The following is a 228925-nucleotide window of genomic DNA, read 5'->3' as shown; positions in this document are numbered from 1 at the left end:
CTCTGCTCCGACCGACGAGGCCGCCCAGCCCGGCGCCCCCGGGGAGCCTGCGCGGGAGTCCCCGCTGTTCCTCGGCTCCCGCACTGGGCCCGCGGCGAGCGCGAAGCGGGAAAGGCCGGCTGCGTGCACAGGCTGGCGGAGGTGGGGGCCGAGACCAGCCGCCGCGCTCGGGTGCCGGCGTTCAGCGCGTCGGGGGGCCGCGAACCTGCGAGGTGCGGGACGCAGACCGGGCGAACGCGCAGATCAGGGTGCGTGGCCTCCTAGAGCTTTCACTCCCGCAGCAGTGACGGGAACAGGCGTCGAAAACGGCCGCCACCGTCTTCCAAACCGGTCCAAGCCGTGCCCCAGCCAGGGGAGCCCCCACCTCGTGGGTTTGTGCAGCAGGGGGAGGGAGAGAGCGGATGGGCACCGAGTCTCAGGCCTCCCAAACCTGAGGTCTCGGGCGTGGGCCCTGGCTCAGTGTGGGGGTCTCCTCAGGAAGGGGGGCAGTGTGTTTGTCCCCCAGGCCCCCATAAGTCCCCAGAGAAGGAAGAGCTGAGTCCATGGCCAAGGACAGAGTTTAATTCTAAGCGAAAAGGCCAGGCCACACAGGGGTGGCCCTGAGCTGGGTCCCCACGTCCACTGGGCGGGCAGGCGGCGTCTGGGGGCCCGGGCTGCATCTACTTGGAAGTGGTCTTCTTGGACTTGTTCAGGGAGGACAGGGCCTCTGTCTGCTGCAGGGGAGGCACTCTGACGCCTTTCTGTTTGAGCTGATTGTAGTAGTCGGCTCTCTCAGAGATGATCCTCTGCAACAGAGATGAGCCCAAGGCTGCAGGGACCCTGCCTCTCCCCCCATGAGGGCGGCCGGCCCGCAGCAATGGTGTGCACGGACCGTGGCTCTGTTCTCCAGCGGGGAGAGCTCTGGTCTGTAGTGTTTGCTAACTTCTGGGCTGGAAACACCCGCACCGGGGCTGAGCCCACGCCCGAGATGAAGCCACAGAATTCAGAGTTGGGAAGAGATGGCTGCCACAGGCGGGTGGGAGTCCCCTCTCCCCTGAAGCAGCGCCAGCTCCACTTACGTCCTCCAAGAATGTGGAGCCGCCCAGACCAAGAGAGCTCAGAGGCCATCGAGTCTGTCCCGCACACAGGGAGATGGCCGGCCCCTCCCTCACCTCTCCTGCTTTGGCGCATCACTGTTTGGTGTCCAGCAGGGGGAAGGGCTTCTTTCCTGGCTACTGGGGGCTCCTGATGACTCCTCCCGTGGCTCGCTCCACACCAAGCAACAGGAGCCTGGCGGCAGCAGCCCCGCCCCAGGTCGTCTTGCAGGTCCCCCCACCAGGCTGTTGCTACCCTACAGGGCCCCACCCCACGACACAGAGGAAGCAAATCAGGCTCGGGGAAACGGGGGGTGCCGGAAGGTCATAGGCACCTGCTGAGGCACAGGCCGTGCCATGGGAGGCTCGGAGCGCGGGGACAGAAGCGGCCCCTAAGGACAATCCATGGGGCCCTGCGCAGAGCACGTGACAGTCGGGGGCTCTTCTCCCAGATCCCCGCCCCCAACGCGGTGCCCAGAAGGCAGACGGGCTCTCTCCCATGTGCAGAGGGCGGCTCTAGGGCTCAGCAAACCCAAGAGGCAGCCCACCGCTTGTCAGCCGAGGCCCACGGAGGTGGGGGGCTTGCTCCTGCCAGCCCCCAAGCCTGCACTGTTTCTCCTACCCCCCTCCCGCTGTGAGGCCTGTGCTTGGGGTCAGCGAGATGACAGCCTGAACCAAGGCCAGGGAGGGGGGGCCGTGTCCGGGTCCTGCTGAGGTCCTAAGAAGCACCCCCCAACGAGGACAGAAGCTGGTGGGGGGGGTGCTCCTGCTGCTGGCGAATCTCCGGGACCTCAGCAGCTTGGCCCCGTCCCCACTGCACCCCGGAGCTGAATGCTGAGAGCAGTGCAGCCTCACCAGAGGGAGATCTGGTCCCCTCTCCGCAAGCTGAGAGCAAGGACGATCCCGGGGTACGCAGTGAATGGTGACACAGCCAGGACAAGAATGGGGGTCCCCTCAGTCCCCAGCCACAGATCAGCAAGGGGCACCCTGGAGACAGCCTCAGGGACCAGGAGGCAGCCCAGTGCCGGTTACCTGCAAAGCTTCTAGAACGTCATTGTCGGAGATCTCAGTAGCAAAAGACTTGGCCCCGGAGGTGCTGAAGGTGGCCTGGATGATCTTGTTTCTCAGTCTCTCAAGCTGTGAGCAAAGGCAAGCGGGGAGCCAGTCACGCCCACCCCTGAGGGAAGCCTTCCAGACGGTAGGTCTGTCCTCACTCTTCACAGCTTTAGGAAATGGAAGTGTTTGGAGGGGCCGCAGGTCCACCTGTGAGCTAGAAGGTGCCCGATCAAAACCCAGACCCAGGGCACTGGGCACTCAGTCTTTAAGACTTTCTACTACCTTTTTTTTTTTTTTAATTGAAGAAGTAAACCTGTACAAAAAAAGAGAAAAAAGCAGTACAAGGTCTTCAAAGCGTCCCCAGGCCATCCTGTCCCCAAGGGCACTGGCAGGCCCTTCCTGCCCTGGGGGGAGACTCTGTGATGCCCCCGGGGAACACCCTGCCAGTAGATGAGCCCCTCACTGTTAGCAGCGAAGGGAACACCAGGCCCTCCATCGGTCGTCCCTCTGTCCCAGTGTCCTCCAAGCCCTTCCTCCTGCTCTCGGGAGGGTGAGGCAGTTCGCGCTTGGGGTCAGTGCAAGAACCATGTTTGCATTAGCCAGCCAGGAGCCAGGCGGTAACCAGGCGTTAACTAGGACGGAGCTGCTGTCTAGTCTAGCTGTCTAGCTGTCTAGTGTAGCTGCCGACAGCATCGTCGTGCAAGTGCCGTGTCCCACTCCAATCTGTGCCCCAGAAGCACTCAGACGGGTCCCCCAAGTTCCTCATGAACAGAAGCCCTGACAATGCAGAAGTGCCACGTGGGAGCCAGCCTCCAGGGAGCCTGCCCCGCCTCCATAGGGCTGAAGGCCGGTCCACTTTGCCCCGGGACAGCGTTGAAGTGACAGAGGGCGTGTTAGGAGCCCCTGGATCTTGGGTGGGGAGGGGGCTTCCTTTCTTTCCAATGTGGATTGAGGCTAGCTCTGAGCTCTTCCCTATGGGGTGTAGGGGTTACCGAGGGAATGGGGGGCCTTGCCCCCTGTACTGGGAGGTGACACCTGCTGGGCAGGGGTGACGGTCACCTGGGTGTCCAGCCACAGTGCCCCACGGCGCGGGATGTCTCAGGCGTTACTCATGGGTCACGGCATGGCACCACTCCCTGCAGCCCCCAGACCTGCCCCATAAACTTTCTCAACACGGCCTTCCAGGCACTACCAGACTCCAGAGAGAACCAGAGGGGGCCACTACGCCTCACCCACACTCTGGCAGGGGGACCACCGGATGATCCCAAACAGTTTTAGGAGAGCGAGTGGGCCCTGGGTGATGCTGCCAAGCTACCCACCGGGAGGCTGGCCCCTGCGGGAGTGGGGCAATCACGCCCCGCCACAGCAGGCACTGGAGGGGGAGGTGTCCCTGCGAAAACCTCCGGGCACAGGACTTTCTCTTTTCTGGTTTTTGGATTCTGGATCGGGTCGGCTCTTGGCTGATTTCCTTCCCGCCCGACGGCCCTGCGCCTCTGTGCTTCTGCTGGCCTGCAACATGGGGGCTGCGACACGGGGTGGGGCTCTCCGCACCCCAGCGGCACCCCCGCGCAGCTCCAGGGGGCTGGAGGGTTCCTCGCCCCTCCAGCTGCAGGCTCTTGTGTGAGCAGCGAGGACGCTACGAACCCCGGCTTCCCAGCACCGTCCGACGGGTCGGGAAGCTGCCCGGAGCCGCCCGGAGCCGCGCCGGACCCACGCGCGCTCCCCGAGGACGACAAACAGACGGCGTTGCCCCGCGCGCCCGGCCCCGGAGCGCTCCTTCCAGGCCGGCTACCCCAACCCTCGTGCCCCTCACGGCGCAAGCCGGACGCGGTCCGCCCGGCCTCGGGGCCCCCTCCCGCCACCCCGCAAGCTGTGCGAGCCCCAGCACCCCTTCGCGCTCCCTGCCGGAGTTCCCGGAGCGCCTCCCCCGTGCGGGGGCGGGGCTAGGAGGAGGAGCGCGCCGATGCCCCGCCCTCCCCGCGCACGGCCCCGCCCACCCGGCGCGCGGTGGCCTCCCGCGGGGCGGGGCGGGGCGGGGCGGAGGGGCGGGGCCTACCCGGGACTGGGCGCTCTCCAGGGCCACGCGCGCCTGCTGCTCGGCCTGCTGGATCAGTTCGTTCTTGCTCAGCATCTCCTCCTGCAGCCACTTCCGTCTCTGCAGGTGGTTCTGGTTCTGGCTCACCTGCGCCTGCAGCTGGCTGACCTTGGCGTCGTACTCCGCCATGGCGCGCTCCTGCTTGTCCAGTTGGCTCTGCAGCTCCGACACTTGCTGCAGGGAGCCGGGGAGGGCCAGGGAGTTGGCCCCTCGGCCCAAACGGGTCGCCTGCGTCCCCGCCCGCCCCTCCCGAGAAAAGGCAGCCGACGTTCACGGACCCCCGGTCGGTCTGGAGCCAGCGACGGCGGAGGGGCTGCGGGAGCGCGCGCTTCCCGGCCCGGGGGGCTGCCGCAGTCGGGGCCCCTGCCAAGGGCTTTCCCGCTCGTCTTGCCGGCGCCGTCAGGACTGACGGCCAGAACAGCGGCCGGGCTGTTCAACCACACCTGGCGGCCACCTGGCGGTCACCTGGCGGAGAAGAAGGTTGTCCTTCTCGATGATGCCCGTCATCTCTTTGAGCTTCTTGTCTTCCCTGAGGTTGGAGAACTGGAAGGCAGACGGGGGTTGGCTCAGGGGACTTGGGCGCAAGGGGACACAGAGCGCTGGCGTCCAGCTTTTCTCCCTGAGCCTCAGCACGGTGAAAGCAGCGGGATTTCTGCCGGCCGGGAAGAGGGGAAGACAGCAAACACGTGGAGAGCTGGAGAGCAGGGCCTGGAAGGCCAGATCCTCAGCCAGCAGGGGCGGGAGTCGAAAACAAGCCCAGCTCACTCTTCTGGTCCCTAAATCTCCGAAATCCCAGTGCTTCTGGATCTGGAGTCTAATGTGGGGAGGATTGGTGGGACTTTTCCAGAAACTGAGAGCTGCCGACCAGTCCCTGCCGGGATGGCCAGGAGCCTGCACCATGGTCACGTATCAGGAGGCTGGATGTTGGGGGCACAGCAGAGGGTCTCTGGCTGCAGAGGTGCCAGGCTCAGGGGAGGGTGGACCCCCCAGGCTCCAGAGGGGGGATGCGGGTGCCAAATGTGGACGCCCATGCTGTCTTCCCATTTTGGCTCCCAGAACACCAGTAGCTAGGCCTTCTCATTCTAGGCAAGAAATTTCCAGGTTCCCGGAAGAACAAACAAGATGACCTTCAAACGCTCGGCCCACACGTGCCCATGCGTGTGAAGCACAAACTTCCTACCATGTGCTCAGAGACCCCACTCAGCTCTGGCACGAGTGAGGCTCTCTCAGGAATGACAGACACCAAGACAGCGACGCAGGGCAATCGCAGAGGATTACAAAGGTTGGGGAGGTCGAGCCCAGCTATGGTGAGTGTTCCGTAAGCGACAGACAAGACACTGAATCGTGAAACGAAAGGACGTTCAGAGAACGGGCAGAGCTCAGAAGCCGTCCGTGGGAGAAGGCAGAGCACAGGGGTTGGCTGGGTAAAGTGCCGGGAACGTGGGCAGTAGAGCAGATGACCCGGAGATGGGGAGCAGGAGGGAGCAGACAGCAAGAGGAGGAGGTACAGGGGCCCAGGGACTCCAGGAGGAGGGTTCAAGAAACAAGACAGAGGGGAAAAAAAAACAAAATAAACAATGTAAACTTCCAGAGAGGAGTTTCAGGACACCTGGGACAAAGACAGAGCCCCGCGGTTTTCTGTAGAGGCAGCAGCGGACCCAGACCGCAATCCCAGTCAAGCCAGAGTTGGGAACGTGCAGGGCTTCCCCCAGCAGCCCCTGCTGCCAGGGCGCACAGGCAGCGCCTTCACTGCGGATGCAAAGTGCTCTCCCAGCTGCGGTTTGGTATCCCACCAAATTCTATTGATGTGTACAATAAGGACATTAGCAGAATGTGTGCCCCTCAAGTTTACACACAATCATTCTTTCATCAGAAGACTTCTGCAGGATGCGCTCCAGTGAAAACACAGGAGTAGATCAGAAAAGAAAAGAAACCTTAATCCTGTTCAGCAAAACCCGTATCTGAGTCCCAGATGGGCATGAGCTGCTGACAGGCAGCTGACAGGCACCCCATCGTGGTGGGACGGCACTGGCGGGGGGCTGACCTCCTTGTGCTGGGGGCCCCAGGGAGGGGGAGGGAAGCACTAGACCGTGCGAGGCTGGAGAATATTCCAGGATGGACATTAGAAGCATGCCATCTGGAGACCTGCAAAGTGATTCCTAAGGAAGAATTGAGAGCAGTCGGCCCAGGGGGCTGGGCACACGAGAGGGGCCAGGATGGGACACGCCCCTGTTGGATGACAAACCCGTGAGATTATTTCACTTTTTAGGCTGTGCTCATGAATAACTTCGATAAAACAAAACGCTTAGCAAAGGCGGGGCTCGGGGGACCGGCATGTGCTTAACCCCCGGGACCCGAGCATGCGGAGATGCTGGTGAGATGGCCAGGAGCCAAGCAGGCCAGGGAGGACCGTGCGGGCCAGTGGGCAGTGCAGGGCCAGGGGGTGTGTGTGACCCAGGACGGGCCGTCCCGGCTCAGGATGGCGGGGGTGGGTGGGGCTGCTGGTGCCCGCTGCGTGACAGGGGCACGGCCACCTTGTTGGACATGGCCTGTAACTGTTCCTTCCGCTCCCGGAGCTCCTTCCGCAGGCTCTCATTCTCCGTGCTCAGCGTCTGCAGCTGGGCTTCCTGGAAATCCACTTGGCGTTGTAAAGATGCGATGGCCCCTGCGTGAGGCGTGGGGAGGAGGAGAGAGAGGGCGGGGGGCTGGGACGCCGAGACAGACGGGCTCTGTAGCCCCAGGCGGAGGGCGGCTGCCTCCTGCCTGGGTCCCTCAGTCCCCCGGGCCTCCCTCCCTCCGGGGGCCCCCGGGCCCCCAGCGCCCCACCTGTTGCGAGCGAGTATCTGGTCCTGGTGATCTCCAGGTCTGCCTGGAACTCCTGGATCACCTGCTCGTACCCCTCCAGCTGGGCTATCAGCTCCTGCTCAAAAGCCTCCTCCAGGGAGCGGGAGCTCCGCCTGCACTGGTCCTCCTCCTCCTCCTCCTTCTCCTCCAGCTCCAGCTCCAGCTCCTCCTCCTCCTCCTCCTCCTCCTCCTCCACCTCCTCCACCTCCTCCACCTCCTCCTCCTCCTCCTCCAGCTGCTCCTGCTCCTCACCCCCCTCCTTGGGTGCAGCCCCCTTCCTGCCTGCTGGGCCCTTCCCTTCCTCGTCCTCCGCTGCCTCTGCCTCCGCGCCTGCAGCCTCTTCCTCTTGGACGCCAATGTTGTCCAGGTCCTTGCCTCGGCAGATCAGGGCAGACTCCTCCTGACACTGGGGGAGGGAGGGGGTCCTGGGCAGGAGTGCAGGGGCGAGGGAGCACACTGCCCACTGCCTCGACAGTCTCTGGAGACCACCACTGCCCGGCCTCCCTGGGGCAGGAGGGCCGCAGTCCCTTTTCTGGGAGCTGCCCCGCCCCCCTGCGTCTGGTTCCCGCAGGCGTGGTTGAGGCCGATGTTCGGAGCTGCAGGGAGCACACCAGCATCGTGCAGCAGCCCCGGACAGCTAGCCCGGGGCCCCGCCTGCCCGCCCAGGGTCCAGCCGGCCCGCACCTGCCTCCAGCGCTGCAGCAACTCCTCATCTCTGAAGAAGGTCTTCAGGATGCTCAGCCTCCCAGCGGGCTTTGGCACAGGGTCCTGGAAGAGTCCGCATGAGCCCCAGGGTTCCGAAGTGCGCCCTCAGCTCCCCCAGGTGACCTGCTGAGACCTGTCCTTCTGCAAGGAGACAGTAGCCTCTCCACATTGCCGGGGAAAGGGGGACCCGGTGTCTTCCTCCCAAGGGCACTGTCTTGGTGAGAAAGTGGGTGTTGACCTACAGAGGGGCCCTGCCGGGGGGATGGTGACCAGCCAAGGGGCAGCCCTGGGAACAGTGTGGTTTCTGGCTCCCCTGGATCAGCCCGAGAGAACAGCCTTGCAGCAGTGGGCAGCCCTGCTTTGTTCCAAGAGCGGAGGGCCGGCCTGCTAGGGCCCCGCCGCCTGTCCCTGCGGGCTCAGTGTGGGCTCACGCCTCTCTGACAGCCCCCAGAGGCCCGGGAACAGTGAAGGCAAGTGATGCTCCCAGGCCTCTTCAAACGCCTGCTACCTCTGCCCGCCCCCCCCCCCGCCCCGTATGATGCCATCCGTGTGTGTGGCAGCTTTCTCGGGTGGCATCATGGGGATTATGTGGTGATCTCAGGCCCCACCCCACCTCATGTGTGCCTCTGGCCTAATGCCAGGGTGTATCCCCAGGTATGAAGGAAATCAGGTTTTAGAAAGACCAGGTGACTGACTGCCCCCCACCCCCACCCCAGGACCTGCCTCATTCAGTCCTCTGCCCAGACCTGGGGAGGGGCAGCTCCCCTCTCCCTGCTTTATACGCAAGGACCCTGAGCACCCGGCAGCCAGAACAGATGGGGTGAATCCGGGCCACCATGCCCACAGGGACCATGGCTAAGCCAGGGCTGGAGACTTCAGCTGCTGAGGGCCTTTCGACCTCCAGGATCTCAGAGGGGCCGGCCCTCATCTTATAGGTGAGGAAAGTGAGCCCAGAGAGCGACATGACCTGTCCCAGGCGTGAGAGCAAGCTGGCAGCCTAGCACAGGGATCTGAGCTCCCACGAGAACGTGGCAACCTTCTGGGATGATGGGGCCTTAGCCAGGGGCCTGTGGCCACCAGGACCTTCGGGCGACTGGGAGCAGAGCCTGCGGCTCGGCCCCTACTCACCCTCACACACTGGCACACAAATGTCTCCTGGCCTTTGCTTTTCAGGAGGCACTTCAGCTGCCTCTTCAAGGCCTCCCTCTCCTCCTGGAGGGCCAGGACCTCCTCCTCTTTCTTCCGCAGCCGCAGCTCCAGCTCGGACAGGCGCTTCACCTCCTCCCCCAGCGACAGCAGGCAGTGATCCTGGGCACAAAAGCACGGGCAGCCCCTGGGTGCCGCACGGGCTCCCCCGACCCCCCGCCCTCTCTGGGCAACGGCACAGCCACATCTCCGAGCCCACAAAGAGCAGACCCTGACATCCCGGCCACTCCTGCCCACAGGCAGGGCCCAAATCCTCGCCGGGAGAGGCTCCAGGCACCTCCCTTTCAGGCCTGCCCCCAGTCGTGGCGGGGGACACCGCACCGCACCGAGCCAGCAGCACCTCCGAGAGCCACCTCCTGGGGCGGGTCAGGGAGCCAGACCCTCTGCCCCTCCCCCTTCTAATCTCATAATCTCAGCGGTGGAGACGGGGTATGACGTGTTTGGAGACAAGGACTCGCCATCAGCACTTTGAACAGAGAGCACAGAAAAGGAAGACCCTGGGGCCGGCGGTGGACCCCACACCGTCCCAGGAGGGAAAGGAAAGGAACTCGGAACTCCTCCAGATATCTGGGGTTGCAGTGCTGGGCTCCTGGGAGGCCCGTGCGTCAGAGAACCAGAAGGCGCAGAGGAAGTGAGAAAGCGGCTCAAACAGAACGATAATGAACACGATCAAGATTCAAGTCCACAGCTTCAAGGTATCAACGCCGCGTATTGAGACTGAGCTGCGGTGAGGACAGACTCACAGCCGCCCACGCGTGAGCCAGGGCAGGCAAGGAGACCAGGCTGGGCATCCACCGGAGGGGCCCGGGGACGAGCTGCGGCTAAGGCAGAAGCGAGGGGCAGCAAGGTCCGGGGCGCAGAGGCCCAGGCGGAGGCGGGAGGGGGCAGGGGCAGGTGTGGCCGGACCGCGGGGACCTCACGGGTGCACGGGATTATGTACGCGACTACGCTAAAATAGCTTGGCAGAAAGCACACTCCTTCCCCCGGGGCCATGGTGATCCAGACCCATGCACCTGCCTCGCAGCAGACGGCGGCTGCGGAAAGGGAAAGCTCGTGTCCCCCGTGTCCCCCGGGGCCGCTGAGCGGACATCGCCCCAGCTGCGGGTGGTTGTCTTGCCTCCAGGGGAGACGCGCTCCCTCTGCCGGCTCAGACCAGGTGGAGACAGAGAAAGAGAACCCTAAGGACAGCTTCCAAGCTCCTGGGAGCAGCCAAGCCTGAAGCCCCTCCCGCGGCCCCCTCCCACGAGGGAGCGTTCTCCTTCCCGCGGTTTGCCAAGAACTTCGGTCGACAGAGACCTGCGTGTCTCCGCTTCACTCTAGCCTCGGGCTTTCCCGAAAGCAGTCAGAGGATACGGCACTTCTGAAACGGCGACGTCTGTCAGAAAATGCAGAGCGTCGGGAGTAAAGGTGACATTTAGGCCCGCGGAGCCACGCCTGGGCGTCGCGCACCCACCGGCGGCCCCACACGGCGCGGCGCTCGCTTGCGCCCTGTCTTTCTCTCCCCTGCAGCCAGGAGCGGGTCTGAAGAGACCGTCGGGCACAGGCTCCGGCGAATCCATCTGAAAGTTTACATGAAGCAGACGCATTCCTTGAAAAACACGGCTTATCTACACTGAAGCAAGAGGGAGAAGGAAGCCTGAGTCTCTTCCAAGGAAGCGAATCTGAGTCGGCAGCCCCGGCCCATGGGGGCTCTCTCTCCCGGCCACGGGGCCTCAGGGCCGCATGCCTCCCCTGACGCAGACTCTTCCAGAGAACACAGCAGGAAGGAGACGGTGCCTCCCCACGCCCACGTCTTGACTGCTCGCTTTAAGGCCACAGTGACTCTGACACCGAAGGCCCACGAGGGAATGACCGGTGGGCGGGGCTGTCGCCAACAGTGACGCCGAGTGTGACATCACGGCCGGTGACCTCGCAGGCGGGCCTCTGCTCACGGAGCCGATCACTACTGTTTCCAAGAATATATCCTCTTCAGTGGAAATGGTGGGTCAGAGTAATGGACGGTGACGTCATGAGACGTGCGGCCCCTGCTCGCCGGTGGGGACAAGACCCCGCCGGCTCGGCCCGCCAGAAGGCCCGAAGGTCTGGAAAAGAGCCGAGTCATGGGAGCCTAAGGAGGGTCCTGGGGGTCCTTTTCGGCCGCGTCTGGGGACCTGCTTGGACAGCTAAGCAGACACCCGAACAAGAGGGCTGGCCGGGCCTCCTCTCAAGCCGGACACGCTGCTGGGGCACCAGGGTCGCGCTGCCGCTCAGGGCTCTGCGCCCACGGCCGTACCTTCTCGTGGATGACCGAGATGTACCAGGGTAGCCGCCTCTTCGGGTAACTGCGCGCCAGGACAGGGCTGCTGGGCACCGGGCTCATGGTCTGGGATTCGCTCCTCTTCCGCAAGTAGTTGAACTCACAGGCACTCTTACTAAAGGGAAGGAGGTGCCCTGTGGAGAAGCCATGGGTGTCAGACTCTTTGCGGGCTGAGCTGCCCTGGAGCCTTCCACGGGGGTGTCCTCCTCGCAAGACCCCGCAAGGAAACCCGTCACTGCCCAGCTGGACTCCTCCACACCTCCTCCTGCTGGCCGTCTACGTCCGTCCCTCCCCATCTGTCCCTGTGTGTGTTGGAGAAATGGAGGGAGATAGTCAAAACAGCCCTTGGAGACCCCCAGAGGGTAGGAGCCAGGACACCAGGGGTCATGGCCTGGACATTTGTGTGGGGTTTCCTCGCATTCAGACCTCTGTGTGCGGAGATCATCTTTGGATAGACCAAAGCAAGCCCATTTGTGTGTGGGAACAGCACGTTCTACTCGCGGAGGGACGCATCCTCTGTAAGGGCCGTAGGGTCGGGCAGGGGGTCCTGGGAAGGGACTCCCATGCGGGCATGATCAGGGAGCCCCGGGGGGAGCAGCGGCCCTGGCAGGTGCAGGCCGAGGCCTCAGAGCTTGTGTGCCAAGGAGAGGACCCCGGGGCCGTGCTCATCCCGGCGCAGCAAGCCCTGCCCTCACCGTCCACCTTCGTGTCCGAGGCCCGCTGGCTGCAGGACGGGTCCTGGGTCACCTTCCAGGAATCAGAGCCCGTGCACAACTCCTCAGCCACCTGGGCCGAGGTGGCTGAACCTGCAGAGGGTTAGAAACACCTGCTGAGGACAGTGAAGGCCACATCTTCCTAAGAACTCCCGGGCAGGGAAGACGATTTCCTTTCTTTTTCGACTTCAAGTGGGATTAAAGGTGACTTTTCTCGGTGGATGTACGGGATTGAACCCCGCGACTAAGTGGAACCACGGCTCTGCCTGCCATTTCTGTGCCCACCGGGAACAGCCCAGGTGCAACTTAATCTCTGCAAACTCGTGGTCCTCCTGGAAGGTCCTGGAAGAGCCCGAGTTCCCTTCTGAAACATGGCTCAGCCTCAAAGTCTCCAGAAGGCCCTTCTACCCAGAGGGGCAGACCCCATCTCTCCCCAGCCATCAGGAATCACGCCAGTGGCGGGGGCCCCGTGGACTGCGTGTAAGACACAATGTGGCCCCTCGGCCCATCCCAATGCTGCCAGAATTCCTGGACCGGGAATACTGGCTGCTCTCTGAAGTTCCAGCCCTGAGAAAGGGGAGCTCAGGGCCCGCACAGGTCAGGGCTCCTGCTCGGACATGAACAAGGCCCCCACGCTAGCCACAGGCGCTAAGCCTCCATGTCCCTGTCCCTGAGGACAAGGCCATGTGTGGGGACGTGGACCAGTGCAGGCCCAGGAACTGGGAGGCATGGGGCACTGCCTGGCCTGGCCACTGTCCCCTGTGACCTCTGAGTGCCTGGCTGCTCTCAAAGCCTCTTGCTCTCCCAGGTCAGAACGACGTGAGGTCACCCCAGACGGTGGCTGGGCCCCTTACCAGGGTTTGTTCCTATCTTTGGCCTCATGACCTCTTTCCTGCAGCTTCTAGAATTTTGAAGCTCCTCCCTCTCCCCTGCTCCCAATCCTACTGAGTCTGGTGAATGAGACAAGAGGAAAGCAAGAGGCCTTTCCTTCCCCCAGCGCTGCCTCCGGCCATGGGCCTGCTGCGGCTGCTGCTTCTGCGCGCACAGGGAGTTCCCACCACGGGCCGCTGCTCTGGCTGACCAGGGTCGGGAAGGTCAACCCGCTCCTCCTGGGAGGGAGGTCGTTGCCACGCGGGGGCCCCCTCGTGGGCGGCTCTCACCGTAATGAGACATGGACGTGGCCTTGGTGCTGAACTGAGGGCAGCCAGGGCGCTCGAGGAACGCCTTTCTCAGCTCATTCAGTTTGGCCGTGAAGCTGGTGTCCTCGGGGCTGGGGCCTTGCTTGTACTCGCCCTGCTGGAGTGGGGACAGCAAGACCCTGGAAGCCATGTGCACCGACCACAGCCCTCTGCCCCGTCCCCAGGAACCGCAGACTTCAGGACAGGCACACGCTCCCACTGGAGAAACTGCCAGCATCCATGTGGGGCCCGACTCCTGTCTGCCTGAGCCCGCGGTGGACCCGGAAGCCGCCCGCTGCTCTGCCCCGCCCTCCTCCTCTCTTCCCACTACTCGGCTCTTTCTCGAGCCGCCCCACCCCCGAAGGCTTAGGGCGGAAGGCCACCTTCTCTCCCAGGCTTCCGGGCTGCCAGTTCTTTGCACGTTCTCAGCCCATCTTTGTCCATCATCAAAGCCTACTCGGAAAACTGTGTGAGGCGCCCAGGCCCTGAGGTCTTCCGTCAAGGGCGAGAAGCAGGCCAGCCCCGCATTAGCTGTGCCGTGGCCCGGCAGTCGCCCTTCCCTGACCCCGCACCTTCTTCCTGTAGAAGCGGCTGATGGCCTGAGCCGACTTGCTGAGGGACTGCTGTCTCCGGCGGAGCTTCCACTCCGGGACCAGGTTGTCCCGGGTGGCCATGCACTGGAGCAGCATCAGGCCCTTCTCCATCAGGTTGGGCACCATGCTCTGCTTCTCGGGAGGGCTGGCTCTGCCGACCGGCAACATCCTTGGGGCAGGGCGGGAGGACCGGGGCTGCCTTGCACGGACAGCCCCTGTGCGCCTCTCTGCCTAGAGCAAGTTGTCGAGGGGAGCAGGGGCTTGAGCGTGGACCTGCTGCCCGGCACAGCCCTGGACACGACCAACTTCGGAAGCTCTATGTCCTGTGGGATCCTGGGAGCGCATGTGGCATCACAGATGTCTCCATAGCAACCACACGGGTCATCCGTCTTAACTTGCTGGGACCTGTCCTCACTGGGAAGAACAGCGTATCTCAGCCTCTCAGCCGTGCGAGGGGCTGCTTCCCTCTGGGGCAGTGCGCAGGCCACACCTGCACCACTGGCTCCCCTCGGGGTCAGCCGTCCACGTCTTGGGACTTCTGTCTTCTAAGTACTCCACCTCGTTTCTCCACCTGTATCCCTGATGCAACGGTCACCGCTCGACTCTGTCACCTTTCCCTTGCAGTACTCTCCCCACGAGTTTTGTGTGACACACTCTTAATTTACGTTCACTCCCTCTACCTCTGTCCCCGCCTGTGCCCAGCAGCCAGCCCACTCCCTCCCCTGCACGTCCCCTTGTCCCAACGCTGGGCTCGGGTGTCACTGCCGGAACAAGGAGCGTGCTAGGCACCCGGGGTTGAGTGAGGTTCGAGGTGGCCCCCTGGGCTCCTGGGGAAGACCCCTGGCATGGGCACCACTGTCCTCACCCCCTCCGTCTCACCTTCTGCACCCCCACACTGCGGAGTCCTTGACAACAGCACCTGTGCTACCCACTGTGTCACGCCAAACGTCGGTGAATTTGCTAGCCTGCGGTGACATGCGCCTGGTACTCTGTGTGGACGTGGCTCCGGGCATCTGCCCACAGTCGTCCTTACCTGTACGGTGCACACGCACATCTGTGCAAACATCTCCCCTGTGCACACAGTCCCACAGGAAGCCCAGCCCATCTTGGCTGTGAAAGCACGTTCGGTGATGATGGGATTGGGGGCAGGGAGGTGGGAAGGCGGCTGGAGCCGGGCGGCCGGAGGTCAGACCCCAGCGCCGACGTATCAGGACCTGCCCGTCCCTGTCTAGCTCCCAGCCCTCTGCGCCAGCTTGCTCATCTCTGCAGTGCGGGTGCGAATGGTACCCATCTCCTAGAGTCGCTGTGCGGATTTACTTGGGAAACAGAGAGAGAGAGAGAGAGAGAGAAAGGTGTAGGGGCACCTGGTCAGTAGAGCCCCGACGCCGGCTGCGCTCACCACTGCGGTCCTCACCCTCCTTCCGCGTCACCTCGGCCCTGTCCGGGCGACCGGGAGCACCCGGCGGCTGAGGCTGCGAACCACGGGGGCGACTGGTGAGAACGCACGGTGCCGGCTCCTGCTTCACCGGTGCGTGTCGCCGGCAATCTGGATCCTGTGGAAGCCATAAAGCCGATGCCCGCTGCCTTTGTCTGCCTTCCTGTTGTTTCGACGCCCCAGGTTCCTCGCTGAGTTCTCCCTTACGGAGCGTCTGCCAGGCGCCAGGCACTGCCCGAGGCCCCAAGGGCACCACGGAGGCGCCCAGACGGCCCGCGTGGCGCTGTGACCCAGGCTTCTCTGGACCACGGGGCCTGTCCTCGCAGGGCCGCTGCTGGCGGGATTCCGGAGCAACTGCTCTGACCTGGCTTAGACGCGTAGGGAAGACTGTTCCAGGACTGCAGCAGGGGGAGAGACGGAAACTCAACACTGAATACGGTGCGGGGTGGGGGCTTCAGCCCAGGAGCAGCAAGAGAGGTCGCCGGTGGAGATTGCTCAGAGGGGACCGCAGGGGCGAGGGGAGTCTCACTCAGGACAGGCTGAGCGCTCAGACGGAGGGCCTGGCACTGGGGGGCGCGCAAGAAGCACTTGGTCACTGTCAGGGCTCCAGGGACTCTCTGGAAACGGGTCTAGGATTCTTTTTGGAACCCGGCTTGGCAAGAGTGGAGGGGGGAGGGGAGGCCTCTTCCCCACCCTGGCTGCTGCTTTGCACGGCGTCCCCTCTGCATGTGCCTCTGTGTCCAAACTTTCCCTTTGCCTGAGGACGCCAGTCATCCTGGATGAGGGGTCCCCCTACTCCCGTAAACCTCATCCTAACTCAGCCAATTCCATCTGCAATGACCCTGCTTCCTAATAAGGTCATGTTCATGGATATTGGGGTTAGGACTTCAACATGTGAATTTTGGGGAGACACAATTCAACCCTGGGGTGGGGGTATGGGGTAGTTGGGTGACACATGATGTAAGGAGACAGGGTGTCCCCTGCACCTGGTGGATCCCTGAACTCTAGCTCTGGAATGAACAATACACTGAATGTCACTCAGGCTCTCCAGACCGGATTCCCCAGCCTCAGGGCGCCGCAAACCCGCCAGGGGCATAACAGGCGCTTGAAAACCGCGGGGCTGAACGATGCACCACTTCTGGCTTCAGGGACCTGGAAGAGAAACGCGTAAACGCGGAGGGCGCTCCAGCTTCTTCCCATACTTGATTCCGTAAACTGTCAGGGCCGGTGCCAGTGCCCGCCCCGTGGGTACTGGGGACAGCGCGGTGACGTGTGACCTGCAGAGCTTAGTCTGTCCGCGGACATTGGCTTTTCCTTCCTTGTGACTCCGCCGTGACCCAGGACGGCCTCCTGAGTCCCCGGAAGGAGGCCAGATCCCGAGCGGACCGCGGCTTAGCCGGTACCCGATCCCGAGCGGGCCCCGGCTTAGCCGGTACCGGATCCAGAGCGGACCGCGGCTTAGCCGGTACCGGATCCCGAGCGGACCGCGGCTTAGCCGGTACCGGATCCCGAGCGGGCCCCGGCTTAGCCGGTACCGGATCCAGAGCGGACCGCGGCTTAGCCGGTACCGGATCCCGAGCGGGCCGCGGCTTAGCCGGTACCGGATCCCGAGCGGGCCGCGGCTTAGCCGGTACCGGATCCCGAGCGGGCCCCGGCTTAGCCGGTACCGGATCCCGAGCGGACCGCGGCTTAGCGGGTACCGGATCCCATGGACAGGGGCTCGCTCAGTTTTCAGGGGCGGTCGTTGCACCTTCTGTTTTCCCCGCCCCTCAGCAGGAGCCCCGCCCCTAACCCCGCCGAGGCCCCGCCCCTCGCCCAGACCCAGCCCTTGTCAGAGGCGCTCCAGCTCCGCCCCGCTTCGACCACCCCCGCAGGCCCCGCCTACAGTCCCGCCCCTCGCCCAGAACTAATCCCTTCTTAGAAGGGCCCCGGCTCCGCCCCGCGCCCAGAGCCCCGCCCCTCAGCTGGAGCCCAGCTCCCCAGCCCCGCCTATACACCCGCCCCGCCCCGCTCCGACCGCGCCCCAAGGCCCCGCCTAAACCCCGCCCCTCCAAGAGCCACTCCGGCCTCGCCCCGCGCCCAGAGCCACGCCCACGCAGGACCCGGCGCCCTACCGCCCCCGCGCTTCCGGTTCCGGGTCGGGGCGGGGTCGCGGGGGCTTTCCTCCGCGGGGCAGCGGCGGGGCGCGGTGCGCGCCTGGCCCTCAGCCTCCGCTCGCTCCCGGGACAGCCCCGGCCTGCGGACCCCGCCCTCCCGCCGCCCCCGCGCCGTGGGCTCCCGGCCGCGTGGCCGTGGTCCCGGCTCCCCGAGGAAACGGCCCCGGCCCCTGCGGCGACCCGACGCGCCCGCTCGCCCGGCGGCGTCCGCGGAGCCCCGGCTTCGGCCGTCCCTGGGCTGCGGCGGGCGTGGCGCGAGCCGGCGGCGCGGGGCCGGGGCCCGGGGAGGCGGGGGCCGGGGTCCGGGGTCCGCGGTGGACGGCGGTCTGCGGGCGGTCTGCGGGCGGTCTGCGGGGCCGGGGCCGGGGGACGGACGGACGGACGGACAGTCCGACGAGCAGATGCGCGGAGGCCGCGGCCCCGGCCGCCAGGCAGCGAGGGGGGCGGGGGCGGGGAGAGGCGCGGGGCTGGGTCCGCCGCCGGCCGCGCGTGGACCGAGGGGACCCCGCGGGGCTTGTTCCGGGGTAGCCGCGCGGCGCAGCCGGCAGGAGGGCAGGGAGCGGGTGGTCGGGGCTAGCCGCGGGTCGGAGGGCTCCGCGGGTCGTGCTCCGAGCGCCCTGACCGGCGCCCGCGGCGTGCGTGGACGGCGGCCGCTGTGCTGCGCTGCCCCGCGGGTCCGAGCGCCGCTCTGGGGGGGCCGCCCTGGGGGGGCCGGGCGGGGCGGAGGCGGGAGACGCGGGGTGGGGGCGGGGCAAGTGGCCGCGGACTTGGATTGGGGTGTCCGGAATGGAGAGCTTAGGAGGCCTGCTGAGTGCCTCAGGCCCTGCCCCGTGCGTCGCCCGGCGGAGTGCGACCTGAGCCCCTCTCAGGTAGCCGTGGCCGGCAGCGGAGCCGGAGCCTGGGAGCCGGCGGCGTTCGGGTCGCGCGGCCGCAGCCGTCCGCAGGGTGGCCGGGGCCCGCTGGTGCTGTCAGGTGCAGCCGGGCCAGCGCGGGAGCAGGGCCGGCCCCTCCCAGCCTGTCCCGTCGCGCGGCCTGGCTGCCAGGTTTGACGGCGCCTGTCCACCGGTGACTGTCCCCCGAAGCCGGAACTGCTCGGAGATCGGATCCCAGTTACCCCCTTAGGAGGGTGTGATCCCAACCTGACCCACAGCCCATCCTGAAAATGTCCCGCTGGATGGTGTCCAGTAAGGGCTGTTTGTCGCCTGAGCACGTCCATGAATGTTGAAGTCCGCCCGTTTCTGGACCGCTGGCAAAGTGGAGACTGTGGGCTACGTATGATGCTCCCTGCACGCCCTTGACTGCGAGTTTCCCCGGGTTTAACTGAAGCGTAGCGCACGCGGAATGAACACCCTCGTACCAGAGCCACACACGGACAAGGGCCGCGCTCCACGCATTTCTGTGAACTGAACAACCTGTCTGGCCAGCCCCCTCCCCTGTCCCCAAGACCCCCTCGGGTCCCCTGCGGGTTCAGACCCAAGGGTGACGGCTGTCGGCTGCGGAAGGAGCTCAGCAGATTGTTACTGTCTGCTGGGTGCGTGGCATGCTGGGCTGCCCTGCCTTGTGCTTCCGCAGAGGCCGGCGGCGGGTTAACCGGGGCCAGTCGTTTGCCTTGAGGGCAGACACGGATGCTGCCGAGGTGACCGTCAGAAATCCATCCCGCATTGCTCGGATCAGCTTCCCTACTTTGTCAGCAGCACTGCACCCGGATTCCTGGGGTGTCCAGTAAGGGCGCGAGTCCTCCGGCTCGTTTCCCCGTTGCTGGGGCTGCTCTGGATGGTTGGCCTCACGGTGCGTAGCGGGCACTGCGACGGAGATCGCTCTGAGTCTCTGCATCAGGGGAGAACGGACGCCCTCACCGTAGGGTCACCGCCCAGCTCTGCATTTACTGTGGTCTTTGCGGATTTTCTTCTTTACTGTTCTGTACTCGTCCGTGTCTAGATCTCCTGCACGTCTTGTCAGATGTTTTTGGAGCCATTGGAGCTGTTACTTTGGTGGAGATTGATAAAGAGAAACCTGGCCGAAATGCAGTCCCACGCCCTGCTGCTCCCCCACACGGATACTGAGTTACGGCCCCCGCAGGAAGGAGGGTCTCCTCGTGCCCCACCCCCAAAGCCCAGCCAGTGAGAGACCGTCACAGTGCAGACCCTGAGCTCCCAGTTTGCTACAGTGGACCCTTCCTTTAGCCCTCCCAGCTCCCCGTTCCTCTATAAAGTGGACCTCTCTTCTGTTCCAGACCTGCCCCTGGTTTCCCCGTCACATGCTTGTCCCAGGTGGCTGTTCCCCAGAAGCCCATCTTTCTTTGTTGTTGTTTTTTAGATTCACGACAGAGTGAGAGATGGAACACAAGCCATGGGGGAGCTGGAGAGGGGGAAGCAGGCTCCCCACTGAGCAGGGAGCCCGATGCAGGGCTCAATTCCTGGACCCCGGGATCATGACCCAAGCCAGAGGCAGAGGCTTAACAACGGAGCCACCCGGGCCCCCCTAAAAACCCATCCTTTGCCGGTAAAAGCAGCTGGCCATTTTAGTTTTACAGTTAACACTTTTTAAATTTTCTTTTTTCATTGTTTCATTGCTAGTGTATAAAAATCTGATTGATTTTCGTGTAAGAAATCGTATTCTACGACGTCACTAAATTCCCATGTTCTGTTGATTCACTGTAGGGACGACTTTCTTCTTTCTTCCTAGCTGGTTTGCTTTTCCTTTTCTTGTCCCATTGCGCTGGCGGGGACCTGCCCTGTGATGTGGAGGAGGCATGTGAAGAGCCTCGTGTTGTGCCCCGTCAGGGTGGCGGCCTTGGTCGTTTACGAGAAGGCAATTCGCCTTCTGTTCCTTCTTCACTGAGCGTTTTTGTGATGAGTGGATGTTGAGTTTTATCAAATGCATTTTCTACATCAGTTCAGACGATGCACGAATACCCAGTCAGCCTTGCCTTCCCCCAGAAGCGCGCTTGATTGTGCTGTATTACCCTTTTTATACATTGTTGGGTTCCGTTTGCTGAATTCCTGGTAAGAATGTTTCCGTGTTGATGAGAGGGTTCTCTGGAGCTTCTTCATGGCGTCTTCACGTGGTTTTGGTTTCAGGGTAATGTTTGCCTCACCGGGTAAGCTGGGCGTGTTCCCCACCCCCAGCCCCTCCGGCTTCCTGGACATGATGATCGGGCACTAATTTCTAAGCATATCAAAAGCCATCTTGAGCTCCGTAGGGTGAGTCGACACAAACCTGTAACACCCGTTTGCCGGCGCTCGCGTCCGACGGTGGCCGTGAGGTCACCAACTTTTATCTGAAGCGGACTGCTTCAGTATTCCGTAAGAGAGGCTTGGGCTCTTAAGTCATAGCCTTTTTACTCAGAAACTGTGGGCTGACCATTACTTATGGGAAGGAATTCTGGAAACACTGCAGGGCCGTTTCTGAAGGACACAGAGAGTGCTTCTCCCAGAGGGCCACCTCACCTCCGGACTGACCTCTTGGCCAATCAGGGACAGGAAGGCTTAATGACGGAAGGGACACTGCTTCTCGAGGTGGGGTGTCCTTTGAGATCCAAGATTTTTCTGCAAACGTTTCATAACTCCGCATTTACATTTTGGTGATCTGAATATTAGACCATATTTGGTCATCTCTAGGGGCCGCATAGACTCAGGCCACTCCCCTGGGGTCCTGCCCTGGCCTGGCCACTTGGAGCCATGGGACCCTGCCATGTTACAGAAGTGGGAGCTCCTGCTGGTTTGCAGCGCCGCGTTCGGAGTCCGTGCTCAGTCACAAATGGCCGTCTTGTCGTAGCTCCTGACCGCCGGGCGAGCACTCGGCATTCAGGCCTGTGGTGTGGTTCCAGGGACCGAAGGGTGGCGTCCGCCGGCATCGACACCTGGACTCTGATCGGCCTGACGTTGTGCTGTGAGGGGAGCACCTGTGGCGGTGGGAACGGAGAAGGCGAAGTGGGGGCGGGGGCCAGAGTCCTCAGCTGGGAGCCGGTGGCCCTGGGAACTCCTCTCGGGGACACCAGCAGCTGGGAGGCGTTCTCTCCGCGGGGCTGCTCATTGCCACAGAGTGTCAAGTGCGCATGTTCTGCGTTTAGCGGTATTGCGATTTTTGGATTTGGTTTTACAAGTTAGTTTTGGTTTAATAGTTACGTGAGGAATTAATACCTGCTTTTATGTTCTGTAGGCTATATTCAGAATAGTTGAAGTCAGTGCTGGAAACGCAGGAAGTTTTTGCCTTCAGAAGGTGTTTGCGTGTTACTCAAGTTTGAGAAATACCGATAGAGATCCCATCTGCCCTGACAGACTTGGAGGTGGATGTATTTTTCTGGGCCTTGTGCTGTCCTGTTAAAGGCACGTGCCCGACCCCTTTTGTCTCCAGGCATAAGGCTCTGAGCGCCAGCTGCCAGGCCTGAGGGTGGTCCGTGACCGTAGAGAAAAACACGGTTGGGATTTCCAGGCCGATCTGTACCCCGTGCTGTGAGTTCCGGGTGTGCCGGCGATTTTCAGGGAAGGGAAGTTCTGCGGGAGACTTGCTATGGACGGGCGGACCGCTGTCCTGCTCGGGTGGCGCTGGCGGTGGCCAGCCTTCAGTCTGCGGATGCTACCCCAGCAGCCTCCTAGTGACTTTTGTTTTCAAGGACATACAACGGTGTCTCATACTCAGGGTACTTTTTTCCAAAAAGCAGCCTGCAGCCTGAGACCCTGCAGTCTCGAAATGATCTCTCATTTCCAGAAGTGAGAGTTCACTGGCTTTTTCTGTCCGAGTGTTCTATGTTCTGAAGATGCCTGCTGGCAGCGGGGTCTCGAGGGGCGGGCGCCGCTCAGGCTTCAGGCTCAGTCCAACCGGGTTCTGCCCTTCCCCGGCTTTGTGACGTTGGGCCCAGCCTCTCCGAACTGCTTTTGCTTTCTCTGAGACTCAGGGAGTGCGGGTCCCATTACTGTGTCTTGACCAGCGTCTCAAACGGCTCCTAGTTCCGCAGGAGCGGGCTGGGCCTGGGGTGTTTACTGAGGGATAAAACAGAATGGCCTTTGTACTGCTGAGCTTAGGATCTGGGAAGAGGGATGGCTGCCAAGCAGGTGAACAGCCAGATACCTAATTATAAAACTCACACGGTGCCTGAGGCGTTAGCATCCAGATGACAGCGTGGCGGGCCACTGTCCTGCTTGTAGCGAGCCGCGTGGCTGCTGGCCTTGGAACTTGCCAGCTTCCGGTGGGCACGAAGGGGTGTGGTCCCCAAGAGACTCTGGTGCAGGACTTGGCCCCGGGGCTTGGCTGACCAGATGTGCTTCCCACCGTGGTGCAGGGGGCAGGGACCAGGGCAAGCCCAGGCTCGGTTCCCTCCCAGGCGCTCTGAGCCAGCTCCGCAGTTCTCACCGGAGCAGACCCGCCGGGCGTGCCTTGGGGAAGGTCCATCGGCTCTGCCTTCAGCGGTCTGTGCCCAGCAGCTTCCTGGGTCTCCTGAGGAAGTCAGATGAGGACCCCCATCGTGGACGTGCACCTCGCTTCCCTTCTGGCCAGAGGGCCCCGCAGTGATGCTCCGGTAACGGCCCCCCGGGCTGGCTGCTGGCCTTGGCAGCGTTGGCTCACCTGTGACATGTGACATGGATGTCATCAGCGCGTCGCTGGGAGAAGTCCCTCCAGACACAGCGTTTGCCCTGGGGAGCGCCCTCTGTGCAGGTCAGACCGCGGTGTTCCCCCCCAAGAGCTGGGGGTCCGTTCAGGACGCACCCCCCACCCCAGTTTGAGGAGCAAGTAAAGGAATGTGAGACGCGGATCAGAAAGTCCGAGGCGTCCTGACGAAGACGGGGGCCGAATCGAATCTCTCCGCTCTGACGAAGGGCTAAGAGGCGTCACACGGAAACGCGTGCTCAGTGGACTTTCAGATTCAGTATTTTAATACGCTCTGTTCTCACGCCTCCTCAGTGACAGGCCCTTTTCTACTCTCTGAGTCGCAAAGCTGAATGTCGGAGAGGGAATCCCAGGCAGGCAGGGCACGCGCAGAGCAGCGGGTCACCTGTCAGCAGCATGGGTGAGGACGGGTGCACCCTGGCCCGCGGAAGAGGACCGAAGCAGCGGGCGGCTCATCTGCTGCCATTGTGGCTCCTCCCTGGAGCTTTGCCCTCGCCTCTGCTTTGCCCGGACGCGCCTGTCCTAGGCTCTGCCGTCCTGCTGGGGGTTTCCTCGGATGTCATCCCACAGGTCTCTTCTGACCTGACTTAGTGCTCTGCTCCATTCCTGCCTTGCGTGCTTAGCACCTGGCCCTGCCTCGGGCCAGCGCCGACTGTAGCTCACTGCACACACACGGTGCCTTCTCAGTGTTTGCACATTCCGGACGGGTCTGGCCACCGCGTCCTCAGGTGCACGGTTCTCTGGGCACCTTCCAGACCCCCTGGGCGTCTCCGGCTGGGGCGCTGGCCTCTTCCCGCTCTCTTAGACCCCGGCCAGGCCCCGCTGGGAGGGGTACCGAGAGCTCTTCGGACACGGTCTCAGAACTTTTCAAGGTTGGGGAAGTTCACAGGAGGAACTTGGATATGTGGGAGGGAGGCGCTTCCGGCAGGAGCCCCTGCAGCGTGGGGCCCGGGGCTCAGGGCAGGATCGGCTGGGTGGGCCCTGCAGGGCCAGCTGAAGCTGTCTCGGGGGGAGGCGCAGAGCTGGAGGTGGCTGGGCACACTGCAAGCTAAAGGTCACTTGCAAGAAGCAGGCTGCAGGGTTCCCTGGGTGTCTGGGGCAGTTGTAGCGCAGGGTTCTGAGAACCAGGCCGTCCTCTGGAAGCATCTGCGCAGGAGGCAGGCGTGGGAGGGCACCTTTCCTCCAGGTCCCAGAGATGTCCCGGCGCGTCGTCAAAGTCCGTCGTCTTCTTGCCGGCGTGCAGACTTGGTCCTCGGAGGTTGGGGGGAGAGGAGTGGACGCCCTTCTCCTCGGGGGCGGGGAAGGTGCCGCCAGGCCTCCTCCTCCTCCTGGGACGCACGCCTTGTGGGGTAGCCAGTCTGCTTTTACCCGGATCGTCGTTTTTGCCTCATGCAGTGGACACGGGAGAGACGTTTTTCTATATCTGTAGTGACTGGCTGTGTTGTTCTTATCCTACTTTAAAAAAATGTTTCTGAACAAAGATACGGAAGCACCTTGTGCTGCAAGCGTTCCCGTGTTTGTTCCTCAGACGCTACCTTCCCTCGTTTCCCTTCCAGTCCAGAGGTGTCGGTGGGCGTGTCGCTGGGGTTCCTGTCCCAGTGATGGGGTGAGGGCACGGTCCGCTCAGCCCTCCCCAGTGGGCCTGGGATAGACAACAATTGTGGGAACGGGATGAGCAGGTTTGGCTCAGAGGAGCCTGCGTGAATCAATGGGCCCAACCAGAAAGGTGGGGCTGGGGCCCCGGTTGGTACACCTAACCCCTCCCGGCCCCTCCCGGCCCCCCCTGGCCCCCCCTGGCCTCCCGCTTCTCCAGATCCCTCTTGACCCGCTCCCCGGCCTCTCTGGACCCCTCCTGGCCCTTCCTGGCTCCTCCTGGGGCCCCCCTCCTGGCCTCTCCGGGCCTGCCTGCCTGTGGGGTCCCCGTGGAGCTCTCCCTGCCTCCATGAGTGCCAGAGAGTGTGGGGATGGCTCCTTCTGGCCTTTGGGTGTTTTCTCTTCTGCCTAGTTTTAGCCTAATGTCTAAAAGACTTGGGCCCCCGCAGGTTGAGCGGACTCACGAGGCCTAGTTTGCAGGGGCATCGCCCCGTCTCCTACAGCCCGGAAGGGCAGGAAGCTAAGAACCGGGAGAGCGCAAGGGAAGCCGACCCGCGCGGCTCCGGCCCGAGGGGGCAGACGGAAGCTCCAAGTTTGCAGAGAAGCGTGAACGTGCCGGCCTCCAGGCAGCTGGGGGGCTGTTAGTGGCCTGCCCGCCCCCCGCGTGAGCTTTCCGAAGTCGAGACCTCCGGCCGCCCCGTGGATGAGGGGTCGTGAGGCCGAGGCCGAAGTCAGGCCGGTGAGGTCAGGCAGCTTTGCGCCGACAGAACGCCGTGTGGGCGCCCGGGTCTCTCTTGGGACCAGGCAGCCTGAGCTTGGGGCTCTGCGGTACCCACGGCCTCACGCCACCGGGAACCCCGGAGGTGCCCAGAGGGGCTGCTGCAGGCCACAGGCCCCGCCGGCGGGAAGCCGCTGGTGCATGCGTGCTGTTCTCTTCTGAGTTACTCCGAGACCGCCTTCGGAATGTGCTCTTTATTATGTTACAAAAACAAAATTTCCCACAAAACACAGCTAAAAAAATAACACATTTTCCCAAGATCACATTACCAAAAAAAGTTAATATCATTGGAGTAGATCCATTAATACTGCTTGAAGGAGCATCAATTACATTAAAAAATGGGTGGTGGTTTTTTTTTTTTTTTTTTTTTTTTTTTGTAACCTTAGAGCATTAAAGTGCTTTACCCTATGGAAACCGAGAGGTGGCCGTCTGCATTTGAGACCTGTCCCTGATCCATGCATGCGGGGGGCCTGGGCCATGGAAATGACCGCTCCCCCGTGGCCCAGCCCTGGCGACGAACTTCACACGCAACCAAGCCTGTGGGGAGCCGTGAGGGGCGCAGGCCTCCCGGCCACAGCGTGCTCTCTGGCCGGAGCCCAGGCCGGCCGGAGTCTGTGTGGGTGCGCGGCCCACCTCCCTCTGCAGGCCACTTCCCAGCCAGAGTGTCCCTCCTGCCCCTTCGCCCCTGGAAACCCCCCCCCCCCCCCCCGTCAAGGCTTATTCTTGGTCTTGGAGTTCTGCAGACCCGGAGTTTCAGACCCGCGCCGTGTTGCTCCCGACCGTTGGCACCGTCTCCTCGGCAGGCCCGATTCTTAAGTGATTCTCGTGCCTTGTTCTCCCCAAAGATGCTCACTCCGCAGCACGGAGAAAGGCTCCAGGATGGCGTGTGCGGCCTGCGGCTCCGCGGGAGGATGACCTCCTCCCTCCCCTCTTGATGCCCGGGGCTCTGCCTGCCGCACACCAGCCCTTTCCTGGGCACCCGGTGGGGCCCCTATGGCATTTCCTGCCGGACTTGGGCCCACAGGAGCGCCTCGGAGACAAAGCCAGCGGAGCCCTGGGCCTGCCCCCTCCAGCCGGGTTCCAGCCAGGTTTGCGGACCGACCCCAGGGGGTTGGTGGAACAAGGGGGCACCACTGGGGAGCCCCAGGGTGTGGCCACAGGAGCACTTGCCAGACCCCAGCCCAGCCTTGATGCCCAAGGCAAGAGCACGACAGTGTATTTCTTTCCCGGTCTCGCGGTTGTGGGGAGGCGTGACATGAGAAAGCGGTGGCAGGGCAGCCACACACAGCCCCCAGCAGTCCTGAGTCCGCGGCCCGTGACCGTGGTCCTCTAGTGCAGTGCGCACCTCCCTGGGGAGACGGCAGAGCCCCATGGGCACAGGCCCCCCAAGCTAGGGAGCAGAGGCGGCTGCACGTTGGAACAAGCAGGTTCTGTTGCCCTGGTTGGCCCCGGCCGAGGGTCCGAGCCTCCTGGTGCGCGGACAGCCCTGGAAGCTGGTCCCTCGAGGGCACGGTGCGGGGCGGGGGTGGACGGCATCACCCCAGACGCAGCCGCTCACATCCGCACAAACGATGCTATCGGTCCGTGTAGACTGGCCACAGGAACGGACACGGCTTTCCAAGGCGAAGTCCTGGTCTGGAGGTGGCCCCCAGGGTGGGCTTGGGGTGGGGCTGGCCCGGTTCTCTTCTGGGGCTCCCTTCCCCTGCTGGGCGGGCTCTGAACCACCACGCAGCAAGGAACACACCCCTCCTCCCAGGGCGGACCCGAGGGAGGGGAGCTGGCGCTTTCCCACCACTCCTGGTCCCGTGTGGAGCGGACGGAGCTGGAATCCCGGACGCCCGTGAACACGCGGCCTGAAGAGGAAGGCGCCTCCCGCGGGACTCAGGGCAGCAAGAACACACCTAAAGGGAGTGAGGGCTGCGCGTCCACTTTCCCCGGCCTGGAGGCTTGCCTGCCGCCGTGGGGCGTCGGCGGGGACCCGCGGGGGGAGGGGCTCACCCATGTTCTGCAGGCGCGGCAGGGGCGGCTGAGCTTGGGAACAGCCACACACGGCTTTTCTCCCGCCTGCTGGAACAAGGCGGCATCTCTGTGGCCGCATGTCCTTCCGTGGACACAGTGCTTGGTCTGTCATGTGCTGGCCACAAAGGCTCATGAGGTTCCTTGCAAATGAAAATAGCCCCACACGGCCCCCAGCCCCCAGTCTGCTGCCCCCGGGGGTCCTCGTGAAGGCCTACAGCCCCACTGCCTGCCTCAGGACCACCCCTAGGAGGACAGGAGGGCCCTCCCCAATCGGGGCTTCCTCGAGCCCCACAACGGGTGCACCTTCCTGCCGACTGCTCCCTCCGCCTGGGAACGGTTCTCCCCGCGGCCCTGAGAAAGGTGACCCACTGCCCTGCCCCCCGTTTGCCAGGGCGGCCAACAGAGCGGAGCTGTCCCATGTGGAGAGCTTCGCAGCCACACGGCAGGTGGACCCAGCCCACCCCTCCACCGCCCCACCGCCCCGTCCAGCGTCGGAGCGAGAAGCTACCCTCGCCTGGCTCGCCCTCTGTTCTAGCACAGCTTGTTTGTACGGACCTGGGGAGCCAGGAATGTGGGGTGAACTTTGCAGGGAATATTAAGGATGAAAGCAAAAAATAAAATGAAAGCTGACCCACCAAGTACAAAGAGAATCATTTTATCAAATATGGACAATTTCTAGTAGTCCGACGAGCATGCTGTCCACCGAAGGGAGGCGGCTGTGGCCAGTGGTGTTGGCGTGGGTGTTGGCTGGTGGCCACTGACCAGGAGTGTCCTTGCCTCCCGGGAGGGGCCGTGGCAAACGCACTGGCCCCTGGGCCCCTCCAGTTCCAGGGAGGTTCTGGTTTTCCTCTTTGGGCAGGAGGTGGAAGGTAGCTGGTTTGAAGAGTGCGGGACAGACTGACCCTCCAGTCCGGCAGAGGGACCCAGCCCTGGGCAGAGACAGGGTCTGAAGCATCGACCCCAAATAAACACGTTTTAGATACAATCCTGGAGCCACTCAAAAGACATCGAAAAATACTTTGGCAGTCCGTCAGCAGAGGCGCTCCTCGTGTCCGGAAGGATCCCGCTGGGAAGCCGCGGAGCCCGAAGGAGGACGAGGCTCATGGTGGGGGACGCCGGCCCTCGGGAGCACCCAGGGCACAGGTCCCGGCCCTGGCACGTCACGCCCGCTGTGCGGGGTGCTGCGAGGTGGGCCTCGCCTTTTCCTGCGGCCCCGCCTCCACAGGCGGTCTTGGACAAAGGCAAGAGGAGACCAAGCCGGGCTTCCCGGGCAGTCCAGGCCAGGGCCGCCGCCCGCCCTGCACTGTGCCCTCGGCGCCCGCTCTCCTGTGGAGCCCTGCTCCTCAGTGAATCTCACTCTCCGTGAACTCCTCTTTGATGGACTGTTTTCGGGACTTGCAGTCTGGGAGGTCAAAGCCGAAGTCGGCCCACTCATCCGGCCCCGCGCCCCCGCCCGGGCCCCCGCGGTTGGGGATGGTGATGGTGTGGCGCACGCGGAAGTGCACGGCCTCCATGACCCGCTGCCTCTGCAGCTCCCCGGAGCTGCCGATGGAGATGGTGGAGGCATTGCTGCTGGAGCGGATCAGCTGCTGGGCGCCGCAGTCGTGGCTCTGCTTCAGGTCCTGCAGGCCCCTCCAGATGGTCATGCGGTACTGGTCCGGGATCTTCAGGGCGCCGAGGTCCTGCGGGAGCCGCGGGCCACTGTTAATGGCCCCGGCTCAGGAGCCCCTCGCCCCCCAGCAGTGGACTGCGCCGGGCAGAAACGGCGCAGCCAGTGCCACACGCACGAGGCCCTGGCCGTCCGTACCCGTAACCCGGAGAGCTGAGAAGGGGCATGTGCGTATAGGGGTGACATCGCTCCTGGGCTCCTGGGTTCTGTGGACCGGCTGAGCCCCTCCACAGCAGGCCCTGTAAGGGCCAGAGCAGACCACCCAGCCCCTGCGCCCTCCCCGCCAAGCTGGGTACCGGAACTAGCGCGGGCAGGAATGGGTGGGCATGGGAGGGGGAGGGCTTTCACCCAAGCTACTGGGTGGGGCTCCGAGCCCCTGCTGGCCGGAAGCCCCCTGGGATCTGAGGCTCCCAAGGCTTGAGCTTCCCTTGGCTAACCACACGTTAGAGCTCAAGACAGCCCTAGGCTGCGAGCAAGTGGCGTCTTTCACAGTTCAGGAGGGACTCCCTTGCATTCCCAGTGTTCTTGTCCGACCCAGAGGTCGGCCATGGTCCTTTGCTTCTAGCCCGGCACCGTCTGAACCCAGGACCCACCGTGGTTGTGGGCACACAGCAAGGACTGTCTTGCTTTCTGTGGGCCTCAGTTTCTCCCCGTGTAAGTGGCACTCAGCTGCACCAGCTCCGAGACCCTTCTGGCTTTGGCAACTCTCTGTGCTTTGGGAACAGCCTGTTCCCCAAATCATAGGCAGCTGGGCCGTTGCCTATGAGGGCGGCTTCGAAGCCACACGAGCCACGCCCTGCCAGGGGCCCGGGGAGGGAGAGTGGGGGCCCCATCCAGCCCCCGCCTCAAAGGCTGACTCACTAGGAAGCCAGACGTGAGAGAGGAGGTCGGGCTTGGTCTCAGAAGAAGTGTTTTCCTGGATTTCCCCACCTCCCCTCCCCTGGTGAGAGCAGGAAACCGGGCGCTGGGAGCAAGCAGAGGACAGCCGGGCCCTGGGCGGGGCGCCGGGCTCCGGCCTGCGGGCTCTGGCCTGCGGGCTCCGGCCTGCGGGCTCTGGCCTGCGCGCGGGCTCCTACCTCGACGGTGAGGTTCTGCAGGTGGTAGACGCTCTGCAGGCCCTGTGACGTGAAGTACTCGATGCAGTTCGGACACCCCAGTCCCGTCAGGAAGCTGCGGGGAGAAGGCCGTGTGGACCGGCTCTAACTTGCAAGCACACGCTCGGCTGTGTGGCCTGGCGCCCCCCTGCCCTCGGCCGCCCCACGAGCCCCTGGGTTTCATGCTCTCTCCCAAGCACCTGTTGGGCGCTCCCTCCCGGGCCCTCCCCGGCCGCTGTCTGGGCTCGAGCTGGCGCAGCGGATGGGCACGAGGACAGGCAGGAGGGGGGCTGAGGTCAGTGGCTCCGTGGCAGGACCCGGCAGCAGCCCACGTACCTGACCAGACTGGGGTCAGCGTGGTAGGGGGGTGGTGGGGTGCAGTGGGACCCCGAGACCATGGACTGGGCACTGTGGCTGCCGTTCATCTCGCCGCCGGCCGGCAGGGTGTGGCCGTGGTTGGTGAGGATCCCGGGGCCTAGGCAGGTGGCAGTGGGGACTGTCAGGGCCCGTCGGGTCGGGCCTCCCTGGCTCTGCACGGCTGGGAAGAGCGCACAGTACGGACCTCCCCGTGGCGGGGAACGGACAGAGGGACTGTCCCGGCTGTGCCTCCCGCCCGTGGACAGCAGCTGCCGGTGCGAGGCAGCCACCGACGGCCCCGAGCTGGGCGGCCCTGTCCGCAGCCGGACCCTCGCTCTGTGCCTTCCCAGCGCGCTCCGGGCCCTACCCTGCCCGAGCCACGCACCCACTCGCCCCAGGTGCTCACCCATGGGCCCCAGGTTGGGTCCGGCCGCTGAGCCGTGCGGGGGCGGCTGGCCCACCAGCTGGTTGACGGAGGGCAGCTTGTTGACACCCCCGTGCGCTTTGCTCATGGGTGACAGGACAGGCCCGTAGGGCGCCGGCTGCAGGTGGCTCCTGCTCAGACAGCGACGGCGCCTGGTCATTTCCCCGCGACACCCGGGTGCTGGGCGCCCCCTCCTCACCCGCGTTCCCACCCAGACCTGGGCTGGACGGCCCCCACCTGCCCTTCAGAGCAGCGAGGGGAGAGCCGGCCCTGCCGCGGGAACCAGCCTGTGGGGCTGCCGTGCTGAGCCCCCTCCCCACCGCCTCCCAGTCAGTGGACACTTAGGAGGCCCCCGTGGGAGGCCCAGACAGCGTGGTGCACAGAAGGCTCCCTGGAGGAGGGGGCACCAGGTGGGGGCCCCGGGGTATGAGGGAGTGGGGGGTGGGAGGGTGGGCTTGTCGCCCTTCCTGCCCCATCAGCAGGGCGGGGGCGGGGCGGGGGCGGGGCGGGGCGCACTCACGGCCGCTGCAGGAGCTGCTGCTGCTGCTGCCGGTACGCGTCCACCAGCTGCTGCGGCACCAGCTCCATCAGCTCCAGGCTCTCCTTCACCTTCATCAGGATCTCGAAGTTCTCCCGGCCCCGCACCTGAGCACAGACGGGGACCCTCGGCACAGGTGCCTGCGGGGTCGCGGGGGCCTTTCACAGAGCCCCCTAGCGTGCTGCGGCCCGGGAAGCCCCTGTTCCCCAGGAGCAGGTCTGCAGCCCGGTGAGCGCCCACCGTGGCCCCCTCCCCGTCCCCGGGGCTCTGCACACTCAGGGTGCCGGGCGGGCACGCACCACAGAGGGAGCTGGGAGAACCCGGGGCCTATTGTGGAATCAGCGTCACATCACAGAAGAACCGTCCCGGCAGAGCTCGTGTTGCTCTGACCCACGCGGCGGCCATTTAAAGTGGGGTCACAGATACCGTGCTCCCTGACGCACTGTCCCCTGGAGGGGTCTGCGCCCCCCACCCCCTGTCAGCAGGACTTCTCATGTGTGGGGAGGGTAGCCCGCAGAGTCGCTGCCTCGGAGCTGCTTCCCCGGGCGCCCCGTCCACTGCCTGCAGAGCCCCGGGTCTCAGCCCTGAGGACGCCAGGGCCACTCACGTGCATGTAGTACACGTCCTCGTCCCCCTGCCTCCTCTTCTTCACGTTGGGGCCCAGGGCAGGGACGGCAGGGGGGCTCTGTTTGAAGGCTGCGAGGGAGGCAGGCCACACGCAGGTCAGGCCCGCAGGATACCCGCCCCCCGGTGCGAGCTGACCCTCACGTGCGTGGGACCGTGGACGGGCCCCGAGACCAGGAACCCATTCAAGAGGGGCCGACCCAGGGTGGGGTCGTGCCGGATGGAGCAGGAGCCAGGGCACCCTGTGGCTCGCACCCCGAGGCTGTCCCGCTCTGTCTGACAGCCGGGGCGGCCCCCGCGCCCGCGCCCCCACGCCCCCGGCCGGGCCTCACCGCGCTTGCCGGCGGCGCCGTTCTTGGCGGCGCTCTCGCTCAGGGCCTGCTGCTCCCGGAAGTGGTCCTCGTCAGCCTTGCGGTCTCGGCCAGGACAGGCGCAGATGCGGCCCTCGAAGGACCGGCGGCCCAGCACCTGTCCACTGGCGGGGGGCCGGCGGGGGGACACAGCCAGGACCATGAGCCTCGGGGGCCTGCCTCCAGCCCTGCCAGCCTTGCTCACCCGCCCCGGCCACCTCATCCAGGGGGCTCTCGATGAGCCAGTGAGGGGACGCCTGAGCTCCCGGCCGCTCTGGGACACCACGTCCCCTGCCATCCTCCCAAAGCCCAGCTCCTGCTCAGGGAGCCCTTGTGGCCCGGGGTGGGGCTGGGGGGGTCCGCCCCTCCTTAAACTCACCTCCAGGGCCAGCGCCATCCCTTACCATGCCCTGGATTCAGGTGCAGCCCCCAGCAGCACTGCCCCAAGCCCCCGCTCCAGCCGCCCTCGCCCACGTGCCCAGCAGACTCACTCCCGGGTCTCCAGCGTGATGATGATGAGGATGGGCCGCCGGTTCATGCCCCCCACACAGCTGCTGTTGCACATGAAGTTGTACAGGATGGTCGTGAATTCTGTCCCCACCTGCACACAAGAGCAGGACGGGGGCCGGGGGCCAAGGCCGGGCTGTCGGCGTGCGGGCCCCAGACCACACCGGCGGGGGCTCCTGGGCTGGGTCCTGACTGGGGTGGCACGGGGTGGAGGCGGTCCCTGCCCTGTGGTCCTCTGCCCACCCTCCCGCCTGCATCGACCTCCTGTCCTACCTCCGTCTGCCCCCCACTCATCCACCCACCCGTCCACCGTCTGTCCACCCACCTGTCCAACCCACTCACCTGCACGCACTCGTCCACCGCCGTCCGTCCGTCCGTCTGTCCAAATTATCCACTCCCACCCTCCGCCCACCTACTCATCCACCATCCAGACCATCCGTGCATCCCCCCACCCGTCCATCCGTGCAGTGCACAGAGCGCCATGCGCCACGCAGGCTCCCGGCACAGAGCCCTGTGGTCTGGTTGCTCCAGCATCTCCCATAACACAGACTAGAGGTCAAGCCCTGGAGGCTGGGTGTGGGCAGCAGGTGCACAGGTTTCTGTGGGCACAAGTGTGTGTTCTGCTTGCTGTGGCTCTCCTGGGCAGAAGGGAGCACAGAGGGGCGGACCAGAGCCATCCGCGTGGACCCCCATCTCCAGCTCTTGCACCGTTTCCCAGGGAGTTGCGGACAGCCGAGGCATGTAGCCAGGACTTTTGACCCCTGGGCATCCCAGGACCACAAAATGGGCAGTTGTCCTGGTCTCCCTGGGTCAGAAGAGAAAACTCAGCCGCTGGGTCGGCACACCTGGCCTTTCACGGAACTGCTGGCACACGGCAGCCACCAGGGGGCGGGAGAGCCCCGCTATCCTGGGGGCTCCGGCCCATGGGAGCGGGGACGGCGGGTGGGGGCCCTGGGGGGTCCGATTGGCCAGTACAGGGATGAGGTTTGAGCGCGGTCTGGGGGCCAGAGCCAGGCAGAAGAACGGTGGGGGCTCCTGGTGCCCACTCACCCTGGGGAACACGGAGCACAGGCCGGAGGGCTGCGACCCAGCCCCTCCCCCATCCTACCCTCCCCCCGACTTGACTCCACCGCCAGCTTTTCACTGCAGCCGGACCCTCACAGGAGCCCCCAAACCTGCTGCTGCCTTCAGGTCACAGCAGAGCCCCGGGGCAGGGGTGGGGGGCTCTCCACCCCACCCACCTCCCACGATGGCCTCACCCCTCCCCTCCAGACCCTGCCTGCACCCTACCCATCTCTCTCCCACAGCCAGAGAGGGCCCGAGGGGGCCCCACCTAGACCTGCGCACGAGTGGTCAGAAATGGGTACTGGGTGCCGGGGTGGTGAGTGAGGGCAAGGAACCGCTCCCCGGCAGGACTGGAGACGCTGGGGCCACTGGGCAGGCTGACGGAGGAGACGGAGGGGACGTGACTACTCTGACCACCGGGCCCCAGCCCCTGTGCCGGCTGCAGGGGCCCCGGCCTACCTGCGGGGGCTCGTAAGGAACCATGACACTCTGTCTGCCCGTGACGGGGTCGTCCACGTACTGGGAGAGGCTGTTGCCCTCCACGCGGATGAGGTGGCTGGCCGGAGCAGACTGTCCTGCCGGGAGGGGACAGCGCTTCAGAGGGGTGCCCGGCTGGGGTCTGGGGAGAAGAAACGGGGAGCCCGCACTGCCCGCCACTGCTGCCTCCAGCCAGGGGGCGAGGCCAGCCCTCCCCTGGTCCGGGTGCCCGGCGCATCCCAGCCGCTGGGCACCGGGGCTGGAGGTCTCACCCTCGTTGAAGTCCCGTCCGAGCTCATGGTTGGGGCAGCGCTTCACGACCTCGGTCACGTGCTCCGCCTTCTTGTAGACTGGCATGGCGCGGATGATGGTGCCCGGGGGCGGCGGGCTGGACACCTTGATCTGGATGGGGCAGGTCTTGGCGATCTGGCAGTAGAGCTTCTTCAGCAGCGGGGAGTACTGGTGGGGGTGGGGGGCAGGGTTCAGGCCCAGCCCCAGCTCAGCGCCCCCAGTCCACAGCCCCGACCCCGGCCCTCCGACCACCCGCTGGCCCCTTCGCTGAATGCCTCCAGCCATCCTTCCTCCAAGTGCCTCCTCCGGGCACCTCTCACCCACTTGCTGGCACCTGGCCGGCTGGGGCGCAGGGAGCGCAGTGGGGCTTCCTGTCTGGATCTCTCTGGCTGGAGAGGTTAGCACCACTACGTCCCTCTTAGGGGTGAGGATGGTAAAGGCCGGGAAGCGAGGAGCTGCTGGAGAGTGGGGACTGGGAGGCGGGTCTGCCTTGCCAAGCCCGGCTCTCCCCATGGTCAACCTTCAGCCCCCAGACCGCAGGGGTTTGAAGGAGGGAATCTGCAGCATTACATTTTTTAAAAACCCAGAGTTAGGCTTTTCTGGCATTTTGATGAAAAACGTGTGTGAGACAGGCTGGGTGCCCCTGTGCCCCGAAGCTTCAGGAAGGAACTGCCTAGAGCAGCGTGTCAGCGGTTGAGCTCTGCAGCTCAGCAGGGGCCACTGGTGTGGGGGCCTCTGACCTCAAAGCTCCAGTCCCTGCCACTTGGGACCCTTTTCCAGGGAGGAGCAGCGTCCAGGGGACCACATCCCCCACCTGAGACCCTGGCCAGCTCTCGTGAGTTCAAAGGTGACCCTGATGGTGGTCACAGGGTGCCCACGGGTTTCCAAGCAGACTGGCTTCTGGGGACCCATCCAGGCTCCTCATGCCTCCTTCCCGGAGGCACGTGCTCCTATCCTGACTCACAGGACACTTCCTGTTCCTGCCCCTTCATCCCCGCGCCCCCCACAAAGCTCCAGCGACCCTGAGTTGCCCATCACACCCCACCGCAGTACAGCCAGGGAAAGTGTACTGAACCAGCAGACAGTGCTGCACAGAGGCTTCCGGCTGGGGTCTGCCACCACCATGTCCTGCATTGCAGACGACTGGGACCACAGACCGGGGCTTAGAGTTTACGGCGGGACCTGTACCCACCACGGTGTAGTCCGGGCAACACAGGCCGGGTGCCGGAGCTGCTGGGCAGAGGCAGGGCTGGTCTAAGCCCCCAAGGAAGCTGGGGGCCCTGACACCCTCGATCCTGCAAAGGTAAGACCCCCACTGGCCACCAGAGCTCCCTCTCCGGTCATCAAGGGACACTGTGGCCCCTCAGGGACTCATACCCTTAGCAACTCCCAAGTATACAAAAGACAAGGGGTGGCAAACGCAGGGCAATGAGGCTGACCCACAGCCTGAGACCTGGGGGACTCCAGGGCCCTCAAAGCCCTGGGCCCCACAGTGGGAGCCATCCCTCCCCTGACGAGTTGGCCAAGGCTCCCTCCCGGAAACACTCACCCACCCCCAGAGTGGAGTCCAAGGGGACACGGGGGGACACGTGGGCTGAGGTCTCCCTAATGGCATCCTTGGGGTGCTGGGCCCTGTTCAACTTTCCTGTGGTGCTGAATTCAGTACGTGCCCTTCCCGCCCCCATCACGGATGGGAACTGGATGCCCCTGGTGCCCCACTCACCGGGGTCCCCCGAGCCCAGTGCAGCCTGCCACCCCATATCTGAATACCTGAGACCCCACCTCTGGGAGGAAGCAGAGTCCCCAGACCTATTTCAAATGCAGGAAAGAGTGATTCCACACAGCCCTGTGAGGGGGAGGGGGAGGCATGGCTGGGAAAGCGGAAAACAGGGCTGCCTAAGGGTGGGCTTGGGGGGCCACAAGAGGAGTGGGGGGCCGCCTGCTTGTTGTTGTGGGGGTCAGCCCTGCTTCCCAGGGGTGCCCACTGACCTCTAGTATCCCCATCACTCCCCAAAGCACCAGGATGGGCCATAAGCTTGGCACCCTGCCCAAAAACTGTGCCCAGAACAGCCCAGCTCAGCCCAAAGCAACACCAGGTGCCAGTCAGTTCACACCAGCTCTGGTCCATCCCCAAGCGAAGCTTCAGAACGGGTCCCTGACCCTCACACAACGTTCAGGTAGTGTCAGGCAGGGAACTGCTTGGCAAGCATCGTGGAGGCAGGAGAGCACTCACCCAGGGGACCTTCCTGGAGAAGGAGGGCCCCACAGGCAACCCCGAGCCTCGGCTGGATGGCAGGGACCTTCCTGAGCACGACGGATGACACGGTGAAGCCCGCAAGTGCTGTGGGGGGCTCCTGCCTGCCAGGCCCTTCGACTCTCTAGGGAAGATGGGCTGAGCACTCCTTCCAGCTGCAGAAGGATCCAGACTTACTGGAGGCACCTGGAGACCACGCGGCGTGGTACTGGCCGGACTCAGCTAGTGGCCAGTGGGTCCGAGCCCTTCTGAGGCAGCTGTGGATTCCCGGGGGCATCCCTGTCCCCTGCAGGGTCAGCAGGGACCCCAGCAGGGCCCACGGAGGTGTCCCGTGAGGGGTGACCTGGGGCTGCAGGGGGCATACAGAGGACCCTCAGAGAGGGTCCTGCTTCATCCCTGAGTGGGGGCTGAGTGGGCAGACGCGCTGAGGAAAGGCCTGGCCTGGGAGGGGGACAGGTCATAGTCACAGGTGAGCAGCAGGAGAATGGCCTTTGAGGTCCCGCTCTCGTGCTTGGCCGCTGGGACGCTGTAAACCGGTGGACCAACCTCCCCAGGCTTTGGTGGGGCGTTGACTGACCACGCGTAATACCCATGGACTCCTCTGTGCCCTGATCATTGCCACGGGAGAGGGTCCCTGGCCCCTCTGCGAGCAGTTCTGAGAGTGCCCCCAGGGGCGTGCAGACCCTGCAGTCCCCTCCCCGGAGCGACCACCCAGCGGCCCCCGTCAGTCAGTCACCGACCTCCTGCTCCCTGCGCAGCTGCCCCAAAGGGGTCTGTAGACCCCACAAGGGTCAGGAGACTTGGCTCCCCGGCCAGCAAGGATGGAGCAGGACTCCAGGCGCAGCCCCGGGCTCCGAGCTCCCCTCTCGAGGTCCTGCAGCCCAGTGGGGCGTGGGTGACCCAGGGGTGTTCTTCGTGTCAAGACTCTGGAGGCGGAGGTTTCCCGGGAAGACGGCGAGACCCGGGGCGGCGCGGGTGGGCAGGGGACGGGCGCGCCAGGGTCGCCCCGCCCCGGGGAGGAGCCGCCGGGAGCTGTCCGCGGTACCGACGCCGGAGACGCTGGGCGAGGAGAGAGCGCGCGGCTTCTCCCTCTGCGTACCGGGCAAGGCCACCCGGGCCTTGGGCCTGGCCCCACTCCCACAGGGGTGTCCCCAGTCCCGGTCCTGTCCCGCCATCCCCAGCTGGCTGCTGATCTGTCCTTGGGCACGTGCACAGACCAGCCCTATCTCTGCAGGGGGTTGAGCCCAAGAGTATAGAGTTTCCCTATACCCTGAGCGGGTGGCTGGGCTACAGGGGCAGGAGGGGGCCCTGGGATGGCCAGACCTGGGGTAGGGCCAGGTGCGGGCCTGTAGGAGATGAAAGCCTTCTCAGATAACCAGGTCTGTGTTGAAGAGGGCGTGAGCCCCCGCCCCTGACAGCTCCATCTCGCGTCCCCCGGTAGCTCCTGGGCCCCAGGCACTGGACAGGTGGGGAGGAAGACTCTTGGGTCCCATCTATTCTACAGAAAAGGTCACGTAAAGACACTTCCTTTCCCGCCCTCCCTCTCGCCTCTCCTTCCCTAGAACCGCTAGATGGATGTGTTTCAACAGATTCTGAGCTGATAAAATCTTATTTATCTTCGGCTGTTGACACAGAGCCGTCTGGACTTGCCTGCCCCGGGATGTGCGTATTCCTCTGCGCCTGCAGGAAATGGTTTGCCCGAATGCTGGTGTGTGCCCACCCCTGTCCTCCCCCACGCGGGCCCTCCCCCTCCTTCCCCCCCGTCAGAGTCCGCGATGGCCCAGTCTGGCTAGGAGCCCGGGGCCTGGCGGGGCTGGCGTGGGGGTTGCGGGTGGCAGGCGCGGGCAGCTCTGTGGCGTTAATTTCCTCGCGCCCGCTCCCGGCAGCTGGGTGCCCGGCACGGGCAGGTTTGGGCAGGGGAGAGCAGAGAGGTGATAATAAGTTGTCTGTCATTTTCCAGGGACGTGTAGCGTCTTGCAAACCGCAAATACCGTTAACCAGCTTGGGCGAATCTGTTACAACAGATTCTGGAAGATGGGGCCTGCGGTGGGGGGGAGCTTTTTTTTTTTTTTTAATTATTTTTTTATATAGTCCACTTTTATCTGCTTCCCATGCGTGCCTGGGAGTGTGCAGAGCACATTTCTGTCCTCTCTCTGGCTACAGGCTCCTTTGAGGACCTGCTCAAGGCCACAGACCCATCTCTCCCTAGAGAAGCTCTGTGGGTTCATAGGGCAACCCTCGAGATCCACAGGGAGCCTAGGCCCACAGCCCCATTGACAGACCTCCTGGGTCCCCTTCTTTCCAGGTAAGGAGGGGCCTCACGAGCTACATTGCTGCACCCCGTCCTGTGTTCTCTCCCATCGCACGGAGCGGGGAGCACGAGGTGGGCTCTGATACATGTAAAGGAGGCCTGCACAGGACAACGGGGAAGCGGCCAGCCCGGTAACAATCACCCCAGCCCACTTCAGAGCCCCCAGGGTCAGGAAGCAATGAGAGTCTGGGCACAAGGAAAACCACAGCCAACACCCCACCTTGGCCTCAGGCCTGCTGGTTGGAGGCTCCGGGGAGCCGACCCACAGCCAATGCCAGCAGACGTGTCTGATGAAGAAGGCTGCCATGATCCCCCAAGAGCTCCTGGCTCAGCGAGGGGACAGATGCATCTGCCGACAGACTGGACAGCGGGGGCTCCTCTCGCTGGGAGCCCAGAGGATAAACTGGAGGCAGAAACAAGGCTTTGCAGGTACCGAGTGACCCTGACCACTGTCCAGGGGTGTCCCCTGAAGCTGTTACCTGGAGAGGTGGGTGTGGTGCTGGCGGGGACACCCCTCGGGAGCCAGGTAGCCTGTCCCACCACATCCTAGACCCAGGTCCCACACAAGAGGGCAGGAGCCTGGGACTCTCGGGATCTGGAGGTACCGTGCCCCGGGAAATGGAGAGAGCCAGGAGAGAGGTGCGTGGACTCCAGACCAGGTCTGCCGTGCAGAGGGACACCCTCCAGTGGCTTCCGTCCTGGGCTAAGATCAGGGTGGGCAGCTGTGTGCCTGGAGCTGAGCCGGGAGAGAGGTGCGTGGACACCAGACCAGGTCTGCCGTGCAGAGGGCAAGAAGGCCCGGGAGGACAGCAGGTCAGGAGGGAAGCCCCCCCGCCCCCGCCTGGGCATTGAGAGACGCAGTGGGCACAGAGGGCATGGGAGGGCCCCGGGGTTCTGGGGACCCTGTGTGGGCTGCAGGAGAGACCGGCAGACAGTGAGCCCTGAGACAGGGTGTCTTTACCCTGTTTCTCAGGGGCTCCCAGGGTATCCCTCGAGGCCAGCACTCACACCAACACCTCCTCTCCGCTGGGTCCACACTCCTGGTCTCCACCCTCAAGGTCATGCGCTGACACCAGAGAGCTGCTTCCGAAAGCTGCTGGCTCAGCAGGGGGAGACAGCACCGAGACCCCTGAGCCCCATTTGTGGGCACCAGGCGTGACCCAGTCCAGGAAGACTCAGAGGTGCGCAGGGGGACAAAGCCTGGACATGGTGCTGGATGTGATGCGCTTCTTCCTCTGGCCTGGGGTCAGGGACAAGAGGACCAACAGGTGGGGTCCTGCCCTTGGCCTCAGTGATCCGGGCCAGGCACTGTGGGAAACTGGGCCCCCGTCCAGTCCTTATTCTGTAACCCAGGTGTGCCATCTGGCTTCCCCGGGGCCCCAAACAGGGGACCTTGGGGATAGAGTGGTCGGGGACACAGCTGGGCTTGCAGAGAGCCCCAGCACCCCCACCAGGAGCCACCCTCCTGCTCCAAGGGCACGGATGGCGGCCACATCTGCAGCACCGAGATCTGCCTCGGCCAGGCCCAAACCCAGGTTCCTCTGCCCCTGAACTCGGTTTCAAGCTTTGCCAGCTGGAGAGCCCGTGCCTGCGTGTCCTGGCCTCCTGGAGGAGGCAGACACTCCACTGGCTGGCCCGGCAGGGAAAGCACTCTGGCCAGGACCCAGTAAGCAGGGCTGAGAGCCAGCCCACAGAGCTGGCGGCTGGGGATAGAGCAGGGAGGCCGGCCAAACACGGGGCTCTGCTTGCCCCGAGAGTCCCCTCGACTGCCAGGGGAAAGAGTCGCCACCCCCCCACACACAACTTGTGGCCTTTTGAGAGGGCTTGGCCTTGTCCACAGCATCTTCTGCTCAAAGACCAGTCACTAGATCCTCTGCTGCAGGCACACTGTCCCGGGACACGCAGCTGGTCTGGCGAGCGCAGGCATGACGGGCCGTCTCCTTTCCCCAGTGTCCTGAAGCTTCCTGATCGCCTGGGACTGGGGCCGGCCCAGCGGCAGGTGTGTCAGAGGGGGGAGCTGCAGCCACCGGCCACCACCGCGGGAGCTGGTGTTCAGGAGGGGACCCAGAGCCAGGGCGGGTTGGCTCCAGCGGGGTGTCCCGTACACACGGCCCGAGTGCCTCTGACCCTCCTGCCACAGAAGCTGCAGGCCGTGTTTCCACCGCCAGACCTCAGTTCAGGAGGTGCCCTCCCGCCAGGAAGCCGAGCCGGCGGTGTCTTCGGTCTAAGACTGCACTCAGCCAGCAGGAGAGGAGCCCGTGGCATCTCTAGTGAGCTCCGGGACACCCCAGATGTGTGTGTGTGTGTGGGGGGGTCATTTTCCAGCATTTAACGCAACAGTTGGCTGGAATCCAGTTTTCACTGAACCTTGTAAATATCCAGGCACGGACGTGGGGCGAGGAGAGTTTTGGCCCCTGAACATCTCGTCCCCTGCAGAGTGCAGTGGCACCTGTGCCAGGAGGGATGGGCCCACATGGCCTGACTTCATTCCCCCCATGAGGAGTGGGGAGAGGGCACCGTGCACCGTGCCCCCCGGCAATGGTGGAGGAGGCAGGTCTATGATCCCCGGGGGGAACCTGGGCTTATGGCCACTGCAGGGTCCCCCAACAACCTCTGAACGTCTACTTCACTGAAGCCCGGAGTGCTGGCCACTTTTTCAAGGGGGCTCTCGGGCTCTAACATGAACCATAGGGTCATAGCCCTGTGGCCCCCCTGGGGGTAGGGGGTCTTTCACATGCAGCCTGGGCCTGCCCCTCCCCCTCAAGGGAGCAGCTCCTCTTTCTAGTTCGGACACCCTAGGCTTCCTGCCCCCTCCTCCTCCTGGGGTTGCCTGGACAAAGCCCAGGTGTGGCAGAGGGACTTCCACCTGGAGGCCTGGGTGGGTGGGGGGGCTGTGGCCATGGGAATTCTGAGGCCTGGGATCCATGAACTTGAGCTTGGCTTCCAAGTTTGGGATCTGAGAAAATCCTGAAACAGATTTCCCCCACAACTGACCATGGAAAAGCTCCCCTGGCTGCTAGGCCAAGACCCTCCTCCAGAGGCCCCCAGGACCAGAGGGGAGGATGCCCAGGAGAAGCTTTCCTCCTCCAGAGAGGCTACTGAGCCCGGGGGGTTGGGGAGCCCGGCTGGGAGACGCACAGGGAGGCGTGGGGACCGGTGGCGGCCCCAGCCCCTCCGGCATGCACGCCATTCCTTCCTCTGCTGGTCAGCCAGGAGTGTCCCGTAGAGCAGCTTGTTGGAGGACGGTCACATGTCACCCCACAGCAGGCAGGAAGGACAGGCGCCCGACCCTCCCCGGGGAGTGGCAGCTGTCACTCACTCATGGGCAAGCAGGAACCCAGGCTCCTGGGGCCCAGATGGATGCTCTGGGCCTCTGAGGGTCAGCCTGTCTTCCCGGCAGCTCACTGGGGGTCCCGGGACATCCCCAGAGCTGGGAGAAGACTGCTCACTCAGAGCACCCCTACACTCACACGGGCGCACAGATGCTCCCCTCAGGCTGCTTGACGAAAGCCAGAGCTCGGGACCCCCTCCCCTCCTGCCTTTCCTGGGCCTCAGTGTCCTACCATAACTGCCGGGAGGCCGGGCCTCTCCTGCGCACCGGGGTGGGGGTGAGGGGGTGGCCAGTCCCTGTCACAGTCAGCCCTGCCAGACGGACATTCTAGAATCTACGGAGCCAGATCCATTTTGGGAACCAGTCCCAGAAAATAGAATTTTTCATAAAACATTGATTGTATCAGAACGCATGGACACCTACCCCCCAGGGGGCTCTCCCTCGAGGCCCCTACGGGAGCCCAGGTGGGGAGGGGTACAGGCTGCCCTGGGCGCACCCCTCAGCCCCTTGGACTCAGGGCTTCCCAGCCCCACTGGGGCCTCCAAGGCCAAGTTCTGTGACCTCCGGGCCCTGGGGCTCCAGCTACACAGATGGAGAGAGAAGTGATGCCTGGCTCAGGCCCGGAACCGCGGCCGGCCTGCAGGACACAGGTCTGCCCTGGGACCTTCCCACAGTGCAATCCGTGCAGTCTCCCCTGCTCACTCCTCACCCGTCTCCACGACAGACAGAGCCCTTCCCGGGCCTTAAATTCGTGTAATTGCTTCTGGTGCCAGTAAAAGGTATTAATTCCACTTATGCATTCCATAAACTTTTAGGATAACGCAATTGATACCGTGATCGTGTTGGGACACCTCCGCTATTATTTTCCTGCTTGCAAACCTCCGAGGGGCTGGAAAGTTTTCTCCTGAATCCATTAGTGTTGACTCAGCCACATTCTGCCAAGAACCCCGGGGAGAGCCTTTGAGTCTCCCCGCTGCCTGCTTTTCCCGGGACCCTTCCCCACCGGGAGGGTGGGGCTCACCCTGCGTGCACTGGCTCACCCCTGGGACGGAGGGGCTGGCATTCACCCACGGTCAGGTGTGGGACAGCTGGAGGCCACTCAGGGGGGCGGGCCACGGGGAGCCCCCCAGGGACCCTGGTCCACCCTCAGTGGCCTGCCTCACACTGCCCCGCTGGACCAGGGCTCCAGCCATACAAGCCTCTTGGCTGACCCCGGAGTCCCCTCTCCCACCTCCCAAAATGCGAGGGCGGTTCCCCTTCCCTGGCGACGCCCAACCCGGGGCCGGAGGAGATGGAGCAGAGCGAGCGGGCCAGCATCCAGATGTCCCACCACCGGCTGCTCCTCAGGACTCCTGGGACTGGCTGGCCGTGTCATTACCGGCCCCTGGGGGACCCCGGGACAGGAGTGGCCGTCAGGGCCCAGAGGCCAGGCTGGACTGTGCGGGTTTGGAGACAGGGACCAAGGCACGAACACCGCCATCCCTGGCCAGGCTCTATACCGCCCACTGGGCCGAAGAGCATCATTGCCTTGGGGGACCAGCCCCCGCCCACAGCCCTGGCCATCCAGCGTGTGTCTCCCCACAAGGCCCCGGACACAGGACAAGCCCCGTACAGAACCCCAGAGCGGCCACGTGTGGGTGCTTCCTAGGCACGAGGCCCTGTCCGCAACGGTCCCAGGAGCCAGCGCTCTTGTCTACAGGGACCGGTCGGGCTACAGCCCACTCTCAGACTCAGGCCCACAGCCCTGCAGCAGATCCGAGGCCTGAACCCTGCCTGGTTTAGAACCTCGGAGGCTGAACTCACACCCTTCCCGTGCTCTGCGATGCGCCACCCGGCCGTCCTGGCCTCCTGTGGGGGAGGAGGCCTTTGTCGAGCCCTGGGTGGTGACCAGAAGCGGCCGGCACCCCGCACACGTGTCTGTGTGCATGTATGTAGTCTCACGTGTGCATGGAGTGCGTGCATGGCTTCACAGGTGTGCGAGGTGCCTCGTGTGTGAGCTTCGCGTGAGCACGCTGGCCTGTGAGCGGAGGGCTGGCCTCGGGGCCCAGGGAGCACACGTGTGAGATCCGGGTGCAGAGGGACCGCCTGGGGCCGGGGGCACTCGCCGGGGGCCTCGGCCAGGCAGAGGCCAAAGACCCCATTAACAGCTGTGGTCCCCGTGAGGACCAGAGAGGGTGTTTTTCCCGAGCGAGGAGAGGAGTGAAGGCAACAGTCGATTTGGAATTGTACTTGAGAAAAATACGAATTATCTATCAGTTACCAGCCGGCCGGCATGGCGGGGGCCACGTGGGGCGGGGTGCCGAGGCCCAGACGTGTGGCCAGGAAGCAAGTCTGGGCAGCGCCCGCGCAGCCAGACCCCCAGAGCTGGGAGCAGGCGGTGGTCCCCATCCAGCACCGTGAGCCTGCCCGCCCCCTCCCTGGGCAGGGAAAGGAGCCTGCGGGGTGTCTGCTCCCAGAGAGCCGAGGAGCCAAAAATCTCATTATCAATGTCTGTCGCACCTCCACCCTGCACTGATGGGGGCTGGGAGGGGGAGCTGTGCACCAGCAGCTCACTCTCCCCTCCCCCAGCACAGCTGCAAGAGAGCAGACGCGGGGGGGGGGGTGCGGGGGGGCGGGGTAAGGGGTGGTTAGAGCTTGGGGGCAGAGCCGCTGGGTGGAGGTAAGCCTACCCCTGTCCCAGGCATGGCTGGCCGGGGCAGACCACTCCATGCAGCCACGTGGGGCCAGACAACGGTGACCCGCCATGGGCCCTCTAGTCCTAACACTGAACCTCTGACAGGAGGGGTGGAAGCAACTGGGGGGGAAGTGGCAGAGACCCCAGGCAGGCTGTAGGGGCACAGTCAGCAGAGGGGCAGCTCCTGTCCCTCTCTGAGGACCAGCTAAGACCATCTATAGCACTCCAAGTCCCCCAAGACCCTGCAGAGACCCCACCAGCATCCTCAAACAGCAGAGAGAAAGAGCCAGGACCCACCCCCCAAGGCTTGCTAAGATTCCTAGGGGTCCAGCTGCTCAGGCCTTGGTGCTAGTTTTGGTGTGGGAGGGGCTGGGACCCTCCCCTGAGAGCCCAGAGAAAGGGCTTAGGAAACAGTATGAGCATGGACATGGAGAGGGAGTGAGCCTCCTGTCACCAGAGGTGTGTAAGGCATCTCCTGACAGCCAAACCTCAAATCTGGGGTCGGGGGACCAGAACCGTACAGGCAATAAGAGAATCCCCCAGTGGGTATAGCCGTTGTCCAACAACCTCACCCAGGAGGACCAGCTCTAGGGCACCCGGCCCAGGCCCTGCGTGTGGCTAAGGAGACGCTAACAGCCGCTCCTACTGCACTAGTCCCAGCCGTAGGGACAGCGTCCCCTCTAAGGAGCAACAGCAGCATCAAGGAAACACCAGAATGAGGAGGAGGGTGGGGCCCTGGACCAGGTGCCCTGCAGCCAGCGATAGGTCAGCAGGAGGGGGGCCCAGCCAGAGCGAGAACCAGAGAGAGCTGCAGGGACCCCCGGGCCTTGGATCCCAGACCAGGACTGGCCCCTGCAGAGCTAGACGGGTCTCCCTGTGGATCCATGCCCCTCCAGCCCTCCAGGAGTATGGGAAAACCACAACCTGGCCAGAGGGGTAGTGGGGGTCGTGAGACCCTGTTCTTCATGCGGCCGAGCCTCAGGATCCCCTGCTCTGTGTTCACCAGCCCCGCAGGGACTTCTCTGTCCAGGGGCCATTTCCAGAGGCTGGGGGAGACCGCGGAGCTGCTGTTCCCTGGAAGGGGTGAGGCTGCCCCACAGCCAGGACCTGCTTGGTGTCCCCGGGGGAAGGGTCCTGGCAAGTGTCCCCATCCTCCTCCTGTGTGGGGGCAGGAGAGCTGGAGGGCCCCTGTGGCTGCCTTTCCTGCCAATGCCCCGTGTGCCCTAGTCTCAGCAGCGAGCCTGTGGTCTGTCCCTGGGGGTCTCAGAGTCCCTGCCCCCGACAGCCCTGCTGTCCGCAGCTTCACCCACCTCCGTTAGGACCCTAGAGCCCCAACCCGGAAAGCCAGTCCCCGGGACGAGCACTTCCTACCTGCCTAACCCGCTGCTTGCTCTCCCCTCCACTTTCCTGAGTCCAGGTAAACTCAGAGCACCCAGGGGGGCTGCGGAGCACAGCATCCAAACTGACGGAATCCCCGCGGGAGGCCAGAATGCTGCCCCGTGCAGGGCGGGCGCAGGGGCGAGGCAAGACCCAGGTCCACAGCGCCTGAGGACTCCCCCGCCTCCCTGACTTCCCAGTCGCACACTGGCGCTCGCAGATGACAGCCCCGAGGCCGGGCGGGCAAAGCCCCAGCCTGTCAGCCACCAGACAGCAGACCTCCCTGCTGAGGGCACTCCCTGGAGGAGGCGGCCGAGCCTCCGCGCCCGCTCACCCGCTCACCCGGGACGGCATTCTCACCCGGACCGGACTCAAGCCCCACCACAGTGCGGGGATGCCACTGGTCCGTCTCTGTCCCACGGACCTCCCTGCTGAGCTGAGTCTGCCCCTCTGGGGCCCCGCGGAGGCTGGCCACTCTGGCCGCACGTCCGAGGGGTGGGCACGCCCAGAGTGCCCAGCCCCAGACCCGCCTCCTGCCCGACGCTCCTCCCGGCAGCGGTGGGCCAGGTGGGCGCGCCCTGCGGACACCTGGCTGGTCCTCCCTTGCTGCCTAGCCGGCTGGCCCCGGGGCGAGGGGCGATCAGCCCTTCGCACCCCACACCCCGCGGATGCCCCTGGGAGCAGGGGCGCCACTCACCGTCCAGGTGGCTGACTTGGCCGTGCTGGACTGCTGGAAGGTGACGTCGAAGTGGTGGGGGCCGGGGTAGTCGGTGTTGGAGGGGATGGCCGGTGCGGGCGACATGGTGTCGAAGGTGGAGCTGGGCTGCGCGTAGGGCGAGTGGGTGGGCACGCTGGCCGCGTGCTCCGGGGTGTAGGGGCTGGCCGAGGCCGCGCGGCCGCTCATCTGGTCCATGGTGCTGCTCAGCAGATTGAACTGGGACTAGCGTGGGAAGGGGGGAGGGAGGGGGACACACAGTCAGGCTGGAGAGTGGAAGCACGGCCGGAGGTGTCCTGTTACAGGAGCCTTAAAGGGCCAGCAGCGCAGTCATCCCAAATATTTCCCGTCCCCCCCCCAAACCTGACAGGTCACTGCTTGTGTTGGGATAAACTGACATATTCACCTCGCCCTCCCCCTCCACCAGCCTCCCCGCGCCAGGGTTTCTGGGTTCCACGGAGCACACCTGGAGGGCAGCTGCTGGTGGGGGAGGCTCCCTGCCCTGGACCTCCTGGCGGGGAGATGGGCTCGGGCTTGGGGGGCAGTATCCCCCTCGCCAGTCCCCCCACCCCCGGCATAGCATGAAGCAGGGAGACCCTGGGCCCAGGGAGGCAGACAGGGCAGGGGGTGGTCCCAGGGTGTGGGGCCCCGGGTCTGCCACCCACAGCCTCTGGGCTAACCTGGCCCTGGGAGCCCAGCGCCTCCCCCGGGGCCACACCCGCAGGAACACACTGCGGATGCATCCCCAGCAGCCCTCTTGGGTCGGTCCCTGCCTGGAGCTTAAGGAGGCCCCAGCAAAGGAGGGGGAGGACCGATGGATCCCTCCTGGAGTTCCGGCAGGGAAGGCATCTTTCCCAATCTGGAGGCTTCCACCGGAGGTGGGTCGGTCAGGGAACAGGGCTGCTGATACTGGCCAGAGGGGCTCCTAGGCACAAACATGTAAGCTGCCCTCCCTCTGTGCCCGGATGGCCATGATGGCCATGTATTTTAATCCTCTCTGTGGGCCTGAGGCGGACACTGGTATTATCCCATTTTCCAGATGAGGACAAGGACACTGAGGCATGGAGGGGGAGGGATTTGCCCGGGTGAGGAGGTGGCTCCAGCCACCCTCAAGGCAGCCACCCTGAGAGGGGACAGCAGGGGACGGCCAAACAGGGGCAGAGGGCCCGAGGCCCCCCTTGGGGGGCAGAGGCAGACTAGCAGCCAGTGCAGGAAGTAGGGAGACTCGGGGCCCAGGGAAAGCTCGCCCTGCAGCCCCCTCCACCGGCCTGCCTCCTGCAAGCCATGAAGCACAGGAGTGCGTCCGTCCATCAGGGCCGGAGGGACCGGCTGCTCAGCGGCTTCCGCCCCCACCCCCGGGGTCTCCTTCTCCATCAGGAGCCGGGGTTCCTCCCGCTTGGCACCCCCAGGAAGGCACACATCCGCCTGTCTGGTCTGTTAGTGACAAGGATCTTTAGAGCTTCTACTGAATGCTCAGTACAAGGGACGCCCGAGGGGGGAGGGAGGTGACAGGTGACATTGTTACTGAAGCCCTGGTGGGGTCCGCTGGAGGGCAGGCCAGCACTTTCCTTGGATGCTCCGGTCCCCTGCCCAGGCCTGGCTGAAGCTGCCATCCCCAGGGCCCCTCGGTGCGGGGTGGGGTTGATAAATGCGGGGCCCAGTCCACCACCAGCCAGACAGGAGACCCCTGCAGGACACTGTGAGAACCCCTTCCCGCTCTGGCCCCCCACCACCTTCCTAGCTTCCTGTGCCTTCTCCTGTCCCCCAGGGAGCACCCCCCAATGACAGGCAAGTGGAGAGACTGGCAGGTCCATGGTCAGAACGGTACCAACACTTCCCCTAATTAAGGGGTGATGAAACAGCCAGGGGGACCATAGCCTTGCCAGAAGTGTTCTTGCTGGGGGACCTGCTGTGGGGTCCCTGCAGAGAGGCTGGGCGGTGGCCTCAGGGGCTGGGAGGGGCTGGGGGCCACAGCGACAGGGAGCCCTGCTTCCTTGGGGCATGAGGAAGGTGCTCTAGGAGTCAGTGCGGACCGGAGCCCAGAGCTGGGGACCTTGTCTAAACCGCAGAAATGCAGGCTTTGAATAGGTGAGTTGTGTGTTCTGCAGAACGTGGCTTGTGGCTCCATGAAGCAGTTTAAGACAAGACAGGCGGCAGAGGAGCCGGCCTCCCATTCCACGTGGGGCCCCACTGGGGGACACCCCCTGCCCTGCGCCCCCCATCCCCAGGGCACGTTGCTTCCCTGTCCCCTCCTGGCCTCTGGTTTCTGTCTCCCTACAGGACTGCGGGCCTCACAAGGACCGCCACATGTCCCCACGCGTGGGACTGTCCAGTACACAGGCACCGGCCACGCAGGCACATGGAGCATGGCCGTGGCGAGCCAGAGGGGCGCGCAGCACCCGGACTTCGGACACTCGGTGCCACGAGGAAGCGTAAAAAGGAAGGATCCGCGCTCGGCTTCACACTGAGCACGAACTGAAACGTGCATCACCCCAATACCCGGCGCACATTATTCCGTTGTTTCCACGGGTTTCCTTTTACCGGTTTTCTACGCGGCTGCTGGAAAGTGCAAAATCACCCCGAGGGCCTTCTGCTGGAGGGCGCTGGACCCTGAGCACCTGCCCCCGAGCTCCGGCCTCATGCCCCTCCCTGCCTCACCTTCCTGGGTTCCAGGCTCCTCCTGCGGGAGCGGCACTGCCCGGGAGTGGAAGGAACGAAGGAGGAGAGACGGGCGGAGCGGACAGCTGGGAGGACGGGGCGCGGACCGGCCTCCTGCTCAGCCGGGCTGAGAGCCCCGTGGGTCCTGGGCTGGGGAAGACGGGGTGCCAGCCTGCTCCCCAACCCAGAGTCCCCGTGACCTCTCTCTTCCAGGACAAGCCAAGGCCCCACAGAGTGAGCCGTGAGCGGCTTCCCTGTGGCCACCCAAGGGCTCGGTGAGGACAGCCCGACGGCTCCGGAGCTGTCCCTGCTCCGTCTCCAACAGGAGGACAGCCCAGGCCAGCAGGGCAAAGGGCCCCTGTTCCGGAGAAACGAGAGGCAGGCCCGCGATGGCAACATCGTTCAGATTTTAACTTGTCCACATTCTTTTCCAGTCTGCGGTGGGTGCCAGGGAATTAGTCACTGAACCAAAAGAGCCGGCTGATAGCATCTGGGCGGGCGCAGGAGCCACGAGGCAGGAGGGAGCTGGAGGCTTCCAGCAGGCAGGTCCCCCAGAGATGCGGGGGAAGAGCTCCGCACACAAGCCCCAGACCGGGCTGCAGGCTCCCTCCCTCCCTCCCTCTGCCAACGGAGAGCAAGAGCCAGTGGGGGGCAGCCCGAAGCCTGCAGTACACAGCCCGCAGCCTGCAGTACACAGCCCTCTGACCCAGGGCACTTCGCTGACCCCGTGTCTGGGGAACTCCCCCCTCCCAGGAGAGTAGGGGACGGCGGCACCTTGTTGGGTCACTGGGCAGGTGATAGCTGTCCCTTGAGTCCTTCTTGGGGTCCTGTCCCCCCAGGAACACCTCTGGCTGCACCCCCAGGTGCTGTGTGGGGCCGACTGTGGGGGACCCGCTGGTGGGATGTGGATGCGCACGCCGGTGTGTGTCGGGTGTGGATGCGGAGGCCGGTGTGTGTCGGGTGTGGAAGCGCAGGCCGGTGTGTGTCGGGTGTGGAAGCGCAGGCCGGTGTGTGTCGGGTGTGGAAGCGCAGGCCGGTGTGTGTCGGGTGTGGAAGCGCAGGCCGGTGTGTGTCGGGTGTGGATGCGCAGGCCGGTGTGTGTCGGGTGTGGTGGATGCGCAGGCCGGTGTGTGTCGGGTGGGTGTGGATGCGCAGGCCGGTGTGTGTCGGGTGTGGATGCGCAGGCCGGTGTGTGTGTCGGGTGTGGATGCGCAGGCCGGGTGTGTGTCGGGTGTGGATGCGCAGGCCGGTGTGTGTCGGGTGTGGATGCGCAGGCCGGTGTGTGTCGGGTGTGGATGCGCAGGCCGGTGTGTGTCGGGTGTGGATGCGCAGGCCGGTGTGTGTCGGGTGTGGATGCGCAGGCCGGTGTGTGTCGGGTGTGGATGCGCAGGCCGGTGTGTGTCGGGTGTGGATGCGCACGCCGGTGTGTGACTCTCTCCCTTCCCCGACTGTGCATTCCTTCCTGATGGAGATGGGGAGGGCCGTGGGGGACCAGCCCCTCATTCTCTCCCCATCTCTCTTCCTAAGCCTGCCCGACACTGCCTCACGGAAGGCTGGGGAGCAGCTCGTCCAGACCAGAGGCCCCTGGAAGCTGGGGTGAGACCCCCTTGGCCGCGGGAGAAACCCGGGCAAAACCAGGACTTTTTTGGTTTGTTTTGCTTTCAATCAGAACTCCCAAGAGAGTGAGCTAATTAGGACATGCCCGGCCCCAGGCAGCCCACATGTGCCTACATGTGCGTGCAGAGCTCCTGGGCCCGACCCAAGGAGGACTGCGAGCAAGCAGGCGGGGGTGCAGATGCCGCGGTGGCCTCCCCTCCAGGTCGGGGCAGACGAGGAGCCGAGGAGCCGAGGAGCCGGGCCTGCCTCTGAGGCCGGCAGGCGGGTCAGGCGCTGGGGGTGGGGGTGGTTTTGCGGGGCCGGAGGCTCAGTGGGAGGACCCAGGAGCTCCCTCCACCAACAGGAGACGGGCTTCCCAAGGCTCTCTCTGTCCCTTCGCTCCACAAACGCTTTCTGCTGCTCTCTGCCAACTTGCAGGGGACACTGTGCAGGGCAGAGAAGGTCAACCTGCCCTCGGGACACATGCAGGGTGTTCGGCTCTGCATGAGCCCGGGGGGCTAGCCGGGCTCCCATGGTCAGCTCCTCTCAGACCAGGATCCCCGGTGGGCCCATTTCTGCTCAGGCACGGGCCTGCGCAGGTCTGGGGGGCCACGCGCTCACGGGTGTTCACACGCAGGGCTCAAAACCCACGCGGGGATGGGGCAAGGGGCTTAGACCTCAGGCCGCCAAGGGAAGGGGCCACCAGACGGGCTGAGGGTGAGTGGAGACCCCCCACCCCCACCCCCTGCTCCGTGGATGACCTGGGCTGTGTCTGAGCACCTGCTCTTCTCTGGAAAAGAAGCTGGACTGCCGGGGCCTCGGAGTCCCAGGCCCGGAGAATGCTTCCCGGAGGACCAGCAAGGAGAGGCCGAGGGAACCCCCTGGGGTGCAGCTGTCCCGGCCTCCAGCCCCCCCGGCCCTGCCGCCGCATCTGCAGCCGGGGGTCCCCTCCTCCCCTGCGGATCTGCCGGGGGGTCTCCCCAGCAGCCGCAGCAGAGACTAGCTCCTGAGCTGAAGACAGTGACAGGAGAGAGCTGCTGGCACTCACACGCGGGGACTCTCTGGCCCGTCTCAGCCTTCAACCCCGTCCCCAGACCCTGCTGCTTTGATCCATCCCCCGCCCAGGGGGTGGCAAAGAACAGGGGCCTGGTGGGGGGGCAGAGGCTTCACCTCCCGTGCACCCCCACCCCCATAGGCAGCAGAGGGTCTGGCCTGCCCACTGGTCCTCGTGCCCTGGGAACTCCGCTCAGCCCAGCCCCACAGCCCCGCCCCACGGCCAGACATCCTAGCCCAAGCTCCCAGCGCCCTTTGCTGGCCAAGCCAGTGTTGGGGGTCCCTAAAGTTGATTAAGGGCTGGTGACTGGCTATCTCAGAGCATGGTCTCTCCTGGCCAACCCACGGCCCGCCTACAGGCCTATCTGTGTGCCCAGGTCCAGGATGAGCGCCGCCCACAAGGACCACGTCCTGGGGCAAAAGCAGAGAGACAGAAGGGACTTCCCAGGTCCAGCAGGGTAGAGCAGGGCTCTGCGGTCAGGAGACGTAGGGGCTGAGGTCCCTGCCCTACCTGTGTATGACCCAGCCTGGCACTCCACCTCTCATCTGTAAAGTAGGGGTGAAACCATTGGTCGGTTATGGGGATCAGGAGGGTCCAGAAAGGCTATAACCTGCAACTTTCCATCAGGAGGAAGAACCCCTGCCCAGGACACTCCCCAGATCCAGGAAGCCCTCTGTGCACGATGCACTCCTCTCTCCTCGTCCGCACAAAAGCCCAACCATGAAAGGGCCGCAGACGAGGCAGCCCCAGCTGCCCCAGGCCCTCATCCACTCGCCCAGAGGCCAGCGCTAACCCGAGGCACAGATGAGGGGCGAGCAGGAGACCTCCGTGTCCCAGAGAGGCCACGTCCTGCTGTCCTGTCATGCCTGGCCCTGAGGGGATGCTCAGAAACCCTGGGCCGGATGAAACAGAGCCAGGAACTCACGGACGGACCCCAAGGCCCACATGGGCCACGGCCCCCACTCCTGTTCTGGGCGTCTCTGGGGCTGAATGCGGGCCCTGAAGGAGCACCCGGCAGAACCGGCCACAGAGCCCGCAGCCAGCCTGCCGGCCCAGGGGCCAGGCCACCTCCCTGCTCCCGCGCCTTCTCTTCTCCTCCCCACGCTCAGCAGCCGGGCTTCTCCAGAAGGGGCAGCCGTCCCTTCCTGTGAGCAGGGCTCATGCAGCTGCCTAAGATTCCTGTGTTACGTGTTCGTTTATATAAAACTGATAAACCAGCTCAAATGAGGTTTCGGGACACGGACGGAACACAAATTGTTTCTGAAAGCCTGTGCCCGGCTTGCTTCCTTGTGCCCTGCTCACTTCCCAGCGTCTGTGGCCCCCTTTGGCGGACTCCAGGCGATTGAGATGGGACCATGCAGCGGCCACAGCAGGTGTGTTCTCAGGTGTCACACGTGCTCTCTCCGGAGGGGACAGAAAACCGTGTCGCTAAAATTTACGACTCTTAGTATGTCCCCAAAGGTTCCATTCCAGGCTGACTCACTCACTCGTGGAGGGGACTGGGGGAGACGGAGGTTGTTCAGCCTCCTCCCCGCGTGGGGCCACACAGGGGCAGCCGGGGACACTGGGTTCAAACCCCAGTTCAGGAAGCACCCTTTGTCCCTGCCACAAGGACACACAGATTCCAAAGACAGAGCTCCTGCACCTTTGGGTGGTGACATGGGGTCGCCCGGGGGCTCCCCGTTCCCAGCCTCCTTTGCATACTGCTGTCTGTACCACAGGGCTTTTGCTCCTGCTGGTTCCCTCCCGGCACATTCTCTCCTTCCACCTGTAGAGCCTTCCAAGGCTCACCTCCTTCTAGAAGCTTCCAGGCTCTCCTCCTGCTTGTGTTCTGTGTTCTGGGGCTTTCTCTCCCACTTCCCTGGTAGAGTAACAGACAGGATGCACGCCCTCGTGGGTTCATATCCCGTGGGGTGTCCACTTTCCAGCCAGCTCTGAGCCTCTAGAAGCTGAAGCTTGACCAGCAGCAGGTTGGGGCGTGGACACGCCGCACGGTCAGAAGTGCAGTTTGTGACCCCCAACCCGAGCTACCGCCAGCCCATCGCCCGGAAGCCTCATGGATCACATCAAGTCAGGGAGCACGGACGCTGAGCGCCGTGCGCATCACAGACACTATGTTCTCACGAGGAAGGAAGCTGGAGGAGAGAAATCACATTCAGAGAGGCTCAGGAAGAGGAAGCCCATTTCTGGGCTGCACCCGGAGTCCGCGCATGAGTGGACTCCAGCACTTCAAGCCAGTGGGGGTCGGGTCCACTGGTTTAAGAACCTGCGGCAAAGGGCTGCCCCGGCTGCCCCACTGAGCTCAACGCCCCAGCAAGTTCCTCCTGGACACCGAAGCCCATGGCCCTCCCCGTGCAGAGAGCCCGCAGGGTGGGCCTGCAGCCTTGCCCAGGCTCTTCTCCTTTGGGACGTTGGCCGGGCTCACAGGGATCACACAGGGGAACGCCCGGCCGGCCAGTCCCGACTGTCAGAGTCCTCCATCCGTCCCCAAGAGGCCCAAATGCCACTCGGAGCAAATTTCCCCATGACCTTTCCGGATGTGGAAGGTGGCGACACAGCTGGCCTGAGGCATCACCGGCTCCTCTCTCCTCCCCCCGACCCTCCCCACCAGGCCTTGCTGGGAACTGGTACCATGCCAGGCCCCCTGGCTGTGTCCACTGCTCCCCAAGGCTGTGGCACCACCGGCCGCCCGTGCAGCCCTAGAGCCTCGCAAACCCTTCTCCCCTCACAGCCCCAGGGGAACAGCCTAGAGGAACAGTCTGCGTGGCCTCCCCGCCAAGGCCAGCTCCCGCGCACCCCACATTCACTGAGGGCCCAGCACAGGGTCCCACCCTGCAGCCCCCGGCAGAGAGCTGCCCTGATTCCAGCCCTAAGCCTAACCCACGGTGGGGCTCCCAGGCTCCCCGGCCCCTTCCTCCAGCCTCCAGGCCCTACACAGAGCCCACCTCCCGGCAGCTTCCGGCTCTGCTGCCCTCCCTGGAGCCACGCCCCTTTGATCGGAGGGGGCTCTGCCTGGTGTCTGCTCCCACCGCCCAGTCCGCCCGGTCCTCCAGCTCCCCAGAAGTGCTAAGACTTCTGCAGAGTGTGAAACTCCAACGCCCTGCTCCTCCCCCTGCTCCTCTCCAGCAGGCATGTCGGGCGCCCCGACCCGGAGGTGAGTGACTGGCACGCCGCGCGCGTCCGGGCTTTGGGGGGAGACAAGCAGCCCACTCGGAGCAGGACGTCGTCCCGCGGTGCTTCCCACAGCATCTCCCGGAGTCTGTGATTAAACCGGTGGAAATGCCAGCAAGACCGAACTCGTGCCGGGGGAGGCGCCCTCTCCTGAAAATATGCATGAACGCGTCTCCTCACCCGGGGCGGAGGCGAGGCCTTGCCCCATCCTCCGCCAGGGCCATGTGGAACTTTCCACACCTCGCGCCGGAGAACCGTACCCCCAGAGGCCCGCTCCCGCAGCTGCCGGGGCGCGTGTCCCCAGGACATCCCTGCCCGCCTCCCCCTGCACTCAGCCCCGCTGAGACACGGGGGCAGCGGCCTGCAGCGAGAGCCTCACAGGGCCCCCGGGGGCTTGGGCTGGGCCCTGCCGGCCTCCATGGGGCGGCCTATGGACACACAGGCTTTATTTTAACCCCCAGGGCACAGCCCCATCCAGGATGTCCAGGGTCTGCAGCAAAGGTGAGGCACAGCTCATGGGGTACCCCTTGGGTCTGAGCACCGCTGGGGACAGTCGGCCTTCCTGTCCCCTGGCCTGGCACCCCAGAGCCTGACCTTACCCAGGCGTCTGCCCTGACATCCTTCACCCACCTCTCCCTGGTCTGTCTGTCTGTCCATCCTGCAGGTGCTGATCAGGCCCCGCCCACACCAGACCTCACCAAGGGGCCTGCTGCTCTCCTCCGGGACAAGTGCCATGAAGGTGACAAGGACAGGGAGGGAGAGTCACGAGTGTGCCCCCTTCAATGGCCGGGACCCAGGATGGAGAAACAGCCACGCGCCGCCTCAGCGAGGCTCTCAGCCGCTGGCTGGCTCATTGCTTCCCCAAGTCAAGGCTCTGGGGTGGACAGAAGGGCCGACCCAAGCCCCTCCCACCGGTTCTGCTACCCGACAGCTTCCTGGCGATCGGTGAGGGTAGCCCGTCCCTTCCCCACACATGTCCTAGGGGCCTCCGGCGCACTGGGAGCCGCCGGCACCTCGCACACGTGGCCCACAGCCTCCCGCAGGGGCCGGCAAAGCAGCGCGTGTGTACGGGCTCAGGGCTTCACGCTGGGCTGAACGCAAACACAGCCGGGCAAGGCGCCGGGGGAGACGGGCCGGGCACAGGGAAGCCTCCAGACCGAGACCAGAGAGCAGCACCCGCTGCCCGAGGAAGGGCTGAGGGGGACGGTTCGGCCAAGGGACCTTGGGATCCCAAGCCAGAGGCCGTGACGTCGGCCGCGGAGCGGAGCAGGGGGCTGGCACGGTCCCAGGACACACGGACGGGCTTCTCATGAGTGGGAGGCTGGATGGTCAAGAAGAGCTCCAGGTTTTGGCCAAGGCAAAGAAGAGTGAATTTTCCACTCGCCGAGACCAGACACACCCCCACGGGGCAGGCGGGAGCTCGGGGCGGGCTGCAGAGGGGCAGCGGGCCCTGGAACGGCGGGGACAGACCCACAGCCTGGCTGCGGGGGCCGGAGCCGGGGCAAGCGCAGGGTCATTTCTGTGAGCTGCCGAGTGGGGGTGAGCCCTCTGTGCCCCCGACGCACGCTCTGGTGTGCCCCTTCTGGAACAGTCCATCCCCGCCTGGGCCCCCAGAGCCTCGCGCTCTCCCTTCTCCAGGTCAGGGAGAGGGTGCCTGGGGCCACCAGCCCACCCTGCCACCCAGACCCCAGCCGCTCTGGTCGGGCTCCATCCTGCGACAGGAGCCCGCCCGCCTGGTCCCCAGGGGCCTGTCCGTGTTGCCTCCTTTCTGTTCTGCGGCCCCCTCTCCGGGCTCCAGGCCGAGGCCCGTCTCCTAGCTGGTGACTCTTCCTCCGGTCAGGCCGGGACCCCTCCCCCTCATCTGCACCTGACACCTGCCCCCAGTGTTCGGCCGCCCTCGGCCCTGCCAGGCTTGTCACACTCTCCCTCCTCCCAGACGCTCAGCCGGCCACACACGGCCGAGCTCACTCCTCACCCCAAATCCCCCTCCCACGGTCTCCCAACCAAATACCCAGGTGGCGACTCCCTCCACCCAGCCTCGGCACCTGCCCAGCCTCCAGCGGATCCGTCCGACCCGGTGCTCCCTCCTCGCTGCTCCCGCCTGGCCCCAGGTGCCAGGGCTGTGGGGCACCGAGCAGCGGCCTCGGCCCTGCCCCCCGGTGGCCGCCCCGAGCACTGCAGCAGGGGCTCCTCTCAAAATCCCCCTGCACCGTCTCCTCCCTCCCCCTGCTAGGACCTTGGACGCCCGAGGCGCTTAGTACCTACGTCTTGATGCACGGTTGGTGCTTCCCACTGGGGCCCTTCCTGCCCAGAACCGCGCGGTCTGCAGGAACGGAGAGTGACCGGACCCCACGGCACGGGGGTGCTAAGTGCTGGGGCCTCCCGTGCGGCTCCTGGACCGCGAAACCCGGCGTTGTCACGGCACGCGCCTGTAGGGACCCACCCGACCGGCGGACAGAGGGCGGGGGCAGGTTCCGATGCCCACCTCCCAGCTCCAGCCGCGTCTGCGGCCCGGACAGCCCTGGGCCCCAGTCAACGCACAGGCACAGAAAGAGTCGAACAGGGGGGTCGAACAGGGACCGACGTGCAAATAGTGGAACAGCCCCCAAGAGCAGCGAATGGGAAATCTCGAGATGTCCAAGCGGGGAAGGTCCGTCGCAGGTGCCCGCTCCAGATCGTGTGCAGCGTGGCCGCGGGCGAGAAGGGCCCCTGAGTGGGGACGCTGGCGGGTGCAGGTGGAGAAGCTGCCACGTGCGGAGCCCCCACCCCCAGTGCCAGCCAAGCGCCCCAGAATGTGGGAGCCACCAAGACAGGAGTTGTTCAGCCCTTGACGGAGAAGCAGACCCTGAGTACAGGGAGAGGGGGTGTCCCAGAGCCCCGAGCAGACCACAGCCCGGCGCTGGCCAAGCAGGTGCAGTGGATGGCATGGCGGTCACGGACAAGGAACGGGGCCACATGGGAAACTGGGCTGGGCGCCCCTCCCCTAAAGGGTGAGGCAGCAGGGAGATGACCCCACCAGCTCCTCTGAACAGCCCTATTTGTTCATGTTGGGGTTTTGGCTGGGTTGGGGCAAACCCCCTCCCTCTTTTAGGATGTTTACACGCAGCGGGAAGCTTCTGTCTCCCTCTGGGATAGAAACAGGAAGCAGACGCTTCTACAAGTCACTGTGCCCAGCCCGGCCCACCTCCCCCGGGGGCAGAGGCTTCGGCGTCCACTTGCCCGGGGCCCAGACACCCCAGAGCCACTGCTCAGAGGATGTTTGCCTACCCGAGATGTCCGTGGTCGACACAGAACCAACCCTGCTGGTCCCCGGATCAGGGGCCCCTACCGCAGAGTGGACGCCGGTGGCCTTCTGCTGCCCACTGCTCCCTCCACGGTGCCACAGAGAGCCCTGTACCTCCCGCCCCCTGGGAAGGAGGCCACACAGCAGCTGTGCTCAGCCCTGCCTCATTCGGGAGAAAGGGTTTTGCCAGAGTCCCCGTGTGCTCAGGCCTCTTGCTGGCCAAGCAGGCTCACTGGCCTCCAGAGCTCAGGTTCTGACTTGGGTTGTGTGCGTGAGAACCTCAGTGACAGGGACACGGCCCCTCCGGGTTCCCATCCCGCCTGCACAGAGAGTCTGGGGGTCCGAGTCTGCTTGCGTGCCGTGGAGCCCAGTGACACATGTAGTGGGGAAATGGTCAGTGACAAGTGAGTGACAGAAGGGGGACAGAGAGGCAAGATGTCCCCTCCCCAGCCCAGCCGCTGCCCACACTAGTTCCAGACAAAAAGCTCACGTTGACGGAGTTTCCAAACCTGAGTGCACAGAGCCGGGGCCGGGGTCAGGCCGTAGAGATGCCTCACGCCCACCCCTCACCCGTCTTGGGACACACACACCTGTCCCTCTTCCCATGGCCTTGCTGGGGACACACGCCCACAGGCACAAACACAGACATGCCCGTGCCGGCACGCGGTGAGCACAATACATGTGCACATGTGTTCTCACTCACGGGCACACTCACATGCTCTCACACGTAAGCACACGCGTGTGCTCACACATGCTGCCGAGAGTACGCGGGTCTCCAGGGGTGGCCGCAAACCCAGGTCCTTGTGGCCCCGGGCTCCTGTTCTCTGCCCGGGCAGCTTGGGAGCGCCCGCACTCTGTCCAGCGGTCGTCCTCTCCCTCTGCCCGCGGCTGGGTCTCCCACGGGGCACAGATGCCAGGGCCCCGCTCGGCCCGTGGCTGGGTCTCCCACGGGGCACAGATGCCAGGGCCCCGCTCGGCCCGCCTCCTAGTTCCAGCCTCCACCTGCTCAATGAGCTGCCTGGTGCCTGGCTGGCCCTGGGGACCCAGCAAGTCTGGAGATGAGCCCAGGTCCCCGGGGCGCAGGCTGTGGAGACCAAGCAAACCTGCGGCCCCTTCCTTCCTCTCCGCCAGGCTCCTGCCTCTCTGGGAGATGGCGACAGGACACCCGAGGCCGGCTTGCTGCAAATCCTTGACCTTGAGCCCAGACCCAAGGAGCAGATTCCCAGGAGAGGACGCTCCTGACCTGGGAGCAGGTGAGGGCAGCCTCACAGCCCAACCCCCGGGGGGCAAGGGCAACCTCCAGGGTCCCCTGAGCTCCTGACAGCCGGGGACAGGGCAGGGCAGATGGTGGCCCCTGAGCCTGGGACAAAGTCCCCAGCCCGAAGCGGGGGAGCCTCAGAAGCCCCCACATCTCAGGGCAGCCACCCAGCGCTGGCCAACAACCACCCCTCCTCCTCTCCCAGGCAGTGGGCGCCCGTCCCAAACCCCACCGGGTGCTCCCTGTGCCCAGGACCAGCCCCCAACCGTGCACCCTGCCCAAACCGTCCTGTCTCCCCGGCTCACCCTGGATGGCGGCCCCCCCCCCGGCCGCAGGCGCCCGGCCAGCAGACAGCTGACAGCAGAGAGAACAGCCCCCGCCCGCACCCCGCCTGGCCCCCCGAGGAGGATGGCGTGGGTCCGCCCCTACCGTGGTGAAGTGCCGCATGGGGTCACTGACGTACAGCATGGTGGGTGCGCGGGGGCCTGCACACGCCGGGGGGCTGGCGTGCCGCGGGGCGAGGCATGGGTCTGCGCGGCCGGGGGCCGGGGCGGGGGTGCCCACTGCGGGGCGGGCCGCAGCCAGGTGGGGAGGCGCCGCGGCTAGCGGGGCGGGAGCTCGGGATGCTCCCGGACGTGCGGGCCGTTCGCTGGCATTTCCCTTCTCCCGCAGCTCTGTCAGCCGCATCTAACAACAAAACCGGCGCCCGCCCCTCCGTCCCTCCTGCCTATTCATCACGGTCCAGGCAGGCCCCGGCTTGCCCACCGATGTGTCGGACCGCACCACGGGGCCGCGTGGGGAGGGCTGGCGCTCAGGGCCAGCGCCTGCCCACCGTCCAGCCACGACCGGCTGCCCCCAGAGATGCCGCCCTTGGGAGGCTTGGGGGGCCGTGGGCCTCCGCCCCTGAGCACCAGGGGGCCGGCCCGGGGCCCCTGAGACCTCTGTAGGTGAGGCCGGGCCACCCCCGAGGGAAGTCGTGGTGCTGTGGCCCCAGAGCCCTGGGCGGAGCACATCTCCCTCCTGAGCAGGGAGCACGGTGGTTCCCCGGGGACACCCCAAAGCTGGATGGAGAGAAGAAGCACCCCGGAGACTGCGTCCCTGGTCCACGCGCTGGGAGCCCTGCTCCCGGCACGAGCCACTGAGGCGTGGCCCAAAGCCGTGGACTAAGCGGGGGGACGCGGGGTCCTCGTGCTCTGGTCCCTGATGCTGGCCGTGTCTCCACGGGGGCCGAGCTCCTACAAACAGCGATGTGGCCCAGAAGGGGGACGGCTGGGCCCTGCCCGTCACAGTGTGCCGACCCCGAGACCCTCGCCACCTCCAGGTCTGGGCCTGCATCCCCGAGGCCCGCCTGGCAGGGAGGTGGCCGTGGTCACCATGACGCCCTTCCTAGGGGCCAGAATCCTCGCTGGAATCAGGCAGGGCGTCGGTTACACACAGATAAATCACGTATGTGACCCTGGACGTGCCACACTCAAGTTCCAAGGCCCCAACAAGAGCTCACAGACCCACGAGGCGCTGGACGGCCAGCCCGTTCTCACCACCTCCCCAGCCACATCCTGGCTCCTGGGCCTGGGAGCCCCGGGCTTGGGGCACAGGGGGCTCCAGCCAAGGCCCGGCAGGGCATCTGCTGACCAGCCCAGACCCCCAGAGACGGAGAGCCAGAGGCAGAGACACAGCCCACTCCCGGGACCCCGTGGCTGTCAGCTCCCAGCGTGCCGGGGGCCCCCCACGCATCATGAGACCACGAGGAGGGGGTCTGCAGAGAGCTCCAGTTGGAAGTTCTGGCTGGAGGCAGCGGCGGAGAGCCTCCTTCGCCCGAATGCTTGAAGATGGGAAGGCCTGGGGTGGGGAGCCCCATCGCCACCCCCGTCCCGGTCCTGCCCCTCAGTGTCCTCGCGCTTTTGGAGGAGGCTGAAGTGCAGGTGCCTCATGGGCTGGGCAGGTGGGGGACGGAGGACACGGCGCTGGACAGCAGCAGGAGGGCTCGACCCCCGCTCCCACAGGGCGCTGTGTGGAGTCGGGCCCCTCCCCAGCCTCTCACGAGGCGTGTCCCCTCAGGTCAGGGCAACATCTCGCCCTGGGGCTGGGGAAGCGCAGCTGTCCAGGAGCAAAGGAGAGAAGAGCCTGAGGGGAGAGACCCCAGGAGTCCGGCGCACAGGAACCCTGTGTGGACTCTGCACCCCAAGGTGGCCCCAAGATCCGCACTCTGGCCCGTGTCCTGCACCCCTTCCCCGGGCGGTGCTATGAATGCAGTGACAGCTGCTGGGATTAGGTTACAAACCAGTCAACTCCCAGTCGATCAGCAGGAAAACTATACAGGTGGGCCAGGCCTAATCAGGTAAGCCCTTCAAAAAGGTCAGGGCAACAACGTCCTAGCTTCAAACGCACTCCCTGTGGGCCAACAACTTCCTGCTGGCCTCAGGGAGCACACGGCCAGGTGGTAGAGGCACCCCAGGGCAGCAGAGGGTGGCAATCTCTAGGAGCTGAGAACAGCGGCCCTCAGCCAACAGCCAGCAAGGAAGTCGCGACCTGGGCTTGACAGGTGCAAGGAACTGAATTTTGCCAATAAGCAGTCTGGAAGAGGCCCTGGGCCGGATGAGACCCAGCAGCCTGGGAGACCCTGAGCAGGGACGCGGGGAAACAGGCCGGACTCCTGACCCATGGAGACTGGGAGGCCACGGGTGCTGTTTGAAGCCACCAAGTGGGTGGTGAGATCTTGGGCAGAGGAAGCCGGGGCTCTGGAGTGGCTCAGGCCACGGGGAAGGCCTGGGGGCCCAAGCCTGGCCCAGGGATGCTGGCCGCCCAGAGGGAGGACACCAGGCCAGAAGGGCGTCTCCCCTTAAGCCCTGGCGGGAGCATAGAAGACAGAGGATAGAGGGGCCGTGGCCCACCCACACGGCGGGGCACCACAGAGGAGGCGCGGGCACCCCCACAGCGAGCCCGGGCCAGGCTGCGGCCCCGGATGGACCGAGAGCAGGTGGTGTCCATGTGGGCCGGAGCCCCAGTGTCTGCCTGAGCAGCATCTGCGTCCTGTGCATTTGTCCTAAGTCCTGGCTGTCCAGGGCACAGGGACCGGGAGCCGGGGACTCTGTCCCAAGAACTGCCCCCTCCTCACTCGGTCATCAGCTGCTTCCTCCGGGTCGCCTCCGAGGTGGCCCCACCAGCTCTCCTGATTCTAACTCACTAGAGATCGCACACCGGCCCCTCCTGCAGGCTCAAGGCAGCGGAAGAAGCGGTGGGGTACGCCTTCCACCTCCCTCGGGCACAGGACTCAACAGAAGGGCCCCGGGGATGTGCAATGCTCAGAGCCAAACTCCTCACACGCCGTCCTGACCACCCACAGGCTCAGTGCCCCCCACAGGGGAGGTCACAGGGCTGACCCCAGGACCTGGTGCTGGCCCGGGCTTGGCTCTGTGCCCCTAGAGGCACTCCCACCATGGCCTGTAGAAGGAGGTGAGCTTGGGGCTCACTGGGAGGCAGGCAGGCTGGGGGTCCTGGAGCTGACCCCGCTCCCTGGCCTTGAGCTCCACCCCAACACCTTCCTTGGGGCCGCAGAGCCTCCCTGAGGAGCGGGCGCCCTTCCCGCCCCCCTGCACACCTGTCCCCTTCTGAGGCCCAGACGTGTCCGGAGAACCTACTCCCGGGGTCCACAGGGGGCTGTGCCCTCCCTTCTCCTGCCCTTGGGCAGAAGTGACCCCTCCCCAGGCCAGAAAGGTCTGCCCTGGGTGATCACGGGGGTCTCGAGCCCAGGCGTCTGCCCGGCTATGCGGCTCTCTGTGGGCTCCTGAGCCCTGGGCAGGTGGTGGCGGGCCCCAGCCCGGATCAGCTGCGCCTGCCGCCCCTGCGGCCACAGCCCGCCCCTCCCCCCATGGCCCACCTGCCCACACCAGCTGTCACCACAGAAAGGCGCTGGGAGAGGCGGGAAGAGGCTCGGGGAGGGTGTGTGGAGGCAGGGAACCCCACCGACTCTGTGGGGGAAGCTGGAAGGAGCAGGGGCAGGGAGACGGCCAGGCTAGCGGGGCACCCGCCATCTCCCCTTCATGCCTCATCAGAGCTGGGAGGGGGCCCCTCCCCCGAGAGCCTGGCCCTCAGAGGGGACGCACAGGCCCTTAGTCCACACCCGGCCGCAGCAGAGTCCGGGGGGGGGCGGGCATCAGGATTCCTGCTCTGGACACCTGGAGGACCCACGGCGGGGGCCTTCATGCTGTCTGGGCCCCATCCCCGGGACAGTGGGGGGCCTCCAGGCCCAGCGCAGACCCCACAAGACTGCCCTCCTCACTCGTCAGCTCACTACTCCTCAGCCCCCGGGGATGCTGGGGACCCAACAGGCTTCTCTCCCCCTGCAGGAGACGGGAAGCGACTGGAGAGCTGCCGGCGCTGGCCGGTGAGCCACGTGGGGTCGGCTGCCATGGCCACTGCCCAGGGCAAGGGCTCTTCCTACAGGGACCCCCCCCCCCACCGTGGGCGGGTGGCCACAGAGGCCCTGGGGTGTCAGGGCCTTCCCGGGCACAGCTGCTCCCAGGCCTCTGATCCCTCTTCAACGTGGAGCCTCGCCCTGCCTCACCCTGCACAGCACCTAGCTTTATCACACGCTCCCTGTGGGCCAGCCACCACCCTTGTCCTCGCCGTGCTGACGACGTAGATGCTCTCACCGGCTCAAGGTACAGACAAGGAACCTGAGGCCTGGGGAGTTAAGTAACCACCCCCCATGCCTCACCTGGCAAAAAGGTGGTAGAGATGGGATGGGTCAGAGTGCCCCATGCCCACGAAGGCCTCCCTCTGCGCCCCTCAGCTGTACGAGGAGCTGGGACCCTGGTGGCCAGGACCTCAGGGAGCTCACCCTCCCCCCAGGAATCCATGCACTGGGCCCTCCAAAGCCTGCTCAGGGGCCAGCTGGCCTCCTGGGGGCCCGTCCTCTTTACTGCCCGACTCCGTGTGGCGGGGGTAGTCCGGGGCCAACGACCAGTCCTTCCCACAGGGCTGGGGGAGCCCGGGCTGGGCCCCACCCACGTGGACGCCTCCGCTTCACAAGCAAGGACTCAGAGTCGGGGTGGGGGGACCTGACCCCAGGACAGATGGGCCCTTCAGGCGGCCATCACCCGCTCTGCCACCGGCCACGGAAGCGGTGGAGAGGCTCATCCCATGGCCCCGCAGTGGCCTCTCTCTGGCTGCAGTCTCACTGCGGGAAGCTCCCATCTCATGGGAAGGAATCTGCCCCATCGCCTGCAGGGCCGACGAGCGGAGGAGACCCAAGGTCCGGACAGCGGGACATGCCACCCCGGAGGGCTGACGTTGCATCCTGCTGCTGGACCAAGGGCATGCCTGGGGGCCAGATCCCCCGCAACACAGGGCACAGCCGGCCCACGGTGTACACACCAACCTTCACACCTGGCCCGTGGACTGAGTCGTGGCCGTGGGGCTGGCCGGTCCTAGGGATACCGGACTCCACTACCGCTTTCTTGCCCCTGCCTGGCCTGACCTCAGGACCTGGCTTCTTGTTCAAGGTCACCAGCCTGGAGTGGGGCTGCTCCGTCTCCCCCGTCCTAACCCTAACCCTAACCCTAACCCTAACCCTAGCTGACCAAGCAGCTGGCTGGGGAGGGAGCTGTGTCCTCTGGCTCCTGGGCAGGACCAATAGCCCGCAAGCACCTGGCTCCCGGCCTCTGGCAAACAGAGGCCCTTGGGTGGGACAGTCCGGCAGCGGGTGGCCGAGTGGCCTCCACCTGCGTGTCTGGGCTGTGCTGGGGCTTGGCGAGGGTGCGGGCTGGGCAGGCTGTCTGCTCGGTCACTGGGCCCAGACCAGTCACGGCGCCCATGACGGGCAAGCAGGGGTCCGCGGGAGGCCGACCAGGTGGTTCCAGGGAATCCCCAGCCCTGTGAAGGGAGCTTGGCCCACAGTTCATCCCTGCATGACTTTTACTAGAAGGCGAGTCCCCACCTGACCGACTCGGCCCTCCTGCTGTTCGCAGAGGTGGGAGGCCACATCCTCGCTCCCTCACGGCCGCTGCGAGGCCAGCCCCCCATTCCTAGCCCAGACACGCTTGGCACCCCACATCCTCCCGGGCAGACGTGGGAGAGCGCCTCCCACCCGGGGAGCACCCAGGGCTGTCCCCTCCACCTACCAGAGCTCAGAAGCCCCTCTGGACACTGGTGCCGCGGCGTGCCCAGGGCCCTCTGCCCTCAAGGGGTGAGCAGGGCGGCTGGGGGGCGCGGCTCCCCACGCTCAGACCACACTCGGGTCCGCCCTCCCTAGAGCTCCTGCCCCTCCGCAGAGTGGACGGTGTGAGTGCCTGGCAGTCGTCTTCTGACCGGGAGACGGCCACTTAACAGATACCGTGTGGAATGACTGCGTGGCCGGCAGCCAGTTGGAGGGAGAGCCCGGCCCCCCAGCCACGAGGCCACCTCGCAGAAAGCCCCGAGGGACCCGGGCCGCAGACTATCTAGTGAGCCTGCTCTCCCCACCCACCCGCGCTCTAAAGCCACGCGCGTAGGCTTTAAGTTCACCGATAGTGAGTCCCCCAAGCCCCAGGCCCTCCTCCCTGGCCTCGCATAAAGGCAGAACCCCCCTCTGCACTCTCTCTCTCCCTCCCTGCCACTGGCCGCGTGCCCCGGGGTCTGCCACGTGCCCTGGGGTCTGCCACGTGCCCTCCAGCCCTGAGAGTGACGAAGCCTCTTTCCAAGCCTCTGCCGTACGTCCCGCCGCCATCAGAAGCACGAGGGTCGGTCCAGCCGCGGCGCTGGCTCCGTGAGGGGCCGTCTGAGCGGCTCGCGCCCCAGACCACCAGCCGGCAGTGACATCACAGACACACTGGGGAGGACGCTCATGTCCAGGAGGGGGACCCGGGAGGGGAAAGGTCCAGACCCTTGGCCCCTGGGGAGCACCGGAATGGGGCCGCCCGGCCGGTCGAGCCCCACCCTCCCCGTGTCTGCCTCAGCTTCAGCCCCTGTGACATGGGAATCGACAGGTGGGTGGCCGTGAGCTGCTCTCACTGACATGGTCTGAGCGAGGCAGGAGGCCCGGGTGGGTCGCCATGAGCTGCTCTCACCGAGATGATCTGAGTGAGGCAGGAGGCCCGGGCCAGGCAGTCAGGTTTCTCAGACCCAGTATGAAGCGTTCTCGGGGGAAACCGGGGACCCTGGAGCTCCCTGCCCACCACACCCCACACCCGGCAGCCACGGCCCAGGTGGCGTGGAAGCAGCCTAGTGTCCTCGACGGACACAGCTAAGGACACAGGGGACCCTTCTGTCCCCACCACGGCCTGCCCCCGGCCCATGCACATGCCTGGAGCCCCCACGGACCTTGCTGGTTGCCAATGGCTCAGGGTGGTTCCCTCATCCTCAGGGGGATGAGGGGCTCCAACTGTCTGAGGGAGGGGCCTGGCCCTCCCGGCCTCCAGGGTTCCCAGCACTGCTCTGGCTCCTGGCCTGGTCTCCTGAGATGGACACGCTGGACGCAGCATAGTCACCTCCCAGGGAGACGGGGCAGCCTGGGGTCTAGCGGGAACTGTCCCGAGGAGGCAACTGCAGGGGGATGCTGGGGACGCAGGCGGCACGCGGCCTCCCTGGGCCCAGCGGTCCTCACACCTGCTTCTTTGGCTCCACCCGCGGCGACCTCCTCCTGACGCACAGGGCCTAGGACGGCAGTGCACCGGCTTGCACAGCCCTGACTGCTCGCCAAGACGAACACCCGGGGCGGCAGGACCTGGGACGTGGCAACGGGTGTCAGGGCCTCGGTGGTCCCTGCACGCCCCCACCCAGTCCCTCCTCTTGAATCAGCAGCTCAGTCTTGCTTTGGGGCCCTCTTCCCACTCCGCTCCACCCTATCCTGCCCCTGTCCCACAGGACCCAGGCTCATCAGAAGCAGGAGGCTGGCTCAGATCTGGACCCCAAACCATGTTCAGACTGCTGAGAGGCAGGCCTCTTGGCCAACCAGCAAAGACGAGTCCTCCCTGCAAGGAGGGTGATGCGGTGGGGCCTGGTGCCCTTCCACAGAGACCAGAGGCTGCCTAAGCACAAAGCCACTGTGGAGGAAGCAGGGCAAGAGACAGAGGCAGCGGTTGGATCACCTGGATCCAGTCACACCTGAATCCATTCCTGCACCTGGATCCAGCCACACCTGAATCCATTCCTGCACCTAGATCCAGCCACACCTGAATCCATTCCTGCACCTGGATCCAGCCACACCTGAATCCATTCCTGCACCTGGATCCAGCCACACCTGAATCCATTCCTGCACCTGGATCCAGCCACACCTGAATCCATTCCTGCACCTGGATCCAGCCACACCTGAATCCATTCCTGCACCTGGATCCAGCCACACCTGAATCCATTCCTGCACCTGGATCCAGCCACACCTGAATCCATTCCTGCACCTGGATCCAGCCACACCTGAATCCATTCCTGCACCTGGATCCAGCCACACCTGAATCCATTCCTGCACCTGGATCCAGCCACACCTGAATCCATTCCTGCACCTGGATCCAGCCACACCTGAATCTATTCCTACACCTGGATCCAGTCACACCTGAATCCATTCCTGCACCTGGATCCAGCCACACCTGAATCTATTCCTACACCTGGATCCAACCACACCTGGATCCATTCCTACACCTGAATCCATTCCTACCCTTGCACTAACGGTTTCAGGAGCTGGTACATTTCCTACTTTGCCACTGAAACGTCCTGACAAACCCCCAGTGCCTGTTTCCCGACTCTGTAGTCTCCAGGTCAGGACCGGGCTTATGGCCGCAGATAGCAGCCCCACTCACCAGGACAGGCGTGGTCATGCCCTGCAGGTGGTAGACGTCCATGCCAGCCTCTGGGCCGCCCACCACCTCGTTGTTTCCTTGGCTGGACTGGGGAAGGTCAAAGTAGGTGCTGTCTGGTTCCCTGGGAAGACAGGAGCAGAGCCATCAGACCCAGACCACCCAGGCCGGAGCTCGGGGCTGGCCCTCGGCTCCTGGGGGCCCTGCCCTTCGGCCCACCGTCTGTCTCCTCTGCCAGCCTCTCCAGAGCTAGGCCAGCCGGGAGGGGCGGCCCCACCGGAGCTCTGTCCCCTGGACCTCTCCTGGCCCAGTCTCTGTACCCTACATCCCCAGGAGAAAGCCTAGGCCAGTAGCCCCACCTCCCCCTCATCCAGCCTGAGTTGAGCCCAGTGGCTGGAGGCGGTACTCACAGGGAGCTCCAGAGATGCTCGAACGTGGCCCCCTCGTCTGTGGAGGTCGGCTGGGACATCTTTTCTGCACCCAGCCCGGAGGGCGGCTCGCTCTGTGAGGAGGGGAGAAGGACCCTGGTGATTTGGGGAGGCCGGGCCATGCCCTGCTTCAGCATCCCCAGGGGCTGGGCAGGGCAGACACCCCTGGACACCCCCCACTTCATCCTGCCCTTTCGCGGGCAGGACCCCACCTTGCAGAGGGACAGGCCTGGCTCCAGACCCAGGTCAGGCAGGGTGCCCTGGCAGCAAGGGCTTCTCAGAGCCGCCCCCTGTGGGGGGCTTCAAACAGCACCCCCTTGCAAGGCTGCCGCAGGGCCCTTTGGGAGCTCGAATCGGAAGTCCTTGCTGTGCCTGGAGCACAGTGAACAAGGGGACTGGTGTGGCCGCTGTCACTATGGACTGTGTCTCCAGGTTGGGTCTTCGGGCCTTGGGTCAGGCCTGGGGGCTCCTGATGCCCCACGACATGAGGATAGCTCAGATCTTGGGACACCCCCTTCTTGGGAAGGGCCCATGCAGGGCAGGCCCAGGGGCTGGAGCCAAGCCCGGGGCGAGGCCGGCTGTGCCCCGTGGCTGTAGGAAGTCAGCCAGCCGACCCGCTCTAAGACAGGGTTCTCCCCTGTGGCCGGACACAAAAGCAGTTCGGACCCCACGAGGGACCCCCAGGCCAAGGCCGTGATGCTGTCACGGGAGCAGGATCACTGTACTATGGGCCCGCTGTCACAGATGTCCAGGGACTGGGGTGCCCAGACAGGCTAGCCTTTGTCCCAGGGTTTCCTCTCCCGAGAGCGTCCACACCAGCTCCCACCCCGCAGTGGGCCTGCCATCTCAGGGCCGGGGCAGGCACAGCTGGGGCCCCCGTCCTCCCGTGGCGGGAAGGGGCAGGGAAACCGGAGCCTGCCCTGCCTACCACCCCTCCAAGGCCAATGTGGTGTCTCCCCTGAGCCAGCCTCCAGGTCCTTGGCAAAGGGCCGTGGGAATCAGCTTGGCCGCCGTCCACCTGGCAGTGTCCCAGCGGGCAAGTCCAGGCCTGCCCCCAGCCGCTGGGGGAGGGAGGGCGCACCCCCTGTGTGTCCCTGCGTCCCCAGGTGGGCGGCTGCTGGTGGGGGTCTGTGGCCCTCTCTCGGGGCCGCCACTGCCAGGCCACTGGTCTCGGGAGTCAGGAGTGCGGCCTCAGGGGCTGGGCTGGGCACTGGCGACAGGAGGCCCGAGGGCTGAGGTGGGCTGGGCAAGGATGGCCTGGGCCCGGCGGCTCGGAGAGCACTGGCCCCAAACCAACTGTCCTGCAGGCTCAGAGAGGTTTCGTGCCCGGCTGAGGTCACACAGCACAGCTGTGTGCACCGGAGTGACCGAGGGTGTTTCCCCAGCATTCAGAATCAGTCGCCCCGCCCCGGTCGCTGTAGACACACCTTTAGCGCACGATCTTCCCACGAGGGCTTTTTTATACTTTATTTATGAGAGAGAGAAAGCGTGTACGAGTGTAGGCAGAGTCCCAAGCGGACTCTGCGCGGAGCCTGACCTCACGACCCCGAGATCATGACCTGAGCTGAAATCTGGAGTCCAGCTCTCAACCGACTGAGCCCCCCAGGCGTCCTGACCCCCCACGGGCTTGAACAGGGCTGGGCGATGTGGGCTGGCGTGCCTCCTGTTCTGGGGTGGTCACTCCCGCCCTGGGCCAAGCTGTCCACAACACAGTGGAGCCCAGTGCTGGGTGTGGCGCTGGTCACCCGGTAATCCGGGTGGTGGCTGTCGTAGGCGGCGTAACGCCAGCTGCCTTGGCAGTAACCTGCCCCCTGCCGCTGCTATGGGGGGCCCTTCCTGGGCGAGCAGGGATTGTCCGTGGAGTGGCCTCTGGGGGTGGGGAGTGCGCGCCGACAGGAGGCCGTTTGGGCACCCCCTTCCTCAGTTTGCCGATGGACCATCCAAGCCCAGAGACGGAAAACACTTGGCTGACGTCACACAGCAGACGGTCAGCAAGACTTCGCCAATCTAACCCCGGCGGCCAGAAGACGCCAACAGCCCACACCAGCCCTGCATGAATGGACAGATGTGGTCCATCCGTACAGTGGGGCGTCCCTTGACCATGGGAGGGAACGAAGCGGGGCCCCTCGTGGTGGCTTGCATGAGCCTTGAGGACACGCTGCTGACCGAGGAACCAGGTGTCAGGGAGGGAACGAAGCGGGGCCCCTCGTGGCGGCTTGCATGAGCCTTGAGGACACGCTGCTGACTGAGGAACCAGGTGTCAGGGTCCACGCAGGACGGTCCCGCAGACAAACCCGCAGGCCCTGGCGGCAGGTCCCCAGTACTGGGCCGGGCGGAGGGACAGGGACGGGGTTTCCCTCGGGAGTGGCGGAATGTTCTGGAGCCAAATGGAGGCGGACGTTGCACAGATTGTGACTATGAAACGTCACTGTGTGGTTCACCTTTCAAAGGGTTAGTTTTATGTTACGTGAATTTCACCTTGATTTAAGAAAAAAATGAATCAAAAAACCCGAAGAGGCTGGGGTAGTGTGTGGGGAGCCCCGGAGCCACAGAGCACGGGCTGGACACTTAGCCCATCGGCCGCAGAGAAGGGAAAACTCCCCATGTCCCCAGGCCCAGCGTCCCGGAGCCGGCACGGGGAAAGGGGACACACTCCGCCTCGAGCCCCTGTGCCTCCCTCCCAAGGGAACAGCCAGGGAGGTGGGACCCCAGAGTCCCCCCACCCCAACCACCAGGGGACACAGCTGGCGTGTCTGCCCTCAGCCCGCACCCTGTTTTGCCCAGAGCTGCACCGGGTCAGGCTGGCTCTGACCCAGGGGGAGGGGGCAGGGCAGACGGAACCCTTCCGGGCAGAGGGAGCCGGTCCGGCCACACTGGACGGCAGTAGGAAACTAAGTGACCCCCTAGTCCCTGGGGCTCCCCGGAGGGCCGGAGAGGCATTCCAAGGACTCTGCCGACTCTCTGCTCAGCAGACCCCAGGCCCGCGGCTCCCCCCCACCACCACTGCCCAGGCCAGGCCCTCCCTGGGTCCAGCCCGGCCCCTGCAGTGCCCCACATCAATCCCCCCCTGCCTAACCCCTCGCCCCAGTGGGCTGTCCCTTGGGCGTAGGCAGAAGACCCCAGTGTCTCGCTGTGGCCAGCAGGCCCTGACTGCAGGGCCCACCCCCACGCCCCTCATCCCCCACAGGCCTCCGCACTACTATCCTGGGCTGGGGGCACTGCCCAGCACCTGGGGCTCGGGTCAGAGGCCACCGTCTCCGAGAGGCCATCCCGGCACCCAGTCAAACCAGCTGCCACGACCCTTCATTACCTGCATCCTTCTCTGTCTGAAAGCAGGTCCAGCCTGAAGGACGCAGAGACACAGTGGCCCGCGTTTACCTGTTCATGTCCCGCTGGGCCTCCGGCCCAGGGGGGGTTCCAGCAGTACGCAGCCAGGTGTGCCCCCATGCAGGGCCGCTGTCACCATCACCCCACATGTCCTGCTATACCCGCCATGCTCCCCACCGAACCCCACGTTAGGGAAGGCGTCCTGTCCTGCCCATGGGGCTTCCCCACTCAGCCACGGGCACGGGCCTGGAAGAGACTTCCCTGCTGGCCTGAGACCCCGGCAGTGGGCCCCCGGCTTCAAAGGCGCTGATTTGATGCACATTCCCAGGGCGCTGGATAGGCGGTGGGTAGAGCACCGGGTTCTTGGTTTTGGCTCAGGGTGCGATCTGGGGGGTCGTGGGTTCAAGCTGAGCGCGGAGCCTGCTTGGGATTCTCTCTCCCCTTCCCTCTGCCCCTGTGTGCGCCTCTCTCCCTCTCTCGCCTTCTCTCTCTCTCTCAGATAAATAAATGAATCTTAAAAGGAAAACATCCCGGGGCGCCCCGGTCTCCCACCGCAGGAGCTCAGGAGTCTGCAACTTTAAGCGGCACCAGGGGTTCACCGAGACTCTGGGACAGACGCTCCGGGAAAGGGCCTCGAGCAGCCCAGCACCCCCAACCCCCACCCCCCCACCTCCCCCCACCCCATCCCCCGCTCCATAGGGCCCTTCCCTGTCCACCTGCAGGGCGGCCGCAGCCTCCACTGGTGACTTCGCTCAGGATCTTCATTTTGGCAAAATGAGGGTCCAGAGACTTGCGCTGCCCTGTTCACAGGATGCCACAGGGCCCGAGACCGGAAGCTACCGCCTCCATGACTCCCGGTCTCTCTGGGAGGCCCCCCCGCCCAAGCCGTGCGCACAGAGCCCAGGCCCCTGCGTCCACGAGTCAAGGGAGCGGCAGACCCCGTCCCATGGGCCCTGGGAGCTCCTGCTGGCCACAAAGACGAGCAACGCTGACGTCAGGGCGAGAATCGGGGCCCTCCCTGGCACCGGCCCTGGATACCAGGGGCCCCTCCTCTGTCCTCGGGGCAGGGGCAGGGTCATCCCTGGACCCGCTGTGGCGTTTCATCTGAGGATGGCAGAGGTGAAACCCAGGACAGCCCCTTGTCAGAAACACCAATGGCCCCAGTGACCCGCATTTTAAATTTGGAAACATGGCTCCTGGGCCTAAGGACAGTTGGCAAATGGGGCCCACCACCTTAAAGATCACATGTTCGTGGGCGGGGGACAGGCCCCCGAGGAAACGTCTGTGAGGCCATCACCGAGGTCCAAGTGCGGGACATGGCCGGACCCCTGAGGGCCTTTAACGAAGAGCAGGTTTCCCTGCAGGGAAAGGGCACTCAGCCTCGCAGGGAGAGGGTCCCGGGGGGGTGAAGCCGTGGGTGCGGGAAGTACAGGCACCCACGAGGCCTAGGACCACCTGGCCAGAGGCAGCACCAGAAAGGGTACCCCAGGTGTCCCCACTCTCAGGGCGCTGGGCCCTGCTGGGGGCTCTACTGACGCTGCCGCACCTCAAGGAATTTCCAGCAAATTCCTGTTACTCGGGGGGTGTCGCGGGGCTGCCGGCGAGGCCCCAGGACCCCCAGAGCTCGGGTGGGCTGGGGGCACCGTGCGGCCCAGAGCCGGAGTGGAGGTGCAGACAACCCCTCCTCTTCAACTTCTGCATGTGACACACGGGATTCCCGAGTCCCCAGCCCAGCGGTCTCCGCCGGAGCCCCTTGGCAACATCTGCCAACATTTTCATCGTCAGCCCTGGTGGGGGAGGGGTGCTTCTCGACACCCCCCAATCCCTGTGGTCCCCTCACAGAGAATGTTCTAGATCTGGGGTCAGAGTTGCAGGGGAGACCTGGGGCCACACCACTGCTTCTCGGTGCTGCTGGCCAAGCCCTGGACAGGGCCTCCAGGAGCTCACACCCTCGGTCACGCCCAATCCCCACGTGTCCCCTCCCTGTCCCCGTCCTGTCCCCGTGTCCCCTCCCTGCCGCCTACCCTGTCCTTACATGTCCCCTGTCCCCGTCCTGTCCCCACGTGTCCTGTCCCTGCCTTCCATCCTGTCCCTTCTGCCCCTACCTTTCCCCACACGTCCCCCCCACCCCCCGTGTCCTCCTAGGCCAGGTCAGGCCCCAGTGTCCTCCAGGAAGCCACTGTCCGCCCCGATCCCTAAGCAGGACACCGTCTTCTCTGCCTCCCATCGCCAAGCAGGCAGCGGAGCCCAGCTTCCTCTGCGTGGCCCCCAGGAGAGCCCCGCTTGTCGGGCCAGATGGTGCCCGTCCCCTCCACCTGCCCCGGGCCCCCACACCATCCCTGATAAGCTGGGGCTCCTGTGACCTGCCGACACTCGACCAAGGGAGGCACCCTGTGTGGGGGGGATGGCAGTCCCCACCCCCCCGTCGGCGGCCACCCGCTCCCGCTGCTTGTAGCGTCCGGACAGGGAGCGGACGCTTGGCCTGAGCCCAGGGAGGGCAACACGGGGCCATCGGGATTCCAGCGTCCGGGGAGGGAGGGAGCTCCCTCCGCCCACAGAGCCCCGCTCTGACCCTGTCCCCAAATACTACATCTCGGCCGTTCCTCTGGCCCCGCGGGGATGACGCGGCTCCTTCCCACGGTCATCTCCGCTTGGCGCTCAGCACACTCGGAGCATCGCAGGAAAGGACCCCGGGGCCTTCCCGGGCCCCTTCCAACCAGCCCCATGGCCTTGAGGTGACTGCGGACGCTCTGGCACCCAGAAGGGCCCTACCTGGGTGGAGGGTCCGGCCGCCGGCGGGCGAGGACCGAGGGAGCAGAGCTGCGAGAGGGCGCTTGTCCCCGGCCCAGCGGAGTCCCCGCCAGACGCTCCGGGCCCAGCTCCCGGCCCTCGGTGCCGACGGGCCTCTGCCGCCTCGATCACCCCCCAGGACAGAGGTGGCCCTCGCCTCGTGGGGTGCGGCCCGGACGGCCCGAAGTGCGTCCCTCCTCAGGGACCCAGGCCAGCGGCCATCTTTGCCCGCCCCGCCGGCCTGTGGCCCAGGCCACGTGGCCACGGGAGTGCTGGGCAGCTCCGGCCACGCAGGGTGGGGTGGGGGGGGGTCAGGACAGGGCTGGCCGGATCTGCGCCCGGGACCTCCTGCAGAAAGACGGGGCCCCACTGGGCCTGGTGAGGACGCGCCCGGGGGCCTCCCGTCACCCTGCGCGGGCTCACGGTTGCCCCTCTGCCCAAGGGGGAGGCACGCAGTGACAGCCAAATTTAGCCTCTGCACCCTGGGCCAGGGTGCACTTGTGAAATAAGAAAACAGCTGGAGGCGCCTGATTAAGCTGCCCTCCCCGCCTCCCCTCCCGGGCCAGGGCCCCCGGGAAGGAGGCAGGGCAGGGGGCAGCCTCAGAGCCCCCTCGGGCCCTGTTCCTTCCCACCTGCCAGCCTCTTACCCCTGTCACGGCCAGTGGCTGCCACCTGCAGCCGGCAGGGTCGGGGTGGCCTTCGTCCGGCACCCGGGCCCGGTGCGGAGGACTAGGAGCCGCCAGCCGTCCGGGTGTGAGTCTGGGGGTTGGCTTAGCACTCGTGTGAGCCGCACGGCAACGTGCCCGCCCCTGAGCACGTGGGCTTCGAACGCCTGCGGCTGTGGGGCTCCAGGGTCTGGCCCTGGCCGGGAGAGGCAGTCTGCTGAGCAGTTTTGGGAACCCACGATTGAAAACCCCAACACCTGACAGGAAAGGGCTGTCACAGACCAGCTCCTGCAGAGGAAGTAAACCAAGAAACACCCAAGCATCGCCAGCCGCTACAGCACCCCGAGGGGGGTGGGGAGACCAGCAAATCTGCTGCTCCTTTTACTGTCGAGGTAGAAACATGCACAGAGAGGGGAGCTCACCTGCTCAAGGACACCCAGCAAGTTGGGGCCCAGAGTCAAGGACACCCAGCAAGTTGGGCCCCGTCTGGCTCGGGGAACCCTGCTCTTGACCCCGCCCTGACCCTCCCCAGCCTGCACACCGCGCACCCTGCCTGGGAAGCCCCTTGCCCACCCCTTTCTTCACGCAGCACCTCAAGGCCCCACCCGCCACGAGACACCCCCCCACCCCGCCGCCCTCTGCGGATCTAGAGGCGCCCCTCCTCCAGTCCCTCCCCCGACCACGTGCAGGTCACGCCTGGCCACACCGCTCCGGTCCCATGGTCTCCGGCTCGGCGGCTCGGCCCTGTCACACACCCCCAGCTCCCTCTCCCCCTCCGTACACGTCCACGCAGCCCACCTCTGCTGCTCTGTAGAGTGCGACAGGGGTACTGCCTGGACAGGTGTACTGCCTCTTCCGAGCCACGTGTGTGGGGAAGAAGGCACACACTGAGCAGGGTGCTGACCCCGACACATCCCGGGAGCCTGAGAATCAGCAATCCGCAGCGGACCGACGGTTCCTTACAACCAGGGGTCAGTGGAGGAAGAAGCCAAGCCCTGGTCAGGGGTCGCGATGGAGAGAGGCTGGGCCTGGTCGCTGCCCTGTCCCTGGCTCGTTAGACACACCACCCCGTGCCCCGCCCTGGTCTGTCCAGGAGCAAGGCACCTGCAGAACGAGACACGCCGGCGTCCGGTCACAGCAGCCTCCTTCACAACGCCTGCCCCCAGCCGCTCCCGACGCTAGAGGTCCCTGCCCCCGCCGCTCGTGGCCGCTCTTCCCAGGCCCGTGGCACACGGAGGTGGCAGCCGGTCCCTGTCTGTGCAGGGCCGGGAGCTGCCCTCTCTGGAGGGGCCTCCACCTTAGGGACCTCCTGGGACGGGGTCGCCACGGGGCCTGGCGCCAACGAGCAGACACTGTCCTCTTGCCCACTGGGCTGCGGGCACTGCTGGGCACCGCTGTCCTTCTGATCTGTCTCCTCCCGCCCCTCTGCAGCCCTGTTTCGGGGTCGCCCTTCCAAGGGCTCCTAAGCCCCCCCCCCCCCGCGTGGCTGACAAGACTTCATCCCAGTTGCCATGATGTCGGCCCATCCATCCCCGCTCCCTCCAGAAATGTCCACAGAGCTGCTGCTGCCCACGTCCTGTCCCTGTCCCCAGCCTTGGGGGCGTCTTTCTGATAATGGTGCCCTGAATCTACTGCACGCTCCCTCGGTCCCGGCCCCGGCCCGGAGACCTCTCATTCCTCCTCCTGACGCGGCAGGAAGGGAGACGCTCTGCACCCCTGCTCTCTCCAGACGGTCTTACAGCAGCACAGAGAGGGTGGGTCTCCTGCCCTGGGTCACACAGCTTGGAAGGTCAAGGTTGGGGTCTGCTCTGGCCACCACCAGGCAGCCCCGCCATCCAGGAGCCCCTGCTACGGGGGGACAGACAAAGCTGTTTCCACCGCCCAGTGTGAAGGGCGGCCTGAACGGGTGCAGACCACGGCCAGGGTCAGCGCGAGGGCACACGAAGGTCCACATCAGTGTGGCCTTCGGAGGTCTCCCAGGCTGACATTGGGCCTGGGGTCCAGGGGAGGGTAGACACCCACAGAGTAGGGGGAGACGGGACTGGACGGCCAGCTGGAGAAGGGACAGGCCCTCTGGAGAGCACCCAAAGAGCCCTGAGCCCATGGACTTCGGGGAGCCGGGTTCAGGGTTCAGCTCATGTGGGGTGCAGTGGGACGTCCAAGGGGAAGGTCACCCTGGCAGACACATGGGCCCGGCAGCCAGAGGCGGGTGGTCAGTGAGGCAGGCCTCGGTGGGGTGCAGGTAAGGCGGGGGGAGGCGGAACAAGTGGACGGTCTGAGGGTGGGGCAGGCAGCCAGGGCGCGGGTCCTGCCCGGGACCACCCCTTCCAAGCCGGTTCCTGCCTCTGAACGCCGCCCTCTTCAGCAGCCTCCTCCAGCTCCAGACCCGGTGCCTCAGGCCACTAGCAGCTTCGCGCACACGTGGGGGTCTCTCTCTTCCCACCTGTGGGGCGGCCATGGTCACAGCCCCCACGCACGACTGAGCTACACACGGGCAGCTGGCAGGAGCCCTGGGCTGGCTCAGGGCTGCGGAGCGTGGCTGTCCGACCGGCTGTGGGGCCGTCCGTAGCTGCGACGGAGTCATCACTGGGTCAGCCCGCATCCCGCACGCGCGAGCGCTCCCACACGGGAGGGGACAGGACCGCGGCGCACCCCACACCCCTCACCTGGGTGCGCTCCCTCCGCCTTCCTCACGTGGAGCCCGGGGTAATCACCGTCCCCTGCAGGGGGGCCGGGCCCCCAGGATTCCTACCTCGGGAGCCCAGCCGTGAGGGCAGGACAGCGGCGGCAGGGGACAGACACAGGGAACGGGCCCTGCCGTCCCGGTCTCCGCGCCGCCGGGCGAAGACGAGGGGTGGGTGAGCACAGGCTCTTGGGCTCCGTGCAGGTGACGGATCCTGGACGAAGGGGGCCCCCCCGAGAAGCTAGGGAGCGGTGTCTTCCTCGGCAGGAAGTGGGCAGTCCCCTGCAGGCCCGTGGGTGGAGGCTCCATGATAACCTCTGCCCCCACCCAGCCCGGACCCCGCCTGGGCCCCCCAGGAACAGGTAGGGTATAACGGGGCGCCCCGCCGTGCCTGGTCCTCCTCACCCGAGCACCATCAGAGGAGCCCGGGCATGGCCTCCCTGTGCTGGCCTGTCTGCTACCTGCGCCCCCCACTCTCGGGTGCTGGCGTGGGGGGCACAGTGGGGAGGGGCTCTGATCTCTGGGGGGGCCCGAGGGGTGTCTACCGTGCTGTGCTGTGCGGCAGGGAGGCGGTGTCGGGACCCCAAGCTCAGGCCTGAGAGAGGTGGGCCAGGCTGAGCCCAAGCCTACCTTGGCGGGAGCCCGGGCCCCGAGGGTCGAGGTCGGCGTGCAGGGGAGGCAGCTGGGAGGCCCAGGGCCTGCGGCTGGGCAGGCAGGCGGTGGCGGCAGCGTCCCGGTCGCCTAGGCAATGACACTGGAACCAAGGAAGCAGAGAGGCCAGCCTGGAGCCAGGGCAGCTGGGGCGGAGCGTGGCCGGGAGCCCTGAGGCCGGCAGGCGATACCGTGCCCTCCGCACAGTGACCTGATGACAGGCCCAAACCACCAGGAAGCGGACCAGGAGCCGGGGAGGGGGCGGGGCGGGAGCCGGGGCGTCCACCCGCGCGTGCACGCCTCTGCCCCGCGGCTCCCTGTAGGAATGTCCGGACGCATGCACAGGCCGCGACTGTGCCCAGCCTCAACCCAGGCTGTCCTCCGGCTGGAGCAGCTTCCACGGGTCGCCCCATTCACCCGCGATCCGTCCGCCGAGGATGCGAACAAGTGCGGAGCCGATTTCTTCAGTGTTGGGTCGGCCAGGCAAGTGCTGACCTTCAGCTGTGTTTCTGCTGCCCACGGGGCACACGCGTGGACAGATAATTCAGGTAATTCAGCGTGACAGGAGGCCTTGCCACCACATTCCAAACTTCCCAAGCACGGGAAGAGCCCCGCGGCCTCTGCCCCCACGGCCCTCTAGGCCTCTGACCCCGGCCCTCGAGCTCCAGCTCACTGGGACCTTTGCCATGGCGTGGGCCCCGCGGGGGCTCACCGTCACCTCTAGGTCCCTTTGTCACATGAAATAACGTGACTCTAGGCTCTGAGCCGCAGCTTTAGGGAGCCCCCAGGGACACACCCTGTCAGCGAAGGACACACCCCAGGGACACACCCTGTCGCTGGGAGTCAGCGAAAGCCACTGGGGCCCCCCGAGCCAACGCTGAGCTTCACGCTGGCCTGGAGACGGGGACGCCGACCACAGCTGGCGACGGTGGCTGCTCGTCCCTGCACAGGAAGGGCTCCCGGTCCTACTCCTTGAGACACAGCACGCGCCCCTCTGAGACCAGAGGTCGCCTGGCTTCAGCCATGGGTGAGGGGAATGGGGGGACGCCAGTGGGGTCTGGCTGCGCTCACTCCCGTCAGGGTCCCTCCTCAGACCCCCACCCCAAGCCCCGCCCAGGGATGGGCTCCCAAAAGCGAGTCCGGAAGCCACCCCGCCAGCAGACCACGGATCCACCACATGCTTCCCCTGTGTGCGACACAGGTCAGACACGGCTACGGTGCAGGCCCGAGAGAAAACCCCCTCCCTCGGGCCCATCAGCAGAGCAAGGCTCGAGGTCAGGCGGCTTCAACAACAGCAGCAGTGAGTGAGGTGAGCCCTGGGAACGAAGCCCCATGGGGAGGACTTCCCGAGCCGCCCAGGGCACACACACATTTCCTGCAGCCTGTGTTTCCTCTTTTCTACTCTTTCTTTCTGTTTTCTGGCAAGCCCCACGCCCAGTATGGGGTGGACCTCATGACCCCGAGATCAGAGGCTCCATCACTGCGGAGCCCAGCGGCCTGGGCTGTGCCTGTCTCTGTTCTCACCACCCAGTACAGTCCTTGGGCCTGTGTCCCCCGAGCACCAGGTGGGCCAAAGCTTTGCCACGTTTGGCAAGCCTGCTGGCACGGTTCCAAACGCCAAGGGACCCGGTGGCGCAGGAGTGACCAGAGAGGACAGGCCCTCTTGCCTCCCAGTCCCCACCCCACTGTCCAGACCAGACTGATCCCCACCCCTAAGAACAAAGAAAGCTGCTCCGGGGCCCTAGGGGGTGGTGGGGGCGGGGTGGTGGGGGTTAAGGTCTGGCGAGCCCTGGGCGTGCTTACACGAGGGAAGGGCAGGTGCCCCATAAGCAGCGATCGAGTGTGAACGCACAAATAGAGTCTTAAGTGAAATATGGCCTATTTCTGCATTCTTTTTTTTTTTTTTAATTTATTTATTTGACAGACATAGATCACAGCAGGCAGAGAGGCAGGCAGAGAAAGGGGGGAAGCAGGCTCCCCGCTGAGCAGAGAGCCCTACTCGGGGCCCAGGACCCTGGGATCATGACCCGAGCCGAAGGCAGAGGCTTTAACCCACGGAGCCACCCAGGTGCCCCCTATTTCTGCATTCTTTTGGTGAGTTTTGAAATCCAGAGAGCTCGGAAAACTAGATCTTCCTTAGTTCTGGGACAGACTCCTAAGCTCTCCGTGACCCTTGCTGCCCATTTAGGGTCAACATCCCCTTATGCTGGGGCACTTGGGTGGCTCAGTAGGTTAAGCCTCTGCCTTCAGCTCAGGTCATGATCTCTGGGTCCTGGGATGGAGCCCCGCATCAGGCTCTCTGCTCGGTGGGGAACCTGCTTCCCCTCTCTTCGCCTGCCTCTCTGCCTGCTTGTGATCTCTCTCTCTCTGTGTCCAATAAAAAAGTAAAATCTTAAGAAAAAAATCCCCTTGTATTGTAGGAACTGGGGAGAGCTTGTCTGTGTGGTATTTCCCACAGACCCATCGGTGGTGTCCTAAAATACAGGATTCAGGTACTGTGTTACTTTTCTAAAATACATTTTTTTGAAGTCTGAATTCTGACTTTTAAAGGGGACATGGAATAAGGTATGGTGAGGTTCTGCTTAGTTTTGGAAACCCTATGGCATCCCTAGATCAGGCCAGGAGACACCCAGGAGGCGGGCGTGGTGCTCTGGGACCAGGCGTGCTCACCTCAGCTCCCCGAACCTCTCCCGGGAGGAGGAGGCGAGGGCCCTCTCTCTGCCTCTGGTCTTACAGAAGCCAAGCCTGGAAGGGGTTACAGGAGTAAGAGTCGGGGCGGTTTCGAGTCTACTTCTGGATGATTCCTAAGCTAGCCACCCTCACCACGACTTTTGTCGCCTTTTACCATCGTGAAGTTTGGTGGAGGAAATGCAAAACATTGGGCAAGTCGGAAAGGGCACAGCAGGAGTCCACACCGCAGCCTCTGGGCCCTGGGCCGCTGGCCGGCGGCTCCCACCGAGAAGGGGACCGAGGGGTTTTCTCTGCGGAAAGGAAGGAAGGCGAACCCTCCAGGCTCTGCTGCCCAGAAGGATCCTGGGCCCAGACAGCCCCCAGCTCTGAAAGTGCAGCCTGCCGGGGTCCCCAGCCATTCACGGGGCGGCCCCCACGCTGCGTCCTTCTCAGGGACCGCGCTCCCCCAATTACTGACCCACACAGTTTCCTCTCAAGAGGAGACTTTCCGTTCTCAGGCTTCCCAACCCCAAACCGACCAGAGGGAGACTGGACAGTGTGCGTGGACTTACATTGACCTCCATCTCACCATCGTCTTTTCTGCTATTTTTATCAGAATCCATCACTTCCACATTAATCCAATTAGCGTCGTGTTTACCGGTGCCTCATTCGTACATTTGCGCCTCTGTCGGGGAAGCTCAGGGACACGCTCCCCGCTCTGCACCTCCTCCCTCATTACTGCCAAGTAATTAGTCGAGGAGCATCCCTGATCAAAAATTAAGAAGCCAGGAGCAAGTCGGGGCCTGCCTTCCTCCGGCAGAAGAGCAAACGAAGGGGAGGGCTAATGAGGGGCTCTTGTGGGTGGTCGGGGCGGGGAAGCAGCGCGGGGAAGGGGAGCTTGCCCTTCCGAGTGGCTCTGATCCTGGCGGTCAGAGCGAGGGGCTCCCTCCCATCTAACCCCAAAGAGGAGCTGCACGTCCTCGGAGCGCACTGCTGGGCCTCCTGGGGAAGCGCTGGCCGCATGTCTCTTCATTTAACCGGCTGCTCCCCTTTTCTAGACGGGGAATGCACTTTTCTCTCTGGTGGCCCCAATGCCAGCCAGTGAGGGCTGTGCCTTCCTCTGCAGAGGGGACACCTGTGTCCCCGCCCAGCCCACACCCTGCGAGCCGCTCCACCCTGTCTCCCCACACGGGAGGGCAGGACCACGTCAGGGTCCTCCTTGTCCCCACACAGCCTGCCGGGAGCGTGCGCCGCCCAGGTGAGCCCTGAGCCTGCAAAGGAGAATCCCCTGGGTCTTGCTCACGTTGTTGTGCAGAACAATGGAGAAAACAGAGCCCAGGAAAGTCACCTCTAAAACCCCAGGCAATGGGGCAGGCATTCTCCCTGCACACTTCAAAGGACCCAGTGCAACCCCCTCCAAGGGGAAGCTACCAGCCCAATTAGCCAAAGGCTTCCCCAGCTGCCAGCTCCCTCCCTCCCCACAGGGCCCGGCACCTTGGAGCAGCAGGTGAGCAATTAGTACCCCTTGCCCCTGCCCCACAGGCACCCAGGGCCACTGGGAGTGGTTCTGCCAGCTGGCACTGGGTGGGGACAGCCGGGACAGGAACTTGCCACATGCAGCCACTCCGAGATGCCTGTCAGCCCCCTACACAGGGTACCCAGCCCAGCCTTGCACGCTTGGGCCCCTGCACTCTGGCTAGGGACCTTGGCAGGCCGGGCAATGCCCAGGTGTTCTATGCCTGCCTGGTGGAGGAGGCAGGAGTTCCTGGGTGCTTTGTGTGTGCCCTCAGGGTTCTGGTGTATTCCTGCGGCAACTCATGGGAGGGAAAGGCTAGAGCCTCCCTAGAGAGATAGGGCACAGTGTGGGGAGGCAGACGGGTGGGACCCGAGCTCCCATACAGACTCCCCAGGCCGAGCGGGGCCAAGCTGGGATCTGGGCTGGGAGCTCAGGGTCCTGACTGGTGCTGGCTCCACCCCAGGCATGCCGGCATGCAGTCACACCCCGGTGATGTGGGACATCTGGTCTCTAGGCGGAGAGCGGAGAGCGTTTCTGTGGTTTAAACCACCCACCCTGTGGCCAGTGAGTTACGGCGCCCCAGGAAACTTAACACAGCTATCAAAGGACTTAAAAGCAAGTTTGCGATCTACTTCTGCCTATGATTCCTTTCAGGTAAATCGACAAGGCCCCCAACAGGTCTAATAACTCAGTTTCAACTTGGAGACAAGCACAAACGAAATTTTGAGATTTCTGCTGCAATGGTCATGCACAGTGAAAATATTGGTGACTCCTCTCGGAGAAGAAGTCACACGTACCCCTGAGGCCCCTGAGGCGGCGCTTGCTGCCTGCATCCACAGGCACAGGGGACTCCCACATTCACTCACGGCAAACACCGCGCAGGAGGCGCCATTTTCCCCACTGGAGTTTACAATACCCCGAACTTCCACATTCTGCTTTAGATGGTTCCCAGGACCAGGGCTGGGCTGTGTCTCCTGTTCAGGAGGCTCTGGTCCCACGGGGTTGGGCGGGCGCTGCTCAGGCGCTCTGCAGCTCTAACCTTGGGCAAGTGCACAGGCTGTCTCCCCGCCTCCCCTCAGCATCTACTTTGTGGGCTGTTGTGAAAGTTACTGGGAACTAGTAGGGTTCAGCTAAGTACCGGGCTGAGCCACCAGGGAGGGAGGGGACGGTACCAGAGGGGCTTAGCCAACACTTGTTAGGCTGGATTTTTTTTTCTCTCTCTGGTCTCTGACTTAGGGCAGCACATCCCAGGGAGGAGACGGGGGAAGAGCGCTTTTGATGAGCAAATGTCTGCTCTGCCAGAGAGTGCACAGAGATGGGGGGGGGGGAGCAGACCAAATGACTTGTCTTTAACTTGAACCCCAATGAGCAGGGGAAGCATCTCTAAACCAGAACCCATGTTCCGCTACAGAACACACGACGAAAAGATTTTCTAGGAGTCTCCCATAACTTACTTAAGAAGGCCAACTTTTTCAAAAGCGACATTGCTGTGTGTTTTGATAACACACAGGTAGATGCTGCTAATTACAGGTGTGTGTTCTGTGTTTGTTAAAGAAGTCTGGGCAGGACCGGATGCCCTCAGCAATGGGAAAATGATCCACAGTGTACTGGGTGAGGGTTGGGGGGATGGGTTGGCAAGAAAGCTTTTCCCACCAGGAGGGAAGACCCCCCCCCCCAGGAGAGCAAGACAGTGCTGCTGCATTACTTAGCCGCCCCTCTGTCTTTTCCCCTTTTTTGTTGTATGAAGTTAAGTCACCAGAAAATGACAGATTTTAAAATATTGTCCCAGCCTTCCCACAGAAATGCCCGAACTGGGAAATAAAGGTGTGCCCTCCCCTTTCACGGGGGCTGGATAGAATAAACACACTTGGAAAATGCTTCTACTGCAAACCCAAAGTTCACTATGTGTGCAATGGCTTTTTTCTCCGTTATTTTGTTTTGGCCGCGACTTTCACATAAGTATCTATAGGACAGACTCCCCTTGAAACTGTCTCCCATGCGGATGACCACGCGGCTTCTACTCCCCCACCAATAAAATGAGTTCCCTTTTGGGTGTCAGAACCTCGAGGTGAACGTTTGCCTCTCTCCGTAAGCCCTCAGCCTCTCCGCCTCCGCCTCCATTTTAGCTGCCTCCCTTACATGTGTTCAAGGCTGTAAACCACTCCTGGATGTGGGTGGGGCATAGTCTAGAAATAGATCCCGGATCGGAGGCATCTTCCCTACCAAGCCGGACTGGGGCCATCAGCCTCCGCCCAAGCCCTGGGCAGATTGCTGCCCCCAAGTCAGCCACTCCCTCTGCGGGGAGGAGGAGATCTGTGGCCGCCCCGCAGCTTCCCAACTCAGGAGCAGCACCAAGGACCATAGCTGTCCCTCTGGGCCCAGTTAGTGGACGCTAGGCCTGGCCTTGTCCGTGGAGAAGAGGGGATCTGGACCTGAGGATCCTGACTCCCACATCTCCCTGCTTAACATCTGTCCCAGACCGGCTCTCCCACGGGCTACCCTTCCGGATTTGGAGACACTGCCCTGTTCCTTATAGCCTTCACCAGAAGGTCAGCGAGTGGAGTGGTGCCTAAGCGCTCTGGGGCCAGGGCCCAGGTAGCAGTGGCCAAGCCAGCTCACCTGCAGCCCTGACCACCGGACAACCGAGCAGGCGCAGCCCTTCAACCTCTTTTAAAACCGCACGCAAAATCTGCAAATGTGTACGTTGCAAAATTTCAGACATCCTGTCTTTTTGTCCTCAATGCAATGTCCTTTTAGCTTTTATGAGTAGATCAGATGCCAGGCGGCCGGACGGAATAGTCAGCTCCGCGGGACAACGCGATATAGCTCGCTTCACTCATTTTCTTCGGAAGCTAATTATTACGGCTAAACAGATGAACAGCAACAAAGCCAGTTGTGCGAACGTTCCCAAATGTCCAGCTCTTTAATAAACAGACACAGTCCATTTGGACCGATTGACCTCTGGCCAGAAGTTCGCCATGCCTGGCCTCCTGGCCCCTTGCTGGTTGACAGTGGTCTACCTGTCACCCATCTATTTATGTCACATGTGAATGCTTTCTGCATGTCCACTTAGGGACCAGGCGACAATACAAGCTGAGTAGGAAGGTAATAATAGCTTCCTCCCTCCAAAGGCTGAGGCCAGGAGAAGGAGAGGAGGCAGGATGGAGGTGCTGTTTCCCCGGGGTGGGGGGGGCTGACTCTGCCCCTCCTCTCTCCACCTGGACACACTCAGAAGACAGGCTGGGCACTGGGGCGGGGGGGGGGGGGGGGGCAGCTCTGAACCACCTGGAGGTGGCCCTCTGGAACCAGAGCCCTTAGTCACTGACTCCCCGGAGCTGCCTTGGTGGTCGTGCCCAGTTCTGCTGATCCAGGGGAGTCTGAGTCTCGCTCAGCCTTGGGGAGTGGGGGAGTAACACCGCAGGATTTGCGCAGCCCTCCTGGGTGCACACGGAGTGGGCAGAGGCGGGGAGGACCTCCTCTGCGACCTGCACCTCCACCAACTTCCACCCGCTCCTGCACTCCCCCCAGCCTCTTCCCCATCGCCTCCCCTCGGAAGCTGGGGTGGACCGGGGTCAGCTGGAGGAAGGCCTCGGGGAATCCCAGCCCCAGCGCGGCTGTTCCTGGCCCCAAAGGCACTCGGACAGGACCCCGCATCTCTTGGCCGGGCTGAACTCTGCCAGCTCCCTGCCGCCGGCGCAACCTCCAGGAGCCGGCTGGACTCGGGAGAGACACCCCACGGTACCCACTCTCCCTGCGCCTGCACGCTGCCTCCCTCCTAGCAATCCCTAGCTTCGGAGCCCAGTGCCCCCCTCCCCCGACCCCGCCCTGCGCTCGGCCTTGGCAGGCCGCGCCGCGCTTCCTACCTGGTGCGGTCGGAGTCGGGGGCATCGACGCCGGAGCCGGCGGGCGCTGGCCCCGTAGTGGGTGCAGGGCGAGTGCGGGCTGCCCAGGCGGGTTAAATGGGCGCGGGGAGGGGAGGCGCCGCGGGCAGGGGCGGCCGCGGGCGTTAGCGCCTTGGGCCGCCGGCCGGGCGGGAAGGCAGCGCGGGCCGCTCAGCGGGGCGGGAGGAGCGCGGGCGGCGGGGCCGGGCGGAGGCCGAGGTGGCCGCCGGCGCCCCGCCCCCCCAGCTGGCCGAGCGCGAGTCGGGGTCTCGGGCGCGCTCTGCCCCGCCTCCTTCCCGCCGCCTTTTGGCGCGCGTGGACCCGGCGCAGCCGGCTGGGCCGCCTAACCCGGGGGGGACGCGGGCCGGGCGCGGGGGCTCTCCCGCCGACGAGCGGGGACCGCGACCCTCCGCCGGCTTGGGGGCGCGGTAAGGGCGCGCGGGAGCGAGGGCGGAGAGAAGCAGACTCTGCGTCCTAAAGCCTTGTTTTGGCCTAGACGCCGCATTTTCCCGACACCCGGGGCTGCCCTCCCTCCCCCAACCGGCGCTGGGTCCCTCCGTGCGCCGGGCGCTCAGACTCCAAGGAACAGGAGAAGGGCCTTCTTGGTCCGCGGAGGGTCTGCCCTAGCTGCGGGGAACAGGGGTGAGGGTCACGGCCACAGGACCCGGGGTGGAGGGGTGGTTTGGGTGGGGCCGTTTGCCCCCGGGGGGCTCCAGGGGGACTCGGAAGAGGGCGCGATGTCTACACTGTCACCGACCCAAGATCGCGGCCCCGCCCGGCATTGCAGAACGTCGGGGACCCTCTGGGAGAGACTCTGGCCCCAGCCCACGGCTTTCCTGGGCAGAGGTTGTGACGCAAACACTCCCAGGTCGCGGCCTGCACCCGGCTCCCTCCCCTGGCCGCGGCCTGCTGGCCCCGGGCGCCGGTTTCTGTTCTGCGTTCTCGCAGGTCCGCGTGGGTGTCCACCGCGACACGTGGATTGTGCACTTGGAATCGCTCTCTACGCGCAGAGACCCGCCTCAGGGCAAGTCTTCCCTCGGACCCGTGACATTTAGGGCTCCAGGGGCTGGAACCCACGCAGGGCGGGGCTTCGGCCGCAGAACCCGCGCGCGTGTCACTTTCGGAGAGGCTCTCGGCGGCAGGCCCCTGCTGTGCGCTGCGTTCTGGGGCTCACGCGACCTGTTATCTGCCTCCGAACCGCCGTCCCCGGGCTTGCGTGACCCTCCTGGCAGTGTCGCCTGTGGAACTGTGTCCGAGCCGGACTGGTGCAGACCGGGTACTCCGGCCGCAAGGGTCCGCCTCTCACCTGGCGCGCCTGGCTCACTTCTGCACACCTTCGCGGCTCACCTCCTGGTTGGAAGGCGCGGAGGTTGGGGACACAAAGACGAATCACGAGCACGGACTGATTTGGCCCGGGACAGAACAGGCTGGCACCGCCTACCCGGACGCAAACACGCATCAGCTACGGGTTTGTTCCAGGAAGCTGGGGGGCGTCCGCGGGGGGCAGGCGGGGGACTGTGCGCACCCAGGCGTTGGGGGGAGCCAGGCTGGGTCTGGGTTCCCAGAGGGAGGGTCGAGGCGCGTGTCCGGTTCCGCGCGCCCCGGGAGGGTCGGGAGGCGCAGGCAGGGCCTGGGCAGGGCCTGCGGGAAGCCTTCTTCGGGGAAGGAGGACCAGGGGTTCCCGGAGGGCGAGAGGTCAAGGCGCTCGCTGGGGAGCGAGCAAGGTGCGCGACGCTGAGGCAGGTGCGCGCGGCCCCGCCTGCCGAGGTTCCCCGCCCGCCTCGGGCCTCCGGCCGGTCCCTCTGCTGTGCGCGGGTCCAAATGCGCGCGTGCGGAGAACCGGAGGGTGCGCGCGCCCCCCGGCCCTGCGGAGCCCGCGTCCGCGTAGTTCTCCCCAGATCCCGGTGCCACCCGGGGCGGGCGAGGGCCTCGCGACAGGCAGGGCGGCCGACGCAGCTTCAAAGAGCAAACGAATGCGGACTTACACCGCACGTGTGGAACAGCACGCGCGTGTGCACGTTTGCGTATCAGCACGCGCGTGTGCACACGACTGCGTCTCTTAGGCGAGCGCGTGTCGGTGTGACTGTGCCCGCGTAGTCGCTGTCGGTGCACTTGCCGTCCGACGGGACGTCCCCGAACTTCAGATAGCGGGGACTCTTTTAGTGTCAGTGTGTCCCGTGCGGTTTTGGAGACATTTATCCGCAAACATGATGCGTTGTTTGAAATTCAATTTGAGCGCACGCGCTGCGCCCCGCCCCGCCCCGCCCACCCCCGCGGGAGGGGACCGCCTGCGCGGGAAGCGGCGCCAGGTGGCGCGGGACTGGGAGAACTACAAGCCCCACAATGCTGCGCGGGCACCGGGGGCCCTGATAGGCTGCGCCGTGCTCTCGTCCTCCGTCACTTCCGGCCGGGGAGGTAGCGGTTGAGGCAACTCTGCAGAGCTGGACTGACGTTCCCGGGCCCCGGGGTAGGCGGCCGCCATGAACTTCTCTGAGGTGTTCAAGCTTTCCAGCCTGCTCTGCAAGTTCTCCCCGGACGGCAAATACCTGGTGAGCGATCTCGGGGCCCGGGGGGAGGCAGCTCGGGGGTCCGCGAACACGGGCCTCCCTCCGGGGACCCAGGCGGATGCCTGGAACAGGGGCCCTGGGGCACGGGGCTCAGGCTGGGGTCTGGGCGGGGGACCGGGCAGATACCCCGAGTTGGGGGCAGGTGACCCGGCTGCATAGTTCTGCAGGGGCTCGGGGCAGAGGACTTGGGCAGATGCTCCAAGCAGGAGCCCCGGCTTGGGCAGGTGCCAGCCTCCCTGCCTCGGTTCCGTCCCTCAGGGGCAGGCAACGGCAGTCCTGCTTCACCCATTTGCGGATCCGAGGCATCAGCTCATTGTCCGGCTGACACGTAAGGCAAACTCGGGACTCCGCCGGCGTGGTCTGGTCTGGTGCAGTGGTGGGTGCAGTGGTGCAGCTGCTTGGTCTTTTCCTGCCGCCTTCACCTGTATCTGCCCCGGGACAGATGAATGATGGGAGGAATAGCAGTCTGTGTCCCGACACACGGCATTGTCTGCACTCCTTTGAGCTTCTAGGACTTATTATTATTATTGTTCATTATTGGGGTGACAGAATGGTGCTGAACTCACTGAGTGACTCCATCTGGGCAATGTAAGCTTTGAAATAGGCCAGTATCATCAGTGTATACCCTCAGACCCTTGTGTGGGGAGGCAGGAGCGGGGAGATACTGGACGTTGGAAATCCAGTAAGAAAAGATCATGCCTTATAAAAGTGCACTTAGTTGTGTGTCTGAACTGAACCATGCCCCATGGTTCTTTCTCAGATGGAGATTTACTGACATTCCTGGTGTTTGTCTAGGTCTTTGAGAACACAACTCCTTTGTAGAGGTGTTAAATCACGTAAACCAGCATTCAGCTAACACATACATAAAGTCTTCTGCTTAAGTCACCCCAGAAGCCTTGGTATGTTACTCAAAGTGCTCCCCATAAATTAGGTCTTTAAAAATAATTTCTGAAAACCCCAGTAAATTATGGAAAGAAACACTGTATTACTTTGCTTCCTTTTTGTTGCCCTGTGGTTTCTCTGCCTTGGTGAAAATACTGCAGGACACTCTATTATAATGTTACTGGAATCCTGTTCTTCGAAGGTCTATCATAAATCCTAAAGAAAGTAGGTCTGTGTTGCCATTTTAATATCTTGCAACAGATTTGACAGATAACTTGCAACAGTTTCATAAGTGTCGATACAGATGTTGCATTTCATAAAGGGTTCATTGTAACTGATCAGAAAGCTGCACTGTGACCCCTGTTTCTTCTAATCCACAATTGCCCTCCCCTCTCCTTTTGACAAAGAAAACTCACGAGGCCCCCCTTTTTTTAAAAAAAGATTTTATTTATTTATTTGACAGACAGAAGTCACAAGTAGGCAGAGAGGCAGGCAGAGAGAGAGGGAAGCAGGCTCCCCGCTGAGCAGAGAGCCCGATGCAGGGCTTTGATCCCAGGACCCTGAGATCATGACCTGAGCTGAAGGCAGAGGCTTAACCCACTGAGCCACCCAGATGCCCCTCATGAGGCCTTTTTAAGATGAAAGTTCATAAAACACAAACCAGTAATCTAGTTTGACATTGATAAGGATAAGACGGAAGCCATTAACATTTAAAAATCAGTTCTTGATTTCTAAGTTGTAATCTAATCTATAGTCAGCACATAAGTAAATTCAAATTATTTGCTTAGATACGGCATTTTTAACAACAATGGCCATAAACCGTGTTCGGGAAAACAGCACTGACACTTACACATCTTCCTAGTCAGTACTGGGAATGAGGCAGTGCAACTGTAGGAAAAATGGCCCTGCTTTTCCCTCCTGGGCTGGGAAAGCGTAGTTGTGTGTCGTCCCACACGTCTCTTTGGAGCCCCCAGGATACCAGTGGGGTGTCCTACATCTCCAGTCAGTTCTGGCACGATCCACCTGGAGACCCACAGGTGGACAGTAGGCACCCCACATTAGAGGCCAGCCACAGTGGCAGGCCTTCAGGTTCCCGACAGGCCCTTCAGGTACTCACAGAACTCAGGGAAACACTGGCTTGTTAAAGCACGCAATAAAGGATACAGGGGACTAGCCAGATGGGTAGGACAAGGTCTGGGAGGGCCTCGCGCGCAGGAGCCTCGGTCCCCATGGGTGGGGGTGGGCTGCGTCATCTTCCCTGTGTGGTGTGTTCGCCAGCCTGGAAGCTCTCTGACCCCCATACCGTTGCATTTTGCAGCAGCTTCCTCGTGATCAGTTGTTAACTCCATTGCCAGCCCCTCTCCTCTCTCTGGAGGATGGGACTGGGCTGAAAATTCCAAGCTTCTAACCATGGCCAGTGTTTCTGGTGACCAGGAGACCCACCTAGAGCTGCTTCATTAGAACAAAAGATGCTCCTGGGGCGCCTGGGGGGCTCAGTGGGTTAAGCCTCTTCCTTCAGCTCAGGTCATGATCTCAGGGTCCTGGGATCGAGCCCCGCATTGGGCTCTCTGCTCAGCAGGGAGCCTGCTTCCTCCCTCTCTCTCTGCCTGCCTCTCTGCCTACTTGTGATCTCTCTCCCTCTGTCAAATAAATAAATAAAGTTTAAAAAAAAAATAATGAAAAGATGCTCCCTGTCACCCAGGAGGTTTCAAGGGGCTCCCAGGAGTTCTGAGCCAGAGTCCAGGGCAGAGGCCAGTATGTATGCTCTGTTCCCTCGAAGTCAGCGAGCGTTTGCACAGCATCCTTACGTCTCAGTGGGCCTTCTCAGCGAGGACCCGAGACCTCTGTCCTCACTCACTTCCTGTGACTTGTCTGCGGGGCTCGAGCAGCAGCGCCCTTGGTTAGTTCACAGAAGTGCTCATCCCACATGGACATGAGTAGAAAATAACTCAAGTGGAGAGTTTTAACAGAGTACTTTACCCTGGAACGTCTCAGTTTTCAGACGTAGTTTGTATATTTCGACTGTATCGTGGGAGGGCTTCTCTGTTGGGAGCGGGCGATGCAGTCGGGAACAGGAGGCGGTCCCAATGGAAGACCGGTCTGAAGGGAGAGGAGGAAGGGGAGCTCCTGCATGGGGGGGCGGGGAGCGCAGATGCTCTGAAGGCCCCTGGCTTTACACTGTAGACCACAGAGGCCTCTCTGTTCCCTTGCAGGCTTCCTGTGTGCAGTACCGGTTAGTGGTCCGGGACGTGAACACCCTCCAGGTCCTCCAACTGTACACGTGCCTGGACCAGATCCAGCACGCCGAGTGGTCGGCGGACTCCCGGTTCATCCTGTGCGCCATGTACAAGCGGGGGCTGGTGCAGGTGCGCTGCCCGCAGGGCCCACAGCCCTGAGGCCTTCCCAGAGCGTGGCCTGGACAGGGTGATCATGCTCTGTTGCCCTCTTGGTTTGGGGGCGGGGGAAGGGCAGTGTAGTTCAAAGCTAGTTTTGTCTTAAAATTATTAGTTTTAATGGTTTAAGTACTTTCAAAACAAGAAAACACTTCGATCTTCTTAATTTGTAACCAAATAGACTTCCGTAACAGAAAGCGTTCAGAGACACTGAACGTGGACTTCGTGGGTTTTGGGAAGCGCACATGTGGTGTACAGATCCAGCGTCTCCTGAAGGAGCTCGTAGGGCTGGCAAAGGGAATAGCCTATTTAAAACTCAGCCCAGTGAGGTCACCCAGCGGTGTGGCTTCATGCTGCCGTCAGGCCCTGGCCCCTCAGGAAACACTGGGAAAGTTGCCCTGGGTCGGGAGCTGGGTTCCGCGTGGTCCGTGTGCTGATCTGCTGTGGTTCTGCTCACTTGTGTGTGTCGCAAACGCAGGTGTGGTCCTTGGAGCAGCCGGAATGGCACTGCAGAATTGACGAGGGCTCGGCCGGGCTGGTGGCCTCGTGCTGGAGCCCGGACGGCCGCCACATCCTCAACACCACCGAGTTCCATGTGAGTGCGCAGGCGCCTGTCACTGATGGTTGCTGTGAAACCGCGCGGTGGTGAGAAAGCGGGTGCACGTCCGAGAAAGACATGTGGCTTAGGTCATCAGAGTGTTAGAATCACATCGGTGTCGTTATGTAATCTTTTTGCCTAGTTTTAAAGAAAAAGAAAGCAGATTTTTTTTAAAGATTTTTATTTATTCACTTGATAGAGATCATAAGTAGGCAGAGAGGCAGGCAGAGAGAGAGGAGGAAGCAGGTTCCCCACTGAGCAGAGAGCCCGATGTGGGGCTCCATCCCAGGACCCTGAGATCATGACCTGAGCCGAGGGCAGAGGCTTTAACCCACTGAGCCACTCAGGCACCCCAGAAAGCAGATTTAAAAAAAATTCTTCAGCTACAATTTTAAGGACTCGAGCAGACCCTCTGGCATTAGGAGGTGCGCTCCGCTGCAGACCAGCTTCCGTTTCCCCTTCAGCTGCCCGACCTGTTTGTAATTCTGCAGCAAACGGCTTACTCGGGCCACGGAGTGGGAGACTGTGGGAGGCTTGAAGCCCGTCTCGGAAACTGCTAAGTCGACACTGTTTTCTTTCCCCTTTTCCTCGACAGCTGCGGATAACGGTCTGGTCCTTGTGCACAAAGTCTGTGTCTTACATCAAGTACCCGAAAGCCTGTCAGCAGGGTGAGTGGCTGGAGCGGCTCTGAAGCCTTTCCACGTGCCTGGGGTCCGGGGAGCGCGTGCCCTCTTTATCACGGACACTTTGTGGGCACACGTAGCCTCGGCAGCGTGTCCGTGCGTAGCCAGCCCTCTGCCTCTGCACCCAGACTTGCTAATGCCTCGTCTCTGACATCCCACGTGTGTCTCAGAGGACGAGGTAGAATCAAAGGACCTCAAAGAAGTAGGGTTTACACATCGTCCCCTTCCCTGTCGGACTGGGGCCCAGGTGCCTTCAGCTCATGCCCCTCCCGGGAGCACCCCTCCACCCCAGTTCTGAACTTCAAGCCTCTAGGCCTTCTGGCGACTACCCCTGTGGTCACCATGCCTGGAAGTGCAGCCAGGTGACCTCGGGAAGGTGCCGCACGCCTGTCCCGCTGCTGCCAGGAGCTCGTGGCACCATTTCCTGAACGTGCAGTCTTATGCACGAGCAGAATGAAGCCTTGCACGATTTGAATATTTTTCCATTTTTTCTGTTGCCATTAGCAGTTTGGAACTTGAATGAAATGCAACTGCATGTTCGTTTTTATCTGTATAACTTGGATCTCAGTGTCTCTGCGGAAGGCAAATACATTTCCTGAGTGGAAGCAAAGTCTTCTGTGTGTGTTCTTCTGGCTCACGACGCATGAGATGTGGCTCAGGGCTTTTTGAGCTCATACGGAACTAGAAATTTAACATTTTCAACCAAAGTCTATTTCCAAATTCTTTGCTTAAGTTCACTTCTTCCAAGTAGTTAAATTCAAAGTAAAAATTCAACGTGTAATGACAACCGACTTTAAACCGGTAGAATTCCCTGTGACTTATTTTCTAAAGACATGACGACCCGTGTCCCGTGAGGTGCGAGGCGCACCTTTTAGTAACGTTCCGCAGTTCCCAGGTTTCCTCGCAGGTCCCGGCCCGGGGTCTGCGGGGTTCTGCAGAACAACCCAGCGGGCGGTGGAGCCCGGACCACAGTCACTGCGTCGTGGCTCTCCTGTGGGCTGCGTGCACCCGTCCCTTCCCGCGGCCGCTACTTCCCTTCCCATGCCCCGTCCCTCCTCGAAGGTGTGGTTCCTCCTGCTCGGCCGCGGACAGCAGGCCCTGTTCCTCTCGGCAGGGATCTCCTTCACCCGGGACGGCCGCTACCTGGCGCTGGCTGAGCGGCGGGACTGCAAGGACCACGTGAGCATCTTCGTCTGCAGCGACTGGCAGCTGCTGCGGGTAGGGCTTGCTCGGTGATCCTGTGGGCACGGGGGTGGCCGAGACGGGGATTCCTGGCAGCTCCGGGGCCCCTTCAGGAGAGTGGGCGACAGTGTGACGTCGTCGCTCCGGAGTGCAGAGCATGGGCCCACCCGGTGTGCAGTAGACCTGATGTGCCGTCCTTGGGAGCCATTTCCCGTTTGTTAGTGTAGTGGGACTTGCGTGTGTGTTGCCGTGTGAGGAGGACGAGCGCCTACTCTGGGCAAGATGCCAGGGTGCCGGGGTGCCGGGCAGCCCAGGGCACAGAGCCCTGCCCTGGCTGGGCTTACATCTGCAGGAGGCCGGGTGCAGAGAAGCTTCTGGAATAGGAATGGCCATTCCATCAGAGCACCAAGGAGTCCTCGCTGACTGGGCATGGAGGGTCCTGGCCCGATCTTGCCTGAGTCGGCCTTGCAGGAGTGAGGCTGAGCAGGCGGGGAGAGGAGGAGGGGGGAGCGCGGGGAGGGCAGCGGGAGGGGCCGCGCTGGGCCCCGTCCTGCCTCGCGGGCTGTAGCCGCGTGCTGGCCGCGTGCTGGCCGCCTGGGACCTCCTTGATGCTCCGGCGGGATTTTAATTATGGAAGGACAGAGCTGTAGATACTCTTGTCCATTTCTATATAAAGAAATTAAATACTAAACATGTAAAATAAAAACCTCAGTTATAAATTGTGCCTTTGTTTAAGGAAACACTTTCAAAAGTATTGTTTCTCCCTTTTGCTTTTGGAAGCACTTTGATACGGAGACCCAGGACCTCGCAGGGATTGAGTGGGCCCCAAACGGCTGTGTGCTGGCAGTGTGGGACACCTGTCTGGAGGTATAGAAGATGACCAGGTAGACCTCTGTGACTTAAGTGCTGTGACCTGTGTTTACCTGAGGTTCCGTGGTGGCCCGGTTAGCCTCCTGGGCTCCGATGTGGAGCTGTAGTCCTTGGACCACAAAGTCCTTACGTTTGTGGCCAAGGACCCCACTGTCGCCTCTGGTGGGGGAGGTCCTGTCTTCTCTCCAACGTCCCACCCGCTGTCCGAGTCCCACTGGCAGGTGTCTGTGTCCTTCCCGGGCTCAGGTCAGCGCGAGGCTCAGCCGCTGTGGTGTCTCCTTCAGTACAAGGTCCTGCTCTACTCCTTGGACGGCCGGCTCCTGTCTGCCTACTGTGCCTACGAGTGGTCCCTGGGCGTCAAGTCGGTGGCCTGGAGCCCCAGCAGTCAGTTCCTGGCCGTGGGAAGCTACGATGGGAAGGTGAGGACAGAGCAGGGCACGTGGGGACGCCGAGGGCCCAGCGCAGGCCGGGGCCTCACGCGCACGTTCTCTCCCCAGGTGCGCATTCTTAATCATGTGACTTGGAAAATGATCACAGAGTTTGGGCATCCAGCAACTGTTACTAATCCCAAAATAGTAAGTCTGGAATGCAGGCCTCCGTCAGGGCAGTATTTGGGGAAGGGAGGTAGAAAAATGCGCTTTTCTCTTCACACTGTTCCTTGTGTGATACAGGCACTTACATCACTAGAAACTTGTGTCACTGTTTTTCTTCTCTCTCTCTGTTTATTTATTTATTTACTTATTTTTAAAGATTTTATTCATTTGGCAGACAGAGATCACAAGCAGGCAGAGAGGCAGAGAGAGAGGAGGAGGCAGACTCCCCGCTGAGCAGAGAGCCCGATGTGGGGCTCGATCCCAGGACCCTGAGACCATGACCCGAGCCGAAGGCAGCGGCTCAGCCCACTGAGCCACCCAGGCGCCCCCCTCTCTCTTTTTTCAAAAATAAAGATTTTATTTATTTGACAGAGAGACAGCGAGAGAGGGAACACAAGCAGGGGGGGTGGGAGAGGGAGAAGCAGGCTCCCTGCTGAGCAGAGAGCCCCATGTGGGGCTCGATCCCAGGACCCCAGGATCACGGGAGTCGAAGACAGATGCCTAATGGAGGCGCCGCTAGAAACATCTGTCATGGAACATTTCGCAGGATTAGAGTCCTTGCCCTATCCCTCCCCTCCGCAGATGTCCCAGAGCTGCCCCTGCTCTCGGCACTGTAACCAGGGTCTCCCACCTGCAGGCACTGAGCATCTAGGGCTGGAGAACCAGACCAGAAAAATAGGGAGTGGATGTCCCTGAGCAGGCAGGGACTGGCAGTGTGCTGAGGGATCTCGGCGTCAGATGCCAGGAAGAAGTGATACAGGATCTGAGGGATAAGCGGTTCAGGCAGTGGAAACAGGAAGTGCAAATGTCCTGAGGCAGGTGCTGGGGGCAGGGGCAGCCCAGCAGGGGGCGGACAGACCCTGACCTTGGGGAACTTGCCCACAGATGAGAAACATGAATGAAAACAGAAGGAAGAGAGGGGCATACCTGGGGAAGTGAGGCTCAGGCGGGGCCCTGTGGAGGCACTGGGCTAGAGGTGTGGGCAAGGTTGTGAGAGGCCGAGTCCGAGCGGGCCGGCCGTACTGCCCTGGAAGGGTGTGCTGCAGGTCCTTCCAGCCACAACGCCAGCGCCTTCTAAAGCTGTAGGGCAGGCCGGGGCTCCTCACCTCCTCAAGCACGGGCCTGTCAGGCCTCAGTCCGCAGATGCCACCTCGTTTCCTGGGCCTTGCCCCCTGGGAAATGCCTGTGCGTGCTGGCCGAGCGGCCGGCCGCGTGATGCAGGTTTGTACGCCGCCAGCACACACGGAAGGCATTAAGAACCCCACGAGGGAGCGGGTGTTGCTGGGCAGGGTCCCTCCTGTCCCCAGGAACGGCACCCCTGCCACGAGGTCAGGCGTCACCGTTATCAGGTACTGTCACCGCCTGTGCTCCTGCCCCTGCCGAGCGGGCCGGCAGCAAGACTGTTGTGTGTTCCAGGTGGTGTATAAGGAAGCCGAGAAGAACCCGCGGCTGGCGCTGGGCCGCCTGGCCTTCCCCCCGCCCAGGGCAGCGGCCGGTGCGGCCTCCAGCACGGAGAGCAAATGTGAGCAGCAGAGGGCCGGGGCCATCCATGTTCTTTTCTTTTGTTTTCTAAGATTTTATTTATTTTATTTGGCAGAGAGAGAGAGACCACCAGTAGACAGGCAGGCAGAGAGAGGGTGAAGCAGGCTCCCCGCCGAGCAGAGAGCCCGATGCAGGACTTGATCCTAGGACCCTGAGATCATGACCTGAGCCAAAGGCAGAGGCTTAACCCATTGAGCCCCCCAGGCGCCCCTGGACATTGATTTTTTTTCTTTAGGTATATTTTCCCTTCCCTGTGACCCCTCCCAGCCAGCAGCCCTCTCGGGGAGCGGTAGAGCGTGGGGAGGTGTTTGCTGATTGCATCTAAGTGCTGGACCCAGGCTGGACAGCTGGTGCTCTGAGGGCGAGTTCCCTAATGACTGGGCATATGTCCCCCGGTCAGCGAGAGAGGAGTGGGAGCAGTCCGTCCGGGGGCCTGCAGCCACGGGGCTGCTTGTGGGTCTCAGCCATGGGGTCCCCGCTTCTGTGCGGCGTCACGCAGGCTTTAGGACAAGAGGGGGCCCTGGAGCAGTGGCCAGGCCGGGCTCCGTCAGCACCCCCAGTGGGGCGACCTGGACCCAGCGAGCACACTGCCCCCCCCCCCGGCCTTCTCTTCCTCTTATAACCTCTCACTGCAGGTCTTACAACGTCGTTTAAGACTTTCCCGTAGAGCAGTTTAAGTGCACAGCAAAGTGGAGGGGAAGGCCCGAGTTCCCACACACCCCCGCCCCACGTGGCCAGGCCTCTCTGCCCCGCGGACCCCCCTGCAGCTGCATTTGCTGCCTTGACGCGGGGCACGGGTGAGCCCCGATTTCATAGGCGTTTGCCTGACGTGTTCACATGCCGGTGTTGTTCTGCACGAGGGCCGGGGGGGCGGCCAGGGTGGGGTCTCAGATGTGCACGCCACAACTGCCCCGCAGCATCCCCTCTTCCAATGTTCTAGATGAGATCGCCTCGGTGCCAGTTTCCTTACAGACTCTGAAGCCTGTTGCTGACCGAGCAAACCCGAAAGTCGGCATAGGAGCGTTGGCCTTTAGTCCGGACAACTACTTCCTGGCGACAAGAAATGGTCAGTGGCCACAGGCCTGCACCAGGCCTCTCGCGGTTTCCTTGGGTGCCCAGGCTTTCAGAGCCGAGAAGAAACCAGGTATCAGGCTTCCCAGAGTGCTGCGTCCTCCCTGGTGCTGGGACAGCGTGCCCACGGAAGCTTCTGGAGGCGCAGGCCTTGTCTGGCAGAGCAGCAGCCGGTCGACCGCTGGCCTTGTCCTGTTTGGTGAAGAACAGGGCCCAGACAGCAGGACGGCCGAGGGCCCGTTTTAGACAGGGAGGGTGTTTATGGTTTTTTAGGGCATAGAAACAGTCGTTAGGCCCGGGAGCCTGGAGGGAGGAGCGGGGAGTGTGCTGCCCGTGAAGACCCCAGAGCAGTGGCGCCCATGGGTCCCGTGGCTCAGCCTCTGGGGCTCGGTGAAGAACCGGGCACCTGCCGCATCTTCCCTCCTCAGACAGCGTCCCGAATGCCGTCTGGATCTGGGACATACAGAAGCTGAAACTCTTCGTGGTGCTTGAGCAGCTGTCCCCGGTGCGCTCCTTCCAGTGGGACCCACAGCAGCCCCGACTGGCCATCTGCACGGGCGGCAACAAGGTGTACCTGTGGTCGCCGGCGGGCTGCGTGTCGGTGCAGGTGCCCGGGGAAGGTGAGTGCCGCGTTCCTCGGACTTCCTCCTGGCCGGCCGCAGGCGGGACTCCAGCAGACGGGCACAGCCTGGCTCGTCTGCATTACTGCCTTGAGTGTGAAGCGAGGGTCACCGCCCGTCCCCAGCGTGCACTCCCTGGCATTGGCCTGGGGCTCGCAGTGTCTCTAGGTTGTAAGAAGGCCCCCCGCGCTGATCTGGGGCTGTGGCTGGGTCTCTCTGGGCCTGTCCTCTGCTCATGGAGTGTGGTGTTGCGCTCAGCCTTTAACCCTCTGGCCACCTGTCTTTCTCCAGGTGACTTTCAGGTGCTTTCTCTGTGCTGGCATTTCAGCGGGGACTCACTGGCCCTTCTCAGTAAGGACCACTTCTGTCTGTGCTTCCTGGAGACCGAGGAGAGAGTTGGCACAGCCTTCGGACGGCCGGGTGACCACACCTAGGCCGTGTGCATAGCCGGGTCCTGGTGAGACCGAGGCAGGACGGCTGGCATGTGCCGGCTGCAGAGAAGGGATGGGCTTTCCTGGGTGCTGCTCCAGCCATGGTGGCCCAGAGGAAACGATTTGCTGTTATTTTTCTATAGCATTTTTGTAAATATGTATGGTAATAATTTTTATTTAAAATAAGTATTTCCTAATTCATAAAATGGCTGATGGCTTGCGTCCATGAAAGGTTTGGTTATGGGAGGGACTCCTGGTCTCAGGTTTTGGGGTCACTAACAGGAAGGAACGGACCCCGTTTCTCCCTCAGGTGGACACCTGCTCTGCTCTGGGGCCCCCATTCCCCATCACTGGGTGGTGTTTCTGGGGAACCGGCTTGGGCTTCACATGGGCCGTGTTCTGGAGTGCAGGGAGGGGAGCCCTGAGCACTGGAAGGGCGGTGCCACATGGGGAGGCAGGGAACACAGGCCCCAGGGCCTCTGGGTCACGGTCAGGTCTGCAGAGAGTCCCCCCTGGCCTTCTGTCCACAGCAGTTCCTGCCACCTCTCAGTCCAGGTGGTCTGACGGCGGCCAGGACAGAGAAGCACCAGTGCAGGAAGTAGGCTTCCAAACCTGGGTTCGTCAGCCCGGCTAAAGGCTCAGGGCTGGTTTGCTCACCACTCTCTAGGTTTTTCTCTGAGCGAGCTGCACCAGGACAGGAATTCCTTACCCGAATGTGCACAGCCAGTTGGCAGGCTCTCAAAGCGAACAGCTTCAAAGAAGGAAAGACATCTGTTCAATTGTAAATGTCTTTACTACGAGACCAAAAGCGAAGGCTCGAGACCCAGGTGGCGTGGAGGCAGCCTTTCGATGCGCACAGGCTGCTGCGTTTGGGTCCCAGCCATGCCAACTACAGCCACGCCAAAGCTGTGGATGGGGAGGGAGAAACGGTGAGCCGGCACTTCAGGCCGGGGACACGTGCTCCCAGTCGAGCCAGCAAGCGGAGGGCAGGTGCGAGAGTGGGCGGCGTGCTGCGGTTCCCACCTGGACACGCTCTGCTGGCTGCCGCGGCTCAGGCGTCGTCAGGGCCAATGGACGGCCTTGGGTCAGCGTGGGCGTTGTGGTCACCGAGCCGGGGTCAGCAGCATATGAGAGGAGACTAATACGACCCCTTTTTTCAAAAGGGCATCTTGAAAAGCAAAGTAAGCAACCCCCATTTTAAATACGAAAACGAGAAGACAAACCTAGACTAGGCAGGGTCGTCAAACTGTTTGCAAAGAACTAAGAAGGTGACTGAAATTAATGAACTGTCTCGAAATGACTTCCTGTGGACTTCCGGGCCTGGGAAGGATGCCAGAGGTACTACACAGTACAAGTTTACAAAAGCGTGGCTTTGGGTCAAACATGTATTCACACAAAAGCAGCTATTCACTCGGCAGCGCGAGGCAGACTGTCTCTCGCTTAGTTCAGCAGCCTGGCTTGTTCTGCAATTAGCTTTAAGAAAACGGATGAAATTTCAAAATACAAGACTGGACACCAAACAGAAAGGTATTTGCAACTACGGGCAGTGGGGTCAGGGACCTCCCTGGACGGAGCAGTCCACACAGCATTGGCCTGGGGCTCGCAGCGCCAGCAGGGAGGTCCCGGCAGGACCACGCGTTTATTAACACGCCAGCGCACTGGGGCGGGGAGGACCACGAGAAGCCAAATGCAGACACTCCAGGAAAAGCACGGAAACAGGTTCTAGAAGACAAAATACCAGCCAAGACAGGGACAGCTAGCTTCCTTTTTGTCCGTAGCTCCTATTGCCAGATGTCCACGACCCAGCTAGGTCATAGAATTCATTCGACTATTCTAATCGCGCTCAGACCCCTAAAGGTTCAGAGCTCCGACCCTGCAGGGGCAGCAGAGCCGGCGTGTCCGACGCCCCAAGTTCCCATGTCTGCCTGTGGCAGCGTCTAGAAGCCTATTTTGCCTCTGGTCATGGAATAGCCCAGTTTAGCTTCGTTGTTAATGAAGGACATCAGTCCCACGTAGGTCTCAATGAGGAGGGGGCGCTCCAGGACCAGCACACCGCTGGCTTGCCCCGGCAAAGGACTCTCTTTTTGGGCTTTTTTGACAGCTTGGATTAACATAGCTTTGAAGCTTTCCAACTTAAAAGAGAGAGAAAACATGTTGATCAGCGATCTACACCAGGAAAACCCCACCCAGTTCTGCACCAGCCCCCGTCACTGCCCCTGCGTGAGAGGCCTTTCCAGCCACAGCCTCACAGTCCCTCAGCGCCTTCATGATGTGGCTCTCTGTTTAGTCCCTTGCCATGCGGACACATGACGAGCCGCACAGGGCCTTGCCCTCCGCACATCACAGCAGATCTGCAGTCGGGACCTCTGCCACCTGCCAGGCCAGGAAGGAGGCCACGGTGCACGGCTGCCAAGCGGCGTCTAACTATGGCCTTACCAGGGCCCCAGGGCATCCTCTCCTGGTGAACACAGACTACCTGGAACCCTGCTAGGCCCTCCTCCAAGGCGATGGTGGCCACAAGGGGCCAGGCTGTACAGCCCCACTGACCAGGAGCCACTAGCCACATGGGGCTATTTAAATGTAAGCTAACCCTTCTAAAATTTATAAGTCTGTTTCCTCAGTTTACTATGACCGTTCCCATGCTCCATGGCCACACGTGGCCGCCGCGGTGAGCAGGGCAGCGTGAGAACACTGCCATCACAGCTGGGAAGCAGCTCTTATGGTCTTACTTGGCACAGAGAGGCAGTCTTCTCATCCGCACCGGCCATCGGGTGCTCGATGAACGTGGCGTAGGGCACATTGGTGGACCAGGGGTTCCATCTGTTTATGAAGGAAGGGCGGCTCTGCTTGTCCCACTGAATGCGAATCCCAAGACCTTCTCGCCTACAGAGAAGAAACGAAGAGCTCACTCCGCCGGCCCCAGCGCTCCCCCGCAGCCCGATCAGGTGTGGGGACGGACACTGGGACGCTGCTCCACGGCCACCGACAAGACCTGCGGCGCTTCCAGCAGAGAACTTCTGGGCTCCGGGAGTGACCACGGTCGCCAGTCAGCACGCGCCGCGCACTCTGGACGTGACAGACGGAGAACTGGTGACCCCGATCTTCCCACGATTACCGCAGGTTAAGGGGCCACCGGAAGACTCTGTGGGCGGGCTGAGCACACGGACGACACGCCGGCAACTTGAGGGCTTTGTCCCCAAGTTCTCGCTGCTGGCACCCTCGACAGGCACAGCTTCCCGTCCCCAAACCCAGGCTCTGCAGCGGGCTCGAGGCGGACAGCCTAAGCCTCCCAACCCGACTGCAGTCGAGGCTGCGCAAGGGTCATGATCACTTCCTCCTGACACGGGCCACTAACTGCTCTACCTTTAACTTGCAGGGACATGTGTAAATGGACATAACACACGACCCTTTTTCCGTCAGAACTCAGCCAGAGCAGGGCGAGACCTGACCCGGGCCCCCCTTCCTGGCCAGAGGTAAAGTGCTGGGTTTGGCGGGCCCCATCCCAAGAACGCCGGGTCCGGTCTGCTCCGTTTCGCCCCCAGCCTCGCGGCTCTCCTTCCAGCGCGCCCGCAGCCCTGGCGCCCGCAGCCCCCGCGCCCGCAGCCCCCGCGCCGCCCACCGCAGCGGCTCCCGCAGCGGCAGACCCAAGGCCGCCGGGAAGCGGAGGCCCCGGCGCGGCTCCGCTCGCGGACTTACTTGTTGAGCGACTTCGGGGGGAACTGGAACTCCCCGCAGGAGATGGTGTCCACCGCGCTCAAGGCCACGCGCACCACCTGCCGGCACTGAAGGCCGATGAAGTCGTACTTGCAGATGAGCAGCGCCTGGTCCGTGATGAGCACCAGCCGCTCCTTCTCGTTGTTCCAGTGGTCGACCCTGCCCGCACACGGCCGTCACCGCGCGGCCCCGCGGCCCCGCCCCCGCGCCCCCGGCCCCGGCCCCGCGCCCCGCTCACTCGGTCAGCAGCCACACGCCCTGGATGTCGCCGTCCTCCACCGGCCGCACCACCACGCCGATCTCCTCCACCGCCTGCTCGATGGTGCCGGGCTGCGCGGGCGGCGGCGGTCACGCTCCGTCCGCCGCGGCCCCCCGGCCCCTCCCGCGGCCCCCGCCCCCGCCCGGCCCCTCCCCGGGACGCCCGGCCCGCCTCACCCGGAACACGAAGTACTCCTTGACGCGGGCGCGGCGCGTGGGGTCGTGGACGCTGAGCGGCCACAGCGTCTGGCGCAGCGGCGTGCCCGCGCCCGGCCGCCCCCCGACCCCGACCCCGCCGCCGCCGCCGCCGCCCGCGCCGACCTCCTCGCCGGCCGCCAGCACCGCCGTGGGGCTCGTGCCCGCCGAGTCCACCGAGTCCCGCAGCTGCAGCATGGCCAGGCCGGCCGCCGCCCCGGACCCCGAGCCCGCGCCCCGCACCGCAGACCCCAGACCCGGCCGGAAGAGGCCGCAGTCCCGTCGCCGCCGCTACCGCCCCCGGCCCCGGCCCTGCCCCAGCGCCGGCCCCGCCCCGGCCCTCCCCCTGGTCACCGCGGTTGGCTCGGCCCCGTCGGTCCCGCCTCAGGCTCCGCCCTCTCCCGCCCCCTCCTGCCCCGGCAATTGGCTCTTCGCCAGCCGTCTTCCGCGATTGGTCCTTCCCGCCGCCAGTTCACAGTCGCTCCCGCCCCTCTCCGCGCCGGAAGCGCACGCCGCGCGCACGCCCATTTCCTCTTGACGCGACGGGGAGGGGGGCTCCGGGGCTGGTTGCCAAGGAGACGCGGAGGGTGCGCTCGGCGTCCAGCGCCAGTTACCCGCCGAGGGGCCCGCGGGCTCCGCCCCCGCCGTGCGGGCTCCGCCCCCGCCGTGCGGTCTCGGTCCCCGGACGCGCCCCTCACTCCGCCGTCTCCCTCCGCCCCCTCCGAGGCCCCGCCCCCGCCCGGGCCCCGCCCCCCGCTGTCCCCTTCGACGCCCCCCTCGCCCGCGGCCCGGCCCCCGACGCGACCCGACGCCAGCAGGGGCCGAGGGTGCTGGAGGCGCTGCCCGCGAGGCCCGCACGGCCGGGCGCCCCGGGCGCGGAGCTATTGGGGGGGCCGCTCCGGACCGCGCAGCCGCGGCCTCCCTGCTCCCTGGACGCGGCCCTCACAGGAGGGGACACGGAGGCCCAGGCCACTTGCCCCGCCACTCAAGGGTCAGAGCAGGACTCTTGCCCCCAAGCGTCCCAGGCCCGCTCTAGTCCGCCAGACCCTAGAACTGCGTCTGTTCTTCTGGGGTGGCGGCTTTGGCCGGAGCAGGGCCACCCTCGGCTTCTGCCCTGCGGTCCCCCCAGGGCGTGGTCTTGGCCCAGGTCAAGCCCCAGGCCGTCTTCATCACCGTCCCCCTGGGGGAACCCAGGGGCTGTGCATCCAAAGCCCCACCCGGCAGGTCACTTGGGACTTCCGCTGCCTTGACGCGTGCCACCCACTTACTCCCCCACCCCCAGAGCTGTCTGGCCTCACCCCTGCTGTGTCCATCCTGGAGCACCGGTTACCCACGCGACATGCACGTGCCCACGCCGGCCCCTTAGGTTTATAGCCACTTTCAGAGTTAAGTTTCCCCAGCGCCCCGGGATGGAGGGGTGTGCGCCCTCAGGTTGGAGAGGGCTGGGGGCGGGCTGGGCCCCAGAGTGGAGGCGCTCACAGGTGACCCCCAACTCAAGGATGGCCCAACCTTCTGTCCCCAGGACCCCCCCAAGGAAGGGGCTGCAGGGATGCACACAGCAGGTCCTCGACACCCCTGACCGCCCCCCCGGGATGTCCTCCTCGACAGAGACTGGGTGCCCCAGAATGTGGAGAGAGCCTGCCTGGTGCGGTGGGAGGGCGCGGGTCCTGGATCCCCCACCAGAGACTGACCTGGGCGTCTGCGCTTGAATAAAGACAGCCGGGAGGAGGGAGCAGGCCCAGAGCCGTCCGTCAAGTACACGCTCAGGCTGGGGGAGCGGGCAGGCCCAGAGGGGACACCTGCGCCGGGCACTGCCGCTGGGGGGATTTGGGATTTTTCTGTTTCCAGAGGTTATGGGTCATAGCCAGGGCAACGGAGGCTGTGGCCAGTCATCTGAGGGACGACTCCTACTGGTGGGGGGTGGGGAGAGTTTTTGGCCCTACAAGGTTCCTGCCAGAGCTGCTGAGGCCGCCCTCCCGCCCCTCCCCAAGGTGAAACCGCAGTAAGAACATTGTATAATGAGGCTGCGGGTCCCTGTGGACTGGAAGGAAGAGTCCAGGCCCGGCACCTGCTTTCTGGGGCAGCCGGCCCCCGGGGTGGGGGACCATGAAGTCACTGCCTCCCACTGCCTCCCCGGGGCTCCCGTCTAGCGGCCTGCTCTGTCCATACTGGAAGAGTTTACATGGTTTGCTCCTTGGAAGAACACAGAGATCTCACACATGCCGAGTGGGTGTGCCAACCTGGGTAGCACAGTGCTTCTACCCGCTCGGGCCTGCTGAGGTCGGGTGGGACAGAGGCCCCTGCCTTCTCTTGACCCCAGGGCCCATAACGCCCTCTCTGGGCCCTGTCCCTGGCGGAAGGTGGCAGAGAGCCTCTCTTCTCTGGCAGCCAGAGCCGGGCGGAGCCTCTTTCCCCAGTCCCTGTGGGGTGGGCCTAAATCAGGCCCCGGAGGGACTGAGCCACTGGGCCGGTGTCCTCTGACCCCTCTCTTGGGTCCCCTCTCCATATGGAGGGGAGTCACAGCAGAGCCAGGGACTCAGGAGGCCCTCTGTCTGAGCCTCCTCTTACAGGGTCCTGCGGGGTCCTGCAGGGTCCTGGCCCCTCTTACCTCTGTCCACGAGGACTGGCACAGTGAAGCTCTCTGTGTGCCTCAGTTTCCTTCTCTGTTGCGTGTGGGTAATGGCCGTTCCTACTTCCAGTGGTTGTTGGCAGCCTGAAATGAGTAGATGTCTGTGGTGTGTCCAGGCCCCCCACCGGGCCCAGGTTCGAGCCCCGTCAGTCTCACCGGTTCCCCTTATGCATGCTGGTCCCAAGTGCCCGTATGTGCGCAACTACTGCCTTTGCTCCCAACACGCATGCATGGGGTCAGTGTTTCCCCCTTTTATGGAGAAGGAAACAGTCCCAGAGAGGTGGTCACTTTTTGAAGGCCACGCATCAGCCAGAAGCTAAAACCTCCTGAAGTTCCCAGCCCGAGCTCCCGCCCCCCACAGTCTGCTCCTGTGCCGGGGGTCCTGTGCTGGGGGCAGACAGACGGGAGCCCTTCCACTGAGACAGTGACAAAGCAGTGGGTTCCCGGCACAGTGACCTCCAGGGGCATCTCCCTAGCGTGGGGGTTGGGAAGGGGAACCAAAGTCCAGGGGACGAGGCTGCCAGTGGGCAGGTGTTTCCCATGGTGGGGGTGGGGGGTGGGCAACCAGCCCCGAGCGCCCCGCCGGCCCTGGCTCTGAGTTCTGGCCTGTCGGCGCGCGCTCAGGGCTGACTGTGGACCCATCACTGGACCTCCCGTCTCCCTTTCTCATCCGGAAAGTAGGACAGACAAAACCTGGCTCACAGGTCGTCGTCCGGAGGCTTACAGGGGCTGACTGGGACAGAGGGGACCTGTCCGAACAGCCCTCCATCAGCGTTTGTGCCCCGACGGCTCGGCCCGTGGGGATGGCCGGCAAGCGCCGTGCAGGGCAGGGGAAGGCAGACAAGGGCCCGACCAGTCGCGGTGCCGAGGACCGAGGACCGGGGACCAGGACCCGGGACCCAGGGGTTGGGGTGCGCTTCGGGCGGGAGGACACTCCCTGCTCACAGATAAGGTGGAGAGGGGTGAGTCTTGGCAGGGACAGGACGAGCATCTCTCTTCTCCAGTGGGGAGGGGGAGCTGGCACTTCGGGTAAAGGCGCTGGGAGGAGCTGGGGGGTCCCTGGGCGGCTGGGGGCCTCGGGGCTTTGCACCAAACCCTTCCACACGGCAGCCACTGGGCGTCGGAGGGACCAGCGACTGGACTAGACTAGAGATCCGGCGATAGGCATGTCGCTGGGTCGCTGGGGTCCAGGACAAGGGAGACGGGAAAGCGGGTCCCATGAGGGAGTATTTGCCAAGGGTGGCAAGGGGTGAGCCTTTCACCCCACTTGGGAGCGAACAGGGTAGGCTGCCAGAGGACAGAAGACCCTGGGTCACAGGGGACTGTCACAGGCAGGGCTGGGCGTTGCTGGCGTGTCCGGCGGGTCAAGGGGGAGGGTGTCCAGCACTGTCAGAGCGGTGGTCCTTGAGGCTGCGTTTCCAGCCTGGCTAGAGGCGGCGGTGGGACAGGGACTGGTGACTGGCAGGGCAGGTGTCCGAAGAGGTCATGGAGAGGACGTGACCGCGGTTACCCTGGAGCTGCCCCTCACGCTGCCCTGTCATTGGGACACACACTCTGCCCCCATTCCCATGGCAGGAGCCGCCTCCAGGACCACAGCCTTGAGGTCATCGCGGTGTGGTGACGGAGCCCGGGAAGGCCCCTGAACAAACTTTAGCGTCAGGAGGGTGTGGCGATCTCCTTGGCTGGTGGCGCCCAGGAGAAGCCTCGCAGGGAAGTCAACCCCTTCCAGAAACCGCCGCCCCGCCTTCTGCAGCACCCCCTCCTTCTCCCGCTCTGCCTGCCCCGAGACATGGGGGCACCAGGAGGGACAGGAGAGATGCCCTGCGCGGGCGTCCTTGACCTCTGTGTGGGGAAGGGACCCGTCCGTGAGACGCCTGGGGGCCGCCTCGGGTTCCTGAGTGCAGGAGGCCCGGAGATCCGCGGTGGGTCCCACGCACTGGGGAAGGGGTGCGGCGTGCACGGCGGCCGGCGAGGGAGGCCTGGGGCTGTGCGGCGGACTCGCCTCCCCTGGGGGGCTTTAGAGGGACAGGGAGGCCCAGCTAGAGGCTGGGGGTCGGGGCAGAAAGCTGGGCAGGGAGCAGAGGGGAGGCTGTGCGGGGCACGCACCACGTCTGGCTTCCGGCCAGCAGACGAGAACGCTCGGTCTGGCAAAGCTCGAGGGCACAAGCCGCCACCTCCGGAGGTCCCGGCGCTCGCGCTGACCGGTGGGATCCCTGAGAACGTGAGGCCCGTGACGGGGGGAGGGCTGTGACCCACCGTGCACGGAGGTGCCCGGGCTGTCCGACGCCGGCACCGCGGAGAACTCGACGCGCTCACTACGCTAGACCTCCAGGACCAGAGAAACAGACGCCGAGACCCCTAGAAAACGGCGTTCTCTTGTCTCTTCACGTTGTAAATCTCATCGTGCCCGAAATGGAGGCTCCCGGGGATAACTGGGGCGCTGCCCACCGTCGCCCGGCCCCGCAGGGGAAGGGGGCTTCGACCTCATGGACCCCGCCTCGGAGGCCCCGTCGCCAGCCACAGCGGCTCAGGGGCCAAGACGGATCTGAAGCGTCTTCCCCACACGCGCTAGGAAAGGTTCAGCTGTGAGAGCAGGTACCGGACGCCTTCCGTCTTCGCGACACCCGGCCGGACTCGGGGGCTCTGAGCCCGAGTGACCCCGGGACGTCCGTGTCTGTGTGTCTCCGGACGTCTGCAGATGAGGGCTCCAGGCGGGCGACATCTCCTGACGTCCGAGGCTGCTGCCCGAATTTACTTGTAAAGGGGCTTTCTAAACTGCCCTACAGAAGCAGCTTTGATATCGATAATGTACGTATGTAAAATTGCAAGTTTTCTTTTGTCTGGTAACAGGACAAGGTTTCCTTGGACTATTGGTCTCTCTTGATGGGATTGTGAAAGGTTTTTCCTTACCTTTGAATTCATCCTGGGGCCCCTGGGGGGCTCAGTGGGTGAAGCGTCTGCCTTCGGCTCAGTCATGATCTCAGGGTCCTGGGTCCTGGGTCCTGGGATCGAGCCCTGAGACCCGCTCCCTGCTCGGCGGGGAGTCTGCTTCTCCCTCTCCCTCTGCCCCTCACCCCGCTCGCGCTCCCTCTCTCCCTCAAACAAATAAACAAAATCTTAAAAAAAAAAAAATAAGAGCCTCTGAATTTATCTGCCAGGAAGACGGCTTCTGTGTTGTATCACAATTGTTTCCTGGGCCTCCTCCTGTCTCTATCGGGTCTGTGATTGCTCAAGAAAACAGAGTCTTCTCCAGTAGAACAGTTGTTTTTTAATATCCGTGTAACCTTCTAGATTTGCCTTTGAAGCCTTTCATTATCATTTTGATTAAATGGTATTGTTTCCCAGTGACCTCAGACCCCAAAAGTCAAATTCGAAAATAAGTCTTATTGACCTTGAACTAAGTTTGGGGTTTTTGCCGAGGTCCCTGGACCATCTCCAAAGATGCGTTCTCTCTCCTTTTCGCAGAGCGAGGCCACACTAAGGAGACTCACGGACACGCTGACTCCCCGGGAAGCACAGTCGAGCTAGAAGAGACCCGAACTTGTCTTGTGCTATGTTTCTATAAATCCCCAAGGATCCACTGTGTCCAGGCATAACGGCAGCCGCGGTGACTTTAAGACCTGCATCCCCGGCGTGCCGCGCTCCACTGGTCAGTGCTGCACAGCCAGCTCTCAGCGCCTCTCTGGCCACAGCTCTTCCTCCGGGCTCTCTCCTCCGCACACGGTCACGGCTTCTCTCCGCTGCTTTGCAGGAGTGTTTCTGCACACGGGCTTCATCCTCCCGGAGACGCATGGAAGAGACCCCAGGAGGACCGGCTTCTGGTAGCCGCAGCCCACGTGTCTTCACCCGGAGGGGCCGGAACCGAGGTCTCTCCGGTGCCTGCCCAAGGCTCCCTGCCAGTCCCACGCCACCCGCCTGTCCCTGCTCTCCCTCCCCACACTCCTGAAATGGGCGCGTTTCATCGATGACACAGTGGTCACCTGTGAGACACTCTGTGGGTCTGGCTGGAGCATCTGTGAGGGGGCAGGTTGGACCGTGAACAGGTCGCCATGACGGACCACAAACATTCAGGGTCCAGACACCCCCATAAAGTTTCGGGAACTTGTCCGGTGAGGTGACATGCACATGTCCCCAGAATCTGTGATGGAGAAGATGCTGGCCTGCCTGTGCCCTAAGAACAGGAACGAGGTGCAAGGCTTGGGGGGACTTGGGGGCCTGGGAGGACTTTTATTCCCCACCTGTGGGCGCTCTGTCCCTGATGCCGCCTGGGGAAGCGGGGCACGTGCGTGGGGGCGGGGCCGACAGCGGCCTCGGGGAGCTGGTTCGAGCTGTGGGCATCGTGGCAGCTGGGCTGCCTCGCGCTTAGGCCGTCCAGGACTCCAGTGGGTACGGTTTGGGCGCCGTGGCCGAGACAACAGGGGGTGCCCGAGGACTCTGACGGCAGCTCTGGAAGGGGCCGGAGTCACACAGACCCCGTGGAGCGCCCGCCCCGAGCTGTGCGCATGGCGCTCCTCCAGGAGCCTCTTGCGAATGAACTGCCTGGCGTGGTGGGGACTTGCCTGCCCAGTGCGGGGGCAAGACCATCTTCCAGCGACCACCTCCGCTGTGGCTCAGGGCCCTACACTGGCCACGTGGCACGCCTGTTCGCAGCGGAGGAGCGCCCTGTCCAGCAGCCCACAGTCCCCAGAAACGCAGACACTACAAGGCCCTGTGGGCTCCTCTGAGCAAGGGTTCCACATGCCCCGGGCGTGTGCAGACGCCGCCTCTGGCCCGACCCGCACTGTCCCGGCCCCATGTGAGCCAGGCTGCCCCCGTCGGAGAAGCAGAGCCCCTAGACGGCGATGGGGGTTCAAAGGCCATGACGTGGGGGCTCCCCCGTCCCTCTAACCCGCAGCAGCAGGGGTGGTCAGATGAGATGACTGACCAGTAATGTCACCTCGCTGGGACCACTGAGGTACGACCACTGATGCTGGGACGTTCGACCCAGGTTGTAATACCTTTCAGCGACCCCCTGATTGGATCCATCACCCCCCAGCCCAGACTGGGACGCCTGTGGAGGTGCCCAGCCCTTACTGACGCTGTGCAGCTGGCCGGGCTGGCAACGGGCTGTCCTGCTGGAAGGGCTGGGCCACCGCTCGCTCTCCCGGGGGCCCCATTATTAGGCCACACACTCAACCTGAAGAAACGCAGTGTTGCCGGCACGGACCGCACACCGATTCCGGGCCACAGCCCGGCCCCAGCCAGCTCCTCATGCCCGACGGGGCTGCCTTCCCGCCAGCTCCGTGGTGGGCACCCCCGAGTCCAGGCCCTGAAGCCGCAGCTGCAGCTCCGACTCCGCGAGGCCAGGCGGGCTCACTCTGTTGCTTACAGGACGATCGTTCAGCCCCAGCCTTGGGCCCGGAGGATGCTACAGCACAGGATCAGCCTCGCTCAACTCACCCACCACGCGGCATTCGAGGCCGGTGGGGCCCCGGAGAGAAGGCCGTCGTCCGGAACCGGAGGCCTCGAGCCTCCCCGCTGTCTCTCAGGGAGGCACCCGCGCCGGCAGCCGGAGTTCCTGTGTTTGGACCTGATGAGTCCCAGAACGAGTCCTCCTGGTTCGTTAAGTCACACGGAGGACCAGGTGAAGGCCCGGAGTGCTCGGACCGCCGGCTGGGGGCATCGACTACACCCAGGCTTCAGATCATGGGGCTCTTGCTGGAAAAAGGTTGTTATCTCGGGAACGACTGTCTTAACCTGTGTGTTCTCTGGCGTGGGCCTGGGCTGTTTCAGGGGCCCCTGCCTGCGGTGCGGCCGGACAGCCCCTGAATGGGCCACGTCTACGCTCGCGGCTCCTCTCGCTGGCCACCGAGGGTCCACCTCGGAAGAGGGGCGCGCGAGATCGCGAGAGCCGGTCACGGGTCACCGAGGGCCGGGAGTTGCGACCGCCGGTGGTCCCTGGAGCTGGTCCTCACCCTGCCCTGTCACCGGGACGTGTGCTAGGCCCCCCGTTCCCATGGTGGGAGCTGCTTGCAGGGACGTGGCCGGGAGGTAGTGTGATCTGAGACTGTCCGAGGATACCGGAGACTGAGCCCCGCGGAGGGCCTCTCCGAACTTTAAGATTCTGGCGAGCAGGTGCAGGGTGCCTCGACTCGACTCCCAGCGGCCAAGCCCAGCCTCGGGAAGAAGTCCCCTTGCTTGTCACCCCTGCTCCGGCCCAGCTGGCGCGTCGGCCTCTCTCCGTCTCTCCCGGCTCCGTGTACCGCAGCCGGCCCGGGACCCAGCGGCTGGAGGGATGACACGCGGGGGCCCCGCTGGAGCGAGACCGTGTACGGAAAGCGAGAGCTGGACGTCCGGGCGCTGTGGACCACGAGTGCGGTGCTGGGACCGAGAGCCACAGAGAGAACAGAACGCTCTGCCCAGCGGCAAGCCCGAGTCTCCGTCGTGGGAGGAAAGGGCGGGCACGCGGGGGCCCAGTGCCCGTGAGACGGCGGGCCCAGCGTTTCTCAGGATGGCGGCGGCAGCGGGTATGAGGAGAGGACGCTGGCCAGGGTGCCTGAGCCTTTGGTGGGTGAGGGGGGCGCCCTGCGGGCCCGTTGTTCAGGGGACCACAGGGGGAGGGTGGAGCCGGCATCGGGTAAGGAGCCCCGTTGCTGGTGCAGGGCTCCCGGCGGCCTCCCCGACCTGCCACTCCCCGGGGCTAACACAGCAGGACTCGTCCTCAGCTCTGCAGCCCGGAGGCCCAAGACCCAGGGGCCTGCCGGGCTGCCCTCCCTCGGAGGCCTGTCGGGGAAACCTTCCTGGCTTTCCCAGCAACTGGGGGCTCAGCCTCCCTCGGCCTGGAGCCGCATCCCGACAGCCTTTCTTCTGGGGTCCCACGGCCGCCTCCCCCGTGTGTCTCCCCACGTCTCTTCCTCACACCGGTCACGTTGGACGAGAACCTGTCTGATGTCGCAGACCCCATCTCCAGACGAGGCCCCTTTCACAGGCCCGGGGTTAGGACTTGACGGATCTGTTTGGGGGACACGACTGCTGTAGCAGGTGGCCCATCTGTACACGAGCGATGACAGGGTCCCATCAGAAACCGCTGGTCGTGGGACAGGGGACGGAGGCTCCTGGCTGGCTGCCCGTGGGTGTGCAGTACTTCTTCCTGGGGACTTTGGACAGCAGGTGGCAGAGTAGCCCGCGCACCCAGGGCCTTCAAACCAGAGCGCCTCGCACAGCGGGGGATGAAAACATAATTCTTCTTCTCTTCCCAGGAGGACTGGGAAGTGCGGATTCTTATCTTAACTTCCAGATGTTGTGGTTTAGTGTTTTATGAAATCAGGGCGCCCCACCTTTGATGTCTGTCTCCAATGGAAGCAGCAGCCAGGGACACGAGGAGCCAGACTGGTGCAAACAGGAGCCCCAGGCGTGGGATCTCAGGACTCTGGGCGTGCAGGATCCCCGCGGTGGAGGTTAGCGCATGGCCCAGAGAATGTGCCCGTTCACAGGGTCCACGGGCCGCGCTCATTTTCCAGAGACAACGCACCCTGGGTGAGACCTCTCCCTCCAGGGTGGGACTGGGGCTACTGCGGGGCCGGCTGAGGCCGGGAGGTCCCGCGGTGCCTGCAGACGGCCCACAGGCTCGGGCCCGTCCCAGCAGAAGCAGGGACAATGTTGTCGACAGAGAAGCACCCTTCCCAGCAGAATGGGGGGCTATGGCCTTGGGGGCCTAGAGGCAGGTTTCCAAATGTGGCTTTAAGGCAAATCAGCAGATTTGGGGAATCGAAGGGACAGTTGTCTTGTGGTTTCTAGAAGCCGTGTTGTTTTGGTGGCCACGTCTGTCACACCCGCTCTCGACCAGAATGTTGGTTTTGCTCTGCCTCCTCCAAGATGCCCACCTTGCTGGGCCCAGGTGCCCTGAAGGCTGTCTCTGCACCCGCGGCCAAGCAAGATGCGGGATCTGTGAGAGGGTCTGGCTCTGAGAAGCTGCCCTGGGGTGAGCTGGGGCTGAGAGGACTGGGCTGGGGGCCGGGAGGTCTCGGAACGCACACTGGGGGCCGGTGCTGGTTCCGGTCGGCACAGCCCGCGCGGGGAAGGGGGGACACATACGACCTTGTTCCTGAGACATGCCAGGGCCGCCCCGCAGACAGCGTGTCCCGCGACAAGTTTCCATATCTCCAGGTCTCGGCTCCCAGAGGAACCTCTGCTCTCCCAGTGCCTTAGAGCTGCTGAGATCCTGGCGGGAGGGGCCCCCAGCATGCCCTGTGGCCGGCCAGCTCCCCTCTAGGCCAGGGGCCCCGCGGACAGGCCGGGTCGGCCTGCCTCGCACGGGCTTCCGGTGCCTGCCAGAAACATTCACAGATGCGGTGGCTGAAGCAGACGGCCCTTCTCCGGTTCTGGAAGCCAGAAACGCGAAATGCAGGTGTGGACGGGGCTGCTTGCCTCTGGGGGTACCAAGGGACAATTGTCCAGGCCTCTCCCCTTCCTCCCGTCTAGGGGTTGCTGTGACCTTCGCTCGTGTCCCAAGTCTCCCTCTGGTCTCCGTAAGGACACCTGTGACTGGGTCCGGGGTGATTTCATCCCAAACACCTTTAACTTAATTACGTCCCCAAAGACCCCTTTTCCAGATTGGTCTGTGTGCAGGTACTGGGGGTTGGAACACGGATCAATTCTTTTGGAGACACGATGCAGCCCACGATACCCCCGGTCCTTGGTGTGAATGGCGCGGTGTTTGCTCTTGCTGAACAGGCGGTTTCCACCACCCTGGTGCCGTTTCGGGGCCTGACGCCTTTCCCACCGCTGTGTGCGGGCCCGGGGACGGGGTGGGGGGAGCGCCTGTGGTGGGGTTCGTTCACCGAACAGCAGTCGGAGTCCAGGCTGAGTGGGAACCAACTTCGGAGGCACGGCTCTGAGGAACAGAACGACCACGTCCGGGGCCACACACGGGACCTGAGAGCCATCTGGGGGTACGCAGCTCATCAGCAGAGGGCCCGGCCCAAGGTCCTGCTGCAGACCCCCACGCCACGCCCTCTGCTGCAGGAGACTGCGTTCATTTCTCTTCTGGGGCAAACGGGCAGGGTTAGGAACGAACTTCAGAAGCAGCCGCTCGGAGACTGCCCACACAATGGGCACATGGGATCGCCCCCATCTCTGGCTCCAACAGCGTGGATTCACCGTGGCCCCTCCCAGGGCTGAGCTGCCCTCTGCCTCCAGGCTGCACAGAGCGGGCAGGTGGGAGTGGGGGATTCAGGAGACAGTGAACTCACCCTGCTCTGGACTGAACTGTGTCCCTCCCAAACCCACACGTTGAAGCCCTAATTCCCCGTGTGCCTGTATTCAGAACAGGGCCTTTCCAGAGGTAATCAAGGTCAATGAAGTCGTAAGGGCCCTGATCCTCCAGGGCTGGTGCCTTTTAAGAAGAGGGAGAGACCAGGAGCACCTGGGTGGCTCAGTGGGTGAAGGCTCTGCCTTCGGTCAGGTCATGATCCCAGGGTCCTGGGATCGAGCCCCGCATTGGGCTCTCTGCTCGGCAGGGAGCCTGCTTCCCCCTCTCTCTCTCTGCCTGCTTGTGATCTCTGCTGTCTGTCAAACAAATAAGTAAAATCTTAAAAAAAAAAAAACAAAAAAAAAACGAAGAGGGGGAAAAAAAACAGAGAGCTTTCTCCCCGCAACGCCGCCTCCACCAAGTGAGGACGGAGAGAAGGCGTGTTGCTGCCACACGCCAGGAAGAGGGTCCTCACCCGGACCCTGCAGCCGGCGCCTTGATCTTGGACTTCCAGGGGACTGGGAGGAAGTGTCTGTGTTTAGCCTGCGGGGTCTGTGGTGCTCTGTTCCGGCCGCCGGAGCTGACGGGGCACCCCCGTGGCGCCGCACTGCATCTACTCTGTGTGCTTTACTGGTTTCCTTGGGTTTACAGGCAGCACAGTAGGGGGTTTACCTAAGGTCCCCAGAGCCAGACCCCTGTGTCCGGTTCTCAGATCTGCAGTTCACGGGCTGGGGGCTTAGGGGTGCTGTTCCCCCGCTCAGACCTCCGTTTCCCCATCTGCGCAACGGGAAGGCATCGGGCCGGCCTGGCAGCCTCCGTCCCCAGATGATGCTAACCCTCCATGTGGTGATGAGGGCTCAGAGAGTTGGTGGGGCCGGGGAGCGGGGGCTAGACCGCGGCTGATTCCTCCTCCCAAGCCCCGCACCCCAGCCAGGCGTCCTGTGCTTCTGTATGAGGCGAGGTGAGGGCCAGTCACCCGGACCACGTGAAGTACTGGACCAAGAAAGCGGGTTTGCAGCCTCAGACACAAGCCTCGCCACTGGGGGGGGGCTCTGCAGCTGGGCCTGGCAGGGGCTCTCCCTCTGCACCGTGTGTGACGGACAGGATGCCTCCCTGCTGGCTCCTCGTCTGGTTCTACCCAGCCCCTTCCCCTGCTCTTCAAAAACCTCCTAAGCGGGTTGTTTCCACCCCAGGGATGCCCTGGACCCTGGAGCACCTGGTCCTCACCCCTGGGGCTGGTGAATTCCAAACCAAAGCCAGGCAGGTTGCTTGGCTGGTTGATTTTTAGAGGAATCTCCACTCCAACATGGGGCTTGAAGTCAAGACCCGGAGATCAAAAGTCTCATGCTCTCCTGACCAGGCCAGCCAGGTGACCCCAACCAGGTTTAAATGGGGGGAGAGAAATCCTCCAGACGGACACTCCTGCTCTCCATGGCCTCTGGGGAGCCCGGCACTCTTCCACCGCAGGCCGCTGGCCAAGAACACGCCGCAGAATCAGAGCAGACGTGTCCAGGACGTGGTCGGTGACCGGCCGTGTGGGTGTCCAAAGGGCAGTGCCCAGAGGCACACGGAGGGCTGCAGAGGCTACACCCAGCTCTTCCCACCCTCTGCCCCACAAGGGAGGGGACGGGGCACCCGTCCGGCAAAGGACCGAGCGTCCGCCGAGACTTACGAGGGACGGAGGGCTGCGGGCTGTCCCTAAAGACGGGCGCCTGGGTCCGAGGTCCGTCGGACTTGGTCCCTCGGTCGCAGGGGACCTGGGACTTGCAGCCTGAGAGGAGCGGGAGCGCGAAGACTGGGGGCGAGGACCCGAGGCGGGCTGGGGGCGGGGCTGGTCGCGGGGACCTGGGAGGGGCCGGGGCGGGGTCAGGGTGGGGGGCGGGGCCCGGGCGGGGGTCCGGGCCGGGGGCGTGGCAAAGGCGGGCGGGCTCCGGCGACCCGGCTGGGCGCGCAGTGTGGCGCGAGGCGGACGCGGGCGGGCGGGGAACCGGACCTTCCGCACCTGCGGCGCCCGGGGGCTCGGCGGGCACCTGCGGCTGCGCCCTGCGCGTCCCCGGGCCATGGCGCACGTGGAGGCGGCGGCTCCGAGGGCCCGCCGGGGCCTCCTGTGAGCGGGGGACCAGAGCGGGGACCCGGCGCGGGGCCTCCGGCACGATGCCCGTCCTCCCGGAGGCGAGGGCGGCGGGGCGCGCGGTGGCCCTGGCTCTGGTGCTGCTGCTCCCCGTGGGGCCCGCGGGCGCCCTGCTCCGCCTGCAGCCTGGCCTGTGAGTAGCGGGCGGGGAGGGCTCCGCTGGACGGCGGGAGCCCGTGGGCCCTGGGCAGCTTTGTCCTTGGGGCTCTGACACAGTCGGGCGCTTGGCGGTAGCTGGGAGGGTCGGGGCTTGAGTCTGGGGGCGCTTCGGTAGCAGGGCCGCCTCCTCCTCCCCTTTCCCCGCCGTCTCCCTCCCCTCGGTAATGCGCGTCCCCGCGCGCGCCCGCGCGCGCCGAGGAGGCTGCGCTCCCCTCGGGGTCCTTGCGGGCAGGGTCTGGCTGGCCGCGGCTCGGAGAAGGCAGGAAGGAAGCAGACGGTTCTCACATCCTTCCAAAGCCTGCCTCCTGGGGCCTGGGGGGCCTGTGCCGGGGCGGGTGCGCCCAGACAGGGGGCCCCTGGACGTGGTTTATGTATTAAACACGTGCGTGCTGGGGCGGAGAGACAGGAGAAGGAATTCAGTACCAGAATGGGCAGGAAGAGAGGGTCAGGGAGCCAGCTGAGATGAATTCAGTTTTGAAAGATGATTCCCCAATGGGCCGTTTAGCGGTCTCTCTTAAAGAGCAGATCAGTTCTTGCGCTGGCCTCAAAGGACAACTAGTGCCAAAGCGAGCGGGGGAGGTGAGCCACCCGCCGGCTGCCCCCACCCCTGGGCTCCTGCAGGGTGTCGAGCCGGGGCCTGCCCGACGGTGACAGGCTGTGGAAAGCTGCAGCGGGACAGGAGAGTGGCCTGGCCTGGGTTAGGGACTCCTGCCCAGCACCTGGCCGTGCAGGATGGTCACTTCCAGGCAGAGCTGGGCGAGGGCAAGTCCTGGCCCCAGGGCCCCTACCCTGGGTTTTGCTTTCCCCCAAGCAGGAAGGTTTCCTTGTGGCCTTTCCAAAGGAAGAGGGGGTCTTTGCATCCAGAAACGTGAGTGGCCCTAGTCCCGACTCTCCGCGTGACTTCTGCTGGACACTTTCCTGCGGTCCCAGCGAGTTAGTCTAAGGGCAGCTGCAGCCTCAGAAGGGCTCTCACAGTGGGGTCTGGCCACTCAGCCTGCCTGCTCTTTGCAGCATTAGTGGGGGACTTCCAGAAGCCCCGACCCCTGGGAATTCCAGGGTGCCGGTCAGGGGGACAGCAGCTGAGCCCATGCGGACAGAGGGCCCCTCCTTAAGAGGCGGCTTCTGCCTCAGCGCGCTCATGGGAACTGCTTGTCACCTCCCTGGTGCGTTTCCCTGAGCCCCCGAGGAGTGGATCCAGACGCCTGTGAGTCGGACCTGCTCACCTGGGGCTCCAGGAAGCCTCAGGCCTGGCCGGGGCAAGCATTTCCAACCAGCAGTGGTGGACTGCCTGAGACGGCCTTCTCTTTCTGCTTCGTGCTCGCCCGCAGCCTCCTCTCCCCTCTCTGCTCCGTCCCCCTCTTCCTCCCCACAGAGCCTTCCACGTGGCAGGGGTCGCTGACCCTCTGGGGGCCTGTGTCCCTCTTTCTTGGTGGGGCGACTATTCTCAGATCGCCCCAGGCGTGTTGAGTTCTGTGACACCTCGGGGTACGCCGTGCTCTGCTCTGCCGTCTCTGGTTGTTTCTGAAGCAGCCGGTGTGGGCCCGGGATGCAGCACGGTGACAGCGGGCACGGCCGGCCAGGGGAAGGCAGGAGGGAGGGTGCCCTTCTGCGAGACCCCCGCAAGGTGACAGAGTTCGCTCTTACGAGCCGGGGGGAGGAGGGCAGGCAGAGAGCAGCCAGCGAGTGTCCCAGAAGGTGCTTCGCCTACACTGGTGCTGAGGGCACCCTTGGGGGAGATGTGGTGAGCCCGCAGGGCCTGGCACAGGCATCCCCACCCTCTGTGGCTTTCCTGAGCCACCTGGTGGGCCTCTGGGGGAGGCTAAGAGAAGAGGCGTGCTGGGGGGAGTCCCACTGATTCACAGCCCTGGGCCTCAGGGGGCCTTTGTGGACCTGTGGGAGCCTGTGGCTGGTTCTTTGGCTCCCACTGGCTGGCCATGTCCAGATTCAAAACCCCACGACCCATCTTTATGTATCTGTTTGTGTCTCTGAAGTGAATTTCTTATGGCGGAGTGGTTGGCTTTCCTTCCTGGGGCCTGGAATGACTGCTCCGTGCCCACGGCTGGCCCAAGGCTACCAGTTGGGCTGGCGGGAGCAGGGTCGGGACAGGAGACGGTGTCCCCACGCACTGGAGTTCCAGCTGGCTGCGGTCCTAGGCTGCGGGGCTCCAAGCTGCACGCCGGGAAGCACGCAGGCCGGGGGACCTGTGTTCAGAGGCCCGCTGCGGGGTTCGCAAGGGGAGCCTCGAAGAACAGACGTGGCGCAAACCCTGACCTCTGGACGGGGTGGGGGGGCCGAGCAGCTCGCTGAGGCCGGCCGTCTCTCCCTGCCTCCCAGCCCGGGGCTTCCCACCTTCACTTCCTCGCCTCGGGGCCATCATCGGGGGGACCCAGGGGCAGCTGTCCCGCAGAGCTGTGTTCTCCTCGTCATCTGGGAATTGCGTTCCCTCCCCAGATGGGAAGCGGGAGCCCACGGCCACTTGGGCTGACGCTCGGCTCCGTCTGTTCCCTCCCCCGTCCCACGCCCTCCACCCTGCACATGGAAAAGATGGCCAAGGTTGGGCTTGTGAAGGGCTGGGAACTCCCCAGAAGAGATCATTCCGGAGCTCACCCTGGCCCTGCGGGGCCTATGGGGAACCCGCAAGGCTGCTGCTGTCCTCAGGGCCGTGGGGGGCCAGGCCTTAAGGAGGAGTCACGTAGGTGCCCCGGGATGGGGACAGGGCGTGGGACAGTGACTGGAGGCCCCGCGGTTTGAAGAGAGCCAGGAAGGGACGGTGTCTTTGGGGAGGAGCCAGCCCACCCACCCTCCTCAGAGGAACCTGGCTGGCCTCTCAGGTGTGGCAAAGCTTTGTCTTCTCTCTGGGACTTGGTGAAATTTGCCTCCCTCCGAGGCCCACACCCTGTCCCTGAATCCTGGCACGCCTGGGGCAAGCTGTGACCCTCTGCTCCCCTCGCCCCCCCTTCTGGAGCAGGGCTGGGCCCCTTCTGCCTCTTCTCAGCCTCCTCCTCCTTCCGGAGTGTGGCGGGCTCCTGTCCGTGCACTGGCGGGCTCCTGTCCGTGCACTGCGGGCTCCTGTCCGTGCACTGGCGGGCTCCTGTCCATGCACTTGCGGGCAGCGGCTCCCGGGGGCCGAGGAGCCCGGCCTCATGGGGCTCCCACTGTGGCCCCCACGCCACGCTCCCTGGAGGCTCCTCTTTTCCATTCTTTCTGGCTCTGCTTGTCCTGCCTGGAGCCCACACCGGCCCAGCCACGTGCCTGGCACCCGCCGCTCAGGGGCCGTCTCTGAGGCCGGCACGGCTGGGGACGAGGCGGCCTAGAACAGGAGTCACGTGAAGCGGGGTTGAAGCCACTGTTCCCACGGGACCCCCGGTACCCTGTTCAAGGGGGCAGCGGTATCTATCCTTTGGGGTCAGCAGGATTAGAACACCCCTGTGGGCATGGGGGCCCTGCCTGGAGGACCCTCGGACAGGACCTCTTCCTCTGAGGTCCACACCCTAGAGGCAGGGCCCACCTGGACCCCACCCCCGACGGCTCCACACCCCAGTGTGAGTGTGCAGGAGGGCTGAGGCCCGCTGGCTCTTGGTGGCCAGGCGCTGACGTCTGTCCTCTGTCCCAGGCCCCACGTGTGTGCAGAGCGGGAGCTGACCTTGGTGGGCCGCCGCCAGCCCTGTGTGCAGGCTTTCAGCCGGACCGTGCCCGTGTGGAAGGCGGGCTGCGGGCGGCAGGCGTGGTGCGTCCGCCACGAGCGGAGGTATGTGCTGGGGTCCCCGAGTCCGGTGTGGGAGCGGGGTGACGAGGGTGGGGGGCTGTCCTGATCTCAGGGCCTTCGGGGAGCAGTGGTTCTGTGGGAGAGGCTCTGAGGCGGGCGGGGCCTTGTGGGGGAGGCGGGGGCCACATGAGAGGTGAAAAGCGGGGTACCCAGCCTGCTAGGCTCTGCGGGGCTGCTGAGGCCGAGCCCAGGTTTCGTTCCCAGAGGAGCCGACGCGAGACCTTTTATTGCTCAAGATTTTATTTCAAAATCAAATTAAGGAGTGCCTTTGCATACCTCTCCACATTTTACAGACTCGGGCTCTGGAATCTGCGCGGTTGCAAAGCGGGGCGGTGGGGGGGCCTCAGCGCGGGCCCCTCCCCTGGCTGGCAGCCGCAAGGCCTCCGGGTTAGGTGTGGGGAAGGCGGGAACGGGCCTCGGGTGGGGTGCGGTGTCCAGCGCTGCAGCGAGGCCTTTGGGAGTGGCCTGCATGGTGTCCGTGGAGGGTGTGAACTCCCTCTCTGGGAGCTTGGTCGTGTCTGGGGACAGTGGCCACTGCCTCAGGTGAGCCCAGGGGCCGGGGACGCTGCTCCAGGTCCTCTGGTGCTTGGGATGGCGGGGATCCCAGGCAGCAGGGAAACGGCTCCCCTCGTGCTCCCGCCGAGAGGCCCCTGCGCAGTGTCCCCAGCTTGGGCTGTGTCCCCCAGCCGCTTACCACTTCACTGTGAGCGGTGAGGCTGCCGGGAGCACCGTAGCCCCCGGGCTGGAGAGTCAGGTGGGTAGCTCTGCTGAGAAGCCCCAGGCTCCCCGTAGCTGGCTCCTAGGCCCCCAGCCTGGGTGCGGTGGGAACAGAGTTTTCAAAGCATCCGGGTGCCTTCAGTGTCCTGGTGGGGCATCTGGGGGCGTGGGAGGAAAGTCCCCCTGCCTGGGAGGTCCTTGCTGTCCGTCACTTGGGGCAGGGGCTGTGGGGTCTCTGTCGGGCTTCCTGCTCTGGGGCAGAGGCCCACCTTGCCTAGCTCCAGGTCTCTGGGACCCTCCCTTTGGGTTCAGCAGGAACAGTCTGGGTCCCTGGCCTGCTTGGGGGCGAGGTCTGCGGGGTCTCCTGGCCTGCAGTGCAGCTGGGGCTCTCCTTGCCCTCACGGGCTGCCTCCCCCCGCCCCCTCGCCCTCCACTCCATGTGAACGAGATCTGTCTCACCACTGCGGTGTCCTATGGGGTTTCCTGAGACCCGCACCAAGCACTTGCTGGGCCTGGCCCCACCTCCCTTCTGTGGGGCTCCTGGCTGGGAATGGGTCGTGTCCCTTCCCGTGAACCCCGCAGTGGAGCCCCGCGTGCTGGCTCCGGGCACTTGCCCCAGTGCCTCATCCAGATGGTCCTCTGGCGGCAGCCCTTGGAGCTGGCACACTCCCTTTCCTCCTTCTGGAATGCACAGAGGCTGCGGTTTTCCTGGGAGGCGGGCCCTGCCCCCCGGCCCCCTGCTCCCCATCTGCCCGTCCGGGGCCGGCTCTCCTAGTGCCTTGGGAGCATCCTCCCGACAAACCAGCACGGGCTGTGCCCGGTCTGAGGAGCCCCCGGCAGTGTGGAGGCCCCTGCCCCTTCGCGGCATACGGTCCGTGCAAAGGGAGGAGGAAGGAGCGCTTGGAGGCGCCAGGAGCCCCACGGAGCCCCACGGAGCCCCTCCCCTGGGCCGTCCCCCAGGTGTCCTGCCCTGGGACCCACGCCCCGAGGGGACTGCACAAGGTAGAGATGTGTGCAGCAGCCCGGCACCCCCATGCCCTGTCGCCCTTGACCCTGCTGTGAGCCAGCTCCCTGGCTGGGCCCGAGTCCCCTGATTGTCCCCTGCGAGCTGTTGCACCTGCCCGCCTCTGTGAGCCGTGTCCTGGGAGCTGTCCCATGTGGGCTGCAGTGGAGCGAGGGGTCGGCTCTTGGGGCCTGAGGGGGCAGTAGGCCCACCCGCGGTCTCGGAGGGTCTGTAACTTCTGAGGGTGGGGGAGGTGGCAGATGGGCTGGTCGTCTCCGTTCTCTGGGTGACCGCGAGGAGCGGCACGTAGCCCTGGGAGAGCAGTAAATATTTACCATGGAAGGGCCCAAACACTGTTTGCTCTGCCAAAAACTGTCCACTGCTGTGGTCGGTTTCCCTCCAGGCGAGTGGATTCATGTCCTGCCAAAGTGGCCTTTTGCAGAGCTCTCCCGAGCTGCCGTGCGCGGCAGGAGCGCCTGAATTCATGCTTCCGGGAAGTGGCCTTGTTTGCTTGTTTGTGGGGTCCCTGGGCTTCCCACGGCTCCCCAGGGCTAAGCCCCAGTGAGCGGAAGGGTGTCACGTCACCTGAAAACAGTGGTCTGGGCCCTTGGGCTGCTCCTGGGGCTCCAGGGTCCTTGACCCCACGGCTGCTGGGGACCGTTCCTCCAGACAGCGGTGGCACAGGCTTGCAGGTCCGAAGGCTGCAGGTGGCCACGGGGCACCCCCTTCCTCTTGTTCCGTCACTCTCTCTGCTTAGCCTTCGTGGGAGCTGCTCCCGTCCTGAGTGGGAACTGGCCCGGGTCCAAGGCCTCCCCCGAGAGGCCTTCCCGCCTGCTCCCCTCTGATCTTAGGGCTGTGTGCTGGTCACGCGCTGGTCCTGCTGCTGCTGTCCACGGCGCTTCTCCCGCTCACCCGTCTCCTCAGCTCAGCCCTACGCTCCTCAGGTGGGGAAGGGGTGCCTCACGGATGCCTTAAGCCCTCGTGCTGTGCCCTGGTGGGCTGAGAGCCTGGGGTCTGAATTGCTGCCACCCGGGTCGCAGCCCACCCAGCGCTGGACCTAGGAAGCCCCGCTTGTTCCTAAGCTGGGCACTTCGTGTCAGGCCCCCGGTGCTCCGGTCTGGCCTGGTGATAAGAGCCAGATGTGGGGAGCTGGCCCGCAGCTGGGGTGGATAGGGAGCGGGGTAGCACCCCCCCCGGGAGCGCTGGCCGGGGCCCTTGTTGCTGGCTGCGGGCCGGTCGCCTGCCCCCTGCTCCTGCTGTCTCTCTTCACGTGGGTGCGGCTCTGCTCTGGGGCACAGACCTTCCACCCGCCTCTAAGCCTCAACCTGCTGAGCTTGAAACGGGGCAGGTCAGAGAAGCGGTGCAGGGAGCGCCCGGAGCGCCGGGAGATGCCGCCAGCACTGTCTGCACAGTGAGTGATTCCCGTCTCCCTTCTTTTCTAGAACCATCTACTACACCGGCTACAGGCAGGTGTACGCCATGGAGGCCCAGACCGTGCTCCGGTGCTGCCCGGGCTGGAGCCAGCGGCCCGGTGACCAGGGCTGCCTCTCCCGTGAGTGCCCCTTCCCGACCCCGAATCCGTGCGCTGGAGGCCGTGTCTGAAGGGGACATGGCTCCGGGGGGCTCCGAGCAGAGGGTGTGAGGCTGTCCGCCAGTGCTTGGGTTCCTGGCATGGGGAGGGGGTCTGAGGGTGGCCCTGAGCCACGTGCTGCTGTCTGTGGGCTCAGCTGCCTCTTCAGGGTTCCGTCATGGAGACGTCCTGCCCCACCACAGCCATGGCCTTGCTCTGGGTCCTTCTCTGTTCCCGAATGGGCCCTGGGCTGGGTGTTGGGCCCCTGGCCTTTGTGGACTGTTATCTGGGAGACTGTAGCGCCTGTCCTGCCTCCGTCCTGGCGCCCTGGGCCGCAGTCTCCCCTTCTGCTTCATGGAGGTTTGCCACGGCCTCCCTGGGAGGGGGGTCCTGAGGGAGCCGTGAGTCCGCACGCGCGAGCCTCACTGCGAAGCCTCTGCTTCAGAAACTAAATGGGGCTCCCGGCTCTGGAGTCCGGCTGCAGGGAGTGTCTGGGGAGCTGATCCTGGCCTGTGGGTGCAGACACAGCTGGGCCGGCAGGTGGGGTGGCGCAGGTAGGGGGCCCGCTGGGGCCGATGGGCTAGGAGTGGCAGCATCCCCTCCCGAGAGAGGTGGTCCCGGAGGTCTGGCCACCCCTGAAACAGTGACAGGGCTCGCCTGACGTGAGGGATGGGGCCATGCGGCAGGGGTGGCGGGGGCCCCAGCTCCCCCATGCTGGGACAGGAGCTGGACCTCGGGGGCTCTGTTCCAGCCTGTCTCTCTGCCCCTGCGTCCCTCCACACAGGCAGCACGGGAGCCGCTGAATGGGGGCAGAGACGCCTTTAGAGACACTCCAGTGGGAAAAAGGGAAGAGAAGGATGCTGGGGCTGTTGTTCTGGGAGAGGAAATGAATAATTCTCCCCAGGAAGGGAGCAGGAGGGCAGAGGAGAAGGAAGCAGCCCTGGCTTCCCTCGTGGGCAGGAGAGGCTCAGGGGACAGGGCGGACGCCTGGACGCCCGCCAGCCGGCCCTCCGGCGGGAGGTGCCCCGGCCCCGGCCCCGGCAGCAGTGCTTCTCCCCACCCTCTCTGATCCTGGGGACGTGTGTTTTCCCTGCTTCTGGCTTCCAGGAAAACAAAGGAGTCTGTTCACTGGGGGTGTGGGGTGGAGGTCAAAGCTGAGGGCCCTGGTTTCCACTGAGACAGGGCTCCTGAGGCCTGCTGGAGGCAACCCTAGTAATCCGGTGAGCGGTGGGGACAGGCGGAGGAGGCAGGGGCTATGGCAGGGGGTGGGGGTGTTGGGGAGCACGGCCTTCTGTCTGGGGAGGGCCGTGGACACGCAGCCCCATGGCCGGCCTGGGGTGGGGGTCCTTCTGCACTTGGCTTCCCGGGCTGGGGGAGTAGTGGGTGTGTACACTGCCATGGGCTGGGGGGGGGGGGACCCAGGGGACAGGTCGAGCTTGCTACTGCAACGTTCCCAGCTTCCATACTCTTGAGCTGGGGTTGGAAGGCTCTCGGTTTCCCCCGTGTCTTGGAGCGACCTTCCCAGGGTCGGGGTTGCCGAGGAGCAGCGGGGTCCAAGGGCCAGCCGCATCCCGGGAGGCCAGGTCGGAGGCAGGCCCCGAATGCTGGATTTTCAGGGATGGGAGGCCCATCTGGCACAGGTCCGTGGCCATGCCAGTCTGTCCTTGCACTCTGGCTCAGCGTGAGCTCCTGGCCTGGCTTGCGGCTCTGTCTGCCTGTGCTGGTGACCAGGGAGGAAGGCTGGCTCTGCCTCGGCCTCGCCAGCTAGTAGGAGGTGGGTACAGGGCTGCGGGGCAGGGAGCTCGCCGGCAGGTGAGACCTAAAGCCGCCGGGGCAGCCTTGGCCTTGCAGAGGTGGAGGAGCTGGGCTGGGGACAGGGCTGGGGTGGTGAGGAAAGGGGGCGTCTCGGCCACAGGGCCTGGCCTTGAGGGTCCCGGTTGTCCCATCGGCCTGGAGACGTGGATGGGCTCCCACGTGTATCCTAAACTTGAGGCTTTGTCTTTCTTGTTTTTTAAACAAACAAACAAACAAACATTTTAGTGCAGGATTTACTTATTTCTGTGTCTGGATTTGATTTGAAGGAAAAGGCCTGGACCCGGCCTTTCAGGACACCCGCTTGTCCCCCCGTGTCTGGGTCCCCGGCCTGGGAAGGGACGGAGGGCCAGAGAAGGTCACGTGGGGCAGAGCCCGGGCCTGGGGATGGCTGTTTCTCAGCCGGGGCCTGGCAGGGAGCAGACGCTGTGGGACAGGGGTGCGGGGCCGGGGGGCATACAGCCAGCTGCGGCTTCGATGTGTGGATGGGCAGGGCGGGCCTGCAGGGGCACGGGGGTTGCCGAGGGAGGCAGGAGCCCATGTGGGAGCGCTGTCCCTGTGGCCAGAGCACAGAGTCGACTTCCTGCTGTGAGCAGAGTCCTCGGTCACTCTGTTTCCTGCCCCAGACGGAGTGGGTGCCCAGAACCCCCAGCCGGGACACCCTGCCCAGCGGTGTCGACTCAGAGGCTGTGGGGCTGCCTCTGGTCCCCTTCTTGCCGGCTTGGGTGTGGGTCCCGGGGCTGGAGGCTGGTCGGAGCCCCCACTGGGGAGAGGCGCCCGTTTCCTGCGCAGGGGATGGGAGTCAGGAGTCTCCGCTTTGGCCCTCCCCATCCCTGTCCTCTCCGGCACCGTCCCCCTGTCCCAGCCCAGGCGGTCTGCAGACGCGCGGGAGGCTGGGTCGGGCGGGGGGCAGGCCCCCTGCTGCAGACGGCCCCAGCCAGGTGAGACGTCCTCGCTTTGCGTGCCCTGGAACCATAGCCACGTGGGGGGCGCCGTCAGGGCCCCGTGGGCTCGTGTGGGAGTGCGGAGCAGACATCGTGCTGTGTGGGAGAATGACAGGAAGCCTCTAAGGTCCCTGTGACTTCTCAGGGACGCACTCAGCGGCATGGATGACCTGGAGGTGACCAGAAAGGGAAAAGGCTGCCTGGGTGGGGCGGCGTTGCCTGGTGACCAGGGGGCTCTCTCGGGTCTGTGTGGTACGTGCGTGCCCACGAGCGGCTGGGCGCTGACCCTCTCTGCTGTTGGGGTGCCCGACTCCCACCCAGCCCCGCCCTTACTTCCACATCCCTCTCAGTGGGGCGTGGCTTTCCTGGACACCCCCGTGTCCGGGTCCCCGGCCCCCCTCATCGAAGGGAGCCCGAGCATGAAGGTGCTGCCCGCAGACCCTAACTTGGAGACACCCAGGAATGAGGTGCCAGGAGGATGCCCCGCGGCTCCTGCCCTGAGGCTGTGCAGCCTGAGCCCTGGGCACCGAGGAGGCTGCAGGACGGAGCGCAGACCCTGGGCAGCTGCGAGGAGCTGCGCCTGCATTGCAGGATGGCAAGGGCTTCCGTGGTCTGGGAAGCTCCGCGTAAAGCACAGAGAAGCAGGTTCCGTCGTTGCAGGACTTATCAGAGCATTTAACATGCTCATGTGGCCTGTGGGTTCCTGAGAAAGGCTATGTAGTATTTTCCAAAGCAACCCTTTCTTTAAAAAGAAGGGAATAAAAAGATACAACAAAGTTGAAAAAATAAACAGTGTCCCTAAGGCACGCTGGGAAACAGCCGGCCGAGCGGCGGGACGTCGTCCGTGCAGGTCTGACAGCGAGCTCTGCACTGGGCTCAGGCGCAGGAGTGGCGGTGACAGAGACCGGGACTGGCCCCCCCTGCAGCGGACCTGCGGTGCTGTGGCGGCGGACAGGGGGGCAAGCACACGGTGGTTCTGTGCCAGCCCACGGCCGCTCTCTCCTGGGAAGGCTCGGGGGAGGGGCGTCTGGCTGGTGGGGGCTTCTGGGGGGTTGGGCGGGCCTTGGAACAGCTCAGGTTGGCTCTCTGGAGGGCGGCCGTGTGCCATCCCAGTGTGGGGGATCCTTCCTGCTTCGTCCCGTGGGCTCCCCGGTGTACGGCTGCGCCCGAGTGTCCTCCTCCGTCTCAGCGGGGCCTGCCGGGATCCTGTGAGCTCAGTCCCTGCCTTCGTCACGCCTGCAAAGACTCTGTTTCCAAGTAAGGTCCCTTTCTGAGGTCCCGGGGCCCTGGTGAGGACAGGGAGCCCGTGCAGGGTCTGGCTGGGGGAGGGACACGGTCTGCTGCAGCGGGCAGAGGGGACGCTGGGCCGTGAGGAGCCAGCTCGGGCCTGGTCCTGGCGGGTGGCGGAGCGCGGTGGGAAGTGGCCGGATTCTGGACGTGTGGATGGAGTGGGAACTAGGTCTACACGGCGTGGCCGTGGCTGGGCTTTCAGGACCCCACGTGTGCCCGGGTTGTGTGGGGCACAGCCTTGCCCTTGACTCTGGAGCTGACCCTCAGAGGCGACCATGGCCTGTGGAGGGCACTGTAGGGCGGCCACCCAGAGCTGTCCCCACAGGCTGTCCTGGCCTGTCGTGGTCGCTCGTGTCTTACCGCCCAGGGCATGCCAGGTCGGCTGGGGGAGATCTGTGGCCTGTGAGGGCTTCCCAGGAGTGTGGGGGATTGATGTGGTTTGTCGTCACAGGAGCCTGGGATGGGCCACGTGGTGGGCCCACGGGACAGAAGCCAGGGCTGCTGACCAGCTCGCAGGCGGGCCCTAGAGCTCTTCCTCCCTCCTGGGACACGGGCGTCTCCTCTGTGATCCTGGGGCTGCGGGAATGAGTGGCAGGAAGGCTGCCGGGGGCCCCGGGGACGGCTGCCTCTGCCTCCTGCCTCGCGGTTCACTTTTCCTTTTCCGTTCCGGACGCGTGTCAGCCCCGCGCCCAGCGTGGGAATCTGCACGGCCAGCACTCTGGCTGTCCTGTCCTCGCTGTGGACGTGGACGCCCGCACAGCTGCTGGGGGCCGTGTTGCTCTGCAGCGAGCCCCTCACCCCCCCCGGCTGTCCCCAGATGTGGAGTCACAGCCGGACTCGTGGTGCTGCGTCAGGCACGTTTGCACACGGTGCTGTCCACCCGGGAGCTCACCCACGTCACAGCCTCACAGGTGTGTGCGCGGTCCATGCCCGTGCTCACGCTCACACGGACCCGCAGTCACACGCACTCACACGCAGATGGTTCCCACGTGCGGATATGCTCTCCCTCAGACATGTGCCCACACCATGTGCTCGTGCACACACAGGCTCCCGTACACACATGCGGGCACTGGACACATGCGTCCATACTCCCGCACACGCGTATCACGTGCCTGTCCGCTGACGTGCGTGTGCGGGGCTCACGGCCGCAGCAGGGCCTGCACGCCCGCTGCACACGCACCGTCCGCTCACACTGGCGGCCGCGGCGCACGGCCCACACCCCGAGCATGTGCCCCTCCCCCGTGCGGCTCTGCCATCCAGCGCGGGGTCCCGGGCCCGGGGTGACTGCCTCCCTGCAGTACGGGTCTGGGACGAGGGGAGGTGGGGCTTGGGGTCCCGGCCTCCAGCTGCCAGCTGGCATTGGGTTGAAGGCCAGCAGGCCTCCAGCAGGATGGAGGGACCAAGCAGGAGGGACCCAGGGCCTGTCCTGCCCCCTGGGTTCCCAGGGACGTGGCCTCCATCCGGTACCTGCCCCTTGACGGGAGACGGGCACTGAGGGCCCCACTCCCGGCCACCTGGGCGGCTCTGCCAGCACCTGGGGGAGGTTTCAGAGATGCTACCCTGTGGCTTGATTGATGACTGAGGACTGCCCCGAGCCGCGGTGCTCATCCCGCCGCCCTGCGGTGCACAGTGCTGTCCTCACCGTCACCCCCTCCATCTGGGCTCCCCCAACCCCCACTTTAGTCTGAGGCCCTAAAGATGGTGGACGGAGGCGCTCTGTGCCGGGTGCAGCCCCACCTCTGCCTGGTGCTGGCTTCCCAGGCCGGTTGCTGGGGGACCGTTGGGAACACATGTGTGTCTGCCTGGGGTTCCGCCCTGCTGTCTGTGCCCCAGCAGCCCCGGGAGAGTTTCTGGGCCCCTGGGCTGCTTAACACACAGCCTGTCTCTGGCTGTCCCGGTGGCTTCGGCCATGGGCAGGACAGGGCCTGGTGCTGGTGCCTCTGCTTCCCGTGCCGAACCTGGGAGCCGGGGACCCACGGACCTGCAGGCGTCGGATTGGGAGCCTGTGTTTGATCGGGCCTCTCTGAGGTTTCTTTTCTTTCTTTCTTTCTTTTTTTTAACTTTTTAATTTTTTAAAAGATTTTATTTATTTATTTGACACATAGAGAAAGAACACAAGTAGACAGAGAGGCCGGCAGAGAGGGGGAAGCAGGCTCCCTGCTGAGCAGAGAGCCCAATGCGGGGCTCGATTTCAGGACCCTGAGATCATGACCTGAGCCGGAGGCAGAGGCCCAACCCACTGAGCCACCCAGGCGCTCCTCTCTGAGGTTTCTGTGAGCCAGTTCCCCACCGGGAGCTCCCGTGGGCCCCCACACCTACTACGTACCTCGGTGGTGGGCTGATCCCCTGTTGTGGCGGAGGAGCTCCGGCCCGGAGAGGCCCCTTCCAGGTTCCTTCCTGAACATTCTTTTGGCTGCAGGGAGGGGCTGAGTTTGCTGCAGGCCTGGCCAGGAGGTGCCCTCAGCCCCAGCCATCAGACAGCCCTGCCCCTCCTCTGGGGATGCCGAGGGGGAGCTGGCACAGGGGTGGGGCTCCGCTGCTCCTGGGCCCGGCCCTCATGGCAGGGAGTGGGCAGGAGCCAGAGGCATCGGCACGGGAGGCTGAGCAGCTGGGACAGATCGTGAGAGAGCAGGGCCCAGGCCAGGAGCTTTGCTTTGGGTCTGAGTCCGTCCCTCTGGCCCTGGCCTGCTGGAGCTACAGAACGCACATGGGGCTCGTGGGCCTTTTGGGCAGAGGTGCCGGGGAGAAGGCTGACATTTGTGCCGCATGCACGTTTGGTGAGCCAGGCCGTGTGTTCAGAGCCTGTGGGGGTGGGAGTGGCCCCGGAGACCAGGAGAAACTTGTGCGCCCGGATCACACCTGCCCCGCCTGAGGCCACCCCGGCAGGCAGCTACTTAGGGAAGAGCAGAGCAGGGCCCGGGGGCCAGCCACGTGGCAGTTCGGGGATGTGGCCCGGGACCACATGGGCAGAAGCCCAGTGCTCGCAGAGGAGTGGAGCCCCGTCACCACGTGAGCCCGTCCCGGGCAGGGGCCGCCCCTGCTCCTGCAGCAGGGTCCCGTGAGGTCCAGCCAAGGGCAGGTGTTTCGTGGCGCCCACTGTAAGAGAGCATGGCCGGCCTTAAGATGCCACAGGTGTCCGGGGCGCCTGGGTGGCTCCGTCGGTCGAGCGTGCGACTCTTTGTTTCGGCCCAGGTCACCTCATGGGTCACGAGACGGAACCCCGTGTCAGGCTCCGTGCTCAGCGGGGACCCTCTCCCTCCCCCAGCCCCGAGCACGCACGCACACCCGTCAGCCAGTCTTTGGAAAGGAAGGAAGGAAGGATGGTGCCCAGACGTGCTGCCTTCACCCTGGGGACTGCGCTCCCCAGATCCGTCATCCTGCAGACTGGACGCCCCCCGGGGCCCCGCCAGCCTTTGGTTCTGGGGATGTGGGTAGACCCACCCTGTGTCCCCCCGAGGCCCCAAGGTCTGGGGCAGCTGGGGTGCTTTGTGAGTGACCCTGTCCCGGCGCCTCCAGCCCCATTCCGCACACCAGGGAGGGCGATGTTCCTCCTTCTTGGTTCGGGCGGCGGGCGGGGGGCCCCATCAGCCCTGCGGGTGGGCTGCTGCGGGCAGTGGGTCCGGCTTCGGGCTCAGACGGGCCGTGGAGCAGACACTTGGCAGCACGAAGGTCGCTGAGAAGATTGTGTCCATGTGTGCAGATCGCCCGTCCTGGAGCTTAACCCAAGTTTGTTTGTTTCTTCTTTTTTTCTTTCTTTTTATTTTATTTTATTTTATTTTATTTCATTTCATTTTATTTTATTTATTGAAAGAGCGCAAGAGAGAATGAGAGAGAGAGAGGCCAGCGGGAGACGCAGTCTCCCCGCCGAGCAGGGAGTCCGACGCGGGACTCGATCCCGGGACTCCGGGATCATGACTGGAGCTGAAGGCAGTCGCTCCAGGTGCCCCTAACCCGTTTCTGACCCACCGACTCACATCAGACAGAACAGGTGTGCGCAGGTCTTGCCCGTTAAGGCATCTGGGCCATGGGAAGCCGGCGGGGGTTTGGGGCAGAGGGAGATGCGAGCATGATGGCTCCTGGGAGCCCTCTCCAGCCCCGCGGGTCTCTGTGGCTCGGGCCCTCCCTCTGCCGGCTCGGCCCTCGGAGAACACGGCCGCCCACGGCAGCAGACCCTGTGGGCGCCCCTGTCCCGGGTCACCTGCGCCGGCCCTGGTATTTCTGACTCTTGGGAGGCGGTTCCTTCAGGGCTCCTGAAGGTCCTGTGGCCACAGGCCTGGCCAAGCTGAGTCTGAGGGACGGTCCCCAGGAGACCCCCGGCCCCGGCCCTGGGAACATAGTAGGTGTTTAAAAAAAATACACTGTTAAGTAGAGAACACATTTACTGCTCGGCAATCTCTAAATTGTCTGCAGGGTGCCCGTCCAGCCTCCGTTCACGGCCACGGGTCAGGTTTTCCCGGTGTCTGTTGCTGACCTGGCGCTTCTTCCCACACGGGATCGCCTGGGTCTCGCGGTGCATGTCAGACACGTGGGTCTGGCAGCCCGGCTCTGGCTCCTGAGCTCTGTCTGCCCCGGCGTGAGCCTTCCCGTGCTTGCTTGGGCCGCATCCTTCCTCAACCTCCGGTGGGGGGTTTTGGGGTCCTTGTCTGCTGTCTGTGCTGCCCCCTTGGAGGCGTGGTGGGAGTCGGGCTGTGGCCTGCCGCTGGAGGTGACCCTCCTGACACAGGGGAGGGAGACCCTGTCATGCAGCCCGGCCCACCCGTGGGGTTACGCAGGGGAAGCCCCCTTCTCTACCACTCGCGCGCAGCCCGGCTCCACGCCCGCCCCAGCAGGCTCTGCCCCCCAGCTTCCCTCCACAGCCCCCCACTACCCCTGCATCCGGCCAGCCTCCCCGGGAGTGCCCCTTCTCGGTTTGGGGCATAGTCGTGTATCTTTGTCTTTCCCGTTTTCGTTTCTGTGGCTGTGCTGCCCTACGCATCCCTCTGTCTGGGGACGCCCCAGCTCTGTCCTCCCGCGACGGCCTGGCCACTCCCGACCCTGCCCGTCTGTAGTGCATTCTTGCTTTCCTTCCTTCGACGGCGCCTTCGGGGTCTGCGTGTGGGCGGGGCCCCGGAGCCCGGCGGGTGGCAGCCAGGATGGGGTCGACCCTTGCTCTCAGGGAGTCCGTGGGCACGGTAGGGAGAGGGCCATGCTGTGGGTGCATATGGTGTGTGACATTTGGGGACGATGCCGGTTGTCCTGGTTGTGGCAGCCCAGAGCGCCCCTGGGGTCTGAGGGATGAGCTCACGGTATGGGTGGCTTTGTGCTCAGCGGACAAGAAGGTCACAGCGGCCGTGGGGCGGAGAAAGCGGGTGAGCAGGGTGAGCCGTGACAGTGGCCCTCACTGGCCCCGTGGGGCCGGGGGTGCTGGGGGAAGGTGGGCTCCACGTCCCCCGGAGCTAGGTTCCGGGCCTCTAGCCTCTGGGACGCTGCTGCTGTCCGCGCCCCAGGTCGGCCCCCCGGCCGGCCTTCCCTGTGTGGGCTCCGGGGTCACCGTGCGTGCCCTCCCCACCCCCCTGTGGCGCCGTTTCGCCCCCAACTCCCCACTCCTGCACATTTCAGACACGTCCTCCGGCTGCAGGTGTGGGGCCGGAGCGAGGGGGAGCCCTGCCCCCAACACTGGGACAGCGGCCACAGTTAGGGGACAGAGAGGAGGGCGCATTCCACAGACGGCCCTCCTGACCCCAGCTCTACGCAGAGGATCCTGGGGCCTGGTCCCTGCTCGCGGGCTGTGTGGCCCGGGGCCACGTGCCGCCTGTCTCTGAGCCTCCGTGTCCTTACCAAGCACAGCGTCCGTCCCAGAAGCCTGACTGGCCCCATGTGCCGGGCCGACAGCCCTCTGGAGTTTCTCTTCCTGCTCCTGGTGGGACCCGTGAAGTGACCCATGAAGTCACTGAGCCCATGGTTTGCGCCAGGCTCCTGGAGGCTTTGGGGGTAATCACTGTGCCAAGCAGCCCCTCACCCAGTGAGCACTCCTGAAGCCTCCGGGCTCAGGGCCAGGCTGGTGGGGTCCCGGTTGGGAGACCAGTCCCCTGCCTTGACTGTACCCCCCGTGCATGGGGATATGATGGGGGGTGGCTGCAGGGCCAGGAAATGGGTGCTGGGGTACCCGGGCCAGCGGGGGTCAGGGTCCTCGCTGTGTCGGGGCTGGCGGGCAGTTTGGGGCTGCTGGGCCCTTGGGGGCTGTCTGCCCAGTGTCGTGGACAGGCAGCGTCCCGCCCCTCACACTTGTGCTGCGACGGGACGATGGGGTTCACTGGCCCCCAGGCCATGGGTGGGCAGCCTCCTGGCCCAGTGGGGTGAAGTGTGGGGAACGGTCTGGGGGCAGGGGTCTTCTCTAGAGAGGTGGGAGGGGGCCCGCCCGCCCCAGCCCAGAACCCTCCCCCGTCCCTCCTTCCGGGCTCTGCCGGCCTGCGCTGGCATTGTCCCTCCTAGGGACGATGGTTGCCAACCTCGTCCTCAGCGGCGGGCTCTTCCCCGGCTGCCTCTCCCTCCCCACCTCCTCGAGAAAATGAAAGGGGGGTCTTCAGGCTCTGGTGGCAGTGCCAGTGTGTGACCCAGGACAGAACAGAGCTGGGACCGGTGACCCGACGGCAGGGTCCGGGCTGCTGGCCTGAGTGATGGCCCCCCACCCCCCAGGGTTCGGGGCTCAGCTCTCAAGGTGCAGTCTGGGGTGCCGTGGGAGGAGGGCTGTCCTCTCTGTGCCGGGGCTCTGGGTCCTGTCCAGCCCGAGATTTTGCCTCCTGGGGGACATGGGAGAGGGTCCCCAAGGACACTGTGTCCTGTGGCTGGGCTGTGGGTGCCCGTGGGCTGTTGCCTCTCCTCTCACGCTTTCTCTCCTCTCTCCACAGCCCACTGCAGCGCTGGCCTCTGTTTCAACGGTGGCCACTGCATGCCTGGCTCAGCCCAGCTATGCTACTGTCCCCGAGCCTTCCAGGGCCCCCGCTGCCAGTACGGTGAGTGGACGGTTGGTCATTCTCCCCTCCACCGCCCTGCTCCTGCGGCTTGTCTGACCTTGCTGGTGGGGGGGACAACCCTGGGACGCCCCCGACAGACGCCCTGCACGCCGTCATCTTAGAGCCCCGCCGGCCAGTCGTGGCCTCCAGAGAGATGGGCGGGGGCTGCCCGGGGTGCTGGGCAGCTGGGAAGTGGCCTGGCCTGGCGTCTCTAAGCAGCTCTCCTGCCGTGCTGGGGACCCTGGTGTCCTTCACGAAGAAAGACGCGGGGGCGTGCTGGGCCCCCCTGGAGGCGGCTGGTTTGGGGAAACCGGACACCTCTGTAAATCAGTATGTCACGGACGAAACCCGTCTACGCCACCCGCACTTGAACAGAAACCCAACGGAGTGAGTTTTCGAAGCCTTGTTGGCTTTATTAACCGACTCGAGTCAGGCCGATCCCATCTCGCAGAAAAGAAAGGTTTTAAAGGGAAGAGAAAGCGCACGAGAAAGGAAATTATCAGCCAGGCCAGTTGGCCCTTCCCGGGGGGACGTTTCCTGGCGCCGACCGGGGTGGACTGAGCTGGCGGCTGGCGGGTGCCGCTCCGGGCTGGGGGCTCGGTGCCCCGACGTGGGGCCTTCGGCTGAGTCATGCCATGTTGGGGGCTGTGCCCACGGGGGGACACTGACTGGGTGCCGGGCGGGGCATCTGGCTTCGAGGGGCCGCCGGGCTGACTGCGTTTTTGTAAAGAGGAGCGCGCAAGCGGATGGGAAGTCAGGAGCCCTGCAGACGCTCCTCCTGAGTTCTTGGTGATGGGGCCGCGAGAGCATTTCGCTGGGGTTTCCTGCTTTGTCCAGTGTCTTCAGCGAGCCCGGAGCTCTCAGGCTCCCGTCGGAATAGGCGCAGGCCACGCCGCCCGCTGAAATGAAATACCCCCAGACGGTTTCCGGTGCTTTGAGCCTGCTCCGGGCGAGCAGCTGGGCCTCCGTCCAGGTGGATGCCGGGCGGACGTCCTGCGCCACGCTCCAGTGCCTTGGAGCCCAGCGGGCAACCAGAAGGGGGCGGGCATCAGTTAATTGTGGGGAACAGGAGGCCCCTGTTTGCACAGAGGACCCTGCCCCGCTGGCTGGTCCTTGTGTGTCCTCATGTGGTGGCAGGGGTCCTGGGGAGCGGCTGGGTCCCCGGTTTCTGAGATGGGGGCTGGCCGCTGGGGATGCTGGTCAGGTGACTGTGCTTGCATACCCAATGCCCTCTGTTAGCCGGAAGGTTCTTGGCTGAGCTGGTTCCTCGGTCCTGCTTCTTCGAGGGCTCCGTGGGCTGGGAGGACCGAGGTCTGGGCCATGGAGTGAGGCCTGCTGTCGAGAGCCCTCCAGATGCTGGGGAGCCCCTGCCCCATGCCCTGGTGCCTCAGCCGGACCTCCTGACGTTAGGACCCTGAGCCCCTTGGCGGGCTGGCCAGATGTGACCCCCACCCCCAGGAGGCTGGGGTCCAGGCTGGGTCCAGGCCCGGAGGGAGGGGGCCAGCTGTAACAGATTGGCTCCTCCAGGTCTGGTGTGTGTTTATGGCCACAGGTGGAGGTGGAATAGGCCCTTCTCTCGTCCAGCCTTGGTGAGCCGCATGCAGCTGGGGCTGGGTTCCATTCAGCTTGGGGAGAGAGCTGGTCCCGGCGGCAAGCTCCCTTTGGGGATGTTGCTGGGACAGGGCTGGGGCCGACCATCGGCAGTGCAGATGCTGTGGTCCCTGCTGCGGGCCGAGGGCCGTGAGGGGTGACTCTCGAGTGTGGCTGGTCTGTGGTCATACCCTCTAGGAAGTGGCTAGGGTCACCTGCCCTGCCCCTGTTCCTCCATCCCCGCGTCCTGGCCTCCGTGGGCTGCCCCTGCGCTCCTGGCCTGACTCTGTCCATGAGCCCAGCTCTGAGCCTCCCGGGCTGGGGTCCCCTCTGGCATGAGAAGCCTTCCCCACCCCAAGACCCTGACACTTGGCCTCCTGGTATCAGGGACTCGAGGGCCTCAGGGGCACAAGAGGGAGGGAGCTTAGCGCAGCGAGTGGCCCTGTGTCCACGGGAGGGGCCTGTCTGGCCTGGTCCCAGGGTCCCGGGGCCACACCCCTGGGGCAGGCTCAGACCCACACTCGGGCTCTCTGGGTGGGCGGGAGCTGTGCTCACAGGCTCTCCGCTGTAGCTTCATGGGTCCGCGCTCCAGACTGGGCTTTGCCTGCAGAGCAGCCCTGCTCTCCACAAGGATGGGGGTGGCCTCCTGGGGGCTGGGGCCTGGCCTGCACCACATCGGCGTAGTCTGTGTTCACCGTGCGGAAGGAGAACCCGGGTCAGGGAGGTCAGGCAGTTGCTGGCCACTCAGCAGAGCTGGGGCTGGGAGTGCGTTCTGTCCCAGGGAGGGCTTGGGACCTCCTACCGTCTCCCAGTGCAACACGAGACTTCCGTAGGGCCCCAGCAAGACCTTCTCTGGAGAGAGAGGGGCAGATGCCCTGGTTCCGCACCCTGGCCTGACTCTACACCTGGGGACCTGAGCTTGAGACCCGCCTCGGCTCTCTGGGACGGGTGGGCCTTGTGCTGTAGATGGGGCCTTCGGGAAGCAGGAGGTCAAGCTGGGCAGCAGCTGCTGGGTGTCCTCCTGGGGAACTGTCTCCTGGAAGAGAGGCTGGACATTCAGGGCTCACTGTGCAGGCTAGACAGACAGGGCTGGGTGTGCGGGGCTGCCTGTGCAGGGGCGGGTGTTCAGGGATGGGTGTGCAGGGCTGTGTGTGGGGGGCTGCCTGTGCAGGGGCGCCCCTGCCCGTGCCCCCGCCCGCACCCCGACAGCACCACCTTCCCGTCTCTCCGTCTGGCTCTGGAGGAGGCGGGCACGGGCTTCAGTCCAGTTGGGAATATTTAACTACCCCCCAATTATAATTGATTCCAGTTTTGAAAATAAAAGCCATATTTTTTTTCTGGTTCCCCCAAATTCTTTCCTTTGAACCAAAGCAGGGGGGGAGGGAGGCATCCGGAGCGCAGAGGGGGAGGGGGCCCCCAGGAAGAGCCCCTCCTCTGCCTGCCCCCCCCAGGGGGCTGTGGCCTGCGGGGGAGGCGGTGGCTTAGCCCTCTGTTCCACCTGCCCCGCTCCAGCCCCCTCCAGGAAGGCAGAAGGCAGGGACACAAGGGGGTCTGTGCTGGCAGAGCCCAGGGTGGGGGCCCGAGTGTGCAGGGCTCGGCCCCCCTTGGTGCGGCCAGAACCAGCTTCTGCGTCATGTACGTGTGACCCTGGGCAGCATCCTGGACCCTGGTCACTCCATGTGTCAGGTGGGGAGGGAGAGTGGTTTCCTGCGGGTCCCAGGGGTCGGCACAGGTGAGGCCCAGCGCCCCCGTGGGAGAGGGGTTGGCAGCGCCGTCTCTCCCGGGGCCAGGTCTGCTGGGCCTGCGGGCATGACGGTGGGTGATCCGGTGGCTGGGTTATCCCAGGCTCTGGGGTAACTGCCTGCGCCGCCTGCCCCAGCTCCATCCAGGGGCCTGGGGTGGGGACACACTGTAGACGAATGGCCCCTCTGCCCGTGGTTCAACACCATCTGTCAGCAGAGGCGGGCTGTGTACCGCGGGAAGCCCTCGACCCAGGTTGGGCTCCTGTCCATCCACTGGGACAGCTCTGTCCCCCGTCGGCACCCAGGTCACACGTGTGCGCTCCTAGTGAACGTGGTAGATGCCCCCCACCTCCACCCACACGCGTGCTGCCTGGCTGCCGTCACGGGGTCTTTAAAGGAAAAATAGGCAGGAGACCCAGCCCTAGGAGTGTACAACCTCCCAACCCAGCTGTGCACCATAACGGGGCCGCCAGTCCTGTCTTGGAACTTGATCTCACCTGACCTCGTGGGACACAAGCAGTTGGAGAACTCAGGTCTGGGTTACCTCGGGTAGCTTCTCGGTCCCAGAAGCTTTGGCTTTGGTCCCCTCTGGGCCTCAGTGTCCTCACCTGTAAGACAGGTGGGTTGGGTAGGTCTCTGAGGCAGTTCTGGGACTCAGGACTCTTAGCCGAGCAGAGAGCTGGGCAGCCTGGAGGGCTTCCTGGAGGAGGTGGGCCTGTGGGCTGGGGAAGGTTTGGGGAGGTGCAGATGGTTCAGGGTCGGGTTTCCAGATGAAAGAGAGAACAGGACCGAGTGAGTCAGCCTGGACGGCCTGGGGAGATTGCAGAGAAGGGTTAAGCCTGGAAACCCCAGGGGCCTTGGCCGCCCTCTCTGGGCCTGTGAAAGACCTGAAGTCAGGACGGCCACTTCGGGGCTGGCCCGACAGGTACCCCGGGGACCCAGCGTGACCTGCTCCCCACCCGGCACGCCAGCCCAGCAGGGACCGAGGTCTGAGGTCCTGCCTGGAGCCTCTGTGCCCTGGTGGGTCCTGCCTCCGAGCAGGAAGCCGGTGGGTGGGGAACTCTGGGTGGGGCTGGAGGCGGCTGCTCTGGGAAGTAGAGGCAGGCGGCTGCCCCGAGGGCCTGGGGGCAGGAGGGGGCAGGCCCCTCTGTCCCAGCCCCTGGCCCCGGCTCAAGGGCGGCTCTGTTCCTAAATTGGGATGATGTCTCAATGGAGAGGGAGCCGCTGCGGCGCTGCCCTGTGTCCGAGGGTGGGAGTCTGACCCCTGCCCTGGGGACCAGACGCCACCAAAGACGGCTCTCTGTGAGCCACTGTGACCAGGCCTGGGAGCTGCTGCTGCTCCGGGAGCCTGGGCCTCATGGGGGTGGGGGTGGGGAAGGCAGCCAGCGCTGCCCGCCCCCGAGGGGCTGGGGGCACAGTTCCAGCACCCGTGGGCTCCTGCCGCCTGCCGCAGCATTGCCGTCCCGAAGCCTGCGGCCACAGCGGCCCTCGCCTGGCCTGAGTCCTTCGGAGCAGCTCAGCCACTGTCCTGCGGGTGTGGCCGCGGGCTAACCTGTCCCCATCTGCCTCTGGCCTCGATCTCCCCGGGCTCCAGGTTCCCCGTGCCCTTCCGGGTGCCCGCGTGGTGTGGCCGGGCTGTTCGAGAGTCCTGCTGGCCGTCAGGAGCGGGGTGCAGCTGGGCTTCCCTGGGAAGCTGTCCTCAGGGTCCAGCCTTCGAGGAGCTCGGTTGGCTCTCGGGGAAACAAAAAAGCCAAGCCCGCAGTGGCCCGCCGTGCGTGGCTCTCCCGCATCTGGGTGGCTGGTCGTGCTCTGCGTCCGGCCCGAGCAGGCAGAGCGGCCGCGGGGCACGGACAGAGCGGCCGTGGGCTGTGTCTCACGCACCCCTGCTTTAGCTGCACGAAGCCCTTCCTTTGAAGACAGTTCCCGAAATCTCCACAGCCTCGCTTTCCTGCAGGAGGGGACACGGGGTGTCTGCCTAGCTTGGGTGCCCTTGGGAGGGCAAGGCCTGGGGCGTCAGGTGGAGGGGTGAGTGGTGGCTCTGACTCTGCCCTCTGGCCTCCGTCCTGCTGCCCTTGGCAGTCGGCGGGGCCAGGTGGGGCTGCCGCAGGCCCCTCGCGCCGGCGGGCCGGGCCACATCCCTGCAGGGTGGTGGGGCCGGATAGCCTGTCTAGGTTGCCCCTCGCCCTCCTGCGCCCTCAAGGCCCTCCCTGCCCCTGTTCTCCGCCCGGGGAGGGAAGCGGAGGGCGAGGGCCTCTGTGGCAGCTGCCTGCCTGGAGGGGCACTCCTGGCCGGCGTGGTGGCCCAGTGGGTGCCCGAAGGACAGGAATCCGGGTCAGCAGAGGTAGCCGGATGGGGCCGGGGCTGCTGGGGCAACGTGGGGGGGTCCGTGCACTTGGGGACTCTCGGCCTGGACGTGGGGGAGGCCCTCACAGCCCAGCAAGGACTTACACGTGTGGAAGGAACTTGCTTAGGAAGCCGTGGGGGTCCTCCCTCCCCTCCTGCCGGCCTGGCTGCCTCCCGGATGAGTCCCCACCGTACTGGGCCCCTTCTCAGTGCCCCGGTGGGCTGCCCCTCTGGGGGGGTCTCTGGCTCACCCCTCATGCCCAGCACCTGGCGATCAGAGCCCTTCATGACTCAATAAAACGAAGCCATCTGCTGAGCTGTCTCTGGGGACCTCACGTCAGGGCCCGTGTTCCCGGAGGAGCCCTGTCTGGGCTTGGGAGCCCGTTTTGGGCCTGCCTCTGCCTCCTTAGGGGCTGAGCCTTCCACCAGGCCACATCCCAGGCTCCCGGCCGGGCAGTGCTCTCACACCTTGCAGAGGGAGGTCCAAGGCGGCAGGCAGAGCAGCTCTGGGCGAGCCCCGGACCCCGGGCTGCTTTCTGGGCGCTTGGAGGGTGCCTCGGCCCTGTGTCCACTCCACCCGTCCGAGCACGGGCCGCCCGGAGGCCTAGCTGTTCCGGGGTCAAATCCCAGCAGACGTGCTGACAGCCTGTTTTGAGGGTTCCTGGGGCTCGTGCCTGGCTCCCTCTGCGGGCAGGATGATTAATGAGGGTCTGCGGGCAGGTCTGGCATCGGCATCCGGATCTGCTCTCCGGTCTTGGCGGCTCCAGGCATTCCAGAGCAGGGCCTGGCCCTCTGTGCCCGGGTCAAAATGGGGCCTGGGCAGCATCACTCGGAGCCAGGCCAGCTGATAACAGGCTGTTACTGCGGGAGGGGAGGTGGTGGGCAGGGGTGCCGACGCTCCGCGGGCCTCCGGCCACCCCGGCTGCGAGGGGGCTGCTGCCCGGCTCGGTCTCCGCGGGGGCCGGAGGTCGCCCCACCTCTTGGGGTTCCACCTTGGGGTCCTTGGAGGTCTCAGGAGGGAGGAGGCCACTTCCCCACCGAGGCCCGTGCGGCCGCCCATCCTGCCTTGCGCCGGCTTTCTGCAGGGCAGTGTCACGGCCAGAACAGAGCGGGGCAGGGCGCAGGCATCCCACGCATCCGAGCCCTCCCCGGCGGATGTGGCCGCCCCGACCTGGGGACCCTCGACCCGAAGCAAATCGCAGGGGTGCTGCGTGTGTGGGTGCGAGCCCCTGGGGCAGAGGAACCGGATGGTCCTGTGACCACTCGGTTTGACTAGACAGTTTGGAAGATTCCTGGACGCCAGACTCCTGGGTGCTTGCCCCCGGTTCCTGGCAGGGGACGTCCCGGCCTAGCCCAGACCCGGAGCGCGCACGGACAGAAGGGCCGGAGCTCCCGGGCCTGCCCCTTGCACCCCGGCCCCGAGTGCCCGCCCTCTACTCTCCCAGCGCCCTGGGCCGCCGGACGCCCCCCGGCACGGCGCTGGCCTTCCGACGGGCCGGCTTCCTGCTCACGGTCTGTGGCTTCCCTCAGGGACAAGGGCGGGCGCGTTTTGCAGCAAACCCACGACAGGACTTGTTCAGCAGGTGAGGCGCTCCACACCGCGTGCACCAAACGTCTCCGTCCTGCGCCCCGTGCGTGCTTGGGCCGTGCCCTGGCCGGGGTGTGGGGTAGACGGCCCTGCCCGGTGCTGGCCCGGCTTGTTGGCCTGGTGAAGGGCCAGCAGCCTGTGTGACCGTGGAGGGCGCCGGGCCTTTCTGGGATCCTAGATTCGTCGTCCCAGAAGTCGGGGCCACAGGGGTGGGAGCTGAGGTCTCCAGGGGACCTCCCACAGGTGTCTGTGCACTGTGGGGCAGGCGGGCTGGGCTCGGCCGCAGAGTTCTGGCTCCCTGTCCTGGTTTCCCTCACCTGTGGGACCGCCATCACTTCAGGGTTTCGGTGTGGGGGTCCTGTGCCCGCCCGTTCACCGCCAGTCCTCTTGGGCTGTGTTTGCCCCCGTCTAGGGGCATCCTCCAGGCTGAGGGCAGGGCAGGCTGGGGTGGGGGTGGACCCGGGCTGGCTCTGGGCTGGGTCCAGGACAGACACCACCTCCCAGGAGCAGCTGTGCTCTGGGACCAGCGTCTCTAGGCACTGCCAGGTCGACAAAGGCCCACAGGAAGGGAGGGGCGGTGTCCTAGGGAGGAGGTCGCTGGTGCTGGCCGGGTACTTGGCGCTGGGCAAGGACCTTTCTCTTCAGCCCCTGTGGGGACAGCAGGTCCGCTGTGGGGGCACCTGGAGCTCGCATGGCCCGTCTCTCTCTTGGGCTGCGTGTGGGGTCCCTGCAGTTGGCACAGCCCTGTCAAGGCTACGGGACTAGGTGGGGTCCTCGGGGGGCAGCATTCCGAGCCCGGTGGCGGTCCTCTTGTCTGCCCTGTTTTGGGGTGACATGGCTCAGGGCTGAGTGGGTGGCCTGTGTGTCCCCTGGCAGCTGTGAGCACAGGTGGGGACAGGCCACGCTGGCCACTGTGCTTACAGCCCTGTGGGCCGTCCCGTGTTCTGTGTCCTGGGAACAGAGGTGGAGCCGTCCGGATTCCAGTGTGCGGGGCAAGGCGCCAAGGTTTCTGGCCCTTCTGTGCTTTGTGGCGAGAGGATGGCCCGCCTTGGCCCCGCCAGCCCCGGGATGTAGCCGTCGGACCCAGAGCTGTCGGGAAGGGCCTCCTGTGTGCACCGGGGAGTGCCGGGATCGTGCAGGGAGGGTCTGGACAGTGTGGCCCCTCTGCTTGGGCGCTCAGACTGTTGGAATGCCCGGAGGCTCGTACCCTGCCAGCCCTTTGAGGCCACGGACACCCCTGCTCCCCATGGGGGGGGCAGATGATGTGTGGGGCACCTGGGGCGGCGGCACCCAGCCTGGAGGGCCGTCTTGGGGAGCGACCTGAGCGCCGGGCTGGGGCAGTGGGGCCGGCCCGCGTGGGGCTGTGGAACACGGTCAGAGCCCCCCCGCCTGCCGGCCCGCCAGTCCATAGTCCGCGTGGAGGAGCTAAGCTGCCCGTTCCCGGGACCAGGCTCCAGGAGGGTGGCAGCTGGGCCCCGAGCCTGGCAGGGCTGCCTGGACCTCCGGGACGTCTCTCCAGGTGGGTGGGGGCCTGGTCCCCCTCGCCCCGATACTGTGGGGCAGGGATCTGCTTTTGTTGGGGCGGCTGCCCTGGCCTGAGGACCCAGGGGTCGGAGGAGGCTGATGGACAGTGTCTGGCCCAGGCCTCTTCCTCTTCCAGACTGAACTGTGTTCCGAAGGGGAGGCAGGCTGGCTGTGGCCCTCCCTGTGTGTCCCAGAGGGCAGGCCCCAGGCCAGGTCCCCGCGGGACCCTCCGTGTGCTGTTAGAGTGGGTGAGGGGCCCCCCATGCCCCTGCTCACAGCCTGTTCACTTCCGTGGGACTCACTGCGGCGGCAGCTACCCCGGGAGCCTGGGAGGCGGCCCTGAGGGTGGTGGTGGGTGGGGTCCGGTTTCCGGAGGAGGAGGGTGTCCTGGGCCCCACGGGACACGGCTGCTGGGGTGAGAGGAGAGGCGAGGGGTACGCCCCGGGGCAGGGTCCACACGGGGCCAGGCTGTGTTCCCTGCCCCTCTCCGTGCTGACCTCTGCCCTCCGCCGGCTCCGGGCTCTGCATGCGGGATGAGGAAGGCCCAGAGGCTGGGGTGGGGGGACATGGGAGCCCCTAACCAATGGGCCCTCCGCCCCCGGCCAGCCAGCCGTGCCCCCAGCATCCCCCAGCCCTGCCAGCCTTCCCAGAGCTTTCCGCAGGCAGCAGGAAGGCATGAGGGAGCAGCCACGGGGAGGGGGAGGGCTCACAGACCCCCTCCTGGAAGGGGCTCCTGCCCCAGCACGCCCAAGCGGGTGCCCACCCTGCCTGCGCCTCGGGGCGGGCACCGGCGCCCTCTGGTGGCGGCGAGAGGCCAGAGCGGCCGCGCCGGGCCCCTGGGATTTCAGGTCCCTGAGTTCTTCAGCGGCTCCTGAGCCAGTCCAGCCCCGTGAGGGCTGGCGTCACCTGGGGTCACTCCTGACAGCTGCTGAGGCCTGAGGGACACCGTAGGAAAGAGGACGAGACCCAGATGGGCCCCTGGGCGAGAAGGCGGGGGGTGGCCTTGGAGGGTGGGGTGTGAGAGCGTGACTGGGGAGTGCAGGGGTGAGGGAGGGGGCAGGAGGGGTGGAAGCGACAGGGGCCGCATCCGTGGGGACCGTGGCTCCGAGGGCTTAAGTACTCACCACAACGTGAGCCGTGAGCCGGAAGACCTGGGGGGGCAGGGCCAGCGTGGGGGGTCGGCCAGGCAGGGCCCGAGTCCCGGTGGGTCCGCTGGGGCACAGGCAGGGGGTGACTCGGCTCCGGTGACTGAGAGCGCCGCTGCGGAGCGAGCCGGGCCCCAGGACTGCTGGAGCTTGAGGTCGGGACAGGGAGGGGCGGAGAGAAGGCGGACTGCGGGTCAGGCCGGGCCGGGGAGGGGTGCCGCGAGCCAGCACAGGCCGGGGGAGGGGTGCCATGAGCCCAGCTCCCCGTGGGTGTGAGGGAAAGAGGCTTCCCAGGCTCTGGTCTGCGGGGTGGGGGAGCATAGTGGCCCCTTCCCTGACATCGCGGAGACCAGGGCCAGGGGACACGTGCGGCTTCTGTCTGGTCCTCTGTGCCAGGGAGGTGCCCTCGGGCCTGGGGCTGTTGCCTGGGGCACCCGTGCCCGGGCAGGGTGTGGACACTACGGGGCCCGAGGCTCCAGATGCCGGGGCGGCCACGTCGGCCTGTCCTGTGTTCCCGCCTGTAGGTCGGGCACTAGCCTCGTCGTCCCTCCTCCTGGAGGCATCCCGGGAGCCGGAGGAGGGCTCTTCGCAGAAAGAGAACGCGTGCCCCGTCCCAGGAGAGCTAGTCGCCACCCTTCACCTCCCTGTTTCGGCAAGCGCTCCTCCAGCCGGTACTTGCTGGCTTTCACTGTGTGCCCGGTGCTGCCGCGGGCAGGTCCGGAGCGGGGGGCAGGCTTCCTGTCACCAGAGCAGCGACACAGGTGCAGGAGGGAACGCGTAACTTGGGCCTGGCGTGGCACCAAGCATGGGGCTCAATGCCGGCACCCGCAGGGACTTACCCTCGAGCGAGGTCCCCAGTGGTCTGCAGAGAGAGAGGCGGTTGTGGTGCTGGGGGCCATGCGTGTCTGCTGAGGGTCTGGGCAGCTGGGACAGGCCACCTGCAGGGGAACTGTGACATATGGGCAGGCCTGGGGTGCTGCTCACTGTGCAAGGGCCCAGGCTGGGCAGGGGGCTGAGCTGGCTGGCAGAGCAGGAGGCCGCTGGGGATGGGACCCTTGTGTGGCCCAAGGAGTGTAGATAAGAGGTGGGTGGTGCCGAGGTCCCCAGTGGGCAGTGGGATGCTTCTCTGGAGAGCCTGCCCGCGGGAGAGTGGGGCCTGAGCGGGGCCGACTCCTCCCCTCTGCCACAGCCACTGCTCCGAGCCGGCCGGGGCCAGTGCTGCCGACCCCACTGGTGTCTGGGCCGGGGCAGGCCTGGCTGAGGGGCTCCTGGCGGGCCAGGTGCACAGCTGACCAGAGGTTCTAGAGCGTCCAGCCCCAGGGCTGCACACCAGGGAGGCAGGAGGGGCCAACGAGGCTTCGAGCACTGTTTCCCTGTTGCAGAGCCCAGCTTGGGACTCCCCCTCCGGCGTGGCTGGGCTCCCAGCGAGGCCCCAGCCCCGTCTGGGTAGAGCTCCGGGCTCTGTTTCAGAAAAGAACAGGGAGGTGCTGAGCGCCCCAAGCCCTTCCTGATCGTGGCCTAGAAACTGAGCAAGATGCAAAGAGGGTGTCATATCCTGTTGTCCAGACCAGAGGGTGGATGCCTGGAGACCGGGCCTCTGAGGCCTCTGGGTTGCATGGGTCTCGGGTCTCCACTGTGCAGGGGATTGGATTGGCTGTGGGTGGACTGGCTGGGTCCAGAAATCAGGCTTCTTGGGACAGAGAGAGACCTGCGCACGAGTCCCAAAGGAGACACAAATGTGCACAGCGCGCACAAGTGCACACGCATGCGCACACATGCACCGTACACATGTGCGCACACACGCATGACGCAGGCGCACATGTACACAATGGAGGGACGTGCACACACGCACAAGGTACACACACGCAGGGTAAGACATGCGTACGCATATGTGACCGCACACATGCACGTGCACAAGGCAGACACACACGTGCATAGGCAGACACACGCGCGCATGTGCACAGGGAGACACGCACACACATGCACACGTGCACAGGCAGACACACACACATGCACAGGCAGACACACACGTGCACACATGCAAGTGCAGACATGCACACACATGCAATGTGCACAGGCAGACACACGTGCACATATGCACACGTGCACACAATGCACACACACATGCACACGTGCACAGGCAGACACATGTGCACATATGCATGCACACACGCATGCACATGTGTGCACACACGCACACGTGCACCGGCAGACACACATGTGCACACACGTGCAAGGCACACACACGTATGCACACGCACACATACACACGCACACATGCACACGTGCACAGGCAGACACACACATGCACACGTGCACATATGCACATGTGCACGGCACACGTGCACACACTGCACAGGCTGACACACGCACTCACGTGCACAATGGAGGCACGTGCACACACAAGCACACGCACGCAGGCTCACATATTCACGCAGACAGAAGACCCAATTCAGCCCACACCAGCCCTTCCTCAGCCTCACCCCAGTCTCGGGCGCAGCCACAGCCGCCGAAGCCATGAGCCATCCTGGGAACTCGGCTGGCGGGGGTAGTGGAGACCTGGATATTTGGAGAACCGAGGAATGTTCTTGGCTCTCTCTGGGCCTTTTACATTTTGTCTTGTTTTCTGGGAAACAAATGGGAAAAAAGCCCCATTCCCACATATTTGAAAGCTGATTTGTATAAACAGACCAGACCCGATAACTTTCAGGGTAAACAGAGAAACTCTGTCTGATGTCAAGGAAGCCGCTGTGCGTCCTGGGCTGACGGCAGGAGGCGGGGGAGCCCTTCTGGCCCTGCACGGGCTCGGTCCACTTCCTTCGGTGCCTTTAATGACCCCTTCCTGTCCCTCGCCCCTGGAGGCCTGCTTGGGAGCGTTCGGGGCCCCTCGTCTCCAGTTTTGCCCAAACCCCTACCCCATCTCGCACCTCGGGGCCCTGCCTGGGCGGCAGCTGAGAGCCCCCCACCTCTGTCCCTTATGCTTTGACGGGGCCCCAAGGTCTGCTGGAGCCTGAGCTTCCTTCTCCCACCGCCTCCGGGCCAGAGCCAGTGTTGGCCTCTGCCTGGTGGGATGGTGTCCACCTCGCCTTCCGAAGGCGGCCTCCTGCTGGCAGCCCCTCTTCCTTCCTGGCACCTGTTTGCCGGAGACAAGGGTATGTCTGACGGGCAAGGAGCCTCGCAGCCTCCTTGACCCCAGGCCACCTCTGGGCCTGGCCTTGGGGACACAGGGGGCCAAGAGCTGAGTCCTGGAATCTTCCGGGAGAGGCCTGGAAGAGGGAGAACCCAGTACCCCCACTCTTGCCCTGTCCTTCTGACCTCCCAGAGGGGACTGCCGGGTGACCCTGGGAATCCAGAGTGGGTGAGGCCTGTCTGCCCTTTCTAGGCGACCCCCTCTTGGTTTCCATGGTTTCCCTAGAAACCACAGACGGGGGGGCGGGGTTGATGGGTCCTGGGATGGTCTCCTTTGTACCTGGGGAGCTTTCCCTGCCTCGCAGGCTGTCCTCCTGCGAAACCATGTGGACAGCCGCGTGTTCTTAGACGCCGAGTGACGCAAGCATGTGTGAAAAGGCCACGCTGTGTGGCTCCAGCTACAGGACATTCTGGAAAAGGCAAAGCCTCAGAGACTGCGCAAAGATGGCCGTTGTCAGGGCTGGGGGAGGACAGGTGGACAGGTGGGGCGAAGCCGTTCCCCGCGACACTGTCCTGCGTGCACATGCTCGTCAGGGCCCCAGAATGCCCAGCGCCATGTGTGAGACTCGGGTGAGCTGTGAGCGCGCCTTCCTGGTGCTGCGTCCGTCCTGCCGCCGTGGGGATGCGGCAGCGCACAGGTGGGGTGCGGGTGCGGAGTGGGGGTGGGGCTGTGTTTGGGGAGAAGGCAGCTCGTGGAACTCTTCATACTTCTGCTCAACCTTTCCATAAACCTCGAACTTCTCTAAAAAATAAAATCTATTAATTCAGACCAAAAGGAAGCCAGAGCCCCGGGGTTCTTTGCCTCAGGCCTGACCTTGCCCGACCCCGTCGGGAGGGCGTCTTCCTGCTCCGAGGGTGGGGTCGGCCTCCTGGCCTTCCTTCTGTGCCCTTCTGTGTGTTCTTGGTCCTTGCTCAGCGTGCGGACGGACAGGGACGGCTCGGTGGTTCTGTCCCCCTGCCTGGTCCCCCGCCGTCCGCCTGCTCAGAGCCACTGGTTTCTAACCGTCATTGTTACAGTGATTGTAACTTGATATTTGAACGGTCAGGTCGTGAGGTTCCTTGTGTGAACTTAATTCCGTCTAGCACACCGTTTCGGATTGGCCCGTAACCATGGCAATCCCATAAAACGTGTGTGGCGTTTTCTGCCCCCGCCGTGGGTTAACGGGGGTCTCTTTGGACCCAGGGCCTAGAGTTCCATCTGGGAACTGGAGAGCCGGTCACGCACAGAAAGGTCCAGGTGACCCGTGGGCCCTTAAGCCACTCCGACCCCGGGAGTTCCTGGCTGGGGCAGGCGCAGGGAAGGGACCCCGGGCAGAGGCAGGATGGCCCCTCAGCACAGCCAGAATCACGCCGTGCCCAGGTCAGGGACGGCTGCTCCATCTGACGGGCTGAGCCCACCTCGAAGGGGGGCCCATGGCCAAGCCCCCTGCCCTGGGCGGCGATGGGATCTCTGAGGAGTCCTCAGCCAGGGCCGGGGGTAGGCCTGCCCCTGGCTGCGGGCTCCGCTCCCTGCCCCGCCTGGTGCACGCCTCCCTGGAGCCAGGAAGCCCGGCCTTGGCCCTGGCCCGGGCGGGAATGTGTCCGGGAGCGGCAGGGACAAGCCGAGGCAGGCGCCCGGCGGGGCAGCACCATGCTGGGAGAACGTGGAGGGCTCAGAGGTTCCCTGCAGCCCTGGGGGGTCTCGGTGAGTCTGTAGTAGGCCCGCGCGGCTGTGGTGGAGGGTCGGAGTCTAGGGTCCGGTCACGGTGGGCCTGGGCCCCGGGCCGTGCTGCTTTGGGCTCTCGTTTTTTCCCCAAATGAAATTAAAGAGTGGCGGGTGCCTCCGTGCTCTCCAAGCCCCCCGCCCCCTGCCCTGGGTCGCCCTGGCCGCCCTCCACCGCGTGCACAGCTCCCCCGTCTTACAGACGAGGAAATGGGCGCAGGGCGGGAGTTGTGACTCGTCTTGTTCACCCGGAGGCTGGGAGGCCCAGGCAGGCCGGACCCGCGCCCGCGAGACCTCAGCCCTACAGTGGGGCGCTGGCTCGCCCGGCTTCCGGCCGCACGGAGCGGACGCGCGGAAGCGCCTCTTGCAGCCTCGGGCGTCTCCGGCATGGGGCTCGGCGGGGGATGCCCCGGTGGTAGGAGGTGCTCCCTCCGAATTCCTGAGGAGGCCCAGGTGCAGAGGTGGGTGTGGCGGTGCCCATCAGCCAAGGGACACCAGCGCAGGAAGCCTCAGGAGACTCCTTGATTTCAGCTCGGGGACGCTGATTCGGGGCCTCTGGCCTCCAGGACGGTGGGGGACAACACCTTTCCGTTGGTCAGGCTCCCCGGCAGGGGTCCTTTGTCCCAGCAGTCTCAGGACACGGTATGGCCGCGTCTGGCGGCAGCTAGGACCCCTGCGGGCCCCCTTGCCTGACTCCAGGTGAAGTTCCCGCTCTCCCGGCTCAGAGCCAAGTCCCTTCTGCAGCTTTGCCCTGACAGGGCCAGGGGCCCGGTGACCTGGCCTACACTCGGCATAAAGGTCCCCCAAGGCTAGTTTGGAGCCCCCACAGGGCCTTGGATCACCTGTCTTGGGGGGCTGTAACTCTGCCAAAGACAGGAAGTAAGGTGCGCGGGAAAGGGGGCTCCCTCGGGGGGGGGCGGGGCGGGGTGGGGTGCCTCTGCGCCGCCCTACTCCGCGCGGGCTCCCACGGCAGGCCCAAACCCGTAGCGGCCGGGAGCAGGCACAGGGGCCCGCAGGGCGAGCTCCCACAAGGAGCCCCAACTGTCCCAGCTCCCCGAGGGAAGGGGGTGCAGCTGGGCTCTGGGGGCGGGACATTCCTGGGGAGACAGGCAAGGCAGGCCCGAGCCGCGCACACGCACCCTTGACCCGGGGGAGGTCCCCATGTTGGTGCCTTCTGGCTTGCTGGCTGTGGGAGGCTCCAGGGTGGCCCCTCTTCCCAGATGTTGAACCTCTGTCCTGCGGCAGAGCCCCCAGGGAGGTCCCTCTCCAGGACCCCGCACACACGGCTCTTTGTGAAGGGTACACAGAGACCGGCCCCCTGTGCCTGCCGCTGCGGAGCCCGGAGCGGCCGACTGCGGTCCAGCTGCCTTTCCTCAGCCCTCTCTGCCTCTCTGGGGGACACCTGGCTGCAGGGAGAGGGTTCCCGGGCTCCTTGGCAGGCAGTGCCTCCTGAATCTGGCTGCTAACAGGTAGCCCCAGGCCTGGGTGGGCCGGCCGGATGCCGGCGGACTGTCCTGCAGATTCAAGGCGCAACCGGCTCCCTGGCCCGGGCCCCTCCCTGGCTTCAGGGCCTCCCTCTGCGCAGTCTCGGTCTTCGTGACGCAGAGTGACCCCTGTGCTCGTGGCCTCCTCTGCCTCACAGACAGGGCGGGGGTTCCTCTGCCCTCCCCCGCCCCCGCTTCTTTCTACAGACGCCCATCCAGGGACTGGACGTGCTTGGGGGACATGGGGCCGGAATAACTGTGGGGGGCCCTGACCAGGTCACCCGGAGCAGCCAGGCAGGGCAGGGGCAGGGGGAGAGGCTTGGGGTCCACTGGCCTCATGGGGGTCTCAGGCTGGGAGTAGGGGTGAGAAGGCTCGGGAGTGCAGGGCTGCCCGGGCAGGGGAGGGCAGGCTGGATCCGGGGCCCCGATGGTCAGGCTGGGGTCCTGGGGTGCTGCCCCGCACCCTCGGAGAGTGGCCGCGCCTTCTCACTGTTCCTGCCACCCTAGGCCAGGGCCGCAGGGGCAGCTGGGTCCGTCTGGAGGGTGGGGAAGGGCGAGGGGCCACAGGGTGCAATCGGGGCTTAGCGGGACAGAGCGCAGCAGTGGGCAGGACACACGCACCGCCCTCCACCATCGGGGGCTGCCCCGCAAGGTCCTGTCTCCTTTGTGGACTGGAAGCAGTGAAGATTTGTAAAGGTGGGGACCCCCACTGGGGCCCCACACGGTGGTTTCCTGGTGGCCCTACCCTGCCCTGCCCTGCTCGCCTGGGGCGACTGGAGGCCAGTTCTGCAGGGAGGTGTGGCTCTGAGGGCCATGTCCTGCCCTGTGGGGGGAGCACTAGGGGCAGTATCTCCTGTCCCCTGCGGGCTCCTCCAGCTCAGAGCCGGTGGGGGACAGCCTAGGTCCCAGCTGTGTCTGGGAGGCTCATGGTCGTGGGGTCCCTGCCCCGTGTGGGCCGAGCAGTTGGCGGTCTGTGGGGGGTCACCTTGCTGTGTGGCCAGGGCGGCCTGACTTGGGAGCTTGGGGCCGCGTGCCTGCCTTTTGTCACCGGCTTCCTGCCTGGGGCTCTGTGGGCCATGAACGGTGGCCCAACCCAGGCGGGGCTGGACCTCATGGTGGACCTGAGAGCTCATTGCTGCTCCCAGGCTGCTGGGGGATGGCTGGTGGGGGGCACACAGGCTGTGGGGTGTGGGCCCCCTTGTTCCCCAGGACCCTGGCAAAGGCGCAGCAGTCTGAGGGCTTCTCTCTGCAGTTCCTGGTTGCTGGTCAGCGGAAAGGGTAGGGCCCTCGGAGCCCTTGCCCGGCGGGGTGGCCGCCCTGGACCCCCCTTCCTTTCACACCAATCCCTGCAGAAGTGTGGTGTGGGATCCGCCTGGAGGAGGGTTTTTTCTGCTTTTCTTTGTTTTCATTGAGGTGGCGCTCAGGTCCCGTCAACGAAGCGGTGGCGTTTAGCACAGGCGCTCTCGGGCACGTGTCACCCCACGTGCTCCAGAACATGCTTGTCGCCCCTGAGGAGACCCCGTGCCCACCTGTCCGCCAGCCCCGGTGGCCGTCCACCTGCTCTCTGGGTCTGCAGTGGCCTGCCCTGCACGGTCCCCGCAGGGGGACGCCCAGCGTCGGGCCTCCACCGTCTGGTCTCCTTCCCCAAGGGGAACGTCTCCGTGGTTCAGCCCCACAAGGGGCTTCTCTCCGCAGCTGATTTTCTGGGTGGACGCGGCCGGTGTGTTTACCGTTTGTCCAGTGCTGGACGTTGCATCGTTCCCGGCTCTGGCCGTCACAAGTGTCCATGTGAGTCCTGCCTTCAAGTCTTCTGGGCACGTCGCCCGAGCGGAATTGCCCGGTCCGTTGCCGACTGTTTCACTTGTTATGGGAGGCAGTTTTCTCTGTGGGTGGAAGGGTCTTCCTGGAGTGGAGAGAGCAGGGGACAGGGCACTGTCCCCATCCCGCAGCCTGGCCTCCTGGTTCCTGCCTCTTCTGCCACCACCGGCAGCTTTGGGGAGGGGAGGGGTGCCCGGGGAGGGGCTTGGGGAGCAGGAGCGAGGGACGGCCAGCATTTCCAAGTCGGCGTCTGCATCGCATGCCCACGGGGGCCTGGCTTGAGGGCCAGAGGCAGCCTCCCTCCAGAAGATGGGGACAGTGACCCCAGCACTGGGAGGAAGCCCAGGACTCCTGGACGGAGGCCGGAGCCTGTGGGGGGCTGCCACACCCACCAGTGGGAGGGGGCTCTGCTGCGCCGTTCGAGTGAGAGGCCGGGGTCTGGGGGTCGCGTGGTTCGGAGTCATACTCTCTGCCGGCATCTGCATGGGCCCCGGCTCTGGGCCAGGGATTGTCTCCCAGCAGCTCAGAGCAGGGCTGGGACCTGGCCTATGACCTCCAGATTCTGCCTGGGCTCAGGCTACCCCTGAGACCTGCCCATCGGAGGGGCCCGTAGGGGGCCTGCTGGGCTGGAAGATGCACCCCCAGACTGGCTTCGTGGGCGGGGAGGGCAGGGAGACCCACCCAGGAGCAACGCTGGTCCAGGCCTCCCAGGCCAGAGCCGAGTAGGGCCTGGGCTGCTGAGAGGAGTGTGGGCTGCTGGCCGTCACCTGCTGGCACTCGGGCCCAGTGCACCCCATGCTGGGGTCGCTGGTGGATGGACGGGGCCCTCTACAAGGAGCCAACCGGTGAGGTTTGTGAAGCGTGCTGGCCTGGGCCCGCGTTTCCTGGGATCTGCTTCCAGAAACCCTGTGCAGACCTGGAGCCCTGACAGAGGCCAGGCTGGGGCCCAGTGCCTGGGAGACGGCCTTCCAGCTCTGGGGCCACCTTTTCTTCCCAGGCCGCTCAGGGGCTCTGGGCCCTTGGCTGCCACCTCCCTCCGGCCCCATGGCCCCAGCCGGTGCCTACCCGGTGAACCAGCCCAGGCCTGGCTGCTGCACCAGGGAGAGGTCATCGCTGGCCTCATCCTGCCCCTGGCAAGGCTGCTGACCACCCTGGGTCCCCACAGAACCCACCGCTACCCGCCAGCCCTATCCAAGGGTGCAGTGCAATTGTCAGACAATGGCTTCAAGAGGGGCAGTGACCCTCCCTGGGCCTCTGCGCCCTCCCCTTCGTCTCCCGGGCTCTCCCCTTGCCCAGGATGCTGGGTCCCTTGCCTGTGTCCTCGGCCCTAGCCAGGTGCACAGCAGGGGCTTGGCAGAGGGGAGCCTGCCGACGCCGGCCCTGGTCAGGATCACGTCCTGCACAGTCTGGGCCGCCGTGGCCTGAGGAGGGGCCTGGGGGAGGGGCAGCCCCCCACCCCCCACCCTCCTGCCTCTCTCGAGGAGTGTGATGTTCGTTCTGCGTTTGCCAAGGGTGTCCTGCGGCTCCCTGTGTGCTGGCCTGGGCCGGACACAGAGACCTAAAACTACTGGGGTCCTGTCCCGTGCTGCGGGTGGCGCAGTCCAGCCGTGGGCAGAGATGGGTGCCGAGCCGCCCGCCTGACGCTGAGCCCCATGGGGCTTCCTGGGGGTCCTGGAGCCGAGGCATCCTGCCCGGGGCTCAGGGGCATGCGTGCCCAGGCCCCTGCCGACCCTGTGTGCCAGCCGCTAGAAGGGGCTCCCTGGGTCGGCGGCCGGCCTGCCTGGCACACACTCCCTATTCCCCACCGTGCAGCCAGAGGTCAGGACAGGCTGGAGCTTCCCTGGGCCCCTCCGACCCAGCGCACTCCTTGTCCGCAGGGCTGGCTGCTGTGCCGTCTCCCCAGTCCCACGCTGACTCCTGCCCCGGGCACCCCAGCTCTGACCCCTGGGCTGGGCCGACCTCTGTCTCATCCTGTGTCATTCTCTAGGAATTCCCAGAAAATTCCTGGCTTTAACCTCTGCAGGCCTGGGTGGACAGTTGCCTCCCGGCCCTCCCGAGGAGAGTTCTGGCCACAGCCCTGCCGGTGGGACTGTGGCCGGCTGTGGCCTCCGTTGGACTTGGGGTCTTGTGGGGACACTCCCCGGCAGGGGCAGAGGTGATGAAGCCATCAGGGGAGGCTTGGCCTGGCTGGGAACGCCAGCACGGCGCTGTCTGAGCTCTGAGGCTCTGCTCCCTGTGTGGCCAGGAAGGGCCGGGGCTTCCAGTAGCAGCAGCCTGTGGGCCGCGCTGGCCCCTGACCATTTGTGTCCTGTGGCACTTTGGGGTCTCTGCGTGGTCTGTGCCTGCCTCTGGGTCACATTCCCCACGACACCGGGGGAGCTCAGCCTTTGGCCTTGAGAGGCCAGCAGGAGAAGAGGGCCCCTCTCAGACCTCGGGTGGGCAGCCGGGGGGACGGGGCTGCTGGGGGGCTGAGGAGACTGCTCCTCCACTCTTACCTATTCATGTCCCTCTCCCTGTTGGCAGCTGTGACTCCATAAGGTCCTGGGACAGGAGTGTGCGGGGGCAGTGATGCGGGTCTGGGGGCAGCTGTGAGGGTCTTTTCCCGGCTTGATTCCCTGGGACACTGACTGCGGGACCAGAACACGGGCAGAGGCCGTTCTTGTGAGGACCCAGGAAAGCAGGTGTTGCTCCTGTCTGGGAGAGCAGGGCCCCCTCCTGGGCCAAGCTGCTTCTGCATGGCCTTCCCGAAACCACCTCCCCCCAAATGCCGTAGGACAGGCTGCTTTTCCTGGGTGGGACCCAGGTGCGCGTGCCTCCCTGGCTGCGGGACGGACATGTCGGGTGTCCCCCTCTCGTGGGGTCTGTCTGTAGGGGTGCGGTTTGCCCATCTCTGCTGGTCTGTGTCCTCTTATGGCCTCTCAGGTCTGGGGCTCGGGGTGGGCTGTGGCTGGGGTCTCCCCGCCGCTCACCAGTGTTCTCCTCCACAGACGTGGATGAGTGCTCCGACGGGAACGGGGGCTGTGAGGACCAGTGCTCCAACACCGTGGGGGGCTTCTACTGCCGCTGCCCCGCTGGCCACCAGCTGCAGGGGGACGGCAGGACCTGCCAAGGTAGGTCCCGGGCCCAGCCCACCATCGCCCACGGCTGCCCTCCCCTGCCTGGCCGGGCCGGGCCTGGGGTCGCCTCCTCCTCGGTCCCCAGGGCCGCCCTGCTTGGGGCCCCCGTGATGGGGCCCTCTCTGCCCAGCCTCCTTGCCATGCCTTTAGGGCGTCCACGTGCCTCCGAAAGTGAGGCTTGGGGGGCTCAGAGAACCTGTTGTGGGTGGAGGCCACCCTGGGGGCTGTGCTGGGGGAATATGCGGTGGGGAGGGCTGGCGTGGCCAGTGGGCCCAGGCACAAGCAGTGGGGGCGGAAGGGTGGGCCGTGTCCCTGGGCGTGCGTGCGACACTGGTGGGCACCGAGCCCTGACTCAGGCTTGCTGAGGCCTGGGCCGGCCCCGGGCAAACTGTCTCCCGGGGCCGGCAAGATCAAGAACAGACAGGAGATCCCTCTGGGGGCGGAGAGGGAGAGGGATGATTAGGGGTGGGGCACAAGGCTGGTGCTGACGCTGGCACCCCTTCACACTCCTTTGTTGGCCGTTGCCCCCACCTGACCCGGACCCCAGGGCCGGCCGTGGCAGTGTGGGCCCCTCTGAGTGCCCGTCGGGCCGGCCACACCGGTCCCCTTGCCCCATGTTGGACTGTCGTCCCTGTCTCCGTGTCCCGGGAGAGCGCGTCTCCTGCTGGGCCAGCCGCGGGGGCGGGGGGGGGGCATCCGTCAGAGGGCCAGGGGCGGGTGTAGAGCCTGCTGGGCTGGGGTCTGGGGGTGCAGGAGTCTGCCCTGCAGAGGGGCTCTGCACACATGGGGTGTCCCTGTGCGGATTCTCCTTTCCAGCGCTTTCACGGCCAGAAGGAGTCTGGAGGGAGGGAACCAGCGCAGCAGGGACAGGGGTCCTGTGACCGACGGAGGGCGGGCAGGAAGGACTCCCCCAAGTTCTGGCTTTGGCCTTGGTTTCCCTTTCTGAGAAGTGGGTCCCCTTGGGATGAGAGAACCCATGGGGTCTGTGCCCCCACCCCAGGATGCACCGTGTGCAGGGAAGTTGGGGCAGGTGTCCCAAAAGCCAAGGTGTCCGGCAAGGTGTCTGGCCAAAGCCGGGTGTCCGGCAGCCCTCGACGCTGTAGAGCCGTGAGGAGAGTCCCGGGGGTCTGGGGACTGTGTTTGAATGTTCCCACCTGGGAGCCTCTGGCCTTCAGAATGAGGCAGCTGGACGAGTCCCTCCTCTACGGACAGCCTCATGCTCCCCTAAGCGGGGAGCAGGTGTTGGTGTGGTGCACGACTGGGAGACCCAGAGTGGGCCATGTCCAGGGCAGTCCCATGAGCCTCAGCCCCTTCCAGCCCGCCCAGCCTCCGCGGATCCCAAGGATGCCCTAGTGCAGGACACATGCTTCTTCCCCTGGTTCCCCCAGGCTTCAGCCCAGGCGCCCCTGGAGGATCCCGCTCCAAGCCCCTGCCTGCTGCCAGCCCGCCTGGCCCTTCTGGGCCTCGGCTCCTGCATTCGGGTCTCCAGCCCTGGGAAACTGGCTTGTATACAGTTTGAGATGGCCCCAAGGTCCTCACTGTGAGGGGCTTTCTAGCCCAGGGGCCTCCCAGATTGGGGCTGGACCTTGGGTTTCCCATCCTCTCCCTTCTGGTCCTCGGCCCCCAGAGCTGGGAGAGCAGCCCCAGCCCCTTGTCTGTGTCCAGGAGGCCCTGGAGAAGGTGTTGGGGCCGCTGCACAGCTGGGGTCTGCTGACCCTGCCGCAGGCTCCCAGTGCTGACCTGGGGCCCCCGGGGCCGGGGCGGGTCCTGGAAGATAAATGTGCATTCCAGCCACCGGCCAGAGCCCTGCGCCAAGTCGGCACAGCACAGGGCCTGCAAACGCAGCCTCTCTGAGTTCCTTTAGGAAGCTTTGGAATCTCTTAATCCACCAGGTCCCGAAGGGCAGGCTAGGCTCTGCCATCTGGCACAGCTGTCCAAGGGCAGCGCTGTGCACAGAATGACCAGGAGGGACGTCAGGCCAGGGGCACTGGCCTCAGACCCTGCACCCCGCAGGGCCGGCCCTTTCTTTACTCCCCACCCCAGGCCGCTCCTTGGCCTGGGCCCCTGGGAGTTTGCAGACCCCGAGCCCTGCGTGTTTGGGATGGCTGGAGCCCCGAGTCACCGCAAGGCCGGCCGCCGAGAGCCAAGCGCCTGCTGTGTATTCTCTGTCCCCCTGCCAGCCCAGCCCAGCCCAGCCCCCCTGAAGCTGCAGCTCTGGCCAGCACACAGGACTGCTGGGGCGGCCAGCGGCGGTGAGCGAGCAGAGCCAGCAGGAAATCAAGATGTTACCTCCAAGGGGAGGACGGCTCTGCTCGCTCACACGTAGGGTGGTGCACCCGAGGTGACGGCGGGGTGAGCCCAGAAACCGCTCCCGGTGATGAATGGACACTATAAAACCCTGAGTGCTGGCACGGGAGCCTGGCTGGAGGGCGCCTTGGCCCTCGCACCAGGAGCATGGCCAGGCCCGTGTGCTCGTCATGTTCTGGGACACCGTCCTGGAGCAGGAGCCACGAGCTCTGGGAGGCGGGGGAGGCGGGGGAGCCGGGCGCACGCGCGTCTCCGGGGCGAGGCTGCACGGCTCCTGCCGTCTCTCGCTTCCCCGGGCGCCACTCGGCCTGTGTCTGCCTCACCCCCATCTGTGGGCGGGGGCTTTAGGGAGGCAGCAGGGCTTGGAGAGAAAGGCAGCCCCTCTCCCTTGTGTCCTGGCAGCTCCAGGGGCTCCAGGCCTGCTCTCCATGTCAGCACCTCTAGGAAGGCCATCCCAGCGCTGGGCCCTGGGGTCCTCGAGGTCCCCGATGAGCCTCAGCTTGATACCTTGGGTGACTCTGAACCTCAGTCTCTTTATCTAGAACGTGGGACGAAAAAGACTCTTGCCTCTCCAGGAACCACAGAGGAGCCGGGAAACATGTCCAGGCCCCTGGCCCAGCGTCCGTGGGGGCGCCCAGCCCCAAGACAGCTTTGGTGGGGAAGGGGGGTGACGGGGAGCAAAGGGCCAACCCACCCTGAGCTGGACCCGTCCTCCACCTGGCCTCGGGGCCCTTGCTTGCTGAGCAGGGTCCTCAGGAACCCGGCCCTGGGGTTGTGGAGACCACCCTGAGGCCAGGGTAGGGGGTTCTCCGCGCCTGCCCCAAGCCCCGCCCCACCCCACGGCGGGCTCGTTGGGTACAAGGTCGGGTGCGTCCCATCTGGGAGATGTGGCCAGCTCCACGCTAGGCCAGATGGTGTGGACTGAGGACCGCAGTGACATTGCTCCTGCTGCGGGGAGGTCTTGGTCCCACCCCCGGGGGAGAAGGAGGCTGCCGTTTGGAGAGAATCGGCTGTCGCCCGGGGGGGACTGAAGCCCGCAGGCCCGCTTTCCCACGGTGAGCTCCCGGGTTCCCACCGCTCTGACCCCCCTCCTCGCAGAGATAAGGGAGGCTCTGGGGGGGGGGCAGTGGGGCTGCGGGGGTGGGGGCTGTGCGGGGAGGAGGGGCCTCCTCCAGAGGAAGTCCTTCTCGGCCCAACACGAGAACAGCCGGCTCTTTTGTGGGGTGCTGGGTGGGCTCCCCCCGGCTTCTTGGTTCCGTCTTAGCGCGGGGTGGCCGGGCAGGGCTGGGGTCTGCGTGGGGGTGTCTGTGGGTATCCCATGAGGTCTTGGGGACAGTACGTGTCCCTGTGTCCCAGCCCCCGTGGGCCCAGCTCGGGTGTCTGCACTGCGCAGGTGGCTCTCAGGCTCCCCCGGCCGCCGGGGGACACCAAGGGGACCCGCTGCGAGGCACGTGTGCTCAGGGTAGTTTGGGCACGAAGCAGCTTCTCCGTGGCCTCGCCCGCCCAGCCACCCACCTCGGCTGTGGCCACGGGCTCCAGGCTGTCCCCGTCCTGGGAAGCCGCTGGGCAAGTGCTTCTCTCCCTCCCTCCCTGCCTGGCCTGACGGCTGGCCTGGCCTCCACCGGCCTCCTGCAGACGGCTGCCTGCGTCGCGCCGTCCCGAGGGAGAGGCAGGAATGTGGGAAGTGACAGGCCTTGATTAGGAACCTCCAGGGCTCGGGCTCGGGCCGGGAGGGCCGTGGGCGGACTGGAGCCAGCTGTGCTAGCCTGCGGCAATGCCCTGGGGGGGTGGCCAGGGGAGCTGCTGGGGACCCTCATCATGGCACCTGGGGGGCACCGACTGCCCTTCCATAGACCTTCATGGGGGAGGGGGCTTTCTCTGACCCTGTCCTGGAGTCCTTGGTCCCTCCACCCCCCCAAGAGAGTCTCAAGGGAGGTTCTTTGGTTTCCCAGGACAACGCTGCTGTCGCTAAACCCGGAGAAGGGGAAGGGTGGCGGGAGCCATCATGGTGACCACAGGAAGGACGTCTTGTCTCGTCCAGCGCGCACTGCAGGCCGGGCCAGTTTCGCTGCTGGGGCTCAGGCTGCCCTGGGGCCCCACCTTATAAAAGGCAGCGGGGGCCTGGGGTCATGCACCTGCAGTGCTACGTCTGGGCTCACACAGCTGGGGGTGTGGGGAGCAAAGCCCGGAGTGATGTCCCCTCCTGTTCGGGCCCCGGGTGGGGTTCCCTATCCTATCCCCTCTGGCTCGCCGGCGTCTCTGGAGCTGGGGGAGCCCCTTGCTTGTTCCCTGCCGTCCAAGCTGGCAGGGCCTGGCACGTAGTGGGTGCCCGACAGGTGTCTGTGCAGTGACCGGCTTGTCTGGGTCCGGAGACCGGGACAGGACAGGCCACCTGGCAGGCTCACTGCACACCTGCAGGCCTCAGAGCCCAGCCTGCACACACTCGGGCCTTCTGGTTGCAAAGCCCCTACCTTACTCCTGTCACGGCCTGGTCCCATGGAGGCCTGTCCTCTGGACACAGGCAAGCATGTCTGGCTGAGAACCGTGACCCTTCCAGGCAGGATGGTGGCCTTTCCGACTGGGTGTCTGCAGCCGGAGGCCTCCGCCGTCCGGGGCACCGAGAGTCGAAGGCTTTTCTTCCGCGACGCCGGCTGTTTTCATTCATCTCGTGAGCACACGGGGCAAGTATGCCCTTGGGTGCGGCCAGCTGGGGAGAAATGAGCGTCGCCACCATCGGCAGTCAGAACCCGCTGGTGACAGCCTGGCCGCGGGCCTGCCCACGCCCTGAGCCCGGGGGGAGACCTCAGGTGGGCGGCCTGCTGAGCCCTGGTGCCCGAGGCCAGCGCTGGGCCGGGGCTGGAGGCTGAGCGACGGCTGGGTGGGGGAGCTGGGAAGGCCGGTTCCGGTCCCTGAGTCCTGACCTGCCGCCGGCGTGGTCCTCACGCTCCGGGCTCGGCCAGGGCAGGCAGACGCGTGCTCACGGGGATCCTGCCCTGTTGTGGGGAGGGCACGGCACACGAGTCAGGCTGGAGCCTGTCCCTGTCCCGGAAGCTTCCGTCACTGAGCTGGGGGCCTGCTGGGGGGGGCGACCACTTCCACCCGGAGTCGCTGGTCCGGGGTCTTGGCCGGTTGCGGGCAGCAGCACGTGAAGCTCTCGGTGTCAAGCCTGGGGAGGGAGGCACGTGGCCCCTCCCAGCCTTGCCGCTGGGAAGGGTGGGGAGGCCACACCCTCCGCTTCTCTCCTCTCTTGCGCGGTGGGGTTGGGTCCCTTCCCTGTGAGTTTCTGCGCATCCTGAAGGCCCTCTCCCCCCACCGCAGGGCCCAGCCCCCGATTGGATTCTCCTGCCCAGGCTCTGTCCCTTCCTGTGGAATGATGGTCGCACCTTCCCCGCCCTTGCTGGCTCTTCTCCAGGCCGCTGTGGGAGGCAGGTCTGGGCTGAGCCTCCATTCCCGCCGTGCCCTGCTGCTCTGGACCCTGCTGGGCTTCTGACCCCACCCTGGCCTCAGCCGGACCCCAGAGGCCCATTGACAAGCCCTCCTCGCTCCCTGCTCTGCCCTGAGCCGCTCTGCGGATGGGCAGCTGTACCAGAGCGCAGACGGCCAGACCCCAGGACTAGCGCATCTTCCATGACCAGACCGCGGGGAAGAGGAGTGGGTGGTGGAACCGGGGCCTGGGGCTGGCTGGGTCAGAGCTGGGGGGTCCTCTGGGCTCACTTGTCCCTCTGTACTTCAGGCAGACAGTGTCTGCCCTGGGCTCAGCCTGTGCACTGCGTGGCCTTGAGTACTTGCGGGGTGGCCTGGGGGCTCAGAGGTGAGAGGGGCCAATGGCCAGCCCTGCCAGCTCCCAACCTGGGTACCTGAGCGGGAGCATACAGGCTGCTGGCCCGGGACACCGGCAGAGCTCACCGCCAGCCCCACACCCACAGCGTCGTGCACTCAGGTGTGGCCTTCGGGTGGGGGATGCGCAGCAGGAGGCGTGACTGCCGGGGCCCAGCAGTCTGCGCGGGCTGTCGGGTGCAGGCCTGCCCAGCATCCTTACCTGCCTCTGAGCCCTCAGCCTTGCGCCTGCCCTGATGTCCTCCGATGGGCTGGCCAGCACACATGTGCCCCTCCCTGCTACCTGGCCACAGGCTGGCTGGCCGCCTTCCCCAGGAAAGCTCCCCATCAGTCAGTTTTGCCATCTCCTCTCCCCCGAGTGCAGCGTGGGCACCAGGGCCATCTGGGCAGCTCAGTGTCCTCCGTGAGAGCCAGGCCTTGGCGGCCGTGGCCCAGGTGGGGCTGTCCGCATCCCGGACTCAGGCACTCCCAGGCCTGGACCTGGCCTCCCCACGGCCTTTGCACGGCAGCCGGGGAGCAAGACCAGCAGCCGGCTGCCACAGACAGGGCCTCGTCACGCGCACACACGTGTGTGCCCACGTGGGGGGGAGGCCTCAGGCGCCGCTCCGGGCCAGCCTCTGCGGTGCCTCCCAGGCCAGACTCGGCCCCGGGCTCTCTGCTGTGGTGCCAGTGTCTGATGCCCTGCGAGCCCGCTGGTCCCCAGAGGAGGGCGTGTGGGCTGGAGGCTGCCCCACCTTGGGCTCTCGGAGGGGGGGCATGTGTGAAAGAAGAGAGGCACCCCCATTTCCGCGTGGCGCCAGCCAGGGACAGCTGCCGTCGGGACTGGCAGCCGGGCTCTCGGAGACAGCCCTGGTTTTAATTTTCCTTCCCTCTACTTGGGTGAGGAATCCAGCCGAGTAACGGGTTTACCATGAGGCTGGCGCGGGGACCGGCCGGCTCGGGCTCCTGAAATCAACAGCCGGCGGGGGAGGGCGTGGGGGAGGGACGGGGGTGCGGCGTCCCACGTGCGCAGGCTGGACCGCGTGTGGCCCCAGACCAGAAGCTGACCTCCGGACCTCGGGGTGCAAAGAGCCCCGCAGGCGTGGGTCACCTGAGGGCCCAGAGGAGGCCGGGGGGGGGGGGACTACTGAGGCCCCCCTGAGGCCAATGGAAGAGAAGCCCGAGACAGAAGCCGCCTCCAGCCCCTCCCTGGCCCTTCTTTCCTGCTGCTGGGGGTCCTGTCAGGGGCTCTCCGGTCGCTGGCCTGTCCTGTTACAGTCCCTGTGCCCACTGGGACACTTGCTTGTCAATGCTCGCCCCCGGGAGGGACACAGGACCTGCCTGACTTCAGCAGGGGCGGGGAGGGGAGAGTGAGTCGAGGTGCTGGCAGAGCCTGAGCCCGGGGCCCGAGCGTCCTGGGGCGGCCTGTCCTTGCCCCCTTTCCTGTGAGTGGGGTCCAGTCCCCGCCCCCGCCCCCACCCAGCACCGGGGCTGCCTGTGGGCCCCGTGTCTGCTCCTCCTGTCAGGAAACTGCTGTGCCCATGGACCTGCATCCTCAAGCCTGGGCATCCAGGGATCCTAGGCAGTGACTTCTGGGGGTTTCTCCGGTGCCTCTCCTCTCTCGCGCCCCTCTCCCTGCAGAGGGTTTCGCCCCTCCTGAGGCTCAGAGGCCGGAGAGTGCCCAGCCCCCAGAAGACCGGGAGGGTCCAGACCCACGGTTTCCCCCTCAGGGACCAGACAGGGGGCCCGATGCTTTGGCCTCCTCGGGTGCTGCTGGAGGGCCTGCCCGCTGCACGTCCAGAGCCCCTGGGACAGACACGGCTCAGTGAGGGAGGCTCCGCAGTGCTCTGCTTCCTGGCCCCGCCCCCCACCTCCGTCCCCAACCCAGGAGCATGTCCCTTCTGCCCTGGAGCCCCATGTCAGGGGCCTGTGACGGGATGGACCCAGCCCTTGGGGAAGTGGGGTGTTTGTGGGGTGGCCCGGGGCCCTCACTGCAGCCTGGGTCCTGGCGAAGGAGCCCAGTGGCCGCCCAGCTTGGAGAGGAAAGCTGGAGCCGGCCTGCGGGGCGGGGGGACCCGCTCCTTCTGCTGACACAGACATTCCGAGGGGCAGAGACGCCCAGCCCGCATTTCCGCATCGAGAAAGCATTTCCCAAACAGCTTCCAGACCCCACAGCCTCGGGCCTGGATGCGCTTGGCGGCACCGCAGCGGGGGAGGGGTCAGTGGGGCGGCCGTGGGCACCATCTGCACGGCTGATGGCATCCCGCGCTTAGCGGGCTGCTCCCTGCGCGGCCGGGCCCGAGTCCTCCTGCCGGGCCTCGTGGGGGCTGGAGGCCCAGAACCCTCCGCGGCCCCGCAGGCCTTCCCGGCGCGCTGCTGGAGCTCATCTCATACCCCGCGATGTCCCGGGCTGCTGCTTCCCAGACTGCTCTCTGCTCTTGCCGGCCCCCGCCCCTGCGCGGGCTGGAATGTATAGCAGTCCGCATGCCAGGGTGGAGGCCGCCCCTCGGTGGGACAAGAGGGCCTGAGGGGCGCTTCCCCGTCAGCTGATCGGGATGTGCAGGCCCAGGGACATGGCTTTGTGGGATAGGAACTTTCCTGAGGTCCCTTGGCTCTTCTCAAGCTGGTGTGGCCAGGTTCCAGGATGCCTTCTGGGCTGTGACTTCATCCACCAGGGAGCAGGGAGGCTGGGTCCCAGGACGCTACCCCTAGGAGACTCGGCTCTAGACGCTGCCGTGGGTCTTGCTGCTTGGCCTAGGGGCAGGGACCCGGTGTGCAGACCCGGCCAGCCGCTTGGGCTGATCCTTACGGACTCTCGGCGCCGCATTTTCTGCATCCGCTTCCCCTCCTCTCGCACGGCGACCTGTGATGGCCTTCCCTTGTTACAGTCGGGGAGACGAGCACAGAGGGGTTTGTCCCCTCGGTAGCAAGCTGGGGGCTGGGCACGGGGACCAGCACCGGCCCACAGAGAGCCATGGTGTGGTCTTAAGTTCTCCCGAAGCAACGCTAAAAAAACTAAGAAATCAGGGACATTGATATGAATGATCGATTTTACTTAATGCCACATATGCAAGTAAAACCACTTACACGTGAAATTCACGTAAAAAGGACTAAGGTGATTCCTCACTTCTGTTTTGTACCAAGAACCTGGCGTGTTTTAAAGGACGAGTGACAGCCCCCATGCTCAGTGGCCGAGGGGGCTTGTGGCCCTGCCCTGGGACACAGGACAAGGCAGAGCCCTTTGCCAGGGTGGGCAGGACTTGCGGGGCTACACGAGGAGACCAAGGCTGGTGCCCCCCGCTTCCTGTCTGGCTCTTCCTCCTCCCACAGCCCTGGTCCTGAGAGACCTTAGGGTGGGGACTGCCTGGGACTTAGGGACCCCTCGTGGGGTCTCTGCAGGGCCTTCACCCCAGAAGGGCGCTCTTCTGAGCTGTACCCTGGGAGTACCCCAGGCCCTGCTGCCTAGCGGTGAGGGTGACCTCAGAGTCAGCTCCCGATGGTGTCCCTCTGCCCTTCCCTGGGACACAGAGCTTGTCTCCATGGCCTCCTGACCCCTGCCTCCTGACTGGTGGCCGCGGATGAGGGGCCCCTTGGCTTCCCGTGATCACTGGTTTGGGAGCTGTTGGGAAATGAGCAACAAAGTGCTGCCCCGTGTGGAAGGCGCCGCACGGCGATCCGACGGCATGCCCATCCGGGAGACTTAGGGGAGCTCCCAGGATGAGACGCCCGAGTTCAAGGGCTGGTGGGCCGTTCAGACGGCAGACAGGAGAGAGGCTCACCCGGGAGGCGCCGGCAGACAGGCAGGCAGGTCCTAGGCAGGCCCGTTTCTGCCCTGCTGGGCGCCTGGCAGGCAGGGGGCCAGTGGGATGGGCCAGCCTCTGTACCGTGGGCAGGACTGGGTGAGGCCAGGTGGTGCCTCTCTCCCCGGACCTGGCCCATAGGTGGGCTGCACAGAGTGCCGGACAGCAGGGCCTTGGCCCAGTCGTTGGCCAGAGGTGACGGGCTGGCCTACACAGGGTCCCCGGGTGAGACCTCAGGGGCCGGCAGGGGTTAGGGGTCAGATAGATGCTCATGAGACCCATATGCCTAGGTTCTTAGGAGGCTGCCTGCTTGGGACGAAGCTTGAGCCTCAGGCTGTGCCCTCGAGTGAGGGCCCGGGGGTTGGATGTGCCTCCGAGGCTCAAGTAGCAGGACACCTGGGGCTCACTCTGACCCTCTCCCACCTGTCACAGGCGTATAGGGACTCCCTCTGGGTGCCAGCCCCCGGCCAGAGGAGGACGCCACCGTGCAGGGAACCGGCGGCTGGGGGCTGCAGACCTCTTCCCCCAGGTGCCTGGCTCCCACCCACCTCACACTGGGCAGACCCCGGCCCACCTAACTGTCCTTCCGAAACCCCCAGTGGCATTTCCAGGGTGGCCTTCTTTTCTGCCTGGGTGTCTTCCGTGTGGGTGTGGGAACGCATGTGTCCGTGGGGACGCATGTGCCCGCACACGTCTGTGCGGGGGATGAGGGGGGCTGTGTGTGTCACGTGCGCATCTGCACACGTGGGTCTGTTTGTGCACGTGTCCCCAGGGGTCCCCCGGAGGGTGCCTGCGCGGGGCTCCGCGTCGGGGTGCGAGAGCGCGCGCGCCAGAATGCACGGGACGAGGGGCGGGGCGCGGGGGGGGGGGTCAGCGTGGCCCGCGGGGGCGGGGCGGGGCGGGGCGGGGCGGGGGCGGCCCCAGCGCCTGGAGGATTTGGCCTTCACCTGCGGGGGGCGGAGGGAAAGCCGAGAACAAAAAGGCGCGGGGCGGGGCGCCGGGTTCAGAGCGCGCGGGCCGCTGGGGTGCGCGCAGCTCGCCGGCCGGCCATGCGGGCGTCCCGGGGCCGCGGGGCCCTGACGGCGCTCTGGTGCCTCGGGCTGCTGGGGGGCCTGGCACGCGTCGCGGGCACGCACTACCGCTACCTCTGGAGGGGCTGCTGGCCGTGCCACCTGGGCCAGGCCGGCTACTCCGTGAGCGCCGGGGACCGGAGGCCAGGTGGGCGCCGGGCGGACTCTGCGCGGGGTGGGGGCGCCGGGCGGACTCTGCGGGCCCCCTCTGCACCTCTGCGCGGGGTGGGGGCGCCGGGCTCCGCCGCGGGCCCCCTCTGCACCTCTTTTTGAAGCCGGTGCGGAGGCTGAGAGCGCGGGAGGCTGCAGGGAGCAGGGCGGGGGCAGTGCCGCTGGCGGCCGCTTCCTCTGGGACAGGCCCTTCCTCCCTGAGTCATCGGACCTTCCGTGCCCCCCTGACCTGGCTGCGGGGTCTGCTGACAGCCAAACGGTCTCTTGAGCGGAGGGAAGAGAAGCAGGCCCTTACATTTGCCTGTGGCACGGGGTGGGGGGATGCCCCGCCCCCGGCACTGGCAGCTGGGGGGTCAAGAAAGAGGAGAGCTTCAGAGGAGAGCCGTGGGGTCCCCAAGCAAAGTCCGCCCTTCCAGGGTCCCTAGAGCCCCTTGGCGGTCGTGTGCGGTCGTGTGCGGTCGTGGCAAGTGCCATCCTTCCCATCCCCTTCCCCAAGCCTTGGGTGTGTGGCCACGCCGGTGAGCTGCAGAGGGAGCCCCGAGACCCCAGCAGCTCATGGACAGCGGATACTCCCTTGTCCGGGTCTGTCCTGCCTCTCCCTGCCCTTCAGATCTGGTGCCCGCCGTGGGCCAGACTCCCCGCAGGAGCGCCTCAGAGGTTGGGGCCGTCATCCTCGGACCGGGAGGCAGGCCCTCCCCTCCAGACCAGCCCTGGCCCCTGAGTGTGGCTCTGTGCAGGGCACCTGGTCTTCTTGGCGGCACTGGCCCTGCTCCGCTGTCCTCTGGGCCATGTCAGCTGGGTCTCAGGCTGGGTCCCCACGGGGTGGGCAGCCCTCCTCCCACTCAGTGGCTCAGCCACAGCCAGGCCGGTGCTGTCACCCTCCTGCTGGTGACCATAAGCGCCGTGAGACCGTGTAGCCTCCAGAGGGAGGCTGTGTGAGGCTGGGCTTTGGGGAGCTCCCACCCAGCTCGGGTCCGCGCGGCCTTGCAGAGAGGAGAGGACGAGGGCCCGTGGATAATAGGGTGATATCTCTGGGCTTGAGGACCCTGGGGCATGTTTGGGGGCAAGCAGGATTCTGAACTTGATAACTACGTGAGTGGCCTTCCTGGTGGCATCCCGGAGGGCCCAGGTTTCCCGGGGAAGCATGCGCGAGGCTTTGGAGGAAGGGGCTGATGGGGCAGAGCACCTGTCTGCAGGGCGCTGTCTGCTCCACCGGCCGGAGCCCCTGGCCCGGGATGGGGGCGCCTCCATGGGCTCCCCGCGGCATGGAGACCGGCTGCCCAAGGACGACGGGGGGCGTCAGCCCGGTGTCGGCAGGCCACCGAAGCTCCAGCACACAGCTCAGCCTGGGGCGGCACCGGCTGCTCCCCCGGCCGCCGGCTGCTCCCTGTGCGGGCGTGAGCTGCACCGGACGCGTGGCGGCTGGGCCTCAGGCTGCACAGGGCCGGGGGTTGTGCTCCAGGCTCTGGTCCCCGGTTCCATCGGCTCAGCCTGGGAGGCTCGGGGCCTTCAAGCTCTCTTTCAGAGACCCCTGGGTCTGGGGACACCCAAGCCCCCCTCTGTGCTGTCTGCAAGAGGGATATCTTCTCTGTAGTTCCAGGCCTTGAGGTGCCAGTGCCCAGTTTGGGGCGACTCAGGGCCCGGGTCCCGTGTCAGGAAGCACCGTGTGAGGGCAACTGTTGGCTGGAGAGAGCCGGCCTGCGGGACAGGCCCTGGGGAGGGCATCTGGCCCCCAGAGAGCACAGCGGACCTCACTGGGGGGCGGGGGGCAGGAGGCTGGGCTGGACAGAGGCCCCGTGTCTCCCCATCTCTTTCTCCTGACATCCCGTCCCCACCTTTAAGGGCCTCGTGATGACTCTGGGCCACCTGCCTGCAAAGTCCCTTTAACTGGCGAGGCTCCAAGAGTTAGACTGCGGACCCTTCTGGGGGCCGTTACTCAGCTGACCCCGCTCTCCTTAAAGACACTGAGCCTGTGGCTCTCGGTCCCAGCCACGGCCGCAGGGTCAGCAGCTGCAGGTGGCTGGGGTCGCCGGAGGAGAGCGGCCCCCACGTGGCCGCCTCGGAAGCCGGGCAGGCAGGGTGAGGGACGCAGGTCCTGCGTGGCTTCCTGAGAGTCGGTCTCCTCCGCAGAGGGGCCCCGGCAGGAGGTCGGGTGGCCACGTGCCCCGCTGCCCTTCCACAGGCCCCCCTTGCCTGGAGGGCTGAAAGGGGAGGCCTCAGGCTCTTCAGCTTTGAGCTGCCTGCTGCGTCCCGATGCCCGCGCGGCCAACAGTGCCCGGGGGCCCTGCAAGTGGTGTCTGAGCATCATTGCGCCTGCCGGGCCACAGCTCGCAGACACTGTCCCCACCGGGGCCGGGTCACCGATCGCCGGGGCCGGGTCGCCGATCGCCAGGGAGGGCAGGTCCAGGGGCCACTGGAGAGCTTGGGGCTGCCGTCCGCGCGCCAGCCCCTTCCCCCGGGGCCGCCGTGGGAGATGGCTTGCAGACGTGGCCCTGTGCGTCTTAGCACGGAGCAGGGTTTCTGTCCGCTGGTATGGACACTTGAGTCTGAATGTTCCTGTGCGGGCAGCAGGGGGCCCGAAGAACGGTGGTCACGTGGGCGGGGGTGGGAGCCAGGCCGGAGGCCCCGGCCGTCAGGGCAGCCCAGCTGGAGGGACCCTGCTGGCTGACGGCGGCCTCCTGCCTGTGCCTCCCCCGAGTGCTTCATCCCAGACTGTCCATTTGCTGTCTTTGCGGCCCAAAGGGCTGCGGGGCTGGCCGAGGGGTTGACGTTGTCCTGGGCTCGCCTTGCATCCCAGACGGCTTGTTCAGACCTGCCCAGAGCTGCTGGAGGATGTGGCCGCCCAGCCAGGTGTCCGAGCAGCCTCCCCCCCAGCTGGGGTCTGGAGTGAGCCGAGCGTGATTATGAGCTGCCGGCCGAGAGCAGGGTTCCCGGAAGCCAGTGTCCCTGCCCGCCAGTGTCCCTGCCCGCCAGCGTCCCTGCCCGCCTGCACTCCCGGCCCCAGGGCCACATCAGGAACACAGCTGCCACCGGAATGACGCCCTGGCAGGGTTGGTCTGGACACTGAGGCTGCCGTCCACCCTGCCGCCCCCACAGACAACACATACCTGGCATGTCTTCCCTGAAGTTTCACTAAGCACCTACTATGTGCCTGGGGCCACGTCCCCCACGGTCGCATCTTTACTTCCTCTCTGAGCCCCCATGGGGGGTTGCCCGCACCTCCCTTCCAACCACTTGCCACCCGGCTGACTCTCCCACAAGAGGGCCCTGGGTCCCTCTGTCCCCCACTCTCCTGGGGACTCTGCTGGGGCCCTTTGACCTCTGCCTTCAGGCTTCTTCCCAAGAGCCACCCGTGTCCATCCTGAGAAAGCTCTGGGCTGCCGCGGGCAGAAGAGAGCCTCCCCGCATCTTTGGGCCTCTCCCCAAGGCGCTTGGCATGGCCCTGGGGGTCTGCTTGGACTGACCCGGTCTGTGTGTGCAGCAGAGGCCCTGGCCTCCTGGAGTTGGTTTGCTGTCATTTCTGGGGCTCCAGGTCTGTTCTCCACACGTGGGCTGGTGGCACGGTTCCCATGTGTGTGGGAAGCACAAGCTGGTGGGTGGGCACGGGGGATGGCCGGGGGAGCCTCCCCTGTACCCCACTTTTGGCACCCTTCACAGGCGGCCTCAGATGGCTGGCATTTTAGGAGAATGGAAGCTGAGCATTTTCCCGGGAGGGAACCAGAGGCTGGAGTCGTGCCTTGATGCTGGAGTGGAGCGTCTGTGTGTCTGTCTCCCTGCTTTTGTGGTTGGGGAGGCTGGCGTCTGAGAAATGTGGACTGGCCTGCGGCCCGGCATGGGCTTCCAGCCCTGTGCCTGGTGTGCCGGGGGCCCCTGTGTCTGCAGCAGCCCCCTCCCTCGGTCTCCGGGTCTCCCGCACAGTTGTGTCCCTCCTGGCGTTAGCCGCGCACACAGGTGTCTCAGTGGCCTGTTCTGACCACTTCCCGCGCTGCCCAGCCTCTCCGGGGGCCCGGGTTGGGGGATGGAGGTCTGGGGGGAGGGATGAGAGGTTAGGGCAGCTCCCAATTTCCCCTTGTCTCTGCGTTCCTGCAGGAGGAGGTGACCCTCCTGGGGTGCAGGCCCGCAGGCCCCTGGCTCTGGGGAGGGTCTTTCTGCTTCTCTAGTTCTTAGCTGGGCTCCTGGGGTGGCCCCACTGGCCCCTTTGGGCTGGCCTCATCCACTCCTGGTTAGCACTTTCTCTGTGGCCTGGGGCGCTGTGGGCATGGGTGCTGCTCTGGTGGCTGGTGGTCTCGGGTGGAAGGTGTTCTCGCAGCCGCGTTTGGGACCTCCATGACGTCCTGTCCTGGGGATGTTGCCGGTGGTCTCCTGTCCCCCAGCATGGGAAGGCCCCCGGGAGACCCGGGCAGATATCACCCACGTTAGTTTCCCAGGACCAAAACAAATACAACAGTAGACGTTGATCCTCTGACTGTTTTGGAGGCTGGAAGTTCAGCATCAAGGTGCCGGCTGCTTCCCCCGAAACCCCCAGGGGAGACCCTTCCTTCTCTCTTCCTTCCAGCCTCTTGTGGCCCCACCTGGTTCCTAGGCTGTGGCCACCCCATTCCAACCTCTGCCTCCCCGCGTGTCTCCTGTGAGGCCCCTGGTGGCTGGATGTACCCCCCCATTCAGCGCGGGTAACTAATTGCATCTGCCTCTGAAGGTGACGTTCTGAGGCTCTGCGTGGATGTGAATTTGGGGGGACGCTGTTCAAGCTCTCTCTCCCCTAGCCAGAGCCCGAACAAAGGCATCTCGTGCATTACTGGCTTTTCCTTTTGGGCTCACGGGTCCCAGAGAAGCAGCTGGCCCTGTCCTGAGTATTTCTGGATCTGGACCTTTGGGGTAGAGCACCAGCTCCAGGTTCAGTCTCAAAAGGCCTGAGAAGCTGGGCCCCCCCCACTCCCAGCCAAGTGCCGTCTGCAGCCGCTGCCTTGTCCAGACCACTGCTCCTTGTGTTGTGTCTGACCCCCAGGGCTCCCCACGTTCTGGCCACCGCAAGGTGGCGGCTCTTCCCCCCAAGCGGGCTGGCCGGGTGTGAGGGAGGGGCCCTGCCTTCTCCCCACTCTGCTCTGGCAAGCGTGGGCTCGGAGCGCGGGCACCTGAGCGGGGTTCCACTGTGAGGGTGCCTGGATCGGGGTCCCTGGGGCGGCTGACCCTTGGCCCGTGTCCCTGTCCAGACGTGGATGAGTGCCAAGTGCACAACGGTGGCTGTCAGCACAGATGCGTGAACACACCAGGCTCTTACCTCTGCGAGTGCAAGCCCGGGTTCCGGCTCCACGCGGACGGCAGGACCTGCTTGGGTAAGTGTCCAGCTGCCCCCCACCTGGGCTCTGGGCCACCTCCCTGCCTGGGTTCCTGGCCTCACTGGTGCCCCCACCCTCCTGGCTGGGCCCACCGGTGTGGGGCTGGGGTCCCCGTCCTCCTGGACCTGCTCAGGGGCTTGTCCTGCTGCGTGTGTGCTGCCCCTCGGGGCTTTGGCTGGCCTGTCGCGGAGCAGTGCGCCCTCCTGAGTCCCCAGGGCCTGGCTCTCCCATGCTGAGGCCAGACCCTGTGACCCTGGGGTGCGGAGGCCATGTTCCTGGGGTTCCTCTCTGGACTTGGGGAGGAGCCCTTGGGCCAGCACTCTCTGGAGGACCCTCTTAGCCGAAGCTGTGGTGCTGGGTCAGCAGGGGCCCAGGGCCCGGGGACCAAACTTGGGGGTGACTTGGGTGCTGGCTGGGTGGGAGCGGCTGGTAAGGGCAGGGGCAGGGCCAGCATGAGGCCACTCTTGGCCTGCAGAGCTGGGGCTCCTGGGCCCTGGTCCCCCCACCCTGGCTTTGGGAAGCTTAGGGGGTTGGGCTGTGGCAGGTCGGGAAGAGGGAGCTGAGAAGCAGGACCCCGACCCTCACTTCCTCTGCAGGGCCTTTGTCTTTGGGGAGTAGACTTGTTGGAGGGGCCCTGGCCGCAGCGTGCTGTCCCCGCAAGCATGGAGGGCTACTGGGGTGAGGGGGACGGTGCCGGGTGCCCGCTGAGGTGGAGGGTGGAGGGGCTGCGGGCCGGGGTCTGGTGCTGAGCCCTCCGCTCGCTGCCCCCCAGCCTGGCCCCTCTCCTGCCTGGCTCTGGACACAGGGGCCCAGGGCCCGGGGCTGCTGTGACTGCGAGGCCATGCCATGGTCAATCCTCGGGGGGCTGGTGCGGGACGCTCCTCGCGTCCACCCTGGAGATGCTGTGCTGCGATGTGGCAGGGCGGCCCGCCAGCCCCGGGGGCCTCCGGGCACACACACTCTCACATGTCCGGGCGCCGCTCGGGGGGGTGGGGGAGGCAGCTGCTCTGCCGTTTCTCCGGGTCGGGAAGTGGAAACACATGTGGGAAGTGTAATGTGCTTCCAGACAGACCCAGGGGGGGGTTGCGGCCCCCAGTTGGGGGTTAGGGGAGGGGACTTCTGGGAGCCTGCTGGTTCCCCCAGGCCCCTGGAGATCCCGGAGAAGGGTGTCCCTGGGGCCCGGGCCATGGTGGGCTGGGCTCGGCCTGGGGGGTGCCCACTGTCCCCTCCCTGCTAGGGGCTCCCCCGTGAGGGGTCTGGGGCTGGGACACCCCCCACGTCTCTCTGGTCTCCCTGTCTGCTGGTGACGCCTTCCGTGAGGTGCCTGACGGCAGGAATGCCTGCTGGTGTGGGGTGAACAGCAGGCAAGGGCAGGGGTGCCTTCCTGGCCATGGAGGGACAGGTCGTGGCCTCGGAGTGTCCTTCAGCTGCTGCCTGCGGGACGCCTGGAGGGGTGCCCCTCGCTCTTGCCCCGGCCCCCAGCCCACCCCGGCTGCGCCGCAGCTCTTCCCGGGCGCCCTCCCTGTCTGTGCTCCAGGTGCAGAGGTCTCCGTCTGTGGCACTGGCTTAACTCAAACATCTCTCCGGGGTCTGCTGCCAGGGCTCCTGGGGTGGTCTGCACAGCCTGGCAGGAAGCTGCTGGGACCTCACGGCTGCTCGGCGGGCAGCCCCAACGCCGTGCTCCCAGGCCAGCCCCCGCTCTCTTGGAGCGGGTACCCACCTCCTGGCACCCCGTGGACTCCCCGTTGCTGGGAATGGTTTCCTCAAGGCTGTTGTTGGGCCTCCCCCCTCTCGACTGGAACCCCCAGCAGGACGCGCTTGGTGCCCCGCTTACCTGCACACACCTGGCTCGTTTTGGTGGCTTCTTTGTACCGGGAGCTCCCGGGAGCTGAAGCGCTGCCAGGGTGCAGGCCGGGGCCCGGGGCCCCCCACGGGGTGGGGTCTGGAGTTGGGGTGGGTGTGTCAGGCTTGGTCCCCTGGGAGCTGCCTTTTCTGGAGGGGACAGGCCTCTCCAGGGAGCTTCTTCGAGGCAGAGTGGAAAGTGTTTGATTTTCTCGCTAATGCACCCTTTTGGTGTCCGGGGGACCTGCCCAGCTGCAGCGTGTCCTTGGGTGGGTAGGCGGGGACGAGCTGCTTCCAGGTGGGGGCCTGGTGGAGGGCATTGCTGGACCCTCCGCAGGCTCTGAGTGGGGAGCTGGACTTCCTGCCACTGGGAACTGTGAGCGTCTGTCCCCTCTCCTCTGGGATTCCCAGGGTACAGGACACGGGGAGGAGCTGGGCCTCCTCTCACTGAGGTTTACGGGGCGCCCTCGGAGCTCAGACCACCCTATGGCTACAGGATGCTCACGGGAGGAACTGGGATAGGAATCCCGCACCCCCAGCGGGGCCCAGCTGCATAGCTGCTCTGGAACCCCTCCCCTGGGGCCTGCTGGGAGCCTCTTCTGGGGGAGGGGTGCCGGGAGCTCCCCTGGGACTTTGCAGGAAAACAGCCCCAGGCGCCCACTCCCGTCCAGCAGCTGGAAGTAAGAATTACCGAGAGCTGGAGGTCGGGGCGGAGGAGCTCCCTCCGCAGTCTGACCGTCGTTCCTGTGATGCCATGTCATGGGGTCCTGAGGGATGTCCGAAGTCCTCAAAGGCACATTTGAGTGGGGGCCTTGAAACACACAAGGGGGGCTTTGAAACTGTGGAACTTGCCTCCGAGGCAGGGAGAGGACAGGAAATGCACGGCTTTCTCCCATTTCTCCTTTCTAGAAGGTCTGATGGAAATAAAACACAAAAAGGTTTTCATTCTTCAGAAAGAGAATTTGCAAGAAGGACTTCGCCATCAGCGGGAAGCCCCGGAGCGCCACCCACTTAGCCTGGCCCCGGAGAAGGGGACGCAGCCTGGCATCTGGCGTCCCGGGGCTTTCCATGGCCAGGGAGCCTTCGTGGATGTGTCCCCCAGCCTGGGGTTGCGAAGAGCAGGGCCTCGTGTTAGTCTGCCCTGCTGTCACCCTCGGGCACGGAGCTGGCCTCTCTCCTTTCCCGACTCGGGGCTTAGGATCAGGGGACGTGTTTAGGGAGGGCGTTCTTGCTTCTTGGCGACATCTCGCCGAGATCCAGCCTGCGAACCCATGGAGAGCCGCCGCTGGGCACTTTAACACTTGGGCCTGGGAAGCCCACTTCCCCTGGGCAGCTGGGCTCCCGGTCACCTGTCCCGTGGTCCCTTCTGGATCCTGCTCTTGGATGCGGATGCTTCTCCACGTCCCCTTAGGCAAGTAGGACCTCAGGGGGTCCCTGTGATATCACCCTCCAGTAGCGGTCCCGCGGGATGCCCTGGGCCAACCACTTGGAAGACCTGGGCTCTCCATCCTCCCCCACTTCTGCCCCCCCACCAACTGTGCTGACACCATGCACTCCCCACCCCCTTCACCAGTAACTGGATGTCCTGGTTCCCTCTCCTAGGAGTCCCATGCCCACGGCGTGGGGGAGGGGCTCCCCAGCTCTGCCTTTCCCTGGGCCTTGGGAGTGTCTCTTTCCCTGCCAGGCTGGGGTGTCTCCCAGTGAGGGGGCAGCGAGGGGAGTCCTCAGGGAGGCCGCGTGGCCCCGCTGGAGGCCCCAGGCAGCAGGAAGGTGGAGATCTCCAGGCTTGTCTCCAGCCCCATCCCCGCAGAGTTGTGCCGTTCTGAGAACGTTCTCCAGCGGCCCCCACACCCCCAATCCCGCAGGCTGCGGCTGCTAGAAGTCGCCTTCCCAGCCCCAAGGGGCCTGTGGGTCTGGTTGGGGCCACTGGAAGGGCAGCCCCGCCCCTGGGACGCCCCGGGATGCTGTGGTTTTGCTCAAGCCCAGGAGCCCAGCGATCAGCCTGCCAGCTCCCGGGGGTGACCAGATGGTCCTGCTCCAACTCAGGGGAGCCAGGGGCAGTGGTCAGAGCCCGGGCTGGACGAGGACACCCAGCAGGGAAGCAAGGGCAGCCCGGGCCGTGCAGCGGGCAGGGATGGAGCCAGGTGTGGGGTCTGGCGGCTAGGCTGCAGGAACAGCCTGTGTGTCACACCTTTGCTTTACCCCGAGGTGGGAGGTGTGGGCCGGCGGTCGGCACGGCCTGGGTCCTGGCCGCCCCCCCCCGCCCCTGTGGCTGTCTCTCCCTGGCTGGGAGTCCAGAGTGGTGGGCGCTGGTGGGTGTGTGGTCTGTGACGAGGCTGGCCCAGCCCCTGGCACGGGGGTGAGGGCGGCCACTTGCAGAGCCGCAATTCCTCGTGGCCGCCTGCTGTGCAGGAGCCCCAGCCGAGGGCAGGGAGCAGGATGGCACGCACACGGCCGAGGAGCTGGCCACCCCTGCCTGGAGGGATGGGGTGGGTTGAGCCCGAGTGAGTCTCCCCTTCTGCCCTGCCACGCTGGCCGTGTGCCCAACAGAGGGCTTTCCAGAAGGAAGGACCCTGTGGGTGGCCTCTGGCCACATGTGGTGGGAGGCTCGTGGGACCTAGAAACCAAGCCAGTCCGAGGGCCATAATTACCAAACCCGTGAAGGCAGCGGGGACCAGAGCCACCCCAGCCTGCCCAGAAACCACAGGGCTGGGTGTGGAGGTGGTGGCAGAGCCGGCCGGCAGGCTCGGCGAGCTGCTGACAGCAATGCCCTCCCGCGGGTGGCCGGCCGGGCAGAGTCGCTGCCCACCGCCCCACCTGCCGCCCCTCCTCCGAGTCACTGGGATGCCCTGGGGTCTGAGTCCGTGCCCAGGTCTCCGGGCTGCCCCCGTGCCTGCACCCGCAGAGACCCTGGGCCGCGGGCAGAACGGGCCCTCCCCCCACCTCCCCATGTCCCTGCCTCCAGCTCAGGTAGCCCCAGCGCCTTCGTGAGTGGACGCCCTGCCTGCAGGCCCCTGGGTGGTGGCGGCCTCTGCTGGCGGGAGGCAGGCTTGCAGCTCCTGGAAGCCGCCCGCGTGGGGCTGGAGCTGGGGGTCCCGGAAGGCCCAGAGGGAAGGTCTATCAGTTCGGGGCGCTGTAACAGGTCCCGCCACAGAGCGGCTTGAAGAACAGAAATTTATTTTCTCGCCGCTCTGGAGGTGGGAAGTTCCAGATCACGGTGCCGGCCGGTGGGTCTGCTGGTGGGGTCCCCCTTCCTGGCGGCCCTTCTTCCCGTGGCCTCCTGCGGCGGAGAGAGAGACGCAGAGATACAGAGATCTCACGTTCCTTCTTATAAGGACACAGGTTCTGCTGGATCCGGGCGGCACCTTTATGACCTCATAAAACCTAACGTTTCTCCACAAAAGCTCTGCCTCCGAGCTTTTCGGGGGTTCAGTCTAGGGTACACCTGTGAATCTCGGAGGGCCACGAACACGCGCCCCGGACCTCCTGTTTCTGCCAGGCTCTCAGCTTTGCTGTGGGTCCGAGCGGGGTCCTGATCAGCGGGAGTGCCCGGGCTGGGACGTGGATTCCACGGCTGGGTTTTGAAGTGACCCGAGGGGCCTGGAACCCTTCCCACCAGCTCTGGGCACTGGCCACACCCAAGCCGGCCCCTCCCTGAGCTGCACAGCCCAGTGCCCGAGAAATATCCGTGTCAGTGAGCTTTCCGGGAACCCGTGGCCCGGGTGTGCGGTATGACACGGGGCTTGGCTCCCCGTGCACACAGCTTGGGAGCATCTGGAAGTTAGGACTCGGTCGGTCGGCATAGCACAGAGGGGGAGCCTGGGCTCCCTCTGCTTGCCGCCTCCCCCTCCCCCCAACCCAGTGATTTCTCCTGACTTGGCTTAGCCTGGCAGGGGTGACTCCTGGACCCTCCTGGGTCCTCCTCCCTGTCCCGCCGACCCCCCTGCCCTGTGCTCCACGACCCTCTGTCTCTCTCTGTGTGCCTGTCCCACCCTGTCAGGCGGGGCGCTGGTGCCCGTGATGTCTCGAGCGCGGATGCTGCTGGAGTCGTGAACCCAAACAGCCCGGGACTGGGGGGGGCTCAGCTCATGCTCGGAAACGTCTGAGTGATGGCGGTGGCTGAAACGGAGCGTGTCGGCGCGGACTCGGGGGTGGCAGCTGGGGAAGGGGCTTCGCGGCTGGGGGACAGCAGACAGTGGCTGCCCTGCCGGCCTTGCTTGGGCCCAGGCCTCACGTCTCTGCCGCTCTGCTGTGCACAGGCCAGCTGCAGCAGGAGACCCAGCCGATGCGGCCACCCTCGTGTCCTCCCCGTAGGGCTGGGACCCTGAGCAGGAGCTCCCTGACCCCGCACCTCCTCACGTAAAGAAAGTGGGTGCTCTCCCGAGTGCCATGTTCCGGATTGCCCAAACCCGCTTGCCCTGTCTTGAAGGGAGTTCCTTCTGCCTTCTGCGTGGTCTCGGCGTCCTCAGAGACCCGGGGCCATGCGCCTTGGCACTGCCAGGCCTGCCGCTTCTGCTCCCCACAGAAACCGCTCCCTCGGAGCTGGAGGCCAGGCTTCTGGGCCGCAGTGGCCCTCCGTGGCAGCCCCACACACATGCCTGCCCTGACCCGATAGGTGACCCGATAGGAGAGGGAAGCGTCAGAGCCCCCACTGCCCACAGCTGGCCTGCTGCCTCCTCCAGGAGCCTCCCAGGCTGCTTGGCCTCCGGCTGTGGAAGCGCCGGCTCTCAGGGGGGCCCCGTGTGGTGCTCTCCATGCCGGGTGATGCCGGCTGGCCCTGGAGGGTCTGTCTACAGGCGGGGCATGCGGGTCCGGAAGCAAATCACAGTTTGTGTACCCGGCATGTGGGCCGAGCCGCGAAGCCAGGCCCGTGAACCCTATAGGAACGGTGTGCCTCTCGAAGTCCTGCTTCTGGGACAGAGACAGAAAGGAGAGGGGCGTGGGAGGTCCTGAAGGATTCTGTGGGAGGTGGTCGGAGCCCGATGAGGGTGGGTCCCCCGGCTGGTCATCCCCCTGGGCTGTATCCGCCACTCCTGTCTGTGTCCCCAGCCATAAACTCCTGTGCCGTGGGGAACGGGGGCTGCCAGCACGAGTGTGTCCAGCTCACGGTGACCCGGCACCGCTGCCAGTGCCGCCCCGAGTTCCAGCTCCAGGAGGATGGAAAGCGCTGTGTCCGTGAGTGTGCCGCCCTGGAGGTAGCGCTGGGGCTGGGACTCCCCCTGCTCCCCCTGCTCCCCCTGCCACACACCCTCCCGGGAACCCTGAAGCCCGAGCCCCAGGCAGCTGCCGGCACAGATCCTGGGCACGCCTCCCTGCGTGGCCGCTGGGGCTGGAAGCAGGACGCAGGGGAGGCGGGGCCCCTTGGGTGGTGGGTCACCGTCTGGCCCCCAGTGGGTGTGGTGGGGAAGCCCCTTGGGCTGTGCTCTGGGATCGTGCATCTGCTGGGGGCAGGAAGCCCGGGATGGGGCGCGCGGGGGCTGGAGCAAGGAAGGGCGTCCTGCGTGTTTCTCAGTTCTCACACCGTCCTCGGCTCCGCGCGGGCGTGTGGGACCCAGGTTCCGGCCCTCCCGGACGGGAGACGCAGGCAGGGCCCTACTTGGCATCTTGCTCTGGGGTCTCGGGCCTGCCTGTCATGGGAGGAGGAGCTTTGCTGATGGAGATGCTGGGGCAGGCTCGGGGTCGCGAGATGTGGAAGTGGGGGCCGTGCTGGGATGAGACAGGTACTGACCGTACCCCAGCACACACACCCCTGGCCTCGGGTCCAGGCCGGAGTGAGGTGAGCCTGAGGGCTGAGCTGTGGGGGACAGTGGCATGGGCCCGCAGGACTGGGGGCCGCAGGGCTCCTTAGGTCGGAGTAGGAGGAGGCTCCGGAGGACTTGGGGTGTCCTGGGGGTTCCCACACTGGGGAGAGAGGGACTGAAGAGCTGAGCCCCTTAGACTGGAGACCCCAGCGACAAGAGCCCTGGTGGGGGACTCAGGAGAGGCCTGGGCACCCCAGATCTGCTCAGCCCCCGCCTTCCCTCTGGGCCTGTGACCGCAGGGAGGAACCCGTGCGCGGAGCGGAACGGCGGCTGCTCGCACACGTGCCAGGTGCGCCGCGGCCTCGCCCACTGTGAGTGCCATGCGGGCTTCCTGCTGGCGGCCGACCGCAGGTCCTGTGAAGGTGAGGCGCCCCCCCAGGCCCCAGCCGGGCTCTGCACCCCTCCTTGGGGGGGGGACGGGGAGGGGACAGCCACACAGTCAAGGAGCCCGAGTCTCACTCCGGCAGAAGCGAGCGGGAGGTCTCGGGCAGCTTCTCAGTGGTTATGGTATCAGCTTCATGGAATGTGGTCTGGGAAGCGGTGGGGCGGGGAGGCCAATCACTGGAGCCCCAGGAGCTCCCTGCACAGCCAGCTTCTAGATGTTTCCACGGGTGTCATTAGCGCACGCACAGAGAATCGTCCGGGTCCCGGCCGGTGCTGCTCTCTGGGAGGTGTTCCTTCATGCCTTCGGGCGTGCGGGCTGTGGGGCTGACCACCTGTCTTACCCCGTCATCGGAGTTTGGGGGGTCTTGTGCGTCCCCCATCACTGTCGGGGTACGTCCAGGGCAGACGGTGACCATTTCCGGGTGGGGGTCTGAGCACAACCCTCACGGCTCCGACCCTGGGAAGGATCGTTTCAGGCGCCCTGCATGCCGGGGGCTGCGGCGGGCTCAGCAGGAGACGGGGCCGAGGGTCAGCTTCACCCCGAGGGACCTCAGGGGTGACCAAAAGCAGTGTTGGGGATCGGGCACTCCCAGCCAGTGCTGTGGGCAGGAGGCTGATGATGGCCCCTGGTGTCCGCCCCTACCGGCAGGCCATGGAAAGGCCCCCCTGGTGCCAGGCCGAGGGAGGTGGGCTCAGATGGACCCCCTTGCCCGATGCTGCTGGTCCAGACCTGTGCCCTCCTCGCTCTGAGAGGGAGCGTGGTTCTGACTCCGAGGGCTGTTGATGAGAACGCCGAGCTCCAGAGGGCATCTTGGGGCAGGAAGTGGGGAGAGAGCTCTGGGTCTGAGCCCTGAACCCCACTGGGACCCCTCCACCCTGAGGCCTCCACTGGGGGCTGCACCTCCTAGAGGCCTGCGTCTTGAGGGCCCTCCACGCCATCTCTCCCGTGCAGATGTGGACGAGTGCGCCACAGGGCAGGCCCAGTGTGCCCACGGCTGCCTCAACACCCAGGGCTCCTTCACATGCGTCTGCCACGCCGGCTATGAGCTGGGCGCTGACGGCCGCCAGTGCTACCGTAAGTGGACAGCGGGCAGGCGCGGGCACCCCAGGCTGTGGAGGGACCTGGAAGCAGTGACACAGGCCCCCAGACCCCACGGGCACTGGCGTGCTGGGGCTGGGCCAAGGGGCTGGGCTCTCCCGTCATCTAGGGACAGTGCTGGGTGTGGGGGCTGAGGTGGGCGCAGGGCAGCAGGGGTATGTGCAGGGGGGTGGGGTTTGGGACGGAACATTCCAGAACCCTCCCAGCCCAGGAGCTGGGGGCCACCCATTTCCTGTTAGGATGGGCCTGGGGGCTGCCGGGTTTGAGGTACTGTGGGGGGATCGCAGGACCCCTTCCCACGTCCCTGCTGGGGGGTCTCCCGGCAGGTATCGAGATGGAAATTGTGAACAGCTGTGAGGCAGAGAACGGGGGCTGCTCACACGGCTGTAGCCACAGCAGTGCGGGGCCGCTGTGCACCTGCCCCCGCGGTTACGAGCTGGACGAGGACCAGAAGACGTGCATCGGTGCGCAGCGGCGGCGTCCTGCCCGCGGCCCCCCGCCCCCGGGCCGTGCCTCGGCGTGATCCTGTGACTCCACAGCTCCCGCTGGGCCCCCTCCCCGTGCTCCTCGCTCTGCCGGAGGCTGGGCGGAGGGTGGGCCCTGCTGAGCACCTGGCCCCGCACCCTGTCGGCTCGTGTCACTGAATGCCCTGGTTGCTGGCAGTGGCGCCCGGAGCCCTGCAGGGTGTGCGGGTCCTTCCTTGGGGGGTAGCGGCTGCGAGATGGACTCCCCAGCATGTGCAGCCCCCAGTCTGGCCCCCACAGCTGGCAGGACCGCCCCAGGGCCGCGGCGTGCATCCCGTGTGTCACTGGGGCCAGGGTGGTGCCTGGAAGCGTGGCAGCGTGTGCGGGGCCTGTGTGCTGTGGGCGTGGGAGGGAACGCACGCGGGAAGGTGCCATGGCCCTGGTGTGTGTCCCGCAGACGTGGACGACTGTGTGGCCTCCCCGTGCTGCCAGCAGGCCTGTACCAACAGTCCCGGCGGGTATGAGTGTGGCTGCTACGCCGGCTACCGGCTCAGCGCCGACGGCTGCGGGTGTGAGGGTGAGCGCGCACGAGGGGCACTGAGCTGGGGGGATGAGAGGGGCCCTGCCCGTGCCCCGCCCCAGGGCCCTGCTTGGACACCCGCTTCTGCAGGGCCCTGCCACCTGCCTGTGCCCATCCCCCACACCGGTCCATCGGGCGCAGGCTGGCTGGCGTCTGCCGTCATCCTGATGCTGGGCGTAGGAGGGCGGCCGTGGAGGTGGCCTCCCGGAGTGGCTGTGGCCTCAGTCCAGCAGGTGGGGGCGGGGTAGGAGGGCACTGCTTCCCCGACCCCAGTGGATAGGCCCCTGCAGCCCCGGGTTTGTCTGCAGACGTGGACGAGTGTGCGTCCGGCCACGGCGGCTGTGAACACCACTGCACCAACCTGGTGGGCTCCTTCCAGTGCTCGTGTGCGGCCGGCTTCCGGCTGGACGAGGACCGCAGGGGCTGTGCCCGTGAGTCTGAGCCCCTCCCCAGAGCCACCCAACCTCTAGCACCTGCTCCGGGGGCCCCTCCTCTTCCCTCCTGCTGCGGGGCCAGCCTGGGGCAGCAGGGTGGGGGAGGGGCTGGCCATCCGCATCCTGCAGAGCAGGGGGCTCCTGGGTGGTCCGGCTCCTGCCCTGTGCAGGTGACACAAGGGACGGAGGTCAGTGTCCAAGGGGAAGAGAGCTGCCGCACCCCCACCTCCCCGTCCCTCAGGAGGGCAGCTGGGATGCTCCCTCGCCACCGTGCTGAGGAGGGGTGCGGCAGGGCTGCGGGGCAAGACAAGGGGTGGGGCTCAGGCTCTGAGCCGCCTCTGGGCACCGGCCCTGAGGGGCAGGAGGGTCCGGTACCCAGGAGGACGGGGGAGGGGGGTGGCAGGTGCTAAGAGGCCTTTGTGCCCCCTCCCAGCCCTGGAGATCCCCGAGGTGGACCTGGACGGCCAGCTGCCCTTCGCACGGCCCCTCCCACACGTCGCAGTGCTCCAGGACGAACGGCCTCCCCTCTTCCAAGATGACTATGTCGGGGTCCAGGAGGAGGAGGAGGAGGCGGTGGCGGCGGAGGTCCGGGGCGAGCACACACTGATGGAGAAGTTTGGTGAGAAGCGGGCGCAGCCGTGCAGCTTCTGCTCTCAGGGACCGTGGCCCGCGCTCCCTCAGCCTGGCCGCTGCCTGCCCTAGGGTCTCGGGCTTGGGGAAGAGCCCGGGCGTGGTCTCATTTGACCAAGGCTCAGAGAAGGTGCTGGCTTTGCCCAGCCACGTGCAGCGGTCTGGCTGGACTTGGGCCCTGACGTGCCCCTCCTCCCTGGTCTGTCCCCAGTCTGCCTGGACGCCTCCTTTGGCCAGGACTGCAGCCTCACGTGTGACGACTGTCAGAATGGAGGCACCTGCCTCCCGGGCCTGGACGGCTGTGACTGCCCCGAGGGCTGGACCGGCCTCATCTGTAATGAGAGTGAGGCCACGGGGCTGGGGGTGGACGTGATCTGTGGGACCTGCGGCAGCCACCCTGGGCAGGGTCCTGGGGACAGGCAGGGCCTGGGGGCTGTCCCTCGTGGATGGTCCAGGGCAAGCAGACTAGCAGCTGAGGCAGCGAAGAGTAGCTGGTGGGCGGGCCGGTCCCGTTCCTGTCCCGGGTACAGCAGCCACCGCCCAGGCCGCTCGGCAGGAAGGTAGCTGGCGTGCCTGTGAGACCCGCTCTCACAGCCCCGTTGGGTGACTTCGGGCCAGGCATGCGGTGCTGGTCGGTCTCCGGGGCTCTGCCTGCTGAGAGCCCCGTTGAGAAGGTGGACGTGCCGGAGGTCGGGGAGAGGATGTGGCCGTCGATTAGGGATGTCTGCCTGGGGTGGGGCTGGGTGGGGGGCTCCCGTGCTGCAGCGGGGGGCTCTGGGCGGGGGCTTCTGAGCTGGGCGTCTCGCGCCCAGAAGCATGTCTCAGTGTCCCCGGAGGGGCTTCCGGGACCAGCGTCGTCCTGCAGGCTGATGACCCTCGTGCTTTGCCGTGCCACCCGCAGCTTGCCCTCCGGATACCTTCGGGAAGAACTGTAGCTTCTCCTGCGGCTGCCTGAACGGCGGGACCTGCGACCCCGCGACGGGCGCCTGCCGCTGCCCTCCTGGGGTTGGTGGAGCCCGCTGTGAGGACGGTGGGTGCAGCCCCGCCTGGGACCCTGGAATGTCCCTGGGGTGGAGGGGATGGGACACGCCCTCTCAAGCGGCCTGCCCGCTTTCTCCTGGCCGCCTGCCATCAGGGAGCGGGAGGGGGACGCAGCGACCCGGTGAGAGCGGTGTGGCCTTCTCTCTGTTTGCTTTTCCTGGGGCCCAGCTGTAACACATGGGAGGACTTGGCAGACTAGCACGTCTGCCGTGGGGTTCCCTGCCAGGTAGTGAGCTCCCCGTTCCTGGAAGCATTCGAGTAGAGCTGTTTGGCGGCTGGGTGGGATTTGCCTGGGCCCATGGCTGCATGGGACAACCCTGCTGTGCTCTCGAACTGTGAAGTGTCTGCGTGTTCGGAGGAATTTGTGGGTCCCCACAAGGGTCCCAGGTGACTGATGCTTTAGCTTTAAGACCCTTAGAATTCGGCCACTTTGGTGGAGACTGTAGCCAACGAGCTGAGAACTTCCCGCTCAGCAAGGGGGTAGTTTCAGTTCCTGGAACTCATCCCTGGGGCTTCGGGATGGCAGCCTTGCGGGGCCGTCCTCCTCCCCGCTCCGGTCAGACCTCACGGCTCCTCGGCATCCCTGCCCTTCCCTTGGAAGCCCGCCGTGCACGGGCAGCTGCACGTGTGGGGCTGCGTCCTTCTGGCCCCTGACTCTGCCTTCCCCTATCCGGTTTCTTCTCCTTCCTCTTTTAAGGACGCTCATGGGTTAGGATAACCCGGCGGGGGGTTCTCACCAGCAGATTCTGGGGACTTAGGTGTGGACGTATTTCGGGGTTACTGTCTAGCTCCCTGTGGCCCTTCAGGAGGCAGGCCTGGGGCAGGACTGAGCCCCAGGGAGGCGCTTCGGGAAGGAAATCCAGATGCCCTCTCCTAGCCTGGGGTCCCCTGGGCTTGGTCCCGGGATGCTGGCCGGTTGAGGCTTCTCTGGGGGCTGGGGGCTTGCTGGGTGACCACCAAGAAGTGGACGTCAGGATGCACTAGGTAGGGTGGAACACAGGGTTTCAGGGTGAGGTCTCTGTGCATCTCCTACGCGTATGCTCAAGAATGTGCTTGGCTTCACGCCCTGGGCCAACTTCCAGACCACAGACGCTGGGGAGACAGGCCAGCCGGGGCCGATGGCCATGTGCATGGCTCATCTTGGGTCTGCCCTGTCCTCTGCCCTTGTCTGCCCCCGGGGCCCCTCCCCGTCTGGGATGCAGAGTCCTCAGGCGCTGGTGGCCCTGCCCAGGGGGCCTGGGCCCCTCCTAGCTCCTGTGTTGGGCACGGGGCCCCTCGGAGCATCTCCACGGGCGTGGGACATGTCCAGGTGGGACTCAAGAGGCCGTGCCTCCCGCAGGCTGCCCCAAGGGCTTCTACGGCAAGCAGTGCCACAAGAAGTGCCACTGTGCCAACCGTGGCCGCTGCCACCGCCTCTATGGGGCCTGCCTTTGTGACCCGGGACTCTACGGCCGCTTCTGCCACCTGGGTGAGTCCCCTGCCCTGGCTGCTGGTCTCTGGGGGCGGGGCGGTGCTGCCACAGCAGGCCCGCACGCTCCCGTGCCTTGCTGCCTGCCTGGCTGGGGACGGAACCCTCCTCTGCGGAGGGCAACGCAGGGCTCAGTGGGGTCCCCGGCTGGGACCTGGGCCTCAGGGACCCAGAGCCATGTCCTCCGGACTCTGTTGGCCTTCGGGGTGCCTGGGAGGGCGTGGTCCCCAGCCTTCTGTCGCCCCCTGGTCCCACAACCGGGCTAAGGGGTCGGCGAGAGCTTGGGCAGGGGCAGACCTCCCTCGGAAGCTTCTGGGGACGGGGCTCACCTTGGCTGTTGGAGTTTGCCGGCAGCAAGGGGTGCCCAGTGGGGCTCCCCGAATCTCCAGGGGTTACCCAGGAGGGGTCACCCCTCCCTGGTGGGCTGCGGGGGAGATGGGGATGAGCAGACATCGTCTGGGAGCTCCGTGTGGTGCGCCGTAGAAGGATCGTTTAAAATGGGGGCGATGGGGATTCCGAGTCTCTGGGCTGCGAAGTGGCGGGACCCAGGGCAAGGACCTGGACCGCGTGGAGACCCCGTTTCTCGTCTGTGCAACCAGCGCGGTGGTCCCAGTGGCTGGGGCGGGCGGTGCCTCTCTGCCTGGCTTTCGGGGGCTGGAGACCCAGGAACCTGGGAGGGGCTCACGCACACAGGTAGGCAGCCCCCGTCTTGGTTCTGTGGTGCAGCCTGTCCACCGTGGGCCTTCGGGCCCGGCTGCTCCGAGGAGTGCCGGTGTGCGCAGCAGAACACGCTGGCCTGTGACCGGAAGGACGGCAGCTGCTCCTGCAAGGCTGGCTTCCGGGGCGAGCGGTGTCAGGACGGTGAGTGCAGGGGTGCGGGGTGGGGGGCCCCGGGCTGGCTGACCCTGCAGGCCCCTCTCTCCTCGCCCCCTGCAGAGTGTATGCCAGGCTTCTTTGGGCCTGGGTGCCTCCAGGCGTGTACCTGTCCTCAGGGTGTGGCCTGCGACCCCGTCAGCGGCCAGTGCGGGAGGCCGTGTCCGGCCGGCTACCAGGGGAAGGACTGTGAACAAGGTCAGTGGCTGGCCCCAGCCCCCGGAGTGCTGTGACCAGGACGGGGAGCCAGCCAGGCCGCCTGGCCCCACCCTCGTCGCGCAGCGGTGACTGCACTGGTTGGCCTGTCCCTGTGACCGTGGTCTGGGCTGCTGGGGCAGGAATGGTCTGTGCGCCCAGGGAAGGGTCGCGTCCTCCAACGTTGTGTCCACCCTACCCCCCCAACTTGTTAGCTACAGTGTGCTCAGTGTGCTGCGCCCGGGGGGCTGGCTCCCTGTCCTGGTGGGCCTGAGTCTGTGGGACCTGGGCAGCTGCTAGAGCGCAGGCTCGGGCTGGAGGTACAGCGCGGCGTGTGGCCCGTGATGAGGGCCGTCCACACGGCTGAGCTGGCCTGGGCTGCAGGGTGTGCGTGCGGAGCGGTGGGCGTGGCTGGAGGCCCCGGGTTCACACACCGCAGGCAGCCCTACGCCCAGGGTGGCTCCGGCCCCACTCACAGGGTGTGGGCTGCTGGGGGCCTCCTGCGGCACCTGGTGCGTGGGCTGTGCGCCCCTGCTGGCCCCGGCTGGAGGGGGACCGTGTGTAAGCACGCGGGGGGCTGGCTTGGCCTCCCCCTAGCATGGTCTGTCCCCTCTGGGGAACAAGGAGGGGACCCTGGGGACCCAGCCTGAGCTGGGGGTCAGCATCTCCCTCTGCAGCCAGGCCACGTCCTCTGGAGTGGGCGTCCTGGAGACCACAGTGATGACCCTGTGCAGGGCTCTCGGGTCCCAGGGGTCCAGGAGGGGCATGTGGGGGCTGCTGGGAACCCGGCCTGGACCCGCCAGCCCGATGTGCACCCCAAGGGGCCCGGTGGTGCCTGTCTCCCTTTAGCGGCTGTCCTCCTGTCCCTGTGGCTCTGGCGAGTCACGGGCTCCCCACCCGGGCCTCTGACTCTAGGCCTTCCCCGCACCCCCGTGGACACTCAGCGGAGCACTGGTCACACGAGCCACGAGCTCCCGTGCCCCCAGCAGCCCACAGGGAGCTCTCCCTGGAGACGCGCCGCCCCGCCCCGACCCTCCGCAGCGGCCCCGGCCCCGTCAGCCGAGGGCATGCAGGTGCCTTCCGGGCTGCTTTGCCTTCTCCAGTTTTCCTCTTCCCTCTGACAGTTTTCCGTGCCCCAGGGACACCCCGCAGGAAAGGCCACGCGTGTTTTTGTAGAAATGATGGCCCCCGCTGCTGTTGGGCCTGGAAAGATTTACCATCCCAAGTGCCTGTCTGCCAGGCTCCCCAGGGCCGGACAGGACGGCTTCAGCCTCTGCCACGGGGCCTCCTGCTCCCCGGTCCCCGCTGTGTGGGAGCCCGTGTGCCCCGCTCCAGTCCTGCAGATGGGCCCGTGCACGGTGGGGAGTGACCAGGTGCCTGCAGGCCACAGGCCCGCAGGACCGGGTTCAGCAGGCTGTGTCCTACGTCATCACACTCCCTGAGCTCCCTCGGGCGCCTGCGGAAGGTCTCGGGGCCGGGACTGCAGCGGTCCTCTCCCCCAAGGCTGTTTTGATCCTGGGGGCTCTGATCACAGCAGCTCCCTCCAGGGGCTGCACCCGCCTTCCTGGGCAGGGCTGCCCAGGTTTCCCCGTGGGGCAGGCTGTGTGCAGGGTGGTCGGGCTTCTAGCGCAGTGGGCGGGCGGGGCTCTGCCTGTCCCCACAGGGAGGTGAGAGGCTCCGGGCCCCCACGTGCTTCAAGGCAGCCCTACTGTGGGCACAGAGCCCCTGGGCCAGTCCTTCTCAGAGGCCCTCTTTCCTTGGTCTCCACTCTTCCCCAGGGTCTCACTGCCCCTCTGCTGGGCAGAAGAGGAGGGGGGCCCAGGCCTCCAGGTCCTCCACACCCTCTGAACGTGCCTGGCTCCCATGGCAGCCGCCGTCCTGCTGGGACAGGGCCACAGCTGGGGGTAGAGTGGTTTCTGCAGACCCCCACCTCACCCCACCCCACGCTCTCTGGGGATCTGAGATGGGGGCAGACTGTCCTCGGCTGGGTGGGGGAGCACAGAGGGCGGAGCTGCTCCCAGCTTGATGCAGGGTGCCCTGCGGGGGGCTGGGTGCCCACAGAGTCCATCCTGCTCCTCAGATCCCGTGGCCCCCCGGGGGACCCTGGCTGAGCCCAGCAGCCCTGCTGGGGCGGGGGGGCTCCACAAGGGGGTGTCTGAGGCCCTTCCTGTCCCTTCCTGCAGAGTGCCCGGGGGGGACATTTGGTGTGAACTGCTCGGGCGCCTGCTCCTGTTGGGGGGCACCCTGTGACCGGGTCACGGGGCAGTGTCTGTGCCCCCCAGGGAAGACGGGGGACGACTGTGGGGCAGGTGAGTGGCCGTGGTGTCCTGTGATCTCCCTTCCATGTGCCCGCAAGTCTGGGGGGCTCCCAGCCCTGGGCCCTGTTTGGGGGTCCTGCAGTCTGCAGACCCCAGGCCTGTCCTTAGCGGCTGAGAGCCCACGCTGAACTACCCTTGGGTCTGCGCTGACCTGGGAGCACCAGGAGCCTGTCCGTGCGTTGCCAGCCTGGTTTCCCTGGGCCTATGGTTTGCCTCCAGGCTGCTTGCCCACCGCTCGTCCTGGGACAGAGGCTCCTCTTCTGGGGGTGGTGCTGTGCGGCCCACAGCCCAGCGAGGGGTTGGGGGTTCCCATGACCTGTTGTTCCCCCTCTCCTGGGCCGTGGTGCAGGGTCAGCAGCCAAGTCAGACGGGGCCAGCGAGGCCCTAGGGGATACTGACTGGCTGGGGGGGGGGTGCGTCTAGACTGTCCAGAGGGGCGCTGGGGGCTCAGCTGCCAGGAGATCTGTCCAGCGTGTGAGCACGGCGCCGCGTGTGAGCCCGGGACCGGAGCCTGCCTGTGTCCCCCCGGTTACACGGGCAGTCGCTGCCAGGACCGTGAGTATGGGTCCCTTGACCAACAGTACGTAACCCCGACCCTATGCCCCCGCCGCCCCGGCTGAGCCTCCCCCTCCCCCGCCCCCGGCCCACAGCGTGCCCAGCAGGCTGGTTCGGGCCCGGCTGCCAGATGAGATGCTCCTGTGCCAACGATGGGTACTGTCACCCGACGACGGGACGTTGCAGCTGTGCCCCCGGATGGACCGGCCTCAGCTGCCAGAGAGGTGGGCGGCCCAGGGCTCAGGGTTGGGGGCCAGAGGGGGTTCTGTGGCGGGCCTGGCCATGGTGCCTGCGCTCGGCCGGGCCTGTGCGGGCTGACCAGCGCTCTGTTGCAGCCTGTGACGGCGGGCACTGGGGACCCGACTGCAGCCAGCGCTGCGACTGCGACCCAGGCCACGGGAGCTGCGACGCGGTCAGTGGCCTGTGTGTGTGTGAGGCCGGCTACACAGGCCCGCGGTGTGAGCGGCGTGAGTCCTGGGCCGCCCACAGCCACCGCCCCATGTGCACGCACGCCCACGCGCTCACCAGGGGCTCTGGTCCCGCCCGTCTGTCTGCGGGACAGGCGGAGGGTCTCGCCCCCTCAGCTCCCTCAGCTCCCCGTGTCCTGTTGGGCCCAGGCTCCCCCGCCCCCGCAGCCTACCCTGGTCTGTGAGGTCACCTGGAGCGTCAGGCAGGGAGAGCAGGGACCTGGCACCTGGAGGAGGGGAGGACCGAGGGCCATGACCTTCTGTGTGTGTCCCCGACCGCCCCCCAGGCTGGGGCAGCTCCAGAGGCCATGCCTGGGGCTCCTACCTCCCCGGGTCGGAGGAGAGTGCCCCACGGTCCCCGTCCCCAGCCGGGATGACAGAGGTGCAGGCGCGTCTCAGTGGGTCTCCCCCACTCTGGCTGACAGTGGTTGGGTGCTGCCTGTCTCAGGGTGTCCCCAGGGCCACTTTGGGCCGGGCTGTGGGCGGCAGTGCCAGTGTGAGCACGGGGCAGCCTGTGACCACGTCAGCGGGGCGTGCACCTGCTTGGCCGGCTGGAGGGGAACCTTCTGTGAACGCGGTGAGCTGGGGCGTGAGCCTGGGTGGAGGGCGGACCCCGCCGCCTGGACGTGGCCCATCACAGCCGCCCCCGCCCCTCCGCTCCCCGCTCTCCGCAGCCTGCCCCGCGGGCTTCTTCGGCCTGGACTGCCGCGGCATCTGTGACTGTGCCGCCGGGGCCCCCTGTGACTCTGTGAGCGGCTCCTGCCTCTGCCCTGCCGGCCGCTGGGGCCCCCGCTGTGCGCAGGGTGCGTGAGGCCCAGGCAGCCCCGGGGGCTCCAGGAGACAGGCCAGGGCCTCCTCCTGGGTGTCTGCAGCTGCCAGGTGGCCACTTAGAGACACCGTCGGTCATGGTGAGGGGTGCCCAGGCCAGAGGAAGGTCTGCGCAGCCCCTCCGGCCCCTGACGGTCCTCTTCCTCCTGCAGCCTGCCCTGCCCCCACCTACGGGCCCAACTGCAGCCAGACCTGCTCCTGCTTCAACGGGGCGTCCTGTGACCCCGTCCACGGACAGTGCCGCTGCGGTCCTGGCTGGATGGGCCCCACCTGCCTGGAGCGTAAGCCCACCCCCACCCCAGGAACACCACCCCCTCCCCACCGTGGGTCACACAGGGTCACATGGGCGTGGGATGCTGCAGGACAGGAGACTTGGCAGGAGCGGTGGGCAGGGGGGCCGGGGCTTGTTGCGCCCCCATGGGGCATGATGTGGGGGAGGGCAGGCAGGTGCCGAGCTCCCCAGGGCGGGGTTGGTGGGCCCAGGGTGGCCTGGGGTGCGTCGTCTTAGCGGCAGCCCTGGGAGAGGTCCTCCCCGTGAAGTCTGGTGCTGGGTTTTGGGGGGACCGGAAGGTGCAGGACCTCCGGGGCTGCCTCTTGATGGGGGCGAGGTGTGGAACCCGCCGGGCCGTGCCGTGCCGGGCTGCTTGCTGTGAGTGTCTCCCCTCTTCCCGCAGCCTGTCCCACGGGCTCCTACGGCGACGACTGTCAGCACACCTGTCTCTGCCAGCACGGGGGCACCTGTGACCCTGTCTCAGGCCGCTGCACATGCCCCGAGGGCTGGGCCGGGCTGGCCTGCGAGCAGGGTGAGCCTGGGGAGGGCTGAGGAAGAGGGGGATGCGGGGAGGGCCGGGGTGTCCGTCCCGAAGTACGCTGGCTCAGCCTCTACTCTTTGGGGGCATGAGGGGGCTTTCTGCGGGCAGGTCTGCGCTGTGACCCTCCCCCAGGCCCCTCTCCTCTTCAAGGACAGGGGCCCAAGGCTCTGGGTGCAGGAGGCATGGCTTGGGTAGGGTCTCCTGGGGCCCGGCGGCGCAGGACACTCCGGGGTACCGTGCCCCACAGAGTGCTCCCCGGGGCGCTTTGGAGCCGGCTGCGAGCACAGTTGCGGGTGTCTCAATGGCGGCATCTGTGACGGGCGCTCGGGCCACTGCCTCTGCCCCGCCGGCTGGACCGGGGACAAGTGTCAGAGCCGTGAGTGGACCGCATCAGGGGCTGGGGTGCAGGGGGCGCCCAGGAGGACCCACTGGTCCCGTCAGTGGGTGGTCTCAGCTTCGCTCCGGGGTGGAGGGCCCCGTGAGGTGGTCCCTTGGCAAGTGGGAGCAGGGGCTGCCGTCCGAGCCCCTGGGGGTCCCCTAGGGGAGGGGTGGGGGCGTCTGGCTCTCCTCACACCCTGGGAGCCTCTGCCTCGTCTCGCCCACCGCAGCCTGTGCTGAGGGCACGTTTGGGGCGCGCTGTGAGGAACGCTGTGCCTGCCGGCGGGGGGCCCCCTGCCACCACGTGACGGGGGCCTGCCTCTGCCCCCCGGGATGGAGAGGCTCGGGGTGCGAGAACGGTGAGCCCCTGGGCCCCGCTGGCACCCTTGGGTGGGACAGTTCTTGGCATGGGGATCTCTCCGGCTGCCCCAGGGCTCCCCACCACCCCTGCACTGGCTTCCTGCAGCCTGTCCGCGTGGCTGGTTCGGAGAGGCCTGTGCCCAGCGCTGCCGGTGCCCGCCCGACACCGCCTGCCACCACGTCACTGGGGAGTGTCGCTGCCCGCCAGGCTCCACGGGGCCCGGCTGTGAGCAGGGTAGGTGACCCCACCCGGGGGGCAGAGCCGCTGGTCACGGAGGCACACGGCCCCCAGGCTGCGCCCGACCCCTCCACGCGGGACCAGGACGGACCCCAGCCCACACCCCTCCGGGGAGAGCTGTGGACGGAAGTGCCCGCTGGGCTGTCCTCGGGAGGGGCTGCTCATCCCAGGGCTGGGGATGGGAGGCCAGGGCGCCAGGCCTGACCCCCAGCCTCTGGCACCTGCCCGTGTCCCTGCAGGGTGCCCTCCGGGGCGGTTTGGGCCTGGCTGTGAGGAGCGCTGTGGGTGTCCGGACGGGGCCTTCTGTGACGCAGCCACCGGGGCCTGCCTCTGTCCTGCCGGCTTCCTGGGGGCAGACTGCAGCCTGCGTGAGTGGCTGGGGAGGGAGGATGTGGCTGCTCCCTGGGCCTCGGGGGTGGGGGCCCAGCCAGCTGGCGGGGAGGACGGCCCGCTGACCGTCTGTCTTCTGGATTCTCCCACTGTGCTTGGCCCCAGGCTGGGCTGAGGTGGAGGGTGTCCCTGTGACCTCAGTGTCTCCGGCTCTGGTTCCTCCTCCCCACACCCCACGGGGGCTTGTGGACCTCTGTGCAGACGGAGGCCAGCTGGGCGTCCCGCCGCGGACCGCACCCTTCCCTGAGTCGTGGGGACTTCCCACGGGTTTGGGAAATTGGCTGGGTGAGCGGGAGGGCAGAGCCGGCCTGGCCTCCAGCCGAGCTGCGGGGGGAGGGGAGATGCCAGGGTGGGCAGGGGCAGGGGCAGGGACGTCGCTGCAGCCCATCCTGTCTCTGGGTGACGTGGCACAGAGAAGGGGAGCCGGCAGGGCTGGCCACCGGCCTCTTTCCTCCCGGCAGGCTGTCCACAGGGCCGCTTCGGTCCTGGCTGTGCCCACGTGTGCCGGTGCGGGCAGGGAGCAGTGTGTGACCCGGTGACCGGCAGCTGCTCCTGTCCCCCCGGGAGGACTGGCGTCCACTGTGAGCACGGTGAGCGCCCGCTCTGCCTGCCTATCTCTCACAGATGCCGAGGCATCAGCCCTCGGTGGGGGCTGACGGGGAGAAGCCGTCGGTTCCCAGGGGAGATCCAGGTCCTCGAGCCGGGGGTGCATGTGGCCAGCTGCCTCCGCTGATCCCGTCAAGCCACTGGTGGGGGCCGGACATGGACCACCCAGAGCCTCTGAGCTGGAGGGTCCAGCGGCTTTGTCTGAGGACGGGGCCAGCTGCCTGGCTCAAGTCCTGTGGCACAGTGTCCTGCTGGTTCTTTCTGCTGGGCCTGGAGGCGGGGAAGCCCAGGAGGAGGGAGGCCTGGAGCACAGGGTGTGGGGACGGAAAGGAGCAGTCATGGGGCTCCCGCCTGTGATGGCAGTCCTGGGCCCCATGGCCCCGTGGCCCCTTGGCCTGGCTCCGACCCCACAGTCCCTGGTAGGTCAGAGCACTCTGCCAGCCTTGGGGCCTCATCAAGGGGTCAGCGACCCTCCCACTGACCCCCTAGGTCTTAGCCTGTGGCAGCAGAGTTCTAATCACTCAGGCCTGGTGCAGCCGGGCTGTGTCCTCACGTCCGGGGACCTACAGCAGCTGTGGGCCAGATTATGATGGGGGCCATCTGGAGAGCCCAGCAGCCTGGCCTCCTCAGCCTGGAGGATGGGCCTGTGCGGAGGCCACCACCTCCAGGAAGGCTGCCCTGACCAGCTTCTGCCAGCTGGGCAGACACTCCCCGCCCCTCCTCGGTGCTCAGCCGGGCCTGGCATTTGTGGAGAGGAGGAGTGAGTGGCAAGACACGGCTGCCGTCCGCTCCCCGGCGCGCGTGGGCAGAGACCTGCCCCAGCAAGTGTTTGTGGAGTGAAGGTGGTGGGGACATGTCCCTGGAGTGTGTCCAGTCCCGGAGCTCTGAGTGGTGCCCGACTTCTGCCCCCAGGCTGCCCTCAGAACCGGTTCGGCGTGAGCTGTGAGGGCGTGTGCGCCTGCAGGAATGGTGGCCGGTGCCACGCGGCCGACGGCAGCTGCTCCTGCGGCCTGGGCTGGACGGGGCCACACTGCGAGCTGGGTGAGTGAGTGGACCGAGCCCCGGTCGGGGAGGCGGCCGGCTCTGGATCCCCGAGGAGAGCACGGGGCCACTGTGGGGGCTGGGTGAGACCCCCCGAGGTCGTGAGAGTCAGGCTAGTGCCGGGTCCCCTGCTCCTCCGCTGCGGGAGACCGACCTGCGAGCTCTCTCCTCAGCCTGCCCTCCTGGTCGCTACGGTGCCGCCTGCCGCCTCGAGTGCTCTTGCCAGAACAACGGCACGTGCGAACCCGCCACGGGCACCTGCCGCTGCGGCCCCGGCTTCTACGGCCAGGCCTGCCAGCACTGTGAGTCCTGGGGTGGCGACCCCGGGCCCTGTGGCTGCTCGTCCTGCGTGGGGATCGGGGCCCGGGTGGGCTTCCATAGCGAGGGCCCCGGTCCCTTCCCCTCCCGGTGGTAGCCCGTGAGATGAGGCCGGGCTCCACTCCCCGTGCGACTCCTCTGGCTCAGGGTCCCTGAGAGCGGGTGAACCTCCCACTGGAGCCCCAGACTTGATGGGCGGGATCCACGCCCAGGAGGGAGAAAGGGCGGGACGGGCCTGTGAACCAGGACCTTCGCTCACCGGGGGCGGACTGAGGTCAGGGCTCTAACTGTGGTGTCCTTCAGCCTGTCCCCCCGGCTTCCACGGGGCCGGCTGCCGGGCCGCGTGTGCGTGTCAGCATGGGGCCCCTTGTCACCCTGTCAGCGGCCAGTGTGTCTGCCCTGCCGGCGCCTCCGGCCAGCTCTGCGAGAGGGGTGAGTGTCCGTGTCCCGTGTGCTCCCCTGGCCTTGCCGTGTGGGGGAGGGGACAGGAAGGGACGCTGAGTCCACTGCCCCCCACCAGGGTGTGAACCAGGCTCTTTTGGAGAGGGCTGCCACCAGCGCTGTGACTGCAAGGCAGGGGCACCCTGTGACCCCGTTACCGGCCAGTGCCTGTGTCCCCCAGGGCGCACAGGGGCCGCCTGTGACCTCGGTGAGTCTGGGGTCCCGCTCGGCAGGGCACGGGCGCGGGTCTCTGCTGGTGGAGGACACTGATTGTGCAGGGGCCCCTGCCCTCTGGCGCCAGTCCCACTCTTCTGTACGGGGTGCCCAGCGTGGGGCTCCTGCTCCGGATGTCCTGCTCTGTGGCCGGAATGGGAGCCCCGTGAGGTGGGAAGGAGCCTCCTGACCTGCCAGCCTGCTTGGACACAGAAGGGCCTGTCTGCGGCGGGCTGCGCCCCTGACCTTGCCATGGCTCGCCTTGACCTGGGGCATCGCTGATGGCCCGGCCCACGTTGTCAGCCCTGGGCTGGGCCGGTGCCCAGGACCCGGCGCTTTCCCGTGTGGGAGCTCACACAGGGCAGGAAGAGTGAGGCCCGAGAGGCCTCTGCTTCCTCCAGCCCTCCACAGGGGGCCTGGGGTGCCCTGGCCGGAGCAGGCAGGATGGCCCTCAGGCCCGTCTCCCCCTCCCTCCCGCCTGTAGACTGCGCAGCGGGCTTCTTCGGGCCGGGCTGCGTCCTGCGCTGTGGCTGTGGGGCTGGGGTGGCCTGTGACCCTGTCACCGGGTGGTGCCACTGTGCAGACGGCTACGTGGGGCCCGCCTGCCAGCAAGGTGAGTCAGGCTCCCGAGGGGGGGCGGGAAGACCACCGGCTCCCCAGCCCCGCCACGGCGAGAACCCGTCCCTCCTCCCCACACGCCGAGCTGAGCGGCCAGGCCAGCTGGCGAGAACGCGGCCGTCCCCGCGGGTGTGCTCGGCTCCTCAGGGGCGGGGACACTGCGCCGAACCTCAGGGCAGGGTTCCGCTGCCCCCGTGGGCTGGGCCGGACAGTCCAGTGTAGCCGGGCACCAACCCAGCCCCCCACCCCCTCCCCGCCTTGCCCTGTGTGTGTGTGAGCCCGTGCACCTGTGGGCTCCAGTCTGCGTGCTGAAGCCTGTGTGTGTGCACACTGGTGCCCGCCGGCTCCTGCGCCAGCCCCGGGCCGTTGGCGGGGGGGCGCCGTGACAGCGGCTTGGCCTTTTGGCCCCCACAGCCCCCGGGGGAACATGCGTCTGCAAGCCGAACTCGGGGTGCCCCTGGAGCTCCCGGTCAGCTCGCCCAGGCCACCGAAGGGAGAGGAGATGTGTGCTGGGAGGGTGGCGTCCAGGCCCTCGGAGATGGGCTGTGTAGACAGGGGAAGCCAGCAGCCAGGCGGGGAGTGGGGAACCCCATCTGTGGGGTGGATGTTGTATATGCGTGTTTTTGAGCCTGGCAGCCCGGCCTGGCTGTTAGCCCTGGGGTGGCCGGAGGTGGAGGCCAGCAGGCAGGGCAGTGGCTGTGGACAGAGCGTCCCCACGGTGGCACCTGGTGGTCAGCTGTGGTACTGCATGGCCGGCCCCCGTGCTGTCCTGGCTACCAGACATGTAGCTGGGGTCTGGGCCCTGGTTGTCACCCTTCAGGCCAGTGGGAAGGAGGAGAGGCAGGGCGGTGCTGCCTTGCAGTCCTGGGCCCTGCCCCCTGCCCTGGAGTGGACTGGCCGGCTTCTTGTAGAGCCCCCGCCGTGCTGCTGGGCTGGAGGCTCTGGGAGCTTTCCTCTGGGGAGGGAGGAGCCCCGCTGTTGGCGTAGGCGTGAGCAGGGCACGGGCTTCGCTGGGGAGGACCCTGCAGGCCTGGGTGAGAGAACAGCCTTTGTGTTTGGGGCTATCACTGGCCTGTGACCAGCAGACGGAGGCCAGAGGACGGATGAGGACTGCGCACTAGCACACAGCTCGGGCCCGGCGGGGCAGCAGGCAGCCACAACCTGGACTTCACAGATGGGGTGGAGGCGGGGGAGGGAGGAGGGGCCGGGCTGCCAGGGCAGGAGGGGACACGGGAGGTGTGAGCCCGGAGCTCCAGCAGCTTCGAGAGTTTCCACCTGCCACGGCGCTGACCTTCTCCTCTGTCTCTACAGCGGCCGCACAGCCGGCGTCTCACCGGCCAGCACCGGGGCTCAGCAGCGGCGCCGAGAAGCACTAGCTCAGAGACAGCCCCCAAGCAGGCCCATCTTCCAGGCGCCTTGGCGACGACTGACGAGGGGCGCCTGTGGGCCGGCCAGGACTCAGCCCAGGCTGCCCGACCCTGCAGCCTCTCGCTGGGCAAGGAGAGGGAGGCCCTGCCTGGCCCAGCTCCAGGGAGTCCAGGCGGTGGGCCCGGCCTCCGGCTGCACAGCCACACAGCCGCGCTGGCCGCAGAAGCTGGGGAAGCCCTCCCCGCTGCCTCCCTGCTACCCACTCCGCACGCTGGGCGGGGACTGAGGGCAGGTGCAGGTGCAGAGAGGGGTCCCTGCGCTCCGGGCAGGTTCTTCTGGTGCTAGGCCCTGGGACTGCTGTGCTCAGCCCGGTCACCTGCCCTCGTAAGCCGCTGTATTTATGGAGATGTATTTATGGGCGGCTGACCACACCCGCTACACCCCTGGGCCCTGGAATGCTGCCCGTCCCTGCCTGCCCCAGGAAACCCTGCTGTGGGACTTTGGGGCCCCGTGGGATCGCTGGGCACGAGCTCCGGTACATGTGCAACCCAGAAACCCAAGAAAGAAGCCGCCGCTTCCTTGTGGCCTGTGCTGTTGTTGCTTTGGGCTCAGTGTGCGGCCCTCCCAGTGCGCCCACAGGAGTGTGTTGGGACAGGAACCTCCTCCAGACCAGGGAGGCACCACAGCACCCGCCCCCTGCCCCATCTGGTCCCTGCTCCTCCCCGGGGGTGGGGTGGGCATAAGGAGACCTGGGGTCTGTCCAGTTTCCCGGTGCTCTTGGGGGGCACGCAGGAGCTGGTCTGTGTGTGGGAGCGTGGCCCCGCGGGGAGGAGGCTGGCCGAGGGCAGGGGTGACGACATGTCTTCAGGGAGGGTACAGCAGAGGGGGGTGATGAGCATCCCGGGGGCAGGCGGCCAGTGGACTGGGTTGGACCCAGATGGCCACACCGGGCACTTAGGGTCTGAGCTGTAGCTCCCTGCGCCCCCCGGCACCAGCCCACCTAGGGGTTATCCTCAAGGCAGAGGGTCTGGTGGAGCAAAATGACGGGGTTCTAGCGGCCGGTCGGTCTCCTTAACCAACTAGGGAACTGCCCGTCCCTGAAAATGTCAGTGGGCTGTGTCCGGGCTCTCCAGTAAGTGGAATGAACACTCCCGGAGGTGCCAGGGTGCCAGGCTGGTGACCACACAGGGAGAAGCCGTTCTGGATGGAGCAGTGGGGAGGCAGCCCGGCGGCTGGACAGCGGGTTCTGCCATCTGGGTGCTCTGCTGGGATGCTGGCAGAACAGGAAGCCAGAGAGGAAGGTTAATGGGATGGGGGAGGGGAGGCTCTAGGGCACGAAGAGAAACGTGTGGGGAGCAAACACAGGAGGAGTGATCTCAGACAGAAGCACTGGGTGTGCAGAACTGGAGTAAGAAAGCCACAATGTAAGGAACTTTAAGGAAATGACCAGCAAGGAGAGGTCCTAAGAGGCTCAGGAAAGAACAGAAACCTGCATGTCAGACTCGAAACTCTGGAAACCAGGACAGTGACATTCTGTTCTCAAAGCACCAAAGAAAAATTTCTGGAACTCGAAAGTGTGTGCTGTCCGAGAGTCTGAAAAACAAAGCCAGGGTTACTCCCGGGGGGCTGACCTCGGGAGCCGGAGCTGAAACCCTGGCCGGCCGGAGGACGCTTGCCAGGAGGGACAGCAGGAAACACAGCAGGTGGCGCGACACATCCCCGCGTCCGCTGGGGGCAAAGGAGAATGAAACTTTCCCCGTGACTGACCACAGAGGCTCGGAGCAGGGGCGGGAGAGCGTGCTGGGTCCCTCCCTGCTGGGGAGGAATGTGACAGACCCGGGGCGTGGGGGCAAGGGAAGGGCCCCTGGGCGCATCCGCCTCCCAGGCAGACAGCCCTGCTCCCTGCAGGAATGCTGGCCCGCTGCGGCCTGTCCTCGCTGGGGCGGAAGGTGGGAGGGAGCACCAGTAGGCTGAGAACGGAGATCCGCACAGCCCATGCATGGGGACAGGCGACGGTCAGAACCCAGGTCTGGGGTGGTCTTAGACCCTGCTCGACGGTGTTTTAACGGTGAAAGAGGCCCCAGAAGGCTGGACGTAGACGCATACGAGGTAAATGCCCAGCTCCGGCGTTTCAGGTGAACCTGGGGATCCGTGTGCGGACGTCCGCTCGGGACAGCGGCGGCTCGGAATTCCCAGGACCGAGGCCGGAGCCGCTTAGAGACCGTGCCAGCTGGGGAGGCCGAGGTGTTCTTAGAAACCCAATAACTAGGTCAGGCAGACAGGCCACGGGCCGCGAGAGAAGCCTAGTAAGCTTTCACGCTCAGGGGCACAGTCAGGCTCACGGCCGTGTGTTCGTGCTGTTCCGCGCACAGAACTCCCGTCTGTGTGTCGACGTCGCCGTCACACAGGGGGACCCGCTGCACTGAACAAACCCGGGTTCCTGTGGAGAAGAGGGAGGAAGGAAAGACGTAGCAAGACCCACGAGTTCTCTGAACAGAGAAGACACAGCAGGAGGATTTAACACAGACGTGCCCGAGGGAGACGCAAACACACTGAGTGACTGTGTACTAGGAACCTGGAATTTGTTTTAAAATGGTGAGTTTTGAGGGAAAATACGAAATGCCAGGATTGGTGTTGGTAGAAATAAAAAAACAAAACTTGAGCAGACCAAGAGCAAGTAAACGGCACTAGGAAGGGGAGCCCGTCGGCCCGAGGCAGCCGCCGGTGTGGGCAGGTGCGCCTCGCTTTCCAGACACGGGAGTTGTTACCGAATCTCTAGAGAGAGGAAACGCGGCTCGCCTCGTTTTGGGAGGCCGGTGGAGCCCGGCTGTAAAACCGGGGGGCCGCCCACGGAGATACAGACGGGCGAGGCCCACATAGAAGTCCTTATCCTCGGGTCTAGTCACCCAGATACATACTTCTCAAGGACGGGTTTGCGAGGGGGGGGGCACACGCGAGCAGGAGGGACGGGGGCCAGGAGAAGGCCAAGCAGACCCCCGCTGAGCACAGAGCCCGACTCGGGGCTCCATCTCGTCACCCCGAGGTCACAACCTGAGCCGAAATCAAGTCGGATGCTTAACCGAGCCCCCCAGGCGCCCCCCCACCGACTCAAACGTGTTTTAAAAAATAATACCAACTTGACCCAGTAGGGATCGCACTTGACTCCAACGCCCAGACACTCTAACGTCACAACACGCGTGACGTATTTGGGAAAGAAGTCGGAGGGCGGTCGGACGGAAGCGGCTAGAGCATTCTGCAGAATTCAGCATCTCTTCGGGTCATAAAGTCTTGGAAGTCGGGGTGGGTACACCCAGGAGCTTTGTTGATGATGGTCACGCGCCAAGATCCTCTTGCGAGTCTGGTGCAGAAACCAGGGCTCAAGTCTCCGTGAGCCAAGGCACGCGGGCCAGCTGCGCCCGCCCCGCACACCCCCCTGCTCCCCCGGGCCTGGCCTTCTCCTGCCTGCGCTGTCCACCTTCCTGGCGCTGACCCAGGAGCCCCCAGCTCTGTCCTTCCGCTGGGAGAATGAGGCCTAGGAGATGGGGCCCCACTTGGTCCGAGCTGGACGCCCCCGGGATGGATGGGGCCTGGGTAGGGCCCTGTAAACACTGTCGAAAGAGTGAACAGCTTCGCCGGGAGGGAGACTAGACGCCAGCATCCCCACCCCTGCCCTCCTGTCCCTCCCAGCGGTGCTCCCCAAGCCCCACTGGGTGAGAGCTAGAAACTAGGATGTGAGGCTGTGGGGAAGAGAACCCTGCCCCGGGGCCCAGGACGCAGAAGGGCCGGCAGACGAACGAGCGGGACTAGGTGTGAGCGGGGTGGAAAGCGTGGCCGTCCCAGGAAGCGCGTCGAACCCACGACATCCTTCAACACAGCAGCAAGACCCATCCGTGCCCGCGGTTTATCAGGCAAAAGGACACATGAAGCCCCGAACGCTGCCAGGGGTGGAGGGCCCCCGATCTGGTGCGACCCCAGGCCCGAGCGCACCCTGCGAGGGGCTGGCAGGTCGTGACGGCTGGGGGAAGGGGGTAGGGGTGTCTAACACGGGCCGGGGCTGGTCTCAGGACAGGTGGCAGTAACCAGGGGTGATGATACAGTGTGCGGAGGCCATGGACTCCCAGGGCCTCTGAAGGTCTGGATGGAGACACCGACCTGCACGCCTAAGGGGCAAAGGTCAGTGGGTCTGGGGGCGCTCGTCGTGGTGTGAGCATGGGGAGCCCCAGGCACTGCTGGGGTGCCGCTGTGGGCACCAGATGTCGTTAGGGCCTGGGCCCGCCAGACACCTAGGCCCTGGAGGGAAGTGGGTCCTCCCTCCAGAGAGGCCCCAGAATGTTGTGGTGTGGTCCTAGCAGCAAGTGGGGGGTCCGGGACAGCGTGGGGTCTGTTCCCTCCCGGTTGGCTGACGCCCTAGGAAGCCCTGATGGCCGCCCACTCCGCAGTGGGCAGAGCCTCTTGGGGCCTGTTTCCCCGCCTGCAACAAACGGGGCTGTGCAGCCGGCTGGGGGGAGGGGCCGGGCTAGAGGCCTCTGGAGCTCTGGAGACCCCTGCCCAGCCCAGCAGGTGTGGCAGGGTTCTCTCCAGGACGCCTGGTGTCTGGGGGTGGTGGGATGAAGGGGTTGGAGGCGTCCTTTAAGGCCTGAGGTCTTAAGGTCAGAGCAGGCTCTGCCTGGGAAGGGCCAGGGTCCAGGCTGGCCTGCTCTGCCTCCAGTAAGGGGCCCCAGGCTGAGCAGAGGCCCTCGGGGGTACCGAGTGGGCCCTGGTGCTGCGGGAAGCCCCGCCTTTCCTCTCTTCACTGTCCACCTGCCTCGGCTCCGCCAGATGGAAGCCGCCGGGCCCTGTGCTTCCTGATCCCTCTTTGAAGGGTGTGTGTCCTGCGCTGGACGCTCTGCCCTCCCAGCACCCCAAGCACCCTGGGTTCTCTCCGCCCCAGCTGAGCATTCTTCCTGCTTGAGCGGGTAGAGGAGGCGTCAGCCACTCTGCAGACGAAGACCCAAGGCTGGGTCCTGGCGGCAGGTCAGGACGTTACGGGGGGGCGTGGGGCCTAGAGCCGTGCAAACCCTCCCTGCCCCATTCACTGAACATGCCCCAGGCCTGAGGACGGCTGTGGGCAGGGGGTCCACGGTGAGAGCCAGCAGGCAGGCCACCCCGCTCCTCTCGGGCACACACACAGCTGCGCGCCCGTGCCCTGTCCTGGTGACCCCCTCGCCCCCGCCAGCTGGACAGGGAGTGGGAGGAGCTCCTAGGGCGCCTCCAGAGAAGCCCTGCCCTGCCGCCCGCCCTGCAACCTGACCTGTCCCATCCCCCACCATGCAGAGTCCCTGCCCAGGGCTGCGGGGCTTTGACCTCCGCTGGGCCCTTCCAACTGCCTGAGGCCACGGACGTCCCCTCCGAGGTCAGTGGGGAGGCGCTGCCCACCCCCACCCCCACCCCAGGTGCCGAATTCCTTCTCCTCCCGGATTCCTTCTGCAGGGCTCAGGGCAGCACCGCTGCCTCCTCTGCACTTGGGCCGCCCACCAGCTCTGTCCCCAGGAGGCCCGGGCAGGGCAGAGGGCTGGGTCCCCATCTCCCACTGCCCGCAGGAGATGGGGAGCCACGCTCCTGGCTCCTGGCTTCAGACCGGGCAGATCCTCCTAATGCCCGGAGCCCCTGCCGTGTGGCCCTGGACCGGGGCAGACCCATCGCAGGACGGGCAGGACGTGACCCAGCCTTCCTGCCTGGCCTAGCAGCCCCGAGCCCAGGCCGGCCTGCCCTCCCCACCCGCACGTGCATGCCAAGGGGAGCAGATGGCTGAGGGAGGTGGGGACTGGGGGACATACCAGCAGGGTCCCCAGTCCTACTGGCCAGGCTGAGCCCTGCAAGGACTGTGTGGGGAAGGGGATCAGGAGTCCCCGGCCGTGCCCCGCACCCTTCATGTGGACAGTCAGGCCGAGGCCACAGAGGAGCAGGGGGGACCACGAACAAGGGGTTCTCCCGAGGCCCCAGGACCCACCCCAGGTGCCACACCTGGGAGCCAGGCCCTCGGCACCTTGGGGCCAGGGGCTCATCCGGTGTCCTCCTGGGTAGGTTGCCAGGGAGATCCAGGCGTTGAAGAAATACTTTAATGTCTGTGAAAACCTCAGCATCTCCTCACTGTCCCCGCAGGGTCACCTCCCTCTGGCAGGACCTCCTCTCCGAAACTGGGGTGCCTGGACACCCAGGCCGTCTGTCCCACACAGGGACAACGGAGAGAGCTGAGCCCACGTCCAACACAGCCTCAGGGTGCTGGGGGAAGGGCAGGGCCCCTCCCTGGGGCTCCAGGGGGCTCCGCCGGGGGTGGGGGGTGTCAGGCGGCTGAGGCCCGAGAGCTGGCTGGGAGGCTGGTCCCTGGGGCCGGCGGCAGGCCTGACCTTCCCCCCGGGAGGAGTCTGGATCCAGCATGGAGACTCGTGAAGACCCAGACCGCTCCACTTACTGGGACAAGCACCCCCCTCCCCGCCCCCACGCCAGGCCGCTGCTGGAGCCGTCTAGAAGCAGAGCCTGACCACGGCGACGCGGCGAGCGGGCTACACGTCCGTCTCCACCCGCAGACGCTCCATCCGACGCACGTTGCCCTCCACGGCCACGCGGCTGGTGATGCTTCGGGCGAAGTCCTCGGGGAACCAGCCCGTCTCCCCGTCCCTCAGCCGCTCGCCGTAGACCCAGCCTGAACACAGATATGGGGCAGGTGAGGGCAGGTCCGGGTTCCCGGAGACTGCAGGGCCAGGCCTCCTGCAGAGCAGAGCAGAGCAGCCCCTGCTCCTTCGGCAGGGCCTGGTCCGGGTCCTGGGCCCTCCAGCCGCTGCTCCGCCTGGACCCTGGCGTCAGCAGCTGAGCGTGCCCCGGCCAGCTTCGGGGCCCCCTGGAGGAGCACAGCCCCCCTCCTCCTGCTGAGGACAGAGCGGCAGAGAAGATGGTTCTGATCCTGTGACTCAGGGACCTTTGAAAAGGCCCTGGAGGGAGGGGCTGAAGGGCTCCGGATCGGGCCAGGCCCACGGAGAGCCGTGCAGAAACCGCGTCTGTGGGGCCCGGCCAGGGTCAGCTGCCCGCACCTGGCGTGCTCCGGACCCTCGTGGGGGCGCGGACGGACTCTCACTCTGGGGTCCACCCCACCTCCCCACCTCCATCCGGCCGCCACCCAGGCGCAGCCGCTGCGCTCACCGTCCTCCTGCTCCAGGACCAGGACCACGTCGGCCTGCTGCAGCGTGATCTCGTCCGCCTGCCTGGCCAAGTAGGCCTTGGTGATCTCCACCTGGGGCAGGTCTGCGGGGGCAGGAGGGAGCGGGTGTCAGCGACAAAGCTGTCCCCAGGAGGGCCAAGGCCAGGGGCTCTGCTGCCCCAGGGCGGGCAGGGCTCTGCTCCTAACGCATCCCTCGCGGCCCGGTCTCGGTGGGGCCTGGGGGGCCCCGGACACACGGCTGCTTCCCTCCAGAGGCCACAGGACAGGCTGCTCCTGCTTTCAGAGCCAAAGCACCAGCGCCAGCAGAGGGGGACCCGGCTTCTAAGGGGCAGGGCTGGAGCCAGGGTGACAGGTCAATGGGCACTGTGGCCTCAGTCAGCTCCAGTCCCTGGGCGCGGGGCAGCCTGCTCTCCCCGCACAGAACAGGAAGGCCCTGGGACAGAGCTGGGTGCGTACAAGCACCCACACGTACGCGGCTCAGCGTGGAGCAGGCGCTTACCTCCTTTGTTGGTGGGGCCCTGCCCCTGCCTCTCCCCGTGCGTGAGCGCCGTGATCCACCGGGCCCGGTCACTCCTGCAGTTGGAGCGGGGATGGGTGACGCCCAGCCTGGGGCTTCACACGTCTGGCTTCACACGTCCCGCCCGCAGTGCGGCACCGTGGAGACATGGAGGTAGCACAGCCAAGGGTTCCTTGAGCGTGCCCACAAAGCCCTCAAGGTGTGATGGGCAGTGGCCACGAAGGCTCATGCTGCCTGGGCGCCCTCTCCTGACCCTCACAAACCACCGAGGGGCCACGTGGAGGGCGTCACGGGCAAAAGGGAGGGCAGGCAGGCTGACCCTGAGCCCCACCTGCCCAGCGTCCCGGAGGCAGGCGACAGCCTCACCCCCACCGCCCGGGCCACACCGTCTGCTGGTGCTGGGCCCCAAGCCCACTGTCCCGTGCCAGTTTAAGGCTTTAAACCTCCCGCCTCAGCCTCCCATCTGGAGGGGGCATGGAGACCAAGCCAGCCCTGTCCCTGCCTCCCTCACCTGCTGAGTGCCTGTGGTGCTGGCGTCTCCGTGTGCTGCCCACCCCCCTCCAGACAGTTCTGACCTCACTACCCCCCCACCCCACCACCGGCACCTGGGCTCCAGCCCAGCCTGGTTCTCAGCAGAGGCCTCCTGCCTCAGGGCCTTTGCACAGCCGTGCCTCTGCCAGGCTCCCTGCCCCCCCCCCATGGCATTGTGCCAGTCAGGCTGCCCCCCCAGGTGCTCCCTTCCCTGCCTTGCTTTCCTGCTCCGTAGGTGCCCCCGGACACGCCTGACGGTCCAGCTGCTCGTCTGGCTGGCGTGTCCCCCTCCCCCCTGTGTGAACTCTGGGAGAACGAGGCTGCCCTGGCCTCCGACGCAGGGCCGGGTTCACGGCAGGTGCCCGAGAACTCGACGGCACGAACCCCTGCTCCCAGGAGCCCTCCCCGGACTCACGCAGAGTCGGAGGACAGCAGGATCTTCTCCTGGAGGCCCTCGCTGTTGTGCAGCAGGGTCACCTGGAAGGGGTGTGGCACCGAGGAGCTACGGGTGCCGCCGCCGCCCAGCAGGCCGGGGTCAGAGGGCTCCATCTTCTGGACCCGGATGTGGTCCACCTGGGCGTAGTCCTGAACCATGAAGCTGTCCTCGCTGTGGGAAGACAGGCGGGCGGCCAGCTGCAGCGGCGGGGGAGGGGGGTGTCTGTGGGCAGCCTGGGGCCCCTACCCAGCTGGGGGCACACCGTCAGCGGGACGTGCCTGAGAACCACCCCCCGGAAAACACGGGCCGTGTGCTCTCTCATCTGGGCCGGCAAACCCTGGTCTGTGGGCCACGAGAGGCGTCTGGCCACCCCACACGTCGGGGGATGCAGGCCGCTGCCGGGGACAGGCCGGGCTGGGCGGGGGACTCCAACTCTGAGGTCAGGGTCGGCTCCCCGGGGCCCGATGGCAGGGCCACACAGCCCGGCACCAGGGTGGCTCACCTCTTCTTCTTGGTGACCACCAGAACGTCGTTGAACAGAAACAGGTAGCATGTGGGCCGGCTGGCCAGTTTTCGGAAAAGCCTGGTTTCTTCTACCACGAAAAGCTCCCCACGCTTCAGCAGCCAGCGGGAGGCAGAGATCAGCGGGAGGGACTGGAAGGAGGAGCCGGACAGGCGCCGCTGCTGGGGTGGGGGCCAGGACAGCGGGGGTCCCTGCCTGCAAGGACTGGGGACCGGCCTCTCGGGCTGGACTGCGGATGGCAGGGCAATGGGGCCTCACCTCACACAAAGGGCTATTCAGTGGGGCGACAGGCACCAATGGGACAGCTGCTCTGTGCCAGGTCCCGGCCCCGATCCCGCCCTCAGCCAGGACAGGCCCGTCCTGCCTCCGGCCAGGCCAGGCCCCTGCGGAACGCTCTCTCCAAGTGGGAAGCAAAAGCCATTGTGGGGAAGCGTCCACACACCCTCACACCCCTCTCCAGGCCTCCGTGCCCTGCCTCCAACACGCGGGGGCCTCCTGTCCTGCCCACAGCACCCGCCGCCCCGGAGCTCCGGCCCTCCAGGCAGCCCCGGAGGTCAGCAGCCCAGCGTGGTGGAGGACAGCAGAGCCCGGCCCAGAGAGCCGCCTCCAGGCCAGCTCCTGCAGAGGGGCTCCCGTGGGGAAGCGGAAGCGTCTGTGTGTCCGCTCGTCACCTGCTGCCGGACAGCCCCGCCCCCGCCCCCACGGCTGCCGCCCGCAGAGGCAGGAGGCCCGTGGCCTGGGACGCAGCAGGCCTTGCTCGGTGGGGACAACAGCTTGGGCCCCGCCTGCAGGATGTCTAGGCCCGTCCCCAGAACCGAGGGAGGCCCACGACCGGAACGGGGCCTGACCCCGTCCCTGACCCCATTCTCAGCGCTGCGGGGAGCCCTGGTCCGGGGCAAGCCCTCCGGCCCACCGGCTGCCGCCCCGTTGCCGCCCCTCTTCAGGCAGCCGCCCCCGGACGGCCCTGGGTGGGGGAGCACAGGCCAGACAGACCGGTACGCCCCCCTAGCCCCAGGTGGGACGACTGCCGCCAGGGGACCGGGAGCCTCAGGGGAGACTCTGGTGGGAAACTGAGGCCCCGTTGAGGGGCCGTTGAGGCAGGGCCCGGGGCTGTGCCCCTGCGCTCCCGGGAGCCGGCTCAGGAGGGGAGGAAGCCCCTACCTTGACCCGGCCGAAGTCCAGCCGCGCGTGCAGCTCGTACATCTGCTCGGTGCGCTCCATCCTGCGGGCACCCTCGTTGCACTGCTGTACCAGCTGCGGGGCCAGAGGCGGGCGCTGCCGTGGGCTGGGGCCCGACCCCCCGCCGCCCACGGCTCCCCAGCCCACGGCTCCCAGCCCACGCCCGGGCCGTCCTCGCTGCCGCCCCCACGACGGGCTCCCCGACCACGTGCGAGCCCTTCTCCCTCTAGGCCTCGGTTTCCCCATCAGCCCCGTGAAAAGCCCGGTGTGGAAGCCCGCCCTGCCCTCAGGGTCCCCCGCACTGGGCGGGAAGGGACAGACCTCGGCTTGGTCCCGGTGCCTGCGCCTCTCCCCCCAGACGCCCCTCACCTTGCTGATGGCCTTGAGCGCGCGGCTGGCGGCCTTGTACCTCTCGGGATGGCCTTGACTCTTGAGGCAGAGAGTCTGCAGAGCGGACCCCGCGTCAGGCACCATGTACCCTCCTGCACTCCAGGCTTCAGGCCTGCGTGGGGCACAGCCCCCCAACCCACAAACAGCAGACCCAGGTGGGGGCCCGTGTCCAACAGGCTCCTGCCAGGTCAGGCTGGCAGATGGGACCCTGGAGAGGGCACCTGCCCAGGACCCCAGCCCTTCCAGTCCGCAGCGGTCTCGGCCCAGTCTGGGGAAGCCCCCACAAGGACCGTGGAGGGTCTGACATCCCATCAGTCCAGACCGATAATCCTCCAAGCACGACCCACGCACTGCCTCTGGGGGCTTGGCAGGCCCCCGCCGTGTCTCCATCTGCACATGTGCACGGGACGCACGCCTGCCTGCGTGCACGTAGGACACGGGCACCTGCACACGTGCCTCTCACCCCCCACCCCGCCCCTCGGGCCCACGAGCGGCATTTCAGAGGCCTGAGGCCCTGCAGGGAGCTCCTGGGAGCCTCTCGCTCCCTCCCCGGCAGGGGTCGGCGCGTCCTACTCACGTCCGTCAGGAGGGGCAGCCGGGTCACCCTCTGCATGGGGAGGATCAGGAAGGAGATCATGGGGAGACCCCCGCACGCGGGGCGCTTCTCAATCTCCTTCAGGGCCTCGTGGAAGGCGGCGTTGCTGTTCCTGCAGCAGGGAACGCTCCCTCAGCGGCGGCGGGGGGCTGGGTGCCGCCGGCAGACGATGGGCCGCGAGCAGGACTGTGCTGCCGGGCTGGGGCACCCGGAGTGGACCCCCGGCCGCAGGGAGCCCGCGCTCACGTCAGCTTCTGCAGGGCACGCTGCTGGTAGACCTCGTTGGAGCAGTAGGCGACGTAGGGGTGGAAGTGCTTCTCGGCGTGCTCCTCCAGGATGTCGCTGATGTCCTCCACGCAGACCTGCGCCTTGTGCCGCTGCTCCAGGGCCTCGAAAAATCTAACCGGGCGAGAGCTCTGTGGAGGCCTGGCTGTCCCCCAGCACGTCCCCCAGCACGGCACACACACACGCACACACGTGCAAACACGCACGCAGGGGCAGGAACCCGGCAGGCGCGTGGGGGGCCCGCTGCCCGGGGAAACCCCAGCACACCGGCCGCTCAAGCCTGACAACCGGGCTGACCCGAGACCCCTTCCTGCTGGATTCTGGCAGGGCCTCCTGCAGACAACACGGGCCGCAGACGGGCAGGACGGGGAAGCCGCTGCTCTGATATGAGTCCTTGGACTTGGGTCAGACCCGCCGGGCGCCTGGTGCCCTCTGCCAGCTCGGTGTGAGGCCGGGGGCTCCGGGCGGGCTCCCCAGCAGTGGCCGCCAGGTCCCGCTTCCTCCTGGGGTCCCCTTCTGAGATCACCCTTGACCAGAGATCAGGAGGACAAGACCGGGAGGGAAGGAGGTCCCAAGCCCCCAACACCACAGGCACCACAGGGCCTGCCGTCGGTCAGCCCCGCCGAGCACCCGGGATGCGGACCCCACCGGCCGGAGGGCAAGGATGGGCAGCCCCTCCCCTGCGAGGGGGGGCCGTGCTCCAGTGCCCCTCGAGGAGGCCAGGGCGAGTCTCAGGGAGGGGGAGCAAGGCCCTGGCTTTGAGGACGGGATCTCTCAGACCCTGCTCGCCGGGCCTTGCTTGACCCTCTGCCCTGGGGGGGCACCATGCGTCCACAAGGGGGGGGCACTCGGAGATCCCTAGCTCCTGGGCAGCCCAGGCAGACGGGGACAGGAACGGACAAGGACCCTGCCCCCTCAAGGAGGGCACGGGAGGCCCCAGCTGCCCAGGTGTAGGGCCGCACGCCAGTCCCTGGGTGGGCGGGCCACACCGGTAAGCGCCTCCCCCAGCCATTCCAAGGGTTTCAAGAAAGTTCTGGGAAAGGTAGCCATCAGCTGCTGACCCAGATAACCGAGTCCCAGGGAGGCCACTGTGACTGGCTCGAAGCTGCCAGGACCCAGCTGGAGCAGGAGGCCAGACAGTCGTACCCCGGGACAGTGACGGCCAGCCAGAGGCCCTGGGGAGCTCGGCACAAACAGGACAGCTGGCCCATGGTGGGTCCAGGCCCTTCGCTGTGCCTGGGGGACGTGCAGCAAAGGGTCAGAGCCGGTGGAGGGCAGCCGCCTATCCCAGGCCCCCATGGAGTCAAAGGCTGCGAGGTTCCCCCATCCTGACCCGTCTCCAGGGACAAGTCAGCAGCCCTCCCCCCGCACGGCCCTGAAACTCCACGGGGGCCACAGGCAGCAGGTGCGGGCTGGGACGCGGGGAACCGGTCTGATGCTGATGTGAACAAGCCACCTTCTCTCACCTGTCCCCAGCCGAGTCTGCCAGGGGCCCCGGACCCACCTCCTTGGGTTAGGGAGCGTGCTGAGGCAAGAGGGGAGGTGTCCCAGGGTCTCCTGGGGCCCAGGCTGTGTGTGGGAGTGGACGCACACACACTCACAGACACGTGTGCACACACACCCAGCCACACACCTGCACACGCACAGAGACGCACACACGCAGGCTCCTGCAGGCCCGCGGTGGCTCGCCGGGCTCCTCCACCGCTGGGCCCTGTAACCTGAGCTCTGGGCCGGGCACCGGACACCATTGGGCACAACAAGACCCGAAGCCCCAACTCAAGGCCCTGCCTGCTCCGTCTGGTGGCCGGTTCAGGGCTTGGTGCTCAGCATCTGGCACGGGACGTCCCGGCGGGGGGGATAGGGGAGTGGGTGCACGTAAGGCGCCCGTCATCCAGCACGTGCTGCACCGTCCGACATCCGAGGGACGGGGCGTGGGGGCGGGGCACTCAGCCTGTCACGGAGCCCAGCGCTGGGCGGCCTTGGGTCCCTGCATTCCCTCCCCGCCCCCAGCGGCTCCTGATCTCCCACCTGCGGTCCCAGATCCAGACTGTCCCGACACCCCAACACCGCTCTGCTGCCCCAGGGGTGGGCGGGCACCCTCACGGGCGGGCGCACAGCAGGGCCTCACCTCTGACTGGCGCTCAGGACGTCCAGGATGTTGGAGAAGAGGTGGTGGTGCTCCGTCTGGGTCATGGTGGCCCGCAGCTCCCTGGACTGCAGGAACTCGGCCACCAGGACGCCCAGGCTGTGTTGGTATGAGAATTCCGACGTGAGGATCTCGAAGATGGCCTGGGGGGGGACGAGAGCCGCTGCTGGGGCCACTGTGTGCCTTGGGGACAGGGCCAGGGTGCAGGGCAGGCTCGGATCAGACGTCAGCAGCAGGTTAGAGGGGCACGTCTCATGCCCTCAGCTCAGCCTCTCATGAGCTGTGATGCTGGCAAGGACCCCCACGTGCGTCCAAGAAGGGGTGATGGAACCCCCGCCCCCGCCCAAGCCAAGGGCACCAGCCATCATCCCAGTGTCCGTCCAGGAGTGGGGAGGCATCGCCGTGGCCGCCGTCCTGCCCCGTGTGCTGTGTGGCCTGCACCAAGTGCTGGGCACAGAGCTGGGCATCCCGCCCGGATGCTCACCTCCTGCCGCTTGCGTTCCTCAGCAGACAGCTCGTCCAGGAGGCCGGACTCCACCACCTGAGGAGGGCACGGGCCTGGGAGTCATGGGCTGGGCACATACTGGAAGCCCAGCCTCCCCTCCCAAGAGCCTCCCCTCCGAAGAGCCCGGCGGTCGCCGAGGAAGAGAGCTGGGCGTCCAGAGGGAGCGGCTGGCAGACACCACTGGGGTGAGGAGGGGGCTCCCGCAGAGCTGGCCTGGGGGCTGAGAGGCGTGCTGGGGACAGGGCCATAACTCAGACACACGGGCCCAGGTGAGTCTGTGCCCTGCCCATGAGATCTGGGCACGCGGTCTGGCTCTCCATGCCCTCAGGCCCCGGGGCCCCCACGGCCGGTAAGCCCCCGCCTTCTCGACCAGCCCAGAGGCTGGTCCAACCCCCAAGGTCAGGTGGTGCCCCGAATCTCCAGCGGCGTGTCCCGCCCCGACCCAGGAGACCACACGCCTGCAGCTGCCCTCCCTGCCCACGGGCTCCAGGGCCACTCTGTCCCTGGGCTCTCGGGGATGGGTCAGGCGTGTGGCTGTCCTCCTGGGGTCGTGGGGTTCCTCCCCACACACCTGCTCGGGACACCAGGGGCTCTGTCCCAGCCAAGCTCTTCCCGGGGCCCCCGTGGCCTGCTGGGCAGGGACCCGCCGTGATTCAGGTGTGGGGGTGAGGTGGCAGCGTGACCACGGCATGTGGCTCTCTTGAAGCCGAGGCCTGGCCCTCCCCCTTCCCCTGCTGTCTCGGACCACTCGGACCCTCTGGCGCTCTCTGGGGGGGCAGGCCCCTCGGAAGGGGGTCCCTTTGCCCACAGCTCCGGCAGATCAGTCCACGTAGGGAGAGGGCGAGGGGCTCACGGGCAGGAGGCTTGTCAGACGAGTGCCGCCAATGGCATGTGGCCCTCATGGATCTCCCCCATGGGACCCAAACCCACAGAGCCCTCGGGGCAGGGCAGCCCGGAGCACAGCAGGAGGGGAGCTCCCTGCTGCAAGTACCTTCTAAGGTACTCAGGACCTCAGCCCTCCGTCCGGGTCCTACCTCTGGGAGCTGACTCCAGGTGACCTGGGCAGGCCGGTAGCTTTTGACTACGATGGGGGCACCCGCCTTTCCCGTTCCGTCGGGGCTGGACGGTTCACCGAGCAAGTCATCGTCGGACTCGTGGCTGGTGTTCAGGCCCCGTTCCCGGATCTCCTGGTAGAACCCGGGGTCTGGGGAGAGGGGCTGTGTCACCTGCAGGCCGGGGGGCTCTGAGCGGGCGTGGGAACCTGCGAACCTGCAGGCTGAGTCCTCCCAGGGGGGCTCTGAGAGTGTCAGGCGGCACAGGGCCCCCCAGAGCAGGCTCCCCTCGGGCTGGCTGGCTCCCATGGCTGTGCTGGGCCCCGCCCCGCACTGGGGTGGCGTCCCCGTGCAGAATGTGGCACCTGCAGGCTGAGACTGAGCCGACAAATCCCAGCCACGGGGGCCGCCATGGGCAGGGGCTGTTCCCAGGCTGGGCTGAGCGCAGGTGCTGGCTCCCAGGAGCCCATCCCCCAGAGGGGCAGCCCCGCTCTCCCGCTCTGCAGCAGCCCCACAGCGACGGCGACGGGCCGGCCCTGGATCAGGGCAACCCCCACGCGCCTCCTTCCCACCCCGCCTGAGATACGCTCACCACAGCTCCTCTCCCTGGGGCAGGAGGCTTGTGCCCGCCCCCCACCCCCAGGCCCACGGCTGTCCAGAGGCTGGCGGCTGGCAGGGAGGGAGGGCCCTTCCTGGCTGGGTCCCTGCGCTCTAAGCCCCTCACAGCCCCGGGTGCTGCATCCTGACGGCACAGACCCCCCCCCCACCTGCTGGCACCCCACCCCTTGGCAGGCTACACACACTGCTCTGGGCCCTCCTGAGCCCCCACACCGGGCTCCTTGTACACCGTGACATGTACAGGCAAGGCACACAGCGTGGGTGTCCACACCCGGGGCCGGCGCCCTCTGGCTTGTCTTGGTCCCACCGGTCACTATAGGCCTGGCCCATGCATGGTTGACAAACGTTCCCTGGGGTGAGTGCAGAGGTTCTGTCTGTCCCCTGCACTTGGAACACTTCAAAAGGGAGCACGAGGGAACTTTCTAGACCCAAGAGAACGGCACAGATGAGCCACCGGGACCTTCCATCCCTGGAGAAACCTCTCTCGGCATGTTCTCACCGGAGGGCACCAGCCTCCCCGCCCCCCAGCAGCCCCAGAGAGACCAGCCTCCCCTGTGCCAGCCTGGCCTGCGGTGGCTTCCTGAGGTCGCCTCCCTCGGCCACACTCACCGTCCTTGAAGGAACCCTTGTGCGCCCGCTTCCGCCCCAGCGTCCTCTGTGCAAACAGGAGAGACACAGACAGGCCAGCAGTCAGCGGGAGGGGAGGCAGGTGTGAGTCTGCCAGGAGCCCTCTACTCCTGGGGCCCAAGCACCTCTCGGCGCCACGCAGGCGGCCTGTTCAACAGCGGGGGCTCTGCCAGGCACCCACAAGATGCTCAATAAACGTGGAGGGAAGCCAGGCCACCAGGCAGAGGCCAGGGTGGGTAGGACGGGGTGGAATGGGGGCTTTGAGCAGGCAGGGCAGGTTGACTGGGAGCTAGGCAGATCCAGGAGGTCTGCCTGGAGGAGAAAGCAGGACTGAACTCATCAAGAGCTGGTGCTCAGGCAGGTGGGTGCTCCAACCGGCTGTGAAGGGAGCCCCACGCAAGGCTGGATGGGTCTGGCCGGAGGGGCTGAGGCAGCCCAGGGCTGGGAGCTGGGGCCCCACACAGGGCCTCCAGCAGTCTGGGACCTGGGGGCGGCAGGAAGGGCGGAGTCCAGCTCCCAGCATGGGTGTGGGGTCCCAGCAGCTGCTGGCAGGACTGCAAAGGCAGGTGGAGGTTCTCGGGGATCCCCCACACGTGGCCCCAGCAGCTGCCTGCTCAGAGCCTGCCTCCTTGGCCAGGACACAGAGTTTTCCCGAGCGGGAAGCCATGCCGGCTCCAGGAAAGGCAGAGCTGGTATCTCGGACGAGTTGGGGCTTGAAGGGCTGGAAGGTGCAGTGCTCCAGCCACACCCGGCTCCCACATCCTGTGCCCCCCCCACCCCACCCCCCCGCCGTGCCCCTCCTGCCTCCAAGCCCATGCCCCTCGTTCACACCTCTGCTTTAATCCCTCCTCTTCGGGACCCTCTCCCCCCCCCGCCCCTGCCCTGAGTAAACAGGGAGCCAGCCGCTCCTCGGTGCTCCGCTGGCCCTCACACCTGAGCACCCCAGGGCACCCCTGACCCCTCACTGCCCTGGGAGCTCCCTGGGGCTCTGCCTCCAGGGCCCCCCTCAAGACCCCAGCGCCGGCCCCAGGAGTACTCGGGAAACGTCGCTTGCGCACTTGGCCCAACAGTGAGCTGGCAGCTGGCCTGGTCCTGGGCCGCGGGCTGCTGGGTTCCTGAGGCAGCTTCCAGGGCCTGGGCAGCTCAGGGAGGCAGGCAGGGGCTGTGCCCCACCTCCAAGGCCACGGGCATCTTTCAGCAGAGGACAGCGGCCAAGGTGCATCCCAAGGCTCCCCTCTGCATGCTGGCTTGCCAGCACTGACGGCTGCGCTTGGCTTCTCCCCGGACTGGGGCCACCGCTCACAGTCCCGGGGCATCCCTGGCAGAGGTGGCCGCGGGAACAACTCTGGGCACACGGACCCCAAGCAAGGGTGCCCTTCCCACTGGCCCCGGGCCAGCCCCACTCTCTCAAGAACACCGGAGCACAAGGGTGTTGGGCAGGGGAAGGAGAGCGTGCAGGCAGAGAGGGCATCAGACTATCCCTGAGCCCCCACGCAGGGGCCCACTGGGCAGACCCACCCAGGCCAGGTGCCGCTCGGAAGCCCTCCCTCAGCTTGTCCCGAAGACAGCCTGGCTCCCCTTAGGGCTCAGAGAGAGGGGCTGTTCCCTCTCACTGTGGCTGGGAGTGGGGACCCTGGAGCCTGAGGGCCTGGGGAAAGCCCCCGACCTTGCTGAGCCTCAGCTGCCCCATCTGTAAAATGGGGATGTCACACTCAGCTCACGATCTGCTCACCATGCGTGACTGGGATGAACCAGGTCAGGGTTGTGCACACAGTCGGTGCTCCCTGGGCCCGCGCTGCACCATTAGGTGAGGCCCTGTCTACAAGCTCCCAAGGCCCCTGGAGGCACGGCCCTTGCCCCAGTGTCCAGGCGGATGGGCCCCTACCTTATTCTTGGCCGGACACCGAGCAGGAGGTGGACTGGACTCCTCGGCCAGAGCTTGGAGCTTGGGGCTGAGCTGGATGGGGGTCCTCTCCCGGCCCGGCGCCCCCAGGCCCTGCATGGCTGCCCGGTAGGATTGGTTCCGCAGGTTCCGTCTGAGTGCTCCCTCGGGGCCCGTGTCCACGTCCATGTCGTCCAGGGAGAAGCTGGGTGCGGAGACGAGCCGGGGCTCCCTCCGGGCAGCTTCCTTGCTAAGCACGGCCGCCCCGAAGCTCTGGTGGCGGGCTGGGGTCTTGGCCTTGCTGCACACGGCCAGGCTTCTGGGGATCAGCTGCTGAGTGCCCATCTTGAGGGCCGCGGGGCTCTGTGTGCTCAGGACAACGGTCCGTGGCTCCTCGTCCTTAGTGGACAGAGGTGGGGGCACCGAGGTGTCCAGCTGGAAGGCGGCATTGTCCCTGACTTGCAGGGAGTCCCGGACCATGGGCAGCCCGGGTGCCGGGTTCCCCCTGGCATCAAGCCGTAGCTCGGAGTGGAAGCGGTATTCCAGCAGCTTCTCTTCCAAGGAGCTGTCCGAGTGTCGCTGGGACATGCTCTGCGGCCGCCGCGTCCTGGGGCAAAAGCACAGGGGTGAGGGCGGCATGCAGATGTCCATCCCGCAGCCCCCCTGCAGACGGGCCCATCCATGGCTTCCCAGCACCCGCCCTGGCCGGAGACCCCACTGGGGATGCAGGGCTCGGAGGCCTGGAGCAGAGCTGGGGAGGGCCTGGCCCCCAGCCCCCAGGACCCCTGGGGAGGTGGACGGAGAGGCTCAGGCCTGCAGGGCCCCAGGCGGCTGGGACCAGGCCAGAGGACATGCCTGCTTCTTCCGGTGGGCACACACCGAGGACAGACCCCACGCCCGGGCTGCAGGTGTGGGGCAGTGCAGGCCGCCGGACCGGGGCCCTGGAGACCTGAGCCACGGCAACCCTGGGCCTCTGGGTGCCGTCTCTTGCCGGTCAGGGCATGCACGACAGTAATGCCGTCTGGGGGGTCTTCGGACGCCCGCTTCAGACAGCGCGGGCCACGACCCCAGCCTCTGCCGTGCCCCCAAGCTTAGAGCAGCAGAGCCAGGCTCTGCCGCTCTGGGTTGGGGGTATGACCTCACCCCACCCCCCAAACACCCCGGCTGTCCTCACTCTCGGTGTGCGAATGGAGAAACCCAGGGGCCAGCCCTAGGATGGGGGACGGAAGTATGGGTCACCAGGCTCTGAACCCAAGCCCATCTGATTTCAGACCCTTCTCTTCGAGGCCCCGTGTGGCGATTCCGCCACGGCCGGTGTCTCCCGGCCTTGCCACACGTCCAGGGACACCCTCGGCGTTTTCCCCCGTTGATGAACTCGGCACAGGTGAACTCAGAACGGGGCCAACAATCCCTTCCTCCAGAGTCTGGCCGGGCACGGTCACCGCGTGTGCGTGGACACCGAGGGGAGGGAGGAGCTGGCAGCCCGAGCCCCCGCCTGCTCTTCCTGCGTCCCTTGGATGCCCGTCCCCCACGGCGCCCCGAGCCCCGAGCCGTGTGGAGCCCGCTGACTGGCGTCTGTGGGCCAGCTGTTCGGCTCATCAGGGCTGAGGGGTCCGCTCCACCGGCGTGGACGGCCCACCGCCACCTTCCCACTCAGGGTCGGGCAGAGCCAGCGCCAGCCTCCCGCCTCCGGGGCACCAGCATCTGGCCAGTGACCAAGCCGTCCTGAGGGGCCACCTGCCACCGTCGCGTCGCTGCCCTCTGCTGCGTGTTCCGCCTCCGTTTCAAAATCCGCAAACGGGCAGAGTCACAATGAGGCCAGCCTCCGGAGGCAGGAAGGGTCGCCCAGCCCAGCCCGGCCACGATGCCTGAGTCCCCGTGGGAATGGAAGGCCGTGCCACCGTCCGGCTCCTGGCTCCAGACCTGCAAGCGGGACAGGCGCCGGCTTGGGACGACTTGGCCGAAAACTCACTCTGTATCTCTTCCTTTCAATTTTAAGAAAGCCGCGCGGCACGGCTCCCTGCCCCTTCCTGCAGACACACGGCTTGCACGTGTTACGAGGGCCAGCGAGGCTGGGAGCCCATTTCTCGGATGGAAGAATTATGTCTCCACATCACCAGCCCAGGTGGCCCAGGCTGGGCGCAGTTCGCCGCCCGGGGCCGTGTGCCCTGCAGACCTGGGGCGGGAGGCAGGCTCATTGTCTCCGACAGCCTGGGAGAGGGAGGGTCTCACCTCCTCTCTCCCACCCTGGGTGGCCAGAGGGGCTGGGGCCTGTGCCGGCAGGCGCGGAGCCTCTGGAGCCGAGGACTACCCCTGACACTCGCCGCCCAGCCTTGTATCGGGCCGCGTCCCCTGGGAAGTTCCAGGCCTCAGCTCCAGAATCCGTCTGCGAGGGGCGGCCGGGCTCTGGAGGGGTCCGCACGGAGCATAGTTGGGGGCCCGGCCAGAGGCCAGGCTCCCCACACCCCCCGCTCCTGGTGCACAGGCTCTCTGCTAAAACCATCCCAGAGAGGGTGTGCGGCCGAGCCTCCTGGTGACAGGGAGGGGCTGTCCACGGAGCTCCAGCCACCCCCTGCCCAGAGGACACCGCCCACGCATTCCTGGGGACATTCTGAGTCACCAGCTGCTAGGACGGGTGGTGCCGTCCAGGCTCACCCACCCCCGTGTTAACTTCGTCTGCATCGAGCCAGGCCGGGCCCAGAATGGGGTTGCTGGCAGACGTCGCTCTATCTGGGGTCCAAGCAAAGTGCACCCAGGCGGGTAGGGAGCCCGAAGCTGCAGACGTCTGCCAGGACTCTTCTTCGGGGCTCCTACGGCGGCTGCACGGAGCCCGGATGCAGCAAGGCCAGCACCGCCCCCGCCCCCCCAGCCCCGAGCCGCCCTTCCTTTCCGTCGCCCCCACCTGAGGCCCCAGGCTTGGGTCTTCTTGGACCCGTCCTCTGGGCCTGGACCCTGGACCCCAGACCCTGGACCCAGCCAGGGGCACGGCCTCTCCCAGCGTAGGGCAAAGTCTGCTCTGGGGCCCGAGGTGCTCCAACAGGAACCTGTCAGGCGAGCCACTGCCGGGTGTGACCTCCGTTCCCAGCAAGGTGGCCGCACCCACAGGCCTGGGCTGCCACCAGTCCTGGGACCAGGCCTGCAGGAGAGGGAGCGCTGTCTGGGGCTCCGCAGGGCCTCGCAGGGCCAGCTCTGGGGAGCCACTGCCCCCATGGCCACCCCTGTGTCTCCCTCCTCCGAACATCCAGGTTCCCACAAGTCCCTGGACACGGGACCAAAACTCAAGCACCAAGACAGGCATCGCGGGGCGCCTGTGTGGCTCAGTGGGTTAAGCCGCTGCCTTCGGCTCAGGTCGTGATCTCAGGGTCCTGGGATCGAGCCCTGCATCGGGCTCTCTGCTCGGCGGGGAGCCTGCTTCCCCCTCTCTCTCTGCCTGCCTCTCCACCTACTTGTGATCTCTGTCAAATAAATAAAATCTTAAAAAAAAAAAAAAAGACAGGCGTCGCCTCCTCCGCTGCCCTGACACCCGCCCCGGTCCCCTGCCCCCCACCCCCACCCCAAACCCCACCGCTGACCCCTGATTCCTGCTCCTGGGAGAGCTCCCAGGAGGAAGGCCGGCATCGGCCCCTCTCCCGGCTGCGTGGACGGGACTCCAGCCCCCGTGAGTCAGCTCAGCCAGCTCCAGGGCAGGAGCGGGACGCCCGCGGCCGGCCTCCCTCGTTAATCATTCCCCCGTGTTGAGTCGGGTTTTCCTCTGCTCCTGTGGCCCCGGGCATCCCTCCTCCCTGCCTCCCTGCCTTGGCCGTGGGCTCCGCACGGTCCGTGGATCGGCTCTGCTCAGTGGATCGGCTCCGCGGCCTCCCGGGCCCCTCCCCCGCCCCCCCCAGTCCTTTCCTGGGGTCCCCCACCTGTCCCAGGCTCCAAGGTGGCCTCACACGCGGGAGAGCTTTGTCTCGGGCTGGTAACGGGCCGAGATCAGAGCCCCAGGGAGACATTTCTTCCAGAACTGGAGGTCTCTTCTCTGGTCTGGGGTTCTGCTGCCGGCGAGACGTCTGACGCGTCCGACCTCGCCTCCCCGGATTGTGGCCTGAGGTCCCCCCCGCCCGCTTTACTGGAGAGTTCTGGTGCTCCGGCAGACAACCCCAAGTTCACCCCTGAGCCACGGGCTCGTGCCCCCTTCCAAGCCCGTCCTCGGGTCTGGCGGGTCTGGGCGTGTGCTGGGGACATTTCGTCCGCAATTCCTCCCCGTTTTCCCCAGCCCCTCCTCGGGGGCAGCCTGGGGTGGGCGCTCCGGCCCCTGGCATCACCTCCGCACCTTGCCCTCTCCCGCCCGTGCTCTGATCCCCCTGCCCTCCGTGGGCGGGTCCAGCCTTTCCACCACACCTGCCCCGCTGCGGGCCCGGACTGCGAGCGCCGGCTCCTGCTCCAGGACGCTTCCGGCTCCTCTTTGGCCTTGGCCCATCCATCCTCTGGGCCTGTCACACCCTCGCAGGCACCAGGCTGTCCGCAAAGGCACACACGTGAGCGCAGCGGCCCCGCAGGCTCCCGGGCCCCCCACTGTCCCGGCATCTTCGGCCAGTGGCCTCTGCAGAGTGGCCGGCCCAGTGACCTTGCTGCTGCTGCCTTCGCCCGGTGTCCTGGGGCCGGTGTGAGGGAAGGGCCAGGGCACAGACTCTCCTCCCGCTGCCTCCGGGCAAATGCCGGCCATGCTGTCTGGGCAAGTGTTGCTGAAAAGGAGGCCAGATGCTCCGACCTCTCGGGTCCCAGGGGTGCGGCTGCCCCCGGCACAGGGGGCCCCGTGAAGCTCCTCCAGGGAGGCCCAGGGCGGTGAGGGCTGCATGCTGCACGTCTGACTGCCCGAAGAGTCTGTGGGTCCTTTGGGAGCAGGGACAGTCGCTGTCCCCAGGGTGGGCTCAGTCCCCAAACTGCCGAGTGAACGCTGGCCATCAGGATACTTGCTCTGTCCTAGGCCCCTTGCTCTCAGGCTGCGTCCTCCCCAAGAGGCCCTGGGGTTCCGTGCGCAGACTTAGCTTCCAGCCACCAGAAACCGCCATGGATGCATCAGGGGGGCTTCTGGATCCGTCCGTGCCACCACTGGGTGACTTCCTGCTGTTCCTGCTCCAGGGGGCTGGGGAGGCCGGTCTCCCACTGGGTCCTTATAACCCAGGGCACAGAGTCTCCCTCCGCAGCACGTGCAGGGCAGGAAAGGGGCACTTGTGTGGGACGCAGGAAGGGCAGCAGGTGGGGGGGGGGAGGACCCGACTCGGGGGGGGGCAGGCCGGAGCGGTGGTGGGCACCGTCCTCGCTGCGGTGCGGCCCCTCACAGCCCAGTGCCCCCCGCTCCCTTGTTCTTCCCGACAGATGGGCTTCCTGGGACTCGGCGGGCTCCGTGCGGTCTCCCCCCCACCGCCTCACAGATGGACCATCCACTCCCCCAGCCAGCAGGACCCACAACACTTCCCCCGGGGGGCCTCCGTCCCCTCTGCCCTGGCCTCGAGGTCCGGCTGACCCCACCCTGCCTGGTGGGGCTCAGCCTCTCCAGCACCATCCGCCCCACCCTGGTCCTTGCTCAGGCTGACTCGAGCCACGATGATGGGCTTGTGCTTGGGTACTTCTGCCCTGCCAAGCCCGAGCCTCAGGGTCACACGGAATTTGGGGGCAGGATTTGGCGTTTTAAGTCACAGCGCACAGCAGACGGTGCCACCTGCAAGACGGCTGGGGACGGCTCAGGACTCAGCTGGGGCAGCCCCCACCCCCAACCCAACACTTGGCAATGCCCAGAGACATTCGTGGAGGTCGCAGCGCTGGGTGTGTAGGTGGAGATCACGGGCGCCCCACCCGGGGAAATGTTCTGGAGCCAATGTCTGCAGCACCAAGATGGACAGCCTGGTGTCACTGACCAGAGGGCCTCCTGCTCAGGTGGGGGTCAGGGAGACGCACCCGGCCGCCGGCAGCACCCTGTCTGGCAGCAGGGAGGGACCGTGCTGTGCCTGACCCCCTGCCGCCCCTGCCACCGCGGATGCAGGAGCCTCCCGGTGGCCTCTGGCTCTGAGGCTTCCCGGCGCTGGAACAGTCACAGAGAAGCCCGCCTCCGGGGTCAGGTCAGGCAGTGCCCCCCTCGCAACCACAGGCTCACCCACGGCTCGCCGGCTCCTGTCTCTCGGTCCAGAAGTCCCATAAACTCGACCCCTGTCCCAGACGGGGCTGACACGCATGGTGTCCCCCCAAGAAGCCCCAGAGCCCTGAGTCCGACAGCTCTCCTGACCCGGTGGCAGCAGGTGTCTTCCAAACGCTTCCTTGCCCGCTGGGCCTAGAGTTCGTCATGCCCTTCCTTCGGAAGGTGGTATGTTCCCCGACACGTGAGGAAAGCCGGCGGGGCCAGGCTGCCCGTTGGCAGAGAGCTGGGCAAGGATGGGCCAGCGAGCCAGCAGAGATTCCTGCTGGAAATAAAGACGCCCCGACACACGGGGGTCGCCTGCGCATGGAGCTGCGGCTGCCGTCCATCTGGAAACCGAAACCAAAACTCTGGGCACCAGACACAGGGTGAGAGCCGGTGCCCGTCGGATCACACACAGACCAGCGTCCTTGGGGGCGGTGCCCGAGGGGACCCCAGCAGGCCGCTCGGCTGCCCCCTTGCTTCCTCAAGCACAGTGCAGAGCCGTCCCCGTTGGGTCGGAGCCCAGCCCTGGGAGCCAGAGCCTCCTGGCACAGGTGTCTCCCCGCAGATGTCCCCGAGTGGGGAGCCCTCTGCTCGGCTCACTCCCTCTTCCTCTCCAGGCGGCTTCTGTCCAAGTGACTGAAGACCTCACTTCTGGGAACCCCCAAGACCCTGCCTCCTGCCGCTCTCTCCCTGCAGGACTCGGGAGACGCGGGGCGAGGCCCTGTCCTGTGGCCGGCGGGCCTTGCCAGGGGAGTGTCCAGACTGCGGCTCAGGTGCGCTGACTCAGTGCCCTCCCTGCGGGCACCTGAAGCCTCCCCTTCCACACAGGAGGACTCTGCTGCCCGGGGGCTTATGTCACTCGCCTGAGTTCACAGGGACCCAGGATTTGAACCCAGGGGCCACCACACCCCTAAGCACTAGGCTGGGGGTGTGTGAGGTCGGACTCCGCAGGTGCCCCCTGACCCCCCCAGACACAGAACAGGGGCAGACTGTTCACCTCAAGGCCACAGGGAGAGTCCGGCACTCCTGGGCTCCAGGTCTGGTGCCCATGTACCCCCATGCCCAGTGCTGCGCTGAGGTCCGCCCCGAGCTCAGAAGGGATTCTTGCTTCCCAGATGCAGACACGGAGGCACGGAGACCGGTGCGCAGTGAGAGGGGCCGCGGCCTCAGGAGCGGCCCCACACTCCTCCCTCCTTCCTCCCCTACCCGCTGAGAGAGCGAGCAGGGCGCCCGCTGCTGCGTCTGCCCCCCACCCCCCCACCCCCGCCGCCGGGGAGGCGCTTCTTCCCGCGTCGCTGGAGCGCGGGTCTTCATCTGGGGGCCGCTAACTGGAGGCCCAACTGGGTTTGGGCAGCAGATTCTCCAGGGTTTGGGGGGAGGGTGGTTTCGTGCGCCCCCGCCCCACCCCCATTTTCATAGGTCCGGGGGCTCCCCGCGGTCTCCGGGCTCCGCCGTCTACGCAGGAGAGAAGCGTCCCCTCGGGGTGCGGGCGGAGCCGCCCGGGGGCCAGAACGGCAGGGGCGGCGGCAGGACGCCCGAGGCCGTGGGGGGCTGCCCGCGGGGGTCCAGACGGGCCTGGCGCGCTCCGTCCCGGGCGGCGCGGGCGCAGGGACCGAGCCGCGAAGTTCCGCCGACGGGCGCAGCGCGGGGCGGGGCGGGGCGGCGCAGGGGAGAGAAGGCGCCCCGGGGTCATCGGCCCTCCCCGTGTCCAGCTCGCGCCCCCGGCCCCAGGCTCACCTGCGCCGCGGCGCGGAGGACGTGGCGGCGAGCGGGCGGCGGCGGCTCCGGCGGGTCTGGCTCCGGGCCCCGCGCCCCGGCCGGGCGGCCGATCGGGCCGCGCTCCCAGCCGCCGCCGGGTCCCTCCCAGGCCCCGCCCCCCACTTCCTGCGCGGCCCCCGGGGAGGCGCGGGCGCGGGGCCGTCGGGCCAGGTGGGCGCCCGGGTGGGCGCGCGGGCCGGCGGGGCGGGGGCCGGGCGGGAGGGGACGGCGGCGCGCGCCCCGGGCACCTGGCCGTGCAGCCTGCGTCACGGTCCCCACCTGGCCGGCCGGCGCTCACGTGACCCGCTGGCCGGGCGGCCGCACCTCCGGAGCCGCCGTGTCCGCCCGCGGCGCCGCCCCCGCACCGCCCTCCTCGGTGGCTGCCGGTCTGTCGCCCGCGGGTTTGGGGCGGGAGTGGCCGGCTGGGATCCTGAATCCGCTCCCACTCTCCTTCCGGGCCTAGCTAGGCTGCCTCCTCCTCCAGGAAGCCCTCTGGGAAGCTGACTAGCTCTGCAGGGAAACCTGATCTTTGCGAGGCAGAAGAGGCCCCAAGCTCTGGCCCCAGAAGGCGGCCCAGCATGGCCCAAAGCGCTCGCGCTGCCTTTACGGTGTGGCTGTGGATGTGAAATGTGGGGGTCCGGGAGCGGCCAGTCAAGAGAGAATTCTTGAAGCCTCTTGGGTGCAAAGAGGGTGCTTTTATGTAGGCAGGGGGACAGGACGCGCGGGCGTTAAGAGCTGCACTGGGGTCCCCAGGAGGAGCTGGGAGGGGGTCGGGGTGAGCGTAAGCCTCTCAGGAATTTGGAAGCAAGGGAAGCAAGCCCCCCAGGAGGGGCTAGCTGAGGTCAGGAGAAGGTCATTTCCGGAAGTCAGAGGGAGGCAAACCCTAAGGGACTCTTAACTCTAGGGAAAACACAGGCTGCTGGAGCGTGGGGGCGGGGCGCGGCCGCTGGGGGATGGGCCTCGGGCTGCCGCGGGATGGAATGAGCCCTGGGTGTTACTAGAGGCTGGTGCATCGCTGACCTCTACCTCTGAAAGCAATGTGCGCTACATGTTAAATAACTGAATTTAAACAAAATAAGCACATTTTTTTAAAAAAGGAAAAGTTCCTTTACTACTGGCTGGTGAACCCTCAGTCGTGAGAGGCTGCAGGTGTGTGCCAGTGGGCCACAGGCCTGGGGATGGTTGCTAACACGGACCTTGGGGAGGAGGGCAGAGAGGAATTTTTACAGGATCCTGGAGGTCAGGCTAATGTCAAGCTAAGGTTACTGTCTGCCTCTCGCAAAGTATCAGCCTCGAGACAGCTAAACTCCCGGAGGAGGGTCACTGTGCCCGTCCCAAGGGTTTGTCAATGGACTGCAAAGGCAATTTAATTTTCTGTAGATTT

The 228925-nt window shown here is 65.6% G+C and overlaps 8 protein-coding genes and 1 long non-coding RNA gene across 44 annotated transcripts; 3 read left to right on the top strand and 6 right to left on the bottom strand.

Moving 5' to 3' along the window:
- Positions 1 to 539: 539 nt before the first annotated feature.
- Positions 540 to 14177, bottom strand: CCDC27 (coiled-coil domain containing 27). The gene is given in 13 exon segments (XM_045064928.1): positions 540 to 785; positions 2106 to 2210; positions 4186 to 4398; positions 4690 to 4767; positions 6759 to 6889; positions 7051 to 7438; positions 7476 to 7664; positions 7753 to 7836; positions 8902 to 9081; positions 11252 to 11409; positions 11971 to 12081; positions 13149 to 13736; positions 13738 to 14177. Coding segments are annotated over 13 exon segments (2541 nt in total). The 5' UTR covers positions 13928 to 14177; the 3' UTR covers positions 540 to 659.
- An 11330-nt stretch (positions 14178 to 25507) lies between these two features.
- Positions 25508 to 27861, bottom strand: LOC123387288. The gene is made up of 2 exons (XM_045063605.1): positions 27327 to 27861; positions 25508 to 27229 (listed from the first exon to the last, which is right to left on the bottom strand). Exons 1-2 carry the CDS (start codon positions 27764 to 27766, stop codon positions 26719 to 26721), a joined length of 951 nt encoding a protein of 316 aa, XP_044919540.1. The 5' UTR covers positions 27767 to 27861; the 3' UTR covers positions 25508 to 26718.
- A 125-nt stretch (positions 27862 to 27986) lies between these two features.
- On the bottom strand, positions 27987 to 89128 carry TP73 (tumor protein p73). 8 transcript variants are annotated; one of them, XM_045063595.1, is made up of 14 exons: positions 89108 to 89128; positions 69601 to 69692; positions 69194 to 69314; positions 47388 to 47630; positions 34725 to 34911; positions 34435 to 34550; positions 32895 to 33004; positions 32386 to 32528; positions 32037 to 32125; positions 31412 to 31536; positions 30874 to 31022; positions 30447 to 30585; positions 30093 to 30186; positions 27987 to 29029 (listed from the first exon to the last, which is right to left on the bottom strand). In XM_045063595.1, the coding sequence occupies exons 2-14, from the start codon at positions 69657 to 69659 to the stop codon at positions 28691 to 28693; spliced, it is 1914 nt and encodes a 637-aa protein (XP_044919530.1). In that variant the 5' UTR covers positions 69660 to 69692; positions 89108 to 89128; the 3' UTR covers positions 27987 to 28690. The 8 variants fall into 8 exon arrangements, with proteins under 8 accessions (XP_044919530.1, XP_044919535.1, XP_044919534.1 ...); XM_045063600.1 differs by lacking the exon at positions 89108 to 89128 and adding an exon at positions 87784 to 87913; XM_045063599.1 differs by lacking the exon at positions 89108 to 89128 and adding an exon at positions 79714 to 79797.
- Positions 80021 to 87079, top strand: LOC123387289. 4 transcript variants are annotated; one of them, XR_006601622.1, is made up of 4 exons: positions 80057 to 80761; positions 80936 to 81043; positions 82155 to 82226; positions 82471 to 83041. It is a non-coding gene; the product is annotated as an uncharacterized LOC123387289 (long non-coding RNA). The 4 variants fall into 4 exon arrangements; XR_006601625.1 differs by adding an exon at positions 84575 to 87079 and having other exon boundaries at positions 80537 to 81043; positions 82471 to 84484; XR_006601624.1 differs by lacking the exon at positions 82471 to 83041 and adding an exon at positions 84435 to 87076 and having other exon boundaries at positions 80021 to 81043.
- A 1042-nt stretch (positions 89129 to 90170) lies between the features above and the next one.
- Positions 90171 to 101434, top strand: WRAP73 (WD repeat containing, antisense to TP73). Of its 4 annotated transcripts, none has more exons than XM_045063603.1 (12): positions 90171 to 90350; positions 90627 to 90696; positions 93464 to 93616; positions 94122 to 94238; positions 94837 to 94909; positions 96039 to 96142; positions 96887 to 96973; positions 97261 to 97395; positions 97474 to 97551; positions 98986 to 99091; positions 100052 to 100177; positions 100611 to 101434. In XM_045063603.1, the coding sequence occupies exons 3-12, from the start codon at positions 93593 to 93595 to the stop codon at positions 101234 to 101236; spliced, it is 1476 nt and encodes a 491-aa protein (XP_044919538.1). In that variant the 5' UTR covers positions 90171 to 90350; positions 90627 to 90696; positions 93464 to 93592; the 3' UTR covers positions 101237 to 101434. The 4 variants fall into 4 exon arrangements, with proteins under 4 accessions (XP_044919538.1, XP_004768773.1, XP_044919539.1 ...); XM_004768717.3 differs by lacking the exon at positions 90627 to 90696 and having other exon boundaries at positions 90185 to 90350; positions 100611 to 100802; positions 101094 to 101434; XM_004768716.3 differs by lacking the exon at positions 90627 to 90696 and having other exon boundaries at positions 90175 to 90350.
- Positions 101435 to 102007: 573 nt separating this feature from the next.
- TPRG1L (tumor protein p63 regulated 1 like) lies at positions 102008 to 105719 on the bottom strand. Of its 2 annotated transcripts, XR_006601621.1 has the most exons (6): positions 105383 to 105719; positions 105186 to 105277; positions 104930 to 105106; positions 103963 to 104116; positions 102866 to 103365; positions 102008 to 102793 (listed from the first exon to the last, which is right to left on the bottom strand). XR_006601621.1 is itself a non-coding variant. In XM_045063606.1 (5 exons), the coding sequence occupies exons 1-5, from the start codon at positions 105596 to 105598 to the stop codon at positions 103171 to 103173; spliced, it is 834 nt and encodes a 277-aa protein (XP_044919541.1). In that variant the 5' UTR covers positions 105599 to 105719; the 3' UTR covers positions 102008 to 103170. The 2 variants fall into 2 exon arrangements, 1 of the variants encoding a protein (XP_044919541.1); XM_045063606.1 differs by having other exon boundaries at positions 102008 to 103365.
- A 13477-nt stretch (positions 105720 to 119196) lies between these two features.
- On the top strand, positions 119197 to 201729 carry MEGF6 (multiple EGF like domains 6). Of its 17 annotated transcripts, XM_013064649.2 has the most exons (38): positions 119197 to 119522; positions 123162 to 123296; positions 126477 to 126586; positions 137538 to 137642; positions 158755 to 158877; positions 175258 to 175380; positions 182275 to 182400; positions 183266 to 183388; positions 184363 to 184485; positions 184836 to 184973; positions 185431 to 185550; positions 185862 to 185984; positions 186421 to 186606; positions 186829 to 186960; positions 187519 to 187647; positions 188998 to 189126; positions 189853 to 189987; positions 190063 to 190197; positions 191973 to 192098; positions 192378 to 192503; positions 192936 to 193067; positions 193163 to 193291; positions 193403 to 193534; positions 193983 to 194111; positions 194209 to 194337; positions 194515 to 194643; positions 195037 to 195165; positions 195422 to 195550; positions 195783 to 195911; positions 196019 to 196147; positions 196390 to 196518; positions 197002 to 197130; positions 198059 to 198187; positions 198361 to 198489; positions 198809 to 198937; positions 199026 to 199154; positions 199644 to 199772; positions 201089 to 201729. In XM_013064649.2, exons 1-38 carry the CDS (start codon positions 119413 to 119415, stop codon positions 201151 to 201153), a joined length of 4821 nt encoding a protein of 1606 aa, XP_012920103.2. In that variant the 5' UTR covers positions 119197 to 119412; the 3' UTR covers positions 201154 to 201729. The 17 variants fall into 17 exon arrangements, with proteins under 17 accessions (XP_012920103.2, XP_012920105.2, XP_004768775.2 ...); XM_013064651.2 differs by lacking the exon at positions 158755 to 158877 and having other exon boundaries at positions 119202 to 119522; XM_004768718.3 differs by lacking the exon at positions 191973 to 192098 and having other exon boundaries at positions 119202 to 119522.
- On the bottom strand, positions 138031 to 151645 carry LOC106007424 (uncharacterized protein DKFZp434B061-like). Of its 5 annotated transcripts, XR_006601618.1 has the most exons (7): positions 150058 to 151643; positions 148414 to 148523; positions 147554 to 148312; positions 143786 to 147364; positions 142527 to 142922; positions 141472 to 141582; positions 138031 to 140268 (listed from the first exon to the last, which is right to left on the bottom strand). XR_006601618.1 is itself a non-coding variant. In XM_045063591.1 (5 exons), exons 3-5 carry the CDS (start codon positions 147893 to 147895, stop codon positions 140515 to 140517), a joined length of 972 nt encoding a protein of 323 aa, XP_044919526.1. In that variant the 5' UTR covers positions 147896 to 148312; positions 148414 to 148523; positions 150058 to 151643; the 3' UTR covers positions 138031 to 140514. The 5 variants fall into 5 exon arrangements, 3 of the variants coding, with proteins under 3 accessions (XP_044919526.1, XP_044919527.1, XP_044919528.1); XR_006601619.1 differs by having other exon boundaries at positions 138031 to 141582; positions 142527 to 147364; positions 150058 to 151645; XM_045063591.1 differs by lacking the exons at positions 142527 to 142922; positions 143786 to 147364 and having other exon boundaries at positions 138031 to 141033.
- A 5500-nt stretch (positions 201730 to 207229) lies between the features above and the next one.
- Positions 207230 to 227618, bottom strand: ARHGEF16 (Rho guanine nucleotide exchange factor 16). 2 transcript variants are annotated; one of them, XM_045063590.1, is made up of 15 exons: positions 227521 to 227618; positions 219630 to 220233; positions 217727 to 217772; positions 216482 to 216651; positions 215427 to 215483; positions 214925 to 215085; positions 212758 to 212910; positions 212494 to 212623; positions 211896 to 211970; positions 211509 to 211601; positions 210327 to 210478; positions 209804 to 209995; positions 208840 to 208913; positions 208322 to 208423; positions 207230 to 207827 (listed from the first exon to the last, which is right to left on the bottom strand). In XM_045063590.1, exons 2-15 carry the CDS (start codon positions 220212 to 220214, stop codon positions 207688 to 207690), a joined length of 2130 nt encoding a protein of 709 aa, XP_044919525.1. In that variant the 5' UTR covers positions 220215 to 220233; positions 227521 to 227618; the 3' UTR covers positions 207230 to 207687. The 2 variants fall into 2 exon arrangements, with proteins under 2 accessions (XP_044919525.1, XP_004768784.1); XM_004768727.3 differs by lacking the exon at positions 227521 to 227618 and adding an exon at positions 221364 to 221548.
- Positions 227619 to 228925: the final 1307 nt, after the last annotated feature.

Source organism: Mustela putorius, unplaced genomic scaffold, assembly GCF_011764305.1.
Source record: "Mustela putorius furo isolate JIRA1106 unplaced genomic scaffold, ASM1176430v1.1 tig00003853_pilon_pilon_pilon, whole genome shotgun sequence".
Taxonomy (NCBI): Eukaryota; Metazoa; Chordata; class Mammalia; order Carnivora; family Mustelidae; genus Mustela; species Mustela putorius.
The sequence above is the reverse complement of the archived record's forward strand: the minus strand, read 5'-3'. Positions and strand labels throughout refer to the sequence as shown.

Coding starts and splice junctions, on each gene's coding strand:
- TP73 (XM_045063595.1), bottom strand. CDS start 69,659: ATGTCCCAGCCGACCTCCACAGACGAGGGGGCCACGTTCGAGCATCTC. Junction 31,537..32,036: donor AGGACGTGTACTACATGCAC/GTGAGTGGCCCT, acceptor GTCTGTGCTCAG/GTGCGGGGCCGGGAGAACTT. Junction 31,023..31,411: donor CAGCAGCTCCTGCAGCGGCC/GTGAGTGCGCCC, acceptor CTGTCTGAGCAG/GAGCCACCTGCAGCCGGCGC.
- WRAP73 (XM_004768716.3), top strand. CDS start 90,282: ATGAACTTCTCTGAGGTGTTCAAGCTTTCCAGCCTGCTCTGCAAGTTC. Junction 90,351..93,463: donor CCCCGGACGGCAAATACCTG/GTGAGCGATCTC, acceptor GTTCCCTTGCAG/GCTTCCTGTGTGCAGTACCG. Junction 97,396..97,473: donor TGGGAAGCTACGATGGGAAG/GTGAGGACAGAG, acceptor TTCTCTCCCCAG/GTGCGCATTCTTAATCATGT.
- LOC106007424 (XM_045063591.1), bottom strand. CDS start 147,895: ATGCTCCCCCACCCCGCAGACCAGAGCCTGGGAAGCCTCTTTCCCTCA. Junction 141,583..147,553: donor GGCTCACGGCTCACGTTGTG/GTGAGTACTTAA, acceptor CCTGTCTTACAG/GTGAGGACACTGAGGCCCAG. Junction 141,034..141,471: donor CTTGTGTCCCACGAGGTCAG/GTGAGATCAAGT, acceptor TCATGCCCGCAG/GCCCAGCAGACCTGGCCCCG.
- TPRG1L (XM_045063606.1), bottom strand. CDS start 105,598: ATGCTGCAGCTGCGGGACTCGGTGGACTCGGCGGGCACGAGCCCCACG. Junction 105,107..105,185: donor GGCGTGTGGCTGCTGACCGA/GTGAGCGGGGCG, acceptor GTGTGCGGGCAG/GGTCGACCACTGGAACAACG. Junction 104,117..104,929: donor CCCCCGAAGTCGCTCAACAA/GTAAGTCCGCGA, acceptor TCTTCTCTGTAG/GCGAGAAGGTCTTGGGATTC.
- MEGF6 (XM_013064649.2), top strand. CDS start 119,413: ATGCCCGTCCTCCCGGAGGCGAGGGCGGCGGGGCGCGCGGTGGCCCTG. Junction 196,519..197,001: donor GGGGGCAGACTGCAGCCTGC/GTGAGTGGCTGG, acceptor TCCTCCCGGCAG/GCTGTCCACAGGGCCGCTTC. Junction 199,155..199,643: donor AGGGGCCGCCTGTGACCTCG/GTGAGTCTGGGG, acceptor TCCCGCCTGTAG/ACTGCGCAGCGGGCTTCTTC.
- ARHGEF16 (XM_045063590.1), bottom strand. CDS start 220,214: ATGTCCCAGCGACACTCGGACAGCTCCTTGGAAGAGAAGCTGCTGGAA. Junction 215,086..215,426: donor AGGAACGCAAGCGGCAGGAG/GTGAGCATCCGG, acceptor GTCCCCCCCCAG/GCCATCTTCGAGATCCTCAC. Junction 209,996..210,326: donor GTGGTCACCAAGAAGAAGAG/GTGAGCCACCCT, acceptor GTCTTCCCACAG/CGAGGACAGCTTCATGGTTC.
- LOC123387288 (XM_045063605.1), bottom strand. CDS start 27,766: ATGGGACAGCTCCGCTCTGTTGGCCGCCCTGGCAAACGGGGGGCAGGG. Junction 27,230..27,326: donor GCCGCGCCTGCAGAACATGG/GTGAGCCCCTCC, acceptor CACTCCCTTTAG/GTGTGTTCTTGCTGCCCTGA.